Raw genomic sequence first — 232045 nt, 5'->3', positions numbered from 1 at the left:
CAAAAACTCAAGTACCATCCACACCATCTCTATTCCACTAGTATGCGGTTTCGTAGGAACTTCCTTCCACGCGCAACTCAACTGGAATGGCTTGTTTGCGAGTGTTTCCAGGTCGATGGGACCTGGGTACCATCAAAAAGCGCGTCTCTACCTCGGCGGCCGGTAGCTCCTCTGGTCTTAAACGAGGTTAAGGCCGGCGGTGATCATTTACCATTTTTTTTCCATAAAAAAAATATAATGCAATCCGGTTTCTATGGATCATCATATACATAAAATGAATTATTTAAAATAAACAAACACACATGCAGTACCGATACATTTAATAGTAACATAAGAAGTATTTCGATCGATTAGCATCGACAACGAAAATTTATGAAAACACAAAAATAATGACAATTTGCCAACTGTGCGTCTACAACATCTGTATCTATATACGAAAAATACTTAATAAAACCGTACATAGTAATATATCCTTTACTAAAATACAAGATGTTAGTGGACGCTCAGTTCGTGAATGCCGAGCTAGTTTATTGGTGCTGCCCAGAACAAGGACCAATTACGGTAAAAAAATGATCGATCTCCTTTCGAAGGAGCGCAATTTTACAATAAAGTACCATCACTTATAAAAAATGTTAACTCATTTAACACATTTAAATTTCAATTGGCTAAATATTTTCGCGATAATTATTAACAATGTGTTAAGTAAGTACAAAATTTACTATTTTTGTCTCAGCAACTTAATCTTAAATTATTATAAGCTACATTTGTAAATGTAAGTGTAACAATTGACAACGACAACTTAACTATTGTGTTAAAGTATCGTTCTCAAGTAAGTGGCTTAGGTCTTATTGAGAATAAATGTCTATAAACTGAAACTGGTTTCTAAGAGCTACATATAATAATTTCTATTGAATCATTTCTTCCTCCATCAGCTTGGCCATCCACTCTGGCTCGGCCGCCGCAATCTTCTCTATGAGCCCGTTAACTTGGTAACACAGGCTTTGGATTTGTTTGTCCCATTGTGGGAGGATTTCACGTGCTGTTGAGTAGATAAAAAATATTTATACACATAATCTGTATTTTTTTCGGGAAACAGTACATTATTAAATGTTTCTTTTTTTATTATTTATATTAATACAAAGTCCTCACAACGAAGGTTAGTAAGAAAGGTTGTTCCATAAGAAATAAACATATTCATAAATTAAAACCTTATGAATAATGATAAATAATAATCATATACATACATACATACATAAATTATCTATACGAAAAATATCTATTCAATTGTTTTGGTCGCATTTTGCCCTGCTCAATATTTATTAATATATTTTCATTTCTTCGCTCTAGTACAGAAACAAAAAGCGCGGCGTTGAATTCAGCATGCAATACCTCTGGCGGAAGTAGGGATCGGAGTTTTTTAACACTAGGCTCCCTCTGGCGGAAGTAGGGATCGGAGTTTCTTAACACTAGGCTCCCTCTGCCTACCCTGCTATATGTAGGATAGTGTGGAGCTCGCTATGGGATTTTCACTGAAAGATAGTGAGTTGTGGAGAAACCTAGGGCCGGATACATATTTCAACTTTTAAATCGTCGTGAAACTTAAATACTGTTGTAATTTTTATCTTACTCACACTTTTTATATAAATATCAGAAATACCTCCTTAATTAATATTCAGTGCCGTAGCGAGTTTAACTCGCGCCCGGGGCAAAATACTTTTACAGCGCCCCCACGCGAACACAATATAATTTCATATGTATGATTAAATAGTTTTGCGGACTATTTGGCACGCCTTTAAGAGCGGCGCTCGGGTCTGATGTCCCCCTCCCCACTACGACACTTAATATTATGAATAATTCTACTTCTACTACTCTCAACATGCACGACAACACTAATCTGCTTAATATATCGATCCGTTCATCCGTTCGATTACATGCAAGGTGATGCGTTCGGCGTCTGTGGCGCGCTCCTAGTTCCTCGAAATACATATTTTTGTAGGATCTACTTATGTTTTAAAGATTACCTACTATAGTTGTGGATTCTATCGACTGCTATAACAGATTTTATCACCTATTAGTGTAGAGCTTAACCCACTTCCAATTTAAAAAAACACAAAGACACATTAAACAACACAATCAACACTAACTCTCAAAATGCACAACAGCGCTAATCTGATCAATGTATCCGTTCATCCGTTGCTCGCTGATCATATGGGAGGCGATGCGCTCGGCGCGCGCGGGCGGCGTTTCCAGCAGCGCGCCGAGCTCCTCGAACGTTATGTTGTTATAAAGTTTGCTGGCGGAGAGCAGGTTGTGCTCGAATACCGCCCGGTCGAGAATCGTGGAACCGTCTGACATTGTTGCCTGTTTTAAAATAAATTCGTAATTAATTTGGCTTCGAGATGAAAAGTTTCAGGGGTTTTGACAACCGGTTCATTATATCCCGAAAGTGGAGTTATTGACACATAAGATGGACCATACTTTTACGTAGTTGTCTTTACTTTTCCTTTTTGATTTCTCCTGAAAACCGTACATACACTCGTCGCCAATTAAACGCGTGACAAAGTGCGGCATGGAGCTCCTTTACTCAATTCCGAATATCTCAAAAATTGGGCGGCAAATAGGGAACGGAGTGTTTTAACACCTAGTCTTTTTGGGCTGCCCTCCTATATGAGGGATACTTAGTGAAGCTAAGAAAGAAACACTTTAAAAATGTAAAAAAATACCTTTTGATGAGTTTGCATAAGAGCCTCAAACTCATGTAGTTCAGAGCGTCGTATGATACGGTCTAGGTACATTTTTTCAAGTATAGAGTACGCCGGCAACTGTTGGCAACGCTCGTCCTTAAATAAAGTTGCCAGCATGCGAGATCTTTGTTGTCCTGAAATTATAATAAAGGAATCATTTTATTAATACACTTTTTCCATTGCTGTATAGATTTTTATACTCATTCGGTACATTAGCTTTGGCGCTCAAGCTTAAAAACATAAAAAGTAATCATTTGTTGTGTTAGGCAAAGTATAGAGTTTAACTATTAAATAACATGTAATATCTTCTGAAATAACTGAAGTAAAATGAATAGTAAAAGCCTCTGTTATTAGGGATATGAAAGTTTAATTGAAAAAAAAGGTAGAATAGACTAGAATATAATTTATTGCACACATAAAAGAAATATATAGAAAGAACAACATAAATAAAAGTGAAAGAAAAACATGTATGCAAAGGCGGTCTTATTGCTTTAAGCAATCTCTTTACTTTTACTTCTTTCTGACATTTTTGTTTTTATAGTTTCACACTTTTTTGTGTTACATGGCTTTGTCTATCAGAAAGTGAAAATTTAAATATATAAAATTTAAATATAAGTGGAAAAAAAACTAAAAATATAACTAAAACGCGCGAAAAAATCGGAATGGGTAGCCACTGATTTTATCTATTTCAAATTATGTTAGATATATATGGATAAAAAAAATCTATGTTATCAAACAAATCTCTACTATTTTAAAATTAAAATCCTAATAAATATCCTAATAAAAATTATTTGGTTTGTAAGGTAATCAAATAGTTTTGATTGTTACAATTTTTTTTTTTTCATTTAATCATGTAAATTAGTAGATTATTACAAAAATGGGTCTGTTTACCTGCTGAAGCTAGAACTGTGCAAATAAGAGCATTCCTGAGACATGTCATCCTTTCATCTTCATGAATGATGTTTCTGTATGACAGCTCATTGTATCTTTGTGCAGCTTCTATGAATTTCCTTTAATCATGATAAATAAAACTAATTAATACAAAGAAATGCAAATGGTATTTCAATTACATTTAAAAAATTAATCAAACCCATAACCTGCTGCATTTAGTTATATGATTTACCATACATCTGGGCTTTACAAAATTTTTATCCATTTTATTTATAAAACAAACCCATACCTTCTATAATCTAAGACCCTTGCATAGCAAACTTTGTAATATATCTGCAATTGTTCATTAGTGGTTTCCGCTTGTAACAAAGATGCTCTGTTCACAAAAGCCTCCGCTTGGACAGGATCATCCACTTCCAAATACAATCTGGCTATCTTTAAATATGTCTCTAGTTTATAATCAACGGAATATTGTCTGTGAAATAATAATGTTATGTTACTTTAATCAGCACCCCTAAACTTAATACAGTTTTTTTTAAATTGAATTGATATTTAATAACATTTGTGATTTCAATCATTTAAGAATTTGTGATTTGAAACATATTGAGTTGCTAAGTTTTGTTTTGAAGACAAAAAAATATATATCAATTTTAAGTAAACATAATAAAAATTGGGGACACTATATTTACTTTTGTCCAGTCTCCAATGGTATTCCAACAAGAACATTTGCTGCTTCTTTCCAATTTTGATTCCGTTCATATATATCTGCCAAATGTTGTCTTATACTAGCCACCTTTAAATGAAAGTAAAATGTAAAATTTATAAAAAAAAACAATATAAAACATAATTCACAATTAATAGCAGGACAAAGCATTCTAAGAATTGTGATGGAAATTATAATAATAAGTACCTGTTCTTCAAAAGATATAACTCTCGGTTGAATTACATCTAAAGCAAAATGAGACACCTCTTGTGAGACATTGTCTGGTAACAATGCTAAGTGTGTACTGACATCTGTTAGGAGATGACGAGATATCACCAAACTCACATTTTCATTTACAACTGAAATTTTAATTATATTAATATTATTTTAGATATATGACGGAAATAAAATATTACTAATAAAATTACAAACCACAACAAAATATAAGGCAATCAAATTAATTTTGACGAGATTAACATATAATAAATGTTAGTTGAACAGATTATAATAAATTTATACCACGTACTTGCTTCCACAAAAGCTTTCAAGCATTCTGCAAGTTCACCTTGAGGATGTTTCAATATTTCTAGTAATATGTTGCGATACCTATAATAAAAAGTAAAAGATGTAAAATTCTAATCTTCTCTCATAGGTAATATAAATAAATAAAAATTGTTACTTTTCGGCTTGATCTTTATGCAATCCACCTGAATTTCTAAGTTCTGATAAATATTGACGAACGCTCTGCAAATTAATAAGCATATTGCTTTATTTTTCTTTATTCTTAAATACGAAACCTAAAATATAATAAACGAGCCGTTTTTAAATGACATATGTCAAATTGTGAATAATTACAAAGTGTAATTGTCAATGCCATAATATAAAAAAATGTGGTGTTATTTAACTCTAAATTTAAAGGATATTCAATTAGTATGAAAATAAAACATTTAAATCGTTACAAAATAATGCTTAAAATATGTATTTTGGTTTTTTAATTTTCATTATCAGTGAATATAATAACATATCGATTTTAGCTATTTCTATATAACCGAGAACTTAATGAATTCCTACCGTATTATGATTATATTTATGTCAGCTCAAATTATCTTATAAGATAGTGTAAAGTCTTTTTTCAGGAAAAACATATATTTGTGTGATCAAGGAGGTTTAATTACATTTGCCCAAAAATATTTTGAAGAACTACTTCAGTAAGCAACAAGTATTTATAGAAATATAAATAAATATAAACTTTAATTAATGTATCGTACAGAATCATTATCGTTTTAAAAGTATCTACGTTATGTTCTATTAAATATTTTGTATATAACAATGAATATAATACGATATATCACGTATATACCGTACTGCATTTTACAGTATCTTTCATAATATCAGGTATTTATAAGGTTTTATGAAATAAATATCTTTAATTTTGAACGTAACTTTTCAGTCATAGACCTTATTATTGTTATGTTGGCTATCTCTACTTTGACATTTATACAAAATTAAAACAAGCGCCATACAAATTTCGCTATATTTGAACATTTTTACTACAAAAATAATTTTAAATTGCGTTATTTTTAGTGCATATAAATATTTCATACTTTAACCTCTGTTTACTAGTCCGTATGGACTCTTCAGTTTATTGTTCTACAAAAATATTGTATTTTTGTTTGTGACAATTTGTTTTTAACCGTGGCGACCTGCGGGAGAGGCCGAGATTATTTGACAAGTTAAAATGGCGGCCTCTTTTGAACTCAGAAATGTTTTGTTTTTGAATGCTTTTTGTGCATAACTATTTTCGAGAAAGTCCTATAAAGCTTAAATAGTAATCAAAATCAAGAGGTATATAAGATGGATAACAACTTGGACGACTCTTTAAATTTGGAGAGCGCTATGGGGGTAAATGCCTGCATTAGTCTATAGTATATGATTATTTTGTATTCAAAGGATGTTTTTAAGTTAAATAGAGCGCTTTGAACACGTAAATATATTGTATCAGTGTTCTAAAGTGTAAAGTAGAATTCCTAATTTATTAATGAGCACATATATAAATTTTAGTAATTAATAGTAAAAATATTAAATATTAATGTCTTAAAGTAATAAACTTTGTAAAACTTAAATGTTTTCTGTATCTGAAGTAATTTCACCATTTTTGCTTCTGCAAGGTTGACTTTGGGCATTCGGAAGATGCTATAGTCACTCAAAACGATATAACTTTGGAGTATTCTGGTCATGAGGAAAGTATACAAATGGAATTTGACCATAATGAAGAACAACCTATTCTCATGGATACAGGTGGTGAAGAAATTATAGGTAATTTTTTATTTTTGACAATATATTATTACTTTTTTCTTTTTAGCTTCATATTGTATCCCGCACATATCAAGATAGACAAAATCTGGGAACCTAGTGTTAAAATACTTCATTGCCATGAAGACACTTTTATTCCCTATTTTCCTTATTCCTAAAATTATCTATATAATTAACTTGAATAATTATAAGTATTATTTAATATACAAAACTAATTATATACTTTTATATTATACTTAGCTTCACACTTGTATCCCATACAATGCAAACTAGGCAGCTTTGATAAATTAAATCTAAAATATTTTTAAATATTTGACTAATAATTAACCATTTCAGATTTTATGGGGGATCAATTTTCCCTCCAAGAGTATTCAGTGCAAAGTGATCAAACCACTGCCTTAACTACCACTGTCGAATCGAATGTAAGTATCAATAATAAAAATAATTTTTCTTTAGCTTCGTGCTGTCTTATCAATATAATGTCTGAAGATGTACCATACCCTGCTTTTTGCATGACCTCTATATATTGTATGGTGGAACTTAAATACTATTCTTTGTTATACTAAAAAGAAAATATCTAATTTTCTTGAGAGTCATTTGAACTCTATTGTTAAACTTACAGTCAGATGTAGATCCTAGTACACCATTATGATGAAAAAATATAAAAAAATATTATAATTATTAAAATATTAATATTATTATTATAATTTAAATAATTTTAACACAAGGTTTTTTCTCTGCCTATCCTGCTATGTGTGGACGAATATAAAGCAAAAAATACATATTACATTAATAAAATAATAAACTCTAATTATTTGCAGCAACAACAGCTTTTATCAGGTCAGGATACAATGATAGACCTACAGTTCCAACCGCAAATTTTGAGCACAATGAAACAAGAACCAATACAACACAAAATCATTGCTGTGAAGGTAAATTTTATTGCAATTTTTTTGTAATATATGCAATGATTAGCTTCTGCTGAACATTATCTATACTAATGTAATAAAACAGACTTTGTTTTGTCTAAGAAAACAATCTCAGTAAGTACTTCTTGGTTTGTTAATTAAATGGCTTCAATTTTTTATAGTCAAAAAATAGTAAACCTATTTTAAATAAGCTGTAAATTCAGAATTTATCACATGAATGCTCCTTTATTTTATCATCATCATCAGCCTGTCCTTGTCCACTGCCGGACATAGGCCTCTCCAATGGCACGCCACTGATCTTGATCTTCAGCTCTTCCTATCCAGCCATTGCCAGCCACTTTGCAAATATCGTCACCCCATCTAGCTAGAGGACGTCCTACATTATGCTTGCCCAGGCATGGTCTCCACTCTAAAATGCACTTACCCCAACGATCGTCGGTTCTGCAGATAATGTGCCTAGCCCATTGCCATTTCAGCCTGCTAATCCTTTGGGCTATGTCCATACATAAGTACTCTATCGGATAACTTCATTTCGAATACAATCCTTCAGAGATACTCCAAGCATAGCTCTTTCCGTAGCACGCTGAGCGACTTTAAACTGATGGACCAGTCGCACTGTCAGTGTCCACATCTCGGCTCCATATGTCATAACTGGTAGGACGCACTTGTTAAAGACATTGGTCTTTAGGCTTTGTGGTATTATCATAACAATTTAAATTTCAGACTATGTCACCAATGCGCACAAACAGAAAGAATGAAACTGCATTACAACTGACTGCACCGCGCCAAGTAGCTATTGCTCCAAAGCCTCCAAAACTTGTTGCCAAGTCCTATACGTCTAAACAACATGCCATAGCTCCAAAACCTGTCACTTTCGTAACTAATAAGGGTTTGACTCAAAAAGTGCCAATACCAGGTAGTCAAAGTAATTCTAAGGGAAGTAATGTTGTAGGTATGTTGTTGAATTAACTTTTATTAATATTATAGGAATAATTTAAATTCATTTTTGTAACAATTAAATGCAACAAACTACTAGGTGTATCAATCTTGTAAATGATTAAAAAGAAATAAGGTGATAATAGTCCAATACTACATTAAAATGTTGTAAGATATTGTAAAGTTAAATATTTTTTCTAAATATGGACAGTATAAATAACAAGTAAACATTTAATTTAATATTTAAAATATTTGCAGCACATATAGGAAAACAATTTATAATGGTGCCTTCTTCTGGTTCTTCAAAAATAAAACTAGTGCCTGCATCTGGTTCAATGTCTGATGTGCAGTACATTAGAGCTGATACTGATCATGTAAGTTTTTGCTGTGTTTTATTTTTTAACAAATTATATTTATTTTCAAGTCTGCAAGTCATGCAGTGAGACTGGGATTTTATTGATTGTAAACACTAGTCTCTTAAATTAATTTATAATGAAAGAGGTTGCCTATAAGGTTGCCTATTTTATTGTTATAAGGTCACTTTTTGGGGTAGATAATGTTTTCTTTATTATAAAGAGATTCTTTATTATCTTTTTTATTATAAAGAGTTTTTGATTTCTATGACATAATTAAAATTTGTATAGGTATAATCGATATAGATAAAAAAATATTATTAACTAGCCATAAAAAGAATTATGTATTAAATTTTGTGTAATTTATTTCAGGCCCAGGTGATTGCTACAAAAAGCGCGAGTGGATCACAGACAAAGCCAGTCATGACAAAATTCATTACTGTTCAAGGTAAAATTATTCTGCAGTAACATTCATTGAATGTTATAAAGTTTGTTATTTTGAGAGAAAATTATGTTTTTTTAAATTAACATTTATGTAATATTGACTTGTTTAATGTTATATGTTTATTTACCCTGCATAGGCTTTGTTAAGATTCGATTTTCAAAATAAAACTCATATGTATGAATACAATGTTATTAGATTACAATAATTCATTTTTAACTCGAAATTTGCCTTTATTATTTACATTTTTTTTGTAAAGGTCAGTCTCAAGTGACAGGTGCCCAGCAACCCACCGTTATAACGAAACTTGTGGGCAAAGGCGGACGTCTCGTCGCCATGCAACAGAAAGCGATACCTATATCACTTACTAATAAGGTGGTTTTTTCAATTTCGCGCTGAAATTCAGGCCTTTAATAGCACGCTAGTAATAAGGAATTTAACGTCGGACACTGTGTTCCCCACTTTGTGCCTAATTCCCGTATTGGAGTGAGTGACGTAACTCAACGCCGTACCTTGTTTTGTTACCAAAGCTATATGAAAATAATTCACACTCTTAGGTGAAAATCGAATTCATAGTCGCGTTTTCAGTCAGACGATAAGATAAAATAATGTTATATATTATTTATCTGTGAAACATTTCTTTAATACCTTTTTTTTGTATTGATATTAACTTCTTCAGTCAACTTAAATGTATGTATAATTTTATTCAGATTCTAGTTCCAACATCATCAAAACCAGGGTTAAAGTTAGCAAAAAAACAAGAAATCATACCGATAAAATCACCCAAATTGATGCCTGCTCCTCCTTTAAGTTAGTTGGATTTTTTCTTATTCAATAATTAAATTGAGACAATAAATAACTTTTGTTCTTAAGGAACTTAAGAATTTTATTTATAAAATCTTCTTTTTTTTTAAATTTTTATTTTCAATTATTATAAATAGACCAGTGTAACAGAGAGTTTGCAGTCTAAGCCATCTTGCCAAAAATATATTTTTTAATAAATTTTGGATGGTCTTTAATAAAGATTCTTTACATAATTGAAAACTGACTTTGTTCTATACTATGAGAAGTAATATGTTATTTTATTATAATAATATAGGTGCAGTTGGCAGTGGAGTAAAACAGAAAATTGTCATCCCTGCAAATAGTTCACAGAATGTTATCCTGAAGGTTCCTGCACCGCAAAAATCACAAGTTGGTTCTCTTATATAAATTTCATTTTATGATGATTCATATTTATTTTATTTATACCTGTTTTCATATTATTTTCTATTTATTTTTTAATTACAAGTAACAAGCTCTCTCAACAGAGGTTGTCTGGATTGCGCGTGAAGTGGCGAGGAATGTAATACTAAATTCCTCCCTTCTATACATAAGATACAGCCTGAAGTAAAAAAAATGTATATACAGGGTGGAAGAGGCAACGCTTCTTTTGTTGAATCTGCATAGGGTAATATATTTCAAACCCACACCTAAGAAATTAATCAGGGTACCTCAACAGTTTGGACGTAGGATTTTTTTTTCATTTCACGATTTTTATCCATACCTGTATTTCGTGTGACGCACACATACGTGTGCGACGTTTCCGATTTGACAGGTAAGTGTGTGGGTGCCTATGTTATACTTTACAAATGGAGTTTTATTTTAAAACGATAATTTTATTATTTATTTTGTTTGAAAAAATAACTTGGGAATTATTTTTTTTCCGAATTATATTAGGCTTTTATACAGTAGTTAAAACTGTGGTTTCATTTAAAGTGGTGCTGACAATTCAACCCTGTATATCTATCTATATGTATTTTAATTTGTAAACTTCTATATTCCAGGTTCACGAGATAAATGTTCCAGGGAAAGGCGTAAGTACATTTACTTATTGTTATATAGCTAATATATGCTCAAAATATACAGTCAATACATTTATTAATATGGAAAACAATCATTGGAATCTTTATAAAAAGGTTTAAAGTGTAAGAAAGTGTACATACCTATTATGTTCAATCTTCCCCTTGTTTGTTCCAGGTGCAATATATCCGTGTGGTAACAAACTCGTCGACATCGAAACCTGTAGCCAAGCCATTAGTAGCTGTGCCGTCTAAAACTTTCATGTTTGACAACAAAGGTGATTTTTAATATTTTCACTACAAAGGTGGTTTTTTTTTTCTGCTTCACACGTATTATCCAGCATATGAGTAGGGTAGTTGGAGAAGGTAGTGTCAAGATACTCTGTTCCTCTTTTTTCGCCGAAATGTATTTAACGTTGTAGAGAGACAGACATACAGGCTAGTTGTGGTTCAGGAGCACAGGCATGTGACCGTAAACATGACAATATTTTTGTTTCTTTGTTCTCTGGTAGTATGATATGCCGCAGTTTTATCTGTGCTAACCAGGCTTATGAATCATTATTTTAAAAAATTGAAGGAAAATTGTTGTGTTGAATGGACCAGCCAGAAATGTGATGAACTTTTTCAGTTCCTTGAGCCCTGGAATTCAAGAGCTGAATTATGCGTGCTATTTTTCTGGGTGGCGTTAGGCGAAAAGGTAGACACAGTTGGATGTCAAGTCCTGTCCATACCTTCTTGAGAAGGTATGGCCGATCAGTGTGTTTGATTTTACTTTTCGTACTTTTCAGTGGATTCAATTATATGGAGTATATTTTTATTGATAATTTTATATTTCTAGTGCTTGAATTACACAATACAGTAGTTTTGTTAGTTTATTTAAGTTTTCTATTCCATATAGGATAATAGGTAGTAGCTTACTTAGCGCTTTTGGCGTTTGGGGCGTCATCGACATTATTGACGTCATTAACAGAATTCGCCAAATTTATTTAATAAATGATTCTAATCGGCTGCAGGAAACCTGATCCCAATGACAGCAGAGAAACTTCTCAGTCAGCCGCCATCACTAATTCTATCTACAAATCAAGGTATTTATTCAAACGTTTATTTTCATAATGCTGTTAGGGGTGTAAGAGAAGTTAGTATTTGGATACGATTTAATGAGGCCAATCATGGCGGCAGGTACATATGCGTGAGGCAAAGCGCGGCGTTGAGCTCCACCTACTTCGGAATTCGGCGGAAGAAAAGGAGCAAGGGAGTGTATTAACACTAGGTCCCCTCTGCCTTCTCTGCTACCTACGGGATACAGTGTGAAGCTGAAAAAAAAAATGTTGTAATAAGATTCTTTTTTGTTGTGAAATATCTATATGTAAAATATTTGCTCAAGTTTATTACCATTATCAGTAATTTAGTATAACCAAATAAGTTACATATTTTTTTTGTTTGTTTCTAGCGTCAGCTCCGAAAACCGCACAAAAGTTGATGCGGATAGCGCCTGTGATACCGAAAACGTCGCAGGCTCTAACAGTTAGTATTACACTATTTAATCTATATAATATGTTCCTCCAGATTTAATGACTAACCTCCGCTTTGATTGCTTTAGTTTTTTTATACGAATATATATATAACTCACATTGTATATTCAATTTCCAGGCATCCCGTTCGTCACAAAGCCTGCTAGCGCCACTCTCGCCGGGAACAGACGCGGCGGAGGACGCGTCGCAGGGCGACATGAGCGAGGAGGAGATCGATTCTAAAACTGCCTTGCGAGCTCTCATAGAGAAGACTGTCAATGAAGGCAGTGGCAATGAGGAGTTAGAGTATAAGACTGAGCTGGTTAGTGTGCTTTGTACGTGTTTGTAGTATTTACCTACTAATGTGTATCTCGTACACTGCACAGTAGGCAGAGGGAACCTAGTATCTTAAACACTCTGTTCCCCACTTTCCGCCGAAATCTTGAGGCATTGCGTGGTGAGCGGCGGAACTCAACGAACACTAACTACTGACTCCGTGGTCAATGGATAGATACTATATTAAACTATCGTTAACAAAGTTTTGTCGTGGGTGTTTCATTGTTAAAATTTTGGAGGCCAGTTGTGGCAGAGATACAACCGTGTGTTTGTGGGATCGTCTCTCACTTGAGGAAATAGAACATTGAATATTTTTATTCTTCGCTCTGGTGTTGTGGCGAAGCGCAGCGTTGAGTTCCGCCACTTAGCACTCATTGCCTCTCTCTTCCCTACATGCGGAATACAGCGTAAAGGAGAGAAAAAAAATAAAGTTTTTTCATTGTTAACATTCAGATCGGTTATTTATTTAATTTGTCTATTTATTTCAATATATTTTAGAGTACAGCATCAGAGACCAGTATAGATGGAGGGGAAAATCAAGAATCTAGCAACAGGTCTGATGACCACTCACTTATTGTTATTCCTTCTAACTTTGACAATTCTTCTGTATCAGATGCACACAATAAAACAGTAAGTGAAATTTAATAACTTTTTTAGCTTCATGCAGAGAAAACCTAATTTTATATGACAGTCTGTCCTCCGCCACTAAATTCGAGGCATTGAGTGTTGAGTGGCGGAATTCAACGGTGCATTTTGTGCTATCAAGATGCTGTCTCACTGCGCCATCATTAATGAAATATTTAAAGATTTAATTATCAAAATTACTAAGTCAATACACAAATTTATTACAAAATTGTTTATTATCTATGATATAAAATGATTTCATATTTTGTTGCTTCCTTATTTATGCGTAATGTTTTTGTAATTTAGATTAACTTAATTTAAAGAATGAAGGAAATAAGTATTAGAAATAGTTTGAATTGTATTGTCATAAAGTAGATTTCCCTGTTTATATTACCATGTTTATTTTTTATTTTAGGACGATTCGCAAGGTTTGAACTTGAACTTGGAAAGCGATACACTGAATACTTACCCTTCGCCGAGTACGCCAGCTCCTTCAGAATCTGGTACGAGAATTAATAAAAAAATATATATTAAAATAGTACAATTTATGTTTTAGACTATCAAAGTACAATGTCACTTAATCTAGCATCCTTCAAATAAATTTCTTAGGAACATGCGAAAAAGGTTTTCAAACATCGACCTACAATTTGCACACCCTTAAGGCCCTGGTGAGGCCGTCATGGCGCAGGGGCGCAAGCGTGCGGCTGTATACGCTTGCGCCCCTGTTAAGAGTTCAGTCTAGTTCTGGAGAATAAAATATTTAATATCTTCATTTCTTGGTTTTGGTAACTAGGCATAAGTGCGGCGTTTAGGTCCGCCACTCAACACGCATTGCAAAAAAAAATCGGCGGAAAGTGGGGAATGGACGGAAATATCCTATATACAAAACAAATCGAATATTCTAATAATTCAACACACTGGCCTTCTATAATGTATACTGATTTTACTGCATTTATTTAATGTCTTTTGTTCAAAATCTTTATTATTTTATTTTTTTGCAAATACTACCTAATATTGGCCAGAGGACCGTTTATCTTATAAAAAATAAAATACAATCAAATTTTGAACTATATTCTTTAAATTTATGTATATATTAATAAAAACATTTTTTTTTCAATTAGATATGGGTACATCGGATCTCGGGCTGAGGCCCCGTAAGGCTTGCAACTGTACAAAGTCACAGTGTCTCAAGTTGTACTGCGATTGTTTTGCAAACGGAGAGTTTTGTAATCGGTGTAATTGCAATAATTGCCACAATAACTTGGAAAATGAAGAGTTGAGACAGAAGGCGATTCGAGGGTGTCTCGAAAGAAATCCTAATGCTTTCAGGTAAATATATGATAATGTGTATATAAGTTGCTTTAGTTACGTTGGAATCTAATTAAAGTTGTCGCGTCGTGGCTCAGTGGTACAGCGTATAAGTAACGTGACGGTTGTAGGTTCGATTCTAACTCAGTAGATAAAATTATTTGCATTTGGCGGGATTTTATATATAGGGATACAGCATGAAGATAGAAAAAAATATGGGATTCCGGACAAATTCCGATTTCTGAGCATTTCTTCCTTCCCTATGTCTTATGCAAGATTTTTATTGTCCTAAATAAAAAAAAATAGAATTAAAATAAACATTTCTGTATTTTCCTTTTTTGTTTTGATGTTAACATTTAAAATGTTTTTATCATATTTTAGGCCAAAAATTGGTAAATCAAAAATTGGTGGTCCCGATATACGAAGGCATAACAAAGGATGTAACTGTAAAAGAAGTGGTTGTCTTAAAAATTATTGTGAATGTTATGAGGTTAGTAAAATTTAAATCAACATACTTTTAAGTAAAACATAAAAAACGTAACGTAGCGGGATTTGAACCCTGGACTCTTGGAAACCGTTCAAGTGCTCTGGCTCACTAAGCGATACGCTTTCATTGGGCTTCGTCGAAAGTCTTACAACTTATTTTTGTTGCTAGCATCTTTGTAGGGAGATTTTTACATTTGTTACTCAAAATTTTTCAAAAAATTAATTTTCTTTCCTAAGTGTGGAATAACACTTTAAAATATTTCATAGCCTTCTCTCTTGCCAAATGAAAATTTCCCGTCACACGCAATGTCACGAAAATTTCCCGGCGTGTTGAGAATTTAGTGTTTTGCTAATAGGTTTTTATTTAAATTATGAATTCAAAATAATTTGTTTTGCAGGCAAAAATAGCATGCTCATCCATATGCAAGTGCGTCGGCTGCCGCAACGTGGAGGACGCGCTGGAGCGCACGCTGCGCCGCAACGCGCGCGACGCGCAGACGGCCGTGTTCCGGCCTCCGCCCCTCGCCGCCAACAAGTAGGTTTTTTATTCGAACTATTTCGTAGTTAAAGCTGTTAGCTCTACTAGTGTTTACAGCGAAACCGGGTGGGTATTAAAGAGGGTCTCTGTCCCTGGAAAAATGCAAGCATTAGGTGGCTGCCTGTAAGGAACCAAGTAAGTAGGGCTTGCGTGCTCATATAGCACGACCTCTTCTTCGTGTCTATGCTTTGAAAATTCAGATCATATTTTGCCAGTATTTAGCTGAGTAACATTTTATGACGTTGTAGAGAATGGTTGTTAAATGAAGTAAACAAAAAACCTATTGTCATTTTTATCAATCAAGCATAAATGCTACATATATTATACATATTATGATATTTGGCATCTTTTATTCTTTTTCAAAGTACAACATTCAGTTTTTTTTTAGTTGAAAGGTGATGTATTGAGAGTTATTAGCCATGATTCAAGACATTGCGCGTTCAGCTGGTTGAAACATTTTAGCTTTTTCTATTTGTTTTTTAGAGCTTTGTGTCAGGTTATATATTAAATTCGTATGCATTTCACGGTCGATGGATTACCTAATACAACAAGATTTATTTTTATTTAAATTAGCTTGCATTGCACAGCCCATATATTATTTTGTTTCATATTATAAAATTATTTTTTATATTGTCTTTTTCATTTAAACTTAAAATTATTTCACAACATGACTCCTAACAATGTCTTCCACCAGACAACCGTGCAGCTTCATGTCGTCGGAGGTGATCGAGGCGGTGTGCCAGTGCCTGGTGGCGGCGGCGACCGAGTGCGCGCAACCGCACGACGAGCGCGAGCCCGACTCCATACGTGATGTCATCGAGGAGTTCGCGCGCTGCCTGCAGGACATTATAAGTGCTGCCCATCAGAGCGCGCCGATGCCGGTCTTGGACGAGGTGAGACTTATATTAATTTTGTTTAGCTGTAGTATAAAATATGGCGGGCATAGGAAGCTTATTGTAAATATAATACGTCCTAAGCTTTTTAATCAAATTTTAGACATTACGTATAGCATTCGATATTAACTTTTTATGTCCTCTTTGTGTTAAAATTACAGTGTAATGAAATTAGTTTTTTTTCCTTTGTATTGTTACGAAAGCGCGAAATTGGAAATAACTCTTTCCTTCTTGCTTGAACTAAACCCACAACCATTATATTTACCGTCAGACCAAGATCGTAGGCCATTGCTCAACGACGACCTCATAAATAAAGAATTATCAACATTTTATATTATTTCAAAAAGATTATTTCATAATAACCTCATCTCACCCAGAGGGAGAAGAGGACATTCCTACCTCGGATTATTATATCGCATTTTCCTACGCTAATAATGAATTTATTCTTTGGTGCTTATACAATTTTTGTTCCACCTAGATGAAAATTTCGTTTTTAGTCCCTGGTATGAAGGAGAGAATCGGTCACTATAGTAATTTTTATTATTTTTTTATCCTTGGCAAATTAAAATAGTTTATATTTTATCCTTTATTTCAGGAGCCTGCGTGATATACAAAATATGTGGCTGTCTTTAAGAAAACAGAATGTTTTGTAGAATCTGTTATATTATTACTAAATATTAATTTATTATTTGGTAATAATGTGCTCGAAATTAATATTAATTAAAGGTGCAATTAGATATTTTATTTTATAGTATCTAAGTTTTAGGTAATTTATATCTTCACTGTAGAGAAAGACTGTTGACATCGATATAATCGCTATAGAATAATTTAAATTAAAGAAATATGCGTGTTGTGAATGCTATTATATCATATTTTATTGTAAATTAGAAAATCGTTTTTTTTTTGTACTTGTTGTAAATAAATGTTGTGTATTGCATATTTTACTAGTCATAAGTCTACCTTTTGTTGGTAACAGTGTAATTTTAAGATAATAAAATTTTCACTTAACAACTTTGTTTTTTTATAATTATAATAATAAGTGTATCGATATTGTGTAAAAGTTAAAAAAAAATTATATCTTTACGGATCAATCTAACAGATAATTGTTTAAGGCCTATTGCACTTGCAATATGGGGGCCTTCAAAAACAGAGTCAATAGGTACTTACTAGGCAAGCGTGCACCACCGTAGATGCATCAACGCTCATCAGACTTATACGGTCAAACGCAAGCCTATTCAATATAAAAAAAAATGTCACATAAAACACACATAGGTACATAATTAAAGAAAAGTAAAGTCGTTCAAGGAAATATCTTTATGAGAACGTAGTGACTTAACACTTTCCCTGGTTTCCTCTGCCGCGTGAAGCTAAAAAAAATGGAATCATTTAGGTAGAAAAATATTATAACAATTATTATTATTAAAGAAAATGAATATATGATTGCATTTCGTCGAACGGCACAACGTGGTGAAGCTTTAAATAGTTCTACGCGCAGCTAAAAATAAGACCGGCGATTTAGTTTCGCTCGTGTCTGCTTAACAAAAGCACTTATCACTTTTTTCAATTCATATACATTATTAATATATTATATTAAACATGAGTACTAAATATGAAGTGAAACATAATGATAAATTAGGCAGGTAAATACGGGTTCTATAATACAAACATTTAATAAAGATGGTTTTAATTATGAATGTATAATATATACTTTTATCTAAATTATTTAAAGAGTCCAGTTGTCGCGAACGGGTACAGGTGTATGATTGTAAACGCGACAGGTTGTGGTTTCGATTCTCAATCGAGAAAATTATATTAATTTCATTTCTTCTCTCTGCAAAGCTGGTGTTGAGTTACACTGAATGGAAGTTCAGTGTTGCGTTCTAGAGTTAAGCGGAAAGTACAGAACGGGGTGCCTTAACACTAGGTTCCCTCTGCTTACCCTGCTGTGAGCGGAATACAGTGTGAATCTGATTTATTTAATTTCAGTTTTTTTATATTTATTTTATTCATGTTATTTAATTAAATAGATATCTAGTCGCTGCAAAGGACTTAAAGCCTGGGGAGAGGATTCTTTCGGATCAGCCTTTTGTGTTGGGACCTAACAGCGAAACTTCCTTAGTGTGCTTTAATTGCTACTTACCTCTAATAAGCAAATTCTTGGTGTGCAAGAATTGTGCCGTCGCCCCAATATGTCCTGGAGATGGATGTTCTAATCAGCTTGCTAGTCAGTATATTTTGATTTAATAACGAAACGACACTAAATTTAAAAAAAATACAATCTTTAACTAGGTACTGATGATGATATGAAGAAATAATTTCATCACTATTTTATTGAAACTTGCATAGTTTACATACTTATTCAAAGTGTGGGATCGGAATTGATACCTAGTTAGTAGATAGTTAACCTCAATACCAGTATATTACAATTTCATTTTAATAAGTAAGTGTTAAATAATATATCAAGTGCAAATCAATATATTTTAAGTATACTTAATATTTTTTTTAGAATGGCACAATCAACAAGAATGCGACTTTTTCCGAAACTTAAAACTTAACCAAGGAATGAGTCCAATGAAAATGGTGCAAAACGTCGGTTCGTTGTTGGTCCTTCGAGCAATATTAAAGAGAGAAACCAGCCCACAAGAATGGAAGGTTTTTATGGAATTAGAAACGCATTTGGACAGAAGACGGGAAAGTAGCGTATGGGAATATTATGATAACACAGTAAAGGTAATTCAAAGAATGGTTTTATATAATATTCTAGCGAGCAACGGGCTTCGCGTGAAAATTGAACAAACATTCAGCTGCACAAACTTTGACATTTATAATATTAATAGGAATATAACATTAAACATTTAAAAAAAATCTGATACTAATTTTACTTTCAGTTCGTCCAAACACTGGGTTTATTCGACAACGGTCACAATAAGGACATAGTTCAAAGAATATGTGCAGCCATCGACGTCAACAGTTTCGAGGTCCGCGGTCCCCCCATACCAGCTATAGGATGTGCGGAGGTGCTACGAGGCGTCTACCTACAAGCGGCACTGCTGGCCCACGATTGTGTTGCCAATACCCACATGTCGATAAATGATAGCAACGTCCTCGTCTGCCATGCGAGCAGGGATATTAAGAAAGGAGAACCGATTTATTATAATTATACAGATCCTTTGAAAGTACGTTTTTTTTTGTGCATGTAGGATTGATATGATGTGTGCTGTTGCGTTACTTATCTAAATAATTATACAAAGGAGTTAAATTCTATAGAGTAACTGGTAGCATGCAATCACCATTACGAAGTAGATAATTTTTCTAAGTGATTTTTTTTTCTTCCCTTGAAGAAAAAAAAATGCAGATTTTTCTCTTTACCAAATATTTATTTTTATTAAAAAAATAAATACTTATTACTATTTGTATTGTTTTAGGGAACTGTTTTAAGACAGCAACATTTAATGATTGGTAAATACTTTAAATGCACTTGTTCCCGGTGTTTGGATGTTACTGAACTTGGCACATTTCTCAGTTCTGCACTGTGTCCTCATTGCAAGAAGGGATATATATCGAGAAAGGGCGAGACTTGGGTCTGTCATAGTTGTGAAAAAGAAAATGAACCCTCTGGTATTAATTATAAGGTTCAATGTTGTTCGGACAAATTAGAAGTAATAAGTAAGTATTAAATTTCTAAGTATTGGTTGTGTACATATTTTTCTGAAATTATCAAGTTTAAATTGTATTAACATTTTTAATAAGTAAATATTCTAATAGTACATTTTCTTAGAAATAATTGTAATTTTATTATATTGCTTAACATTTTTAACCAACTTTCAATATCTCTATTAACTAATCATATACCTTAAAGATAAAAAAGACGAAAAGGAGTTAGAAGAATATATAAGAAATGTATCACTTGTGTTGGCTCCCAGGCATTATTTATTACTAGATGCCAAACAACGTCTAGCTGGAGTTCTAAGAGATACAATCAATAGAGAACCGAGACCCACAAAAAAGATAATGCGGCGAAAAATTGAATTATGTGAAGAAATATTACCAGTATTGGAAATACTAAGTCCTGGAATATGTAGAACTAAAGGTAAATTCAGCATATTTGGTACATTTTTTAAAAATATTTCACAGGTAAAAAATATATAGTAGTTTTTTCTTTTACGTTTTTTGATAAAGCCAAACTTAAAACTCTTACTTCTTTTCCAGATGATATTCTTATAATTACATAACTGAATGATTTTCTTAGCATTTTTTTTTTAATTATTGACTAAACTTTTTTCAGCTATTACGTTATATGAATTACACGAAACAATGGTGCAGCTAGCGAAAAAAATGTTGGACGCTCGTGAAATAACACCTTCAGCTTATGTTGTGTGTATAACTTGATTTACGTATTATTATTTTTACATGCTTATTTAAAGTTCATATTAAATATAAATATTTTTATCAAAGATTCCTCTCGTTCGAGGAAATTAAATATTTAATATTTTGATTTCTTAGCTCTGGTGTCGAGGTGAAACGTGGCGGAAAGTGAGGAGCGGAGTGTGTTAACACTAGGCTTCCTCTGCCTACCCTGCTACAGCATGAACTAGAAAATAATCATAATATCATTCTTTTAGGATGAATTGCTAAATGCAGAAAGACATTTAAAGAGAGCTCTTGAAATGTTATTGCTGGAACCAGGAAATTCTCCTGAAGGTGAATTGTGTGCAAAAGCTTTAGAAGAATACAGAGCGCTCAAACAAGTTATAGCAAAAACGTTAGATGGAATTTATGCCGATGGAAAATCATGCCAAAGTAATATTACCATAGAAGAGCTATCTATAAATCCTGAGGTGGACTAATAGTAAAACATAATATTATTTGTTTGATGTAGCAATTGATAACATAATTTGTCGAAATATACATTTTTAATATTTATCCTTTTAATTTTATCAATGTACTAATCTAATGTGTATGTATGTATGTTTAAATATGTAAGTATTAAAATAAAATATATTAAATATATAGAAGGCAATCTACAGATATAAATATAACCCAAACAGAGAGCGTAGAAAATGTTTAGAAATTTAAAATCATCGTCTTTTAAGTTTAATATGTTTTTGAAATAAGTAGAAAGGTTTCTAATAAAAAAATGAAATAACACTATCACGTTTATATTCAACAATGATGACATCTTATATTTAAATAAGGCGCGAGTAAAAATTATGATAATTAACAAAGAGGACATTGATTAATGACAGAATAAGACAAAGATATATGAAGGAAAACTTAATCCTCAAAAAAAAAGAATCGCTAGAGGGTGAAGAAAAAAATTAACATGGCCAGCGTAATATTAAGGCCATTTAGCGATTAGATTCTACAACAATTGCTAAGAACTCAGTGCAGCTTGCCTGAAAATACACTCCACATATCTTTAAATTCATACTACAGTCATAAATTACTTTTATCTATACTAATATAATAAAGCGGAAGAGTTTGTTTGTTTGTTTGTTTGTTTGTTTGTTTGTTTGTTTGTTTGTTTGTTTGTTTGTTTGTTTGTTTGTTTGTTTGTTTGAACGCTAAGATCTCTGGATCTACTGGTCCGATTTTCATTGTTTTTGTTTTATATGAAAGCTGCATTCTTCAGAAGTGCTATAGGCTATATAACATTACATTACACGTATAAACTAATATATTTTAAAGTACTTTCTAATTTGACATGCAATTTATTCTGCCATGTTAATAACAACCGTCGCGTCGCTACGCAACCGTTACCGCGACATTTTGATATTCATCCTTATGAATAGTCACTCTTAACATTTTATCTAGATTGAAATTATAGTTTACTGTATAACATTCTAATCAATAATTAAGGAGATGTCACTGATTCGAAATGACCTAGCCTTCGGGCGGCTCAGTATATCCGACGCGAACGGGCAGATGACGTTGACGGTTTTATAAATTTTCATACATTTTCGAACTATTGTAAATGTTTATGTAATTATTTGCTGTTTATAATTAATTTAAGCTACATTTTGGTTCTCTTCTTATTTTATTTGATATTGCCCGCTAAAATTATCCTGCTTAATAGAGAGAAATGTTTAGTTATTTCGTAGAGTCGATATCTATGTACGCACGCACGGAAAACTTTAGGTACTTTTTCTAATATTAAGAATATCTATCCTTTAGTTACTTTTAATCCTTTTGTTGGTTAATTTCAATAACTCAGATAAATTTTTCTAATAATGTTTATCTACTTATTATTCTTTTTGATTATTAAACTTATATTTTCTTACTAATTCTATTGAAAATTGAAAATAATTTAATGAATATATTTAATAAATATTCTTATAGTTGAAGCAGGCGTAGCCGCGTCCGGGTCCACTAGTCTTATATATACATATATATAATTAAACATATAATGAATCCGAAAATATATTTAATTTTTTTTGTAAAGAAAATAAACATTTTTTTTTATTTTCCTTCACTGTTTACCAGTATTTTTAGACGTACCTTGCATGATATTGTCATTTGTGACGTAAATTTACTCTACTGTTTGACAGTTTTATATGAAAATAATTATAGGCTTTTATTTTCAGTCTCATTTACTTATATTGTGATCAATATATTGAATTCTGTTTCGTTTTCGTCACAACCTATTATTATAGGACAAAATTTTGTCGCAGACAAATTTAACGAAAAGTTGTAATATATATTTTCATCATACCGCGAACAGTAGGAAGCGGTGGACGCCCGAGGTGGATCCTTAAAACCTAAATAATTTTATTTTATAACTGAACCGTAAACAAAGAAATTAAGATAACAAATATTGTGATTTTTGTAGGAGAGGCATGGCCGATCAGAGTTCTTTTTGGGCGATTTTTATTTTAACTTTAGGAATACTTGTTCACTTCTCTTTACATAAAGTGGAAGAAGGCTATGTCGGAGTTTATTATCGCGTTAGTATACTATTATAAATTAGTTTGTGTATTTTCATTGTCAATTGTGTATAAATTTGCAATTTTATTAACGCTTTTATTGACACTTAGGGTGGTGCATTACTGCCAGTCACAAGTCAACCTGGATTTCACATGATGGTTCCAGTTGTAACTACTTACAAAGCTATTCAGGTGCTTAAAACTTATATAAAATTTCTTAAATAATACTTTGCATTATAATTTCAAATATTTTATCCATTGTATGTTCAGACAACTCTTCAGACAGATGAAGTGAAAAATGTACCCTGTGGAACAAGTGGGGGTGTTATGATATATTTTGAAAGAATTGAAGTTGTCAATAAGCTAGATTCTCAAAGTGGTAAATACTATAAATTTATATAAACTTAAAATATTTTTAGTTGTAGCTATTATTTTATTATATGATTTCTTTACTTTCAGTTCTAGATGTTGTGAGGAACTTCACAGCTGACTATGACAAAACATTGATATTTAACAAAGTACACCATGAGTTGAATCAATTCTGCAGTGCACACACATTGCATGAAGTTTACATTGATCTCTTTGACCAGATTGATGAAAATCTAAGTACAGTAAGTATAAAATAAAAATAGCTTCATTCCAATTCATTTCCATTTCCAATACAGCAGGGTAGACAGAGGGAGCCCAGTGTTGAGAAACATTTTTCGCCACTTTGTGGCAAGTGGTAGAACTAACCACTACACTTTTCTACCAGATTGGACAACTGAAAATAGCAAAAATAATAATTCCTGAAGCGGAAACTGAACCCACTGTTTATATATTACTTTTGCATTTAGGAATTGTCCCCCTGTGCTATGATAATTTTCAGAGTAAATTGTAAAATAAGACTATTTTTCTGAATATTACTTTTATTTTGTATTCTATATATACATCTTTCTTCATTTGTGTTCTCTGTACAATGTGATACTGGCGAAATGATTTGTGCTTAACTGGCATATTTATAGTGACGTAATCTAAGAACAGTATGGAATATTGTTCTGTACCTATAATATTTATTTTATTTTCAGGCATTACAAAATGACTTGAATGAGTTAGCACCAGGTCTTAAAGTAAAAGGAGTTCGTGTGACAAAACCAAAAATACCTGAGGCAATCAGGAAAAATTATGAGCTTATGGAGGCTGAAAAATCTAAATTTCTCATAGCAGAACAACATCAGAAAGTAATAATCTTGCTATTTGTATTTTTTAAAACTATGATAAGTTAAATGTTTTCTTTTTTGGGAAACTAATGTTAAGACACTCCCTTTCTCAGAAGTTCCTTATTTTCCACCAAAATCTGGATGAATTCAGTTTAAGTGACTGAACTCAATGCTTTGCCTGATTATTAAATCAAGGAAATTTAATATTAAAATAGTGATAATCAAACCTATAACTTGTTCTGTTTACAGTGCTTGTGCCTGCAACTCAACTAGTCATAAGTACTTATGAAAAAAAAATCATCTTCACACTGTATCCCGCACACAGCAGGGTAGACAGAGAGAACCTAGTGTTAAGGCACTCCATTCCAGATGTTCTGCCAAATTCTAGAGGCATTGCGTGTTGAGTGGCAGAACTCAACGCCGCGCTTTGCCTTGACGCCAGAGTGAAAAAATGGAAATATAAACGTAAATAAATATTTCACTAGTCACAATTTTGTGCTGCTGCGCTATTATGGCCTCAAGTACTTATGTATTTTTAAAATTTTAGGTTGTCGAAAAGGAAGCTGAGACCGCTCGAAGGAAAGCAGTAATAGAAGCTGAGAAAGAGGCTCATGTTGCAAAAATTCAATATGAACAAAAAATTATGGAAAAAGAATCTCTTCAAAAGATTGAGCTTATTGAAGATAGCATCCACAAGGCTAAGGAACATACAAAAGCAGAAGCTGGGTATTACCACTTGAAGAAACAGGCGGAAGCTAACAAATTGCTGTTAACAAAGGAATACTTGGACTTAAAAAAATATGAAGCACTTTCATTAAACAACAAGATATACTTTGGTAATGACATTCCCAAGATGTTTTTGCAAGCACATGTTGGTGAGAATATTCCTCAAAATGTGAAGGTTGAATGAGTAATAATCACACTGCAAACACCAGAACTAGTCATGAAGTAGTGATTATTGAAAGATATTTGAGAATTTTTATGCATATGTGTATAAATGTATGGGGCTCTAGTTTCTGCGAGGTATAGGAATACAGTGTGATTGGTGAACTTAATGAGTCATCTCCTTTGAATTCATCTAACATTGAAAACCTTTTTTGATATTTACTCTTAATGTAATATTAAGTGTTCACTTTAAAACAATAAGACAAAGAATTAATTAAGCTTTGTAACCAATATTTTGTAGTTATTATAATAAAAGTATTATATGTAAAGAAAGTTATTTTATTGAAAAAGATGATAAATTAAGATGGCATTGTTTAGATTTTGTTGAAGGCAGCAATATCTACAGATTGGACAAAGTCTTCAAATTCTTGAATTTTTTCTGTAAGAAGGTCAACAGAGACTTTGTCGTCCTCAATGACGCACATAATTTGGAGTTTGTTAATTCCATAACCGACTGGGACAAGTTTTGATGCTCCCCACAGAAGTCCTTCCATTTCAATAGTGCGCACCTGTTTCTCCATTTCACTCATGTCTGTCTCATCATCCCAAGGCTTGACATCGAGTAATATAGATGATTTAGCAATAAGGGCAGGTTTCTTTGACTTTTTGCTGGCATATGCCTGCAAACGCTCCTCACGGATTTTAGCTGCTTCCTCATCCTGAACAATTAAAAAAAGATTTTATATAACAATAAGTTAATATATAAATAAACATATATGCAATATAAAAAATAAACAACCTTTATTTATATTTTATTTAAAAAAAAATAGAACAGTACTTATTAAAAACATAAAAAAAATGTAGGAGTTTTTTATACTAACCTCTTCCTCATCTGAGTCGAAGAGGTCGACTTCATCATCATCATCATCTTTCTTGGCGGGTGCAGCAGCTGTAGGCTGTGCACCGGCTTTAAGTGGACTCACTCCTGCAACCCATGCTTTACGTTCAGCAGGGGAGTAGGAGGCGATGTGGTTATACCAGCGTAAGGCGTGTGGTAAGCTGGCGGCCGGCGCTTTTCCTACTTGTTCAAAGACTTGAACATCGGCTTGAGAAGGTGTGTAACTAAACCAGATAAGAGAAACATTCTTATTGACATCGCATTAGCAAAGTCGTGGGTATTACTATAGTCAGTTACTAACTGAAAAACACTTTTACTATAAATAGAGGTTAACATCGGTTGACGTGGTATATTTTACTTTTTAACTATTTGAGTAATAATGGTACATACCCTGACACATAACTTTTCTCAGCTAAAAAATTGTTCAATTCGCCGAGGCCTTGTGCAGATTTTACGTCTCCAAATGCCATTTTTTATAAAATCTATTCTATCTTTTGCACAAGTTCCTACCACACCGCACGTCCTTATTTGAGTGAAAGAGAAAGGAAGAGAGCAAAGATTAAAAACAACCATAGATCTGGACATTTTTTTTAAAACTTCTAACATAACCCGCATTGTGGAACTAATCTAAAAATCAAATAAAGAAATATTGTCCTTAATTTGAACGCAACTTTAATGACATCACCTTAGTGACATTTTTTTGACGTTGATTCTCTGACAGCTTTTGATTGTAGCTGTCACAAAAATTTTCGGATTCGAAATACTTTTTACAAGTACGTTTTCTATTTTACTACGCCATTAATATATTTATAAGTATTTTGTGAAATATATTTATTGTTTTTCCTAAACTGTATAATACTTATATATGTGATCAATATTTATTTAGGTTAGACAACCCTACTTATGTAATAATAACAAGAAGGTTTACATTTATTATTTCGTTTTTCTAAGTGCAAAACTTATGTAAAATATTTTTTGTGTTGGCATTTGGCTTAATTATTTTACACCACAACTTAAACTTTGAATAGAGTAAGTGTTAATTATAAATTTTGACTCTAAATTGATATAGAGAATGCTGCGCCAGCCGCTAACAAGGGCGCTTGCGCTATCACCAAGCCGAGTGGCACCTTTATCTGCACGTAAACTTGCTGATGCAGTCCCAGCGCAACCTGACAAGGTTGAGGTCTTTATAGATGATAAACCTGTTTATGTTCTACCTGGTACAACAGTATTGCAGGTATGTCATAACAAAATACATTATTTTTCTATTGAATTTTTGTGAATATTGTTATTTATTAAGTTTCTGTTATATATTATTTACTTTAATTTTTTTTTTGTAGGCAGCTGCTCAAGTAGGTGTTGAGATTCCTCGATTCTGTTATCATGAGAGATTAGCAGTGGCTGGAAATTGTAGAATGTGTCTGGTTGAAGTGGAGAAATCTCCTAAACCTGTAGCAGCATGTGCCATGCCTGTTATGAAGGGTATGAGGGTAAAAACAAATTCGGACCTCACAAGAAAAGCTAGGGAAGGTGTTATGGAGTTTCTTCTTGTTAACCACCCACTGGATTGTCCTATTTGCGACCAAGGAGGAGAGTGTGACTTACAAGATCAATCTATGGCATTTGGATCTGATAAAAGTCGGTTTACAGATATCCATTTCTCTGGAAAAAGGTATGAAATAATTTAATTTGCTTAAAATAAAATGTGTAAATATTTACTTTGCTCTAAACTTACAGACATTTAGTATGTCATATATGTATTTTTTTATTATTATTTCTGTCTTAAATATTAGCAACATATTTTCTTCATTTTACCTCTAATAAACCTGAACATAATATAACATTTTTAATTGCTATAGATATTAATACATACTTTTAACAATTACATAGGGCTGTAGAAGACAAGGATGTGGGTCCATTAATTAAAACTATTATGACTCGGTGCATTCACTGTACTCGATGCATTAGGTTTGCATCTGAGGTTGCTGGAGTAGACGACTTTGGTACTACTGGTAGAGGAACTGATATGCAGGTAAAAAATTAAATTAGATTTTTAAGGTGTGTGTGACAATGGATTATTTTAATGCTCCTGGCTTACCCTGCTATGTGATAAAAAGCATGAAGCTATTAAATAAATAATAATAAATAAAAATCTAACTGTGTCTCCTGCATTGACAACACAATAATGACTACTTTGTCACCATTCACCAGTATGTCTTAACTCTAATCTTTGTATTTGGCATACAAACTTACTTCCTAACTCTCTCTCTATTATTGAAAACTACATGCAGACCTATTTATTGCCTGATATATTTATTTTTTAAATATTCTTTAGTTAACTTAAAACTTTATTTTATCATTGTAGGTTGGAACATATGTTGAGAAAATGTTCCTATCTGAACTTTCTGGTAACATTATTGATCTTTGCCCTGTTGGAGCTCTTACTTCAAAGCCATACAGTTTCGCCGCTAGACCCTGGGAGACCAGGAGGGTGAGTGCTGTCTCATATAAATAATTACAAAAAAATATTAAATAACTATGTGGTTTATATAATTATGTTAATGTGAAAATCAATGTATATTTGAAATACTATCCTCAAGCATTGTTAGCTGACTCTGCAGCAATTTTAAGCTCATAACATTTGTATTTTCATGGTAATAATTATTTGTTTATTAATTTGTCTGAAAGGAATTTTTTCTCAGACTCTAATTTTGTGATTCTAATAATGAATACATTAGTCATTGTGACATAATTAGAATTAATTTATATCGTATTTTTGGAAGATGATTATAAAATAATTGATAAAGAATTAGTACTTCTTACAACCCTATAACTGCAGACATTTTAGTACTATTATATTTTTAGATTGATTCGGTAGATGTGTTGGACCCACTAGGCAGCAATATTGTAGTGGCTACCCGCACCAACGAAGTGTTACGTATTCTACCAAGAACCAATGAGGTAAAATTTATTATATATATAAAAATATTATACATCATATTTAAATATTATTTGATAATATAATTGAAGTAACGTTGTTACTATCATACTATCTTACATCTCCTAATAGTAAAGCTTATTTATTTTTTCACTTTCCATTCCTCACTTTCTGCCGAAATCTGGAGCCATTGCGTGTTGAGTGGCAGAACTCAACGCAGTTTATTTATATTGATCGATAGTATTGATCTTATAATTGTTTTATTCTATTAATATTTTCGAGGTAAAATTTATTATATATATAAAAATATTATACATCATATTTAAATATTATTTGATAATATAATTGAAGTAACGTTGTTACTATCATACTATCTTACATCTCCTAATAGTAAAGCTTATTTATTTTTTCACTTTCCATTCCTCACTTTCTGCCGAAATCTGGAGCCATTGCGTGTTGAGTGGCAGAACTCAACGCAGTTTATTTATATTGATCGATAGTATTGATCTTATAATTGTTTTATTCTATTAATATTTTGTTTTTATGTATTTATAGAATAGTAAACATTTCTATACCAAAATAATATAACATTTAAAGGAAATCAACGAAGAATGGTTGTCTGACAAATCTCGATTCGCATGCGACGGTCTCAAACGCCAGCGTCTTGTTACCCCAATGTTAGCCGATAGCCGTGGGAACCTGACCCCCGTAGAATGGGAGGATGCTATCGTGTCAGCTGCAAGGGCACTCAGGGATTGTCCCCCTGGCAAGGTAAATTGTGATGTCATCGACCTGGATGACGTCATTGATCTTGATAAGGTCACTGACTCATTTATAAACATTTCTGCTTAATATCTTTGGTAATAAGTTTCTTTCTTTGTGTTTAGCTTCACGCTGTTACGGCACGTAGCAGGCTAGATAGAGGAAACTTGTGAATCTAGTGTTAAGATACTTCCATTCCCCATTTTCCGCTGAATTTTGGAGGCATTGCGTGTTGAGTGGCTGTACTTTGCCTTTGCTTGCTAAAGCAAAGAAATGAAAATATTTTAATTTCTAGACTTAGAATTTCTAGAATTTAGAATTCACAACCTGTCGCATTAACAGCCACACACGCTTGTACCCTTGCGCCACGTTACTTTCATTTATTTAAATAATTCCTCATTTTTCCAGCTATTAGTGGTGGCAGGTGATTTCGCGGATGCAGAATCCCTAGTGGCCCTAAAGGATTTGATTAACCGTCTTGGCTCAGAGAATGCGTGTACTGAACAGTACTTCCCGTTGGAGGGTGCCGGTACAGATCTTCGGTCTTCATACTTGTTGAACACTAAGATTGCCAGTGAGTGCTTTATTTTGGTAAATTTTGAAAATAAATGAATGAACTTCGAATAACTATAATGACTTAACGGAATAACTTTTACTAAACGGCTTTTTTAGTTAAAAGTTGTTTTTTTCTATGTCATACTGTTCTACATATATAGCAGTGTAAACAGAGGATGGGAGAGGAGGGGAGAAATGGAGAGGTGTTAAGACACGAACGCATTACCGTTATACTTAGGTGATGGAATACAACAAAACACAATATTTTGTGTTATTATAGTACAGAAAAAAAATATTCAGTTCATTGCAAAACCGGGGAAAAACTTACAATAAAATTAGAGTACTACCAGTCAAACATTTCCGGAATTTTAAAATAACCTTATTTTCTTTTTTTCTTTGTATAGAAAAAAATATAATTTATTTAAGTTGGAAGTGAACCTTGTTTGAATAATATAAATAAGTTGTAACAAGCAGGTTGTAAGGGGCCTTGGGCGATTGCCAAGGTTCTTCGGAGCCCTTCCACGTTAAAATTTTTGTACGTTTTCCAAAATATTATTTTATTCTTACTGTGGAATAGCTTAAAAGGGTATAAAATATAACAATTAAATTTCTCCATCAGATGTAGAAGAAGCTGATTTCGTGTTGCTCATCGGTACCAACGTGCGCTTCGAGGCGCCCCTACTAAACGCGCGTATTCGTAAGGCCTTCGTCCATAAGGAGACTGATGTGGCGCTCGTGGGACCTAACGTTGACCTTACATATGAATATATGGTGAGTTATATTTATTATTTAGGTTTAGTATCACCTGTATTCTTCATATAGCAGGGTAAGCAGAGGGAACCTAGTGTTGAGGCACTCCGTTTATTATGCACCGCCTAATTTTGTGTTTATAACAACACGAGAAAAAAAACAATTCATTTACTTGAGTGGCACAACCATCACGTTTAAGATCTGTACTTATTGTATTGTTCTACAATACTCTCGTTTTGCTCATAGTTATTTTTATTTTGAAAGTCAAATTATTTTTACTTCATAAACATTGTTTGTGGTAACTTAACATATATTTGGTTGTTTTAGTGTATTTTGAGCCTAGTCGTGGCTCAGGGGCACAGAGTGTGACTGTAAAATCGACTGGTTGTGGGTTCGATTCCCTCTCGAGGAGATGAAATATGTATTTAAATTTATATTTCCATTTCTTCGCTCTTATGTCGAGGCAAAGCGCGGCGTTGAGTTCGGCCACTCAACCTGCAATGCCTCCAGAATTCGGCAGAAAGTGGGAAACGGAGTGTCTTAACATTAGGTTTCCTCTGCCTACCCTGTTCGGTGTGGGATACAGCGTGAAGCTGATTTAGTTGTTTTAAATATTTTCATTGTTATAATAAAGTATGTCGGAGATACATTTGCATATAAAAAGCCTATATTATGGCCTGTGGAATTAAATATGACGTCATTGAATTATACAGTATTAAATTAAAAATAGTGAAATAATTGCTAAAAGCTATGTATACATAATGCAGCATGTAGGTGACTCAGCCTCCATCGTCAAGGACCTGGCAACAGGCAGTTCCTCCCACGAAGTCCTCAAGAGATTGGAGAGTGCCAAGCGCCCGGTAGTGATACTTGGTGCTGATCAGCTCAAGTCTTCGGAAGGACCAGCTTTGTTAGCTTACACCCAGGAGCTGGCTCTACGTTTGCAGGATAAGCTGGAAGATAAGGAATGGAAGGTAATTTGGATTGTTTTTAATGTATTTCTTAAAAAATAATAGATAAGGGTTTCTTAGTTTCAATCTCCTACTCCTATTTCCCAGGTGCTTAACGTACTCCAACGCACAGCGTCCCAGGTGGCGGCGCTTGATATCGGCTACAAGCCGGGCGTGGGGCAACACTTGCAGGATGGGCCCAAGGTGGTGTACCTGCTGGGGGCCGACGCTGGGGTCGTGACCAGAGAGGCACTACCTAAGGACTGTTTTGTTATTTATCAAGGTATGAGTGAATTGCCGTTTTTTTTTATTGCGTCTATTATTTTGTTTTGTTATTTTATCCATAATAATGATTCTTTACAGTAGCATTTGGCGCTCCGTTCTCTCTGACTACTGATTCTTTAATGTATTAATGCAATTGTTAATAGAGTTCAAAAAACCTGACAAGTGCGAGTCGGGCTATGGTGTTGAATATGCAATTGCAATAAATCTATTTTTAAGTAAATGTAGAAATACGATTTTTATTATACGGAAATCATGGGACCGTCAAGCTAATGCTATAACAATCCTACTACAATATCAAATTACTAAGCCTGTTTGTTTTACTTGGCACCGACTTCTAAATTATAAAATCTTTGTAAAAATATTTTTTCTTTTTAGTACGTTGTTAGAAGTCGGTTTTTCTTTTTGTTAAAAATTAAGTTATTTCTTGAAAAGTACGGAACTCTAAAAGATCATCGTCTAATGATCGTAAATCCACTATTGGCTCTGTAGGCAGTTCTGCTAAGAATAGTTAGACTGGGAGCTATCCGGCATGACATTCAATTGACAATATAATATTGTTCACTCGCTAGTAGTATTGTTTATGAATTCCTCATTTGCAGGTCACCACGGCGACGCGGGCGCGGCGATGGCGGACGTGGTGCTGCCGGGCGCGGCGTACACGGAGAAGCGCGCCACATACGTGAACGCGGAGGGGCGCGCGCAGCAGACGCTGCCCGCCGTCACGCCGCCGGGCCGCGCCCGCGAGGACTGGAAGATCATCAGGTGAGAGTCCAAGGCTTATATAGCTAGCAAGCTTTATATAGTTTATATAACTTTGATAATGGGCTTATTCTTACTTTTGTTAATTTTCTTCCCAAGTGAATAACGTTCCCTCCCTCCTTTTATCTTGTAAAATATATAGTGAACTATGCAGTATTATTGAAAGCAATAATTTTTGAGGACTTTCATAACAAATTGGCCTAAGAATAGTAATCATATTTTTTTAGCTTAATGTTGTATTCCGCACATGACAGGATAGGCAAAGGGAACATGGGAACCTAGTGTTTCTAGACGCTCTGTTTCCATTAAGAAACTTCCGTTCTCCAGTTTCCGTCGAATTCTGGAGTCATTGCGTGTTTAGTGCCAGAAATCAACGTTTTCAGAGCGATGATACAGTCGTACGATTTTTTTTATATATACTGTGGTTTTATTATTTTCTATGCTAACAATTATGAGACCGTCATGGTGTAGTGGGATAGCCATGCCTATCTAAGCAAGAAATGGTGTGATGTGTGGTGTTTTTTTTGTTATATATCTCGTAATTATGAAATATATTATTTTCCAGAGCCCTATCAGAAGTAGTGGGCGCTCGTCTCCCCTACGATTCGTTGGACGAGGTGCGCGGCCGCCTCGCAGAGGTCAGCCCGGCGCTCGTGGCGTATGGGGAAGTGCAAGATAATAATTATTTTGCGCAAGCACGTGCTCTTGCTCAGGTTTGTGGTTTCTTGTATTCAAAAATTCTTATTACATTTTTTTTGATTATATTAAAATATGTTAATTATTAGTTCACAACTTTGTCATCAAATATATTATAATGCTGTTCTCTAACTTAAAATAAATAAAAAAATGAAAAAGGAAAAAAAGACTAATTTAAATTTTAAATTAATTGTAAACTCCACTAGCAGCCAGTTAATGTCTCGAGTTCACGTGGAATATGGAGATTGGCATATCTTGACATTAGATTATCCTTTCCACCCTGCTATTCGCGACTAAGCATGAAATATAACATTTATCTATATTTTTTCAGAACCTCCAAAAACCAGTGTCAGGCAAGTTGGACGTACAACTGAAACAACTAGAGGACTATTTCATGACAGACGCCATCAGCCGCGCCTCCCCCACCATGGCTAAATGCGTACAGGCAGTACTCAAGCAAAAACAATCACCATACTAAACAATTAGACAAAAAACATTCACGAATACACGCTTTTACGCTAAATAAATAAATGAATAATAGATTTTTCTGATTAAAATATATTAAATCGTGTAGAAATCAATATTTTATCCGTGTTGAGTATTCGTGTTAATTTATAAGTGAAATTGTTATTCACAGTTACTTTTGTATCATATGAATATTATTACTTATAATGTAAAAGTAACTGGGGAGTTAGCTTAGTTAATAAATTTTTCAATTTTATCTCTCTTCAATCATTTATTTTAACATTGAATTTAGTAAATGCACCAAGTACAGTCGGATGTACTTTATTTAAAAAATATATTCTCTAGCCAACTTTAAAAATGTAAAAACCCTATGTTAATATTGAATATTACAAGATTTTAAATTATTCCTTTGTGTTTATAATATTACTTATTTAATTGGCGTTTCTTAATTTTTGTTGAATTATCTTTTTTTATCAATTAATCGTTCGACTGTACTATTTTGTTGTTTCTTGAAGTTATTTATTTAGTATGTTAAGAATACTACAATATACTCTATTCCAATTCATATTATTGTTATTCAACTATAAACTCAGTAGTAAACAGGAATGTGTCAAGAAGGGATATAAGGACAGGTTTTGTAAATAAGAGTTAGAGTAAATAAATGTAGTATAATGATTGTCGATATTATAGTTTTATTTATACTGCCAATTTAATCAAAATTTTATTTTATTCATTAAGAAATGTTTAAAATAGCAAATTGAGTGTTTTAACACTGAATTTCCTGTTCCTGCTAAAAATGTTTAAAAATCAGCAACTGGCAGCGATGTAGCGTCCAAACGGTTTTCTTTTCTGTAATTCTATAAAATCAACAATATGAGTATTAATTTCCTGATTATTAATTTGATAGTACATTAAGCTACTACTTTAAATAAAATCCTAAGTCTTAAATAAAAAAACTTTAGAAACTGAATTCTGGAGGCATTGCGTGTTTAGTTGTAGAACTCAACGCCGCGCTTTACCTCGATACTAGAGAGAAGAAATGAAAATTTACATTTTAATTAATTTTTTCTTTTTCTCGAGTGGCGATCGAACTCATAACCAGTCGTGTTTAAACTTTAAGGTGCCGAGATACACGAATTCATTGAATCTATTAAGAGTGCCACTGTTAATGGTTATATTGGACGGTGGTATGTGTAGTTCTTTTGACGCTTTCAGATATTTTCTTTTCGCTGCGTTTACTTGTAATCCAGCTTTCTCAGATGACTTTTTCAGCGCATGGTAAGCAGTCTCGACTATAGGCAGAGCTCTTCCTATCAAATCCACGTCATCCGCATACTCTTGACTACACATGAGCTGAGTTGTAAAAGATGTTGCCAGCGATTTCGATCTTTGCGTCTCGGGCACATTTTTGGCCATATTGAAAAGTAGACAAGAGAGTTATTGTAGTTAGAGATAATAATTTTGATGGGATGCCGATTTCAGTTCGACTCCATTCTTCTGGCATAAATGTTTTACTCCAGATCTGTTTGATTAGTTTGTGCAATTCTCTCTAAAAACGTTAGCATATAATGAAAAAAATAATTAAAATTTAATACGAACTAGGTTCATGACGTACCAGTCTTCGCATTGGCGCTGTTTAGCAAATTGCTGCATGATGCGCCACTGCGCCAGGCGCCTCACCAGCACTGGATCGTTTAAAAGATTAATTTAAAGTATTACTCACATGGAGGACGTTAAGCGCCATATTTTTGTAACGACATTGTTGTAGAGTGTCCGTTGCGCGCTCTGCAAAGTACGCATGCGAATTTTGCAACGAGTTCTTAGAAGTTTTTTTTTCAGGCTTTGAAAGATTTTTCAATAATATATTTTCAACTTTCAAAAATAATGGACCACTTGTGTCTACAAAATAAATATAAATTAACTCAGTTAGTTAAATAAAAGTTAGATAAAAAAGAAATTTCATAATTTAACGAAATACCATTTTTCCTTTTTGTTTTAAAAGATTCTTTGTCAATTAACGCTTGTCTATGGCATTTGCAAATAACTTTCTTTTTTGAAGATATTTTATTGTTGACTTTAGCTAATATTTTATTTTCTTCATCCAGTAATTTCCTTATGTTGCACTGCGACGTTTTATTATTAATTTCTTTTTCTTCTTCTAGTTTTAATCTTTAAATAAAATTTACAGACTATGTTTACAGCGAACAGCAATAGAAAACCTTTTAATTGAAAACATGTTTTGTACTATTATCTAATAAAACCTAAAATTTTACGTTACAATAATTTTTAAAATAAAACATTAGGTTCTAAGCCAATTACAACTCAGTATATCATAATTAGGTAGGGACTCCGGTACCTCTCTTGCAAAAGTTCGATGCCCTTGTCTACAAAATCGTTGTACATTTTCTCTTTCTCTTCATTTAGATTTTTTATATTTTCATAAACTTTTCGGTACTGTAGAAGATTTGCTTTATTTTTATGCATCTAAAAATATGAATATATTTTGAATTATTAATTATTTAATAAAATATCTTATTCAACGTATGTACATACATACTAATATATAATTTTATAATATATTCTTTGTGCAGTAGTTCCAGCTGTATCTATGAGTAACTCTGTTAGAGTCGACAAAAGTTTATACGTTTATACGCATAACTTTTGCTTAGGTCGAAAACTCTTGCTTTTTTTCTAAACATAATTTATATTTACCTAAATACAACACAATTTTATACGAAACATTATAAATCTCGGCTCGTTCCCGTACAAATTTTGAAAAATTAACTTGCATATGCGTAGAAAGAAGGGAGTCGGGTGAGCCGTGCCCACCCCAGTATAATCTTCTGCCTATCCCAGATTTTTAAAAATTAAAATGTGAGTTTTTTCATTTTACCTGATCAAAAATAATTTGATTCTTATAATTCACTCTCTCCTGATAATTCTGCCAGATAGCGCGTTTTCTCTCGTCCTCCTTTTCCGTTAAAGCTTTTAATTCTTTTATTTTTTTATTTATACCTTCATATTCCTTTACGCTTTCTCTGTGCAATATTATGTTCTCCATCTAAAAATTTATTTTAATACTATATTTTTCAGCACAACTGCCTACAAAACCGGCATACAGTTTTATATGTATTGCTTAGATGATACTATCGCTGATTTTCATTAAAGGATATTTTGTATTATAATATGTATATCTAAGAACCGCCGCAAACCGGCGCAGGGGCACAAGGGTGTGACGGTTGTGGGTTCGATCCACTTTCATTTCTTCATTCTAGCACCCAGACAAAATCCCGGCGTTAAGTTCCGCCACTCAATGCCGTGAAAAAATTGACGGAAAGTGGATAAGGGAGTGTCTTTTCCCTCTGCCTACCCTGCAGCGTGCGGGATACAGCGTGAAGCTGATATTTAATACCTAAGAATCGAGTCTTGCAAGAAAGAATATTACTAAGACTTTGAATATATTAAGATAATTAAAGTGACATATTTAATTACGAGTTATGTTGATATACCGATACCAATATAAATATAATTATAATAAAATGGATATATTATTATATTTATGATCATATCACCTATGTACGAAATAAAATATAGGTAATATAAACATTAATGAAGATATTTTACCATAATTTTCTTCTCTTCTTCAATTAGTAACTCATTCATTAGGCCCTCATAATTTTGGTCTTGTTTTGCTTGTTTTTTTTCTAATAATTTCTTTTTCTTTTGCAAATCTAACCTACTTATGTAATTGTTTAAAAAGTTTTGTAGTTTATACTTATGTAAGTTTTTCAAAAATAAATAAATAAATAAAATAAAATACATAGGAAACACTTTTCGACGTCACTATCATGATATTTGGTACTATAATTTTAGTAAAACACGTGTTAAATAAAATTACAATAACTCACATTGTCTTATTTGCATGCGCCATTTCGAACGCGTTCTGTTTTTGATATACCTTTATCTTTTTTTCATTTATTTCCATTTCATTCGCATTTTGTAGAGACGACGACTTTGGTTCGTTGTTTCGTAAGATATTTTCTTCGTGTTTTATTTTATTTTGAAATTTTATTTGTTCATCTCGTTCTTCTAACGTTTTAGATGCCAAAAGGGCGCTGTATTGTAATTAATATGGTAAGTGTTATTAAAAAAAGAAAACTCCATCTATATATGATAGCATATACATATACTATGAATCAAAATCAAATTAGCTTCACACTGTATCTGAATTCTCACTGAATTTTTGAGTCATTGGATGGCGGAAGTAAACACTGGCCTTGGTGCCGGAGCGAAGAAATGACAATATTAATAAATAATAATTCATTCCGTCGAGTGGGGATCGAACCCACAAACGTCGCGTCGCGCCACATCTGGCCTCTAAAAAATAAAACTTCATATATTTATGACAGCTACCTATGAAATATGATTTATATATTAGTTTACCTACATTATTCATACTCATCAATGCGATAAATAACAAATGAGCAATGGTTGACGTAATCAATTATTTAAAATATTATAGCAAGTTATACGCTGGTTATCCTTTCTCGTCATTTACCTTAATTTATTTTAGCATCACACTGTATCCCGCACGCAGCAGGATAGGCTAAGGAACCTAGTGTTACTACAGGCGGTTCCCAATTATCCGCCGAATTCTGGGAGCAGGGAGTGTTGCCAGATCTAAGCGCCGAGCGTTGCTTCGATACAAGAGCTAGGAAATGAAAATATTATGTAAATTCATTTCCTCGAGTGAGAATCGAACTGACAACCTGTCGCGTTTACAGTATTTGTTTACCTTAATAATTGCCGGCCATAAGAACTGTCATCAAATATTAATTCCTTCGCTTTTTTAATGCACTCCATATTCCTTTTTTTATGTTTATCTTTTGAAATATACTCTTTTACTGATTCTATAAGCTTAAGTTTTTCAGCTTTATTCTGTTTCTCTAGTTGACTTATGTGTCCCTTTAAATAGAAGTATTTTTTATAAATTAAATATGTTTATTTAAGTATTATATTTGTGTATATCCAAATAAAACATGTAGTTCAATAAAAACATTTTTAACAATAACTTAAGTTTCTACATTGATTTTCATTTTCGTATGTGGTGAGGGTGGGTCATATTGAACTTTCCGGTTTTGGAAGGACGTTGCACGAAGAAGGGAAGGAGTAGAAGGGTGGGGATGGTGTCATTAGACGCGCCATGACATGCAGTTTTAGTGTGAGCAATGGCTTGGTCGGGACAACATCGTGCGTTCGTAGTTGAAGAGTTTATTAAAAATGGCGGCTCCGTGATCACAACACAGCGTGCGTTCCGTTTACATTTTGCTATTGGTCGACGTGATCCCATTCCCACTGGACCAACAATCAGAAATTGGGTATCAAATTTTAGAGCAACATCATCAGCATTAAAAACAAGACCACAAGGCCGAATTAGGACGTCAACGTCAGCGGAAAACGTGGATAGAGTGCGGGCTTCAATTCAACAATCCCCTCGGCGTTCTGTTCGGAAACATGCCGCTTCACTAGGATTATCTTTCAGTAGTGTCCGCAGAATACTGCATAGAGACCTTAAATTTCACCCATACAAGATTCAGGTAGTGCAAGAATTAACAGTTAGAGACTTAGACACACGAACAAATTTATGCCGCGACATTCAGCAGATCCCCCGCACTGCTGTTTTGATCTTCAGTGATGAGGCACATTTTCACCTCGCCGGAACTGTCAACAAACAGAATTTTCGATACTGGGCTGAGAATAACCCACGAAACCTACACGAACGACCACTTCACAGCCCTCGAGTGACAGTGTGGTGCGCTATTGCAGAGTTTGGTGTGTGGGGTCCCTATTTTTTTGAAGAAGATGGTCAAGTCGTCACAGTTACCTCTGCTCGGTATTGCGACATGCTTGAAACTTTTCTGAAACCGAAATTGGAGGAATTAACGCAGAATCATGACAACGATAACATCTGGTTCCAACAAGATGGTGCTACAGCCCATACATCCAGGCGTTCAATGGAAATCCTGCGACAAATGTTTCCCGGTCATCTCATTTCTTTGCGAGGTGACGTTGGGTGGCCGCCGAGATCACCTGATTTAACCCCCTGCGATTTCTTTCTCTGGGGTTACCTGAAGGAAAAGGTGTACACGCATCGTCCCCGAACCATCGATGAACTGAAGGCTGCAATCACGGAAGAAATCAATGCTATTCCGCTGAATATGACTCGACGAGTAATGGACAACTTCCGGGAAAGGCTTCAGTGTGTGGTCAATGGAGGTAGACATTTACAGGATATCATTTTTAAAACCAACTAAATTAAAACTGCATGTTATGTGCTTTCAAACAATAAAATAATTTTTACTGCATGTCGCTTTGTTTTTAATACACACCTTATTGAAATCGGAAAGTTCAATATGACTCACCCTGTATTTTGTAACTTCTCGTGTTTTCCATATAGCAAGGGGCCAAGTTGCAAGACACGAATTCCATTTTCTGTCCACGTTTGAGACATTGATTGTGGCCGTCGTAGCGCAAAGGTACTCGTACAAGCGTGCGATTCTTAACGCGACGTTTGTGGGTTTGTAGGCCGTGGGTTCGATTCCTACTCGAGTGAATAAATTTAATATTTTCATTTCATTGCTCGCGTATCGCGGCAAAGCTCCCGTGAAGTTTCATCACTCAACACGCAATGAATTAAAGATTTCGGCGGAAAGTGCAGAGTAGAAGCGTCCTAATGGGAGACGGAGTGTCTTAACCAAGGTTCCCTCAGCCTATCCTGGTATATACGGGATAAAGCGTGAAGCTGAAAAAAAGCTGTGACAGATATCGCTGTCTGTCACGTCAAACGAACCCAGAACTATCGAGATGACGTAATCAAACAAAAATGGGACAACCATTGCGCAATGATGGTAAATATTACAATTATTTAGATTAAGGACAATTAAATTATTGCAAATTTAGAATTCGATTTATACTAATGAAGCTTGCCTGTACAGTGTCTGGCCAGTTTTTTATCCAATTTTGCGATTGTTCGTGTAGAGATTTAATATAATCTTCTTTGTTCGTATTTGGCCGTTCATAGTTACGAGTGTCCCCTTGATTTTTCATACGAGCCCATTCCATTTTATGTATTAACAAATATTTATTTTTACTCATTATTAGTTATAGTTTGGATATATTGCTTAATTTTTCTTTTTAAATTGTATTGTTATAATGAATATAAATGTTCGTAGTTTGTGTATACTAAATAATCAATAAGGCCGTGACTTAAAAGACATAAACCAATGGCGCCACCTCGTTAACGAGTCCCTATATCTTTAAAGATTTTAGACATCAATAGAGATAACATCAATAGGCAAAAGTGTTAAAATTATTTTTGGAGTGGAAGTATGTAATTGCTTACTAAACATGGGCGTATCGAGATATATGTATTTTCTTGGGCTGGACGTTATATTTGAATTTGAGATGTGGTCGTGTAAATGTTGTTTTTTTTTATTAATAGTAAAAACTTTTGGGGTGGGCACAGATTATTCTGCCCTACGCCCATAAAGCTAAGTTTAAAACACCTTATTTACATATAAAATATGTATCGGTTTTTATTAAACAACGATCAAAAAGGAAAGCCAGCTAAATATGTTGGAACGTGCCCATCCGTCAATGTCGTACCGCCGTTATATGCCGTATATTTTTACATAAATGTAACTTTTACTGCGCTGAAAATGCTCCGGCGAAGATAAATAGGCTAATATGTTTCGACTTAAGATATTAAATTAAACTGCTATTATACTTTATTTGATTTTTATGGAACGTAAAAGGGCGGCATATGGTAAAGGGTCTAACACAAAATGTCCACAATGTTTGTGGATATATCTATTTAATACACGAGTGGTAAAATTGTTCTTTTTTTAGGTAAACTGAAAGTAATTCAATGGTAATATGGTCGTTAAAAAGGCTTATAAAATTAAATTAAAAAATCTTAAAAGGCTTATGATGACCGTAAATAAGAGAAAAATTTTGCCATTGTGTGTTGAATGACGGAACTCAACACCGCGCTTTGCCTCGATATCAGAGCTGAGACTTAAAAAAAATAGATATTTTGATATCTCGAGTGGGAATCGAAATCACAACCTGTTTTGCACGACTGGACGCTTTATCAGCTTCACGCTTTATATTTCAAAATATAAAGTTCTCTTGGATAATAAAAGTATATTTTATAATGGTAAAGCTTTTAATTTCAAATAAGACCTGAATGTGTTATTATCATTTCCTTCCTCTGGTAACAACTAACAAGACAAGGCGCAGCGTTGAGTTGCGCCATTCAACACGCAATGCCTTGAAAATTGGACATGGGTAACTGTGGGTCAATTTGCTCCACTCTCCTGAGTGGATATAATACTAATACTGGAATATAGTACTAAAGGACAATGACAGTTTTATCTACACTATATTTAACTGTAAATAAATAATTTTACCATAATATAACTTAAAAGAAGATACTTTTAAGACCAAAAGTAAACAAAATGTCTTTCAAGTGTGGTGTAAAGAGCCATGCTTGAGCAGTATGTCTCACGACAAAGCACTTGACGTTCTGCAGGTAGCTGACCCACGCTAACAAGATTCACTTTAAACTTAATTGAAATAGTCTGTTAGTATCTTTAGAATAGATAGACTTTTGAAAATTTTATATTTTATATATTATTCGTCTTTCATAGATTGTTATGTAAGTTCTGCCACTCAACACGCAACGCCTCAAAAATTCGGCGGAAAGTGGGGGAATTGAGTATCTTAAGACTAGGTTCCCTCTGCAATATGTGGAATACAGCGCGAAACTGACAAAAAATACATATTTCTATAGTAATATCTAAAAACGTAAGCCGTGCGACATTGTATTTCATTTTGATTACCCCTGGAAAATAATAATATGTTTCTATATATATGAATATAATACTTCCCAGCTTACATACAGGTTTTAAGAGAAAGTTAAATTCATACTGATATATTAATCAACAACAAGATCTGTTGACATCAATATAAGATAAGATTTATCAATTACAAGTAATATAAAAGAAATTCCTTAGAAAGATTAAAAAACGCTTTTTCTTATTTTTCTATATAAATTATATTTAAATTTCTATAACTTAGTTTCTGAATTGCTTTTCAGAATATTTTCTTGCTTTTATTTAATAAAAAAGATTTTAATTTCAAAGAGAAATAGGTTTAGGAGTCATTAAAATTTAATAAGACCACGTTATGTAAAAGGCGTCTGCAAAAGAACCAGCGAGAAGTAGTAAATAGAAGTAATATACGTATATACATACATTAGTTTCAGGTATTTACACGTAATAAAGACACACTGTACGGGCGCAGTGTGCCGCCCGCCGCGCCGTCCAACTTGGAAAACTATAAATTTCACTTTGCTTCGGAAAACTTCGTATCGGTTCTTGGTAGTGAGTTCGTCTGATGTAATTGATAGGCGATTTAACTTAAAATACTCCTCTTTCGCAATTTACGATGTTTCTTATTATTGTCTTGAAAACTTTTTGCTTTGGACATAATATGTCAAAAAGTTAAGATGTAATTTTTTATATTTTTAATTTTAATGTAATAGCAAATTTTTATACAGCCTTTGATGTATATTATTTATAAGTGGAATGATCAAGATTTTATTAGGTTTTTAAATGTTAACATGTAAATTTCAAAGTAAATTTTAAACAAGTACTTAGTTGTTTATTTTATTATAACAATTCAATTTATATTTTTTCCTTAACCAACAAATTATTGAAAAAAAATATAATAAAAAAAATAAAACAACGAACTGACATCTAAGTTATTAAGCTTACATTAATATTGTATAGTTATTTATCAAAGTCAAGACCACACATGATTTTTATATTTATAGTCCGCAAATATTTAACACTTTACTGATAGCCCAAAAGACAACATCTGTGCACAGTTTAAATTAAAAGTAATTTTCTTATGCAGAATTAATTAATGACTAACGAGCTCAATAGGGTTCATCAAGCGGAAGCCCTAGAGCGGGATAGCAATATGTAAAAATCCTTTTGCTAGACAAGAACAGCATCTGGAGCCTGAAGTTGAATGAATTTATGCCGGTCTATTTAGTAACGCGTCAATTTGGCGCGAGTATGGTTGTGGGAGAGGTGGTGCTCTGACGTCACAAAAAGACCGCGAACGCCGTTGACATTTTACAGGTTATTTATTATTTGTTTTGGGAACGTAAAAGTTTGTGTAATTTTTATTTTAAAATAGATAACAGTGGATTTTTATATATTTTTTTAGTTCTTGTGTTGTGAATGTTATATAATTTGTTCATTTTAGAGGAGTTATAAGAAAACTATAGGTAAGTAAATAATAAAGATAAGAAATGCCCGGGTGCGTGCTTTAAAGTGATATATTGTTTGAGTGTTTGAGATGAGGGCAGCCAAAAATAACTAAGATATTAGAAATACCAAAACAATGAATGGTATTTCTAACATCTTTTACAGATACGTTAAATAAATTCAATTCAATTATATATTATGTAATATTTATATTAAGTTACAATATTATATTTTTAATTGTCAATTTTTTTTATTAACTATACGAAGTTATTAGTGAACGCATTTATTTATTACAAAGAACTTTGAAAAATGTTTCTTTTACATACTTACTCATTATCATTAACGTTTCAAAGTTTTATGGAGATAAAGTTTCATTAAAAGCTTCTAATAAGTTTAATTTAACACTCATAATAGAATAGTTTAATAAAATATTAAATACAAATAAAAACGAATAATTACAATTAAGAAAAAGAATGTCACGTGAATTAGTATATAGTATTCCTTCATGTAGAAAAAAAAATATTTAACAAAAGGAATTATTCAATTAGAAAGGGATAACTCAATTCGCCAGAACCCTTATTTTCGAACCAATTCGACTTGCAATAGCTATTGTCCATTTTGATTTATATGGAAAAATTTCTTTTCAATTCAATAAGAGAGTCTCCTTTTTATTCGCGTACTTTTATTATTTACAAGTGTGTTTATGAAAGCTCACACCACACGGTGTTTATGTATAAACTTTTGAGGAAAGCGTAGCGCAATTTCCGTACTTTTGTAGAGTTACCAAACAAGCTGTGTACTTTTTTGTCCTTTTCGATTTATAGCTAAAGTTTTGTTGATTTTAAGTTTATTGTTGTTTTTTTAGATAGATTTATATATTATATATTAATATGTGTTGATTATACCTATAATAATACAATAATTTAGATATCTGCTAAGTCAAGATACCCTGTTTTTCCAATTACCACCCGAAGTCGAGAGTTGTTATCTTTGTCTTGCCGAAAGAAGAATTGAAAATAATTTATTTTCCCGAGTGGAGGTCGAGCCCTCGATCGTAGCGTTACAATCAATCGCTGTCCATTTAACTAGGTCCATTTTTTCAAATAAAATAATAATATGATAGGTATGTGGCAAGTACTTTCTACTTGGTATAGTAATAAGTTTTTAATATCATAAATAAAAAATAAACACCATTAAAAATTTTTTAGATATTTTTTGGACACTGAACTGATGAAAATGTAACATTTCTGTCGATAGGCTTTTGACTAGTCCTTCTTATTAATTTCATTTATACTATAAATTTAAAGCACGTTGCTTTAATTAATTTTTATTTTTTTTCTTCTTTTTAATTAAGCATGTTGCTTTAATTTTATGCATTTATCGATATTTTTTTAAACTTATAAGGAAAGGAAAAAAAAGCAGCCAATATATTATGATCATATGTATATCTTTATATTGCTTTTAATAGGGTTTCGCTACCATGTCATACATATAACGGTCCATATATATTTTCGTTATTTTTTATAAAAAACGGGTGAACATTATAGAAATTTAAATTATTGAAATAAAAGTAAATAAGTATAACATATACATTTTTAACACCATTATTGTCGTTTCCTTTAAATAATTTAACTTATAATTTATTCAAGACGTTTAATAAATAGGATTAATATAAACAGAAGTAATGTAGGAGTTAAAATATAATTTCACAACTGCTTGCCGCCTGCCGCCTTTGATATCTTTATTACTGTTTAAATGTAGAAGGCAATTAAAGATTGTTTGAACTAGTTTGTTAACAGAGCTTTCATAGTTGCGATTAAAATTTGCTATTTTTTTTCTCGTTCATTACTGTTTTTATTTTCGTATTTATATTAGAGACTGTTATGGCGCAGCGGCACAAGGGTGTGACTTAACGCGACGGTTGTGGGTTCGATCCCCAGTCGTGGAAATGAAATATTTATTTAAGTTTATATTTCCATTTCTTCGCTTTGGTGTCGAGGCAAAGCGCGGCGTTGAGTTCTGCCACTCGACACGTAATGGGGAAAGTGGGGAACGAATTGTCTTAACACTAGGTTCCCTCTGCGTACCCTGCAGTGTGCGGGTTACCTACAGTGTGAAGCTGATTTTTTTTAAATATTTTTTAGAAATAATTTACATGTTCTCCTCCTAAATACAGTTAGTTATGCAGTGTAATTTGGCAAGAACTCTTAGTTGTGATAATCTACGTGGAAATTTTAATTAAAAGACACCCTCGAAATATTTGCGACGAGCTCTAAATACTTTAACCGAATAGGTACATATGTTTGCTATATTTTTTCAAGTTAATTACTATATTTTTGATTTTTTTTATCACTTTTTTATACTAGGTGGCTTTAATCCGTTTGTATTGATCGAGAAGTAGTACCGTAAGCTTTTAGTGGTTAGTCTGATACTTAACGGCCGTAGAACTATGCGGTCCCTAATCTGGAAGGTTCCTTTAAAACCCCGTGAAGGGGCTGTAATAATAAAAAACAATCTATGAAAACAAGGGTTAAAGTTTTTATTACTATTTACAACTGCTTTCTATATACAATATTCGGCTTTTTATAATATTTTTTTCTATACAATAGAAACAAGACGTTTCTATCCATTTATCCGTCACCGTCATACGTCATTTGTCACCTAATAACCATCATTCTTTCCATCCAGCAATCAATTATAGATTGATACGGATAGCCGAAGTTTAAGTTTTGACACTATTATATTAATTATAAAGATCATTTATATATTTTTTATTTAATAAAAAGTATGATAAATATTTTTTTTCTTCTTCAAATTAGATAGCTAAAGTAAAGTTAGATTCGTATAAGACTTGTATAGTGGGTTCTTTATACGAAATATATTTATTTAAATTTGTTCACAGATGGCTACGAGGTGATATTAGAGCAGTGATGAAATGTTATCATGGCTACCAGAAGGGGAATAAGGGCAGAAGATGCATGGTGGAGGACAATTCTGATATCCGTATTATTAACATTGACTGGCGTTAGAGCTCAAGGTAAGTTTTTTATGGCTGTGCACTTTCTTATAAATATTTAAATAATATTACTGACAAATTAAAATTTTAACATACATTGTAGAGTTTAATTTTCAGCAAATTTTATATTCTGATTTCAAATGCTTCGATTGATATAATATTTATTCAATTACAAGAGCAGACTAAAATATTAATTCTTAATAAGTATATTAGGTAATAAGTAAATATCGTCAAAATATTGACAAGTTCTCCGTTACCATTTCAAAAATATTATATATTTTATTTTTCTATTCCTCAATAGGAATCTCTTTATTTTCATAGTCTATTATTAGAGACATTAAGATTCGTCGATAGGAAATGCTTAAAATAGTTAGTTCTGCTAGAGAAGAACTTTTGCTAAGAGATTGAAAAGTTTCTCAGTCATGTTGCACAGTCTTAATTAAACATTCTTTTACCTTTGACGCGAGAGACAAAACGAAATGCAAATAATTAAAAAATATAATCATCTTCTAATTTGTTACTTATGGTTATTTATAAAATTTTGATGTTAGAAATTCATTAGAGTTTTCGAATTTAACATTAATAATTATTTTACCATATTACTATAGAAAAATATAATTTATTTTAGTTTAATAAATAACACTTCATCAGATTGCCATTTAACATCCTTTCTATTAAAACAACATGCGGCGTTGAGTTTCGCCACTCAACACACAATGTCTTGATATCTGGGGTCGCCCAATTTATCAATGGTACTACTAACTTACTCTAAACTAAAATCCTTAGCTTCGCTGAGTCTGTTTTCGAATTTATCTCAAGAATTATGGAACGGATTTTCGTAAGATAATGTTATATTTATAAATATCTTAGCACACCTTGGGATTTGCTAAAACATTGTAATCGTCACGCGGCCGCCTTATTAACCGACCAATAGTACTATCGAGAAAAGCAGGGGCGGGACCACACATATATTATAATATATAATATTATATGTATAATATTATATATTATACTGATTGAATGAGGCCATTCGGGGAGAAAGAGTGACTCTAAATGCAACTGGTTGTGGGTTCAATCCCCACTCCAGGAAATGAAATATTTATTCAAATTTATATTTTCATTTCTTTGCTCTGGTGTCCAGAAACGGAGAGTTAAGACACTAGGATCCCTCTGCCTACCATGCTGTGTGAGGGATACAACATAAAGCTGATTGAATTTTTACTTTTTTAACAATATTTATGTATATTACTATGTCTTACGTCATAATAACAAATATTATGGAAGTCATAGCTTTCATAATCGTTTGTTTTCTGATAACATTCTTATCACAACGGAAGTTTTACCAATGGTGAAGAAATGTTAAGCATGAGAATAATTTATTGCTTCAATAGTTTTATCTTTTCTTAATATTACATTCATAATAAACAAATTAATTAGATTTTTTAGTATAGTGACTTTTGACTTTTCGATATGGTTGTAGTAGAGTCATAATGTTAGTATATTTCTATTAAAAACTCTGCTATGTCATTTACTGTAGCAGTATCATCATATTATTCATACCACAAATAGATTTTAATACACCTAACGTCTATATTATAAGAATAACGTCATTTAAAATTAACATAATGAAAACAGCTCTAACATTATTCAACTTAAAGTTCAAAGTAAACTTGGATTTTCCTGTTCTCAATAATCCATTATCAATATTTTGCATGTGAAGCGAGCTGGTAAGCCTTGCTATTAGCTAAATACTTTATAGTAAGCAACTTTATAGAATATCACTCGGTCATCTCTAGTAGTTACTGTAATCACTGTCCTGTCCTTTACAATCTATGGGGGCTGTTTCCTATAATTTTAGCTTTATTGAAAACGGGCTGGAGGGTACCACTAGGGTACTAGAGTAGCCGTCAAGTCATATATTACGATTTCTCTATAATTCTTATAATAAATATTGATCGCATTATATCTCATAAACACTATTATATTGATATTGTTAGTTATTTTCTTTACCCTTATTTTATAATCAACTTTATGCTATATACCGCACAAAGCAGATTAGGCAGAGGGAACCTACTATTAAAACATTCCGTTCCTTTCATTCTTATTCTCTGCCGAATTCTGGAGGTACTGCGTGTTGAATGAGTGAGTTACTAGAGCGAGGAAATTAAAATAAATATTTTAATAAATATTTCCTCGTTTGGAGATCGAACCCACAACCAGTCGAATTTTCAGTCACGCACTTATGCCCTTGCGCCACGACTGGCCCTTACCCTTATTTTTTTTGTAATATTTAAATAACAAAAAACAAATAAATATAACATGTTTAATGCTGTTATTTTAGTGATGACTTTAGAAATATAAATAAATACATATAAATTGGGATGGGAGCAGGTATAACATTCGTTTGATCTATTTATTTGTTAAATAGTTTTTAGTATAAGTGCCAACAGTTTCAGAATACACAAAAGAGAGTTGGCTTGGCCTCGTCGTTTTAAATTTTTGCATTAGAAATTCTATCTTAAATAATTATATTTTTAAAACTTCAACTTGACTGCCTATTAGTATCGCAGGAAATTATACATCTGCTTTGTATATATTAAAACTATTCTTTTATCTTTAAATAATAGTGATGACATTTCGGGTAATCAAAAATAATATAAATTAATTTAAAATCGCCCATAAAAATGAAATATAAGTATGTGATGAAATTAGATGGGATAGGTGCGGGCCTATGGCGGAGGATGTCCCATGGTCGATTAGTCTTCTTGACATTAGTTAAGTAAACGGTTAATTTTATAATTTATTTTAAGTGGATTTTAAGTTAAAAACCATGTTATAATGATCCCATCAATCTTTCATACTTTTTTTAGTTTCAAGCTGTATTCTTCACATAGCAGGATATGAAGAGGGAACCTAGTAACGTAGTGTTGAAACTCTCCGTTCCCAGTGAGGCACTTCCGTGGCCCACTATCCACCGAATTCTAAAGATTGCTTGTTGAGTGGCAGAGCTCAACATCGCGCTTTGTTTCGTTACCAGAGCGAAGAAATGAAAACATTATACAGGGTGGAATTGTCAGCACCACTTTAAATGAAACCGCAGTTTTAACTACTCTATAAAAGCCTAATATAATTCGGAAAAAAAAAAATTCCCAAAAATAAAAAAGTTATTTTTTCAAACAAAATAAATAATAAAATTATCGTTTTAAAATAAAACGCCATTTGTAAAGTATAACATAGGCACGCACACACTTACCTGTCAAATCGGAAACGTCGCACACGTATGTGTGCGTCACACGAAATACAGGTATGGATAAAAATCGTGAAATGAAATAAAAATCCTACGTCCAAACTGTTGAGGTACCTTGATTAATTTCTTAGGTTTGGGTTTGAAATATATTACCCTATATGCAGTTTCAATAAAAGAAGCGCTGCCTCTTCCACTCTGTATATTTAATTTCGATTATCGAATGGGAATCGAACCCACAACCTTGTGCTCTTGTGCCCCTGCGCCACGACTGGCCTAACGGGTGTAGTGTTTTTAATGAGTGACATATTTCTCTTTAATTCGAATCACTTTTGTCAGCTCAACGCCCCGCTTTACAGAATAGATCAAAAGCACACACCGCCATACGTAACTGTCGCCGGCGCTTTATTGTGGCGAGTCCAGCTGTTGCTTTCACTTCACTACGTAGTACTACGTTCGATTCCACTTATTGTGAACATTTTTCATTTCAGATATATCGGCGTGCTGCAATGAAGCCTCGGGGACGTGTCGAAGCGTTTGCGAGAAGGTAAGTCGTTTTATATACGTGTGGGAAGTATTGTGTATTTTGTAAGTGAAGCATTTTGAAAGGAATTGATTTCTTTTCACGAATTTCGTCAGTTCCCTGTGTGGAGAATTTTTTGAAGAATGGGTTTAAATGAAAGGTACTACGTTCAATATTTGTATGCAACGTAAACTTAATTCTTAACTTGCTTAAAAAATTATTGCTTTATACGCAGAGCTGTTTCTGTTTCTATAGAACGTAAAGAAATGTCTATATTTTGTCTCTCTGTTTAGAATTTCGACGTAGCTTAATAAAATCGTATAGCTGAAGAGATGTTCAATTCTCGCTGTATAAAGATTTTAAAACGTTTTCTAAGTATTCATATTTCCTAAGTGTGGTATAACACTTACAAAATGTAAAAAAAAAATCTAAATATCTTTTTAGCTAAAAATTACGTTTACAAAAATATTCTTGTCACGGCGATATTACATTGTTACTTACCATTTACGTATCTATTCAATTCCTTGAAGCACACATTATGGTAAATAGCTACCACATCCTTTTATTATCTCGAACCTACGAGTATGTATCCGAGACATCGATCAAATTCTCTCATGTAGCTGGCCAGTACCAACCAGGCAACTACTTCCACACTTATGTATTCACGATCGATTAGACATTCTTAGTTCGTCCCTTCTTGAATCTTAATCCCATCTTCAGCCCAATCAAAGTTTTAACTGGAAATCTAAATTGACTAATTAAATAGATTTATTACTTCCGTAAAACGACTGCAGTTATTTTTAACGTTCGGAAGCGTAAAGGTCATTCAATATCTACAAAATTCTGGAGCTTTGATTCTTTTCATCGACGTATTCTTTGATCCGTGTAGAGCAAACAAATAAAGGATATGACATTCGAGGCACCGCGTCGGGACTAATCAGGAATCGCGTCACATTGGGTGACGTTCCGAGAAGGCGAGTCGAATGAATAAAGGAAAAATTACTAAAACTTGTAAGCGGAGTCGGGTCGGTCTAATATGTACCTACGTTCGTATTTAATTCCGTCTCGTTAGGGTACCGCGTGACGGCGACTTCCTCTTCGCGACACTGTTTGAATAATATTGAATATTTTTAATTGTGCAGTCGACTGACTATTTGTTAAGAGGTACCCTTGTACTTTGCTTTTTAGATTTCGTGATGGTCATTTGTTTAATATTTTGAAAATTTATGTCTATTTAAAAAAATTGTAAGAAGTTAATATTTTGGATTTTTTTTATTTTTGTTCAGTTACTTTGCATAATTATGGATTTTCTGATGCTACTGAAAATTTCTTTATTAATTCTGTTTTTAATTTTTCTGTTAATTATTATTAATTCTGATTCTTTCAACACTTTTTTCGGAAATAATTACTTATATCGACATTTTAGACTTTTAGACTTTTTAGTGTGGAAATAGCGGAAGTAAGTAGTAAAATTAATATTTGAACTAACTATAAAACCACCTATTATTATAAAAATTAACTTGGTTATTAACATATTATCACCTTTAAATAAGTATACAATTTTTCTTAATTTATATTTTTTTTTACTAAAGAAAAAAGTTATATTTAAATTCATTGATTGGTTCCCCTAATATAGTACGGCGCATAGCTCATCCGGTAATTTTAATAAAGCATTGAAACACAGACAGACGGATAACTCAAATCAAGTGGTGCCTTGTTAACTTACCCATTAACGAATTTAACCCCGTATGCACTTTAAGTAGTAGTTAATAGTATGAGGGACATTTGTGTTCTTTTAATAAGTATCTATTTATAATAAAGATCTATTATTTATAGGTTATTTAATTTCTTTTAGTTTTAATTTCACGCTGTATCCCGCGCATCGCAGGGTAGACAGAGGGAATCTGGCACTGGGAATCTAGTGTTAAGACACTTCCATTCCTGTATTTATTACGTTTAGTTTCGTAACTGTCGTGACTTAAATTTAAATATACAGGAAGTATTACACAGTGTTTTAACACTAGGTTCCTTTTGCTTAACTATTTGTGTGCAGAAACTGAAAAAAATATTCATATTATTTCTAAGTAAGTAGTTGTAACTATACGAAGAATTAACAGCGGCACTGTAATGGCTTAATGGACTTCCCAGCTAACGCGACTACTAACACGGCGACAGTAATGACACCGTGATAGCAAGGTTTACAGTGTTTAGAACTTACTAAAATGCTGTTGGAATATTTCAAAGTAATATTATACTAGAATTACTATTTTTATGATTATTTTTAAATTATAATACACTATAAAAATAGTTTACATTATTAGTTTTTACTACATAGCAGTATAGGTAGAGGGTTAAGACAATCAATTCCTCATTTTCTGTCGAATTCTGGAGACATGCGTGTTGAGTGGCGAAACTTAACGCCTTTTGCCTCAACTCTATAGGCGAAAATGGCGTTAGCATTACAAAAATATTCACCTACTTTTAAGTATATTGAATAGTATAAATATAAAAATTAAACGTTTATTACTAAATTATAAACCTATTAGTGTAATTAGCGTTAAATGATTCTAATATATACATATATTTTTGGTTCAATAATAACATACTAAAGTAAATACGTGGGTGCTTGGTTGACAGACTGGTAGAGTCCATGTGAAAATTTTATTAACATCAACCCGTCTATAATGACACTATAATAACAAGCCTTTTCTGAAGGGTTTTCTGAAATTATTAGATATAGGTACTTAATGTGGAAGTGTTGTCGAAATTAGCTTTAGTTTTTATGAATTGAGCCAGTTTTATATAAATTAATTTTTTTTTTATCAAATTGTACAAATATAAAAATATAACTCATACTAAAGTAAAGATATCTTTTTCTGTTTCTCTGTGTGATTATGTATGATAATCTCAAATACGGCTTAGCCGTTTTAAATGCAGTTTTCACTATTGTATTTTGACAAACTTTAATATTTTGTGTTTGTTTTATTCGGTTATAAATAAAAAAAAATTATTTGAACACGAAAATAATTCAGATTAGTAAATAAATAGTTATGTAATACAAGCGGGCGAAGCCACGAGAAAAGTGATTATTTAAAAATATCTAATTGATACAAAATTAAAAAAACTGACTCATATAAAAATCAAAGTTAATAAATAATATAAATTCAAACACACTACTTCGTCAAGACATCAACTAAAAAAAAAAATCTTAACTTAAAGAAATTTATGAGATACCAGTACTGATTTAGTATTAAACAAGAGAGACGATGGGCCGCGAAAAACATTCGACCGACTCCCATCTAGTTCACGTCTTGTAAACATTTGTATATTATGTATGAAACACGACGTTATCACCTAAACGACAAATTAACTGCAAACACTTCTTTCTACGAGTATCTTGTTTTTTATTTTATTTTATATCTTCACGCTGTATCACGCACACACCATTATAGGCAGAGGGAACCTAGTGTTAAGACACTCCGTTCTCCATTTTCAGCCGACGTCTGGAGGCATTGTGTGTTGAGTTGCGGAAGAGGGAATCGAACCTAGAACCTATCGTGTTTTCAGTCACATTCCGTGCCTCTACACGACTGGCCTCTGTCGTGTTTATGACATTTATAAAATGTAAATGTTTAAAGTACACATGGTGCTGAATTTTATGGTCGAGCTTTCGGAGTGCCCTCGATAGGTATATGTTTTTTATAGGGCAATTGCGCCATGTTTGTAGTTTTACTTAAAAATAGCAAGTGGTAGTTTTTTGCTGTAAAATGTATTTTTTATCTACTATAAGGAACCTTATATAATATAAGGAACCTTTTGATTATATAATTTGAATGAGGCTCCGTTATATGTTGTTGAGACAGCTAATATAAACCTGACGATAGTGAGTTTGATTCCCGACAAATATTGAAGTTAAAATGTCGTTATTATTTTAATAGTGTGAAAAATATATTTGATGCGTATTATAATTTCAGCAATGACGTAGTGGTTTCAGGCGGGCAGTTTAAAGCGCTCGGTCTCTTTGATGTATGAACGTTCGTATGATCTAAGTAGTCGCCGCAGCTGCTTCTAGATTTATTGATATAGTATAGTATTTACATCTCTGTTGACTTACGGTTCGCCATTTGTTATTTGTACAGATTAAAATTCTCATGGTTATTTTTTTCTGTAGTGTCTATGGAATTTCTGAATATACTGTAATCTTGTATATTTTAATTTATCATCTGTTTTATAAGTTAAATATAAATATATTGATTATAATTAAGGGGCGTTGTAGCGCAGTTGCACAAGTATGTGACTGTAAGCACATCGGTTGTGGGTTCGATTCCCACTCGAGGGAATGAATTATTATTTATTAATATTTTCATATTATTTATTATTATTTTCACATTTTAACGCTCAGTGCTTCATCCTGGGGAACCTGGAGACCGGAGTGTCTTAGCACAACACTTAGCACAGCACTTTCCTGCTATAGGGATAGTGGGTAGCTAAAAAAAAAACATAATAAATAAAAGATTTGAATTCGTTCTTTCCTTAAATAATATATACTTACATATATCTACATAAACCACAACGAGAGAATCTACTGTGAATTCAAATTCCCGATTCAGTGTAACATTGTAACAATTGATTACAAGGATTACTATGTGACAATCACGTCCGTACCGGGAATTCGACGTGACGCGGATCCCGGCGGCGGGACAGCCCGGGATAACGGATTCCAATCACGTGCCACCAACTTTCGAAGCGTTTACCAGAGTACTGCGTTTTAGCAAACTCACTAGAACGAAATACGTTTCTTATTCGGTTGCGAGTGCACGTTCGAAATTGATTTAGGGTCCTTCTTTCCAGTGATTTATGTATTGTTATCGCTTTTCAAATATTTCGTTTTTTTCTATGTACTTTGAATGGTAAGTTTTTTTTTCGTTTTACATAGTAAGATCCGGGATTTGGAAGATTCTGGTCACGTTTCAACAACTTGGAAGCACTTGCCTGAGTATCGTTTTTTAGCGCATTTAGAACATTGAAAATACAACCTATATATAAGGATTTTCTTTTATATTATAATCGTACTTCCACTATATAGGTATATTAGTTACAAATAACCTACAATATACCTAAGTACTTATAATTTATATCACTAATAGGGATAAAGATTTACTACACTTATTTTTCACTTATTTATTTTAACTTATGAAAATTTTTTTTCTATAAAAAAGCTATCTATCTACTATTTTCTTCCCTCCCGATAGTGGAACTGACAACAATTTTTTTTTGCACAAATATATATGTTCAAAGACTTTAGCAACAAATTGCTAAGTTTAAATATGTAATTTACATTAAGAAATATAGTGGTAATGAGGAAAAAAGTCACGCTCTGTCCACCCTGTCACGCCAACATTCCCGTCGTTCGAGTTTAAGTTATTAAAGTTGCAAAAACAAACAAACTAATGCTCGGGAGTTTCAAAGCGGGTGAAAATAGATTCATCTGAAATCCTTTCATGTCTGTCGACGTCCGTCCCACTTTGGCGACACCGCGTAACGACATACTATACCTACTATATTGAGATTTCTTAAACACCTTTAGAGGCGAATCGAAAACGAATAAATAAAGAAAAAATAATTATCACATAGATCGCAAATTATCAGCTTCACGCTATATCCCGCACACAGCAGGGTAGGCAGAGGGAACCTAGTGTTAAGGCACTACGCTCTCCACTTTCTGCCGAATTCAAGAGGCATTGCGTGTTGATTGATTCCAAGCTACAAATGTAGCTTTAACTTTGGTGTTTTTTTTATATTTGTGATGAATGAGACTTTAGTAATGGTTTAATGGTAAAATCACTATATTAACTTTCAATTAAAAACGTTCATTTAAAAAAACGTATTAAACTATTAATGTTTGGTAAAGTTTGTTATAATGAAATATATTTATTAATATTTGTATTATTTCAATTCATAGTTTCCAGCTTGTACGTTATCATCATAAGAGATGTAGCAAATGTGAATATTATGTTCGTGTTATCGTTTCGAGGAAATGTTCTACAGACGTTAGAGGCGGAAGGTTGGGGATTTCTGTAAAGGTTATTTTAGAACGAAAGTTCGAAATTGGTTTTTGGAATTTCGACATGTTAAGCTCTAATGGAATATATATTCTTTCGCATCACATTCAGAGAAAGCTTCGAGCTTTACAACTGTATCACGAAAAGGCATTAACGTGAGAAGATTTGGAGAATTACCTCTTTTGAAATCACGTGTCTATTTTATTTCATAACATTCAAAGGTAGTTATAGTTCCTTAAATATATATTTTAAAGTAAACTGACTTTGATTGAAATTATGACTCTAAAATGATAAATTCGTCTCCAAAATATAATAGTTTACATGATTAAAAATAATTTAAATTATTATAGTATAATAACTTCAACAATAACACATTTTTTATATATTTGAATAAAAGGAATTTAGTAATTTAAAACGAGCTTACAAAATCTATTAAAGATTATTAAATATTACTAGAACGTCTTATAAAACATTGAAAGCAACAAAATATTCTTAAAACAGTCACGAAGTTTGTAATTCTATCCGCGTGAAGTAGACTTTGGTCATTAATCAACCCTTGTCAGTGTTCTCCTCAGCTTTTAGGTATATTGGACCAACTGGTCGTACTTTGAGCCCAATATCAACACACCACTTAAAATTTTGATTTGTCTCTGGCCTTAGGAAAAAAAAGAAGAATATCTATTATCTTTTAATAGTGCCCTTTAAATAAAACTTCATACCTTAGGCTCGTAAACGTCTGCTTGTTATAAATTACACTTTTGACTAATAAAAATACTTCTGATAATTTCCTTTGATTTCCATTCCTCATATATTTAGAACACAGACGATCTTGATGTTAATTGAAATATATGAGGTGCTGTATTATTTGTCAGTGTTTTTGATGTCGTTTTGCATTATATTATAAATACATATGCTCATTTATGACTAAAAGAAGGAAAGAAATAGTTAATCAGTGATACATTGACTATAAACAAAAACCATAAATATCTGTATTTGAGGCCAGTCGTGGTGTAGGGGCTCAAGCGACTGTTAACGTGACTGTTTGTGAGTTTGATTCCTAGTCGAGGAAAATAAATATTAAGTATTTTCATTCTTTCACTTTGGTGTCGAGGCAAAAGCGTAGCGTTGAGCACCGCCAGTTATCACACAGCGTCCAGAATTCGGCGGCTAATGGCCAACGGAGTGTTTTAACACTAGTTTCACCCTGGCGTGTGCGGGGGCGATCTATAGTACTAGAGAACAGGTGGAATTACTACTGTACTTTGTATATACTATATATCTCTATAAAATTTACGAAAAAAGATATTAACAAAGCTCAAACTAATTTATAAAGAAACATCAAAGAGAGTCGAGGTGCTGTCTGATTCTGTCCTTTGATTACCGACCGAGTTCGTCCCATTCGCTATTTTCAACCACTGTATAGGAATAGGGCTTTGAAATCACAAGGAATTTAATATTTATAAAATTTTTAGCTATAATTATAAGGAAATCCGCAATGAAAAATGTATTAAACATAATTTTTGTTTTAACAGTAATTATGTTTAATACAATTAATTATTATTTTAGTCATCTAAAGCAAAATAAAATAAATATTCTTGCTAATACTACTAATATTGTAAATGTCAAAGTTTGTGTGGATGGATGTTTGTTATACTTTCACGCAAAAAGTATTGAACGGATTTCGATTAAACTTTACAGTAACAGCTTATACATTAGAATAGCAAATAGGCTACATACAATTTATGTAAATATTTTATATAATTTGGCTATTATAAAAAATAAGTTTAAGCAAGCGAAGACGCATGTGGATCGCCAATCTATTTTTTTAGCTTCATTCTGTATACCGCACACAACAGGGTAGACAGAGGGAACCTAGGGTTAGACCATCCGTTCTCCATTTTCCATCGAATTCTCTGTCTGGAGACATTGAGTGTTAAGCGGCGGAACTATTAAATATTTCATTACTTCGAGTGGGAATCGAATCCACAACCTGTCGTGTTTACGTTTAGCGTATGAATATACGCTTGTGCGCCGTGACTTTCCTCAATATACATATGTATATTTAAAGGCTGTCTGTTTAATCAATGCGTTAACCCTGTCCAGCTCCACGCCGGCCCGGCTTGCCAGTGTCAGTCTCCCTACAATAATTACAGGCGGGCTCTGGTGAACTATTTAGGGCAACGGCGTACGAGTACGTGTTCTGCAACGTTTTATTATGTCAACCGAGGGTCCTTTGTGTTTTAATTAGCACTAAAGTTTCTGTTAGTTACTGTAAGAGATGTCTTTCTTATTGTCTTCTGTTTTGATGTCTGCGTTTTTACTTTAGTTATTTTATTTTTTGTTTCTCGTCTTCTTTTAAATGTCTTAAAAATTGATTAGATTTACATTAGATTAGTATCAGTTATGCATGTTTAATTTTTTTTTATATAGAAAAAGCATATATAATTTTTTTCTGTAAAAATCTCATAATATTTTTCTTTTTTCTCTTATTTTGTTGTGTATTCGAGGAGTATATCATTAAATTCAACGCGCTCACTGAAATTTATATGTGCTTGTGGAGCATATAATAATTTATTTCTATCCGGTTTATATTATATTAATAAATTAAGAAAATAATTACGAATACTACGAATTGCTCTAACAATATGCATTGATGAAGTGCCGTTAATTTTTATTACCTCCATTATTATTATGTCGCTATAATATATACCGACCTATGCGAAATGGTCGTTCCGTAGTACGCTTAGAATCCTAATAGATTCATTGTCATGTGGAATATCGTGCCTCTACATGTCAAATGAGAGGGTTCACGACCCCCCATCTCTTCTAGAATACAATTTATTTACGAATTACTTTAAAATTTAAATATTTACTGAGAATATTTAATACTTTTTTTTCTTCGCCCTGGTGTGGAGACACAATCATGAATCTAGAATTCGGCGGAAAGTGGGGAACGATAGTGTTTTAAGAAGAGAGACAGAGTGTCATAACACTAAGTTCCCTCTGCCTACCCTTTGTACATGCGGGATACAGCGTGAAGCTGAAAAACAATTTATAATACTCATATTATAAACAGGATGTATGAAACTATGATCGACACGAGCTTATAGCGAAACGGAAAGCATAACACATATAAAGACATTACTAACGATTATTCTATAAGTATGTCCTGTTAACATGTAGGTCTATAGCTATATTATTATAATTTTTTTTTCCTGGTAGGTATGTGGTGGGGTGGTGGATGTAGGATGCTATGCACGTTTCAGGTACGTGTTGGTGCTTCGTCGATGATGATGTCAACCTTCCCCTGATTGTCTTTATGCTAATAGAAGGTGGTCTTGATATAGTAGATTTTTGTATACTGACGTATGTGTGATGTGACCAAAGATTTGCATTGTAATAGAAAATATTTTTCAATAAATTTTATTATAGTTAAATATTATTTTATGAATTTTTATATTGGTCTTTCGGTGAATAACCAGTTTTTATAGCGAACATGTGGATTCACATAGAGTGGGACTTATCGTATCGCTGTGTTCACACGCCCCTGTCTAGAATACTGATTTTTGCATCATATAAAACTGCTTTAATCAAATATCACATACATTACAATATAATCCTTCACTTTTATTTCTTTGAATTATGTGACATGGCGACATTGAGCAACTCAACTTTAGTCGGAAAGAGGGGAGCGGAGTGTTTTAACACTAGGCTTCCTCTGCTTACTCCGTGAATTCATGAAGCTGAAAAAAAAGAGACATACAAAGTGAAATTTTATGTCAGTTCGTAAGATTACATTACATACTATGTTAGTAAACACGAGATAAGTAAGTAAATATACTGATAAGATAAACTATAGGCATCTTGCTACTAAGTTAATACTAAGAGGATTTTAAATATGTTGTATGTAATTTTCCAAAAGCTACAGACACTAAAACAACAGTAAGAAAAAAAGAGAGTTACATATCAAAATAGATAATTCATAACTTGTTATATTTAGTGATAATAATCTCTGTAAATTTTCTTGAGAAATACTGCTTTAAAATTTTGAATTAAATAATAATGAACACTAAGTTCAATAGTATAATTATTTCTATATGTAGAAAGTAGATGTTAATGAAATAATATGAAATAGAGATATTTTTCTTCTCATCAATTATGAAACGATTTCTTAGATTAATAATTTTTAACTAATATAACCAACTATTTTTAAAAAATTGCCAATACCACGATTTTTATATCATATTTTTATAATTATAATGGAAACTACGTATTTATTATCTAGAAATGTTGAAGAATTAGATTTATTTATGTAAACAGGAAGCGCGTGACAGCCATTATAATTTAAACGTGGTCTTTTATTCAAAACCTCACACCAACTGAATACTGATTTAACTTGCACCACATCTACATCTATATTCAAAGTCTTTTGTTTAAATATTAAGTCAACTAATGATTCCTTCGATAAAGCTTCGCGTCGTAGTTTACACGTTCCTTAACAATAAGCATTGTATACAAATCAGTTGTAAAAACACGTTCAAATCGGCCCACACACTTTATAATCACTTATTTTCAATGCCATTGCAAAATTGTATCATTATTTTACATATTATTTCAATAAAAAATATTTTTTTTTATTGCCGCTACGAGTCTCTCAAGTTATATATTCCGTAAACGTTATAGCGATTGGAGGGTTAATTTTATATGTTTTAATAAATATTATATATTACATATTAATATGTATTATTACGTATATGATGACGTCGTGACTGTAACGCAAGGGTTGTGGGTTGGATTTCTCTCAACACGAAATGCCTCAACAATTCGCTGGAAAGTGGAGAAGTCAGACACTCCTTAACACTAGGTTAGTTCTGCTATATGTGGGATAGAGTATAACGCTAATTTTCTTAGATTTAATATGTATTATTATACATTTTAATAGTTTTAAACTTAGACTATTGCTTTTTGTACATAACTTTACTGATTATAAGTAGAAAGTAATTATAGTTATCATCACTACAGATACCAAGTTTGTCATTCATCAAATATGTAGAGCGATCCCAGATAACCCTATTAACTTAGAGCGATAGTGGGGAGTTAAACAACTACTTAATTGCTTGAGATTGTGTGATGTCAACATGCTAGGATACATTCTTGGAAGGGTGACAGAATAGTGAAATTTGAAATGACAAAAAAAAAAACCCGGACCAAGAAATCTCTACCTTGCCTTTAGCAAACTATTTATCATTCTAAAAATGCTAATCCGATTTTCATAAAACATCAACTATTTCGACTAAAAAAAACCATACTACAATTAGTTGATTCATTTAGAAGCTACAATGCCACAGACCGACACACAGACAGACAGACAGGCAGACAAAGATTTATACGTCGGGGTAAAAAATATTGTAAATAACAGCTATATTAGTCGTAGAGCTTACAGCTATATATAAATGTACGTTTCGCATATAGAGCCTCCTGTGAGTGACTAGCAGTGGTTTAATCATTCTGTTATATTCACTGACTAAGAAAGGATATGCATTCAATAATGGTATTGCATTACGTATGTGCCACACGTGGATTTGACAAAGTTCTCCTTCTCCACATCTCTCTCTTTATGTAGATAGAGATGTGGCCCAAAATTATTGGGAAAAGGACGAATAAATGTCCTCGATATATGATCTTTTGCCTATTAAAAGTACTTTATTTGCTGTTTTATAATTTATTTATTAATAAGTTAAGGATTATATTTAACAACAATTAAAGTGATCATTTTGTAAGTTTAAACGATAGCGATCTCGAGATGCCGTATTCATTCATCGATTATAGTATCTAATGAGCATCTCAAGCTCGAATCTTACTGATGAGAGTCTCAAGATCGATCTTAGAAATGAGAGCAGTTCATTAATACGGGTCTAAAAGTGTTCAATAAAATTGTAAAGACCAATTTTAGTATTTATTGCTTACATAAGAAGCATTAACATGATAAATTGTTTATATAAAACTTGTTATAGTCAGTTTACTCGAGGCACTGAAGTATGTTCCATAAATCATGGCGCAGTCAGGGAGAAGCACAACGTTATGCACTCTAGTAGTTTACACAGAGACCAGAGTAATTTGCTTAAGCCCGTTCTACTTTAATTTTAATTTTTGTTTACTAGGATTGCTTCCCAAATAGAATATTTAGAAAAACAGAATTTAATATTTTCATTTCTTCGTTCTAGTGTCAAAGCAAAGCACGGCGTTGAGTTCCGCAAATGAATACGCAATGTCTCCAGAAGAATCTCTGAAAGAATCTCAGAAGAAGAATGTCTCCAGAATGTTAAGAGCGTCTTAACATTAGGCTCCCTCTACCCTTTTACATGCGGGATACAGCGTGAAAGCAAAAAAAAACATATCCCATTTTAGTTAGTTGTAATAAGATATAAGCATGTGGATGCGGACGTTCGTACGTCAATTAATTTCATTAGCCCTAATGCTTCTAATAAAGAGCAACATGTGTTTATTTCGATATACACTCGGTATAGGTTTTATTGCTTAGACACTGCTTAGAAGATTTATTGGATGTGGGCTATTTGTGAGGCAGTTGTTTTTAATTTTTATGTGATTCATATTAATTTGAATCACATGTTTGGTTTGGTTTGATTTATGTGGTAAAATCTTTGAAATGTATTTAAAAATTAAAATTAAATCGGCTTCACGCTGTATCCCGCACACAGTAGGGTAGGCAGAGGGAACCTAGTGTTAAGACACTTCGTTTCCCGCTTTCTGCCGAATTCTGGAGGCATTACGAAGAAATGGAAATATAAACGTAAATAAATATTTCACTACCTCGTGTGGGGATCGAACCCACGACCGTCCCGTTGCAGTCACACCCTTGTGCCGCTGCGCCACGACGAACTATAAAATTGTTATAAAAAAAAAATTGGTTTAAAATAAAAGTAAAAACTATGATTATTTATATAAAGAAATAGATAAATGATATACATATAATAGATACATTCGCATACCACTCTTCATTAACTCTGAAATTGTTTTGTTCTAGATGTCACTGGTGGAGATAGCGTCCGACTCTACAGCGCGGGAGGAGATTATACAAAACATTCATAAGTTTTGCATACCACACTCGGTAATTAATCTTTTGTTGACTTTTATAAATATTTCCTTTACAATATGTTATTATATCTCGAAAATTCAACGGAAAGTAGAGAATGGAGTGTCTTAACACTTGGTTCCCTCTGCCCACTCTGCTATATGCGGGTTACAGCGTAAAAATAAAAAAAAAATCATTTATTTTTGCTACGCTTTTTTATGACAAAATATTAATAATGTGAAATATTAAGAGAAACATATTACAATTGATTTTTTTTTAAAATATTCGATATCCTAATCTCCATTTAATTTTAAAATAATATTAAGGACTTTCTAAATTATCAATTTCATATATATTTCACGAGTTTAAAAATCAAATTCGTTCAAAAGTTCTGATTTCTTAAGCCAGTAAGATGATATCATTCATTTAACATAGTCTTAATGGTGGCATTTAAACTAAACCTTCCTTTGCCGTCGTCAATAAACCGCCTATCGCATTGTATTGTAATTGGGGAGGTTCTGAGGAGATCTCGAGTTACTGACGTATAGAATTACTCACAAATAATAGACAATCAATTATGAAAAGACAAACAAGTTTCTTACTAGCTTTTATTAAAGTGTACGTTTATTTACAGATAGAATTTTGGACCTGTATGAATCAAACTATACAAGGTAAGGAGTATTCGAGATTTTCGTCGATCCAATAGGTATATTTATTTCCTTGTAAAATTAAATAAATAGTGTTTAAATCCATTTACTATATTTGCGTGTAAGTAGAACAAAGATCCATCCTCACACAATTTCGCATTTTTAATATTAATAGGATTTACTTACAAGCCGATAGACGTAATTCAAATTCATACTAATATAAATCATTGTAAACAAATTAGTTTAAATTATAAAAACATATATGAACTTTCAGAGGTAGTAACAGGATCAGGCTGGTGGGGACGATCATGCTGTGCTTTAGGACATCATACAAAATGCCGGCACGCCTGCGCCACAGTATCTGAGGTTTCAGCTTTATACGAACCGTGCAGGAGATCTGATGAGATCGCCCTCTTCGACTGTATACAACGACAGCAAGAAGGGCACTGGTGTTGCTGTGAGTAAGCAAAATTTATAATTTCGATAAATTTCTACAGTTATTAACAAATACATTGTTCTTGAGTGTCGTAACATAACGCCGCTTGTTGTCTTTTGAGACCGTAGTAGGATCTATTCTTTTAAATTAAATATGGCATTATTAAAGATTTAGGTTAGGATATAGCAATTAATCCATGCGTTGGCTGTTAGGACAGGTAATTGATATTATTTCTTTTTTTTTAAATCTATTAGTAAAGAAATAATAATTCGTTTTAATAATATAAGTTTAATATTTGTTAATTAAGAATGTAAAGGCACTTTCTAAACAGATATTTTAATTGATATCTACTTATATTTCGTTTTAAACAAGCGATTTTGATAGGCATTTCGAACATTCTTAAAAAATGAAAAAATAAAAACATTTTTTCTATTTTTTTCAGCACAAACTCAATCCCTATCCTGCCATGAAGCGTGCAGGCGCGCTGTGTGGAGAGTCGGTCAAACTCGCGCAGACAGCTCTACGAGAGAACGAGCTTTCGAACTATGTGAACAATCTCCTCAACTATTAAACTGCTTAAGGGATCTTACTGCTTCTTCAGTCCTCACCGATACTTCTAAATGTAAATAAGTAGTATAAAAGTAATTATTTTATAATTTTGTATATATTTACGGTATCATTTGCTACGGTGCACATTCATCGTTAATTTGTTTTTAATTTTCTAGTAGTAGTAAAAAAATAAAATAAAAAGTGTCAAAAATTGTAAGTTAAACAAAATTATTTTAAATACAAATAATGTAATATAATTACGTAATTTCTAGATTTACCCTGCTGCCACGAATCAAAAAGTCCCGAATGTCGCAACACCTGTGAAACGGTACTAAGAAGAACAGGGGAATCGCAAGAGATAGCGGAAGTACTGTCAATAGAGTGCGGCGCCCCCGCCATACATGATGGCATGTGGCAGTGCTTCCTCAGGAAGGATGCGCCGCCAGAGACCAAGGACGTTATACCACATGATGTGGCGAAGTTACATTGTTGTCAGAAGGTATGGAGGTAGATTTGGGTTGATTAATATAATAATATGTGTTTTTTTTTTCAGTTTTCATTTTTTTTTCTACGTATAGGGGAGTTTGAGAGTTTAGTGTTAAGGTGCGAACTTGAATCCAAAAGTTTCGCGAGTAGGTATACTTTACTATTCCACTGAGCCATAATGGAGGGTGGAGAGGAACGGTCTTTTCAAAACATTTCATATATATTTATTAAGTATGTAATATAATAAGTAATTCTTAAAGTATTTCTATAAGGATTACATTGACATTTGATACAATTTTTATTATTTAAAGAGAAAGATTTTAATTTAGTTGTAATATTTTAGGGTGCTACGATCAACTGTCGAAGACTTTGTTTCAACACTTTTAATAATGGATGGCAGTTAAATTGGCAAAAGTTTTACACAGAATGCCTTGGAGACCCTCAAGAGACTGAAATGGCTGAATGTCTGGACGAAGGTAATAATAATATTCGTTGTACTTATCATTTATCAAGTCAATTTCTAAATAAATTACAAAGTTATTTAGTTCGTAGGAAAATATTTCATATACAATGATATTTTTTTTCAGTGGACGCCCCTTGCTCTCTTGGATGTGGCGGTTTGACGTATTGTAGTCAACTCAATAATAGACCCAAGACTTTGTTTCGATCCTGTTCGACGCCGGCGGACGTCGATGCGCATTTAGCTGTAGCTGAACAAAAGGGTAGTGGGTAAGATTTTTTTAAATTAAATTAAAATTTACTATTCTAATAGTACTTATTTTTACAAGAAAAAGAATGCTAATGATCGATAAAAAACTTCTATAACTATTTATATGAATAGAATTAATGTAGGATGTGGAAATTTATTAAATGTGACTTTATTTAATTAATAATGTTAAGCTAGATTTGTTTTGGGAAAATTTAACTATTCAATACGCAATACCTCCAAAATAATTAGGCGGAATATCATAGGGAACGGTAGTAACTTATCGAAACAGTGTCTTACTACGTTAGGTTCCCAGGTTCCCTGCTATGTGAGGGATATAGCGAGAATCTATAAAAAATCTTTGTACATGTAAGCAAATGTTTTTTAATGTCTTGAAGCTAATCTCTTCAGTATTTCTATTACAGGCACGTGACAGTAGCAGGACTTCAGTTGCCGTTAAAGAATTCATCCCAATGCACTGCAGACGTGTGGAAAAGTGTTGCCTGTGCGTTACATGTGAAACCCTGTACTGCAAAGGTAATTAATATGAAAAAAATAACTTAGATGTATATTATGTAAATGTAGTTTTCACTATTTGAAATTCAGAAAATTTCAATATACGTGTTGGTGACTCAAAATATTTTATATCAACAATATATTATATATCCATATTATACATTTTGACATAATGATATCCAAGAGTTTCAATTAATTACTGGTTTAAAGAATCTAGCAATAATCCGATACAGATTTTAGTTTCTACTAATTCTTATAGTATTGAAGTTAAGAAGGAAGTCTAGTTGTAGTGCAAAGTGTTGGGGGTTCGATTCACATTCGGGAAAATGAAATATTTATTATTTTCATTTCTTCACTGGATGGAAGTTGTCGAGGCAAAACACGGCGTACACACAATGCATCCAGAATTCGACGGAAAATAGGTAACAGGGTAACACTAGGTTCCCTCTGCCTACCCTGCTGTGTGCGGAATGCAGCTTGAACCTAAAAAAAAGTTTCATAATTGTTTATTCTGCTTGACCATTTCTATGAGAAAGAAAATAAAAAACACATTTTCAATTCCAAGGGTCACAGCAGCCTGCTCTGCATGGAGGACTGCAAGAGGCTGGTGTCGTCGTGCGTGGAGTGGTCGCGCGCGTCGCTATCCGCGACCGCACTCTGCGCGAGGATAGCGCCGGACACCGAGACCGCGCCCTGCGTGTCTTTGAGGGAGTTTATGTCACTTAGTGAGTTATTGTTGTTGTTATTATTTAAGGATTGGTTATGTATTAGTTGCAGTTTGTGCAGTTGGTGCAAATTTAACTATCTAAAAACTTGATATTCACATATTTCTATTGGAAACGGCTCCGTGCTTGAACGTGCATAGCGTAAGCAGAGAGATTTAGTGTTAGGAAAATCTTGATTTTCGCCCAAACTCGAGACAGTACGTGTTGAGCAGAACTAGACATTACCAGAGTTGTAAATATGTAAATTATTCATTTAACCAAGTTGGGATCATCAAAGCTATTGTATCATCGTCATCTTTAGTTTCTTAATATGTCAAAATTGTTTTAAAACGTGGTTTCTAAGATTTTTTTTGAGAAAAGATGAATATTTTGATTCCATAAACATGAGTATATAATTTTTCCAGGTACAGAACCTCCACTACTATCTGCGGGTGAGATGGTGACGTCTCCGTGCGCGGGCGCGCCCTGCAACGCCACGCAGGTGTGCGTCGTCAATCGTGCATGCGCGCGCGGTGACGCATGCCAGAGGTTTACTTGCGTGGATGGATGTCCTTTAGGTTATATTTTTTTACGTTACGTCGTTACATAGTATAAATTATATAAAGAGTTTTAATTTATTCAAAAAGAAATCATATAAAGAATTGTTTTTAAAATCACTGAACCGTATTAACATGGTTACGATATTCTGTACCTACGTTGTAGTTCCAAAGTGGTACTTGTTTTCCTTCTGCTAATTGCTGCTATGGCAGTGTTATTTATTTTTATTAAATATATTTTTTTATATTTCAGGCGATGGCAGCCATTACGTAGTACCAATAGGGTCGTGGGTTCGTGTCCCGATGCCATGCGCGGCGCAGCGTGCGTGCGTGAAGGTGTGTCGCTGCGGCGCGCGCGGTCTCTCGCGTTGTCAGCCGCTGCCCACTGTCGCGCTAGATAACTGCCGGCTACACGACAAAGTTGTTAAACATGGTGAGCTATTCGAATTTAAGATGGTCATTATTAATTTGGTCAATATTTATAATTAAAATGATTGTTAGTAAATATTTAAATAAAACTAGCGACCCCCTTGCGGCTTCGCCCGCTTTTACTACTGGATTATTCATATAATGTATGTTTGCAAAGCACTTAAGATAATGTGAAAATTTATTAAACTCTAATGCAACCCGCATTTTCGTAGTTTCAATAAGGATTTTCCAATTGTTTTACTCGGCAAGGATTTTTTAGTAGGTACTACGGTACCTACTAAAAAACTACTTAAAATTACTACCTACTTAAAATTACGATTTTAAATCTGTGCTACTAATCTTTTCAAGTACTTATTAAAATATATTTAAATAACTATTTTTAGATAGTTAAATGACTATTTTTAAACGGAAGAAATTATAAACAAAAACCTACCTACTAATAACTACTACAAAAAATATGAAACCAAATATATCGCGCTGAAATAATACATTCAACTCCGATTATCCAATACGTGCAAACGCATCTAAATCTTCGTTGCTATAGAGGCAGGCGGGTTTTTTTTTTCGAGCTTGTGGTTAATGCTTAAGAGGGTATTCTGTCCCTGATGAAAAGCAAGCACTACGTGGCTGCCTGTGAGGAAAATTAAATAGAATGCATTGGCTGGGAATCGAACCAGGGCCGCCCGCGTGGCAGGCGAGCATTCTACCACTGAACCACCGATGACTGCTCATGACGCGCTTGTATAAGCAAAACGTCGCGGGGCGCGTTTCGCAGCAAGGATGTTTTGATATTGTAACAACTTCTAAGTTAAAGTCAAAGTCAAAATCAAAGTCAAAGTCAAAATATCTTTATTCCATAAAAATGCTTAACATTTACTTGGACATGTCATAAAATAGAAAAAAATGCAAATTAAAAATAACCAAAAAAAATTGTGCAATTTTGACTTGAAAAAAGCCCGTTCAAATGGTTGAGCTCATGAGAAGATACAGGCAAAGAAACTCATGGCCACTCTTTTTAAATGCCAACATTTGTTACAAATTACAATTAATAATTTTAACTTAGAAAAGTTACTTCTAAAGTACTTATTAAAATGAAAAACAGTAGAAGACAGTTTTGATCTACATTAAATGGCCAACGTAACTAATATACTTATTTATATGCTGAGAGTAAGGGATAAGTAAAACTTGAGTCGGCACAGTTGATGAGTCAACGGCGTGATGTGTCAACAATTAAATGCGTTTTTCTGTAAAACTATTCGCAATTTCGAAATAGTGTAAACAGCAAATTTTATCTTCGTTTAACGTAGAAAATTAATAAAGTATTTTAAAGGATAAGGATTAATACCATTATGGAAAAATATCCCTCACAATAAAAAATATATTGAAATTACTATTTTTCGACAGAAATGTGATCTCTACACGTTATCCTTAAAAGATAAAAATATACCGTCGCGGACTTTTTTGTAGATCTTATTAAGAGGAACAATACTCCAGTACATTATTTTCATGTAGTACTTACCATTAAAGCAGCGCATGCGCGAAAGTGTCTCAACGGGTAGGACTTTATACACATTTATCGTATTTATGTTAATTTACATAAGAATGTACGAATAATAAACTATATATAAACCTTCCCTGAAAAATACTCGACCTAATGGTGAAAACCGCATAAAAATCCTTTGGGTGGTTTAGAAGAAGAAGAGTTAGAAAGTTCAGACAGACACGAAAAGCGACTTTGTTTTATAAGATATAGGATATAGAACAGAGGCTAGTCGTGTGGCAGAGGCTTAAACGTGTATAAACGTGATAGGTTGTGTGTGGTTCAATTTCCATTCCATTCCATTTTAATTTGTTCGTTTTGATTTCGAGGCAGAACGCGATGTTTAGTCCCGCCGCCCAATACGCATTGCTTCCAGAATGCAGCGGAAAATGAGGAGTGTAGTATTTTGACACTAGGTTTCCACTATTTACCCTGCTACATGAGGAATACAGTGTGAGCTTAAAAAAAACAAAAAATTCAAAATATCAAACTAAAAATATCCTTTCAACTTTTTTACGAATATACTCGTACATAATCAAATCATATAATATACTTGCTAATATAAAGTAAATATTGATTCGTCTGTGTTCCCAGGCGACAAGTACTACATGGAGTGTAACGCGTGTGCGTGCGCAGCGGGCGAGCGCGTGTGCTCGAGACGCGCGTGCGGGCGCGGCCTCACGGGCCTTCCCTGCAACTGCCCGCCGCACCACCTGCCTGTGCGCGCGCCCGCACGGACCTACCCCAACGTGTGCCTCGCCAAGTTAGTTACTTGTTTGTAAGCGCGACGGTTATGGGTTCGATTGCGGCTCGTTCTGGTTACAAGGCAGAACGAGTTGTGTTCCGCCACTCAACACGCAATCAAAAATTTGGCGAAAAAGGGGAAATAGAGTAGCTTGACAAAACAATTCTATACTTCACTCGTGGGAAGGTAAAAGAAGTATCTTTAATTGTTTTTCTAGCTTCGGGCATAATCTATGTTAAACTATAAATATATATTTAATTGAATGATATATTATTTTTACTTTCATTTACTGTTGTAAATTAAATAGAAGGGGGACAAACAATTCTTTAATAATTTAAATCAATAATTATAAGTAAATAGTACGTATATAACAGTATCCATATCCACAGATGTGCAGGCACGACCGACGCTGAAATAGAGTTCAGCGTGCGCGACGCGTGCGCCAGCGCGGGCACCACGTGCGGCCGACACACCGCCTGCCTGCCGCTGCGCTCCGTGTGCCTGTCGCGTCTACAGACCGCCTGCCCGCAGTATACGTGCGGTAGGGACTTTAAATCATTAATTATATTGTTTTTATATTGGAGACCGTCGTGGTACTAAGGCAAAAGCACGGCGTTGAGTTACTACTCTATACTCAATGCGTGAGAAATTTGGCGGAAAGTGGGGAACTGAGATTACGGAGGCCCTTACACTTTCCAGTAATAACGTGGTCCACACAGGATTACGCTTGTCTGGTTATTCTAGTCAGTGTTTGTGTGAATGAATGACTGTATAGAGTGAATGTATAAAGGATGAGTTAGTAACTGCATATTCTACAGACAATATAAAATATATCTTTTTCGTTTTGTTTTGACTTTCACTGTCTGTAGTATTGTAATTATTTGAAAGAATGTTTTGTATTTAAATATATGTGCGTGTCTTTCCTATCTTTTTTACAGTAGACAGAATATATTGTTAAAACGCTGTGTGCTACGAAATAACGATTTTTTTTAAATTAAATAAAAAAAACGATACATTTTTTTAACAAACGAATTCTCTACACAGTAAACACAACGCGGTGTTCATCGCAGCCGGCGTCCCCGGTGTGCGACAGCGCGGGTCGTACACACGCCAACCCCTGCAGCTTACTTATGAGCGCGGCCAATTTCGCGTACTGGGGACCGTGCCTGGCTGGATGTTCTTCTGTAAGTATTTAGAATAACTATACTATACCAACGGCATACATGGATATAATCCTTTATATATAAATCAACCCATCGTTACCAAAAAAAAAAACGCAACCAAAAAAAAAAATGTTACTAAAAGCTCAAGAGACAGCGAATTTTAGATTTTGAAAAACATTATGAAACATACATATATGGAAAAATAAATATATGAAATAAAACCACTCAAGCAAAATATTATTTCTTGTTTTTACATTTATATATATATAAAATGTCTAATATACTCCATTAATATATTCCAGAGTGGCACAGTTTGCGGACTAAATGGCGTCACATACGCTTCAGAATGCGCCGCGTGGGCCGAATACGTCAGCGTTGATTACATCGGCCCTTGCTACGCCGTTGGTCCCATATCCGATGAAATGAAACCCAAATGTCTCTTCGAAAGAATAATATGTCTCCCATTAAAGAAACCTGATTGTTTAGGGTTCACCGCTCCTGGAGCCTGCTGCCCTAAATGCGGTGGTGCTCTTAGAATATTATATTCGAAAAAACAAATCGATAGAGCACTCTATGCTACTAATATTTCCGCAACAGTTATTAATTTACATAACGTATTATCAGCCTTAGATAGACATGTGAAAGTAGCTGAGTGCGTTCTCAGAGGGTACTTGACTATTGAAACTGAAATTTTTGTTACCGTTGAATCTATTCTACCAAATCCAACGGATTTACAATTACAGGTGTGTATTTTAGAAGCGGAGAAATTAGCTGATCTCATTAATAGAGAGAGCCCGCTCATATCTAGTGATCTAGGACTTAGTGCTTTATCATACGCTTTAACAGTTCATACGTATCCAACTAAAGGTGCTTCTTGCATAAGTTTATCAATTATTGTATTATTAACATACTTCAGTTTTTTAATATTAAGGTAATATTTTACATTTGTAAATAGGTATCGTTTGTAAATAGATATTGTATATAGACATGTTACATACCAAATATGATAGCGTTATATTATTAGAGTAACTGTGCTTTGGTCCGCTTTATCGGCACTTTCGTTGTAGAATATTTGATATTGTGAGTTATATGTGCCATTTTCGTAGTTAAACTAGATGCATCAGTATATTATTTAGACTGAAGTAGGCATTTTATAAAAAGACATGTAAGGCGTAGTCTATATATACCAAATATGTAAAACGTTATATTTTGTTGTTTTGTTGACAATAACTATTTCAATATATTTGTATTATAAGAAGAATATATATTTATGCTTAGAGCTGAATTATAATAAAATTCGGTTCATGAGTACACAGTCATTTTATTTTATATACGCACAACACTTATTGATTGGAATATAATGTTATAATGTGACGTTTATAATATCACTATTAATTGATTACTTACATCTAAGTTCTGTTAAGTCTTTTTTATCGAAAAATATATTAATTCTATCGAGTAGTTGCGGTTCTGTTACAGTTTTGGCGAGCTGCATGAAGCCAGTCTGTAGCACTGGATATACGAGCTGGAACCGCTCTAAAGGAAATGTTAGAACTAACTCTAGATATGCCATCAATATGTTCTGGAAGCAATTCCTTTGCACCTCCAAGTCCTGGAATTAATAAGATTAAACTTAACAATTATAAATAGCTCAAATAAAGCAGTTTTTCGATTCCCATTTGGAGGAATAAATTATTTTCATTTTATGGGTTTGGTATCAAGACAGAGTCCGGTTACATAGTCTAAAAAACAAAAAAATTCAAAAACATCTATTGAAACAGTTATTATTGTAAAATTACCTTGTTAATACTAAGTGTTCGTTGCTGCTCTATTTCAGGTGGAACAGGTTGTGGTGGGATCAAAGGTTCGATATTTTTACTTTTTTCATACGTAGGTCCATCGCATATAGTTATATTCACTTTTCTGCTCCCATCGTTATTTTCTGATGCGCAACGCCGTTTCAATTGAACTGGGCTTACACTAGTTTGTGGATATTCCACAGATTTTCGACTACTATGTTTCATTGTTTCAATATCGTTGTTATTACTAATATTTTTATTGGACTCTTCTATGATGTTTTTTATGTTATCTAGTTTATCATCACTATGTTCTTCAACAGTACATACAGTTTCTGTTGCTATTTCACTAATAGTGTTATTAGATTTAAAATCTGCGAATGTGAAAGGTTTTGGCTTATCAAATTTTTCTTCAATTGATACGGTAATACTTTGATTCTCTTGTGTTATAGCTATATCTGGTGCTTGGATTGGATCTTGTGAGTAGTAACGTTCGTAGTTGTTAGAAGATGTATCCGATTCCTCTGAACTGCACGATACTCGTTCCTTAATATTTTCACAATCTTCAAAATCGGTTATATTTATAAGATGTTTTACATAGCTGTTGCATACTAGTTCCCATGTTGCTTTTAAGTCAAATATTTTCATTATGAATTGATCATATTCTAGAGTCATATTTAACGTAGTTTTATAGCTATTTAGTATAATCGATACATCGTTTGATTTCAATTTAAATTTAGCAACGCCACTGAAAAATATTTCTGTCAATGATATAACTTTTATTAGCCAAGAAGAAGAGGTTTGTTTATATAAATTAGCAGCATGATCTAAGTTAGATACTTTTTGAACAAGAAACTTAAGTCCAGGTCTTGAATCAAACTGCATTGCTCTTGTATATGACAATTCTAAACTTTTGAGTAGAAGGTCCATGTTATTCTTGTTTAAGAAAAACTTATAATTACATGTATTTGTGCCACTCTTAAGACTTTCTAACAATATACTGTTGATTCCACGAAAAACGTCCGATGACGCTTGTATTAACACGGTCGCAATGATTTGGACTAATATCTGATGAGCCAAAAGGCCGACCACTAATCCTCTATTGGGTATTCTAACAGTATACAAATCAGGATTTAAGCTGTTCAAAGTTTCTTGAAGATAAATGAGGAAAATATAACTTCGATCGTCAATTAAATTTTGTGCAGAAGTTTTGGAAGATTGTTTTAGATTATTATCACCTCTTAGTTGATCTGTCAAAAACACTTGCTGAGCCATAGCATGTAATCGTACATTGTCGTTCACGGAACAATCACGGCGAGCTGCCACTTTCACTATGGCTAGATCACCGTAAAAGCTATTTGAATGTTCTTTGAAAGCATAAGTCAGTTGTTTGAGAGGACTTAAGCTCACATTACATGCTCTATGTAAGCTCGTACAAATTATTTCCCATTGATTATCTGTGAGTAAATGTCCGGAAGTTAAAATAATATGTCTTATACAAGACGCTCCTAATCTAGCAATAGGCTCTTGAGGCTGCGCAATACATTCGACTAGTATCAACATTATTTGTTTCAATGCAAATGAAGCTTCTAGACTTTCTATCGGTTCAGGTATTACTCCATTTTTTTCTTCAGTAGTTGTCCTCTCTATATTGATTTGTTGTAATTGGTGTAAATATACTACAATAGTATCAGTGGTCATACCACAACACTGTTTAAAGTTTGGCATAATACTGTCCCAGTGAGAGTTGACATTTGCAATTTGCCTCAACCAATTTTGTACAGTTGGCAAAAGTAAGTGATTAATACAATGCAGTCCAAAATGTGTTCCAGGAACTTCCGATATATTTCTTAACAACTTAAAAAGAGTCTCCATAGCAGCCGGCTGATTTTTCTTTGAACAAACGACTGTAGCTGATATTAGTCCTTCAATTAGAACATACCATACTTTTAGAATATTACTAGGCTTATCGAGTTTTAGTAAACAATTATTCGTTGTATTTGATGGCGGCAAACTCGTTGATAATTTTCGATATGAAATTAACTCCTCATCACAATTTTCATTAACAATATATTTCGTTACATCTAATGAGCCACTTGGAATTATAGGGTCTACTACAGATAAGGGTAAGTCGCCTTTGATTTTGTTACCTGTATTGAATATGGGACACTTTGGCATGTTATACATCATAGTCAAAATGTCGGCGCAACTTTCCAAATGATACAAAGCTTCTCTACACATATCGACTATTACCTTTTCTGTCTTTTCTTCACTTAAAGGTATAAATTTACTATTTTTAGAAAATTTTAAACTCAAGCTTGGTTTAGGTTGGGTTGGCGTTGTCACTTTTTTTGGCTTAACTTCAGTCTGTTGTGCTTCTTCATAATGTAACCCTTTTATATGGCTTAACAGACATAAAATACAATCAAGTGCTGCATTAGCAAAAACTAAAGTATTATCTGTATTTAGAAAAACTTTAAATATCTCAAGAATTGCGGAGTACTGGTTTGAGTTGTTGGCAGCGCGTAATGTATTAAATAATGGTCGCCATCCTGATCGGATTTCCATCCTGTTGGTCTCGACAAATTCACATATACAAGAAATTATTTGTTCCTGAAAACAAGATAATTTGATTTTAATTATACCTAATATATTAGCATCTTATAGTGTGATGATAATGATTAAACTTTTGACATTATTAAAGAAAATATTTAGTATTTTCTTTTATAATATCATATAGTATAACAACTTACTATAATTTTACCCGAATAATTATAATTTTATTTTTATTACCTGAATATCATCATCACATAATTCTAAGCACAGTAGATTTTCAAAAGGTTTTAAAAGAGCTTCGTTGAAATGGAAATGTGGGAGTTCAACTTGTTGGTTCAATAACGCAGTGGCACAGTCGTGGAGGCATTGTATGGCGAGACTAGATATTTGAATATCCTTGTGACACGCCGCCTATAAAGTGAATATTTTAAATATTATTAAATAGTAATTTTAATAACTTGTCTTATTTTATTTCAATTTTAAAATCAAAATTTGTTTTTTCAAGTTAGGAAATGGAAATAATTTACATCTAATAATTTCATTTGTAAATTCAAGCACTTGCCAATTTTGACACGGCGTTTATATTTTTAAGAGTTATTCGCCATAGTTGATGAGTTAAATAGAAAAAAGGGGCGATTTAACAAGAAAAAGTTCCTCCAAACCTGCATAAAATGCGGGCCAACAACCGTCCATATGGCCATGCGGTGTGCCAACGGTCGCGCTGCCCGTAGGCACCGCAACGCTACGTCGCCCGCCCGGCACAGAGCGCGTGCGGCCTCGCCCCCGTTGGAGACGGACTTGCCCTTACGCCACCATGTTGTGTTGTTGTTTACTATGTCTTGATCCCATGATGAGAATAGCTATGAAAATATTTTGTTTTTTTTAGTTTCACGCTGTATCACGCATATAGCAAGTGATGCAGAGAGAAGTTATGGAGAAAGGAAAGGGGCACTATAGTGGCCTTTAGAGAAATTGAAAATTTTTGTAAGTTTTTATTGCACGATCTCACTTCTAGCCAAATTTCATAATTGTAGGTCTACGGGAAAATTTCTATATTTTATAAGTTAACAAACAATAACTTATGAAAGTATGTAATGAGTATGCAAAAATAAATTTGTAATGATTTTTTTCTATGAAATATTTATAGAATCACACTTTTTGGATTTTTTTTACAGCAAAGTGATCCTATGAGGGTTCCGTTTTTGTTCTTTTGAAGTACAGGACCCTAAAAGTACAATAATTAAATAAATACCAATCTATGGTTATGTGCGACCAAGCGCTGTAACGCCGCTTTGAGCGTGGGTAGTGTAGTAGTGGCTGCGAGTCTGGTGAACAGCGCGTCCGCCACCGCTGACAGCGCACAGCAGACGCGCGCGGCACCCGATCCTGATATTATGTTGCCTCCCTATTGAGAAATGAAAGTTGAATGATTATATTTTTGCTTCCTGCTGTATCCTGCACATAGCAGCGTAGGCAGAGGGAACCTGGTATTAATTATTGGTATTCAGATACTTTCGTTCTCCATTTTCCGCCGATTTTATGAAGCATTGCGTGTTGAGTGGTGGAATATTCATGTCTAGATTGTAGGTCTACATGTTCAATGAAGATGAAGAGTTAACAATTACGAATTATATTAATTAAATAATATATTTATACCTCTTGTCTGCATGTTTCTACTATTTTCGCCACAGACATATCGTTGTTAGGATTGTCATCTAGTACAGGCTGTAGAAAGTTAAAAACATCGACGCTGAAAAAAACAATACGACCAAGTTTTTTTACAAAATTAATTATAATTCATTATATTAAATTTTATATTTATAACTCATCGTATATTTAGATATTAAAAAAATATTAAGAGCCCGTGGTGACGCTCAAAATTGAGTGGAAAGTAATGAACGAAGTGCTTTCTCTTCTGCTTATCCTACGTATCATAAGGGGAAAAGTGTGAAACAAAAAAAATATTGAATATCTTACCAAGTTTCATCATCACGTCCATCCAAACTCATTTTGGCATCAGCTTGAAGTATAGAAACAGTTTTATTTCGTCCCGTTTGCATTGTAACTATAGGAGTTGCGTTATTCCCTTGCTGACCAAACAGTGAGTGTTCGAAGCTGGATACATATTGGCAAGCTGCGAAGATGTGCTCCCAACATTCTGGTGCTTTTGAACCCAATTCAAGTCCACCTGAAATGTATTATATTTATAATATTATTCAAAAGTAAAAAATTGATCTAATAATATTTAGTGTTATTCACTGTAGAGGAGTAGTCCTCTCACTTTCCGTCGGATTCTGGAGGATTTAGGTGTTGAATTGAACGGAACTCATGATGATGTATAATTACGATACCTGATATAAGAATATCTAATGATAAAGCATGTGTTGATAATATTTTCCCATTAGCCGGTTGTGAGATCGCGGAGTTTGCTAAGAGCGCCAATATGCTGCTGCAACGATTCTGAAGACTCAAAGTTGTGCTTATCCTTGCCGCCTTTAAACAAAATATATTAGTAAGTATTTTGTTATACTACCGTACTTACAAAATAACATAATTATATTAAAATAATTTAAATAGAGAAAATTCGTAATTAATATAAATAAATTATATAAATAATTAAAACTCCAATATAACCTTATGAAGACCTTCCAAGCACTGTATAGTTAGTCCTTCCCAGGCGATACGTTTACGTTTCCCGAACGTGTTTATTTTCGTGGTAATTATGCCTCGTATGTGCTTTTTGTTTCTGTACCCTGTCAGCGGACCACTCAGAACTGTTACCATAGAATCCCAAATACAGGTGAGAATTCTAAAAGCATTTTAATATTATTTGATTATTTAACATACTATACTCACTCAAAAAGGTTATAAGCTCAAAGCTTAAAAAATATTTATAAATTTAAGTATAAATTATATTAATTAACCGACTTCTGTAAGAAAAGGAGGTTATCAATTCGACTGTATGTTTTTTTTTTTGTTCTGAATTTGTTAAATTACTTTTGAAACATATGCTTTTATATATTTACGGTGTTTGAAATTAATCCTTCTACGGAAAGATTCATCCTTCCATCCTTTTTTCTTTCGAAACGTTGTGTATATTTTTGCACGAATATTGAAAAGTTATGTAAAAATATATACTTTAGATGTCTACAAATTAGTATATTGTATAAAAGTATAGAGAAATATAATTATTAAAATGTATAAGCAGTGTGAAGTCATAGCACCTTCTAGCCCAGCGTAAGCTGGCCTGGTATTGCGGAGAGTCGTTCGTGTTGTTATATATCATAGATACTTTTTTCAATTTCTGCCAATCCGACATTACAGGATTTTGATCCAAGCCTCCTAGATCTGTGAAAAAAATATTTCATAAGGGAATATTTATATTTTTAAATAGGTGATTAGAATTAAATAATTAGGGAGTGAAACATTCAATATTCTGAATTCTTCGCTCTGGCAAAGGCAATGCTTCGAGAATTCGGCGGGAAATAGACATCGGAAGTTTTTTAAAAGGTACGAAATCTCTTAAAAATAGGTTCCCAGGTTCCCTCTGCCTACTCTACTATGTGCTGGCTAAAGCGTGAAGCTGATATAAAAAATGTGTACCTGATAACAAATGTATAAGTGGATGTTCAGAAGTAGTAACGTCTTTCAGCAGATCATTAGCGAGTACTTGCTGGTACAACTCCCGGAGCCAGGTCGCTGACAGGTAAACTAATACACCACTATTTTGCACTTCATCTACGAATTCGTCTTCTGTTAGTGGTACATGAGTCTTCTGAAATGAATAATATAAAATGATAACTTAACCATGTATTTTATTTTTTAATTGCTACAGTACGGTCAATGAGTCGTGGCCGTTATAAAGTTACCTTTTGCGCATTATTTACTCGAGAAGAAAATAATAAAATCGATCTAATTTCTGGGCGAGCATTGTATGCATATATATATACGGGAAAAAGAAAAAAAACAAACAAAAGAAAAAAAATACTCACATGATGTTCCCCATAGTATCTCGCCCGTTGTTTCAAAGTGAGCAGCAGCGCGGCGTACGTCGCCAGGTACACACCGTCCGCGTTCATGATGCAGGCGGTGGCGGGCGGCTGCGACGCGTTGTGCTGGCAACATTTTGATGCAAAATCTTGCATCGCTTCGTCCACCTGGATATTACATATTATCTACTGTTTATTTGATATTGATATATCACATATTATTGTATTCTTATGCTTCAATTTATAAGGAATGTGGTGCTATTGCTTACTTAATTTTTCCGTTAACTTTCTATATTTAAATAATAAGAAAGACTATCACCTCAATGCAAGTCCTAAGATTAATAAGTTTTGGCAATAGAGAATTCTGTAAAGTTTTCACAAATTGTCTGGCATTATGTCGTTCGAGGTCCACGTTACATTCTGTTATAGTGCACCTGAAAACGAATGCATCTTTTTATAATTTGAGCAAATTATCATTGAAATTTAATTTACGCAAATTATAAACCTGGCAGGTATTGGTTTTGTTTATATAGCAATAGAGCAGTAGCGCCGGCTCCGCCATTTAATACATAACTTCTTGTAATAAAAAAAATGGAAAATGTAATATTTTTTCTGCTTATTCGGCATTTTATATACCTAATATGTGATAGTAACTTATTATCCACGTACCTTCCGAGGTTTAATGTTTTGGGTACAGTTTTGGTTCTATCATTAAAAGGTTCTTTTCTTGTAGTCTTAGGTGACGCAGGATTGTTGGCTCTGGAGGGCAAAAAAACATTATCGGCATCTGAATCAGCTTCAGCTTCACTTCCCGAGCTTACGTTTTCTGGACCCGATGTATCTGGAAATTACATTTAGTTACTAACTCTCCCATTTTTTCATATCAATAACATTCATTATAAAGCTAATAACCAAATACTGGAGCCTATAATAAAAATAAAAAAAAACGAAAATATTTACCAGATGAATCATGGTCTTTGGACTCACTACTTTGCAACACTGCGACAACATCTCTGTAAAAAATAAGATAAACATTACAAGGAGTTAACTAGGCTATGTATAATATTTTCAATTTAATAAAAAAGTCCCTTTCATTTTTGCTTTCAATAAAATGAAAAATTTGGGATATTACCTGTATGGACTTGGTAATCTCGCCAACGTCTGATAAGTCAGAGGTCCTGTATAGTCAGCATCTTGGAGTTTTGGCCAATGATTGGTGATCAATGTAGCTATATCGAGCGGTAAATATTCTACGGAGCCAGAACAGAACTTTTCTAAAGCATCCAGTAGAGAGAACACACATTCCACAGCAGCTGCAACTACTTCCGGATTGCCACTTCTTCCACAATCTTCTATGCCATCCATTATTCTTACATCGTGAAAATAGAAGAAATATTTATCTCTATTATATTGGTACCGAGATAAGAAAAACTGAGGCCAGTAGTGACGCAGGACTGTAAACACGACAGGTTGTAAGTGCAATTCCCAATTAAGGAAATAAAATATTTTCATTACTCTCATCTCTTGGAAACACTATTTGGAACTTGTATTTAATTTCGGTCTCAAATCCCAATTTTAGTCGCTAAATATTTCTTATTTTCTTGTGTCAGAGTGTGAATAAAAAACATCAAAATAAGAATAAGTAATTATTAAAAGTATAACAACAATCTTGCGGTATAAATTACTTACAATCTTATAATGGCCATATCATCGCTATGTCGTTCTGGATGATCAGTCTTCTTGATCAAAACCAATTGGGACAATCGTTTGGGATTCGAAAGCAGCTCTCTAACACTTCTCAATGGCTCTACCCGATGTTGTATTGGCGGGTACAGAAGCATTCTGTGGTAGAGCGCCTCAAGGACTGGGCGTAGATTTGATGTAGAACCGACAAGGCGAACCAGTTGATTGGCGATGCTGAAAAAAACATGTATAAATAATATATAAGTCAATTATAATATATAAGTTTTAAATTTGACATTTTAATTAGTCGAGGTCACTTACCTGTAAATAGCTTTAGCTTGTTTACTATTAAAACTCGGAGCACAGACCAGCGCTCCAGATCCTCTTCCCGAGTCATCTACTAAATGTCCATCGTGTTCCCTTTAAATGACAAAAATGTTTCATTTATGTAAACAAATAGCTTTATTAAGTACGTGCCAGCATTGAATAAGCGCTCTTTGTCCTCTTACCTAGATTTAATATTTTTATCCACTCTTGGTGTTCCTAAGAAGGATATAAGTGATGGACAGAATTTCTGCCATAGGAATGTTGTAAAGTGTGAGTTCCCACTCACTCGCTCCGAGAGGCTTGACATTAAAGTTAACAGACAATCTAGGAAGAACAAAGCCAATGGATTTTGTTTTGGTATTCTGAAACAAAATTAAATTGTAATTAAACTGTTTATGAAGCCATAGAGGCGCAGGGGCAGAAGTGTGTGTTTGTAATGTGACGGTTGAGGGTTCGATGTCCACTTGGTGGAATGATTATTATTATTTATTATTATTTTCATTACTTTGCGTTTTTCGCTGAGACCACCACCACCACCACACAATACGCAATGCGTGAAAAATTCGGGGCAAAGTGGGGAACGGAATATTTTAAGGTCCTTTAGGTTCCCTCTGCCTATCCTTCTATTTGCGCGATGCAGCGTGAAGTGTGAAGCTGATAAAAATAAACTATTAATTAATTTATGGTGCGTGAATGGAGCTTACAATTGTGTCTCTGCAAGTCTGCTACATAAATACTGTATTACTGGTATCACTTCACTGTAACATCCTACTGCCACTATGTGGTTTCTACCCAGTGGTGAACCTTCAGACAGAAGTTCTTGACATTCTTCATCTGAAAGAATATATCATAGATGTTATATCTATATATAACATGTTATATAATATATATATAACTATTTAAATAATTAAATTATTAATTAAATTTGTTTCTCTATTCTATTGACTGGGGCAAAATAAATTAAAGTTTACAAGATCTTCACGCTTGGAAGGTGTTTCTTTTATCTTTATTCCTGAGGTTATTTCAATAAATAACCTTAGGAATATATCTGATTTTGAAATTGAAATATTTTTCATTCAAATACACTTTTGAACATAAAGCAAGAAGAGGTAGTCCATAAAAATCGCCTATTTCAATATTAATACTAAGTATATATCCATCTTACCCAACTGCGCACAATAGGCTCTCAACATCTGCGCCGCGGCGGCCCTGGCGGCAGCAGCCACGTGCGGCGCGGCGGCCGCGGCCTCCCCGCAGCGCCCGCACGCCCACACGCACAGACGACCGTTGAGGGTGCGCCGCGGGGAGAGCGCCATTGAGAGGTACATGCGGAATATTTGTACCTGCGAACAGAATTTACTATAAAAGTCCAAAAGTAAATAGTTTTTTATTTCAATAATAATAGAAATTTCATTATTAATAAGAGGTCGTCATGACGAAGAGGCAATAGTGTGTGACTAAACGCAATGGTTGTGGGTTTGTTTCTCACTCAGAAAGTAAATTAGTATTTATTAATATTTTTCATTTATATTATTAATTTCTCAGGCACGCTTCTCTGGTGCAATAAGGCAAATCGGGCGTAGAGGCGAAAGAGAGGGCGAAACAGTTACGCATTTTATAGATTCATAAGATTTAAATATGCAATATACCATATTTTTAATGATATTATAATATTTTTTTAATACCTGCGTGTCGGGAAGATGGTACATAACGGAAGTGGTGGCGCAGAGGAGCTGAGACGGCATCCATAGCGAATCATCTTCTGGTTCAATTCCGCGGTGAAATCTATCATCGCGTAATATTTTCTGAAACAGGAGCAGTCATATAATTTTATATATATTTACATACTTAGGTAAGTTCATTGCTGCCTATATCGTAATTTGTTATTCGACTTAAACCTCCAATTGAATAAAAGCGTGTCAAAAAAATTATAAGAAGTTCAACAGTCTCTATTTAAAAATAGGTAGAAATATGACAAATTCCTTTAGTCATGCGAGGCTAGACAAAGGAAGTTCCGCAAAAATCAAGAAATATTCCAAGGGGGACAGGGTGTACTATCACGTGTATTTATTTTTTATTCAAATGCGCCGCCACGATTGCAGGACTCAGCTCGTCAGTTATTCTGTTGATATGATGAAACCGACATGTTGCTGATGATGCTTAACAAGTTTTTCAAGTATTGCTAATGCATGGTCTATTAGAACAGCTATGTTTTTTACGTAATTACACCATTCCATTTGTTTCCTTGCCAGTCTAAAACAAGCTGCAAACTTTCTGTTTAGACATTTCTATTATGGTCCTTAACTTCCTTGAAGGTAGACTTGTGGTATTGCAACACCTACATGAAACCCCTGGAGAGCGAATGCGACCAGGCGGGGGCGCTTGCTCTCTAGCGCGATCTGCAACGGCAGCAGGCACGCGCGCCGCAACTCGTACGACGCCCGACGGCTGCTTTCTTGTAAACATAGCACTTCTGGAAATTTAATTTTACTTGTATTAATTGATGTCGAGAACAGGATGTCACAGTCTACTTTTTATTTTCTTCTATTTTAGCTTTACGCTGTATCCCGCACATCGAAATGTAAGCAGAGAGAACCTGGGAACCTAGTTTTAAGACACTATGTTGCCATAAGAATACCTCCGTTTCTCACTTTCCGAATTCTGGGGGCATTGCGTGTTGAGTGGTGGAACTCATATAAAAATCTCTTAAGCCTTGTTTTGTTGTTGTTGCGTAATTCTGGCTAAGGCGCGATTTCTAGGTTTTTTTTAGTTTACTACTCTCTTTGAGCTCCAATATTAGATGTTTCTGACCTTTGACTTATAGGTATGTATGTATATGTTAACATAATATTATGATCAGCACACTTTTTTCTATATTTATATTGCGACCCCATACAACATAAACGTATTGCGTATCTTCGGGGTATACCCTATCCAATAAATAAATTAAACTGCTCAGTAAAAAGAAGGCTTAATTTAATAAAAAATTATAACTTATTAATATTAACTAAAACCACTGATACATTAGAACGAACCAAATATAAACAAAAAATGTAAGCGTAAATGAGGGTAGAAGTATAAATATTTTATTGTTCTTACATATTTTTTCGAAAAGTGCCTAAGTAAAATGCTTTTAAATTTATATAAGACGATCTCTTGGATAGCTTTACCCTATCCAACGAAAAACAATTATCAAAAATTGATCTGCCCAGTATAATGAAATAAGAATCCAGCTGCTTTTTTTATTAGTTTCAAAACATAGGTAATGAAATGAAATACGCATCTACGTCATAAGAAACGTCATAAAGACTATTATATGACGTCATCAAAACAATGAAAGCTTAGTAGCGTTATATCAACGAGTATTTAAAAACATGTATTATATTTTTTTGTTTTTTTAGGTAGATTTGTTAGTTATTGTAATTTAAATAAAAATACAATTAAGTAATATATAGATATTTTACCTAATGCATCCTGACATGATTTTTTCAAAGAAATAAGCTTCGGTCCAGTAGCTTCCCTAAAGATATCTTGGAGAAGTTCTTCCATGTCAACCCCAAGTAAAATTCATTTTACACTTTCTTCTCCGTGTATGAACACTGCACTATATTATGTTTATGAATTGCGATTTAGAATAAAATGATTATATTAACTTCGTATGGAAAAATCACCGAGTGGGTGTTTCGCTTATCAGTCGACCCGCGCAACTAGACATGGGCGTTACGTAGCGTCACTAGTTTCAGAAACTGCTTACAAGCCAAATCACGGCATAACTAGTTTCGGGCTGTCGTCGAAACTAGTTATGCCGTGATTCGGAGCTACGCGGTTATTCGAAACTACACACGTGTTACGTTGTGATTATGTTCCTTTACACATAGCCATTATTTCACATACGTAGTTGCATGAGAGTAAACAGTAAGCACTAATCAAGTTACATCGACACTAGCACAGTTGTATCTCGCTCTATTATAGTACGTACCGCAAGAAAAAAAGAGACGAGAATAGGCGAATTTGATTGAAAAGCTACAAACATTGTACTTTTTTGTATTAAACACCCAATGAAACGAAAAAGCGATTCTAAAATGTAAATGCAGAAGTTAAACTATATTATTTATATATATTTTTTTTTAAATTCCAAGAAAAAACCATATTATTGTTAATAGCTACATTGACACTTATATAGTTGCATCTTGCTCTATTTTAGTACGTTCCGAAAGAAAAAAAGAGACGACAGTAGTTTAATATGTATGCATTAATGCAATTCGATCGATTATTAATTTATATCGATAATTGAAACAAAACTCTGCCTCGACACCAGAGCGAAGAAATGAAAATATAAATGTAAATAAATATTTAATTTCCTCGATTGGCGATCGAACCCGCAACCGTCGCGTTACAGCTACGCCCTTGTGCCGCTGCGCCAAGACGGTGGATTTTAACCAATTCTGAGTTTTTTTTGTTTAGCGTGACGTAGCTTTCTTAATGTTTATTATTTACTAAAATAGGTTCGGTTACAATGGCTTGCGACGTTCACTTCACACTTGTATATCTTAAGCACTTGGGATTTTTTATTCGATCTACTAAGACTTTTAAGAATTCCAGTTCAGTTATTATTTTATTTAATTCATTAATTAATAGTCAATTAGAATATTGTTTAACTGTCTGGAATCCATATTATGAAACACATAAAAACTGGTTAGAACGAATTCAAAAAAGTTTTTAAAAATGTTATCTTCCAGAGATCACGAAGTACGATGACTTATTAAAATATTATAATATGTTAAAATATCGCAGAAATATTGCCGATCTTTGCTTTTTACACTAATTAATGTCTTGATTGTTCAAAGATTTTAGGTGAACTTAATATTATTACCCTTAGATTGAATGAAAGATCATGTATGCAAAATTTCAAAACGAGGTTCGCTACAAAAAATTGAGGCCTAAGTCCACCACTTAATAGAACTTTGAATGTTAATAATAAATTAGCGCAAAAATCTGAATTTGATGTTTTTAATCATTCCTTACGTTTGTATAAAGCAAAAGAAAAAATATTTTATATACGTAATAAAGTTAAAATCTTAATTTTGGGTTTGTATTTTGTTATTTTTTTTTTGTTTTATGGTTAGCTATATAGCAATAGTGCAGGCTGCTAAAATTAATTACTTTTTAAATGTTTTTAATTTTAAGTCTTTTAAATTTTTATTGTATACTTTATTTTAATTATGCAAACAAAAATTCTGAAATGGTCAGCGAATAAAGGCTTTATTTATTTATTTATTATTTATTTATATTCAGTAGTAAAATTTGAACATTTAATTTTAATTTAAGTACTAGTTATACATTTATAACTGTGTTTATGTTACAAGTTTAAAAGCCTGTTTTTGTAGTATGTAACGTTGGCTTTCTAATAAATAAATTAATTAATCTATTGTACCCTGTGCTTACTTTCAATTTTAAAAAATAAAATAAATAAATCAGCTTCACGCTGTTTCCCACACACAGCAGGGTAGGCAGAGGGAACCTAGTGTAACACTCTGTTACACTAGGTTCCCCACTTTCTGCCGAATTCTGGAGGCATTGCGTGTTGAGTGGCAGAACTCAACTCCGCGCTTTACCTCGACACCAGAGCGAAGAAATGAAAATATTAATTTAAATAAATATTTCATCTCCTCGAGTGTGGATCGAACCCATAACCAGCTGGTTTTTACCTCAAGTTTGGTCTCAAGTTTCATTCAGTTTTAAACCTTAATATTTTGCTATTACGTGTCAGTTTCGCATTTATGTTTATTTTGTATTATTAAATTTCTTTTTCCATTCTGTAAGTGTAAAATTATTCCCTCTTTTTGAATGTATTTTGTGTGTTAATTTTTTTTTCACTTAATTTGGAATTTTAATTTCACTCCGTAATTAAATATATCAAATATTATTAAAGGGCGATCAGCGAAAAAACTATATAAAATTCTGTATATTAAAAATATATAATACAATAAAGTGTATATAAAAAAATATATAAAAATAATTGTATATAAAATAAATTAATAAATAATTACATTTTAGTAGCAAGATATTGTAATTTAACCTAAAATGTTTTCGTAATCATAACTATAAAAGTAGTCGTATTAAACTTACAACTGCTTATGAAGCATTTGTAACTAGTTACAGAAATAACTAGTTTCTGAAACTAGCTACGCGTGTGTCCGAAACTAGTGATCACTGGTTATGCTTAAAAGACGTTACGGCCCATGTCTACGCGCAACCAAAGCGCGCAACGGAGCTCAATTGCTCAGTGTAAAAATCAATATTGTACTGTGCACTAGTGTTGCCGATCAATAGTGGACTATCGATAGGCTATCGATATTTTATAGATAGTTGTCCGATAGAAATACTATCGATATTATAATCGATAGTATCGAAACTATCGATAGTTCAAAAGGGTACAAACTATCGGACAATGCAATACTATCGATAATAACGATAATTTCGATACTATCTATTCAATCGGTACTATAAATCGTTCTATCGATCGCATGGGCTTTTTTAGATTAAAACTATCGATTGCGAAACTATCGATAGTTTGGCAACACTAGTGTGTTGTCTTTTTTAACTCTTTTCTTGCATCAACAGGTCGCATGTCTATTTATATAAAAAGTACATAGTGTACATGTATATTTAATTCAACTGGATATGCAATAAGATCGATATGTCAAAATTATACAAGTATTATATATGTGTAAACATAATAAGTAACATCGTTATTACTACCGCTGTTAGCGTAATAGCAAAAGTATTTTCTATAAAATTTACTTGAAGATTCAACTTTGAATTAAAAATTACCTAAAAATTACATAAAATATACCTAAAATTAGATCCTTCTGATTATTCAATAAACATCAATATTTCTTTAAATCGAATTAAATTAAATCGTAACCGAAGTGTAACAAATAACATTTATATTTGAGTAATTAAATATAATATTATTTTAAAATCAGTATAAATTATAGTGTAGGTAGTGAGTGTAATTCTTATTTTTGCTAATATTTAAAGTCAAATGTAAATAACTAAGTGTTATGCATGATGTTATATATTGTGAGGGCTCCGGCCCTGATCGTAGGACTTATTAACGTGATGTAGCGTATAGCCTTCTGCAATAAATGGATTATCTAAGACAAAAAAACACTTTACAATTCAGACAAACACAAATTCTTGTGGAGATACCTATAGACTAAAAGAAATTGCATTGAAATTTATTGCCTGTGACGATACATCATTGATTGGTTGATTTCTCGATATATGGCGCTACGATACATCATAATTAATTATCTGTAATAAAAAATGTCATATATACTGACATATGTCAGTTGTCACTGTCAAACTTGCAATTTACAAAAATGGTGTCTTGGAGTGCGCTAGGTCGAACTTTCGGCACAAATTTATTTAAGAACAACATCACAGCCCCATACCTTGTAAAAAATGTAAATTTCTCTGTAGGCAAAGCCCTTAATGGAGATCATGGTCACAGAGTTATGGCAATGCAGCCATCAAGGTATAGTGGGACTTAGTGATTACCTAACCAATTTTAGTTTATAATTTTAAACAAATCAATTTTAAAGTCACTTTTTATCGTTTATATTTCAGATGGCAATGGCACAAATTCAAGGATATGTTCCATTTCTACCTAATGGTTGGATTAATTCCTGTTGGTGCTATTATTTTTTACACAAATGTGTTTATTGGACCTGCTCAGTTGACACCAATTCCAGAAGGTTACGAGCCCAAGCACTGGGAATATCATCGTCACCCAATAACAAGATTTATTGCTAGATACGTTCATAACAACCCACAGCAGGTGATTATATGTTTGTTTATTATAAGTTAATATTTTTATGGTCCACGACAATTGACTCCAATTTGGTGTGTATGGAACTATGAATCTGAATCTGATTGGAAACACGATCGTGGTGTTTTTTATTGCTTCACTCTGGTAATATAAAAACTGTACAAGTTCCACCAATGATCCACCGTCTTGAAAAAAATGGACTTTATATTTATATAAAAGTAGTTTTGTCCTAGTTATCCTTTTATCCTGTAAATTCCCAAATAAACAGCTCAATGCTATTTTTAGTATTGCAGAATTGGCATAGTATCTACTCTCTAATACACAATTTACATTTTATTTTTTCTTTTATTAGCTTCACACTATAATCCATATAAGACAAAACCTAGTAGCAAGACACTCCATTCTCTGTTTTCCCTCTATATTCAAAATATTGCATGTTCACTACTAGAACAGCTAATGCTATGATTTATCTACCAGAGAGGGAAATGAAAATAATTCATTCCTCAGAGTTAGGATTGAATTTACAACAATTACTTTTGCTACCAACTATTCTGTCATAAACTTCTTCATACAGTCATCATGCTTTTTATGTCACCTTTCTCCAACATTGATACTGTGTTTTCAAGTCAACCGAGGTCTCCACCTTACCCCCTTTACCACTCAATTTCTCCTTCATATATATATTACTTATTGCCTTCATAAATATTTTCTTAAATCTCTACTTATCATACTTCTCAGATATCATCTACATTCAAATTCCAGTTTTTCAAATAAAGTATCATGATATTTAGAATGATGTTAACTAAGTAATAATATACAATACATAATAAACAACAAAGATACTGTTGTGGTACAATCAAAGGGTTTTACCGTAAATGTGATGGTTATCGGTTTTTTTCCCACTTTTAAGAATAATTATATTATTTCGATTTTTCACCAGAATGGTGGACATACAATGACAAACAATTTTGGAATTATGTAGAAAGAGTTATATGATACAGAGTGTACAGAGATGTAGATGTACCTTTTCCATACCCTGCTATGCACAATATAATAAATATAAAATATATGTTTATTAATACTAATCCACTTGTGTGTTTTACACAATTTTTAGCTTTACTAAGTGCTATGTACTTAAAAATAAATTAAAATCTATATTATCTTATTTATTTTCTTTCTAGGATTATGAGAAATTTATGCATTACATTGATGAAGAGGCCCAAAAGGGAAAGCTGAGGGCTTTAGAAAAGGAAGTACAAAAGAAAATGGCTGAACGGCTCGACTACCAAGCATATTACTACAGGCCAATGGTTAACAAATACCTCAGAATCAACAAGAAAGTTGGTGATGAGATGTTTGACCGGCACGGTGATAACTTTGAGGAGTAAACAAGTTTTTATCTAAATTTAGTTATTTAGAAATCAAGTGTATAGTAATCCACATTATGTAGAACAAGTGAACAATATTCTTTTGAATTTAGATTGTTACTTTTATCCTGCCTTATAATTTTTGTTGGAATAAACAATTTGTGAATATGTAATGTTTTATTTTTTTTATCATTATAGTATTTTACAATAGCATACATACATAATAATATGTTTATTTTTGGTGCATTCTTATTTAAGCTTAAAGTTTTATATAATTTTCAAAAATAAATGTTTTATGGAATATCTAGATCGCTGCATGTTGACAATGTTGACATGTAACCTGCTCTAAATATATAAAGAAATCATGTCTCCAATCGGCTCAAACAAATATTTTCTCAAAGCAAGTGGACTTGATTTTTAGCGTGATTTTAAATATTGTTTAAATAATTATCAAATGTACAAATATATTGTCAAATAATGGGGATATTTACGAAAATTCACTTTTAGTATTTTAATTATTTATATTAATTTATATTAAATATCTCGCTTAATTTTGGCGCTGCATGATATCACTGAGATAAATTGCAACTGGATCTTGTAATTTTTTTTGGCAAAGGTTGGTTTCTATGTAGGTACTTTTGTCAAAATAACTAAGCCTAAAAAAAACTTGTTTTGTTCATTTTAATTTTGATGGTATCTATTTGGTGCAGAGAAGTAATTAAAACACAACTTTAGGTAACATTGTTATTTAATTTACAGGAAATTTCTAACGATTGACAATAGATCCCGACATTTGGGAGCCTTATAAAAGAAATTTTAACACTTACATAAGTTCATGCTAACTCAACTTGATATGATTCTAAATTTTATTTTTTAAAAGTTAAAATGATTTTTGTATGGGTTCTTTAAGCAGAACTTGGCTAATTTAATATAACAATAGTTTTTCATATTCTAGAACATCAGCTAGCTGTATTATACTGTACTACAAGAAGCTACGAAACAAATCAAAAGGTTTCGAAATAAAAGTGTCTAGCTTGTCTAATATTTATTAAGAAAACAATACAACTAAGTAATACGGGTCGGATCACAATAAGAGATGTGATAAATAAATTCTTTGGCAATACAGTCATGCACAAAGCTCTTAACTACAACTGTTACACACGTATTACAAAACGATATGGTTTTATCTCCATCTTCAGTCTTTGCAGGTTGTAGAGTTCCAATTATGACCCAACAATTATTTATTTAGATTGCTTTTAATTTTTGGTTAAATAATAAGTAACATTTCAATAAATTATATAACAACTCCATGAGAAATACGCTGATGAGCTACTTACTTCAGTAACATAATCAGTTGCTATATCTACCTATTCTATCGCATCTATTTCATTTATATAATATTGTCTTATCATATAAAACAATATGGAAAAACAAGGAGTAAAAAAATAGAAATGAAATCATGCTAAGTAATTACAATAATTTATTTATAACCCTAATATACGCATTTACAATATTCGTAAAATTTATCCCTTCTCCATAATAACGATTTTCGAATCTAACATCTAAAGACGGCTAAAAGTTTCTACTGTGTAAAAATTTGAATGTTATATTATTTACTCTTTTCTTTCTCAGCCTGCGCTGCAAGTTTTGCCTCCTTTTTGGCTTTTTTCTTTTCCTCTTTCGCTAGTAGCTTGGCCTGTCTCTCTTCTTCCTTAGCTAGAAGCTTAGCTTGCCTTTCTTCTTCTTTGGCTTGTAATTTAGCTTCTTTCTTAGCTTCTTTTTCAGCTTTTAGCCTCAACTTTTCTTCTTTTTTCCTTTCAGCGTTTTCATTCTTTTTATTATCATTGCTCTCGTCTTTCTTGTTTTTATCAGTTTGTTTTGCGTTTTCATCTGTTTCTTTCTTTTTCTTTTCATCTTTCTTGACTTTTACTTTGGGGTTTTCTTTTTTCTTGTCAGTCTCTTTGCTATGGTCTCTTGATATCGGGGGGTCATCTTTATTTGTGGGTTTTAATGGTCGGAAAAAATGTTGCTTATTTTTTTGTGGTGACGTTTCTAACTGAGTCACTATTTTCTGAGCACACCTGAAATAAATTACAAATTCCAGTCACTATTGTGGATTTTCATTGTGTTTTTTTATAATAAACATGTTTACTATACTACCATAAACAATGAAATACCTAATTCTAGTTGAGGCTGATGCAGCCGCAGCACTTTCTCGTCGGCCTTCACGAAATTCTCTCTGGAATTCCCGAATAGGCGGCAATCTTCCCGACGGTTCACCTGCTGGTCCACCTGTGTAGCTATGTACTTGATAATCTTGCAATCTTGCCTGTAAAAAATATTTTTTACTCATTATATTGGATGTAAAATATACAAATATCTTATTATAGTCTTATTGGAAATGGTTATTCTTATAATAATTTATAATAGGAAACCAGAAAGATAGAGGCCAAATAGATAGAGACCATTCGTGACACTGGGGTACAAGAGTAGGACTGTAACCGCGACAGATTGTAGATTTGATTGCCAATAGAGCAAATGAAATATTTAATATTTTTATTTCTCGAGTTACGAGGGAAAGCTCGATACTCTCGGCCTCATTCTGGAGGCATTGCGTATTGAGTGACGGAGCTCAACACAGCACTTTGCCTGGTCACTAGAGCGACACAATGAAAATATAAATATATTTTATTCCCCGTAGTGGGAATCGAACCCAAAAATGTCGTATTTATAGTCGCACTGTTAAGCCCCTGCGTTACCATGGTATTATTAATTATAGGCTTAAAATAATTTAGCTGATTTAAATCCTTAGATGAAGAAGAATAGCTTCACATGGTATCCCGCATATAGCAAGGTAGGCAGAACTGGTTCTGGAACCTTCATTCCACGCTTTCCGCCGAATTTTTCAAGGCATTGCGTGTTAAGTGGCGTAAGCATCGAACCCACAATTATCACGTTACAGGGACACCCTTGTATCGCTGCGCTGCTACAGCATCTAAAAACCTTAGATGCTTGCCTTAATTGTGTTTTTATTGACAAACCTTCATGCTATGATGCTGAGACCGTCGTAGCGAGTTCGACGCCGGCTGCCGTGGTCTCGGCGGCGCGGACGTGGCTGGAACCCGGGGCACAGCCCCCAAGCATGCCCCGCCACATTTAGCTCCTCCGCACAGCTTTGTAGAGCAGCCAGTGTTGCTCACGTTGGCCCCACTGTTTGATGATACGGATGATACTCCTGTAAATTAATTATTGATTAAATAGAAATTGATTAAATAGAAATTGATTAAATATTTATGTATGGGCTACAGTCACAGAAACAGAACCAGAAACGTAAAATATATTTTTCATAAAGTCATGACATAAAATTTGAAGATTTTAACATAGCATCTTCATCTGACCTAAATTCTAACGTCTTTGTACTGTTTTTAATATTTAAAGAAGCTCAAAAAGAATAGTTAATGAAAAAGAAATTCCTTGCTCTTTGGGAAGTTTTAACGTTCTTTCTGTAATAGTGACGTAAAAGAATATTTTTTAGCTTCCAACCTCTTGCAAAAAGCTGAGTACTTCAAAATACTTAATTTCCTATTTTTAGAGTTACTTACTGCTTCTTAGCAGAACAAGGAAATGTTTCCCTTAACGTAGATCGAACCCAGAACCATTTCATATAGCTATTGTCATACAAGGTGGCATAAATACCCTAAAATTTAGTATTCTTGTAAACATATACCTATATAAAATACTTAAGATCTTACCAGATAGAGATGATTCACCGCTGGTAACCGAATATAGAGAAGCTGAGGCAGGAACTGAACGGGCGCCAACTGAGTATGATGAAACAGATCCTGGCACGCCCCATGACTTGCCACTGCCACTGGATATCTGAAATGATGTTTTTGATATTTTAAATGTTTTATAATCAACTAAATAGGTATTTAGTAAATATTAAAATTGCTAATATTTATTGATGAATAATTATGACGTTAACATGGCAGTTAGTTTAATGCTATATTTGGAAACAGTAACTACCTAAGTATGTGCACAGCTTTTATATTGATACAAACTAGTGTACACAAGAACTACAAGATTGTAAGTAAGTATTTATTATTGACTTAAAAAAAAATGATTTTAAGCGAAATCCCAAGACCAATTTAAATAAATAAATTATTTTTTTTTTAATTCTTTAAATTTACATTATTTTTGTACAGTTTCACGATGTATACCGCAAAAAGCAAGGTAGACAAAGCGGACCCGGGGACCTAATGTTAAGACACTCCCTTCCCATCAAGATATTTCCGTTCCCCCATTTTCCACTGAATTCTAGCGGTATGGCCTGTTCAGTGGTAGAACTCAATCACACGGGCCCCTGAGTCACAACTGGCCTCAAAATAAAACTTCTAACATTTAATTATTAATATGTAAAAAAACATTATCGTGAAAAATATAATTTAAGTATAGTATATTTATAAACAATAATCACCTGCCAACTTTTACTAGACACAAGTCGCGGTGCCTGTCGCAGCCGCAGGATCTTGGCGCGGCAGATGACGCAGCGTAGCGGCAGCAGGCGCTGGCTCACCGCCATCTGGATGGTCTTCACGAAGCACCGCCGACACACCACCCGGTGGCCGCAAGGCGATGTCTGCATCGTCGCCTTTGCATTCACACATATTACACACTGTAAAGATAATATAAATTGATTTTTAGATTATACTATCAAATAGCTTTTACATAATCAAGTTACATAAAAATTATTAACTTATATACTATTTTTATTATTAGATATATAAAACACTCCACGGACATTTCCTGTTCGTTCCTTTTGTTTGTGTGATTTTGAATTTTTTTTAAATTTATATTGTAGAATATCTACTCCTTTATTTATATAATGTAGCTTTTAGGCTAACTTAATAAATATACTCTATAACACAAGAAGACAAAATAATTATTAAATTCGATCTAGTAGTTGCTGAGATTAGCGCGTACAAACGAATAAAATCTTTCGCTTTATAATATTAGTATAGACTAGAGACATTAGGAATAACAGAATTCATCAGAAACATTTAAAAATCACAAAAAGTCAATTGAATGAAAGTACAAAATCTAACAATAGATTCTCGTACTAGACCGTATGAAGACAATTCTTTGGGATTACGTGCATGATACTCGTATCTGCAATGTTCGATGTATTCAGCTGAACAGAACAATGCTCCACGATCTATATCTACCTACTTGGGGTATATTTCATAGGTTTTATATGCCAAATGAAAAAACTTTAGTTTGTGACCGAATTCCATAAATCGATTACTTTCTAATTTTTGGATGTTTTCCTTTATTTGTACTTAAATGAGGATTTAAACTAAAGCTAGCTAGAGCAAGAAGTTATCCCATTTTATAATTTTTAATCAACTTTAACTTAATTACGCAACTATTTTCGTACAAAACAACATAAACGTTCTCATCTTTAGTTAGATACCTCCACGCGATCTTAAAAAATGTAGACGGACAGACAAAAAGACAATAAATTGGTAAGATGATATAAGGGTTCCGTTTTTTTCTTTCATGACACCTTAAAATTGATTTTTTTCGTTATTAAATAGAGTTTTATGCTACCAATATGCACCAGCAGAACAGTACCTACATTTATTTATGATATACTTCAATACTTACTTCTTCTTCCGGTGAAGTGGCTAGCTCTGGTTCATTTTCTTCCAATTTGTTGAGCAATTTATCCTGAAATAAAAAAAATATCTTTTCAGGGTGTATCTATTATTTGTCACCACAAAATAGATGCAGATAGCACTTTACGACCTGATCTCTGTTATTTGGACTTTTAGTACAATGGCACTAATATCTCAAGTTATTAAACTTCATGTATTTTGACATTTATTGTACTAATTGAAGCTATATTATTTCAGGGTAATAAATTATAAAACTTAAGGGAAAAAAAAAATAATAAACATAGGCCCGTATTTATAAGCCGAATTTGAGTCTGAGATCGATCTTGATATGCCGTTTTCATTCATAGTAATGTAATTGATTGATGAATGATTGAAAATTGCATTTAAAGATCGATCTCAGATTTGACAGACAGGTCAACACGCGGGGACAGAAAAATGGGGAACGGAAGGTACCACAAGGTTCCTTCTGCCCACTGCTAGTTTGAACCTTAAACACTGACAATATAGGTAATGTATCTCAGTGCTTATGCTATGTTAGATCATCTAAAAATATAATATTCCTACACAGAACAATGGATATAAGGAAATAAATAAATAATAAATATATAGCTAGTTAGTTAATGGGCGATATTGTCATAATAGAACCACTAACAATTACATTTATTATATACTAGCGGCCCGCTCGCGGTTGCACCCGCGTGAACTATGTTATTATTAATTTCTGTCTCCATGGCTACGTCCTAGTGACGTCTATGCAAAATTTGAGACTCCTAGCATTTGTAGTAACGAAGTTTCATACAAACTTTCGACCCCAAAAACAACCCCTTAGAAATCGAATTTTACAAATTCCCGTCTTAGCGAGCACCTACGTCCTATAAGTAACTCCTATGCAAAATTTCAGATTCCTAGCACATGTAGTTTCTGAGATTTCGTGATGAGTGAGTGACCTTTCGATTTTATATATATAGAAGATAAATAATATATATAAATATTATAAATGGTGATTAGCACTAAACTATGTAATATATGTACGAGTATAACGAAGTACTAGTTTCAAGGTTTTATCTAGAATTTATTTTCAAATTATGTACGGAGAGTGTTTATTTTTTGCATGTTTATTGTTGTTTGTCTAATGTTTTTTTTTTCAGCTTCACTCTGTATCCCGCATGTGACAGGGTAGGCAGGGGGAACCTTTTGAGGAGACATTCCTTTTCATACTTCAGATAGACAAAAATAAAAAAGCCTTAAAAGAGGGGTAAATTTTGGTATCAAAGCCGCTAATTTCAGTAAGGTATGAAACGAAAGGATTCTGGCCAAGCTAAGCCTGCATTTCAGAAAAAAGCTCGAGACCGCAAATTTTTGTACGGAACCCTTTGTGGGCGAATCCGACTCGCGCTTGTCCGGTGCTTTTTAAATATTATTCACGTATTTGATTTATTATTATTTGCTAGATGAACCGACGATCTTAAGAGGTTGGCGGCAAGCGGGTGGGTCCGAAGAGCTGAGGGTCGAGTGTGAGTGATGGCTAGAATGAGGCCTATGTCCCGCTGTGGACAATCGATGGCTGTCGATGATGATGATGATGATGATAAGATTAACAATCAAGTAGTGTTGATGTAACTTATACTATTTATATACTTACTTATTATTTGCGTCACTCGGAATAGGGAAAAACCAAAGTTAATAACAGAGCTCTCTGCTTTTTTTAATATCCTTATCATTAATTTCCGTAAACTCTAACATGCAATAATGTTGCTAAGAGGAACTCAACTACATTTTTTTTTTGGCTGACCCTTAACGGAATTTTAATATTCTATTAAATAACCCACTGTGAATGAAATATTACCTTATCGATTGCGCTTGAATATGATTAAGACTTATAAGACAAAATATAAGAAATTTAAGTTAGTTGAATTATTTAAATATGAATTATTCCTTATTATTTTTAAGAAAGGATGAAATGGAAGATCAGCTTAAATGGTAATAGCGTAATTGAAAAATGAAGTGGTACCTACATCTGAAAAGTATATTCAGTAGAGTTTTATGTAAATGCATATTATCGCTGGTAACAAAGTGAAGGGTGCTTTAGCTGCACTGATGAGACGCTGGAACGTCAGCACAGCTGCACCATAGCTGATAGAATCCGCTATGAAGAGAAACACTGTATGAAGAAGTTGATGACAATGGATGAGGCAAAAGAGGTATGCAGGGAGTTCAAATAAATAAAAGACTATTCTAGAAAAACAAATAATATTCAAAGTTTTGTTGTGCTTTGCTTTGTGTATGATAAAAACATATATTTTCAAGCAAATTATATATAACTAAGTATTATATTTAAACTACTAAGTAAGTTGTTGCTATTGCACACTTTAAACAAACCCCAAAAAAAAGTATACATTTCTGTAGCAGTTGCTATTCTGGTCAAAAGATAGATATAGTTACAAATTGCACACGTTTAGATCTCGGATGGATAAAGAGCAACCAATATAAAATTGGTTTTCTTTTGCATTCACTTTAAAACAAGCGGTGGCAAGCGGAGAAAAGAGTAGAATCTATTCTAGAATGTTATTCTTAAATAATTTATTTTATTAACATCGTCAACGGAATATTCAAAATTATAAAACTGTGTGCCAGACATGGACCAAAAACTATTGGACGGAAAAAGGTTCTCAAAACTCATATGATAACTATGAAAATCCAAAATTTTACTTTTTAAGTATAGTAATACTTTTTTTCAGCATCCCCCGTGTGTAGCTCTGCTACATATAGGATAAGCAGAGGGAACCTAGTGTTATAACACCATTCCCAATTACTATCGAATTAGTACCATAGCGACGAAATAAAAATATTAAATACTTCATTTCCTCGATTGGGAATAGAACCTATAGCCTGTCCTCCTGCACCTCCACCACGACTAGCCATACTAACATGTAATTTCATTTTTAATCAACGTATTACAAAATACTAAGAGTATACACGTAAAACATAATCACTAAATAATTTACTTAATTATAGTTGATATATTGATTATAGACCTACTTGGGTACTTAAATCAAAAAATAATTGAATAAGTACAATTTGCAGACCAAGGCAATCTCTACCATTAAATTCGAGTTTCAAATCAATTCGTTAGAGCATAGTTTCGGCTGATGGGTCCGCGCCATGGACGGTATCGGAGACAAAAAGAATTATTATAGAAATAATTGCATAACTTCAATATCGACGAGAGAAACAAACAAATGGAAACTTACTTAGTCGAGAAACACGCTTCGAACGGACTGGATAGGTTTAAATCCAATTAATTGAAACATGGCAATGGAGTGATCTCGCGGTTAAGGTTAAGCCTTGTAATATTATATATGAAAAGTTACGTTACATATACTATATATAGATACTATATATTGAACATGGTGTCTGTGTATATATCCGATGAAAGTGTCGCAACTCTCCGTTTTAAGTGAATTCTGTGGTGCGGCTGGAAAGTCTATCTTAATAAAATGCATTATTATGTGAATTGAAATGTTTCTGGATATATCTAATTAATTATACAAACATGAGTTCAACGTGCCAGCTAATGTCCTTTTTTCTTGGTAAGCCATCTGTCGATACCCGCATGTCTAAGGCTATTAGGAAATAACTTGCAATATCTGTTAACTAAATAATTATAATTATTAACATTGATAAATTTTGTTTCTATAATAATCGTTGTTCAGTCGTGACATTTTCACTTTTCGATAAAATGCTAAAGTTTTTTGTAGCTAATAAAAATATAAGTGTAAAGGTATTGCAATAATAAATTAGTGATGTTTACAGCTCTTCTATGTAAATGTGTGTTTTTTTATATAGGTTAGTATTTCAGTTTTACGCTCTTAATTTTAACTGATTAGGTACTTACTGGTGGCGGTATTCAACGCCGCTATTTGTCTTCTTAGATAGGAATAATGAAAATTGAGAAGTCGAAAAGTCGAAGTCGAATTTATTAAATTTGTAGATAATGGGTGTTATTTATTTTTTGATGCCAGTTGTGGTGAGCTCACAAGGGTGTGACTATAAATCATTTCTTCGCTCTGGTGTCGAGGCAAAGCGGCGTTGAGTCTAGCCACTCAACACGTAATGCCTCCAATGTTCCCGCCTTCTCTGGTTCCCTCTGCCTACCCTGCTATGATACAGACTGCTGCTGGGATACAAGGTTAAACTAAAAAAAAACACTATAGCAAATAAACAGACGAAAGTTAAACATAAATATGTTAATGTTAATAATGTAGTTTTAAATAACCTATAGTGCTTCTGTCATATGTATTTGTAGTTAATGCGTTATTTGCATTATTAGTGCATTGTATTGTGCACACTATAATATGACATCAATATTATATAATATTATATAATATTATATATGATATATATAATATTTGAACATATTTTCCAAATTTTTATATATTTCCAATATATAAGAGGCCGTTGTAGCGCAGCGGCACAAGGGTGTGACTGTAACGCGACGGTTGTGGGTTCGATCGCCACTCGAGGAAGTGAAATATTTATTTACGTTTATATTTCCATTTCTTCGCTCTGGTGTCGAGGCATTCGGGGCAGCGCGGCGTTGAGTTCTGCCACTTTGTCTTGGTACCTACTGAGCGATGAAATGAATAATTAATCCACAACCGATTCAGTTTTAGTTATTAATAAAAAATATATACAGGTATCAAATTTGTGGCGTTTTTTTCTTTCTATATATAAATACTATTTATAGGTGTTAATAGTCCTGTCTTTTCATTGAATGGACTTCCTTTCATCCTTTCATTGATTGACGCAGCAGTTATCATAAGTATTAGTTTAGTTTCATGTGTAAATATTATCTTTTTATATAAAAATACGATGTGTTGTTTGTCCCTATGATTTTAATTATTAAGTGCAGGTTCAAATTCCATATCAAGAAAATAAATACTCATTCAAGCGTATCCTAGTACCAACTCACAGAGATTAGGTTCAAAATTGTAAATATAGTTTACTAAGTATTTTATTTGCAATACTAATTCTTACAAATTACAAATGTCATTATAAATATCTAGCTTTAGGTTACTGATTGTAGAAAAAAAACACGACAAAGATATATACGATAAGAATAGAAACATAATTAACGTAAAGATAAAAATAAGAAAAAACTCGGATGACTGTTGATAATGAGTCACTCAGCCTTAGCTTTATTTTTAACTATGCACCTACACCTTTAGAATAAATATGAAAAATATTTTAAATTTAACAAATGTCGGAGAAAAAGGAGACAGGTTCGATATTCGAAGTGGTATGTTACATTTTATGTATTGATTAATTTTTTTGTACTCCAAGGGATCGTAGTCCTAAATATATGATATTAATTTTAGCCTTGATACCTTTACGCGTTCTTGAGATAATGGTAATCAGACGGACTAACGACGATCCTATAAGGTTTCCGTTTTTTTCCGTACGGTACGGAACCCTAAAAAAATATTCGAATCACTGATTCGACAGATAAAAATATTAGTACTTTCTAATTTCGTAGGAGAAGCTGTCAATAATGAAAATAATTAGTAGTATCAATTTACTATTTATTAAAATATAGACAGTTTTATTTTAATGAGACTTTTCCCGTTCCCATTACGAAATTTCCATTCGCCACTTTACGGTTAAGGCTTTTTGGTTGAGTGACTTAACTCAACGCCGCACTTTCCTTCAGTATCCGAGTAAGGAGATGAAAATATTGAATATGCCAATCCTCTGAGTGGGAATTGAACCCACCACCCTCGCGCCACAACTGCCTCACATATTGTACAATTAACATTTATTTCAAACGATTAGTGTGTTCAGCGACAATATTATGTATATTGTTTATGTATTACCTCTTCACGAGTTATTTTCTATTGTTTAAGTGCATCCCATAATAATATATTTAATTTATTATGTAATTGCATAAATGGACTTAATTTGTTTAAATTGTTGCGGGAATACAGTATAAGTTTAAGTAACTTATATTAATGTTAAAGCTCGATCTCCGCTCGAGGAGCTGAAATATTTATTTATATTTCCATTTCTTCGCTCCGGTATCGGGGCAAAGCCTCGACACTGCCTCCGTCTCTCCCTCCCTCACTCCCTCTGCCTGCCTGCTGTGTGCGGGATACAGCGTGAAGCTGATTTTATTTAATTTAAAGAATTTTTTTAAAAAAACTTTTTTAGACGCCATATGCGTGGTCAGGTTTTCGATACTATTTACAAAATTAATATTAATTAACAATATTTAAGGTAAGGCTCTTACTTATCTAAGTAAGATTTTTTTTGTTTGATTTTTTTTGATTTGTGTTGTACAAGACGTTTTTGTTGGACTATTAAATAATTTAAATAAGAACTGTGTTAGATGTTATTTATTTGACCGTTTGTTTACACTCGGACTACTACTCTAAAAGGAAAAACAAATAAATATTAACTTTATTTTGTCAGTATGTATTTGTGTTATTTTGTAATTTTAAATAATATTGTTATATATGTTTTAGGTGTTACTCAGGTGTGCTACATGCCTGCGCCAGTGGGAGATTGTAAAGGATGCTGTCCTCGTGATAACACTGTTGATATTCAGTATTTACTTTTCACCAGGTGATTATTAACGTAGATATTTGTGTTATACTAGCTTGTTCCTGCGGCTTCGTTCGCGTGGTTAAGCGGAAGTAACTAAAAGTTTCGTATGACATATTCTAAGCACGTTCTAATAACCAGGTTACGTCAAAACGATTAACACGCTGTAATATAGCCTATATGGCCTTTCTCTATAAATGGACTATCCTACATAAAATTATGTTATATTTTTATTTGAACCAGTAATTCCTTAGAGAAGAGCTTTGCGCGGTATCCCGCACATAGCAGGGTAGGCAGAGTGAACCTGGTGTTAAGACACTCCGTTCCCCAGAGACGTACTTAGAGAAAAGCTTTCAACCAGGTTCACTCTTCACCTTTTTCGACGATTTTTGTAATGATATACGAGTAGTTTTAGTGACAATGTTTGTTTCTCTTATAGATGAACAAAAGCAGAAATAACGAGTTTTTTTTTAAAAATCATTTGTCAAGACCTAATTTAGCGTATTTCTTTTCGATTTTAATTAACGTCATTGAAACTTGAAAGATCATTTGCTGTAACGGCCTCATTAGAACAGAAGAGGTGCCACCTCTTTGGGTAAAGGCAAATCGATTTAGTAGTGAATATCCTCAAATTTCGCTGAAAAAATTTTGTTACATTTAATAAAAATGTGAAATATGTATATTTTTTTCATATTTATATTAAAAAATATATATATTTGCATTGCAGATCTAACCCAAGTATTCCAGAGTATGTTGATCCTTTTGATTCATCTGGCTTGTCTCGAACGCGCCTAAATAGATCTAGACCAGTGGTCATATACTTATTTGGATTCTCTGAGTCGGTGACAGGACCAAGCACGACCAACTTAAGAAACGGTGAGAGGGCTCGCTATTTTATACATCAATTAAATATTTAGAGGGAAGTGAGGAACGGAAGTGTCTTAATGGGATTGGGAACGAAGTGAATTTAAAGTGAACTACCTCGTGAAGCTTATGATAGCATATGAAGATAGTAGGTCGGTACACTTAAAACTACTAGTAAAAATTATATCAGGCAAATAGAACCAGAGGATAGATAGATAGAGGTAGGCAAAGGGAACCTGGTGTTAAGACAGTCCATTCCCCACTTTCCACTAGTATTGTACATAAAGTTAGGTATAGTGTAGTTTCTCTGATCTTGATCTCTGAAAAACACATATTTAATAGGTACTTTTTACTTTCAAGCTGCATCCTGCATAATTATTATATCGGGGTAGGCAGAAAACTAGTGTTTAAACACTTCTTTTGACATTTGAGAAAGAGAAAATGAGACATTTGAGAACGACAAAATAAAAATATTAAATACATATTATACTATTCCGGCTATGAATCGAACGGCCACGGCCCACCTTCCTGTTTATAGCTTTAATAATAAATTTAATTCATATTTCAGCTTTCCTCAAGCGCGGTGATTACAATTTCATTGCCGTTAATTGGTCCCGACTGGTCGTTTTCCCGTGGTAAGTGTATAATTGATTTAATTTTTCAATCATTATTGTTTAATATATTATCGTATATGAAAATTATTCAGCTTCAAGCTTTACCTAGTATAATTGTGTAGGCCGTCGTAGCGCAGCGGCACACGGGTGTGACTGTAACGCTTCGGTTGTGGGTTCGATCCCCACTCGAGGAAGTGAAATATTTATTTACCTTTATATTTCCATTTCTTCGCTCTGGTGTTGAGGCAATGCGCGGCGGTGAGTTTTGCCATTCAACACGCAATGATTAGAAAGTGGGAAACGGAGTGTCTTAACACTAGGTTCCTTGCTTGCTTGATTTTTTTTATATATAGTTCGACAACTCGAACGTCAAAATGTTGGCTGAAGTAAAAAATATACTTAAATGACGAATGAATTAAAAAATATAAATTATTCGGATAAATATAACATTTTATATACTTAGCAACAAAATTGTATAAGTATTTATATACCATCAAGGAAACAGGTCATACCTTCCTGACCTGAACAGCATCCCCTTAACATCACTCGCCTGAGGATAAATTATTCATTTCAACAACTTCGCAGCCATTACAATAGTATTTTCCATACGAATTAGATTGTAGATTGCGCTCTTTGATATTAGAGTTACACTAGGTTTGCTTTGTGAGAACGTTTCAGTAGTTTACGTTTAAATTTGAAGTTTATATTCTAATAAAGTTATCTAGGCAGTTCGTGGTACAGCGGTGACTATAACGCGACGGTTATGGGTTAGATCCCCACTCGAGGAAGTGAAATATTTAATATTTTGTCTTCATGGAAACGTCTTAAATCTAGATTTTCAGGTTCCTTCTGCCTGCTTCGTGTAGAATACAGTTTAAAGCCGAAATATAAAAGGTTATCTAACTTGTTAAATCTGTACAGGTATAATATTTAGATTAGATCAGCTTCATGATGTATCCATATAGCATGGTATGCTGCGTTTTTCATTTTACACTCCATAGACTTCCCGTGTTGAGTGGCGTAACTAAACACCGAGTTTTGTCTTTTTATCAAGGAGCCAAGCTGCGCCACAATTGCCGCAGCATAATATATGGCATTACATTATTTAATTAAAAAAAAAAAAACAACCTTACTTTGAAATAATTTGTTTATTTCAAAGCTTTACCTACCTGCCTTAGGTACAAAAATGCGTTTTTTTTTTCTTTTAACAATAATTACGTAAATGAATACAAACATGAATTGCTATACTGTTATTTAATCAGACGTCATTTTTTGCAAACGCTAGTTCATTAAAAATAATAAAGGCTAAAAGGTCAGTGCATATTATTCTTGGAAAATTAAATATACATACATATGTATCCATGTACATAGGAGTATCAATATTTTTTGTTTTATCCTTACAAGAAAATTAAATAATTAATTTTTATGTCATTAGACAATAATATAAAATTGGTATAAAATATTTTTTATAGGATTTAGGACGATTTGTCACTAAAAATATGAATCCAAAAAATAGAAGACACTAAATATGGTTTTAAATACTCGTTTTATCGATATTTTTTAGGTATCTTTCTGCAGTCCGGAATGCGAGGTATATGGGACAGCAACTTGCAGATTTTATAGAATTTTTGAACGACAACGGTGTTCCCACAGGATCTCTTCATGTCATAGGATTTTCGCTCGGTGCAGAAGCAGCTGGCTTTGCGGGGAAAAGTCTTAATAGACGAGGTTTAAGACTAGGAAGAATAACAGGTACATTTCTGGAACTCTATGTAAGTTCCTTGTGAATGCTGAGAGCACGAACAAGATTTTCTCGAAATTCTTGCGGGAACGAGAGAAATGGTTGTTTTATGTCATAAAATCGAAAAGAACTATTAATTTCCAAACTAAAGATTTTTGCAAAACTAAGCTAGAAGTAAGTAGAAGTCTAGTATATAATAGAATACCAGTCGTGGCGGTGGTTACACACAAGGAGTTATGAGTTCGATTCTCGCTCGAGAGGCGCGGCGTTAAGTTCTGAAACTCAACATGTACTGACTTTATACTTAAGTGGAGGAGAAGAGTGTATTAACAATAGGCTCCCTCTGCCTAACTTGCTACATACAGAATCCAGCAGGAAGCGGAAAAAAATCTGCAAGTACTTTTCCGTAATTTCAAAATTAAATTCTCGTTCATGTCTGAAGCTCATTTTGCTTGTAAATGTCAAATCACTTAAAATGCAAGGCAAATCTGTGTAATAAGTGCATAATGCATTTGTAGTATGTGCAACATGTGCTCGTGGCTCACAGAAGGCCATGGCCAAATGGTTTTTCCACTTTACACTAATGTACGAGTATTGCAATTGTGTATTTCGTGTGGGCGAAATTATAGCAATTACTAGTTAGCTATGAAGTTTCTTTTTAATAATCTAGATAGACTCGAAATGACTGATTCAATTTAGACTAGGTATGTTATTTTGTTTTTCTTGATAATTATTTACGTTGCGATAGATAGTTATAAGTTCTAGGCATTAAGATTTTATTTTATTTTATTTATTATTTTAAACAATATAACCACAATTTTACTCAAAGTAAAATATTATTAATTGTATTGGAAATATATTCTTATCCTACCTGATTATATTTCTTTCTTGGAAGACAGTGATTTAGACTAAGAAGAATTAACTTGATTTGTTTTCGTTATTTTTGTAAATTGCAAGCGAATGATTTACTATGTAACTAACATTATATTTTCTTTTAGGTTTAGACCCAGCTTACCCAGGCTATAGCTTGGGCGGCAAGGACGATCATCTTTCAAAAGGAGACGCGGTATTCGTTGATGTTGTCCACACAAATCCTGGAATACTTGGTTTCCCAGAAGCAATTGGAGACGTTGACTTCTATCCCAATCATGGTAGTTGGATTCAACCTGGATGCTGGATAGATCAGCTCGTTAAAAACAGAGAATCTCGTTATTTTTGTAAGTAAACCTACTTACTATGATAAATACATCTTAAATTTAGTTTCTACCGTTATTTACATTTCAAAATAATTCTCGTTTCGATTTTCTCGTTTAATAATTATGCTGCCGGACTTAATAAAAAAACTACTATAGGTATATCATGTTATAACATACTTCTTTGTGTCCTCACAACGTATATCTTGTATATCTCTCTGTACGAGTGCTTTACATTTTGCTATCCAATACGTGTTTTTTTTGTTTATTCGACCTAGTCTATAGAGTGCGGTAACAGGTAGGGGGGATAGGTTACTTGAATAGATAGATTAATTAATTTTAATTTAATTTATTTAATGTATATTTAGTTATTACTGTTTAGGAGGACCACGTACTACCGTATCTAAAGTGTTCGAAAGGCTTTTTTAAATTAATTGGTAATACTAAAAGTTATTACATTATAACTAAGCATTTTATGTAAAATTGTATATTCAAATTTAACACATTTTGAACAAACAAAAAGCTTTTATTATGGAAAAAGTTTCATTTTGTTGGAAAACTCAAATACGAATACCGCAATATTTTGTCATGAACATACGTAACGTTTTAATAACGAGTATAAAAAAATATTTAAAAAAAAACACAAAACATGTAATTTTTTCAACAGTACTTTTAAAGTCAACGGTATACCCTTTATTGTTGGGGAAGAATGATTCTGCCTCCCGCAGACCCATTTTTGCGTCGATCGATGCTATGACGTCATCACGGATGCTGAAGGACAAAGAGTTGCCAGATTTTAGCTGTATTGCAGTTATCTTAATATTTTAGTTAGTAATAGTTAAATAAAAATTAACTTATAAAGATCATTTTATTTTTATAGGGTTCCGAATCTTAAAAGAAAATACGGAACTCTTATAAGAGACTATGTCCGTCTGACTGATTGTCTTCTGTCCGGCTGTCAGAATATTTTTTCTCAAGATTGTGTGTAGTCTTAGTTGCCATTTCAACTGGATCTCTCGTAAACATGCATTTTTCTGTTGTGTAATATTATTTCTTTTTTTACTGTACAACCTCTTTCGTGATTTCTCCATTCAACGTTACACTGGCGAAGTGATTTTGTGCTCAACTGGCACGCTCAGAACGCCATAATAAAAAGAACAGAACAGAACAGTCTTAGTTGCCGTGTATCTATATTTATTAAATTTGACAAGAATTGGGAATTTGCAGTACAAATAAAGAAAACAACTGAAAAATAAAAATTTATACAAATACCACAGATAACAATTAATATAATTTTTATCGGTAGCTCTTTCCATATAAAATACGCATCCCCGCAAACTTAGTTTGTCAACTTATAAAAGTCACGTTCTGGTTGACCTACGAGTACCAACCATTATGAAATTGTTACGGAACCCTCAATGGAGGAAATCGACTCGCACAGTCGCACTTGACTGATTTTTTTAATATAACACAAACACGACTCAACCATATATATTTTTTTTACATAATTCTAACAGCAATTGTAAACAACAAAAAATAACAACATTTGATAAATATGTTTTTAAGAGAGGCCAGTCGTGGCATAGGGGTATAAGTGTACGACTGAAAACATGACTTGTTGTGGGTTCGATTCCCACTCGAGGAAATGAAATAATAATATTTTCATTTCTTCGTTCTGGTGTCGAGGCGAAACTCGGCGTTGCATTCCGCCACTCAACTCTACCTATGTGCGAGATACAGAGTGAAGCTAAAAAAAAAGAAAAAAAGTTTAAAGAATTAAAATAATTTTAAAAATAAATTTATTACTATTAGACCAACGCTTATATAGCCTATATTAAATATAGTTGAAGCAAAGTTACATAACATATTTGGAAGCAATACCGTCGGTCCAGTTGGCCTGCGTCCAGAGATTGATTGTTGTGTCCAAATGTCAATACAGATTAGCTATCAGTAGGTGCATTTTTCCTAAATGAAGCCATTTATCAGATAAGCTAGCAACATAATATTCAATTATATTAAAATAATTAGATAATTCGTTATTTTGAAGCGTAACGGATTGCTTTTTTTATCTTCACGCCTCCCTGCACATAGGGAAGGCTGGGAAGCTAGTGAGTGAGGTGAAAACACTCCGTTCCCATTAAGACACTTTTGTTCCCTACTTTCTGGATGCATTGCGTGTTGAGTGGTGGAGTTCAACGTCCCGCTTTGCCTCGTTTCCAGAGCTTGGTTATGAAATATATAATTTTCTCGTGTGAGAATCGAACCCATAACCTGTCGTATTTACAGTCGCACGCTTATACCCCTAGACCCCGACTGGCTTCATGGTATCGATTCGCGGACACAATTTTTTTTATAGTAGTTTTCTTGTTGATATAAAGTAAATTAAGTAAAGTATGTTGTGTAAAATAGTATGGTATGCCTTTTTAAATGTAGTTTACTTCATAAATCTCTTTTTATTTCATTCGTTTCAGCAGAAAACCAAATATGGGACATATTATGGACCATCCCCAGTCACCCCTTTAAATAACTTTAAGGGTAAATATTTATGTGAGCCTCTCAGATGAAGGGTTATGGATTTTTTATATTTACGACGCTGATGTTGTTTTAGGCTTTTATAAATATTAGATTTTGCGTTGCCAAATGAGAATAGAAGTAGGGAAATTATTATTTATTTTTAGGGTATACGACGCTATTATTATTATGAAAAAAATCTAATGGCAGAGGGAATAATTTTTCGAGGCATTGCATGTTGATTGGCGGAACTCACCGGCGGACTTACCTAGGTACCAGACCGAAGAAATCATAATATTAATAATTCATTCCCTCGAGTGGGGATCGAACCCACAATCGTCGCGTTGTTGCTTTCAGCAGAATAGCCAAAGGTAATCAATCTAGTATTAACTTAAGGCCTTCCGTTCCTTCTTTTCCACTAAATTTTCTAAACATTAAGTTGTGAGTAGCGGGAACTTAACGACGCGCTTTGTCTATCAAAGCAGGGAAATGAAAATAATTAATTTCCCCAAATGATAATCGAAGACAGTTCTAAAATACAAAAGTAATTTTGCAGACGGATGCAGTCACAATCGAGCTTGGAGATTGTATACGGAGTCCATTTCAAATCCCACGGGATTCCCCGCGACGTCTTGTAGGGATTGGACCAGCGGCACAGCCAGTTGTCAGTTCACTATAGATGGATATATGGGTTTAGGAGCTCAACCACCGTGAGTTATCTTTAATATATTTATTTTAAAAAATAGGAAAAGGAAGAGGGAACCTAAGACATTCCGCTCCTAATTTTCCACCAATTCTTGAGGAATTGCGTGTTGAGGGGCGGTTCTCAACGCTGCGCTTTGCCTCAATGAAATGAAAATATAAATTTAAATATATAATATATAATATATATAATATATAATATATATAATATATAATAATATATAATTTCCTCGACAGGGAACCGAACCCCCAACCAATCGAGTTTACAGTCATACACTCGCACTCCTAGTTCCTAGTTATTTCTTTGTTCTCGAAACAGTTTTTGAGCTTAGCCATATTAAGTGGATAATCCAGTTGTTTACCCTTCGGGAGACAGGATATGTCAAAATATATTAATATACTGTTAGGGGATGTTGTGTTTGTACGTTAATCCTATTATTTATTGTAGAGTCCTTATAACAAAGGGTTCTCTTAATAAAGGCAAGGGCATCTATATTTTAAAAAATCAACTTCACTCTGTATCCCGCACACAGCAGGGTAGTAGAGGGAACCTAGTGTTAAGACTTCGTTCCATTTTCCGCTAAAGTTTTCGAGGCATTGTGTGTTGAGTGGCGGAACCCAACACTGGGCTTTTGTCTTGGTAAAGATGATTTTACTTTTTTTTTCATAATACTTAAATTGATAAATTTTTGTTTACGTGAGAAAATAAACTTAGTCACCTATAACATAATAGAAAATGGGTTACACGTATTTTGTTAGTGTTTTCATAGTATACAATAAAACTCTAGTTAGATGAATATTTGAGGTTCTTTTTACGATTGAAGCTCACAGCTAGGCACGTTCTGGATATAAATCCAATGAAACTGGATTTATATTTGTCGTAATGAAACGCTGGGAAGGACATACTTCTTTATGACTATCGAATCATTCGTGTGAAATATGCCATTTGAATAGTCTAAAAGGTCTAAAGATAACACAAAATCTTTCCTTATACCAGCTTAGAATTATGGTATCATAAGTTTAGTACAATGTTTTAATATTTATTTTAAACTTAAGAAATTAACATTAACATTTAAAAAATCATAAACACTCACCTACACGCTGTACACCGCACACAGCAGGGTAGTCAAGTGGAACCTAGTGCTAAAACACTCCGTTCCCCACTTTTCAGCGAACTCAGGGCGGAGAAACAATAATTCCTTTCCTCGAGTAAGGATCGAACCCACAACCGATGCGTGGCCTCAGAACATTTAAACATTTTAAGTTCTTTAATTAATGTAAACTTAAACTGCCTACTGCATTTTTATATAATAGCTACTAGTTGCCTTACTAACGCTTATTCGAGTGTAGTTACATTAATTAAATTAACTCAGACATATATAAGTACTTTAATTAATATGGCAATGGTATTTAAGAGGCCAGTTGAGCCGCAGGGCAAACCGTGTTCCTGTGAACACGAGAGGTTATGGGTTCAATTCCCAATCGAAGAAATGAAATATTTAATATTCTCATTTTATTCAACACACAATGCCTACAGAATTCGGCGTTAAGTAGAGAGCGGAGTGCTTTAACACTAGACTCCCTCTGCCTACCCTGCGATATTAGACTCTGCCTTCTCTGCTACATGCGAGATATAGCGTGTTACTAAAAAAAATATTTAAAGATTTATTTTTCATTTTCAGAATGAGGGGAAAGATGTATTTAAAAACTAATCAAAGCCCACCTTTTGCAAAGAACGGTCCATAGAAGTGATAAATTATAAGTGAAGTAGTGTTTAAATTGTGAGTGTTCATATTTATTGTATGTAAATAAATTTAGCCTGTAAACTGTTTTTACTATGTTTGCATTTATCGTTATTTTTTCCTATTAGTCCCGTAATAGGTGCAGATTACACATGTATCCGAAATTTTATGTAGAATTACTAAGAAGGGATTTTGAAAAATTTTAACCCTAAAGGGATGAAATAGGGCTGGAAGTTTGTATGGCAAAATCTTTAACTGGCCACTGATTTTAATAAAAAAATAACTTTTAAAAATATTTAATTGAACAGAGCTGTTGTTGAGTGACAGAATTCAACGCCGCACTTTGCCTCGTAACAAAAGCGAGAAATGAAAATAATAAATGTTTTCCAATGTCCTCAACTGGAAATTGAACCCACTCCACTCACTGCGCCACAGTTGGCCTCTCATGCCTTTGGACACATAGCCAATGATTGTCTATACGATAAAACAAACATCTGTTAGTCCTAAATAGTGTTCCATACGAACACGCGCGGCTCAATCGAGATTGTGTTGACAGATACCAATGATGAGGGCATTTACGTTTTCATTTGGAGTAATTTGCCATTCTGATAGCGAATGGGAATGTCACTGGAATATTTTCCAATCTAGTTTGTACTACAAATACTATAAATTATGTATGACTTCTAGTAAACTTTGAAGAGTTCCACTAATCAGCTCCAGGCTCCATCATCACAAACTACATGATACTATACTTTTGTACTGCAACTCAATATGCAAAAGCTCCAGAATTCGGCTGAAAGTGGAAAATGGAATTATCGTAATCGTAATGGGAACGGAGCGTATTAACATTAGGTTCCCAGGTTCCTTCTGCCTAACTTTCGATGTAGCGTGAACCTATATATAAAGCGCTATAAATACGTATTTGTAATTCAGAAGGACTTTTTACATTTCCCTAATTATTAATAAAGCTAATAATGAGAGCTTTCATTAATAAAGTATATATAAATATATTAATACTAATTAATACGATAAAGTCAATATATTAATAAATGAACAATAACATATAGGTAAGTAATGTAGTAAAGCTTAACGATCCATTAGAGGAGTCATAAAAGATATATTCTGATAACCCAATAAACCTTTTAACGCCCGCAAGTAGCTCAGAAAAACATTACTGGTGTTGCCATCTTTCTTTCGTCTTCCGCAATTTACAAGGTCTGTAGAGGGGGGGTTCTTACACTAAGTGTTGTGTTGAGTTATATTTTTAACTTATTTAGTAGCTATTATACATATAAATATATTTTCATTATTTATTGGGGTTATTTTAACAATATAAAACATGTGTAAAAATTGCCCCAAATCAGGTCAATCACGTCAATCTCGACAGTTTTGGTCAAGTAGACCGTGTCAAAAAATACACGAAATCTCATTTAAATATTTCATTAACAATGATAAAGTGAAAATACTGTAATTCCCTTATACTTAAATATACAATTTTACTATTATACCAACAAGAATCGGTATTTTTACATCAATACATGAGCATTAAGATGTAAACATGAGAAGAAATATCCATAATATTGGTTGTCTTATGCAATAGGAAATAAAAAAATAAGGTTAAGATGGATGAAAAAAGAGATAATTGAAATAATTTCTTTCGTAAATACGAAAAGGCGAAACGAGCAGAAGGCAAATAATTTTAATAATAATAAAAAATATCATATATGTTTATTATGTTATATTAAAACTTGTTTAAGTTAACATTTCTTTTTATTTTCATACAAAAATATATTTTACATTTTTTTTATTTTTAAATGTTAATGCATATGTTATGCAGCTTCAGGCTTACATTCCAGCAATCTATAGTTGGGCTGGCAGAGGAGGTCAGAATTTGAAGCCGCTACTCCCAGATGAGGTTGAGTGCTCATGTATTCGTGATACCAATTCATTGCAAGATCTTCTCTCCATTTTAAATTGAGAAAGGCATATTCAGTTAGTTCTAGTTCACGCTGACTTAGGAAGGGAAGATCAATGTCATTACAAATGCCCTTACCGTCTATTGTAACGCTGAGGCCCAGAAATCTAAAATATACGTAGATTAATGTGAGATGAAATATTTATTTAAATACTAGTGGACCCGAACGCGGCTACGCCCGCTTGAACTATACGAATATTTACTAAATCTATTTATGAAATTATTTTCAGTTTTCAATAGAGAGGTGCGTTAAGCAAGCTCATTTTGGTTGACGTTTTCTAACAACAAACTTTGCAAATCGTTGCTTAGCAACGGTCCCATAGCGACGGCTGTTATTAATATGGCGGAATAAATTGCATGTCAAATTAATAAGTATTTTAATATATTGGTATATATCGAAAATATTACAAATATGAGAGAAAAAAGTATCCTATGTTCATCCCGAGACCCTCAAGTATCTCTATATGAGTATTTTATCACAATTAAATTAGCGGTTTGGGCCTGATTGCGGAAAATACAGACAGATAGACAGACAGAGTTACTTTCGAATTTATAATATAGGTATGGATGGATGGATAGGTATGGATATATTTTCATTTCTTCGCTATTGTGTCGAGGCAAAGTGCAATGTTGCCTTCCACCACTCAACACGCAATGCCAAAGAATTCGGCGGAAAGTGGGCAACGGACGGTGTGCGGGATACAGCGTGAAGCTGGTTTAATTTTTTTCTAATTTTATTTGCATAATTTCGGATTTTATTATAAATATTGTGATAGAGTTGGCTTGTTCATATTTTTTTTTAATTGCATAAGTAGAACGCATTAGGCATAATAGAGCTAAAGGTATTAAATAAAAACGTGTTTAATAATAAAGAATATTATATAAAGAAAAAACTTTATTATTAATAAACACATAAATTTACACCCACAATAATAAAAAATTTTATAAAACCGTACAATTGTTTAACTTAAGACCATACATAATAATTAAAAAAAAATCATATGGTCGCATAGGCACAGTCATCAAAACGTTCATATGGTCTGGGGTTGTTAAACTGTAGTTGGTAGGCGTGTAAACTGCTGGAGGAACTGAAGCACTTGCAATACCAATCCTCCACCATCTTATGCTTACTGTATAGGTCATTTACAGCAAGATCTACCCTCTTCATTTCCACATCTGACATCTTGGGGAGGCCGAAGCTTTTAGCAATACCCGTACCAATTATTTCCACGGTATTCGCAATAAATCTGGAGAAAAGTCCAGGGTTTTCATTTAAAACTTCTCAAAGTCACATCATATTTATTATTTAGGGCAAAATGTTTTTATATTATACATTTTTTTTCATATATATTTTGCACAAATTTACCATAAAATAAATAAATATTTTAAAGGTTTTTTACAGCTTCTCGTTGTATAACGCGTATAGTAGTTATATTACGCAGAGGGAACCTAAAACGATCCGTTTCTCACGCACCGCCCAATTTCCGAGACATTGCGTGTTGAGTCACAGAACTCAACCCTTTTATCTTATTATTAGTGGGAGGAAATAAAAATAATTCATTCTCACGACTGGGAATCGAACGACCGTTCAGCGACGATGACGGTTACAATTGACATAAGACCAAAAGAACAAAAATTAACCTGGAAGGTGAAATAACTTGGCTGGCGTCGGTTTCAACGAATCCTGAAACCCTCGGCACATCTTTGCACAACAGTGCCCAAGCCACCTTGCTAACTAAGCCAGCTAGAGCGTGAGCCTCACTGAGCTCAGCAGCTCTGGCACAACTACCATCACATCTGCTGACCGCCTGCGACGCGCTGCGGACCGCCTGCGTCATTATTTTAGAGTTTTGCTGCAATACAAAATTGAGTTTTGCGATTTTTCAATATGAAAGTATTAAAATATGAACGATCGATTGTATTTGAGTTGCGTAAGTTTTTTGTATTCGTTTCCATGTTTTATTAAAAGTTATCCAATGAGAGGAATCTGTGCTACCATTTTTATATTAAACGCGTAGAATAACAAAATATTTCAACCTCACCTTTTTTTTCTTTTTATCTTCACGCTGCAGCCTGCATTTACCTACATGTAGCGGGATAGGTGGAATGATCCCAGAATTAAGACACTCCTCTCCCCACTTTCCGCCGAATACTGGCAGCGTATAGAATGGAGGAACTAAAGGCGGCGCTTGTCTCGACAACAGAGCGAAGAAATATATTATAATATATTAAATATTTCATTTTCTAGAATGGGATTCGAATTCACTCAAATTTTCCACCACTTTCCACCACAATTGTTCATACAAATTCACCAAAACCAAACCAAAACAAAGAAAACAAGCACTACCTCGCTAAAGTCAAAATACTCCAAAGCCCTCGAGAACAAAGGCACTAACGAGGACCCTTCAGTGCCACCGACGCACGGCACGTGAACGTACCCCGGCTCCAGAGAAAGACCGCGGGCGGCGAGCGTGCTTGCCCGCATCTCGGGCACCGCGAGGGAACCTAATAGCTTCCTGGGGTTGTACCACCCTGTCTCTTTTAGTGTCTACAATTTACACGTTTTTTTTTTAATGATTACTACGGGAATTTATGTTTTTGAAAATATGTAAGTTATGAATTTATAATTCCTATTTTTTAGTTTTAAAATTCAAAGTGGAAGCCAGTCTTGGCGCAAGGGGTGCAAGCTTGTAACTGTAAAGGCGGCAGGTTGTAGGTTCGATTCCCAGTCGAGGAAACTGAATATTTCCTTTTCCGCTCTGGTGTCGAGGCAAAGCGGAGTGTAGAGTTCCACCGCTCACACACAATGATTTTAGAAATCGGTCGAAAATGTGGAACAAATTATCTTAACACTAGGCTCCCAGGTTCCCTCTGCCCACTTTGCTATGTGCGGATGCGGATTCAGCGTGAAGCTATAAAAAATCTAAGTAAAATTAAGCTTTAAATTCATTATTTTGATTTTTAATATTTTGTTATATTTTAGATATTAAAAATTAAAAAGTAATCTAAAAAGATGCTAGAACAAATTAAGGATTTGTAATTACGTACATTACACTTGTTTTACAAATTAACAATTTAAATGCAAAATTAACTTTACAAGACACCCTACTTGGTTAAACCTGCACGAACACACTTCAAGAAATCTCAAGAAGTAGATTCGCTCCAATAAAAACAATCAAAGTAGTTGAGTAATAAATGTTTACTCGTAGTCCAACCGCAACGAACTCTCGTAGATTTAGATTACCCAAGTGTATTTTGTTTATTTATTTTATTTTTTGGAAAAGAAACAACTAATTTGTGCAATACTTGCAATTTCAATTAAATTTACTCCGTTTTTATTATAATGTGAGACAAATATTGTGTAACTATTTAATATTTTAACAAAAGCCTAATTTACTTTTTGTTACGACAAATATTATTTACTATTACTGTTATTGAAAATTACAAATAAAGTAGATAACGCTATATTCCGTACATAGTAGACAAATAAACTTGGAAACCTAGTGTTTAAACACTCCGTCTCTATTAAGACACTTCCGTTTTCCATTTTTCGCTGAACTCTGAAAGTATTGAGTATTGACTGACCGGAACTCGCGCTCTATCTTGCTACCAGAACGCGAAAATGAAAATATTAAATATTTAATTTCCTCAAGTGGGAATCGAACCCACACCACCACACTGGCCCCAAAAAAAAAAACCTTCCCCGGAAGCGATATAGGTAGTGTAATGTACTAATATTCCGATAATGTATACGCAAGTTCATAAACTTTTAATACTCCATAACGTGAACGTGAACGTATACGTAAATAAGGGAATTTTGTAATGAGATGGCTGAGGGGGCCTGATGGATATAAAACTGTTGTAGTCGTTACGATAAAATGTTTTTAAAAGCCTCTGCCATTACATGAGGCATTCTTATAAAATCTACGGGGCTTTTTAAGTCGGATTAAAGAGATTTTATTAATGTTTATAATATATATTTATTTTTCTATCAGCTTCACGCTGTATCCCGCATACATTGAATGGCGGAACTTAACGCCGCGCTGTGTTTAGACCATACCAGAGCGTTTTTTATATTAATTGTTGTTAAAAACAGATTTCTCGTTAAACAAAAAAAATAATCAGAAAATTAGTAGGTACAGTAAGCCTATGTCATTATATAAATGCAAAATTATAAAATAAAGAGCTCATCCATTACGCTAGTTTTTTTTTAAATAAGCCCCGCTATCGACCTAATTTAGAGCTGAGTGCTGATGTGAATTACTGTTTTATGTAGGTCGTCTAATGTGCTCCGTAAAGGTCAGATGGCGAATTGATATATGAAAAAAACTAAGGTCACTACGATAAGCTTATTAATTATTATTGAATTTTTCTAGCTTCACCCTGTATACTGCACGTAGCAGGGGACGCAGAGGTTACCTGGGAACCTAATGTCAAGACTCCGAGCCCATTTAGATAGTTCTGTTCCCCATTTTCCACCGAATACCGGAGGCATTGCATGTTGATAAACTTATTAATTATTATTGAATTTTTCTAGTTTTACGCTGTATACAACACGTAGCAGGGGACGCAGAGGTTACCTGGGAACCTAATGTCAAGACTCCGAGCCCATTTAGATAGTTCTGTTCCCCATTTTCCACCGAATACCGGAGGCATTGCATGTTGATAAACTTATTAATTATTATTGAATTTTTCTAGTTTTACGCTGTATACAACACGTAGCAGGGGACGCAGAGGTTACCTGGGAACCTAATGTCAAGACTCCGAGCCCATTTAGATAGTTCTGTTCCCCATTTTCCACCGAATACCGGAGGCATTGCATGTTGATAAACTTATTAATTATTATTGAATTTTTCTAGTTTTACGCTGTATACAACACGTAGCAGGGGACGCAGAGGTTACCTGAGAACCTAATGTCAAGACTCTGTTCCCCATTTTCCACCAAATTCTGGAGGTATAGCGTGTTGATTGGCGGAACTGAACGCCGCAATTATATAATTATTGAATTATATGCAATGAAATAGCTAACCTCAGCAATAAGAGGCACCATGCAATCTATAGGCGATGTACACACTACGATGAACGCGTTGGGACACTCTTTAGCAATAGAGTCCGCGTACTGTTTGACCATCGGTGCTTGATAACAGAATCTTGTTTCTAGAGGCATATCCATGGTTAAATCTCCACTTTCCAATATAACAACTATATCTGAATTCTGGAATGAAAATTTTGTTAAAAAAATTCTAAAAATTAAAATACCTACTATGTCAATTTCGTAGAAAGAATTGTAATAGTTAAAAATCTTGAATAAACTTTTCTGTTACTGTATTACTTAATTTTTGAAATTTGAAATTTGGCAGGTAGGCAGGTTAGAGAGTGTAAAAAAAGTACTAAGAGACAGGACTCCCAAGGGTTCCTAGGGGAAGCGGATAAAAATCCATTTAAAGCCTTAAAAGTCTTCGCTAACAAAGTTGCTAGAGACGATTTATATGATAATAGAATTTCACAAGTTGAGGATAGAGCAATGTCTCACAAAGTTCTTTCGGTACAACATATAGATAATATAGGTATATTATCTATATATATAAAATCGAAAGGTCACTCACTCACTCACTCATCACGAAATCTCAAAAACTACCAGAGTTAGGAATCTGAAATTTTGTATAGGAGTTATTTATAGGACGTAGGCGTTCGCTAAGACGGGAATTTGCAATATTCGACTTCTAAGGGGTTGTTTTTGGGGTTGAAAGTTTGTATGAAACTTCGTTACTACAAATGCTAGGAGTCTCAAATTTAGGTACTGCGAAACTCGGCGGAAAGTGGGGTGCAGAGTATCATAACCCTAGGTTCCCTCTGCCTACCCTGTTATATACGTTATACAGCATGAAATTAAAAAAAAAAAATAATACGTAAAGATAAAAAAAAACTCATTAAATATGGCACCTCATAAGGTCAATAACATACAATCGTTCTCACGACCGTATAAGGGTGCGGCAGATATCGCGTGATCAGCCTATAGTTAACTTATTAGTATTAATATTAATGACGATAATTGATTGAGACATTATTTCTTTTTACCTTTATGCTGTATTAGTATGGTAAGCAGAGTGAACCTAGTGTTAAAACACTCTGTACCTGACTTTCCGTCGCATACGGAAGTCAACATCGCACTTTTTGCGTTGGTACCAGAGCGAAATGAAAATATTAATAAATAAATAATAATTCATTGGGGCACAAGGACCTCAATAATATTAATGCAAATAATAGACTATTAAGATATTTAGTAGTACTTTTTAGTATTATAGAAGAATATATTTCTTATACTACTAAAAACGCTAAATACCTGAAGCCTTATCACTATATCTTATCTGCTCAAGCTATGCACTTAATTGAGTATCTAAAAGGCAAGAACGAAACAGCCTCTAATGAATGTGATAAAGGCAATTAAATGATAAAGCTTTTCTTATCTTTAACTAATAATACATTCAACTTTTCAAATATAAAATCCAAATTGAACGTAACGTCTGTTTACAAATTTCGTAATTCTCATTGCAATTGAAATAATAAATTAATTTTGTTTGTTTGTATGTAATAAAACCATCGAAAAAGGAAAGTAATAGACGTACAAGATTTAGCGGTTGGTCGCTTACTGTATTGATTGGCAACAGACTGAGGTCGCCACCCTCACTTGCAAATACCACGTAGAAAACGTATGGTACTATTGGGGTTCATCGATTGACTTACTTTTTTTTTAATACCGTGAATAGACGATCGTATTTTTATTATTTACATAAGGTTGAATCTCCCACTTCTAGTAGAGTAGGCAGAGGGAGCCTAGCGTTAAGACACTCCACTCTCCATATTCCGTAAGTAGGTATCGAACCCACAACTTGTTACATTTACAGTCACAAATTGGTGCTCCTGCGCCACGATTGGCCTCAACCATAATGTATTATACATATATACACTCGTATATTGTATTGTTTTCAAAAAATAAAACTAAATAAAACCTGTAAGAAATTGAGAGCCTAATTAAAGAATTCATAGCACCATTTCACCTTTAGCGGAACCTTTCTTTTTGTATTAGATACTAAATGACAGAGAATTTTGTTATGAAAATAACCATTTCCTTGAAAAAGCTTTGAGCCCATAAAAAATCAATGAAACACATCCAAGCTGCACCTCATACTTTAAACTATTTTATATTTCAATGCATTAAATCTATAGAATCATTAAAATTCAAATTCTAATGAATTATGCCAACAAAATTGGAGGAAGACGACCTAAGTTCCAACTTAAACTTATGAAGACTGAGAAGTTGAGTGCGCTTCAAGATATGCAAATTTTGGTCCCGTCAACAAGAAACACTTACGAATATACTACGACTATATAAAGTGAGGTAGAAGTGCGAAAATAACCTTTCGAGATGCATAATAAATTTGGAGAATATAATTTACATAGAATCGGTACAGTTTGAAATTGTATGAAATTCAACGTGCAATCTAAAATTATAGGTTAATTATGCGTTTAGATAAGGTTAACTTATTACACATGTAGAAAGAGTACTTATTATTGACCAATTAAATATATATTTATTTGTATATCTCGAAATATAAATAAATAAATAATAATTACCAACAAATAATTAATATTTGTAATAATTTTGTACGCAAATTGAAGTTTATCTAGTTTTATAAATTGTACTTCCCGTTGACTTATAAACATAAAGTTAGTATAAAGCCCCAATGGCCGGTTTCTATTAAATATAAGATACTTAGTTATATTGTTAACAATTCATATATAAAAAAAGGCAAACCTGTAGACATTTTTCAATTTCATTGCAAACACAACTAAAAGCTTCCACTATACAGTTAGTGTCAATATGTTGAATATCTTGAACTACTTTGCAAATATCTCGAGAACAATCTGAGCAATGAGTATTCTTTGCTTCGTACAAACGTAATCTGAAAAAATCAACTAGAACTAACTACCAGAGAAATTGTCAAAGAACTAAAGGTATTAATTATTCAGTTGGTTCATTGGACTATTTTATTTTTTTTAAATCAATTCATAGCCCTGTTGGTTTCATCAAATCATTAATTACTTTTTATATAAGTACGAGTAGGTACATATCTAGAGTTACATACCTATCTATATAAGATTTTTTCGTAATCTTTCCATATACAGAATAAAATAATAAAAATATGAAAATAACAAACAAAGACATAGGGGATGTTAAAAATGTAATGAGCTTAGAGAAAAAAGATATCCAGTAGTTCCCGAATTATCTCATAAAATCCAGACTGTTTTTATTACTTGCTTTACTACATGACAGTGTGTCTAAGGTTTCTATTAACGTTTGATCTACACCATATAAATATCTAAGGGATTTAACGTACTCCGACTGAGAATTTTTATGTGCGTGCTGGCTGGCTTCTTAAATGAAATGGTTCCACCGTTATAGAACCTCAGACACTATTTCTTTACCGCCAGTTAGAAATACTTATAGCGTGTCAAGATTTATTATACCTCCTTTATAATCTGATTTATGTTTTCACGAACTATTCTGTGCATTTACTATGTTTGACATTTCTATTTAAATTAATGGCGTTGAAAAATTTTGGCGGCAAAATTGTATAATTGAGTAATGCTATAATGGATATTTAAGTTGGTAAACCTGTTATCGATAAAAGTTTTGCTCAAGAATGCTTTTAGACTAAAACACCCAAAGAGTTTTAAGTAGTAAAAAGGCTATTTGTGGTTTTTGTTTGTTATGTTGTCAACAATGTTTTAAAAATAGAAGTAACAATGAGCGAAACAATGGGTTATGTAGGACAGCGTTCTTATTTTTCTTTTTTTAAAAAGAACAAACATTCTGAAAGATGATATTAAAAACTTTAGTTGTAAAACAAACTGTGTCTTTTTTTAGTTTGTTTTAATATTAAACACATAATTCTATAGTAGACTACGACGTTTACGACGAAGATATTATTCAGACAATATTGGTACATTCATAATCCCACAGGGATTACTCAGGCGTAACGGAATTATGGCCCATAAAATGTCATTACCAGGGTATCCCTTCCACAGTGATTTATTGAAAATGTTTTTAGCACACCTTTGTTTTTATAAATATAAAATCAACTTTAGCGTCAACGAAATAGGTTGCATTACATAATGACATAAAAATATAGCAAAAGATAAAAGAAATGAAAAGAAATATGAGGCAATTAGGAACAATTCACTAGATATTTCTTTCTTATCAGAAATCATTTTTAATTTTGCCTGTACATAATATGAAAATAAATGGTCTAAAAGCTAAGCTTAACTAAAAAAGCATCTTTGGAGCAATTTAAAAGGCTAAAGGCTAATTCGACCTTAGATTGTTATTTTTGGTTATACAAAAAAGTTCTTAAAAACAAAATCATAGTGTTACCATTCTGCCACAATTTTGATTTATGTGGAAACCCACTTTCAACACTGTACGTACTCCTTATAGGTCTTTGTGGAGAACAGTAACTTTAATATAATGAGTGAAATGCTATAGAGTTTTTGAGATAAAACTTGTTCTATTATTATAAAATATAGAAGTTCAAGCGGCCCACTATCTCCGTATGAATGTGACTGTGGTATAAAAAGTCTTTGTGCAGGAAAATTATAATTTTATTACATATGACCTACATACAGTATGGTGCAGAAAAGTACGCATATATATTTTTAATATGTTACCCATTTCTGGAGAGCAAATATCTCGTATTGATTTTCTCTCTTTTAGAAATCTCTTTCTTTTCATAAAAACCTAATTGCCACCCTCAACGCTGTTTGTATGACCTTTTTGACACTTGCCATATTACTCGTATATCTATTTGCTATCTTTTGTCTTTTGACATGAGCGCATAATTTTACCTCCTTCACCATAATGGAAGTAGTCTGACCCTGTGTTACTATATAGACAATTTTACTACGTTATATCAACGAGTAATGGTAAGGAGCATTTTTGAGCAATTTTTTGCTAAAGACCTATTATCTATTTTTTTTAACTGAACCCTAAAGTTCCACATAAGATATTTTCGGTATTTTAGGTCACTAAGATATCTCTTGTGTTAGGTGGTACAATAGAACGGCGTACCACAAGATTGTACAATTAACCACTGCGCCTAAGGGTGTCTTATCATCACGAAAATTGGGGTATAGGGAGAAGTTATATGTAATAACTTCTCCCTATACCCCAATTTTCGACGCGCTCATGTAAACAAATATCATAAATTAAGTCTATGTTGAGACGGCAAGATGAACGGTCCCAAAAGGTTTGACCAGTACGGGTCGGGTAAACTGATGTCAGAATTGCTATTTAAAAATAAGTGAGAAATTTAGTGTAATATTATTTTAACTCTTAACATATTGTAGATAATAAATTATTTACTTACAAAATAATAATTTTAAATTATTATTATCACTTTCGATAAAGAAAGAAGAAAGTGAAGAAAGGGAGGAAGATATCAAATTTGTTTTAAACAACTTTTCTTCTTTATCGATTTTGTTTTTAGGACTATAAACATATGCCTACATTGTGTGATAAAAGTTTTAATTTAAAATTAATGAACTCTTACGTTTAGTCCCTACTTTATCCTCCTTTTTATATTTATAATCATTACTTACTTTTTCACACATGGACATTGTTTAAGTAGTAAAGCTATATATTGGCCAACATTTGTGTCTGCGCCAATGATCGAAATTTGGACACCTGGTCGAGGCGGCGGCAGCGACGTCGCTGTCCTGCTAGGGTCCGGCAACGCCTTTGGTTCAGCTACCGCTACTTCCTTACACACTTTTTCTTTACATTCAAGACTTCGAAATGGAGCTTTGGAAAAAAAGAAAAAACTAAATTCTCAGCAAGTTTCAGCTTTAAAGGTGAAAGTTAAACACTTTTTCTAAACTTATATTAAAAGCGCACTGTTTGATAGCTAAAAATAAACCTTACTTCCAAAGTTAGATCCGCCTTCCATGATTTTCAACTTTATTTTATGCAAAATACCGTTTTTCTTTTTGCCCCACCTGTTACAAGGCTCTGGGCACACTGGGTCTACCTCTGGCGGTATATCAACACAGGCACGCCTGCAACCGTCATCGTCATGTCTCTTTTTGTATCCCCGACTATTATTTGTAAATATTCTATATGAACTTGGAGATGCATCAAGCAAATTTTTCGTTCTTAAGAAGAATTGTCGTAAATTCATTTTTTATTACAGATTTATAAAATTAATTAGATTTAATTGGCATAATTTATTGTAATGATATTAATCTATTTCCCAAAAAAAAAACTATTGCAAAAATTTGGAAAGTATCATTTGTGTTTAAATAAAAACGTTTCTAACGTCATGTCATAACCAAGAAGTACCTATTGAAAGAAATGAAAAAAAAAATGAAAAGTACGATACAGGCCGTTAACAATAGTTTCCAGTTGAATAGAAACGTCTATTTTTTACTTTGAAATGAAAACATGTACAGATCCCAATAAATCAGCCATTGATGTTCGCGAAGTTAATGAATGTAGGCTCGTTTCTATAGCTTCCGACATATTTATAGAGGCTTCTATAACGTGAGTCGAGAGGGAAAGCGCCGAGGGCGGGCAACGCTCTACCTTGGCACTGTCGTATTTATACGATACACAGAATTCACGATTAATTTAGATTTAGAGTTTAGCGTTTGTAAGTTATTTCCATTGTTAAGTTGATAGCGTAGTAAAGTACGATTGGTTGTTCTAATATGTATGCATAAAAATATTAAGAAATATCTTCACGCTGTGTCCCGCACACAGCAGGTTATGCAGAGGGAACCTCCGTTCCCCACTTTAGAGCGAAGAAATGGAAATATAAATTTAAATAAATATTTCATGTGCTCGGTACATACTGATGCTACAATGCTACGAATTTTCATTTCATTTTGTTTTGAGTGAGACCATTTTAGTACTATTCTTTTCTACCATTTTATAAAATGTTTGAAAAACACTTTTAATATATAATTTTACAATAGACTATTTTAGGACAAAAAAAATAACTGTCGACTTTGACAGCGAAGTCTTAACTGACCTCTCTGAAGCGGTGAAGCTTTAGTGACGACGTCATAACGACGAGACCAATTACAGCCGAGTGGCTCGACCTGCTTTGGTTTAAAAAATGTCATTTACATCAATCCCGGAGCAAAAAGTTCAAACTTTCCCTAGAGTTAAAAAATAAAATGAAATTGGCTGAACTTACAACTTGACATTGATAGTTTATTATAATAAAATTGTTTAATATTTTTATCCAATGGTATATAAGTTTTCTTATTCAATTTAAATGAGCTTAATAAAATAATTTTATTATTTAAAGCAATTTAATATTAGAATTACATTAAGAGCTGAAAGAGCAGAAGATTTTTATATTGTGTAGTTATTAGCTTTTTCCTATGAAAAGTAAAGATGGTAGAAGACGGTAAGAAGTAATACTACTGAATATAGTTTCCTGTAGGTATACAAACTGCTTTTTTTTTTCATTTATAAATTTAGAAGAAAGCCGATTGACTTCATAAATATAATTAATTTATGAAGTAGATAAAAATTATATTATAATATAACGGATAAAATTTAAAAAAATTCATACGATTAAGAATATTTTATATGCTTAAAATCCATTCGAAAACAAGTACCTTCTACAAGTTACGTAGCCTCGCTGACGTCCTTTACGTCAGACGTCAAATGGGCCTAAATGTCAACTCATGAGCTCATACGGCAATTGATTTCACGGTCTACCCACGTCTGTTAGGATTTCTGGTTAACGGAACCATTACACTATACTCGTATATATTTTTCCTTAAATAGTTATTGGGCGGTCATTAAGCTGAGATTGACTTGAAATTTACAGAATATTATATAAAAAAACATTTCATAAGGTTTATGTATATTTTATATTTTTAAATGTTGTCGATGATCGACCTTATGAAATTTTCAGATTAACCTATACAAATACCAGTTGTTTTTGAAATTATGTATAGAAAAAAAATCACAAGTAATTTTTTTTCTTGAAAGTTATTGTTATTTGACTTTTTCAAAAACGATTTTTCTTTCGGTGGTATTTCCGAGATTGAAAGACCGATAAGTTTGAACTATTGTTGGATACAAAAGACCTATTATTAAGTTTTGCTGAAACGCCCCCCAGGTAGGGGGTGAAATGGTTAGGACTTGAAAGTATACGCTTACCTACTACTACCGTTGATCTAGGGATCGCGTTACACCCTTCATATTTTTTAATTTGATTTATTTTGTTATATAATCTTTAAGTGTATAATGAAACCTAAACCATTTTTTTCCAAAGCAGTTTTTATATAAAGGAAGGTCACACACCATATCGCGTGTCTGCTTTGTCCATTTGTGTCTGCTCAAAAATGACCATTATTTAGCGTGATTCGCTTAAGAGGTTATACTTTTATCAGTATATTTCAAGGTTAAAACATAGCACTAATTGGTAAAAATAAGCAATTGTATAAACTGATAGTGAAAAATCGAAATTATTATTCTTCCTACTAGCTAAGATAAGTATACTTATCTTACTACTGGCTTAAAGGTATACATAACTATGTAAAACATTTAATTTTTATAATCTTAATCTCAATTGATATATAAGTATATATTTAAAGGTCATTCCGACTTGGTTCAAAGTGAAAACTTTTCAACTGAAAATCTAGGTCGCCTACACGATGTTATCTTTGAAGTATAAAATAATAAATATATATAAATCTTCATTTGTAAATTAAACAATAATGTATTTAATATAGTTATGAAATTAAATATTTAAGAAAAATATAAAATGCATTATAATCAAAGATACGTGAAAAACTTATGTTCTTAAATAAATTCTCAAAAGAAAGATAAAAAAGAGAATATATTTTATGTATTTTAAATGAAATGAAGAATAATAATAAGAAGGAATCGCTTCTGAATAAATGCGATAATTGTTTGTTCCATGTTCACTTCTAGTATATCTAAATTTAAAACAAAGCATACAACCTTTATATTAATTTATAACTATATAATAAAGTTCAAAAAGGAGGAGGATCGAGTGTGGTGGCGAGAATTGGGGAAGGCCTATGTCCAACAGTGGACAAAAGATGGCTGTTGATGATGAAAGTTCAAAAGAAAAGAACAACTCACGATTTTAGTGTTGAGATGCATAAGCTCGCGCTCGGTCACGCGGCGCCTCGCCGTCTCCATTTGCTGCTGTCGGTATTGGTTGTACTTGTACAGCAGGTACATCCCGGGCAGCGCCAGCACCACGAAGGGGCGCATCAAGCTGGACGATGACGAACCACGTTGCGGCATTTTATAAACATTTCTCCCAATTTAAATAACAACACTTATCCCCTCGACAGTTCTCGAAAGCAATTTGTTTAAACGAATATTCTCGAAGCACACGTTTGAGATCATTTTGCAAGTGTTAGCAACTATTTTAATGGAAGATACTGTATTTAACCTATATTTACTTTTAATAGTCAATATTTATGGGGTTTCTATTTATTATTATTATTGCTTTTTTTTATAATAGACCTTATTTACACGCTTCACGTTACCATGCTTCCACTTTTCCTGAAACAAAGAAAATAAATATTGTCATTATAAATAATTATTATTTATATAATAGTTTAATTATTTAAGGTCAGTGTGGCAGTAAATACGACAGATCGTAGGTTTGATTCTCATTGGAGGAAACGAGGCTAGGCTTCCTCTGCCCCCAGCGTGAAGCAGAGGCCGAGATCGTGTGGACCCCTGAATAGGTCCTGGTCCTTTTGCTAATAAAATATTTACCCCCAAAAATTAAAAACAACATTTACATAAACACATCTATTTTAAGATAAAACACTCCGTTTCCATTAAGACACTTCCGTTCTCCGCTTCCCACCGAATTTTCGAGCATATCAACTCTGAGTTAATACTATCCTATTAATACCAACTTCTAATTTCTGCAAAAAATAACTAATGTTGTAATATACCAAAGTTTGATGCAGTTTAGACTCCAATTTAGCCGACAGCGGCGGAGAAATCGATTTAGGCGGCAAATTAGATTTTAACAAAGTTGCCGTCCGAGGGTAATTGGTGGAACCTAGAATAGGTAATAACAGGGGAATAGGCTGATTGATCGCTTCCTTTGGGGAGCTACGTTGACAGACTGATAATGGCGTCGCTGCTATTATTGGTGATAAAATAACCTATTTAATGATGATATAGATGTTAGCTAGAAATAAAGTCGCTTATGTCAATTTAATAGTGGTTTAGGTATTTATTATAATTGTATGCTATTTTGATAAGATACTATAAGGTTACATTAATAGTATAATAATATATATAATTGCAAAATATGGTTTGTTCTAGTAGTAGTAGTTATAGTATTATGAAAAAATGAAAACGGGGTGGTTGAAGATTATTATTTCAACTAGGTGTCGATAAAGAAACTTAATTCAAATATATCTATTTTATTCTTAACTAACGGACCCGGACGCGGCTACGCCTGCTTGAAATATAAGAATATAATTTCTATAGAAATATAATTTCAATCTAGATGAAATGCTAAAAGTGACTATTATATTTATTTTCATAAGGATGAATATCAAAATGACGCGGTAACGAACGACGGTTGTTATTAACATGGCAGAATAAATTGCATGTCAAATTAGAAAGTATTTTAATTTATTAGTACATATTTGTAATGTAATGTTATATAGCCTATAGCACTTCTGAAGAATGCAGCTTTCATACAAAACAAAAACATAGTAAATCGAACCAGCAGATCCAGAGATCTTAGCGTTCAAACAAACAAACAAACAAACAAACAAACAAACAAACTCTTCCGCTTTATTATATTAGTATAGAAGTATAGATAGTATAGATAGTATAGATAGTATAGATTCAAAATTTACTGCGAGTTTTTTGCCTTTTAGTGTCTCTCAGAAAAGAAAGTAGTGTCACCAAAAAATCTTTTAAATTTTTCTAACTTTAAAATTTATCTTTCTCTATCCAGACACTAAATTATATTTGTGAAGCTCCAATAAAAAATTCATCTAAAACAGCCAAATTCAATTGACCTTTCTTGAAAGGAGAAAATACTGAAAGGGTCCGTCTTGTGTAACCCCGTGCCAGTACACCAGCTAATGTATTGATGCGAAACCGATCGGCTGAGTCACGACAGTCTGCTTTTGATATCTGTCGAAATATATAGAAAAACATAATTTTCCAATTTTTCCTTGAATACCACTGTGGTGTTGCTGTGGTGGTAGCTGAGATCAAATCTCATTAGAGATAATGGTTTAGTGACAAAGATTAGTAAAATCTTGTACAGTTATAAAATTCAGCTTCACGCTGTATCCCGCACACAGCAGGGTAGTCTGAGGGAACCTAGTGATAAGACACTCCGTTCCTCACTTTCTGCCGAATTCTGGAGGCATTGGAGAAGTGATAAAGGATTGTTTTAATTTAATATTATGTATGGAAAGTCTCAGTTCTCACTTTTAATATTCAGTATTGCTATACGTTATGTCTCAGTAATAGTACAAATGTAGTTCTCAATAGTACCAAGCAACAATTCTTACGATATCAATATATTTTTTTCTTTAAATTAAATGATTTACCTACCACGTTATGAGAAACTATGTTTCAAGTACCAAATTATAAATAAGTATTGCTTTATTTCAAAACAAATTATATTAGAGACACGGATGGATGTGTAACTTAATCGAATGAATATCGAAAATTGATCGTCATGATATTGATGAATGTACGTCTATACGTGAATTGACACTATAAATACATTTTCTCCTTTGGAAAGTAGGAAAATACCGTAAAAATTGGTAAATTTATCTGGAATTCCTATTTAACAGACACAGTTCTAAATAAAATATTTACTAGACTTTAAATAGAGTACAATAATAAAATAAAAAAAAACGAAAATATTAAACTCTATTAAACTCCTTTATTAAAGGACTTCAAGAAAAACTGGAAAACAGAAAGTTACTAGGTATTAAACTTAGGTGTACACAATTTTTTTGTAATGTGTGGTATATATTACATTTTTGTAGTTGCCTTTTTCAATTGATATTTATTTAAAGTTAGTATATATTTTTATATAAACTATTTAATAAAAAATGTTAAGTAATTCGAAGATATCGTATTTAATACATTTTTTATTCCATAACAAGCGACCCCCTTGCGGCTTCGCCCGCTTTTACTACTGGATTATTCATATAATGTATGTTTGCAAAGCACTTAAGATAATGTGAAAATTAATTAAACCCTAATGAAACCCGCATTTTCGTAGTTTCAATAAGTATTTTCCAATTGTTTTACACAGCAAGGATTTTTTAGTAGGTACCGTAATTTTAAATCTGTGCTACTAATCTTTTTAAGTAGTTATTAAAATATATTTAAATGACTATTTTTAGATAGTTAAATGACTATTTTTAAACGGAAGAAATTATAAACAAAAGCCTACCTACTAATAACTACTACAAAAAATATATCGCGCTGAAATAATACATTCAACTCTAATTATCCAATACGTGCAAACGCATCTAAATCTTCGTTGCTATAAAGGCAGGCGGGTTTTTTTTTTGCTTGTGGTTAATGCTGAAGAGGGTATTCTGACCCTGATGAAAAGCAAGCACTACGTGGCTGCCTGTGAGGAAAATTAAATAGAATGCATCGGCCGGGAATCAAACACGGGCCGCCCGCGTGGCAGGCGAGCATTCTACCACTGAACCACCGATGCGTGTAAGGCAGGCGGGCGCGGCGGACGCATGGCGAGTGGCGAGCGTTTCGCAGCAAGGATTTTTTGATATTGTAACAACTTCTAAAGTACTTATTAAAATGAAAAACAGTAAAAGACAGTTTTGATCTACATTAAATGGCCAACGTAACTAATATACTTATTTATATGCTGAGAGTAAGGGATAAGTAAAACTTGAGTCGATACTGCTGAAGTGTCAACGACGTGATGTGTCAACAATTAAATGCGTTTTTCTCTTAAACTATTCGCAATTTCGAAATTGTGTAAAAGCAAATTTTATCTTCGTTTAACGTAGAAAATTAATAAAGTATTTTAAAGGATAAGGATTAATACCATTATGGAAAAATATCCCTCACAATAAAAAATATATTGAAATTATTATTTTTAGACAGAAATATGATCACTACACGTTATCCTTAAAAGATAAAAATATGCTTTCGCGGACTTTTTTGTAGATCTCATTGAGAGGAACAATACTCCAGTACATTTTTTTCATGTAGTACTTACCATTAAAGCAGCGCATGCGCGAAAGTGTCTCAGCGGGTAGGACTTTATTCATATTTTTCGTATTTATGTTAATTTACATAAGAATGTACAAATAATAAACTATATATAAACCTTCTACGAAAAATACTCGACCTAATGGTGAAAACCGCAATAAAATCCGTTGGGTGGTTTAGAAGAAGAAGAGTTAGAAACAACAGACAGACACGAAAAGCGACTTTGTTTTATAAGATATAGGATTACATACGACCTGGAATCTAGATACAGAATAATAAAAATGTACTCGTATATTAAACTCCAAAGTTATAATCTGAAATTAATCAAGTCTTCTTAATACATCCCTAGAGATCTAAAGCGTGATATTAAGCTTAAGGCAAGACGTGGTATCTCAAGATGATGCAATAATTTACACCTGATTGCTTCATCAGGCACAAGCCGCTAGCAAGCTGTGCCATCACCATTGAAATTTTAGAATTAATATATTAGATCCATTTTACGTTGATGAAAGAAGCTTGTTTAATAATTTAAATCTTATTTCAATTTGGCTGTCGTCGTCGTGGCTGTGGGTTCGATGCCCAGTCGTGGAAATGCATTTTAATACATCACTTCGTTGCTCTGGTAAAAATATGATGTTGGGTTCCACCTTTCAACACGCTATGTAAATTGGGCTGATAGCGGGCAATAGAGTGCCTTAACACTAGGTTTCCTCTGGCTTTTCTCTCTCTAGAAAAAAGAAATCTCATCTTCACAAATGAACACCGAACCTAACATTAGTCAAAACTATAGAATTTAAAGTAATCTACAATATTCAACAGTGGCAAAATAATTAGATATTATAAATAATACATAAAAATATAATAAAATATACTTTGTTCTACACCTAAACGTACCCAAATGATTCGATACTTATAAAATAGGGTAGATGTAATACTAAAAGTATGTAAATTACAGTAAGTAGGTCTGCAGGTAACAGTTTAGAGGTTATTGACATGGAACTTGGAGCTCATTCTGTATCGATTTGTTTACTATTCAGGCAATTTGAAGAGAAATGATGTCGAGCTTACACTAATAAAACATCGTTTGAATTATTGGAAAGGATTTAGTACTTAATGTTATTAAATCTGATATTATGTTATATTTATTATATCTATAGCTTTAGGTGTTATTTACATGTTGTGGTCTAAATTAAATATGAAATCCCTCATTGGAGTAAAGAATTATTTTTAAATAGTGATAGAGTCTCCCAATCTCTAATAACAAAGTATATATAGAATATAAAATATAAATAAACAAGTCAAAGAAAAATAAGTAAGCTCATTTTTATGCCATGGAAAAATTACTATGTGCGTAATATAAAGCTTTTGTAGAAGAAATTTACTTACAATTGTAAAAATCTCTTTGATGTCATATGAATATGCTACAAATTGCCCTATTATTCGAAGGTTATTTTAGTAACGAGTATATTTTTTATAAAGGATGTTTTTATTAATAGAATAATTGAAATCAACACTGTTTCTTAAATTATAAGAATTTCAAAATTTATAAGCATCTTTTTCTAAAATCAGTTGTAAGGTAACTAAAGGTTTACGTGCCTTTTTTTCGTACCTTTCGTGCTAGAAACGATCGGGGCCTACATTATTGTGGTCTATGGCCCTAAATACTTCACACAATGAACTCACACAGATTTTCGTATTTTTTTATTGTGATTTTTATATGAACATATATACTGTCTTAGTGATAAGACACTTGACTCGCGTTTTATCGTTTAATATTAAAGTAGAAATTATGATAATAACATTTTTAAATAAATATATAGCTGACATGTGACGTCAATCTATAATAAAATATATTAAAACATTTTACATGCCCTAGCAAAAAAATTGAAAGAAAAATAAAAATGGTCTACAATAAAAGGTAAAACAAAGAGACTGAAAATCAAATAGTAAAACAATTCTAACTCGAGCTTCGCATCTTGAGTTTATAATTTTCCGCACGAGCGCGTTGTAGGGAAGTAGGGAACAGACCATTTTACTTGAAGAGTAACGGAGTTGCATCTTCGTATGTTTCTATTATTCATTGTATTCTCTCATAGTAATTCCACGCTGCTGCTTTTAATAAAAGTATATAAAGGCTTTGTTCGTATCTAAAATTTTAGTTTTATTTGAAAATTAGATTGCTTTTTGCCCTAACACGAAAAATTATTTAAGTAAGGTTCGTTTTAGTAAAACTACTTATCAGGTAGCTTCACGCTATATGACATAGCAAGGTAGGCAGAGGGAACCTCTTAAAACTCTCTGTTCACCACTTACCGCCGAATTCGGGAGGCATTGCGTGTTTAGTGGTAGACCTCAACGACGCGCCACCCTGCCACCCTGTGAGTTCCACCTAATGTTTAAGCACTCTTATATCCATTTCTTGCACCTTTTAAATATTCAACTTATGTTGCCAGAAAATGAGAAAAATTTACTACCTCAAATGGGCCTCGAATATAAAGCCATCGCTATTTACGCCATGGTATAGCATGAAAAATATCCAACATTCTTAACATTTCAGACAGAAAAGCCTCATGCAGCACGTCAGTCTCTTAAAATGGAACAAAAGGCCGAGCGACAATGAGAATGATTGAAACCGCCTAGAGACGAGCCGCATAAGGGCTAAATAATGTAAACATGACATATTGCGGGTTTTCCGCTGAACTCTAACGAAAAAGGCATAGAAATAATTTATGCCGCTTTCATACTACTTCTTAGTATCTCTTGAGATGAATCTCCAACCTCTTTAATAAGAAACAGTTTATTCTTATCGTATGTCAGGATTAAGAATTCAGATGTATATAAAACTTTTTTCTGAAATAATACTGCTTGGGAAGTTTATAAATTATATTCGCACTGGATGACACAGAAGCAATTTAGTGTTAAGACACTACGTTTAGCACTTTCCGCCTAATTTTCGAAATATTTCTGCTTTTAGATTCGGAACTCAACGTCGCACTTTGTCAATATCTCATAATATCTCATAAACCACATTAAAAATCTCGACAAGTCTGAAAATAAATGTGTGGGCTGTGTTGTTCCTAACATTTTTCATTTATTTTCATCAGTTACGTAAAATAACTGATAAAAGTGACCTCGACATGTTCATTACCAATTTAAAATTCGCATTTTTCTAGATTTAGTTTGATTTAGCTAGAGACACTTGTTAGTTACTAAATGACTGCAATAAGGCACCGGATAATTCATAATGTCATTTATGTTCATCTGGATTACTTGTTTCAAATGAACATTATACTGTTTTGTAATAAAGCTAGGCAATAAATACTATATATATTTGATATTTAAGAAATAAAAACTGTCAAGTGCAAGTCGAACTCACACACCGAGGGTTCCGTACCAATTTCAGGGGGTAGTATAAATTATAAAAATTGACAAATTCAAGTTTACGTATCAAATTTTATAATTGTATATCTGAAGGAAATACTTTGTAGATCACGCGGCGAATAAGGTTGACAAAACATTAGCTTGCGAGCGTACACACTCGTTTTGTATTAAATAAACTACAAATATAAGTTGGTAGTGTTTTTTTCTATGAAATATATATGAATTTTCATATTTCAAAACCTTTCTTTCTTTGTATTGAAAGTTCGTATCAACTTTCAAAATTGTAGGTGCTCGGTAAGTTCTCTAAGGATTTAGATTACGCGGCCAATTTCACACAAAATGCAGCAAAACGATGTACGATTGCGTTGATTTAAAAGATTTGATCATAATTTCAGCTTGACAATCTTGGCAGTCAAACAACAAAGTGATCTTATAAGGCTTCAGCTTTTCATTTTGAGGTACGGAACCCTAAAAATATAAACTTATATACTTTAATTTCGTTAGTATAACCATTATTCTGAAGAGGAACTATAAAATATCGAACGCTCAACAGTTCCCAAGATAAACTGGTGTACAAACTACAAACTTTTGTGTAGAAGTCAGCCGGACGTACCGGTGACGTCACAGCCGCATCCGGGCACACCGCAACGCGGCAAATAGCCACTCCATTACCAGCCGTCCGTTATATGGTAATATATTTTTTATGTATTATACCTTTGATTGTGGTAATTTTTTCTAATAGGTATTTCTATTCAATATGCTAATTACGAAGTAATTAAAATAAAATATTTTTTTTTCTCTAAACATGCTAGAGAACTGAACGGGAGAGAACAGAGAGAGGAAAATAATTGTAATTTTCCGAGTCGCATTTGACATTATTTCTAAAGTTATATACGTATTTATTGATTATTTTTGTAGATAATGAAAAAAATCTTAATGTCTATATAATTATTTTTAGCTTTAGCCAGGGCCTGAGAACCTGTTAAGACACTCGGTCCTCATTAGAACACTTCTGTTTTCCACTTTCCGCAGAATTCTGGAGGTTTCTTGATCGGCTCTTCGCCACCCTTCGCCTCGTTATCGCAGCAAGGAAAAGAAATATTACATATTTTATTTTCTGGAATCGGGGTCACAACTTGTCAAACAACCTTATTTCTTTTGTTATGCTGCATTTGTCAACAGATTCAATCAGCTTCACGCTGTATCCCGCGTACGACAGGATAGGCAGAGGGAACATAGTGTTATGACACTCCGTCTCCCACTTTCTGGCGACGCTTTGCCTTGACACCACAGCGAAGAAATGGAAATATAAACGTGGAAAATGGAAATATAAATGTTCCATAGCCTATCCTACGTAATATACCTAACTAAAATTAACTTTTGCAAAGTAAATGTTACTTATTTTTATCTTTTATGAAAAAAAATACCTAAATTTAAGCTTTATTTATATGAAGCGTGAACGAAACATTAATGTTATTGCATTAAAAAGTCATTAGGTCAACCTTTACTCTAAATTTTAATCTGATTTCCTACCTATAATAGAGATAACCTGATCCGTTTGAAATGCGTCATCACGTACCATCGTTCATAAATTCAAGATCGCTGGTTGACACGAAAGCTCCAGCTATATCTATAAATATAATAAAATTTAAAAAGGGGTCAATTCTGTACATTTAATATAAAATTAAGAGAATATTTCGAAGTCTATGGTTTGTAGAGAAGATAAAGAGACCATTTTTTTTTGTGTATATTTTGTCTGTCTGTTAGCCTTTCATACAAAAAGTACTGGACGAATTTTGATAACACTTTTTTTTATATAGCTCTTAATCCTAAGCAAAATATAAGTTTTAGTACTCGTCAAATCTATAAGAAATATCAATATAGTCTATAGAATCAGTACCTAAGAAAAGTTGGTCCAACGTGATGAGCATTTTCTATTGACATAAAAAAACTAATGTGATGTCCCTAGCAACCGAAACGAGGTTCGGGCAGCAACTAGTTTGGTAAAAAAAATATATTAAATTGTGAAAACTTTAAATTTTAAAGATATATTTTAATGTAAAATGTGAAATTTATTTATGAAAAATTTAATTATAGTTATAACATTTAAATACATATAATAAAATGAGAAGTTTTTCCTCTCGTTTGCTTCGTTTGCTGTATGTAATGATAAATATTAAAATTTTGCTCAGATATACTGCTAAAGACACTCGCCAAATCTTGTTTTGTATAATACGCCAGTAAGATATTCTCGTATATCTAGATAGATATAGATATACATATGAATTTTTACATATTATATAAAAAGAATTACTTATTATATAGGCTTAAACCGTGCAAAATATTTTCTAATTTACAAAAAAAAACTGAATCAAATCAAGCATATCGACAAAGCCTTACCTAACGTTACTTTTTTGTCGAAAGTACCAAATTCGTTGTAATGGGGGTTTTTGCGGTACTTGATTTTTTATTCTTCGAGGTTTATTTATAGCCTTACGTATATTGTCGATCAAATGAAAATGCCGATTTACAGCTATAGCTAGCTATATATATATATAGGAAGGAGTAACAGTATAATCGTATATCCTTTTTATTATTATAAATAATAATTATTAATATTTTATTAAAAAATTAACCGTAATTTAAACTTTTATTATAAAAATGAGTAATAAAATTTATCAACAAAAATATTTTACTTTTGGTACTTAATAAGCAAATATTTGAAAAAGGCCAACCGCCCTTCATATACAAAGTTTCTAATTAAAGTAGTATTTCTACTTATTGTTCTACAAATGTCGGTCAAGAGAATAACGAATGCATGCATATTTTGTTTCTGTTGGCTTTATAATTTCAAGTTTCGATTCATATTATATCAGGTCTTTTAATCATTAAATGTGTCAATTTTAGCCAGCTTTCGCTTACACCATTATGCAAAATGAAGAGAAAGCCGATCTCCTGGGCGCTCCCTTTGCCTCGAACTCGACTATGAATGAACGAGGAACAACGCCGCCGACCATCCCGCGGTGCCAGGGCAATGACTGAAGTTAAGCTTTGTCTTCCATGCCAGGTGGTGGTTTTTAGACATCCACAATTCGAGTAGGCCAGATAGCATCTCTCTTTTGGTGCTCCGTTCATGAGCTCCTGAGCTGACACCGGTTCCAACGCGTCTGTTCTGGCACTCTTACTCAGTCGCCATAGTCCCCGGCTCGTGGAAGAGCTCTCTTATCCGGATCCCGAAGAAAGGCGATAGTTCCGATTCAACTAACTAAAAGCCTATTGCTATCACCTCCCTGCTCTCAAAAATCATGGAGAGCATCCTAAGTAATAGTAACAGTCTTGGTTTATCTGGAGGATCACCGACCGCCATGCCTCTATTGCTTCTACTTAAAAAGTAAAAGTAAAAATAATACAATACTTTTTTCAACCTAATTAAACACCAGAAAACGGCAATTACAATGACACATCCACTGTCCATTGACCACAAATTGCTCTTTTATATATTGTTTTTACAATTTTACGAGTGTTTATTGATGTCGTTAAAGATTAAGAGCGGTTCTTTCAAGTTCTTTTTATACGGTCTCTTGAAAGTCATTCATCTTTTAAGTAGCCCGAGTGAGAGTCAGTGTAAATTTCGAGGTGATAATACGCTTTAAATTATTGTTCTTTTCGGCTTTTTTTTATTAATTGGTTTTACGAAAATTAGAAATATTAGAATTCAGTTTAGTTCGCTTATTAACGATTTTTAAATACATTTTCTCCCCTGAGCCTGGCTAATGAAGATAATGCCTGAAATAAACATGAAAAAATAAAACCTTAGATAATAATCTCGAAATTTTCAATTTCTAAAACAATATAAGTAAGTAGTTATTTATGTATAAATATTAGGTTTTAAGTAAGTACTCAATTTATGTAATAGCACGTTATAGCAGCCGGTTAATCCTCTTTACGTAACATGCATGTCCAGCGGTAGGGAAAATCCAATCAATAGTGTTTGTGAACTGCGAAAATAAACAAGTTAGTTCGTGGTCACAAAAACGGATTGTTTACAGTTTTAGTTTTTTCATAGAATAGTGGCATTTATGTTAAACGAAGTGTGGACACTTGTTAGAGAGTTGATTTATTGACCATTTAAGGCACTTTTCGCCGAATTCTCGAAGCGTTGCGTGTTGAGTGGCGGAACTTAACCCCGCGCTTTGCCTGTTCACTTTAGCACGGAAATTAATATTATAAAATTTGTTCCTTTGAGTGAGAATCGAACCCATCGCCCACGCTTGTACCCTTGAACCACGACGCCCTCTAAAATATTCCATGAAACGGAAATTAGTCTTACATGCCGACTTTCTGATGAGTGGAAAAGCTAAACCTACTTTTGTAGAGCCATATTCGTGTACTTAAATTACAATTGTCATTAAAGCAAAAATATAAAAATAAATATATCTAGACAGTAGAAACATTAAGTTATTTATATAAATAATAATTATAGTAATGTCCAATAGAATGTATCTAGTAAATATTATTTAATTAGAACATTTATTGACTTACTAACAAAATGAAAATATAATAAAAATATACCTAATTTCAAACACGTGTTGTTATATTAGGTACAAATATACAAATCTAAAATATCCTTTAAAATCTGGCTATTCTAAGTATTAAAGAATTTCTTATTAAAAACTACTGGAGATATCGACGTACCTATTTGAATTTGAGTACCGCAATCGTTAAAGATTTTAGTCGGCAATAAATAATCTAGATCTAGTTCCATTCTGATACGACGTCTGGAAGTAGAATTATACGGCATTAACTTTTTCCCGCAGCTTCGCGCGTATGTTCAAATACTGTTCTGTTCTTTGATTATGGTGTAGTAAACGTGCCACTTGAGCACAAATCACTGCTGTATCCAGCACAAAATAGGGTAGGCAGAGAGAATGTAGTGTTAAGACACTCTATTCCCATTAAGATACCTTCGTTCCCCACTATAGGCTTCATCAATAGACGGACTTTCCAACACAACAATTTTCTTTAAAATTTGATTCAGTTGTCCTAAGATAAGGGCGTTTAACAAAACAAATTCTTCGGCTCTATAATTTTAGTATTAATATTATAATTATAGCATTATTATATTTACACCAAAACTAAATTAATATATTCCTTAGAATTCAGTAATAAATATATTGAAACATTAAAAGAAACCCCCGAAAAATTTTTGTTTTGTCTAATTTAAAGAGACAATACTAAAAGAATTTATTATAAATAAATATTTTAGGAATAATGAAAATAGTTTATGAATTTTAAAACAAACTATTACTTTTAAAACCTTCAAAGATCAACACCAGACCTTTCTGTATATACTATCATTGGTATTTGGTATATCTTATATCTACATATATATTAGGAATTTCGCATTCACCGAGCGCTGCCTACGTAATACATGTATGTAAATCTATCTTCAAGAGCTCGACTACCTGAAATAACATTTATTGTATATTAAATAAGAATAATAAACATATGTATTTAGAGATATTTTGGAATTTCGGAAAAGGGGGAACGGAGTGTCTTAACTCAACATTTTATGTACCCAGATCTATGTTTTAAATATGAAAATATCTAAGAATTCATATTTGATATCATTATAACCATTTTTTTTTATTTAAAACCCAGCACGGACATTGGTGGTGCGTGCCATTTTCTGCTTATTTTCCTTTTGTTTTTTTTTGGAATTTTGACTTATTTTTCATAATATACGTACCTATATTAAAAAAATAATATAACGCTATAACCTTTCTATGAACCCAATTATATAAGGCATTTTTATATAATACTCTTCGCGAACTATTGTCGATTAAATGAGTCATTACGCGTATTGATGTTCTCATCAATGTCATGCATTGAAGCTATATAAAGAATCTTCTACAGTTTCATCATTATTGAGTTGCGAATAATGATATATCATTATCATTAGTATAATACAAACTTTTGTATATTGGTTTCTTAATATATTTTAAATTTTAAAGAAGTAACATTATTAAGTAGATATATCCAGCTGAGGTCAAATATGATCTTTATAACGCCTCCACAAAATTTTCTACTACGATTAAATAATCATTTCAATTTAAATCGAAAAGCTTACATCATAGATTAGTTCAAACGTTGAACACGCCAACTACTAAGCATTACCCTGAAAAACACAATGGGACTGTAATTTTCTGAATGACTCCACAGAAGCGGCACGCGAAACGTGATTCAGACGAGGTTCCACATATGCATTTGACATTTCACAAGGGTAACCTTCGACCTTAACCATTACCACTCACCTCACGAAAACAACCAGCTCCAAGACAGTCACACTACAAAGGAAGACACTAGGCAGCGCTATCACGTGCTCCTTCACATAGGTTAATTGGCTAAATTGACATATTGCGGTGTCACTCGCGGTTCGTAGACGATTTGGGGAGCATTTTTTTATTGATGATGGTGCCCCCGGGACGTGGACGCGGTCGCTCCAGGCCGAACGGCAGGCGAGCGCGCTAGCCGGCGCGCCGCCTCACTGTGACTGATATACGCGCCCGAAACCGTTTTTTGCGCAGGCGTCATGAAACGCAAGGATCGGCCAAAATTCACCCTACTATCTCTCTGGAAAAGGGTCACAACAGCCATTTCCCGTGACCACGGAACAGAATTTAACTCCAACGTAAATAGGGATCGTTTCGGTCTAAGTCTGGATGGAGCGCTCGGACCTTCCGGAGCTGGAGTTGCGCGTGCCGCACTGCACACGTTGGTAATTAAATATGTGTTTGACAATACAGGGGAGGCTGTGCCGTGGAACTGATGACGTCAATGCCAAACAACGGGATGAACGCGCTATTAGGTAATTTTTTAAGCAGCAACGGGTTCAGGGCTTGCTGCGTCCCGTGAAATGAGGCTAGGTAGCGTTTTGCATCTCATAACAAAATTGAATAATTTGGTCTTCGTTGCCTTTTCTGTTCGAACTTAAAGTATATTTGGAGGTCACAGAGAATTTGTATAACTTTTTATTTTATCTGCAGTATCCAAGCAGTTGTTATATAATAATTTTGTATTGACTGAGTTATGGATGTTTTCAATTTTGATTATATATTTTAATGTTATATAATATAAACTTTTACAATACAAGGACTTCTTTGTTTTTTTTGTAGGTATAACTTTTAAATAAATTATTCTTATCTATAGATGTTAAATGTATGTCAATGAAAGATTTAATTTAAGTATTAAGATTTACAAGATAAGTATTAAATGTCATGGACCACAGTCTAGTACAAAGGAAGGCTGACCTTTGAATGTAATTTAATGCACCCTTATAACAAAGGAAAGTGACATTGTATGGATACTCTGTGATACTATATTTGATATGAAAATTTGCGTTTTGATTATAATCAAATGGAGAGATGATTTTAAAGTCAATACATATTGTTCGCTTGATAATAGCCATTGTTATAATTCTTAATACTGAACGAATTTTCGTACGAAGAAACAGGAAAAATAATAAATCAGCACAAATCTCTTTTTAACCGACTTCTGTAAGAAAAGGAGGTTATCAATTCGACTGTATTTTTTTGTCCATATCGTATTATGATACTCTAGTAATGGTAAGGGAATATTGTAGTTTTTTTTTAGGGTCACATTGTATCCCCGACACAGGAGTGTAGGGCAGAGGGAACCTAGTGTTAAGACATTCCGTTTTCTATTCTTAGGGCGTTGCGTGTTGTCAAAGTGGCGGATCTCCGCCGCGCTTTGTTTTAAATAAATAATAAAATTCCCAATAAATATAAAATATTCTATTTTCTCGAATGGGAACCGAATTCACTTGCCTCTTCATGAAAGATTGTAATTTCATTGTCAAAATTATTAAATTCGTTATAAAAATTCACATATTACCTGAACCGTTGCCGTTGCACCTTGCTAATGTTTTATTTATATACAGATGGTTTCCAGCCCTATGCCTTACGATATTACAACAGTAGATTCTTTATCTACCTAACATGCGAGAGATGTGACAAATTAAAAAAAATCAACTTACCCTAATATTTGATTTACTATCACCATTATTGAAACTTGCCTCAATAAACTAAGATATTTTTGACTGCACTGTTTACATGCGGTCATCGCTCCTGAACTTTGAAAGGTCGACAGCCTGGAGGAAATAGATTTGATGAAAATATCTCTGCTATGCAAATCTTCCACAGCTTCGTCTATTCGAAGGTGTAAACGTCCAACTTTATTTAAATTTAAATATTAAAATACGATTTCATTTATTCATTGGATTCGATTCAAAAGTTTGTTTTGTTTATTTAAATTATAATTTTTAATAGTCCTAATATTGTATAAATATGCTGAAAATTTTCTTATAGATATAAAATGCGTTTTGTTGACTCTACGAGTATCTACGTAAGTAAGCATGATACTTGCTTTAAGAAGCCAGTCATGGTGCAAGGCTACATACGTGGTATTGTAAAAAGCGACAGGTGGTGGGTTTGATTCTCACTTGAGGAAATTAAACATAAAGATTGATTGCGTTAGCTGGCTGAACAGAGCACCACCATCTTCTTGTAATTGCACTGGTGCAATGGTGGAACACGCTGTTCACAACGTGTTCAGTACCGACTAGTACGTCCAGTCAGACCCACATGGGATGGCCTAGCCCGGGCCAGCATAGCCTATTGCTAAGGTCGTTACTCTCTCGTCTCTACTCACCGGAGGCACCCTGACTTAGTTTAAAGTTAGGTTACGATTACTTACTGGGAAGTCTCAGCGACTAAACTTGTAAAAAAATTATGTGAATACAACTATTTTTATTTTTAATTATTTATAAAACCACAGATGCGCAGTCTTTGATTATACCAGACAGACGAATAATAAAGCTTTTAAAAAAAATCTACAACCATCGTGTTAAAGACACATCCTTGTGCTCCTGCACCATGTTCCTGCTCCTGGACTGATAAAAATTGATTATAAAGACAAATTACAAAGTAAGTTTTAAATTTATCTAGATATAGAGATTTCCCGGCTTACTATCCCGGATCCACTCACACATATCAAGTTATTGAGAGGGAAGTTGCTAATGGTTATCATAGCGCTGTTTCCTAGTTAGCGTTTATTAGTTGAAAACTCAATTAAGTGTTTATTAAAAGTGGAAGTGGGAGTGCAAGTGGGATACCCCACTTTTGTTTACCTGAAACATTTGATATGTAGTCCTAATTGCAATCCTAACTTTTGTTAATTGGAACCTCGATCTATTTATCTTAGTTAGAGGCAACGCAATCAAAATCAGGGGATTTTTTTAGTTTCCTAGCATATTATTATATAATATTTTTGGGTATGTAGCTTTTTTTTTTTCTTAAAGTACAACTCGTAGAAAACAAAACTTTTGTTAGCCAGTGAATAAGTTATATATAGTTTGTAAGTAATTAAGTTTATTTTTAAATATCTTGTTTTACTTTTTTTGATTAATCAAAAGAAAAGAAGTTCTCCTTAATAGGTACTATAGGTACCTACACTAAATTTGTTATTGCTTTATAATTCCTTTCGCTTTGAAATATTGCTGCTTACCTACAAAAAAATCTGTCAAGTGCGAGTTAAGCTCGTCGTCCTAGGATTCCGTATCAATTTCATGGTAATAAGTCAAAGGAAAGTAGGTAGGATAATGGTTGTCAAACTTAAGTTTAGGAAATATGCAATAATATAGCTACAAAATATCAATTAAGTCCTTTATAAAGAAAATTTGCTATAATTGGATTTGTGTGTTGTCTGTTGTCTGTTAACTGTTAGTTTTATTTTTTTTGCTATTTCTTATAATTCTAGGTCAACGGAAAGAGCTATTAATTGCCATTACATTGTAGGTTAATACTGCCACTTAGGTATAGACGGACAATAGAGCGATCTTACAAAGGCCTTTTTATAATAACGGAACTCTAAATATAAGTATTTATAATAATATAGTTTCATAAAACGTTTATTTTTTATTGTTAAAATGTTATCGTAATGAAATATCTAAGAAATAAATGAAAAAAAAGTGTGAGTTAGTGAATGGAATTGTGAATTGATTTCATAGTAGGTAGGTAGTAGTTTTTGCAACAATCTCAAATAACATTGAATCTTATTTATATTTTTATTTATATAAGTAGTTTATACCTTTAGAAAACATTTTAGTTGGATTCATCGTGGCGCGGCGGCACAACGTCTGACTGTATTAGTGGGGGTTGAGGGTTCGATTCCAATATTTTTTAATAGATAACAGTTAAGAAAACAAAATGTATTCGTTAATTGAAACGATTTCGTTTCAGATTTTAGAGCTTTTTATAAATATTATTTAATGTAGGTTTCCAGGTTCCCTCTGCCTATCCTATAAAGTAGAATAAGGTGAAGCGGAAAATAAAACTATTGCTATAGGTTAAGGTATTTCAAAAGTACTTACAAGCCTTCGATAGCTCAGTTGGTAGAGCGGTGGACTGTAGAGGTTAAATTGCTGATATCCATAGGTCGCTGGTTCAAATCCGGCTCGAAGGATTCTTTTTGTATTAAAATTAAAGACATATTTAAATTGTTTTCTTATTTAAAATTCATAATTTATACATTTTTTTACTTTTAGTAAGACGTATTTCTTGTAAAATATAAGTATATTTTTACGTTTTTATACAATAACTATATTTTTCCCTTGATACAGTACTATATTCTAATATTACATGTTTTTTTAATAATGTACTATTTTCAAATTTATATGACAAATATAAAAAACAAAAAAGTCGCTGCGGACAGGATTCGAACCTGTGCGGGTAGAACCCAATGGATTTCAAGTCCATCTCCTTAACCACTCGGACACCGCAGCTTGTAGACTTTGAAACTAAATAAAGTAATCCTATTCGTATACGTTTATGTTCAATAAATTATTGTTGTAGGGATAATATTAATTAAATTTTTTCATTCATTAATAATTTCATTTAATAATTGTTTTATTTTTAATATTATTAATAAATACGAAACAAAAATTTTAAGTCTCTTGTTTTCTTTTATTTGGGCTTTTGTCTTTGGTTTAATTACTAGTATAATTATAAAAAAAAATTCCTTATCTATACTTAGATTTTTTAAAACTTTTATTTATAATAAGTACAATAAGTATTATTTAAATGTTAATCTCTTCAAATCAAATATTTAACTAAACTTTGTCGTACCATATAATTATTGTATTTAGTAATACTATTTAATAAGTTTTCTATTCAAAAACTTTTTGTAACAGATAAATAAAAAAAATATCTGCTACAAATAATAAAAAAAAATATTAAGAAATAAAATAGCGCCATCTAGTTTACAATTTAATTACTAGGCAGTAAATACAAAACGACGGTCTTTCGGTGACTTGATGGTATATAAGTAATTACTTTTCGACAATAGATGGCGCTGGAAAAACATAATAGTTCTATTCATCACTAGATGTCACGTCTTACCCCGTTTTAATAAACGTTTAATTTTTGTTTACTTTTCTTGAACAGATAAAAAAAACAAACAAAAATTTTCTTATAGAGAAGCAGAAAATTGAATTTTTATACTAATTAAATCAAAATATTTATATTATTTAGTTAATTTAAATTTTACTTATAATTTTCTATATACATGTAGCTATCATATAAATAATGGTTTTATAATTATACATTTACCGTATTATGTAACGGCATTTCAGTTCTTTTATTATTTAAAAAAAAATATATTATATACTATATGAAAATTATGTTATATTATATACTGTAAAAAAGGACCTACACTGATTTGTATTATAGAATTTTGTTTATATTAGATAGGTACGCACTTTGGTAGGCAAAATCTATTTTTTTAACCTCTGTCGCAGGACGCAGCAGGTCCGTTTGACCTCTATCTGTGCCACTGTAGCTCCTAAATAAATGAGCCAATTTGAAAGTGCTCTTCCTCCTAGAAGTTTTGACTGTGCGTTATTTGAAGGCAACGGCAAACTTTTATATTAACAGACCATTAACATATTTATATTGTAAATAGTATATTATTAAATATTAATATACAGTATGCTGCATTAAAATGCTAAATCGAACCGATTCATGCAAAAAATAATTGATTTCTGAAGTTCCGAAGTATAGCGTTGTTTTTATTGAAATACTCTTAAGTTATACAATAATAGAAAACGTGTTTATTTCACTTTAAATAACATAATTAAATTTTTTTACAGAAAAGTCATTATTTTGCAGCCATCTAGGAAGTCTATGTGGCCTTCATGGGCGTTGGACCAATTGTTACTAGATCAGAAGAAACCACCCATTGTTTGTTATATTGAATTGTGTTTTTACTTAACGGTACATTGGTTTGGAATTTACGTATTTAATTAGGTGGAATCACATTGAGGCCAGTCGTGGCGTAGGGGCAGAAAGTAACTGTAAACGTGAAGAGCTTGTGGGTTCGATTCCTACTCGAAGAAAAGAAATATTTAATATTTTAATTTCTACCCTCTAGTGCCAAAAACCGCGGCGTTGGGTTCTGCCACTCTACACTATGTTATATTATTATATAAAATTAAATAAATATTTTATTTAATTTTTAAATAAATAATATAAGTGGGGATCGAACCCACAACCAGTTGCTTAAACAGCCGCACAGTTTACGTAAATATGTTCATATATATTTCGAATATATGAAATTTTACATTAAATTTCAATACATTTGTAATGTTAGGAAGTGAATATCGTTTCAGTTTAATAGTTAATAAAACACTACATAAACTATACCGTAGTTTTACTTAGACCGAAACAGACGCGACGAGGGACATAAAGACAAGACTTTACAGGGATGAGTCGTAAAAGTTGCATTAGAAAGTGCTTACTAAAAGCATAGAGTACAGATGAGAACATTACTCTGTTAGAAGGTGATTTTTTTTTACTTTGTATTGTTCTTATAATATTTATTAAGTATAATTTTTTTAATGGTAATAGTAATAATATGATGTTATATAATAATTTTATTCTTAAAAAATATGTGTTCTTTATAATTTTTTCAACAAACAAAATAATAGTTGGAGGGAATGTTTGAGAAATCATTTTAAAAAATCCTTATTGTTCCTAAATTTGGAATAACAGTTTAAAAATGTCAAAAATTCTTATCATATCATAGAAATATTTTAAGCGTGAGTTAGCTATTTGCTTGTTTCTGTAGTTTTAGGTTGATAAGTTAAAATACATGTCCAGGCTATTACTTAAGAAAATAAGGGACACGTAAGCGAACTGACTGCAGAGATTGTAAGCCAAATTTTAACGAATAGGAGTTGAAGTCGCCATAGCTGAAATCGGTTGAAAACTTCATTCATTCATTCACAAAAAAAGACTTTGCCCAGTCAAGCCAAAGCCTCAAAAACAATCAACAATGTGTTGAAAATTTGCATAATGTTAATAAAATGTATAACGAGTCACTACTCTTTCCATCTATAGTAATATAATAAACTTGGTGAGTTTGTTTGAACGCTCTAATCACAGGAACTACTAATTCAAATTGAAAAATTATTCATATACCTATTGAATAGTCCATTTATCAAAGAACGCTACGGGCTATGTTACATAATTACCTCATTAATTGTTTCCCCTTATACCTGCTGGCAGAGAACTCTTAGTTATTGCCGTTTAAACAAGCGGGCGAAGCCGCATGTTAAAGCTTGTAGGTAGATTGTAGAAAAAAATAACAATATATTTTTTCTTTGCGGTTGTACCATATTCTCGAAGCGCCATACTACATCTTCAAGGATCCTAGGTGGGGTGATTAAATCCAACAAGCCTTCGTTATGTCAGTTTTATAGTTATTGAATCGTACTATTGTCCAACAGCTTAAAATAAAGCTTTTACTTGGAAGCTTTTAACGGGTTTACGTACTGTATTGTAGATTTGTGACTTATGTTACGCGAAATATTAATATTGAAAATACTTCCAAATATATCTAAGGACATTATGGGAAACGGAGTGTCTTAACACTAGGTTCCCTCTGTCTACTCTGCTGTGTGCGGGATACGGCGTGAAGCTAATTTAATTTTAACCTATGGGAAAAAAGTATTGACTAGGCCATTATGACGCAGTGGTACAGTTTTTGAATTTAAACGCGATGATTGTCGGTTTGATTACCATTCGAGAAAATGAATTATTTTGATTTCTTCTCTGGTAACAAGACAAAATAAATTTCGAGAAAATTGGACTGAAAGTGGAGAAAGGATTATATCAATATTCCCTCCGCCTACATTTGCATTGCATTTTACAAATGCGGGACACAGCGTGAAAAAGAAAAAAATATGAAGTATAGTGCTAATATTATTATTAAACGTGCTATAAGATAAAATTAATCACGACAATAATTATTATAATCACTTATTATAGCTAAAAGACCGCCACCCACCGCCTTTATTATTTTTTCGTTTGGTAATTTGTTATCTACATTTTAGTTCAGGAAAAAAATAACTTTTTTTATAACATACTTCTTACAGAATTTCTAACAAACGGTACTTATATTGGCCATTGGCATTTTTATTATTTGTACTAAGATATACTCGTACAGTTAAAATTTATAAATGTTTGAATAGTGGCGCCAAAACAGTTCGAGTCTTTGTTTAAGTTGGCGAGCGCTTGTTTGAGTAACTCATATACGAGTAGGACTATTTGCTTTAGAAATATGAATATTTAATTAAAAGATTTAAAGATTCCAGAGGTCAGTCATGGAGGAGTGCAGGTGACTGTAACTGCGATTGGTTGTGGGTTCGATCCCCACTAGAGAAAATTAAATATTTACATGTCTTCGCTCTGGTGTCAAAGCAAATGTGGCGTTTAGTTCCGCCACTCAACACGCAATACCTCCAGAATTCGGCATTTCCTCCATTTAAAAAATGTCTGTCCGCCAGTTTTTCTGTTTGTCCAGGGTAATTTCCGAAACAGTCGAATCGATTTTTATGGGACTTTTACTATAAGTCAGAAGAGGTTGTGGAGCATAGGTTTCTCCACAAGCTCTAGTCAACGTTTTCCCGCAATTCCAGCATTAGGGATTTACATGGGGAAAACCGCGTTGACTTACCGCCTTTTTAAATTTAAGATCAATTTTACTTTTATGTTTATAGTCAGTGATAAGAAAAAGAATGGATGTCATAATATATATATGTAGATACGTCGTTTTAACTTACGTAAATTAATGGCATTTTTGATATACCTACGTCATACAGATTTGTTGATCGTTTATGTTTTCTCGCGCGTGCTACACATAGGGGCTGTTGAAAATAGAGACCGCTAACTTAGTTTTATAAAAAAAATCTAATTTTTGCTTTAAATAAAAGAAAAATATTTAATTTTTTTGTTTTTATCTTTTTATAATTGTAAGAGGGTAGGCAGCAAAACCCTATTATTATACTTTTAGGTAATTCCCCGGTTAGGGAACCTAGTATTAAGGCACTCCGCTCCCCACCCCGTTCTCATTTTTAATTTTAATTTTAATTAAAAAAACAAGAATAATTCTTAATCATAATTATTACACTGACTTTGAAAAGCCCTGGTTTATAGAGTAGTGTCGTCATTTCTTCAGAAATTAGTTGATCGGATATCAGTGACGACATTCACATTGTTCGTTTAAGACAATCCGTTCCTCACTTTCTCCTCAATTATAGAAACATAGCAGAACTTAACAACAACGATAAATAAATAAATTTCAAATATTAATTTGAGGCCGTCGTTGCGCAGCGGCGCAAAGGTGTGACTGCAACGCGACGGTTATGGGTTCGATCATCACTCGAAGAAGTCAAATAATTATTTACGTTTATATTTCCATTTCTTGGCTCTGGTGTCGAGGCAAAGCGCGGCGTTAAGTTCTGCCACTCAATACGCAATGCCTCCAGAATTCGACAGAAAGTGGAGAACGAAATGACTTAACACTAGGTTCCCTCTGCCTACCCTGCTGTGGGCGGGATACAGCGTGAAGCTGATTTTGGTTTAAATTTTTTTTAATGTAATCTGCTTTAGAGATAATTTAAAAGTGAGTAAATAAACCATTGAAAGCGTAATTATACAAAAAATCTTGCAAAAACTAATAAATTTCTATTCAATGAGAATTGGAAAAGTGGTAGTAGTAGTGGTGCTTCCTTAGTTACGCGTGACTTCATCATGTAATGGCTCGACTATGCACAACTATACTATTGACTACGACTTTGCTTGTGGATCTTTGTGAAAAGTTAGGTGAGGCCAGTCGTGGCGCAGGCAAAAGCGTATGTGCAAACGACAGGTTATGGATTCAATTCTTACTTTAGGACATAACATTTTTAATATTTTCATTTCTTCGCTGTGGTGTCAAGGCAAAGCGCGGCGTTGAGTTCCTCTACTCATCTACTATTTCGCTACTTCTTTTATGAAACAAAATTTCTTTTTAAAATCCTTAGTTTATTATTACATTTTCGTATAAAATTTAAAAATAATATTAAAAAGTTCATTGATTTGTTAGTATCAATAAAATGTATACGAGTTGATTTTTCTTTTCTCGTGTAGTCTAGCGGAAAATGGATGGTTCCATATTTTTTTGCATATTTATAGGATTTCCTATTAAAAAAAACGTATTGTTTAACTTATATTTGAAGGCTTTGTGTTGTGACTTAGGTTATGGCTGCAAGTTCCTTCCTTAAGAACTAATTAAAATCTAAAAAAAAAGGATCCGAGGAATTGAGAACTTCCTTTTTTTTGAAAATCGGTTAAAAATAACATACCTCCTAGGATGATAGGGATATACGAAAACGGAATTTTGTCTAAAATTAAAAAGACAGATCTTATTTAAATTCCAATGCTTAAGAGACTAAGAGCTATGAATAACATACATAATTCTATGAGTAAATACCCGAATTCATTATATACTTTTCCACAATAAAATTATTCAGCACAAAATATTTTTTACAATCAGAAATTCCTGAGATTAGAGCGTTCTCCCAAACAAACTATTCAGGTTTATTAATATCATATATATGTATAGATATATTCAATATTCACTCATACTTTGAAAACCGACCGATAATATTAAATGGAAACACTACATAGCGACAGGTAACTGATAAGATAATCTTTGGCGTTTATTTCAAATACTTAGATGAAATAAAATTTGAGCAAAAATGTTTAATATTTCTAAATAGAGACACTAGGGGAGTCATTTCTCTTCGCGTTCGTGTTTTGACATAAAACTTAGAATTTTATTTTTACGGACAAGCAGACAGACATGAACAAATAATTAACTTATTAAGGTTTTGTTTTTTTACAGTAGAATATGGAACCCTAAGTCTATTTGCGTGTAGGGTTTATACTTCAGTAGTAGTAAATATGCAAAGAAAATAATTCAACAAATATTTTCATATGTATAGGTATATTATTTAGGTTTAAAATTTTAAATAAATCCTAAACATATTTTTCTATCAATATTTCATAATTTAATTTTTTTTACCATTTAAAAGAATATTACACAAAGTATTATGCAGTCGGTAAACGTGAAGTAATTTTATAATCAAGATCGAGTATCTATGTTAACAAATATTTAATATGATAATTGCATATTATGCACTAATTAGGAATTATGCACTAATGAGACCGTCGTGGCGCAGGTACAAGTAGACTATAACCCATCGGTTTTGGGTTCGATTTCCAGTCGGGGCAATAAACTATCATATATTAATATTTTCATTTCTTTGCTCAGGCACCTAGCAAGCAGTGACACTTAGCACTCAATACCTCGAATTAGGCGGAAAGTGGGGAACGGAGTGTTTTAACACTAGGTTACCTTTTCCTACCCTGCTATGTGTGGGATGTAGTGCGAAGGTGAAAAAAATATACTAATTATATACATGCTCTTTGCCAAGTTACACTAAAAAAATTAAAAAAAAAAAACGATTATTCCTAGTATTGCCGTAAAATATTCAAATAGTACGTACTTTCAAAGTAATTTAGTCCTTATATCAAGATAAATAAAGATTACAATACTAAAATATTATATACCATCATGTTTTGAGGCAAACGTTTATCTGGAGATATCGATCTCCTTTGTTTTAACGTATTTGGGCGGAACGGTTCTTGAAACTAAATATCCGCTTATTATTCATTCTTATCCATTTAAATATAATAAAGACTTATTTATAGAATGCATAACAATTAACAATTAATTTTTAGGGTTCTTTATGACAATAAGAAACCCATTAAAGTATTTTGCCTGTATGACTGTAATCAACACGGTTTTAGGTTCGACTCCCGTTTGGAGGAATGAATTTTTCTCTTTTTCTCGCTCGTGACATAGAAAAGCGGCATTCAGTTTCCACTAAAGACGCAATGTTTTGAAAATTAAACGGATAGTGGAGGACGAAGTGTCTTAACACTACGCTCTGCTACCTGATATACCTATGTTGGATACAAAGTGAAAAAAACTCATTTAGATATGAATCATGACTGTATTTGTTGTTTTTGCTCCAGTACACATACTAGTGGTGTTCATATGATAAATAACCAATTCCGTTAACTCAAATAGCGTAAAATTGCATAATATGATATAATACAGTTGTAATATAAGAACTTTTAAGATGTAGAAGGTTACATACTTTTTTTCAGGCTAGGCAGAGGTAGCCTAGTGTTGAGACACTCCGCTTTCTCCTTTCCAGCGAGTTCTGGAGGCATTACGTGTTGATTGGAAAAATGAAAATGTTAAATATTTCATGACAAAGCCAGTGGGATTTGAACCCTTGTATCTCCTGCGCTATAACTGGCCTCTATGCGGCTTGCTTATTACTTATGATTCTCGAATTCCTTTTGTTTCTAGTTTCTATCTTACATGAAAGCTAAATTAATGTTTTTTTTAAATATTAATTGTATTGTTCATGAGTTTAACGTGATTTTAAATATGAAAAAATAAAACAAAACTTTACATATTTCAACTTAATATTACCTACAATAAATACATTTGATATTTTAATAAATTATTATGTTACAAAAGGTAAAATAAAATCTAGATTTAAATTTTTTATTCAACTAACCAGATAAAAGGTAGTAATCGCCTTTGAGCTAACATGATTACAGGTATACGGAGGCGGAAGGCACGTGTACAATACTGCAGCTATTTGCAGTATTGCAGGAGTTTTTTTCTATTTATGCATATGCAAATATTTCTTGTCTTATATATATTTTTATATTTATTTGTATATTTCATTAATTTACTTACATTTTTCTTAATATTTACAGACATCTGCTGTTAGGCAATTTATTTAATATTATGGGAACCTATCTAGTTAGGCCTGATTTGGTTTATTTTCACATAGTTACTATATTTTTCAGCTTCACGTTGTGTACTACGCGTACAGCAGGGAAGGTAGAGGGAACCTAGTATTAATTAAGATATTTAGTTCCCTATGTCCTGCTGAATTTTTGAGGCATTGTTTGTTGACTGGCCGAACTTAACGCCAATGATCCTCTTGATGTGGTCAGTTGCTTCAAATATGTACCTTCAAGTAAATATGTTTTATTTACTTAAAATTCAAGAAAAAAGTATAAGTAGTTTACATAATATATAGATTATATACGTTGCTAATAGATAAGATTTTGCTTCATGCTATGTCAACTTTGAGAAGTTTATCTTTCTTGTTTTTATCTGTTGTGCAATTTCTTTGGAAATATGAAGGTGATAAATGATTGATATGTTAGTGTCTTGTTATCATAGTTTATTAAGAAAGAGATATTTTACTTTTTATTAAATTAAATATTGTATCAACATTAAAATATTTGATATTTTCATTTCCTCTGGTAATAATAAAATCAAACGCGGTGATGAGTTTTGCTACTCAACACACCATATTTAAAAAATTTGGCTGGAAGTGGGGAACGAAATGCCTTAAAATAAGGTTCCTTTCAGCCTATACTGCTATGCTGCTGGGTGAATCTAAAAAACATCATAAATAGGCTTACTACCAGTGACTATGAAACAATAATAGTGTTCGAAAGAAGATTTTGAAATAAATAATATTTAAAATAATTATTGTAAAAAATATTTTCATATATTAAATTCTCAATCTTATTTCTTCATTATGTTACAAATATCTATTTAAAAAAAACTGAAGTTTTTTATTTACAGTATATTTTTTATTTTGGAAGATCTAATATAAATGAAAGCTTCATTGACAGAAGACATCTTCATAATAGGCCCCTATCCCAATCAGTCAATTTATTGATTGAAAATGTTCCTTCAAGCACTATTGTGTATTAACAAAATGAGGTTCAATGAACTTTATTTCAAACTTGGCAGGGTTGGCGAAATCCTGTATGGTGTCGGCGGTTAGGGTGGCCATAAATAACACACATTTAAATGTAAATAAATATTTTTAAATTAAAATATATTATTAATTGACATTATTATAAATTTTCATAATTTTATTTCTAACGATAAAAATAAACTCAGTTATTTTACATATAATTTAAGAAACATACATTAACCATCAATGTTCGATATCATTCATAAAATAAACAAAAATACAATTCTTGTTCTAATATCAAAATCAATGTGTCTATTTGACATTCCAGTATCATCAATATTGCGTTCTCGAAGGTCAACTGAGGTCCCCCCCTGCCTCTTTTACGATTCACTCTACAATCATACGTATCTACATATTTTATAACCATTCTTTCCTTCATTGTCAACGTCCCTAAATCTTGAGAAGACGTTCTTCTTAATTTTTACTATAATATTCTCGAAAGCATCTTCCTGCTATTCTGTATATCTTTTTCTTGTGCCTGCTAAACTGACTAACATAACATTTTAATATGGAAAAATGGTCACTCTAAGTACTCTGGACTGATGCCAGACAGTTCGTCGCGGTCCAATTCGTATAACTTACCCTATATAGGCTTGTCTTGATTTGGCCTCAGCTTTGTTTTGCTGCTATAGTACGAGTATTTTATATACACTATGTAATAAACAAAAGAAAAATTAACATAATATATGTTACGAAGAAATTAAAATATACAGACAACTGTACAGGCTGAGAGAGTAGTGTCTGACTCTATTTAAATATAAAAGTATTTTTGCAGTTATCTCGTATAATTTGATTATTAAAGTGTATTTTTTATACTTCTTATATTTTGGTCATTTTCAAGTAGGCCATGGTCACGGCAAGTTAAATTAAATGTTAAATTATTAATTAAAAATAATTTAGAATAACCTTATATTATCATATTATTACACATATTAAACAAATATTTATAATATATTAGTTTTTACAAAGCCAAGTAATTACTTTATCTTATTATGATGAACATACTGTACATAAGCTGTTTATAAATAAAATCATGGTATTATACTGTATTGACCATGTAATCCAAATTATAGTCCTACTCTCTGGATCTGGTTCTCTTCTAATTTTTATGGACTCTTTCTCTTCGACTTTCTAGCCGAATTCAAGACATTGTTTTAAAAGTGATGGAATTTAGCATCACCCTTTATTTTGCTAGAGTGAAAAAGAGGAAATAATTTATTTTTCCGAGTAGAAATCGTACCCATAACCTGTTACGGAATGTTAAAGTCAGATGCTTTCCTATTGTGCCAAAATCGCCTCTATCAATTTGCTAAAACCTTATTATTATTATAGATGTACAGACATTAAATGGCCATCTCATATTAAAATTATGTTTAAGACATTCAAAAAGAAATGGATTTTATCCATGCATATATAAAAAATAATAGTCATTCACAATTTTTTTATCGTAAAATCCAGTGTCTTGAGAAGCTCATTAGTGATTTTTTTAAATTAATAATTGATATACATTGATTGGTTTGACGTTTGGTAGCCGGGCGTAGGCGTGTGCCTTAATGACAAAAACTTCAGCTGTCATTACCCATACATCAATCATCGTCAAAAATTGAAAAAATGTAGTTGCCATATATAGAGAGTGGTACAAAAACTAGCAAACTACTAGGTATGTGTAGAGCGATGACTTTATTTTTTTTTAAATTTTTTAACATGGCAAGGATTATGGGAATTGAAACTTAGTTATTACATTAAGTGATAATTATAAAGAACCTTTTTACCGTACAACCTTCTTCGTGTGTTCTCCATATGACATGACATTGGTGTGATTAGTGCTGAACTGGCACGTTTATAACAGAATAGATCATAAGAATTATGATCTTTAAAATATGTTAGTTTTGTGATTTCAATATTTTAAAGATGCACCTTCTTTATAAAGATAAAACAGATGATACTCCTTACGACTCCGTGAATTCACGTTGGGTCTTCATTCATGACATACAGCAAAAATTGTAAATCTCTATCTAAGCTGCTAGCTTTAGTAGACTATTTTTATCTAACTAAATTGAAAATAATTCTACTAATGTTGCTTTCAAAATATATGGCAGAAGTTAACTCTAAGTTTCCTCTGCTTCGTTCATTTCGTTCGTGCACTATTTTTTCATGTATAAATTGAAAATGTATATTTAGGCCTAACTTCATTATAAACGTTCGCTAAGAGTATATTCTCATCTTCCCAGTTTACACTACCAATTAAAATTTACATAATCTATGGATGTTTCACTCAGCGTCTTTTTGTTTAAATCAGTTTATTGTATGCGAAGATTGCACATTCTAGCGTCATGTGGTCTGCAGGTGAACTATCTATATAAAATAAAATACCTAGTTAGATTTTATTTAAACTAGTATTCTATATATCTATAGGCTTAATGATTCTGGGTTCGGTCCTCTACCAATTAAATTATTTACTTTTTTGCACTCTGTTAAAAAATGCGGCGTTGAGTCCCACGATCCGATAATTTGGAGCAAGCAAGAAATATTGTTAGCTTTAACTATATTTTTGCATAGAAAAATACACCCTGCAATATCAAAAAACAGTTTTAGTATGCCTTATGTAGGTACCTTTACAGATATTTTAAAGAAACTAGGTCAAGTTAATAATTACAATTAAATTGCGTTAACTATTCCGCTATATTTATATATAACGGATAATTAAATAACATTTACATATAATAAAAAAATTGGTGAGAAACTAGGTGTAAAAAATATTACTCATTCGTAGGGAAACCTAGTGTTAACACACTTCGTTGACTTCCTTATTAATGCCGCGTTTTGCCTCTACACCAGAGCTAGTAAATGAAAATATTTCATTTCCTCGAGTGGGAATCGACCCCTTAACCCTCACATTACAAAAACTTGCGCCCCACCACGAAATTGTATTTAATATTATTATAAAAAGAACTATTAAGAATATTTACAAATAATTATACTAACAAGTTTAATAATTATTTAATAAGATAAAACATTAAGCGATCGTATCGACATATTAAAGCCCCCACGTGTGGAAGTTTTGCACATGATGCGTCGAATACAATTAACTCATCCCGTCCCACGGGTGTCGTTGAACTTACGAGTACTTCCATTGTTACCAAGCTTATAAGGATTGAGTAAGGTTTCTAATGAAACTGGAGGTCGAACCTGCTACCTACTTGTAAGCTATCATCTATATATATAAAATCGAAAGGTCACTCATTCACTCATCACGAAATCTCAGAATCTACCAGAGATTAGAGAATGTACAGGCTGTACATTAGAGAATTATCCACTCCTAAGGGGTTGTTTTCGGGGTTAATAGTTTGTATGAAACTTCATTACTACAAATGATAGGAGTCTCAAATTTTGCATTTACGTGACCTATAGGACGTAGGTACTCATGGAGACAGAAATTAATAATAACGTAATTCACGCAGGCGAAGTCGCGAGCGGGCCGCTAGTACATTTATAAGATTAAATAAGGTTTCCAATGAAACTGGGGGTCGATAGGTACCTATTTGTAAATGATCGTTAATTTAAGCATATCTTCTATGGCTACACTTCACGGATATTCGAACCTGGTACCTTCAATGATTGATTTGCATATCTCGTATGGCAAGACTGCAGATAAATAGTGAATGTTTTATGTCTTCTTGCTTTTGCTTAATATGTTATTAATGTTCATGTATTTAGGCATAATGATTATTCTGAGTGTAAGCACGAGGGTTGTAGGTTTGATTACTACTCAAGGGAATGAATTATTTCTCTTTTCTCGTTTTGGTGAATAGACAAAGCCCGGTATTAAGTTCCGTTATTCTATACGCAATGTCTCGAAAGTGTTATTAGGTTCCTTTTGTCTACCGTGATAGACGGTAAAAAAAGGGAAACTGTTTTTTTTTATAGAAATTTTAATTTTAAAATTTTGTAGTATTAAACTGACATGATACACACCAAATCAACGCTAATTGACGTCTCTGAGTGCAGCCATCAACTCTATTAATACAAATTAGCAAACCTATACTAATTAAGGTGTTTAGTAAACATCATTGTGTGTCTCGGGCGGTGACCCGACGACAAAAGAGAGGATGTAACTGTACACACGCAAAATATTTACAGAGAACTCTTCCGCGTGTATACGATCTGGTAATAATACTTATTAAAATACTTCTATTGTTTATCTTTTAAGTTCTTTGTTAAAAAAAAATCAGCTTCACGCTGTATCCCGCAACAGGGGAACCTAGTGTTAAGACACTCCGTTTTCCACTTTTCGGTGAATTTTTCGAGTAGCGGAACTCAACCCTGGGCTTTTGTTATAGTGCCGGAGCGAAGAAATGAAAATATTAATAAATAATAATTCTCTCTCATTCCCTCGAGTGGGATCGAACCTACAACCGTCGCTCACTCTTGTATCCCTGGGCCACAAAGGTCTTTCAAGCAGCTCTTTGATGATGCCGAAATTATCGCAATTTTAAAAGATCTAAAGGAACCGATCGCTATAGTTCGTTGTATAATATAAACAAGCGTCCAGGTTCAAATGACAGAAATTGTTTTGTATGTGATATAGAATTGATTGCTCATACAATTAGGTATGAAAGTTATTATTCTAGCCAAACTGATAAATAAGCAGTTCTTTGGACAATATTATCATATATATATATATATATATATATAACGCTTTTTAAGATATAGTATGTAGTTCCTATAGATATATATATAATTTAAAGATCAGTTGTAGTGCAGAGGCTCAAGCGTGTGTGTGGTTCGATTCCCACTCGAGGAAATTAAATATTTAATATTTTCAGCTCTTCGCTCTGAGAATGAGTATCTTTGTTGAAAATAATTATGGCAGTAAGAAAACGTATGGTTGTCAACGTGACGGATGCGTCAATCTCCATTATAAAGAATACATTTTTTTAATGTCTCCATTCTGAAAAGACAAAGTATGGTGCTGATTTCTGCCATTTAATACACAATTTCTCTTTGTCTGCCTTGTATCGTGCGTGCTAGAAAGAGAAGACGTTCAACTGCTGAAACTGGAATATAAAGTGACATAACACTTCGTCGACCTGCCTTAGAATAAAAAAAAAGCCTGTAGCAGAATAAAAACAACGTAGATTATAATTTTTTTCCCAACAGTACTAATAGCTCACGTCTACGTAGAACGCATCAACGAATTTGTAACTCGATACTGAGAACAACAAATCGTTATTTAACGCCGCGCGCCGTCCCAAACATTAATAAGATAAATGAGTTTAAATTTGAGAGTCAACGCGCGATTCCACGAAGTTCATCTTTGATGCCTCTTATTTAAGTCCTGACATGTGCTGGTGCCTGGTGGTGACCAGCACATGTTTCTAAAAACATGTTCAGCAAAAGTGTTTCTCAAAAGTGTTCAATGTTCAAAAGTTCAAATGTTCAAAAGTGTGTGTGCACTCTTTACGTAGAACTTTTAGAGAAATAAAATGCGTAATAATGTGGAATTTGGCACTCTATCACTTATATCACCTTCATGCTGTAGCCTGCATATAGCAAGATGGGCAGATGCAACTTAGTGTAGTGTAGAGACACCCTTCTCCACTTTCCACCGATTTTTTGAGACCTTTGTGCCAGAGCGAAGAAATATTTTTTCCTACAAACAAAACTTAAAGTACGCATAATAAACTTGAGAAGTGTAATATTTGTTTAAATAATATTTTTATTTAACCCTCAAGAAAAAACTACAGGCCTCTAAAACTACTGCATTTAATCTCTATTTCTATTTTTATCTTTTTACATATTAAACTAAAGAGCTTATTTTAATTAATGATAATTTTAATTAAATTTAAAATGTAAAACTATTTCCGTAAACATATTATATTAGTTAGTATTAACAGTTACTACATTGTGAGAGCAGTGCTGTCTCACGGGTACCTAGTTGAGTTGGAAGTTCGTCCCCGGCCTTCATGGACCATGTGCACTGACCGCGCTTCCTGGTTCACTATATAATTTGTTTGGTTACATTTGAAAATAATGAAGTATAGTTAAATGTTTTTTTAGATAGTAAAAAAATGAAATATTTTTCATTATTTTTGATATTTATAACCTACTAAATTTTAATAGTTTTTTTAAATGAGAGAGCAAAGAGTAATGACACTCCGTTCCGCACGTAGCAACTAATTTTCGAGACATTATATAATCAGTGCTGTCTTAAGAAGACATAACAAGAAAGGAAATTAGTTAGTTGTTATGTACACGTATATTTACTTTATTAATTAAATTATAATGTATATAAATTAATTTTCATTTAATTGTTATTTAATCATTAGTACAGTAGTTTACCAAATATAAAGTAATTAATTAATTAGTTAATTAGAAACACCATCATGTTTTAATTAAAGATATTTGTTTTAATGAATGATATCTATAAAGAAAATTAGAACTTATCATGTCAGCTGTAATATACAAAACAACACTTTTCTCTATTTTTTTACGAATAAATAATATCTAGAGTCTTTAAATATGATAATTGTGAGTGTGTGTGAGAAAATGAAAATATTAAATATTTTATTTCCTTGAGTGGAAATCGAACCCAAAACTTGTCACGTTTACAGTCACTGCCTACTCCTGTGCTACTGGGGTCAAATAAACCAACAATATTATATTGATCATATTGGTGTAGTGCCAACATTTAAAAGAAAAACCCCCTTGTTACATAAAAACGCCATCTTAATCTGCTATCGTAATAATTCATATAAAATGAATCCATGAAAAACATTTACACCATATATTATACAAAGAGTAATTTTAAACTACACTTAACATGTTATTTCTAATGTTGCAGCTATTATGATAGGAATTTATTGGTTTTTGTTTCCGTTACGTAAACTAGAATAATTTAAGTTTATTTTCGTAATAATTTCGTAATTTTAGTTTAAAAATGTACTAGCAGTGCAATGACATACGGGTTGACGGCTTTTATCGTCGTTTTCACTGGAGTGCTGAAATTTTGCAATCATTTTTCATTATCTGTTGCGTAGGTTTTGTTTTTTTTAAAAAAACAGCTATTTACAGTGTGGTTTAATGATATCATACATTATTATTATTAGTGTTGTATCACAGCAGGGTAGGCAGTGGTAACCTAGTGTTAAGACACTCCGTTCCCCATTTTCCGCCAAATTATAGAGGTATTGCATTGCGTATGTAATGTATAAATTATGTTATATATTTATGTAAATATAATTTGTACAGTAGTTAGTATTTTTTTTCTAATATTTTTATCTATAAAATGATACAAAAAGATTTGTAATATGAGTAAAATTGAAAATGTTAAGACTATAAAAAACACTAATAAAATTTAAAAATAAAATAGTAAACTTAAAAATAAAACTGTTTGTTAAATGTCTTTTGCCAAATACAGATAAAAAAAACACTTTCGAAGCAACGACATACTAGAATCTGGATATGTTTCATATGGTAATAACTAGTGCAAATTACAAGTTTCTAACTATAAGTATGCTTTTCACGTGTTCGAAAGTTCTCCCATATCAGGCCGGCTCGTTTAGATCTCGAGTTGATTGTAGAATTTATAACATTTGTGTCTAGAAATAATTGTTGAAAGTGCTATGATATGTGAGGTTTTGATTATGATGCCAGCGGAGAGACAAGTAAACGATTTTGTGTGTGTGTGAACACTAGTCGTAGTTCTTATTTTACTTTGTCTGTTATTTAGGTTCCCGTTTTCTAGTTCTTGTGGGATTTTCCAAAAAATATCTCTAGATAATACTTCCCTGTACGTTTTAAGGAATCTAAATACGAAATTTTAGCATTCTACAAGCAGTAAGTCATTTTAGCAGTCTAAAGCAGTTTTTTGATAGTCTGTCAGTTACTCAATTAGTAGAGAAAAAATATCATTTTACAGAAGAAGGTAAGGACTCATAGATCTATTTAATTTTGATACAAATATTTTAGTGGTCAGTAGGTACTTGTCCAAATATATTTTTATCAAATAAATTGTATTATCAATTGACCATTGGAACAAGATTACGGCCTATATAAATTGCTCTCAAGTTTGACATCGATCTTGAGATACCATTTTCATTCATATATCTTGAGAGCGGTTTATAAATACGGAACAAGTAACATTTCTACACAAAATTCGAATTATTCAATAGAATATTGTACTTTTTTTGGAAACCAGCACTATTCTAGCACTTAAGACTCGACTTGAAATAAGGCAACTTATATTTTCATTTTTTTAGGTTAATTTCAAATCGCTCTACAATCGCTTACTGTTATTTTGGTCGCATTCAACCCAAGTGTGTCACAAGCCCTATCATAAACTAATACTAGAAAATGTACACTTGATTGGTACTGTACAGTTACAATAGCTAGGAACAAATTAACCTTGAAAAGTAGACCATGGCAGAGCTATGTTTAACCCATACCTCGCACCTTTCACCGTTCTACAACAATAAGTGAAATCAATTATATTTTTAAGTATAATATTACTATAGATATTTGTTATTTATTATATATAAAGATAGTAATGAGTTTTTTACGTGCACATTTAAGGTCATTACTAAAAAAAAATACGTGCTCCATTTTTAGTTTTGTGATATAAATGTGAAAGTAATTTATTAATCTTTTCAGTTTGTTCGGTGAATTTATTTATTTGTAACAGCGTGCCGGGCATCGATCTCACTACCGTCGCACTCACAGTCAGATGCTGTACCGCTGTACCATGACATTTTTATTGATAATTTATGATAAAATACTAAGAAAAATAAAAAGGAATTTGTTTCATTAATAAGAAACTGTGTAATCGGTCAGAGTCATTTATCATTGAGTAGGTAGAATATAAAATAAGTATATCAGCTTCACACTATAAAATAAGTATATCAGCCCGCATAAATCAGGGTAACCTAGTGTTAATACACTCCTTTCCACATTTTCCGCCGAATTCTGAAGGGCAAGATATTTTTCCTATTCTATCCTTTGCAGAAAGAATGAATTATTGAAAACATTTAGTTTTAGATTTGATTTATTTTTTTATTAACACTGTGTAATTTGAAATTAATTTATTCACCTTATCTCACAAAACTACATGCTGCTACTGCATATAAAGAAATCCATCCTTCTTCACTTACTTTAATAAAAAAAAATTAAAAATAAATCAATAATCATTTTCTTGAGGCATTGCAAGTTGAATGGCGGAACTTAACGCCGGTCTTTTGCGTTGGTAGAAATGAAAATATTAATAAATAATAATTCATTCTCCGAGTGGGGATCGTTATTGTCGCGTTACAGTCACACCCTTGCGCCCTTGCGCCAGGACGGCCTCAAAAAAGTAAACAATAAAATTTACATTATTTCTAATACCAACATCGTAATATAGACAACGTAATAGCTAGCGAAATACTAGAAATCAGCCATAAACATACATATTTAATTTAATTAATATCTTTATTACTATCATTATAGAGTTATTTCGGAATCTGGAGCAAGAAGTTCCCAAATTACTGCATGCAATTGCGTACTAATTTGAATTCTAAATGATTTGTTACGAATGCCAGTCGTAATACCAACACCGAATAGTACTGGAACTATCAATTATTACAGTGTGTTTTTAAGGTCGATAAGGGACTTTATACATTTAATCGTTGTTATTTTTTTCAAAAGTGGTTGTAATTTAGAAATAACAATATATTTACTAAGTCAGCATATGAAATATATACTAATTTATGAAAATTTTCAACCTAATTCAGCTTAATTATTTTCATTTTCCTCGATTGGGTAACGAGACAAAGCGAGCCGTCGAGTCCCGTCACTCAACACGCAATGAATCCAGAAACCGAGGTTAACACTAGGTTTCCAGGTTCCCTCTGCCTATTCTACTATGTTCAGAAAGAATTCAGCTTAATAGAAAAAAAAACATTAAAAAACATATTATCTAACGCTCACTTTATTAGTTACAAAATATAATAAACAAAGGAACCGTTCTCTTTAACGACGCTAATTTATAAGCTATAAAATATTACCTAACCACGTGATAAAGTATCATTAATATAACGAAATGGGCTAGATTCATTTTCTCGTGATAACAAACGAAATTATATTAATAAACTCGTGTAGAAAACCATGAAATTATTGTAACACGTAGCTAATGACTTATGAAGCTTATTAGTTGGTAAAAGCGTGACGTAAATGGAATTAGCAAGAAGTTGTTACGAAATTGAGGACATGTCCAACCAGTCTAAGTATTGACTTATATTAGTGTTATAAAAATCAAAATTATTATTTTCGTAACACATTGTCTTTAAGTGATATCCTAAGAAATAAAGCTAGTAGGCAAAAAGAAATGAGTAAACGATTTATTGTGAAATGTCCCTTTGAAATAAACATTTCATTTGCCTAGAATGTACCTGAGTGAGTATTAATTAATACGAGTATATATGCGCCACCACTCAACAGGTCTGCCTGGTCTGGTAAAGTGGAGCAGCGGAGTATTTTAACACTATACTCTCTTTGCCTTTCCCTTTTTTCCACCCAGCTTCATGACGGATACAGGGTGTAGCAAAAAAAGAAACAACTTTTGTCAACAGCTAAGATCAATGTGACCATGTGATCTACAACTTCTTACCTTTCAGTCACTGCACACATAAAGAACTAGCTAGACAGACACCCCATAGTCCCGTACCAAGTCAAAAGAACAACTTTATCTAGTTTCATCAATACAAAAGTGTACAATAAAAGAATGTGTCAAAAAATATATTCGCATACTTCCACAATTACGTATCTTGAACCTTCTTCATTGAGAACCGGTTCAGATTTGCGATTTATATCTTCATGACCACAAAGCGTTTAAAGGGTTTAAACTATTGACAGATCAGGTTTCATAATAAACGGCTTTAACAAACTAGTTAGTGTATGCGTGTTCGAAGGGGGGACCCGGTGTCACTTGCAGGACACGTGGCCCTCGCCAAGGACGTGTCACGTGATGATTTTAAGCTGGGAAGAAAGCAAAGGTAAATACTAGGTGTTATATGTAAACTGAAGTAAATCGCCGTTTTGTAGATAGTGCTAGTTACTATTATCAATCAGCTTCTTTTGGACAGCTCATAAGTTCACTATTATTAATTATAATAATCCTCTTTGGACAGCTTGCAACCAAGCTGGTCTCAAACTAGATACCCCTATCTAGTTCATGTTCTATGATTATCAATTAATATATACTTATAATAAACTGTAACTCATTGCTGTCTGTACATGGTACATACATATGAGAAAGCATTTATTAAAGCAACAGAACGTTTGTTCACGCTAATCTCAGAAACAGCTTAACCAATTTGAATGCAATTTTTAGTCACATGGTTTGACAGACTTCCCTTAGCATTTGATGTCCTCTTATCTTTCTAAAATAATTACTAATAATTAAACCACAAGAAGAAATGTCTAAAAGATATTTCGTAAAGTAAATGATTAATTAGTTCGTGGGGAAACCTACTCAAATGCATATTTAATTAGTTGACCTGTCTGTTGAGCGGTTACGTTAGTAAGGCTTCCCTCTGCAATCCTATACGCTTTGGACCACGAGAATTATTTATTTAATACTTTATTACACTAAGATAAATAAACACAAAAGAATATAAACCAGTTAAGTGCGAGTCGGTCTCGCCCACTGATTCTTTTCTACCAATTTTAGGATTGAACTCATTTTGTACTAAAGATACTACAAATACAAGTTTGTAATGATGTTTTCTGTTTTCTACAACCTAAAAAACAAAAAAAAAAACTTATTTTATTCATTTATTATCCTTTTATTTATAATTAAATATCAATTGTAAATATATTAATAAAACAAATAAAAACACAAGCTCTTCCTCGTTTATTTTGTTTTAAAAATGTTTTTCCTTTTTTTCTCATTCATAATTTGTCCTTTGTTTTTATTTTATTTTTTCTTTATAATCGACACAAATGTAAAAATATATATGTACATTTTTAAATTTACATATATGTAGGTTAAATATATTAAGGCAGCATTAATTGATTCTAAATTGCGATTGCATAAAATGAATAAGTAATATACAAAGAAGCCTTGGTTAAATAATGATTTATATCTGAACCGCATTCCATAGCTTTGTTGATATTTGCTTATAATCTGACAGGTACACAGATTTACTATCAAAATATGACCTTGGGTTACGCAAGTTTCTTTTAAACAGGTACTTAATTATAATGTTAGAAGATTTTATCTTTTTTTACTTCCATGCATAAAGCTGGGGAGACAGAGGGAACCCCGGAAAGTAGTGTTTAAACACGCTGTTTCTATTAACACATTACCCATTTATCATTGAACACCACAATTTAACAGTGGCCCTTTTAAGTGTAGATTAAAAATCTTTATTGTATTTTTTTCTTTTTACAAATTAAATGGTTTTATATGTAAATAATATTATTGTAATACATTGCATTGCGTAGAACTATATGTAGAGATAAAGGTATCTTTAGGCTATTTTCACAAGTATCAATTTTGGATTATTTTATGTTGAATATTATTATGTATTTTATATTATTATGCCTCAAAAAATAAACGAATTTAATCTTTAGTTAGCATCAGGTTGACCAAAAAGCCAAGAAGAAGTTAATAAATAATAACCATTTTAGAAAATATTTGTTTTAATTTGGCTTACATCACCTATAAAAATGCAATATTTTACAATTTTAAGCAACTTGCGATTTTTTTTATTATACAGTGTAATAATAGACTATTGTAATTTTATTAATTAGGACAGCCATTTGACATTGTGCTCTACTAATGTCAATCAAAAGCATCAAGCATTGGTTACTACCAACAAAAATCTACTTTCTAAGCAACCACAGTTATAAAAACCATAAAAAAATCCGTTCAAAGGTTACCGCAGTTTTGAGCCCCAGATTTCTGTAACGGGCCTTAATGATATAATAATGGAGACGGTCGCGTGTGTAATTATCCTTATTTGGTCCGGATTGAGGTGACTCGTGGGTTGGTGATGGATGTAAGAAGTTGAAAGCTTTTGATATGGCATCTCGCTAGTAAAAGTCATAATATTGATTTGTTTTTAGTTTAACGTCTTAAATTAATTTTGTCATAAATCGTCAAATTATATAGAAATGTCAGTAGCGTGAGTCTTACAGGAAGCTACGAGTACGGATATGAAGGTAGATCTGCTAAGTAGAGTTGAGAAGAAACTTGCCAGTTGATTCTTTCATAATATTATTTATAACAAATAAAAACCGTTTAAAAATAAAATATGGGGATACTTGTAAACCCCACCTGTGAATGAGCGTTACCATAAAGAACGAGTGTACTAGCTTCACGCTGTATCCCGCATATAGCAGAGTAGGTAGAGGAAACCCGGGAATCTAGTGTTAAGACACTCCGTTCCTATTAAGACACTTCCGTTCACCACTTTCCGCGCTTTCCTCATGAGTCTTAAAGGTCAAAATTATATATAATAGAACAAAAATATGTTTATATTCTTTTATAAGCATTCTTATTTTAAAAGTAAATAATATAAAAAAAAACATTTTTGTTATTATAGAAAATATTTCTAACTTCATCATCATTCTAGGGTACAAAAAATATCTTTTTGCTTCATCTTTCGGGGGCGAGGACCGGTTTTCGTCATTTTGTGTAATTCAGATAGATTGTGTCCGTCATAATAACATATAATAAATGTGATGTCAATTTTGTGAACACGGAGAGAAACAGGAAGTGGTACATCACTGTAAATTAGGTATTGTACAAAAATGCTTTACATTCCACTTTAGGCGATTATTAATCTATAGTTTTCACATATTATAAACAATTATAAAGGAATTAAAATAAATAAAAAGTGTCTTTGAATATTTAATTATGTATTACTTATTTGTTATTTTTATTAAAATTTTAGTCCATTTTAACTACGTTTTAAAAAATGGATGGACAGACTTTACACTACGTCTACGTCTATGTTCCCGTACGAAGCTGAAAAACAAATAATTTAAAATAGCCAATCTTAGAAATTTCTAACTATGGGTAGAGTACCTATGGATATTCTACTTTTAGTACTTGTAAAATAAAAATCGATCGTTGTCCGTCGTAATATCGTTATTTATATGAAATAAATACCATAATATATGTTAATAAATTTTGAAGATTAAATATAATAAAAAGTGAATACAGCCTCGAATATAAATGCACTTGAAACACGAAAGTGTGTAAATTGTTGGAGAAAGTTGACTCGTAAGTTGAGTGTACGTGGACATAGTTCACTGATTTTGTTTTTACTTTTTAGGGATCCATATGGTTTAGTTTAAAACGTTTAATTCAGTTAAATAAATATATTAAATATATTGGTTATATCACTTTAGGTGTTATTTTCAGTATTAGCTATAAGAAATGTCAGTCTGATATTTTTATTTAAATGACATTTAGCTATTTTTTTTTTTTTTTTTTTTATGGAAGAAGGACAAGGCAAACGAGCGTTCGGGTCACCTGATGATGATCACCGCCGCCCACGACCCCGTGCAGCACCGGAGGAGCTACAGGTGCGTTGCCGGCCTTTAAGGTGGAGATAGACGCGCTTTTTGAAGGTACCCATATCGTACCGACCTGGAAACACTGCCGCGGGTAGACCATTCCACAGTTCGGTGGCGCGTGGAAGGAAATTTCTACGAAACCGCACAGTAGTGGAGTGCCACGTATCCAGGTGGTGTGGATGGTATTTAAGTTTGTGACGTACGTACGTACGTACGTAGCTAATTATCTAAGCCTTAAAATAATAAAAAAAAATATATAGATTACCCTTTTAATGTGAATTGAAGCTAACCTTACCGTCCGATCTCCTTTCTCATCTTAACCAAATTCAAAATGGTACTTATATACTTACATAAATATAATATTTAATTACTGAAATATGAAAAATAGAAAAATTATAAGAACAAACAACAATTACTACTGTAATATAGCAAAAAATATGTCTTCAGAATTGAAGAACATGAGAAATATACTTATATATATATTTGCGCTAAAAACATAGTCTGTGGTAACAGATGCAGTAATAGCCATATTATTGTCCTTATATGCCATTCTACATTACGTGAACTACCAAGTATATTTTTTTATCCTGCACACATCAGGGTAGGCAGAGGGTTCAGACACTGTTCTCCATTTTCCATCGAATTCCTCTGAATGCCCTATCATTGCGTGTTAAGTCGCTGAAGTCAACGCCGCGCTTTGTTTCAAAAATAAATATTTCATTTCTTCTAGTGGGAATCGAACCCACAACCTGTCTCTTTCCTGTGTACTGGAGCCGGACTGGCCTTAAGTTAATAAATTTAAAAAATTCCTACTTTTAAAGTATCCATACATTACTATTAAATTAATGCATATATGAAATGGTTGTCATATATAGGGATTTATGTCCGTATAATTTTAAGGGAAAGTAATAAATACGAATAAATTTAAGAATATCAGTCTCGAGCCCTCTTTTATTTCATTAATCAAGCAATGAATTTTTATTATGGACTAATGGCTGGGCTTGGCGCCACAGCTATACAGACTTCGAATACATTTGTCCCTAATAAAATGTCTGCTGTACAATTTAAAATTATAATATGATCATAAAGTACTTTAAAATTTTATTATAGGTGTGTATGTTGTGAGTCATCGTTAATTAAGAAGCGTTGGTGTGGATTCGATTCTCAGTTAAAGAAATTGTTAGAAGTAATATAATTAATCTCTTTAATCTCTGGTTCTCTAATAACTTTCGTGCAAAATATATAAATGTAGTTTTTGTCAACTGTCTAAGCTTGTTATTTAAATACATTATTTTTTTTATCTAACCTGGAACAAAGTCTAATTGTAAACGCGTCAGTTTTTGGTTCGATTCCCATTCATTTCTTTAAATAATTGTAATAGCGGCGAAGAGATTCATCTCTCATCTCTATGTGCATAATAATGAGTCGAATTCAAGCGGAAAGCAAAGAACAGAGTGTATTAACACTAGATCCTATACGGCAAAAAAGCTCTTTTTTAATGAAAATTTTAGTTATCTTGTATTGATTCGCAGTGCCAGTAGAAGTTTAGCAGTATAATCTCGTCGATACCTTTTAAGCCCCAAAACTTAGAAAGTTTTTGTTATTGGCTTCTCTTAATCCTCATGACCTTCATATGCTGGTTGGTATATTATAATAACTTATTACATACGCTTAACAGATTCGACATAAATCCCGATCGTCCTTGAAACATCGCCCACTACATAAGCGATACGTGATCTCGATTACAATGAGACAAATTATAGGGAGTTAACACACTGACTAGTTTAAACTAAATAATAAATTATATTATTGGGGTAATAAAAATTTGAACAAGTTAAGCTTAAATGAGTGTTTTTTTCTGTTGTATATTGCATATAGTAGGGTAGGGAGATTTAACCTTCCCCAGATTGTGAACTTACCCAAAATGTGTTTTAGTAATAAAATAATAATTTCTGCAACTATTTCTAATATCCTATCCTATATCTTATAAAACAAAGTCGCTTTTCGTGTCTGTCTGAACTTTCTAACTCTTCTTCTTCTAAACCACCCAACGGATTTTAATGCGGTTTTCACCATTAGGTCGAGTATTTCTCAGGGAAGGTTTATATATAGTTTATTATTTGTACATTCTTATGTAAGTTAACATAAATACGATAAATGTGTATAAAGTCCTACCCGTTGAGACACTTTCGCGCATGCGCTGCTTTAATGGTAAGTACTATATGAAAATAATGTAGTGGAGTATTGTTCCTCTTAATAAGATATACAAAAAAGTCAGCGAGAGCATATTCGTATCTTTTAAGAATAACGTGTAGTGATCATATTTCTGTCTAAAAATAGTAATTTCAATATATTTTTTATTGTGAGGGATATTTTTCCATAACGGTATTAATCCTTATCCTTTAAAATACTTTATTAATTTTCTACGTTAAACGAAGATAAAATTTGCTTTTTACACTATTTCGAAATTGCGAATAGTTTTAGAGAAAAACGCATTTAATTGTTAAAACATCACGCCGTTCATACATCAGCTGTATCGAGTCAAGTTTCACTTATCCCTTACTCACAGCATATAAATAAGTATATTAGTTACGTTGGCCATTTAATATATATCAAAACTGTCTTTTACTGTTTTTCATTTTAATAAGTACTTTAGAAGTTGTTACAATATCTAAAAATCCTTGCTGCGAAACTGCTAGCCACTCGCCATGCGTCCGCCGCGCCCGCCTGCCTTACACGCATCGGTGGTTCAGTGGTAGAATGCTCGCCTGCCACGCGGGCGGCCCGGGTTCGATTCCCGGCCGATGCATTCTATTTAATTTTCCTCACAGGCAGCCACGTAGTGCTTGCTTTTCATCAGGGACAGAATACCGTCTTCAGCATTAACCACAAGGTCGAAAAAAAAACCCGCCTGTCTCTATAGCAACGAAGATTTAGATGCGTTTGCACGTATTGGATAATTGGAGTTGAATGTATTATTTCAGCGCGATATATTTGGTTTCATATTTTTAGTAGTAGTTATTAGTAGTTTATAATTTCTTCCGTTTAAAAATAGTCATTTAACTTTCTAAAAATAGTCATATAAATATATTTTAATAGGTACTTGAAAAGATTAGTAGCATAGATTTAAAATTACGGTACCTACTAAAAAATCCTTGCTATGTAATACAATTGGAAAATCCTTATTGAAACTACGAAAATGCGGGTTGCATTAGGGTTTAATTAATTTTCACATTATCTTAAGTGTTTTGCAAACATACATTATATGAATAATCCAGTAGTAAAAGCGGGCGAAGCCGCAAGGGGGTCGCTAGTATGTTATAAAATGAAGTAAATAACAGTAGTTTTGGCTCATAACGAAAAATGTATTATTTATAACTAATAAATAAGTTAGTGGTAAGAGAGGTAGGGGGGGGGGGGGGGGGCTCGGCTGACCCTCGAAAACCAGTATCAAAGATACTGGAGGAAGGTCTCGTAAAAAGCATGAGGATCCCCCAGAGGGCATGTATGAAGATGTTGATGACAGGGGACCAAATGTTTAATTCTTCTTTAATTCCAAGTGGTTAATTCTCTCACTATAGACAATACACGCTGTTGAGTTCCGCAACTCAAACTCAAAATGTCTCAAAAGATCAGTAGTTTTGGCTTGCTATGTTCGACTCTAAATAGCAGATGAAAATAATACGTAACTGTTGACTGTTTGTTTTTTTTTTTATTTCAATATGTGATACAGTCATTGTGAATAGAGCCCTTAACGGCCGTTTTATTTTGGACGGTTGGCAAAGGAATGTAAGCAAAAACTTAATAAAAACCTACCACACGTGGCACCGGGGAGGCAAGCACATGCCTTATTCATTTTTGTATGGAATCACTTAAATAGTTTTGCATTGATTTTAATATATTAGTTAAATGTTGGTATCGTAGTGTTTTTGTGAAACTGTGTCACGCTGTAAACGTGGTGGCAGTGGGTTGAATCTCCTTTTAAGCGAAGAACGGAATATCTTGATACTAGCTTCTTTCTGACTATTCTGCTAAAAGAGACATAGTATGTTAAGATGAAAAAAAATACAATAAAAAAACTAATATCGAAATACCTATAGATGTTCAGAGCAACAGAATTGTTACTGGTTAAATAGGATTAAATATAACGTTGAATTAAGTATTTGTATTAAAAACCATCCGAAAGAAGAACGGATAAAAAAGGCCGTCGTATGGCAGATTAATGCGTGTGACTATAACACGACGGTTTTAGGTTCGATCCTCTCTCGAGGGGAACAGATTATTATTTATTAATATCTCGCTCTAGAAACAAGGCAAAAGCGTGACGTTGGGTTCCCTCTGCCTACCCTACTATAAGCAGAATACACCGTAAAGCAGAAAAGTATTTTCTTTAAATATAAAAGAAAGCAAGGAAAAAAATCTTAATAATAATAATAAACATTTGCCTTGAACGTATTCATTTAAAGACAGCAATGTAGAGCGCTTATATTGTATTTTTTTCTACCATTAGGTCAACAGCACATTAACTGGGGTCTCGACAATTGACAAACGTCCAGACAAAATAAAACGATAATATATATTCGTAGATACGTCTAATTGATCGCAGATGTGAGATGGCTTAGCTAAAGATGGTTTTGATTAAAATTGATTCTAATATTTTGTTATTACTTGTGTTACTTTCTCTTTTGAGATGTTGGTTAAGTATTTGGGTTGAGCTTATTGTTTGTTACTTGTTAGTAGATCAATTTAGTGCTAGATTTACTTGTATTTTTTTTCAATATATATATTATCATACACCTACACCCAGTATGTAGGGTAAATATTGGCACACTTTTAATATGTTACTGAATTACTACTATATTATTTTATAAAAAAAGAATAAAAAAAAATTGGCAATATTATTCTACAGGAAGTTTTGAATGTACTGGTAAAGGATGTTCTAAACCTTTCCTTCGTAAAGTTTTTATAGCCGGTTTTATAGGTAGAGGGAACCTAGTTTTAATATTCCGCTGACCACATTCCGCCAAATTCTGGAGGCATTGCGAGTTCAATGGCGGAACTCAACGTCGCGCGTTGCTTCGACACCAGAGGGAAGAAATAAAATATTTAATTTAATTTTGAGTGGGAATCGAACCACACACACAACCTGTCGTGTTTACAGTCATTGTGCTTCCACGATTGACCTCAACTTAAACAAATAAGATGTTCTTAAATATATTTAAAAGTAAGCAAGTTTCATTAATAAACGTACATTTTAATTCTATTTAAATATATTATTATAGTCATAAATATTTTGAATTAATTAGTAACATAGTAGAAGTATTTCAAGTTAAAGCTTCCTTTGTTCTTTTCTAAACGACATAAAGCAGAACTACTATGGGACATTCAATCGGCAGCTGGCATGGATCAAAATGACTAACAACCAACAAGTGATATGAAACCTAAAAATATATCTACGCGTGGTCCTTGACTTGTTAATTCAATGTGGTTATTTATATAATAAATTATCTTAATTCGTTTTATAATTTTTTTTATTTTCATTGATTATGTTGACTGGTCTCCAAAAATTATTTTAATTTTTTTATATAAAAATTCACACCAATATTGTTTGTTTTAATCCCACAAGCTAAGCTAGAGCTAAAGTCTGGCGTTGTGTTCCGCATCTCAACACACAATACCTCGAAAAATTCGGTGAAAAATGAGGAACGGAGTGTCTTAACATCAGGTTCCTTCTGCCTATCCTAGGTGGAATACAGTCACCGACAGTTTTTTAATTAAGTTCAGAACTTAGTTTAGCCGAGCGTGAAACTAGCTCTTTCCTTTAATAATTAATAAATTAAGCAATCGACAGTAGTTAGCATATATGTATAATATTTTTGTCTTAGCTAATTGTAAATAATATGACCTTAAATTCATAACATAGTAAAAATTATTATAAAATATTTATATATTTCCATAATAGTATATACTTTAATATATTAATTAATATTTTACATTAATTTGATAGCGTTAGTGATGTCCTAAATGTGTCATAGGCTGACTCACTCGGGACGTTTTAAAGGGTTTTTTGCTATAAAGTGTAGTTACAGTTTTATATATATACTAGCGACCCCCTTGCGGCTTCGCCCGCTTTTACTACTGGATTATTCATATAATGTATGTTTGCAAAGCACTTAAGATAATGTGAAAATTAATTAAACCCTAATGCAACCCGCATTTTCGTAGTTTCAATTAGGATTTTCCAATTGTTTTACACAGCTAGGATTTTTTAGTAGGTACCGTAATTTTAAATCTGCGCTACTAATCTTTTCAAGTACTTATTAAAATATTTTTAAATGACTATTTTTAGATAGTTAAATGACTATTTTTAAACGGAAGAAATTATAAACAAAAGCCTACCAACTTATAACTACTACAAAAAATATGAAACCAAATATATCGCGCTGAAATAATATATTCAACTCCAATTATCCAATACGTGCAAACGCATCTAAATCTTCGTTGCTATGCCTCTATAGCGGGCGGGTTTTTTTTTCGAGCTTGTGGTTAATGCTGAAGAGGGTATTCTGTCCCTGATGAAAAGCAAGCACTATGTGGCTGCCTGTGAGGAAAATTAAATAGAATGCATTGGTCGGGAATCGAACCCGGGCCCGCGTGGCAGGCGAGCATTCTACCACTGAACCACCGATGACTGCTCATGACGCGCTTGTATAAGCAAAACGTCGCGGGGCGGCAAGGATGTTTTGATATTGTAACAACTTCTAAAGTACTTATTAAAATGAAAAACAGTAAAAGACAGTTTTGATCTACATTAAATGGCCAACGTAACTAATATACTTATTTATATGCTGAGAGTAAGGGATAAGTGAAACTTGAGTAACATACAGCTGATGTGTCAACGGCGGGATGTGTCAACAATTAAATGCGTTTTTCTCTAATACTATTCGCAATTTCGAAATAGTTTAAAAAGCAAATTTTATCTTCGTTTAACGTAGAAAATTAATAAAGTATTTTAAAGGATAAGGATTAATACCATTATGGAAAAATATCCCTCACAATAAAAAATATATTGAAATTACTATTTTTAGACAGAAATGTGATCACTACACGTTATTCTTAAAAGATAAAAATATGTTGTCGCGGACTTTTTTGTAGATCTTATTAAGAGGAATAATACTCCAGTACATTGTTTTCATGTAGTACTTACCATTAAAGCAGCGCATGCGCGAAAGTGTCTCAACGGGTAGGACTTTAGACACATTTATCGTTTTTATGTTCATTTACATAAGAATGTACAAATAATAAACTATATATAAACCTTCCCTGAGAAATACTCGACCTAATGGTGAAAACCGCATAAAAATCCGTTGGGTGGTTTAGAAGAAGAAGAGTTAGAAAGTTCAGACAGACACGAAAAGCGACTTTGTTTTATAAGATATAGGATTATTAAGTAGGCTTCATTCTTTACTTTTCATAATTATTTTGGTTATTTGTTTTACTTTCTTTGTTGTTACAGAACAGAAAAAGTTATTTTTTAATACAAACTTAGTTTTTTTTTTCATACAGTATTTTATACATTCGTTATACAATCTTTTGATTGTAGTAATCGAATTAATAATATTTTCAATAATTAATATTATTCTTCAATATTAATATTTTTCATTTATCGGTTTCCTTTTTTTCAGCTTCACCAGCTTAGTCTTAATGAGAATCAGGCTCAAATTAAATTTCATTCTCCGAGTGGGGTTCGAAACCAAAACCATTGCTTTTAGTCTTACTTGTCCTACTGCACCAGGATGGATGTTAATTGCAATTAACTTTTTACAGTTATTAGTCACCGTTAAAAATTGAATTTACATATATTATTTTAAAAACTAGCTAATACGAATATTTATGCAGGAAATACTTTATTTAAACATTTCCTTTTCTTTATCACCATATATCGCTATACAAGAATTTTGAATCCAATTTAGTGTTTTTACGCTTCTGGCGTTTTTTAGTTCACGTATTAAAATACGGAACATATATTACAAAGATTATAATCTTGACTAAATACGTATACATTGATGCCTATAAAATTAAATTAAAGTTTAATTTTGGGTGTTTCTTATAAGGTAGCTTACAAATGTTCTTTTTAAACTAATTGATTAATTAATTTAAACATATTTGAATTTTGTTGTTTAACGTATTAAGTTACAAAAGCTATTACAAAATTACATAAATAACAAATAATACGTTTTTTAGCTTCTTGCTCTATTACTATTCCATATAATAGATCCCAATATTATAACACTGCGTTCTCCACGCATGCCCCAATTTTCTAATAATAAATTAAGTAAAATTATTTTTCTGTATAGGAATAGAACCAGCAACCGTCGTGCTCACAGTACAATGATGATGGCGTGTATTAAATAAGTATCTATATATGTATACTTGACGAAAGACATTGTTAGTTTTATAAAACCGACCGTTTTTTTAACTGTTCGACCTGTTACCTGCCGCCGGCAGAGGCATATGGGTACCTTCAAAAAGCGCGTCTATCTCCACCTCAAAGGCCGGCAACGCATCTGTAGCTCCTCTGATGCTGCACGGGGTCGTGGGCGGCGGTGATCATCATCAGGTGACCCGAACGCTCGTTTGCCTTGTCCTTTTTCCGTAAAAATATATATATACTAGCGACCCTATTGCGGCTTCGCCCGCTTTTACTACTGGATTATTCATATAATGTATGTTTGCAAAGCACTTAAGATAATGTGAAAATTAATTAAACGCAAACGCATTTTCGTAGTTTCAATAAGGCTTTTCCAATTCTTTTACACAGCAAGGATTTTTTAGTAGGTACCGTAATTTTATATCTGTGATAATAATCTTTTCAAGTACTTATTAAAATATATTTAAATTACTATTTTTAGATAGTTAAATGACATTAAATAATACATTCAACTCGAATTATCCAATACGTGCAAAGGCATCTAAATCTTCGTTGCTATAAAGGCAGGCGGGTTTTTTTTTCGAGCTTGTGGTTAATGCTGAAGAGGGTATTCTGTCCCTGATGAAAAGCAAGCACTACGTGGCTGCCTGTGACGAAAATTAAATAGAATGCATCGGCCGGGAATTGAACCCGGGCTGCCCGCGTGGCAGGCGAGCATTCTACCACTGAACCACCGATGCGTGTAAGGCAGGCGGGCGCGGCGGACGCATGGCGAGTGGTGAGCCGTTTCGCAGCAAGGATTTTTTGATATTGTAACAACTTCTAAAGTACTTATTAAAATGAAAAACAGAAAAGACAGTTTTGATCTACATTAAATGGCCAACGTAACTAATATACTTATTTATATGCTGAGAGTAAGGGATAAGTGAAACTTGACTCGATACAGTTGATGTGTCAACGGCGTGATGTGTCAATAATTAAATGCGTTTTTCTCTAAAACTATTCGCAATTTCGAAATAGTTTAAAAAGAAAATTTTATCTTCGTTTAACGTAGAAATTTAATAAAGTATTTTAAAGGATAAGGATTAATACCATTATTGAAAAATATCCCTCACAATAAAAAATATATTGAAATTACTATTTTTAGACAGAAATATGATCACTACACGTTATTCTTAAAAGATACGAATATGCCACCGCGGACTTTTTTGTAGATCTTATTAAGAGGAACAATACTCCAGTACATTTTTTTCATGTAGTACTTACCATTAAAGCAGCGCATGCGCCAAAGTGTCTCAGCGGGTAGGACTTTATACACATTTATCGTATTTATGTTAATTTACATAAGAATGTACAAATAATAAACTATATATAAACCTTCCCTGAGAAATACTCGACCTAATGGTAAAAACCGCATCCAAATCCGTTGAGTGGTTTAGAAGAAGAAGAGTTAGAAAGTTCAGACAGACACAAAAAGCGACTTTGTTTTATAAGATATAGGATATCAAATTTCATAAATCATTGCATATTATACTTAAGCACGAATTTCGGTTTGCAAGCCGCCTTAGATGAGAAAGATATGATAATATTATTATTTTTAAGGATCCGGGATAAATTGGAAAGTGCTGTTAATAGAAAAGGGATTTCACTATAATAGTTTCTATTATAAGATACCCGTATCTTAAGTAATAAAATTAATTTTGATGATTAATTAATATTTAATATATATTTGTGCTTTTAATTTTGTTTTTATAAAGATTTAAAGTAATAAAAGATTTATGTGTAAGTTTATTGTTTTGGCTTTATTCAATACAAATATTTGCTTGCGTAGGTACAGTATGGAGGCAGGGGGACATCTAGTGTTAATCGAGACATTGCGCTATGGATGGTGGAACTGAACGCCGCAGTGTCTAACTTTAGTAAGGTCTAAATCTAAAATTATAATAAAGAAATACATAAATCTTAAAAAAAAAAAAAAAAAAAATTGTACCGTGTATAATAGCAAAAAAACCGGTTAATTGTGAATCGGAGTCGCCCAATGCGGCTTCCTAAAAATAAAAATAATTTATTTATTTCAATTCTATTAAGCAGCTATTTATAATACGATTTCTATTCAAATGAATTTCGCAAAAAAAAAAACTATGCCTACCCACTAATATATGAATAACAAATAGCCTACATTTACTTTGTTGTCAACACGCGTAGGCGTTTATTTATTTCAATTCAATTCAATTTCTTAAAAGTATTAATAAAAAATGAAAACCACAAAATTGGGTTTCCCCCCTATTTGTTTACAGTTACAAAAGGAATGTATGAATCGGCAATATCTGTGGTCTTGGGACGGTAGGGTGGCACACTGGTGTAAGAGACCCAACCCAACCAACTGGTTGCGGGTTCGATGCCCACTTGAAGAAGTGAAATATTTAATATTTTCATTTCTTCACAGTGCCAAGGTAAATCGCAGTGTTGAGCTCCGCTACTCAACATGTAATGGCTAGGTAGGACTAGGTTCCCTCTGCCTACCGTCATGTGTGACTTTTGTTTTAATATCTTTGGTTTGTAGAGCACCCATTTACAACATTTTTTGCATATTTCATCATACTGGATTATACAGTTAAGTACGCGGCACTTAACACGAATATTTTAATTATACTGCTATTGACAGTTTAAGTGTTACACTAATTATTTATATTTATGTAACTGTATATATTATAAAAATAAGTAATTTTATTTAAGTTGAGAAGATTGAGTTGAGAGAAGTTGAGAAAGAGAGTTTGTTGAGTAGAACGCTCTGATCTCAGGAAGTACCTGTCAAATTTAGAGGTACTTGTCAACACTTACCACGTGCCCATTTAGACACGGGAATGAAGCCGCGAGTAAGAGCTAATTTATAGTATAGACTAGCGACCCCCTTGCGGCTTCGCCCGCTTTTACTACTGGATTATTCATATAATGTATGTTTGCAAAGGACTTAAGATAATGTGAAAATTAATTAAACTCTAATGCAACCCGCATTTTCGTAGTTTCAATAAGGACTTTCCAATTGTTAAAAGGATTTTTTAGTAGGTACCGTAATTTTAAATCTGTGCTACTAATCTTTTCAAGTACTTATTAAAATATTTTTAAATGACTATTTTTAGAGAGTTAAATGACTATTTTTAAACGGAAGAAATTATAAACAAAAGCCTACCTACTAATAACTACTACAAAAAATATGAAACCAAATATATCGCGCTGAAATAATACATTCAACTCCAATTATCCAATATGTGCAAACGCATCTAAATCTTCGTTGCTATGCCTCTATAGCGGGCGGGTTTTTTTTTCGAGCTTGTGCTGATGCTGAAGAGGGTATTCTGTCCCTGATGAAAAGCAAGCACTACGTGGCTGCCTGTGAGGAAAATTAAATAGAATGCATTGGCCGGGAATCGAACCCGGGCCCGCGTGGCAGGCGAGCATTCACTGAACCACCGATGACTGCTCATGACGCGCTTGTATAAGCAAAACGTCGCGGGGCGGCAAGGATGTTTTGATATTGTAACAACTTCTAAAGTACTTATTAAAATGAAAAAACAGTAAAAGACAGTTTTGATCTACATTAAATGGCCAACGTAACTAATATACTTATTTATATGCTGAGAGTAAGGGATAAGTAAAACTTGAGTCGGCACAGCTGATGTGTCAACGGCGGGATGTGTCAACAATTAAATGCGTTTTTCTCTAATACTATTCGCAATTTCGAAATAGTGTAAAAAGCAAATTTTATCTTCGTTTAACGTAGAAAATTAATAAAGTATTTTAAAGGATAAGGATTAATACCATTATGGAAAAATATCCCTCACAATAAAAAATATATTGAAATTACTATTTTTAGACAGAAATGTGATCACTACACGTTATTCTTAAAAGATAAAAATATGTTGTCGCGGACTTTTTTGTAGATCTTATTAAGAGGAATAATACTCCAGTACATTATTTTCATGTAGTGCTTACCATTAAAGCAGCGCATGCGCGAAAGTGTCTCAACGGGTAGGACTTTAGACACATTTATCGTATTTATGTTAATTTACATAAGAATGTACAAATAATAAACTATATATAAACCTTCTACGAAAAATACTCGACCTAATGGTGAAAACCGCAATAAAATCCGTTGGGTGGTTTAGAAGAAGAAGAGTTAGAAACAACAGACAGACACGAAAAGCGACTTTGTTTTATAAGATATAGGATGAGCAAGACCAAGTTCAACGATGTTTTGTAAGAAATTGCTAATAATTTATTTTTTTGGCAATTGATGTCATAAATTGGAATCGATTTTTTTAGTTGTATATGAACGTCGAACTAAATACTACGCCTTTTCAATTTTTTTTCTAGTAGTACTCCTTAAAATACTTTGAAATAACATTTTTTATTCAAACCAAAGAATTTTCGAAAAACAATCTAATACAATCGTGATTTGTTTACATCGAATTACTGCCCTTTTAAAGGTCACACAATTGAAAGCTAATAAAATGAAAACAGAATCTGAACTTTACGAGGCACCGATAATAAAACACTTCATTGTTAAATTTAACATCTTTCAAATTCAATAGAATTTTTCTTATTTTATATAAAATTTTATATTAGATGTAATGAAAGTTTATTACCTCTGTCTAAAAACAAATTTTTGGTAGTTTTTTCAAATTTCATTGTTTGGTAAAAGGGGAGTATGTTCCCAAGGACGTCATTCTGTATTTGTACCGAACTCGCTAGGGGTGGCGAATCACGTACACAGGATAGACGTTATGTTCTTAAATCAGCGTATATTAAATTTAAAATGTATAACCCTAAAGTATAATTTCATTTGATAGTATACACACATGAAATATCAAACCACGTGTTTGTGCCGCCTATAATTCCTTCTCAGAAGTAATCCGATTTGAAAGGACGTATCCACTGATGGCCTCAAGCTATGAGTAACTAAATATTTATCAAATCTATTTTACTATTAATTAAATATGCATTCTCCTATTGTGGTAGCGTTCTCTCTTTTTTACCAGCCTTCTGTGTTCTCCATAAAATGTCACTTTATCGGCGTGATTGACGACGTGATTGCTCAACGAAAGTTCAGAAAGCTTATTAATTGATCTTAATTAATTTCTTAAAGAAACACAAAGTCTGTGAATTATTACTGTTAATAATTTAATCAAATTGATAACAGATATCAGCAGGCATTAGATAAAATAAAAACCTTTTTTCAAGTTTGTTAGTTTGATGAAATAAAATAAAACATAATAATGACCTAAAAACCTGTAAAATATAACATAAAAATATTTGGCATATTAATCTAAGGATTATTTTTTTAGCATTCAATATCTATAGTATAGCATTTAATATCTATAGTATAGGAATATCAGTGGTATCTCTTAAAAGATATTTGTTTTTAAAAATGTAAGATTGATGATAGTTAGGTGTGAAGTTTTCACTCGAAAGGAGTCAGGATCTGTCACCGCGAGATAAGTGGGGTGTTTAGAGATAGAGAAACATAATTTTGCTTTGATTTATTGTTTCACACGTAGTTATGGCGATTAGAATACTGTCTTAATTCTAGATAAGAAAACGGTTATATATATTTGAACTTACTAATATTTATATTTGTTAATGGAGATAGTAGAGGTCGTATTTAGATTCTGTTCTTTTTTAAGCTTTATATCTGTTAGATAAAGAATCGAATAGAAATGCTTTCTGAGAGGATATTTGTTGAAACAGGTCGTTTTTTAACTTCACGTTTTAGCAACTTAGGCAGAGGGAACCTGGAAACTTACATTAAAAAGTGAAATAATATTAATAAATAAGTCTTTCATTTACTTATAGATACTCTAATAAAATATAGAAAATTGGTAGGTGTTTGTTCAATATACTCGTACATAGGTAATTTTGAATTAATATGCCTTAATTTCTATGGAAGAAACCAACATTTGTCAATATTTTCAACATTTATTACATACCTATCACATTGTAATAAATCCTAATAAGTAAAAGCATTATATATTTAAAAATAAAAGGACGTAGCTGTCTCGGGTCACGTAGACATGGAGCTATTTAGTTTATGGAAATGTAAAGTATTAAGAACGTGGCAGGTTTCCAGGCAACAAATAATAATTATTATTTTTAGCTCCACGCTGTATCCCGCACACAGCAGGGAAGCAGAGGGAACCTGGGAAGTTAGTTTTAAGAACTATATTTCCATAAAGATTCTTCCGTTCCTATTTTTCCCCCAAATTTTGAAGGCATTGCGTTGAGTGTCCTTGCATTTTAATCTTATACATACATTTTTATTATAATATACATTATTTTTTACTGAACTAATTATAGATAATGAAAGTGAGTAATGTGTAAGTAATGTTTTGCAATATCTCTCTGCAAAAGACTAATATTATTTTTAATAGTACCTACTTTTGTTCATATAAATAAATAGTAAATAGTTGTATTGTTTAATTATATCAATAACAAATATAAACATTGTCTAAAGAAACAACATAAAAAAACGCCGCCAGGACACTAAAAGCGTAATGTTACCACAAACTTGGTTAAAGATAGTGCCAAGCTCGATATGTTATCTTGACATTTTATCAATGCACTCATTCCTGACTCACTTCTAAGAATTTTTAATGGATAGCAATGGAGGTTCTGTGATTGAATAAGTTATTTAATAGAATTTACAACTAAAATTTCTTACTATATATTTCATTATTTAATAATTACAATAAAAACATCAATAGGCGTGGTCAGGCTGGTTCTATTATTAAAAGAATAGAAAAAGAAAGAAATAAAAGAGCAGACATTCAAGTATGACAAATATTTGTGCGGTCAAGAACTTATTATAATTTAAATAGTAAACAACTTATTATAATTTCTTAAAACCCTCCCTCCGAGTGGGATTCGAACCCAGAACCGTCATGTTAGATTACAGTTGAAAATTACAGTCGTATAAAAGTTTATAAAAGTCTTCTAGATAAGGTAACGTAAACAACAGGTAGCAGGAGAAATGTATTGAAGCGATTAGAATCGTAGATCCCTTTTTTGTAATCCGAAGATGATTTATGGGTCGTTTTTTATTTTTGTTTTGTTGAATCCTGAATATCGTTGATGGTTGATGTTTATGTGGTATTAAATAAAACTGGTTAGGTTTGAGTAGCATTATCGTACTCCTGAGTTGAGGGAAGAACTTATTATTATTTTTATAATATACCCTAATTTACTATTATATAATATACTAAATTATACTTTATGAAATATAATACATATGTGTATTTTATTGTAGCTAATCAAAATTAATTTTTAGCATCTCTTAATAAGTTAAGTTTAATCACGTTTTTTTCGTCTATTCTTATATTCCTAAATATGTAATATAATAAATTATAATATTGATGAGTATTGGCCATTTGTAAACCTAAAGAAAGTGTAATAATCTCGTTTGGATCTCCGCCAAAGCGTTCAATTTAATTAAGCCAACCAACTTACATATAGTGAATCCATAATATGCCACATATAACTTGGCACACAGTAAAATAAAATAGAAAAAGCTTAAGCATACATAATGAGATAAAATATGGGCAGCTATAAACATCTCATTTGGGTCGTTAAAAATTTACTGCCTGAGAATAAAGGAGGATATTAAATGCGTCGTAAAGATCTACCACCCGCTAGATGGGACTACTGCGCAGATGTTGGAAGCAACGGCCTTGTATTGTTATATTATATGGTTTTAGAATTTGTCAACGTTATATTTTCTTTAATTTTCTTTCAAAATTTGGAGAATTAAGATTTTTTAAATTCTTTTAACATATAAAAATAATGTTCTTAGGTTTGTAGTTTGGCCATTGAAATGGCGAAAGAAAACTTTAATTTTTTTATCATCAGGCATTTTTGTTATATGGTAATGCGTATGGTAAGCGAAACTCTTAACCTAATAGATAATCTATGTTAGCCGATAGGTAAATGATTCCTATTTGTAGTGATAAATAATATTAAATGTTTTTTTAACATATGCTCTCATTTTTTTCTTTTTACTTTCACACTGTGTGTGGCCGTAACATGTAAATGTACGAGTATTCAAAATGTTCTTATCGGGAGGACAGAATATTTCTATTATCGTCAATGTCCAATGATAATGCGTTGATAGGCGATGTTTGTTATTGAATATTTACCTGAATCCTCCTCAATATAGATTTTGTCAAATATAGCTAGCTGTACACATATGCAGAATTTAAATTAGCCTTATTTATCAATTTCTCGGTATATCCCGCATTTAATATTGAAGCATTGCAGGTTGAATGGAAATGAAATTATAAATAAATAATAATTCATTTACCCTCAGTGAGAATCAACCCCACAACCGTCGTATTCACAGTCAAACGTGTGAGCCACTGCGTCATGATGGCCCCAGTAGAAAATAGAATAGATACTTATAATAAATAATTACCCCGGACGTCAAAATTTTATACGTTTTCTAAATAAATAGGTAATATTCACCCACTTCGATAATATTATGTGTATATTTTTGTTATTTTATGAAATGAACCTTAAGCGGGAAACATATCCTTATGGGTGGTATATTTTCTTAAGTAGTAAAATAATTAATTATAGGACACCAATGGTGGCATATGACAGTTTCCAAAAACCTGCAAAAAGATCGATGTCGGTCCTAAACAAATACCCCCGAACGTGCTCCAAGACAATACTAGCATATGACGTTCAGTGAAACATGTTGTTTTAAAACAACACAACGCTAAAGGAATATGTTGTTATAAAAAATATTTAGAATACCCTTTTGGTATTTGAATTTGGGAAGTTTTTTCATGAAGTCGGCGTGGTAGAAAAGCGTCTGACTATAAGCACGATAGTTGTGAGTTCGATTTTATAATTTTTTTGTAGCTTTACATTTATATATAGGAGGGTAGGCAGAAGAAACCTAGTAATCTAATGCTAACACACTCCGTCCCCTCTTTTCGCTGAATCCGATTCCGTGTTTAGTGGCGTAACTCAACACTGAGCCGAGTATTACAAGGGGGAAAATTAATATAATTTAAATATCATCATAAAGGATGTTGATTCCCACTCGGTGGAAATAAATACTAAATATTTTTATTTCTTCGCCCTGATAACAAGGTAAAACGCGACGTTGACGTCTGCCACTCAACACACAACATCTCGTCCGACAGAAAGAAGAGAAGAGACTGTCTTTACTCTCTATCTAGTATCTCTCTAAATATAGCATGAAGCGGAAAAAAATAAACCCAATGTCAGGATCAAGTTAATTATAATGTAGGTACTCGTAGTAGCTTAAAGAGATTAAACTAAAAAGGTTAGTATGTAATCTTTTTATCTGTAATGCTTTTAACGGTTTTTTGCGATTCACATGTACTCGTACAGATTCAAGGACTGACCTCCACCGTTGCGATAAATTCTTTGGAGCGATAAATTTGTCGCACATGTCCGGCCGGCGCCACTGTATGAGATAAGGTTTGGCGTCCACTGAATATTGGAAACTAATACACATTACTATTAGGTATATACACGAAAGTTATACATTTTGTTCTATTATTTCTTAATTTATTCATTTATTCCCAAAAACAACTGTGTTTCACATTTGACAGTTTTCGTTACTCCGGCTCGAATAAGCTACGAGAATTGATCAACAAGTCTTTTTTGCATTTTAGTATAGAAAAATACATCGATCGAATAGAATATTTTTCGCAAATAAAAGGTGTTTCTACAGATAGATGCTACCGCACTGCATCACTAATACGATTGATACATAAGGCAAATCCTTATTTATTTCAAAAAGCTTTTATAATCGACTTAGGTTGGTGCTATAGAATAGATATTTACTGATATTGCACGCCTCAAATAAAAAAAACATCGCACGGGAAACGCTGAACCCCAAAACCTTGGTAGCTAACAACCCTTAAACCCTTTTGTTTTTAAAGCTGCTAAATGACTCTGAAAGCTTTCAAAATGTCCAAAAGTAAAAAATATATATATAATTAACTTGCACAAACAGACGCCTTTCACGTATCGCCGGTATCTTGACGCCATATGGCTTACCAATGTGAATAAACTATTAGGCTTAAAATTATTTTGTAGAACAATATACTTATCTGGATTTTAAATAATGTCGTTTGTACGAGTGCTTAACCGACTTTAAAAAAAGGAGGTTATCAATTTGACAGTTTTTTTTTATTTTGTAACTTCATTTGTTAAAAAAAATGTATGAAAATTTATTTTCACTGTACATTATTTTATTAATATGAGGAATAATAATCGTTCCTATGTAATACAAGCATAAGGTAATATTTAGATTTATTATTTTATGTATTTTACCTTCAGTCCTTCAGTTAGTCCAATTTATATGGAAGGGCCATAAGGGAGGGAGGGTTGACGTAACAATTACCTCTGGCAATTGTTGTTCGTGCTATGTGTAATATACTACAAAAAACTAACTTAACTTCACGCTTTATCCCTAGCGGGGTAGTCAGGGAGAACGGAGCGCCAAACACTGTCTCTGCATACCTCTTTCGCCTCGTCCACAATCATCGACCTCTTCATACATTCCATCCGGGGGGTCCTTTTTACTACAACTTTTAGTTATTCGCATTTGACTGCAAGCTAAAGTTAATTCTATACGAACCTGCTTTATACCCAACGCATTTACTGATTTAAATTTCACTATAATAATTTAAACTAACTATCGCTATAATTTCAACCAATTTCAGACATTGCCATAGTAAAACTGAAACACTAACCACATTCCTTCATAATATTCATATTACTCATTAGAAATTACAAAACGTTGTTTAAACAGACAGATATAATTATTTTAAGCTATGTGTTTAGAACAGTAAGGGTCATTTCTATGTGTTTTCGAAATTATTAATTTGCGAGAGTGTACAGTTACTGCACGAAGCTCAAATGTCTTGGAAGTTAGTCACTGGGAGTCGGTTAATAATAGTCTCATAGTATAAGTTTTGCTCCATAATAAGTTTACGGACAGACAAATTGAAATATTTAGTTGTAATATTAAAGTATATATATACAGTGCTATAAAGCGTTAAACGCCGTTTTTATCTGTTCTTGTAAGAATTTTTAGAAATCCTCTCTTGGGCGTTTTTCCACATTTCCGAAGGACTCTACTTACTAAATTTCATCTTTCTACGATACCAAGTTTCATCCGTCCAGGAGAATTTTATATGTTAGGTGCCCTTTTGTGTTATGTTTTGTATTGATGTTATTTTTCATAAATAAGATAATTCGAAAAAATACAAACTACAAATGTTGCATTTTAAAAAAAATGTTTTTTATTACTAATGCATTATTGTCAATTCCATGTAAAATTCCTTAGATACATTGTTTTTAGAAAAAAATGTAGAAAATAAATATTAGATCATTAAAAAACCTTTTTTTAAAAACCAAGCTAATATTGCAAATGTCATTAAATGACCTTACCAGAGCAATCGCCAGGACATATCAAACGAGTCCAAACACGACCTGTCAACCATTCTTTGTTCAGAACTCCATATCACCACCTTCTGGCCATATCTATAGTATCTCGATGTATTTTTGGTGCACAATATAATTTACAAATCGAGCCCTTATATTTATACCCATATTTGGTAGGAATAATTAAATACACAATTATCTATTCTAAGGAAAGACATCGAATCGACTATCTTTAGTTTAGCTATAGGTATTTCTAACCACTATACTATCAGGTAATTAACAAGCATTCGCAAGCAATTATTGATACAACAATAGAAAAACTTGAATAAGCCTACGATATTAATAGTTACATTATTCATTGTCCTCCTCCTATCATTTGTCTGAAGTTTAAAACAAATTATTTAATCCGATAGCTGTCAAACGAAGGTCGTGACACGCGGAAGATGTTTAAACGGTGAAGATGCAAAAAAAATAATAAATAGAGATAATTGCTTTAGAGAATGATTGTTTATTTTCATCTGTAACTCCATTACGCATTTCTCAATGATAAGTATATATTTCTCGATTTAATTTTTTTTTAGATCCGGACATCTAAAGGAAAATCATTGATTTCCTTAGTGTGGTAACGAGGTAAAATATGGCGTTAAGTTCTACCAGTCAACATGCAAGGAATGAAGAATTCGAGAAGTACGGTTTTGTTTAATAAGTTGAAATCGAAATTAATATTAATATTAAATATGTCAGCTGCAACTATCTTTTACAATGTTCATTTGTCTTCTTCTTTTTATTCTAATAAAATTAATACTGACATTTATTATTTTCGCTGTATAATTTTATATGAAAACATAACAACATTTTAAAAATCTCATAAAATTTAAAAATAGCATATTATATAGAATAGAATAGTCGACTTTTCATTGGGTATATTCTATTATATACCTACTATTACTTCTTTTGCTATATTTGCACGTAGATTGTGGGAGTGTAAGGTCGAGTTGCTTAATATATTGCAAACAAATTAGATAAATTTTATATTTTACTGACGTCTCCGTGGGTGTCATGCGTCATAAAAGAGACGAGAGAAAGATGATGTACGAAATTGCAATAGTTTTTTTTTCAGCTTCATTCTCTATTCTGCATGTAGCAGAGTAGGCACAGGAAGTGTAAAGATACTCCAGTCCTCACTTTCCGAATTCTGGAGGCATCACGTGTTGAGTGGCAGAACGGAATGCCGCCTTTTGCATCGACACCAAAGCGAAGAAATTAAAATTTTGAATAATTAATTTCCTCGAATGGGAATCGAACCCGCAACCTATCGCGTTTGGTATCAATTATACATGCAATAGTTGCAAATGCTATTCTTTCGAACGAATTAACGATCGTGGCATAATTATTTTTTAATCTTTTTTTATAATTTTAAATCAAACAAATTAAAAGTAATGAAACTACAATAGATATTTATATTTAAAGAGATAAGCTTTCATCGTAACGAATGGAAATTATAACAAGTTTCAGATTTTTAAACGAAGCTATAATATGTCAAAAACAATACGTTGTTAATATGACTATAATAAGAATATACTGTAGAGTTTATTTGATTGTACAGATAATCTAGGGAACTACTGATTCAATTTGAAAAATCTTTATTTTTGTCTGTAAGTCTATCTTATATAGGCTATCATATCAAGCTACTATCAATAAATGATAAATTGACAATTAACAAATACTAGTAAAAAGTATAAGAAAATCATGTTTTTTTTACTTAAGAAACATTTGAGTTAAGTAAAATTTCAAAACATACGATTCAATGTTAAGTAACGTTAAGTTTAAAAGGGTTCCTTTCATTGTCTATAACAGCTATTGACGCTCTTCATCATTAATGATAACCAATTAAAGTGATGTGGTGAGTGCGTTGACTCGTAACCTACTATGCATCCTCAGCATTCCTATTTTACTACGTAGGTCACAAAACAAATATTATTCAATAGATCCACTTGTTGAAAAATAACCAGCGGTTTTCCTGTATTAATAACATTTTCGCTGGCCATCTTTGACTTTGAGGCTACCATAGCGTTGTTTATAAGATAGTGAAAGTAAACAAAGCATACTAGCGTAGAGTACTTGATAGTAAGAACACCAGAAGAGCTACAGGGATTACAAATGAGGTTTGAGTCTAGTACATACATTTATAAAAACACGAATGCTGCCGTGATTTCGCGGGCGAAGCCGCGATTCCTATGCAAGTTTAAACTCCTATGCAAGTTTCCCAGGTACTCTTCGATGAATGAGTAAATGGATGATGCATACATTTCATATAGTAATTACAACTTATTCAACGAGCAAGTTGAATGAAGTGTGGGTAAACAATGTGCATGATGTAAGATAATATGTAAAAATCTTTATGAGTCAGGCCAAGGCTGTTCCACCTGGCCATGGCTTAGACACGTCCACGATCATGCCCTAAAGAGATTATAGTGAGGAAATGAAGAATATAATATATGATATTTATCATTTATAAGGTAAACTTATTAAAACTTCAATCACGTTTCCAAGATAAAAATAATAAAATTTTGTAACTATATTCCTTTATTAAGAGGAAAAATATGTTTTTCAACTTCAGACTTTATCTGCCCACCCTGCTACGTACAGGATACAGCCTACAGCCCAGGTAGCCCTGGCCCTGGGAGCCCTGGAGCCCCCTGTATACCCTGCTAAATGCGGGATACGGCGTGAAGCTAAAAACAAAAACTAGCAACATACAATGAATCAATTTAGGTACTCGTATATGACCAACAAAATCAACCAACGAAAGTGAAAACCGATAAACATTGGATCATTGATTTAAACCGCTTTCTTGCGGCTCAACAAACAACGAAGTTGTTTACGATGTAAACAAAGCCGCTCCCAGTTATGACTAACGTGACCAGACGTCCCGTTTTGAACGGGAATGTCCCGTTTTTAGGCATTGTGTCCCGGTGTCGCGAAACATGGTACCAGGACGTACAAATGTCTTAAATTTGGAATAAGTATGTGCGCGACAAATGGGCGAATAATGCAATATCACGCTAATCGATTTAGATTATTCTTTTTTCATTGGAAAGGATACACTTTAAGGGTAGTTTGATGAAAGTTTGGTAAGGTTCAGATTATGGGACCCAGTTGAAATTGAAGAAGTCAGTATTTTTTATTAAAAATTATAATTATTCGAAATGGCACTTAAATTTTGTCAGTCGACATACGTATAGCCGCTCAAAACACAGCTCTAAAAAAACGAGAGAACACCTCTAAAAAAATGAAAATTATAAAACTGATGTCCCATTTTGAGCAAACCAAAGAATGGTCACGTTAGTAGTTATGACTGAAAGTAATCATAAAGGCTTACCTACGTGCCATTTACGGCGAACAACGGGTTATAACGGAAAATATACTCTTGTGGTTTAGTTATAGGATTGATAGTTCATGCTGAAGGTAGCATCGATGTTACGCAAGTACGGAACCAGTTCCGTTGGCCCACTTCTGTGCAGGTGCGGCGCCGCGCCGTCTGCGGGCCGGGACTGGATTGTGCAATCGATGATTTTTTTGTTGATTATAACTTTAATATTAAAAGTTTTTGTGTATTTCGATATACATAATATACATTTTATATTTAATTTATTGTTGTATTTTTTATTGTTATTTTTTATAAGTTTTAAATCATGAAATAAAATTGTATAATACTTAAACATTTAGACATTTGATTTGTAACTTCCTTTAATAGGTTTTTATTAAAAAAATATATAGTAGAAGTGGATTGTATAAATAACGTCTAACTTGGATATTTCTTACTTGCTTTTATTATATTAGGTTAATTGCGTATACCGTGTAACTATTAAATATAAATGCATCGAAGGTTTAGTAGGTTTTCTAATAATTTTTTTTTTGATCGACTACGAAAAAGAAGGTAATTCATATTTTATAGGTAATTTGTTTTAGAAACTAACTTTATCTTAAGAATTTAACTTAATTTCATTATTGCAATGAAATTCGATACAAAGGTCGGTGATGTTCATTAAGATTTCATCTAAATCTATCTCGCAACCTATAAGAAAATACCTTCATATTTTTTTTTTATGTTTTGCTTCAACCTGTATGTCACATGTTGGAGAGTAGGCTGAGGGAGCCTAGTGTTAAGACACTCCGCTCTCCACATTCCGCGTTTTTCCTTGATACCAAAACGAAAAACATACGAAAAATATTAAATATTTAATTTCTTTTAGTGGGAATTGAACCTACAATCTACGCGCTTACACACTTGTTTCTCTGTACCACTACTGACCACAAAAACGAAATAATTATTTTAATTAAAAATGGGCAAGTACCTACGCCGCAGTTTTAATATAAACACGTCATAATTGCAACACGCAACGTTTAACCACTGCATAAGTTAATTAGAGTTAAATTAATTATTTTATGCGTTTTGTTTTGAAATATTTCATTTACATAATACATACTTTGAATATGTAATACCCTAAATAATTACTGGTGAAGAGCAGATCGTTATGTAATATTCTTGTTTTGGTTAATGTAAATATAATATCTTAGCATGGTTTAAAAAATAAGTTATCATATTTTACCTCGCTGTACTCTTAGCAGGATAGGCAGAAGGAACCTTATATTAACTGAGTTCCTACAAACACATTTCCATGCCCTACTTTCCGCTGAATTCTGGGGGCAGTGCGTGTTGAGTAGCGGAATTTAATGTCGTGCTTTGCGTGCTTACCAGAGCATGAAAGCGAAATAAACTAATTTTTCCTAATGGGAATCGAACCCGCACATCAGCTATAGTTAGATGCAATGTTGATTTAAAAGGTCGAACATGTATTCTAAGTATTCTGTAATCTATTTGAATATCAATAAGTCTCATCCATCATGCAGGTCAAACCAAGTTTGAGGGTATGACAGCCTTCTCTTATCAGTCAATAGATATCTGACAAGTGATGTGATAACGGCGTATCTAATGTTTACTGAAGCGATGTTTTTTGTTTGTTTTGTTATATGTGTTGCGAGAGAAAGTGAAGGTAGTTTGTTTTCCGAATCGATTTCATATCGATTTATATTTAGATTTTATTGACTTATTCTTTTTAAATATTAATAAATATTTGTTTATTGTTAGTTTTATATATTGATTAAGGAAGGAGACAAATTACTATGAGTTTCTTCATTTTAACTTTACTTTAGAACTCTATTTCTCTAGACAATATAGAATTTTGGAGAGAGTTTTATAACGCTTTGTCTATTTGAATAGCCCTGGATCAAGATATTTAATACAATATCATTACAATAAAAAAAATATCACGTGGCAACCCTAGAAGAGGGCTATTATCAGCTCTTCACTTTTCGCTCATTTCAAGGGCATTTCATATTATGGGCTTAAATCTCTTTAAAATCAAACATGTTATAACACCTTAACGGCTTTATGAATCCCAGGCATAGCAGGTTAGGCAGAGGGAACTTGGGAACCTAGTGTGAAAACACTCCGTTCCTCCGCGCTTTGCCTAATTACCAGAGCAAATATATGAAATATCACATATTTTATTTCCTCGAGTGGGAATCGAACTCACAAGCTGTCGCGTATCTATTAGATTTAACTAGCTTAGATTATCTATATGTCTGTGATTATTTGCAATAACAAAAGAAACATACTTTATAAAGCTATCAGCATCAATCATTTCATAATTAACCCTTTTTTAAAATTACACAACAATAGTTAAGAATAATTATTAATATATTATCGTAAACCTTATTGTATACAGTAATAACGATATGTAATTAAATAGTGTTTAATGTGTGCTACTTATACCTCATGTTGATACCTCTTTTGACCCTGTTCAGAGAACTTTGAGGTCATTGTTGAAGATTCAGTGCTTATAAACTTGGTATGATTTTTTTTAAAGCTTCATACAGGTAGGCATAGGGAACCTAGTTCCCCACTAACCATTGAATTTACGAGACATTACGAGTTCAATGGCGGAACCTAACACCGCCTTTAGTCCTTGCTAGAGTTAGGCAAATAAACTAACTTATCCTCTCAAGTGGCAATCGAACCCTCAACTGTCTCGTTTACAATTAGATACCCCAACGGTATGACTTCATCTATTAAATTTGAAAAAAAAATTCCATTGAATTTGCACGAAACAGAATGTCTTCACTGTGTCACGAAACTTAACACTATATACCAACATTTCTATATGCGAGACACACATAAAAAACGAAAAGTAACTATTCTTTTGTTTTTTTAAATTGTAGCAGACAAACAAGATGCTATGACGATTTTACGTAAGACACTTACACAAATTTATTCAGTAAATATAAAATACGTCAAACTGCTATACTCGTATACTGTAAATAACTTATATTATAACTAGTGGACCCGAACGCGGCTACGCCCGCTTGAACTATACGAATATTTATTAAATATATTTATGAAATTATTTTCACTTTTCAATAGAGAGATGCGTTAAGCAAGCTCATTTTGGGTGACGTTTTCTAACAACAATCTTTGCAAATCGTTGCTTAGCAACGGCATAGCGACGATTGTTATTAACATGGCGGAATAAATTGCATATCAATTTAATAAGTATTTTAATATATTGGTATATATCGAAAATATTACAAATATGAGAAAAAAAGTATCCTATGTTCATCCCGAGACCCTCAAGTATCTCTATATGAGTATTTTATCACAATTGAATTAGCGGTTTGGCCCTGATTGCGTAAAAGACAGACAGACAGACAGAGTTACTTTCGAATTTATAATATAGGTATGGATATATGGATACATCGTCCATTATACGTCGCAATTCGCAATGCCTGACATTAATATTAAATATTAAATAGAGCTAAATCTCAAATCACGATAAATGGTATTGTTATACAAATAGTTCTATCACGACGTGTCCATGGCTGCCTTAATTTGTTTATATTTTATCAGAAATCTGTGATTACTGGTGATTTAGATAAGGAAATGTTAATTTGAGGCTGTGTGCGATAGTGTTTGATTAAATGCAATAGTTATGGGTTCGATCCCCACTCGAGAGCGCAGCGGCACAAGGTGTGATTGTAAAGCGACGGTTGTGGTTTCGATCCCCACTCGAAGAAGTGAAATATTTATTTACTTTTATATTTCCATTTTCTTCGCTCTGGTGTCGAGGAAAAAGCACGGCGTTGAGCCAGTCAACACGCAATGCCTCCAGAATTCGGCAGAAAGTGGGGAACGGAGTGTCTTAACACGAGGTTCCCTCTCTTTGCCTACCCTGCTGTGTGCGGGATACAGCGTGAAACTGTTTTTTTGTTTTATTTTCTTCGCTTTGGTTACAAGGTTTAAGGTTAAGTTCCACTATTAAACATACAATGCCTCAAAAATTCGACGGAAAGTAAGAAACGGAGTGTCTAAACACTAGGTACTCCCTAACCCTACTAAATGCGGGATAGAGCGTGAAGCTGAAAAAAGAAACAATTTAGAACTACTGTAGCATCACCCACATACATATTTTGAAACAACAAATATAAAGGTCAGTTCACACTCGATAAATGACATGACAAATTGAGGCCCGTTGATAACTGCCGATAATGAGAACGCATGTCTCTATTGACCCTTATTGATTGAACGGAGTACAGTTTGCTTAGTAAACACAATGTATCAGATTTCAATTCAAGTCATATTTTGTATATGTGTTTTCTTGATGTAGTGTCGTTTTTCTCTTCCTTTTAGGTTGGGATCTTAGTTTTATGAATGTCGTAAAATATGTGTACATATATATTTTTGACGGTTGTTATTAACATGGGGGAATAAATTGCATGTCAAATTAATAATTATTCTAATATATTAGTATACAGAGTGGAAGGGGCAGCGCTTCTTTTACTGAAACTGCATATAGGGTAAAATATTTCAAACCCAGAGCTAAAAAAATTAATCAAGGTACCTCAACAGTTTTGACGTAGGATTTTTTTTTCATTTCACGATTTTTATCCATACCTGTATTTCGTGTGACGCACACATAAGTGTTCGACGTTACCGCTTTGACAGGTAAGTGTGTGCGTGCCTATGTGATACTTTACAAATGGCGTTTTATTTTAGAACGATAATTTTATTATTTATTTTGTTTGAAAAAATAACTTCTTCATTTTTGGAAATTATTTTTTTTCTGAATTATATTAAGTTTTTATAGAGTAGTTAAAACTGTGGTTTCATTTAAAGTGGTGCTGACAATTCCACCCTGTATATCGACAATATTACAAATATGAGAAAAAAAGTATCCTATGCTCATCCCGAGACCCTCAAGTATCTCTATATGAGTATTTTCTCACAATTAAATTAGCGGTTTGGCCCTGATTGCGTAAAAGACAGACAGACAGACAGACAGACAAAGTTACTTTCGAATTTATAACATAGGTATGGATTATACATATAACTGTATACATATTTCAGATATTTTTTTTGATTAGGTGCCTATATGAAAACCTTATAGGTACGTGTGAACTACTTACTTCGTTTACCACTTTATTATTCATGGACAAAATATTTTGTGAATGAATATTTTGTGGTTGTCCATACAAAGGTAAGTACTTAGTGGTATTTAGCCCTCATATTTTACATACTTAGTCATAGATAGTAAAACGACCTAAACACATACGTTCAAAATTATGAAAAACTCCGCGTATTCCGCACGTAGGGTAGGCCTCTACACCCTTCCGCCGAATTCTGATATTGCGTGTTGAGTAACGGAACTCAACGCCACACTTTGTCTCCATACAAGAGTGAGAAAATTAAAATATTGAATATTTCATTTCCCCGAATGGGAATCGAACTCACCCTGAACCCGTCCCTACGCCACGACTGGCCTCACGGTAAATTCTATTAATGTCGGAAAAGTCACTCTAAGATTAATTCCACAACTGATTTTAATGAACGTAACTAAACTCAATTTATATTTGTGAAATAAGATTTTCTCCGAGCTCTGATTTCTTCACCTGTAATGGAAAGTCCATCTTTTCCATTCCATTTGAAAATTAAACAAACGTAACGAGGCCGTCCTGGCACATCGACACTGCGCCTGCCTGTATGGACTATGATTGTGGATTCGATTCCCACTCGTGACAATTAAATTAAAAATCAGCTTCATGCTGTATCTCAGCTTGGCTGTATCAGGTTCAGAGCAGGGTAAGCAGAGGGAACCTAGTGTTAAGACACTCCGTTCCCCACTTTCCGCTGAAATCTGGAGGCGTTGCGTGTTGAGTGGCGGTACTTAACGCCGCGTTTTATCTCGACACCAGTGGGGATCGAATCCACAACCAGTCGATTGTTTGATCGATTGTTGGCAATTAAATTTATGTTTTGTATTAATTGTTGTTATAAAAGAAAGTAGGTACTAATAGAGTAAACTCTGAGACGGGATGTTTACTTTTGATACTGTGGGAACTGGATCGTTAAATATTTAGTTCTAGTAATTAAGGTTATTTTATATCTTAATTTAAGTATTATAGTTATAAAATTTATTATATTTTTAATTTTTAAGTATATAAATAATGTGATTTTTTAACATAGCATATTTACGTATGTCTCATAAATATCATTATTAATTAATCATTAATCGTATAAGCAATTAGTTATCGACGCATGCGCATAAATTAGTACGATTTATGAGTAAAGAAATAAAGTAAACATTAAAAATTATAAACTTTATTTATGCCTACATTGTTTTTTTGAGTAATTTTTCTAGATTTCTTCTTTTGACTTGTCGGTGACCAGGTTTATGGCGAATAATTCTCTGAAATAAATGAAATATTATCGAAAACGAGTTTGCAAAACGTCCGTGCTAAGGCCCCCAATGTCATATTGATTTGTAATTGTTACAATTATTTTGATAAATTCAAGCATCGAGGTCGTATATGTTTGGTGGATAAGGTGAAAATTGTATTTTTATCCTTAATACAATGGCAAAAAGTTTATATTCGGTTGGTTTTATATTCATTTTTAACCTCGCAGTTGCAGTGAAAATTTTAAAATTACTTTTCTTTGGCTTTTTGGGTTGCAAAATTGGCTGTTAATGTAAAAATACTTTTCAAATTATTTAATTTAATATATTTCTTTATATTTTTTTATGTTTCAATACCGTCTAAGCGACGGAACGGAGTGTCTTAACACTAGGTTTCCTCTGCGATATACGAGAAACAGTTAATGCTATAAAAAAAGGATTAAATTCTATCAACAATAGAACCTAAGCTACAAGATTTACTGCATTTTTTCCACAAAAAAATGACTTTCATATAATAAGATATATCTAAATATTATTCTGTTTGTTTGTGTGTATTTAATAAATTGTGGTTTAGAGCGTTTGTTTTTTAAGGTAAATAAAATATTTTAACTCTATTGTTATATTTTAACAATGACATGTTCTTATCACTTATAAGTTATAGTATGTTTTTATTCTTAAGTTTTTTTTTTTTTTATTTAAAGAGGCCAGTCGTGGAGCAAAGTGTGACTGTAAAACCGACTGGTTGTGGGTTCGATTCCCACTGTCCCTCTTCGCTCTGTCGAGGCAAAAGCGCGGCGTTGAGTTCTGCCATTCAACACGCAATGCCCCCAGAAGTCGCCAGAAAGTGAGGAACGGAGTGTCCTAACGCTAGGTTACTCCCTGTCTATCCTGCTGTGTGCGGGACACAGCGTGAAGTTGAAAAAAAAAATGTTGAGGCCTTCATAACGTAGTAGCACAAATTTTGACTGTAAACTGAAACTATATCGTTCCATTCCCTCTCTCGGGAATTAATTGTTGTCACCCCGTCATGTCTCCCCTCTGACAAGACATAACGCGGAGTTGACTTTCGCTATTCAACACGAAAACTATAAGCTAAAAGATCATAAAATAAATAAGCATCATAATATTAGGAAAATATTTATAATTTTGGTTTAATAAGTTCGAAAGAAGAGAAAATGTAGAACTAAGTGCTTGATAAAAAATTTGAAGCGAAGCTCATATTAACAAACACATTCACTACTATTCAATTTTTATTCCTTAATTTTATTATGCGAAGCATTAAATATTGCAGAAATTAGTTTAAAATAATTATATAGAATTATAAAATATGCGAACGAAGCCGAGAGCGGAACTCTAATGTATTATCTCTAATGTAATAATGTAAGGAAGTAATAAAATAAATAATATAATTATGCAAGTATACCTACGAGTAGGGTAGGGTATTTTATTCATCAAATACAAACAGTATACATTTTTTTCATTTCCCTAAACCCTGACCCTAAAATAAAAATCTATAAATTACTTCAGAATATAACCCTTTTAACTATTAACGTAATACAAAAAATATATATAATTACAAGTATTAAGTATTCATGAATTAAAACATCTAATCTTCGGTCATTGTTGATACAATCTAAAAACTAAACGATTTTTTTATTTCCTGCTTCAACAAAGGGATTTATAAAAGGACATCTTCTGAATAACAATCGAGCATTTATATTAGAAATGTTATTTCTATTATAATATAGACAATAAACAATTGAGATATGTGCCGCATAGAAAAGCCAGAGCAAATGTCAGTCCAGACTATTTATTTTAATAAATGTATGAAAAAAACTGCTAGTCGTTGAGGGCTTGATTCCTTCTTGGGCCACTCGAGGAAATTAAATATTTTATATTTTTTTCTTCGCTCTAGTGTTGAGGCAAAGCAGGTCTTTGAGTTCAATGACTCCAGAATTTGACAGAAAACAGAGAGCGGAGTATCTTCATACTAAGCTCTCTCTGCCTACCCTGCAAATCTAACTAGTATCTTGGTACTTTCGTTATTTATATAAATAGCGTTTTCGTTTCAAAATGTAAACTCGTTATGAAACTCCGTCTATGCAATTCCACTGCAAGAGCTCTACAAAAGTATTCAGACGGGAACTTTTCCCTCTAATTAACGGAAATACTTATATTTCGCTTACAATTGCATACTTCGCCGGTTGATGACTGTCCAAGTGCAGGCTATTCATTTGGACAAGTGGTATATTCTATCAAAGTAATTAATTATATAAAATATATATATGTAATATGTATTCTTTTAATTTCGCCAAATATCTACTCATATTTTACAAAATACTTTTTTTAGGTAATATTTTTTTTTAATTCCTCTCTTTCTATAATTTTTATTAAGAAACATAAAGAATTATAACAAGACATGTCTTATACACTTTTAAACATAGTTAACCTTAGCTCTAAAATGTAAATATATCCATACCTATATTATAAATTCGAAAGTAACTGTGTCTGTCTGTCTGTCTGTCTGTCTGTCTTTTACGCAATCAGGGCCAAACCGCTAATTCAATTGTGATAAAATACTCATATAGAGATACTTGAGGGTCTCGGGATGAACATAGGATACTTTTTTTTCTCATATTTGTAATATTATCGATATATACCAATATATTAAAATACTTATTAATTTGACATGCAACTTATTCCGTCATGTTAATAACAACTGCCGTTGCTAAGCAACGATTTGTAAAGTTTATTGTTAGAAAACGTCACCCAAAATGAGCTTGCTTAACGCATCGCTCTATTGAAAACTGAAAATAATTTCATAAATATATTTAATAAATATTCGTATAGTTCAAGCGGGCGTAGCCGCGTTCGGGTCCACTAGTATCTATATATAGAATATATTAAATTTATAAATATGTCTAAGACAATCTTGCTTAATGTCTGTGTCAAAACAATCAGCGGGCTGTGAGATGTGTGCGATGGCAAATAGCTCGCGTCCGGCGGTTGTCAATTACATAATAATATTCTAAGGGCGACGCTGCGATAAGTCTTGTGTAGTCTAGGAGGTGATGGCCCAAAATACTGTCAGAATTCTTATTACTTGTACGTTATGTTAAGTTGCAGTTACTTAAATTTACTTTAAGATATACTTAAAAATATAGAAAAATCTATTTGGGCAAAAAAATTGCATGAACTATAAATAAAAGGAAACAGATTAAGAATCTTCATTCTGAGAGTGAGATGATCCTACAAAAAAATACATTGATATATGTGTAAAATATATTTAATCGCAGCGATATTGCGACCGACCGTAAACGCAACGGCCATGGGTTCGGTTTTAACTTAGTGGAATGAATTATCAGCTTCATGTCTCCGCTTTAGTAACAAGATAAAGCGCGACGTTGAGTTACACCACTAAACAATCAACACCCATTGTTTCAAAAATTAGGCGGGAAATGAAGAAAACCGTCTTAACAATAGGTTCACTCTGCCTATCCTGCTATAATAAAAAAAAAATAATTGAATATTTCAATCAGTATTAATCTATAAACCAAAACAGCAGCAGCCTCCTATACTATAAAACATGGAAGGTAGGTAAACTACATTCCATGGCGTAGTTTTGCACTGTATGAATTAAGCATGGTTACGTAAGTGGGCCTTGGGTGACCACAGCTGGCCACCCTGTCAGTTGTTATTATATGAAAATATCTAGATCGCACCTCTATCACATATTAATGAGAGATTAGTATATATAAATAAAAAAAAATCATTCACGCTGTATCCCGCATACAGCAGGGTAGGCAGAGAGAACCTAGAGTTAAGACACTCCGTTCCCCAGTACATAAACTTTGGCTATTATTAATATTTGATCTTGTAAATGAAATATAGTCGAAAGGTGTATGGTTTTTAAATATATTTGAATGAAAGAGTGGTTTGGGCCATTCGTGGCGCAAGAACATAAGCTTGTGATTGTAAACGCGACAGGTTGTGGGTTCGATTCCCATGAGGAATGAAAAAATAATATTTTCATATTTTTGTTCTGGTGACGAGGCAAAGCGCGGCATTGAGTGAGAATCGAACCCCCGACCTGTTGCGTTTAGACTTACATTTTGGGACCCTGTACCACATTGGCCTCAGGAAATGCTAAGTAGGTATGTATATTTATTTTTAATATAAATTAACCAAATTTCTATAAATAAGAATATTATTTAATATAAATAAACCTTTAAATAATTTAGCATCAATTGTATCAAGGCCTTGAAATGTGAAGGAGCTACAAAGTTTACTTGTTGCAAAACGCGTCCTATATAGAACGTAGTCACATTTATTTAGCTGACCTTAATGTTTAAAGAATATTTTGCAGTTCAGTAAATATAGATTATTATTACTTAGTAAGATATTTACTAATGGTAATTCAAGAGGTGGAAGATGGATTCCAAGCTCTAAAAGGAGAATTGGCAGACCAAAACGGAGATGGCGGGACGAGCTGGACCATTATAGGCCTGACTGGTGCTCAATAGCACTAAATAGACCGGAATGGAAGAAGTGGAGAGAGGCCTTTGCCCAACAATGGGATGATGTAGGCTAGAGAAAAAAAAAAAAAAAAAATTCAAGAGGTAAATTTTTTTATAAGTACTAGAAAGGTGGCGTGGCGTGCCATTGGAGTGGACGAGGCTGATGATGATGATGATGATGATGATGATGACTAGAAAGGTATAAAATACTACAGGAGACACAAAGATTTAGGACTAATACAAAATTTGGCACTTAGGGTTTGGTTTTTTTAGTTTGAGGAAAAGCGGGATTTGTTGCCAAAAGCGGGAACATTGAAAAAATATTGATAGCAGTATTTTTTATTATGAGATAGATAGCAATATAAAATATAAAACTAATTAAACATCTTTCTCACATTGTGTGGACCAAAAGCGGAAACGTCTGTTTTAAAATCAAACGTGACAAATAAATACTTAGCATTCTAATTTATTATTGAATGTACAAATTAAAAAGGGGAACAGAATTATTTGAGGGAAAAAAGTAAAAATGGCTAGTTTTTAAGACTTACACAATGTCTTTAAATTTTCTGTCAACAAGAGTTTAAATGTGTCAATTTAAAGTGTAACAGAGAGCTCTTTCACGTCATTTATCATAATGGTCCTTTTCGCTTGATCCACCTTTCACTGTATGTAGATTGCCCAACATCTTTGTAACGCTGAATCACTAACACAGTGTATAAATTACAGTATACAAGTATATATTTATAAAAATAAAAACAATTCGTTTTCCCAGAATAAAAGAAAAAATCAGAGCAGAAAAATAAAATCAAATTAAATATAATATTAAATATATTATTCCCTCGGGAAATGAAACAAACCTACAATCACCGCGATACAGTCAGCCGTCCTCCCACTGCGCCACTACGACCTTACTGTACTATCAATTAATCTCAATTTCTAATCTATTAGACCAAATGTAATTTAGTAGCCTTTATATTAATTACATATAAGATTTTATTATTGTTTCTAATGTATTATTAAGAATTTCATAAATAATAATGATTTTATTCAAATAAATCCAAGCTTTAATCCTTATAATACAACTAAATGATGAAATATATGTATAATGGAAGTAATAAACAAGGAAAATTCGTATAGAAATATTTACTGTACTATTAATTAATTATTTTATAGTATGTAGGTCCTCTAGTTACATAAATTGTATAAAGCGGAAAATTTTTATCGATAAAAAATATGTTTTTATCTTTGAGGCAAATTATTTTGAATTTTCAATTAATTTATTGAACAATTGAATTATCCTAATGATTTAATACAAATATCAAAATTTTAAAATGAAAAAAAAAAGAGAAAAATTTAAACGAAGTAACATTTGATTTAGTCGTCCATATTATGTTCTAATTAATCAATAGTTTGTAGAAACTATTCTTATTAACGTTTCTATTTTTTGGCGTTGATACAATTTATATAGTAACTTTATATAGTAGCTATATCCTACATACAGCATGGTGGACACAAAAATATAGTGTTAAGGCACTGTTTCCCATTTTTCCCTTTAATTTTATCGAGAGATTGCTTGCTGAGTGGCAGAATTTCCGTAGTTAACTGAGAGAGAATCTATTTCTCTCTCTATCTCTATCCCTTAGCCTTTTGGCCGCTGAGCCACGATAGCTCAAATTAACATAAATTTAATATAATTAAATGAATAATTCCCGTATCCTTTATATTTTTCATACTCTATATCATTATTTGCTATGAATGGTGCGAGCGGCGGCTAATTATAGCAATGCAACGACCTAATGATAACCCCTATATTAGCAACTGTTGCAAATGTTCGTGTGTTACTTTAGTTACATTATGAGTTCAATTTGATTTGACTTTAATATTTAAACATATATTATATTAATAATAAATAAACTTTAATTCAATAATATAATTTCATATCATAATGTTAATAAAAGCAAAAAAAATAAGAAGAGAGAAACTAAAAATTTAAGTTTAAATAACACTGTAATGTTCTTCACTATAAAAATGACTTATAGGAACGTCGTATATTTTGTATGGAATTAACTAATAAGTTCTAACTTTTATTAGTTTCACGCTTTATTTTGTACATAGGAAGGTAGGACAGAAGGAACCTGGGAACCTAGTGTTAAAACACTTCCATTCCCCACTTACAACGAATTCTGCATGCATTATATGTTGAGTTTATATAATACGAGCTGAATTCATCGTTACATTACTTCCAGCTTTTGTATTGGATAATTTAAATACATTCATTTAATTAAATTTTAATTGATAAGTGTCAATAATACAATTTTTATATACCTATAGCTCATTTCAAAAGCAGTCAAAATTAATTAAAAGGTCCACAGTACAATCCAGTCTATGGTAATAAAAATTAGAAACGAGTGTAATATGTAAATTTTAATAGTCAATTAAGTTTGTTGGAAGGTTTTATATTGAGAAACGTTTATCGTTTAGGCAAACGCGTGTCGAAATGGATTCTAAAACATTTCTTTGGTCAGATCACGTACAGCATTGAGAAATGATCTAGTTGTGCCTATCTACTGGTAATATACCTTTATAGAATACCAATTTCTAAATAGTTGTTTTTAATGCTAGAAATATACTTACTTCCGTTTCCCAATTTCCCGTGCTGTGCTTTGCCAGAGAGACGAAATGAAAATATTAAAAACTTCATTCTCCCGAGTGGGAATCGAATCCACGACCGTCACGTTTGGCACGTTTGGTACGACAGCTTACTTAAGTTCCTATGTTCCTATTATTTAAACCTGGTTCCCTTTGCCTACCCTGCTGTGTGCGGGATACAGCGTGAAGCAGATCTTAAATTTCACGTAAAGCTTCGTAAAAGTAATTAAGACACCTCTAATATTATGTAAAACCGAATTTAAACAACAAAACTAAGATAATTTAAATAAATCCTACTAGAAATATGAGTGCATATCAGTTAAATCGTGACTGCGGCAGGTTATCAAGCATTCGATATATGCTGATTGCTTCAGCCTCACATCCAGAGGAACGGATATTGAGTCGTGATTCACTGGACATAGACCTTTACCCTTTGAGATTAGGGTTCCGTAAGAGGTATTGTAATTTGGAAACAGTCGATTTTAATATTTGATTTAGTTATTAATATATTTAACTGAATTTTTATTATAAGAATATATTAAATAACATTAAAAACTACAGAGACCTAGTAAAATAAAAAATAGTGCGAGCAGCTAAAAAAATGTACATGTGTCTCGGATTTTTAAACAATTTAAACAATTATATAAAAATGTTCTCTAGAATTATTATATTAAGTAATTGTATTTCAATAAGGTTATCTACAACAAAAAATATTTTAAACTTTTATTGTTATATCCGGAATAATTGTCTATGTAAATATGTTTGTATAATAAGCAAAACGTGTCTACGATTATTTATAAAATCATATATATAGCGTGATACTAAGCAATGTACATACATACATACCTTTTCTATTTAATTAATTTACTGTAACTTCAAGCTATGTACATACAAAGGCAAAAAGAACGTAGACACTCTACTCTCTACGTTTTCCAATACGTTTTACTGCATAATTATTTAGATGCGGAACCAAGACTGTGCCGGCGCTTGGACGCTAATAAGCGGTTTATTATTTTAACTAAATGACCTCGTAATACATCTAGCATTGTTTACATTAGATTGTTAGCTTCAATTTGTGTAAAGAATCATTCAGTTGATTGTTTTTTTTTGTATTTACATATTTTTTTATGCACCTTATTGATAATCTAAGTTACAAAAAAACTTCTGTTTCTGCCCACATACGAGTAATTGTTACTAAAAATAGTGGTGGTTACATGGGCGCAGGAATAGGGGGCTCCGACTGGTTCGTGCCTACCTCAGAATAGAGTTGTGTCCACATCAGACATTTTACTAAAATATTACCCCCAAAAAACTTCAAAACTTCTGAAAGAATATATCTCTAGATGCACCCAAGCCTGGATATAGGTTGACGGTCGAATTCACAATCTGAAGCAGTAGGTATGTACAGTAAATATAAAAACCTCAATTTTCGAAATTATAGTAACATATTCCCCCTAGAAGAAATCGAACCTGCAACCGTCAAGTTTGCAGTCAAGCACTGTGCTATCACTACTACTTTTCATTCTTGTAATTTTGTTTTCTTTTAGAAGAGAAATTCTTAAAATTTCATTTTTATCTTACAACAAGATTATCTTAAGATAACTATGACATTTGCTATCTTTGTTTTCACTCAATAAATATCATGAGTAAGTAGTTATTTTCGCTGCCTCACTTATCATAAGAAGTAAGCACTTCGACCGAGTGATATTACACGTACAAGACTTCATGTCTAATGTTATTTAACAAATGTGATCGTTTTAAGATATAATTGTCATATATAATAAACAATTATGTATAATTGTATGTAAGCACATATAGACCAGTGGATATTATGTACCTACTATAATTATTACTCAGAGATTGCAGGTTCATTAAAAATATGTTGATTTGAAGCCAGACATGGTGCAGAGGCACAAGCGTGTAACTGTTAAAGCGATAGGTTGTGCCAATGTCTCCAGAATTCGATGGAAAGTGGAGGGTGGAGTGCCTTTAACACTAGGTTCCCTTTGCCTACCTTGCTATATGCGGGACGCAGTGTGAAGGTATATAAAAAAATTAATACAAAAATCTAATAATAATAGTTTTGTAATATAAATATTTTGCTTATTATAATTTTTTTAATTATTTTTCTATAGAATATCAAGAACAGACATAAGGCCCGTATTTATAGACCGCTCTCAAATCTAAGATCGTTTTTAATAATCTATGAATGAAAACGGCATCTCAAGATCGATTTCAAAGTTGAGAACAATTTATTAACAAACATTCATTTTTGATATAAAATATTTAAAGTCATATGAGATATCAAGTATTTTCATAAAAATAAATATTTCATATAATATTAGCTTTTAGTAAAAGTGCATGATCCCGCCACTCAGACTGTTGAATGACCGTAATCAGTGTTCTCATCAGACATTCACTTAATAGTGTTGTGACGTCCCCGTGTCATTAACCTATACGTATACATGCTATAATAGTACCTATGGAAACATGTTCTTTTTAACGTCACGCTGTATCTACCAGGGCAAGCAGAAACGAAAACTTAGTGTCAAGACACTCTATTTACTTTAAGACTTTCCATTTCCAACTTTCCACCGAATTAGATCCATTAGATCTTGAGTGGCAACCAGAGAGAGTGATTGAACAATATTTCGTTTCCTCGAATGGGAATCGAACCCACAACAAGCGAAATTAAATATATAATATTTTCATTTCCTCGCTATTTTCTCGCTCCCACTAATTTACCAGGTTCTCCTAACCCTGTAATGTGCAAGATACAGCATCAACCTGAAAAAAATAATATTACAGACAAAAAAATCTAACTGAACAGAAAATTTGCCAACCATCCCCGGTCTCCCCTAAATCTAAATCTTGATCTCAAATAAATGATGTGGTAACAGACCTATGCATAATACGATATGACGTTATTTATCACTTAGGGCCGTTCCACACTTTCAACATGTCACACGCCGTGAAAGTGTTATATGACATGACCTTTATGTCTGTCGCCCACTCGTGTCAAATCTATCAGGGCATAGGATAAGTGATAGAAGTGTTATCATTATTATATTTATTATTATTACTAATGTTATTATTACTAGTTTCTTTATATGATATTTTAGTGCATCATAGATACTATTTAAGGCGACTTAATATTATTTAAATTAAGAAAATATTAAATAAATTATATTTTTCTTATTTTCTTATTCTTAAATAAATTAATTATATCTTTCTTTAGTTTATAGTAATAATAAACAAAGTATCCAAGTTATAAAAAATAATAATTAAAATTGAATAATATAAGAATACATATGTACATTATACAAATCAATTAAGTCAGTCTAGACTAGACAGGCCAGTCGTGGAACAGGTTGTGGGTTCGATTCCCACGCGAAGAAAGAAGCATTGAACATTTCCAGGTTAATGGGAACAGAGTGTCCCCACACTAGGTTCCCAGGTTCCCTCTGCCTACCCAGCTATATACGGGATACAGCGTGAAACTAAACAAACAAAACAAATCAATTAACAACAAAATAATAAATCTCATGCATTTAATAGATATAACACTTCTATGCACTCTCGCTTGCAAGTTCCATTTTTTCTCAAAATTAAATAGCGGAAATGATCGTCACGTGCTAAAATCATCTTTAACTTCCAAGACACATAGATCATTGTCCAAACGCAACGTGAATAGTAACGTTTACGTAACAGATCGATAACGTAAGCTTTAGGCCATTAGCTGTCATATAATTTAGCAAACAATTGCATAGGAGATACTTATTTTTTTTTATACATATATTCGATCACGACTGTGGGCTGGTTCCTCGACCGTATAAAAAGGAAGTAGATAATTGTATAATATTATAATCATTGTATATTGAGGTAGTTGTACTCGTTCTAATCAATAGAAAAATCTCTTAATATGTAGAGACAGTATCACAAGCTACGTTATTAACCTTTTTTTTCACGCTTCAAGCTGTATCCCGCTTGTAGCAGGGTAGGCAGAGGGAACCTAGTGTTAAGACACTCCGCCGCTATTGCCGCCGAATTCTGGACGCTTTAAGTGGTGGAACTCTACGCCACGCTTTGCCTCGACACCAGAGCGAAGAAATGGAAATACACATTTAAATAAATAAAGAAAAATATGAATAAAAAAAGAAGATACGTATATAACTTAATAATTCACAGTATTTTTTTTACAAAACTACTTATGTAGGAACAGATGCTAATTACCTATTCTGTAACTCCCTACTTGTATACTTAATTATTCTATTTGTTTTCATAATTGCTTTCACTAATTACTTAAAGACATTAAAATATTTAATTTATTATGTAAGTATAAATAAACTATTTTATACAATTATTCCACCATCATGTTTCTATGATAAGAAAAAATTGTATGTATAACTTTTTACCAGAGTTTGAATGCATATTGGGTGGTGGAGTTTAACGCCGCTGGGAATGCAATTTAAGCTTATGTAATTATATATTTCGAAATTCATATAGGTACCCAAAAGTACAAATAATATACGCGTTATATATAGCAAAAAAAATAAACAAAATCTGTGGACTTGACCGTAAAATGCAGACGTAAAATATGTATACAGAAATACAGACGTAAATATATTTCATATATATCGTATAATACAAGTTTAGGAGATATTGCGAAAAATACATTTTCGCGGTTTTTTCACACGAGAACAGTTAATGATGCAAGTCACGTAAGCATTGTGCCAAAAAATTATGAGAACTTTAGAGCTACTAAAACAGCAATCTCACTTCATTTTGCTCATGAATATCTAATTGTTTCACTTTTAAAGTAAATTTATATTATATTTTTAATATTTTTGAATGTCAACGAGCATAATATCCGTCTATTATTATTTATTTCACAGGCAAATCATTAACCCCACCTTGACTTTAGATAGAAAAAGATAAGTTTTTATTATTATTTGTCTTTTTTTTTTTATAATTTAAAACAAATAACTTTTTTGTAATTTTTACGTAAAACAAAACCAGATTTTATCAACAACAAAAGAATTAGTATAACGATTTTTTAATATCATATTAAAAAGCTATTACTTTACTATAATCTACAACAGCAATAATATAGGCACATTCTACAACAGTGGCCAGAAAAGGGTTAAAACCACCCGCTGAGTAATTATTTCTGGACAAGCCACTACTTCATATATAGAGTGACGTGGGAAAGAAATACCAACCCTCAGAAATTAATAACAAAAGACTGAGAATTACAGTAGTATTGTATATAAGAAGTGGCATTGTTGAAGCTGATGAAGATTTAATCACCCATATTACTATTGATTTTGGTTTCATTGAACCTTTTATGTAACCGCTATTTCATTTACTTGTTAAAATTTAAGTCTTTATTGTTTTTTAACTATAGTTTATTTAGCTTCTGCAAGGTAGCGAGAGGGAAACTGGTGTTGAGACACTCCGTTCCCCATTTTCAGCCAAATTCTGAAGGCGTTGCATGTTGAGTGGCGGAGCTCCACGCGACGGTTTGTTTCAACACCAAAGCGAAGAAATGAGACTTTAAATATTTTATTTGCTCGAGTAGGAATCGAACCCACAACGCGTTGCACCTGCGGCTGCGCCATGACTGGACTATAGTTTGGACTAAATAAATAGATTATACATGTAGTTAATATTTTTTTATGGTTGCGTATTGCTTGTCTTTTATTAGTCTTTTATTTATTTTTTTAGTAAAATTAAAATTTAATTTAAGGGAACTAAGGTTTTCTTATAGTTTCTTGTATACAATCTAGGTCTAGGCTCAAAGGATAAAATTCATATGTTATTATTGCAATGCGTTGATTGTTTTTCACGCATCGCTGGCTATTCAATATAATTATTCAAATTTAGGTTATCAAAGCAGTTAATTTTACAATTTTAGTATAAGTAAATACATATTGATTTTAATAATTTGTGTGTTTTAATAGTTAATACTATAACTTTTATAATAAATAAACATGTAGGTATGTTGTAGATTATAGTTATGGGTTCGACTTCCATTCGAGGTAATAAATTTTATTTAATTCTAACTCTCTGCTCTCCTAGCTAAAAAACCATGATACGGGACAGGTTAATATTACATTACACATATATACTAATAAATTAAAATACTTTCTAATTTGACATGCAATTTAATCTGCCATGTTAATAACAACCGTCGTTGCTAAGCACCGGTTTGCAAAGTTTCTTTGTTGTTTTAAGAAAACGTCAGCCAAAATGAACTTATATTTTGATATTCATCCTTATAAAAATAAATATATTATATAATATTTAATAAATATTCTTATACATAGTTCAAGCAGGCGTAACGGCGTCCGGGTCCACTAGTATTAGATACAATTTAAACAGTATATAAACTAAAACTCATAGTAGAAGTTAGCTATCAAAATGTTTTGAAATAACGTTTGGACAGTAAAACGTGACAATAAACGATTTTGTAGTAATAAATTTCCTTGAGTGCGTAGTGTCTAGTGAATGTAAGTTCATAAATTTAAAAGGGTTGCGTGTATCCAAGGTGACAGATTTTCTAAAACCTGAGAATACGTTTATTTCATATTGGTAAGTTATATTTCACTAAAATAGTAAATTTATTACGTTAATCTGTTTCCTTTAAATTATTATTAACAAGCCTGCCTGCCTTTGATACTGCCTTTGATATCTTTTGCCTATCTAAGCTTTTTGTATGTTTTCTTAACGACAAATTAGGCTGAAGGAACCTAATGTTGAGACAATCCCTTCTTAACACCAAAATTTACACGTGGCGGTGCTTAACGCCGCACTTATCTTCTTACAAAATAAAAATAATTAATTCAAAGAAACAAATTCGAACCCAAAGTTCCATTTCAGATGATACATACTTATCACCTTTTTAATAAAAGTTATTTACAAGCTATTCCTCAGAATTAAATGACAGTGTTTTTTCATATATGTAATTTATTAACGATTTTGAAATTTCAAATCCAGATAGGACAATAGCAGCTAGAAAGCCATGTGAAAAGTAAAAGCTTACTTTGTACAACCATTATATAAGTATATTACCCGCTTATTAACCGGTGTGATATGAAATCTTTACTTCATTACACGAACTACACCGCACTACCGTACTATACGAGTATAAACGTAATCTCAAAATTAACCGTTATACGAATAATTTCTAGCACAATAGTATAGCATTGTAACTTAAAATGTTATCTCGATCTTTTAAGATAAAATCATAATGTCGCTTGCACACAGATGTTCTTATATTTTGTTATTTTTTGTATGGTAAAGCTGAATTTGAAGAAATTGTAGGAATAAAGGGTGTTTTGGAGATACTGTATGATATATCATCGGGAAATATCTAGGGTTTCTTGAAAGGAATTTATATGGCATTACTAAAAAAATTCTTCAAACTTAGAGTTTTGGCGGCGATTGTGGGTTTCGTCATTCGGCGTTGAATACGATATAAAGTGGAGAAAGGAGTGTCTCAACCCTATGTTCCCACTACCCTGATGTATGTATTAAAATTTTGTAATATATAAACAATATATTAAAAATATAAATAGAAGATATTAATGTTAAAGATTTAGTGTTCTGTAATTAGAAGAAATAAACTTTAAGGATCTTTGAGAATTCTGTAATTAGACTTCTAAAAGAAATATACGTTATATCCTAAGGGTATAACAAAACACCCTTTTAATAATAATGCAATGCAAGGATCATTAAAATAGTAAATATTATATCCAAAATGGAACCGTTTGGCAGCAGACTGCAGTAATACATCAAGAGGCAAATAATAGAGAGACATTCTATCACGAAACCACGCTATCTTGATCTATGTGAATACACAATCGCGGCTCGTACAATGCCAATAATATTTGCTATTATTTTGTAATCTCTGTTGCCAAAACATCTTATTATTATATGGAACTTATAAACTTTAAATTCCACTATAATTTTACTTAATTTTTATAATATTATTAATAAACATAAATTTTTAATTGATGAATTAATTTTAACTAAACACTAAAAGTTTGAACTTGAAGTTTTTTTTGCAAGTCACTGATTTTAAAAACTTTATTTGGTTATTTTAATTTAATATCCAAATGCACGTTACTTAAGATTACCTCCGTTCCCTATTGCTTGTTGAGTGGCAAAACACAACGCCGTGCTTTGCCTCTTTACCAGAGCGAGGAAATGAAAATATTAAATACTTAATTTCTTCAAGCGGGAATCGAGCCCAGAACCACCTTTTGCGCCACAACTAGCCTTCTGGATTTATTTACACCCTGACTTTTATAAAAAAATATTTAAACATATACTAAGTTCAGCCCATCAAGATTACAGCAATTAGCCTCGCACGCTGTGTCGAACCCCATACCTATTTAAACATCAATAATAATGGTTAACCATGTCGCAACGGACTCATGGGAGTAAAAGACGTATTTCATACAAATCTTATTCCCTGGTGATTAAGAAAGTGAAAGGAATGGACCCCCGCTGTACTTCCCAATGAAAAATTATACACATTCGTCACCCAGCAGTATTTAACGGACGGTGTATTGAAATAAAATAGTTGAATGTATGTAATATCATGTATGTATGAATGTTTTTCTATTGTTGTTTATTCAATTTTGTAAATGTTTTCTTTTAAATATCTAAAATATTTTTTTTGTGTTTATATATTTCTTTTAGCTCTACTATAGCCATTTATTATTTACTTTTCAGCTCTTTTAGACATAATATTAATTAATTTTACGCTTAATAAGTGTATATCCAACTATACCTTGCCACATTGAAAAATTATTATTATTTAGGGAATTAATATATTATTTAGGGAGGAAACCTGGGATTTTTTTCATTCATTTAATACATATTTTTATTTGTCAACTTTTATAAGTTCTTTTTTTTCCTTTTGACCTAAAATCCTGAAATTGGCACATAATTAGCAAAGATGTCTGACTCGCACTTGACCTGTTCATAAACAATTTTTATAAAATGGAAAATATTTACTATATACTCTAATCAATCCAGTGGTATATGGTATGGAAATCCCCATTGTAATTATTATCTGAAAGAAGCTTGCCGCAACTTGTTTACAGTTACACTTTATGTTATAATTAATTTAAAATCACAATAATATTGTTTGTACTTGTATATGGGTAAATAAAATTAACCAGCTGAATTAGCCTTCTGTCTACCATAAAAAATACTATTTCAAAATTAAGATTTTAACATGAAAAAAAAAATATTCTACAAACATAACTAATATTAATTTTAGGCCGTGGTTGCCACTGCACAATCGGGTAAACGCGATGGTTGTAGGTTCAATTCCCACTCGAAGGAATAAATTATTTTTCATTAATATTTTGGTACTATTTGGTAATATTTGCTAAATAACCGCTAACCATTCACATTTAATCATTGCAATATTACAGTATTACATGTTATAACAGGCGTTTCGCAAACTTAAATTATTTCATTGTTCTAAACAATTGTAACAAGTATTTTTATAAAGGCTTTAGACACGCTCACATTTAATGTTTCATCATTAGAACATCCAAGATGTCGACATACCTAAATATTTTTTGTTGTCAGATATAAACTACTATGGTTTTTAGATGAGGAAGCTGTGAGTTTTCAACATATTAGATTAATATTTTTTTTGAAATCGTATTAATTGAATAAAAAAACGGGATATATATATATAACGGTCCAGTGCAGGTTCAAATCCCGCTGCGTTCAAATTTTTATACGCTTTCTAAAAAAGTGGTAACATACTTAAAAAAAAAAATTAAAATATTTTAAACTGTTTTTTACTATCTTAAAATTGTAAATATACTGAAGCATACATCTTTTAGAATTAATAAACTAAAGACTTCGATCAAAATCCGAGGGGACTTTTAGTTTTTCTAATTCTTCAATAGAATTTAAATATTAAAAGTATATTTTCATTTTAAAGTTATTGTTTGTTATATAGCTTTTTTTGCTTCACTCTACGTCCCACTCCGTGAAAACCCTCCTCTTTCTCTCATTTTTCAACAATTGCAATTTTTCTATAGAACCTCAAATTACTTATGTATTGAAATTATAACAAATTTTTAAGATTTTTAAATACAAATATAAATAATATAAATATTATAGACATTACAACAGAGTTATCGAGTTGTTTTTATTGGCGAGCGGACGGAACACTTACTTATCGTATCCTGTACCTACTGGCACTGGATTTTCACATGGCGATTAGACTTAATATGGAATAAACGATTTATTTCATGTTTATATTTAATTTTGTTAAAATAAAGTTATCAAATATATGATTTAGTAAGTAGTTTTTGAACAAAAATGGAGAACAATATGGAAAAATCGTGAACACATTTTTAAATTTCTTGCAAAATTAAAAAGATAAAGAAATATCAAAGACTAGATGACTTGGGCGGCTTCGCCCGCTTGAACTATACGAACATTTATTAAATATATTTATGAAAATATTGTCAGTTTAGAGGGTGAATCTTGAATCTTGAATCTTGAAACACATGTCCAATGAAATATTTTTAAGAGTCTAAATTTCAAATCATATAAAAATCGGTGACGATTGAATTTTTTTTCCATACAAACTTTCAACCTATTTGATCCCCTTAGGAGTCGAATATTGCAAATTCCCGTCTTAGCGAGCACCTACATCCTATAAGTAACTTCTATGCAAAATTTCAGATTCCTAGCAAATGTAGTTTCTGAGATTTCATGATGAGTGAGTGACCTTTTCATTTTATATATATAGATATAGATTATAAAAAATTACCTTAAAAAAATAAGCTTGATCAATTTGAAATAATAGTTCCTGAGATTAGCGCGTTCAACCAAACAAACTCTTCATTTGACTTTCAATTATTGAAGACTTGAGTTCATTTCACACCTTTAAGATTTCGGAATAATTTGATAGTTATGATAGTGGTGTTAATAATATTTACTATGTACCCGCAGATGTCATTGCAATGTCACAATGAATGATTTTAGATGGACGGCTCCCGAGAGCCCCGAGTTCAAATACCGCTTCGTACAAAATTTTACATATTTACTAAAAAAAAATACATTTTCCTCATATTGTATCTGTGGTTTTACAACTCTCAAATACGTATCTAACTCTACATAAATAATTAATAGAATATTTTTCAACCCTTCTAAACTAAAAAGACAGAACTGTTTGCTTTTATAGTACATTCTTGCAAAATCACAATATAGGAATAGCTAACAATCACTAACTATACTTAGGAAGGGTTCATATAGGGGTGTGTATTTAATAAAGAAAAGATACCGCAAATCAACTTACTTATTCTGTGAAAGCGGAGAAAGTAATAATAATGTTATAACCCTACGAGTTAGACAGGGTTCTATTATAATATACCAACTATATTTGATTGTTTGTTTGTGGTTGTTTAAACGAAGTGAGTATAGCTAAATATTGTTTGACCATCGTAGCACAGTGGTAGAGTGTTAGCGGGAGTCGGGAAGGTTGTCGATTCCCTCTCGTGTTGAGTAATCTCGACTCTACTCGACTCGACTCGACTTCACATCTTCAAGTTGAAAATAATAAAAAATAAGAAAAATTTCTGGCTGGCAATCTATAGCTACCTTCAGGGCGGCTACGAATATTTGATTAATTTAATAGGTACCTAATTTAAATTTTTAAGTACTTGTGCTTAAAAAAATACTTTCAAAATTAAAATTTCGTTACAATATCAGCATCTCTATTATTAGTTAGCGGTTCGTTAGTCAAAATTCATTTATTATTTCGTCAAATCGTCCAAGTATGGCCGTGTGTGGTGCAAAGTAAAAATCAAATGCAACAATATTAACAAAGAATTATCCCCCTTCTATCGTATGACAAAAGGCTGATAATACCATAGCTAAATATAGTTTTTAGCACTCATATTTTAGACAATGTAAATAATTGCGTAGAATCAACTTCGATAGGTACTAATTGGAGCAAAACAAAGAATCTAATTATATATAGTAATGCTCTACATGTTTGAAGGTATTTTATTAATCTGTTGATATTTATTATGTTTCTAAACTTGTTTTACTCTTACAAATAGAAATTTAAACGTTTTATCTTACCGATTTTTATTATATTAAAATAATTTTGAGGTTGCCGTGGCCCAGCGGCACAAGGGTGTGACTGTAACGCGACGGTTGTGAGTTCGATCCCCACTCGAGGAAGTGAAAATTTTATTTACGTTTATATTTCCATTTTTTCGCTCTGGTGTCTAGGCATAGCGCGGCGTTAAGTTATGCCGCTCAATACGCAATTAATTTTTTTTTAAATAATTTGATTTTAAGTTATATTGTAAAAGGTGATTATGGATTCATAATATGGTTTTGTTGATGCTCTATCTATACAAGCTTACAGTGTGATTTTTTTTTCTTTTTGTAGCTTCTGGCTGTATTCCGCACATAGTTTAGACGGCAGATGGTACTTAGTGTTATAACACTCCGTTCGCGATTTTCCGCCGAATTTTTGAGTGTTGAGTGGCGAAATTCAACGCCAACTCAACCGCCTTGGTACCAGAGCGAAGAAATGAAAATATTAAGAAATAATATCAAGATTCGTCAACAGTTTAGACGTAGGAATATTACTTTTATTTCATGATTTCTTCATACTGTACTACATGTGAGGCAGTTTTAAATAGGCACCAATAAAGATCTACTTCTACTATTATAAAAATGCTAGGTGGTCAAGATAACAGCACCTGTAAGTTATTTTTTTTACTTCACGCTGTATCCCACATGCTTCAAAGTAGATGGGGGCATAGTGTTAAAACACTCCGCTTTCCACTTTCCATTAACAATAGTTAATTTCAAGGTACGTTAGAAACTTATATGAGTTATATCCGAAACTGGACCAGGCAAGTTTACTAGCATTATTAAAACAACTTATAGCCAGTCAAAAGGGTGACTAGCAGTAAAATAGTAAAATTATGAACTATCCATGCAAATGATGCTCAGATAATTCCCACGTAGTTTTCAAATAGGGTTTCATTGTTGAAATAGTCCCCTTTTTACCCCCAGTGTCTCCATTTAATGATGCAAGCTTAAAAATTCTATGTTTATTTTGTGCTTTTTATCTGTCATTGTGACATTTCAAGGGTGGTTTGGACAAGGGATGGATGATCATTTTTTTTTAATAGTTGAACTTTGCAGTTTTTTATCAAAATGTGTATAGCAGCTAATTTGTTTTACATATTTTTACAATTTTTTTTTATAGATGTTTATTTAAGCTTCAACGTTTTTCGTTTTGTTGACTTTTTTGGTTTGAAATGGATGCATAGAAAAAATGTGCTATAATATTTAATATAAATATGCTATTCTTCTGTAGTTAACCTTATTTGAAGGTAGAATCTCTAAATCCACACCAGCGTTGCCATATATTGACTCGGGTTAGGTAAAGCGGGATTTTCATCTCTGGAATTGTTAGTAGCTTATTAAAGAAAATAATGTAATTAAAAGTGAATTCTTAAAATGTGTGGAATAATTCACGGAAAGTGCATTATGCAAGTTCATCGTACTTTTCATTTATATTATTAATTAAATTAATGAGAAATAAGGGGCATGTAGGAGATGTTAAAGAGCTCTTAGTGACTCAACTTAGTACTTTCTCTCTTATTTTTTGTTTGAAATTTCTATTATAGATGAATCTACTAAATTTAGAGACACAGAAATTAAAATTAATCGGCTTTTTATGATTTTAAATGTAGAAAAACGAATAGCGTAGGATTCTTTCCATATAAGGAGGCTACGCTTTCGTTTTCTTGTAAATAGTTTCTATTTTTATTTTTTCAATATGGACAATGACATTGTTTAGTAAATACAATTTCTTTCACTTTACGGACAGAAGGCCAGGCTCGGGGCACGACGGCCTCTATAATCTTTCTTTGTAAAAAAAGACGAAAACTAGAGGCCTACGTGCCATCAGCCATGTTACCCTGGAAGTGACCTCCGTAGACCTCCATTATCCTCCGTGGTCCACAAATACAAGTAAGCTTATTCCACAGTTCAATCAAACCAGCATTCCTCCGGCCCAATTCATCTCAAAGACGTCCCATTATAAGTAACCCGACCCGCATAAGAGGGTAATGGGCCATTCATATAATAGTACCGAATTGAACTTCTCTGTTCGTCTTTTTGAATTTTTTTTTTGTTAAAAAATTTTGGGAGATTTCTAAAGTTATAAAATATGAGAGTTTTTCTAAAGTTATAAAATATGTATTTTCTATATTATGTTATGAAATTGTATTTAGTGTTGTAAATTTTCTTGGATTTAAAAAAAATAACAAACTACAAATTCTATTTTAAATATATCTTTTAATCCTCTCTTTCTGCTAACTTAATTATAATTATTTTTTCATTTAAAACAAAACAACAAATTTTAATCAAGAAAATATTATTTTGTTGCTAAATACTAAATTGGTAAATATATATATATATATATATTAAGCTAGTTTTCTGTAAACATAATTATGTATGTGATTGCTTGTATGTAATATACCTATTGTATATAATTTTATTTAGATTGTAATATAAATGTGAAACTTATTGAGGTGTGTACATATATTGAGTCCAGTCGTGGCGCAGGGGCACAAGCGTGTGATTGTAAACGCGACTGGTTGTGGGTTCGATTCCCACTCGAGGAAATAAAATATTTTTTAGCGATTAAATTAATTTTTTTTTATCCCTTATAGAGCTCGATAGGTATTTGAAAGATTAAGAGTAGTTAGAGTGTTCATTCTAAAATTATATTAAAACTTAAGATTATTGTTAAACTAATAAAATAAACGATTAAACACTTATTTTTTTATAAATTCATTTTTTATTTTTTTTAAATTGTTCAAAGTTGAACGTGTCACGCACCTAAACTCCAAACTCAAAAACGAATACTAGGTATAAGCATAAAGCTTAAATTATGTCACGCTCGTTATTCCTATACACAGGACAGTGACACGCCTGCTGTGCCCGCCTGTCATGTCCGAGTGATCACCGTGACATCCTCAGACCCACCACATCGATTTAAGGAGCTTTCATGCCACAGTCAGTACTTTACTTAACGCGGCATGTACATATACGAGTAGATAAGTATTTTTTTGGTCATGCTGTATCCCGCACACAGCAAGGTAGGCACAGGGAACCTAGTGTTGAGACACTCCGTTCCTCATTTTTCGCAAAATTCTGTTGTGCGTGTTGAGTGGCGAAACTAAATGATGCGCTTTCCCTCGACACAAAAGAGAAAATAGTATTAAATATTTAATATCTTCGCGTGAGAATTGAACTCACAACCAGGTGAGTTTATGAGTTTACAGTCACACTTTGTGCTCCTGTGGTCCATAGGTTCGAGCTCCATATCTATACATCAAACGACGTCGTTTAAATAGATATCTATTACCTACTGAATGTCTAATTAATTTTATTAATGCGGCAATAAATTGTTATTATAATCTATTAGAAAAGCTAATTTCCTTTTATTAACTTGGTTTACATTATTTTTATAGCTTTCCTTATATACAACGTAATGAATCTTTCATTATATGAAATGACTAAGACTAACTATTAGACCCAGATTTACTTCAAAAAAACATTTAATATATATGAGAAACACATGAAAATAAAATAGTCACTATAATAACACTGTAATTTCACTCCAAAAGGGTGTAAAACGGAGAACGAAAATGTCTTAAATAATAGAAATGGAGTGTCCTAACACTAGGTTCCTTCCACCTACCTTGAAGCTAAAAAAAGTAATGTATAATATATATATAAACAAATAACACATTTGCATTTAACTCGTTTATGAGTTATTATGTAACAAAATAACAATTCAACAGATCGTCTCGTCCTCCTTAGCTTCCATAATGAGATAGCATCTCTTACGTCGTCGTGCGCTGAAGTAACGAAAGTAAGAGTTCACAAATGACCCGACACGGTGCCGGTGCCGGTGTACCGTTCGTTAATTATAAACGTCATTTGTGATGCACGGCGATGCGCATGCGCATCTCATACTCTCACTTTCCGTTGCTATAGAGTTTGGAAGCTATTGGGGTATTATATGAATTTAGATGAATTAAAATTAGATTTGTGGGTATGTGGAAAATGGAGATATTTGTTGTTTACTATTAAAATAAGTAACTTTATTGATGAAATACGCTTTAAGGCATTTTTTCTTATTGACAAAACCTGTATAAAAAATATAATTCAGTAATAGTGCCGTCAGTTTAATTATGTTTCATCATATAATAGATACTTTTATTATCGTAAAGAACGGCATATTAAATATATAAAGCTTTATAAAAGTAAAAAAAATAATTAAAACTTCTATTTTCCTCATAACTCTATAACGTAAACAGCACGACCGTTCGCGAACCCCTTTGTTCGTGCAACTTGAAAAAGCTTGTACTTTCACGACTTCACAACTAATTACTGGCGTCTAGTATTGTTCTATTGCAGTTTTTACGCAATTTACCATAACTATTATTATATGAAGACAAATGGTCTCTTTAATGAATACGTTTGAATTGCTTATTGTGTAATGTCGTAGGAAGATACATTCGTACATTTATTCCATGTATTCTGTAACTCTAGGTTTTTTATTATTTTTTTCTATTTTTTATCCCGCATTTATCAGGGCAGAGAAAGATTAATGTTGAGACACTCTGCTCACCACTCTCCACCGAATTCTGGAAGTTCGTGTTTCGTGTTGATTGACGGAACTCAACACCGCGCTTTGCCTTGATATTAACAGAGCGAAGATATGGACATATTAAATACTTCATATATAATATAGATTTTTATCGAAACTAGAAATGTACAAAAACTGTTTCTACTGCTTCATATGGCCAAAGGGGGAAAATAAAAATAATTCATAACCCCGAACGGGAATTGAAACCACAACTATTACGTTAACAATCAGATGCTATGCCACTATGCAACGATGGCCTCATTTATTTAATGACGAGCTACAATATAAATCTTTTTCACTTTTAAGGCTGTAATAGTCGCGAACATATGTGAATTATAAGTAAGTCAAATCAACATAATGTCAGTTTTGTCATCTTGTGCAAGTACTAGGTACCTAAAGTTACCTAGTACTTGGTACTTAGGAACCTAATGGTACCTAGTACCTGGTACCATTAGGTAAGTTATAAATACGTTACATTACATTACTGTTTCCTTTCTAATATATTAGCTTGTGACTTTTATGTTAACTTTTAACTATTGAAACGTATATATTCGTAAGTGCATATCAATTGAAGTTTTTACGATCTTCGCCATTTATAAAACTAATAACGTAATACAAATTAATAACGGTAATTTAGTACCGATTACAGGAAATAAGGAAGTGGCTACGTTGCATTCACCGGAATCGGTAAAATTATTTATTATTATTCATATACTATCGCTTGCGTGTAACGGCCAGTTTAAAATTTATTTTAATTAACATAAAATTTAATTTTATAATCTGTATTCTGTTTTAGTGTTAGAGCAAAAAAGTAATAGTTAAAATTGTAATTAAGAGCTGATTGATGATTTTTATAATAACGTGATATTATTCAACAATATTCTATAGATATAGGTAAAAAGTTAAGTAATAAGTAACAAAGTAGTAAGAGGTGGTGGAACTGAACGCCGCGCTTTGTCAGTCCGAGCTACTCGGAGGAACCACATCCCACATCAAACCCACAATCATCACATTTATGGTCACGCACTGTTCCACTGCGCTACGACGACTTTAAAAAAGAAACGCCAAAAACTTTTAAATATCTAATATAAAAAATAGTGCCGAAAGAATAAGAAATTCGCAGACTTCTTTTGGCGAACAGAAATTAATCTATTAGAGACAAGTGGCGATTGCCCTACAAAAAACGGACAGTTATTTATTAACCTTTCTTCTTAAAATTAATAGAAGTAGCTTTCCTAGAAGCTTTTGCTAATACGAGCTAAGTGAGATTGATAGATTCATGTGAATTCTTTTTATTAACCGTATTTTGTTTTTGATTCAGCAGAAAATGGGGGACGAAACCTAACTCTAGGATCTCAGGTTCCCCTGCTATTTAGTAAATGCTTCCGATATTTAGTAAAGCCAAAAGGTACGTGATTTCTAACATCCATTTCAACATAAATCTATGAACTTCGTGACCATATACTAAGAATGCAACGAAATACACTATACGAGTAATAATCGTGTTGAATCTGATATGATCAGAACTGATGAAAATCTACATACACGAATTTCTTATACTAACTATTTTATAATATATCTAGAAGGTTAAACCCATTTATTTATTCAAATTTAATAAAAAACATGAAGAGGTGATATTTTTCTATTTTTTTAAATTTTGCCTACATTCAATAGGTATGTATGTAGGTTTTCAGTGTTGCCAGCCGTCCCGATAAATGTCTCGAGCGAGACAGACATGATCTGGTTATTCGGCGGAAAGAGGGGAATGGAGTGTCTTAACATTAGGTTCCCTCTGCCTACCCTATAGAATGCAGGATACACCGTGAAGCTGATTGAATTTTTAAGAAACTCTATTCCACTTTTAACCTGAACAAGACATTGTGTAATGAACGGTGGATCTTAACCTCGTGCATTGTCATACCGGAAAAGGAAAACAATCATAGTAACCTTTATTTTTTCTTTTTAATTATAATAATCAATTAAAACAAGAAAAAAACAATTTTAACAAAAGATAATTAAATTTTCCCGTATAAATAAATAATTTCACCAACCATTTATATTAACTGAATAAAGAACAAATGAGTAATCAACGAGCGACGTTCGGTCGTGACCCTTCCATAGCTGGTCAGTGGAGATTAATATAGGAACCCTTGACTCACTGAAATATATTCGTTCAATTTAGATAGCACAGTATTTTTTTTTATATGAAGGGCTTACTTTGTAATTAGCTGAGAACAATGGATTGTATTGTAAAGAATATCTTTTAAAGAGTTAGTTATTTTTTTATGGTTATTATTTATTATCAGTAGCTTATTTAATATATGTATGTATACAGGTGAATTGTAGAGACAGCAAGGCTTATATACTATTTTATTTAAGACTTACTTGAATTCCAGCAAGTTCTCATTATTTTAACAATAAATGCATTTCAACCATTAACCTTGCATATATGTGTAAAATATATTTTTGTATGGAATATTTTAAGTTTTTATATGTTTCGATATCGCTACTTATAGTAGTTTATATATATATCGAAGTATATAATATAGTATCTTTAAAAATATACAATTAAATTTCTTGTTTAGAAATAAACAAGATATTTAGAAATTTAAGAAATGTGGCTCTTACCAATACCACCATAGCGTACACTCCTTGAGTTATTGCAAAAATCCTCAATAGAATGCAATCTGTAAGGCAGAAATCTAAACACGTTTTTTTTATTCTATAGATCGACTTAAAGTTATAAGTCCACAGAATATATTATACTTTAACAAATGAGTACGTAAATAATATTTTCAAAAAATGTAAAAATTAATTTTATTTAATCGTATTTAGGTAGATTAGATTTTTTAAAGCAAGAATATTAATTTGATATATTAAAAATAAAAAATCTCATCTTTTCTCATTTTATCTCTCTCTCTCATTTCATTATTTAAGTTTTTATTTAGGTGCCCAGAAGAAGAAACCTAATATTAAGACACTAGGTTCCCCATGCACCAATTTTCAAGACATTGTTTTCTAACTCTGCGCTTTGTGCTATTACCAGCACGATTAAATCCTCTGAGTGGGAATCGAACCTGTAAAAGATTGGTTGACAGCGCCACGACGGCCTTAGTCTCCACTATTTTGTAAGTTGTGTAATTTATCTTCCCTTTTAGTATTTTACTATTTACTACTATTGGAGCGAGTATCGCTCATGTTGATATCATAACTAAATAATATTAGAATAGACTAACATCCGTTTTGGAATATTAAATATTTTTACTATTAGGCTTAGGGTTGTCAATACTTACGTTGCATTTTTTGTTTACAAAAATATAGATTAGTGTACAATTTTTTTGGTATTCTATATTAAGAATAATTAAAAGGTAGATATTCATATTTATTTATTATTATTTTAATGAGTAAAAAGGAAACAAACGAATTGAATGTGTTTCTCTTAATCAAATATCTTTGTTTTCGTATTAATTTTCAGCTTCACGCTGTATCTCGCCGTGAAAATTTAGTGAAATATATTTCGTTATGCACTTTCAGCCTAAATTTGATTTTTTTTACTTATAGTAACTTGTTTAAGAAATTTGTTTCATAATTAAAAGAAATTTATAGAAAATACGAATAAAAAAAATATGTAAATTTTAAAGCATATGACAACCCTTGATCCATTACATAGAGCACGATTACTTCGCTCCAATATTGACTGTTGACAGGAATGGGATAATCATTATGGCTTCCTCAATGTATCTGTTTTATATTTAACTTCAATCGTTTTCCAGCTTCACGCTGTATCCCGCACATAGCAGGATAGGCAGAGGGAACCTAGTGCTAAGACATTCCGTTTCCCATTTTCCGCTGAATTCTAAAGGCATTGGGTGTTGAGTAGCGGATCTCAACGCCGCGCTTTGCCTTGACACCAGAGCAAAGAAACGAAAATATTAAATATTTAATGATTTCTTCGAATGGGGATCGAACTCCCAATCAGTCGCATTAACAGTCAGACACTTGGGCCACTGCGCCACAACTGGTCTCTCGAATCCTTTTCAATGAAATATAAATTAAGTTATTCCATTTAAAATTCTTTGAACCCTCACACCAATTTTGTTGATTGCGAACAAATTTATTAACTTCATTTTTATCTTCAATTGGGCGGACAGCAATTAATGACTGTACTCAAAAATGTCTAAAGCAATAACGGTATTTTTAAAGTACAAATATATCATGAAATATGTTATATTTTTTATTATTTTATTGTTTTTTTTTAACTTGCATTCAGAATCTGAAAATTACTTCCAAGTATAATTTATAAAAAAAAACACTATGATATAGTTATCATTCCACTAATAAGATTGTTTATTATAAGTAATGTCGTATGATATTTGTCAGGTAAATAGAAAACTAAAATATTTGAGAACCTCTTTTTTCCCAAGAGGTTGAAATTGAAGGCACAAGTTTGCGACTACAGGTTGTGAGTTTGATTCCCATTTGAGGAAATTAAATACTTAATATTTTCATTCGCTCTGGTAATGAGTCAAAGCACGGCGTTGAGTACCGCAACTCAACACGCTATGCCTCCAGAATTCAACGCAAACTAAGGATCTGAAGAGACTTAATGGGACGGAGTGTCTTAACACTAGGTTCCCAAGTTAAATGACTTGTAAGAAGTAGGGCTTAAAGAATTTAATCTCGTGAATGTAATTTATGTACTTACAATATGCTACTTGATTAAGATTCGGTAAGAATTTGACGCTAACACTATTAACTCATTTATATTAATTAAACTAACAGTTATTAAGCTTTAATTGTATTAACTGCGCTACCATTAAAATATATATATATTTATTCTACCTAAATAGTGTGTCTAGAAATTATCATTAGACAAGAAAAAATTGTAATAATTGAACATTTGAACTATTTTTAAAATATTATTCTTCTAAAAATAGTAACTAAGAATATTTTTTAACATAAGTAATTTAGAAAACATTTTTCTTTTCTTAGTGTAAAATAACATTTTG

The 232045-nt window shown here is 32.6% G+C and overlaps 13 protein-coding genes and 2 non-coding genes across 18 annotated transcripts; 8 read left to right on the top strand and 7 right to left on the bottom strand.

Annotated features, from left to right (window-relative positions):
* Nucleotides 1-303: 303 nt before the first annotated feature.
* CSN4 (COP9 signalosome subunit 4) lies at nucleotides 304-5187 on the bottom strand. The gene is made up of 9 exons (XM_085186025.1): nucleotides 5018-5187; nucleotides 4865-4944; nucleotides 4546-4697; nucleotides 4325-4428; nucleotides 3925-4110; nucleotides 3636-3754; nucleotides 2724-2878; nucleotides 2145-2361; nucleotides 304-1039 (listed from the first exon to the last, which is right to left on the bottom strand). Exons 1-9 carry the CDS (start codon nucleotides 5098-5100, stop codon nucleotides 906-908), a joined length of 1230 nt encoding a protein of 409 aa, XP_085042151.1. The 5' UTR covers nucleotides 5101-5187; the 3' UTR covers nucleotides 304-905.
* An 865-nt stretch (nucleotides 5188-6052) lies between these two features.
* LOC146539139 (protein lin-54 homolog) lies at nucleotides 6053-17856 on the top strand. The gene is made up of 22 exons (XM_085185649.1): nucleotides 6053-6240; nucleotides 6507-6654; nucleotides 6988-7073; nucleotides 7473-7583; nucleotides 8304-8532; nucleotides 8775-8890; nucleotides 9242-9317; nucleotides 9571-9686; nucleotides 10022-10121; nucleotides 10411-10505; nucleotides 11138-11167; nucleotides 11331-11430; nucleotides 12166-12237; nucleotides 12603-12676; nucleotides 12803-12985; nucleotides 13498-13629; nucleotides 14039-14126; nucleotides 14745-14952; nucleotides 15313-15421; nucleotides 15816-15952; nucleotides 16650-16848; nucleotides 17444-17856. The coding sequence occupies exons 1-22, from the start codon at nucleotides 6193-6195 to the stop codon at nucleotides 17453-17455; spliced, it is 2469 nt and encodes an 822-aa protein (XP_085041775.1). The 5' UTR covers nucleotides 6053-6192; the 3' UTR covers nucleotides 17456-17856.
* A 473-nt stretch (nucleotides 17857-18329) lies between these two features.
* On the top strand, nucleotides 18330-21772 carry LOC146539138 (SET domain-containing protein SmydA-8-like). Its single transcript, XM_085185807.1, has 8 exons — nucleotides 18330-18488; nucleotides 18876-19072; nucleotides 19355-19578; nucleotides 19737-20024; nucleotides 20274-20514; nucleotides 20708-20938; nucleotides 21134-21222; nucleotides 21471-21772. The coding sequence occupies exons 1-8, from the start codon at nucleotides 18445-18447 to the stop codon at nucleotides 21693-21695; spliced, it is 1539 nt and encodes a 512-aa protein (XP_085041933.1). The 5' UTR covers nucleotides 18330-18444; the 3' UTR covers nucleotides 21696-21772.
* A 1597-nt stretch (nucleotides 21773-23369) lies between these two features.
* LOC146539137 (erlin-1-like) lies at nucleotides 23370-26188 on the top strand. Its single transcript, XM_085186007.1, has 7 exons — nucleotides 23370-23591; nucleotides 23678-23792; nucleotides 23883-23963; nucleotides 24042-24150; nucleotides 24231-24382; nucleotides 24839-24991; nucleotides 25518-26188. Exons 2-7 carry the CDS (start codon nucleotides 23685-23687, stop codon nucleotides 25878-25880), a joined length of 966 nt encoding a protein of 321 aa, XP_085042133.1. The 5' UTR covers nucleotides 23370-23591; nucleotides 23678-23684; the 3' UTR covers nucleotides 25881-26188.
* On the bottom strand, nucleotides 26179-27305 carry LOC146539136 (elongation factor 1-beta'-like). The gene is made up of 3 exons (XM_085186008.1): nucleotides 27144-27305; nucleotides 26737-26977; nucleotides 26179-26574 (listed from the first exon to the last, which is right to left on the bottom strand). The coding sequence occupies exons 1-3, from the start codon at nucleotides 27221-27223 to the stop codon at nucleotides 26230-26232; spliced, it is 666 nt and encodes a 221-aa protein (XP_085042134.1). The 5' UTR covers nucleotides 27224-27305; the 3' UTR covers nucleotides 26179-26229.
* Nucleotides 27306-27389: 84 nt separating this feature from the next.
* On the top strand, nucleotides 27390-35595 carry ND-75 (NADH dehydrogenase (ubiquinone) 75 kDa subunit). 2 transcript variants are annotated; one of them, XM_085186004.1, is made up of 14 exons: nucleotides 27390-27526; nucleotides 27823-27990; nucleotides 28094-28425; nucleotides 28644-28785; nucleotides 29119-29244; nucleotides 29619-29714; nucleotides 30289-30462; nucleotides 30862-31027; nucleotides 31628-31779; nucleotides 32526-32732; nucleotides 32817-32991; nucleotides 33593-33755; nucleotides 34318-34465; nucleotides 34780-35595. In XM_085186004.1, the coding sequence occupies exons 2-14, from the start codon at nucleotides 27826-27828 to the stop codon at nucleotides 34924-34926; spliced, it is 2193 nt and encodes a 730-aa protein (XP_085042130.1). In that variant the 5' UTR covers nucleotides 27390-27526; nucleotides 27823-27825; the 3' UTR covers nucleotides 34927-35595. The 2 variants fall into 2 exon arrangements, with proteins under 2 accessions (XP_085042130.1, XP_085042131.1); XM_085186005.1 differs by lacking the exon at nucleotides 27390-27526 and adding an exon at nucleotides 27533-27639.
* LOC146539134 (uncharacterized) lies at nucleotides 35440-42072 on the bottom strand. Its single transcript, XM_085186006.1, has 9 exons — nucleotides 41901-42072; nucleotides 39709-39878; nucleotides 38822-39028; nucleotides 38538-38649; nucleotides 37807-37974; nucleotides 37270-37397; nucleotides 36892-37082; nucleotides 36637-36812; nucleotides 35440-35770 (listed from the first exon to the last, which is right to left on the bottom strand). The coding sequence occupies exons 1-9, from the start codon at nucleotides 42066-42068 to the stop codon at nucleotides 35714-35716; spliced, it is 1377 nt and encodes a 458-aa protein (XP_085042132.1). The 5' UTR covers nucleotides 42069-42072; the 3' UTR covers nucleotides 35440-35713.
* Nucleotides 42073-45041: 2969 nt separating this feature from the next.
* Nucleotides 45042-74980, top strand: Reck (Reversion-inducing-cysteine-rich protein with kazal motifs). 2 transcript variants are annotated; one of them, XM_085185766.1, is made up of 18 exons: nucleotides 45042-45124; nucleotides 48156-48290; nucleotides 52005-52060; nucleotides 65144-65227; nucleotides 65826-65862; nucleotides 66113-66295; nucleotides 66717-66896; nucleotides 67096-67322; nucleotides 67653-67785; nucleotides 67897-68038; nucleotides 68441-68552; nucleotides 69097-69256; nucleotides 69661-69813; nucleotides 70046-70225; nucleotides 72356-72524; nucleotides 72896-73047; nucleotides 73551-73690; nucleotides 73972-74980. In XM_085185766.1, exons 2-18 carry the CDS (start codon nucleotides 48197-48199, stop codon nucleotides 74602-74604), a joined length of 2835 nt encoding a protein of 944 aa, XP_085041892.1. In that variant the 5' UTR covers nucleotides 45042-45124; nucleotides 48156-48196; the 3' UTR covers nucleotides 74605-74980. The 2 variants fall into 2 exon arrangements, with proteins under 2 accessions (XP_085041892.1, XP_085041891.1); XM_085185765.1 differs by having other exon boundaries at nucleotides 45050-45273.
* On the bottom strand, nucleotides 74971-87720 carry LOC146539132 (brefeldin A-inhibited guanine nucleotide-exchange protein 3). Its single transcript, XM_085185764.1, has 24 exons — nucleotides 87485-87720; nucleotides 86363-86493; nucleotides 85706-85825; nucleotides 85186-85363; nucleotides 84725-84854; nucleotides 84203-84382; nucleotides 84015-84113; nucleotides 83700-83927; nucleotides 83143-83379; nucleotides 82971-83023; nucleotides 82680-82851; nucleotides 82330-82444; nucleotides 82014-82178; nucleotides 81625-81796; nucleotides 81246-81369; nucleotides 80656-80830; nucleotides 80373-80514; nucleotides 79999-80209; nucleotides 79678-79771; nucleotides 79274-79426; nucleotides 78684-78881; nucleotides 78259-78432; nucleotides 75469-78078; nucleotides 74971-75281 (listed from the first exon to the last, which is right to left on the bottom strand). The coding sequence occupies exons 1-24, from the start codon at nucleotides 87567-87569 to the stop codon at nucleotides 75069-75071; spliced, it is 6159 nt and encodes a 2052-aa protein (XP_085041890.1). The 5' UTR covers nucleotides 87570-87720; the 3' UTR covers nucleotides 74971-75068.
* A 3659-nt stretch (nucleotides 87721-91379) lies between these two features.
* Nucleotides 91380-93392, top strand: ND-SGDH (NADH dehydrogenase (ubiquinone) SGDH subunit). Its single transcript, XM_085185763.1, has 3 exons — nucleotides 91380-91563; nucleotides 91656-91866; nucleotides 93039-93392. Exons 1-3 carry the CDS (start codon nucleotides 91409-91411, stop codon nucleotides 93243-93245), a joined length of 573 nt encoding a protein of 190 aa, XP_085041889.1. The 5' UTR covers nucleotides 91380-91408; the 3' UTR covers nucleotides 93246-93392.
* A 562-nt stretch (nucleotides 93393-93954) lies between these two features.
* On the bottom strand, nucleotides 93955-145096 carry LOC146539128 (uncharacterized). Its single transcript, XM_085185762.1, has 8 exons — nucleotides 144850-145096; nucleotides 131033-131464; nucleotides 98892-98954; nucleotides 97702-97899; nucleotides 96977-97103; nucleotides 96266-96459; nucleotides 95402-95553; nucleotides 93955-95305 (listed from the first exon to the last, which is right to left on the bottom strand). The coding sequence occupies exons 2-8, from the start codon at nucleotides 131198-131200 to the stop codon at nucleotides 94834-94836; spliced, it is 1374 nt and encodes a 457-aa protein (XP_085041888.1). The 5' UTR covers nucleotides 131201-131464; nucleotides 144850-145096; the 3' UTR covers nucleotides 93955-94833.
* LOC146539130 (lipase member H-A) lies at nucleotides 102149-114958 on the top strand. 2 transcript variants are annotated; one of them, XM_085185773.1, is made up of 8 exons: nucleotides 102149-102492; nucleotides 105424-105523; nucleotides 106230-106378; nucleotides 106935-107001; nucleotides 108545-108732; nucleotides 109720-109938; nucleotides 112982-113135; nucleotides 114810-114958. In XM_085185773.1, the coding sequence occupies exons 1-8, from the start codon at nucleotides 102456-102458 to the stop codon at nucleotides 114871-114873; spliced, it is 978 nt and encodes a 325-aa protein (XP_085041899.1). In that variant the 5' UTR covers nucleotides 102149-102455; the 3' UTR covers nucleotides 114874-114958. The 2 variants fall into 2 exon arrangements, with proteins under 2 accessions (XP_085041899.1, XP_085041898.1); XM_085185772.1 differs by lacking the exon at nucleotides 102149-102492 and adding an exon at nucleotides 102615-102748.
* LOC146539129 (malate dehydrogenase, mitochondrial-like) lies at nucleotides 116699-128081 on the bottom strand. Its single transcript, XM_085185915.1, has 7 exons — nucleotides 127826-128081; nucleotides 127504-127705; nucleotides 124661-124808; nucleotides 121874-122059; nucleotides 119192-119392; nucleotides 118486-118697; nucleotides 116699-116951 (listed from the first exon to the last, which is right to left on the bottom strand). The coding sequence occupies exons 1-7, from the start codon at nucleotides 128079-128081 to the stop codon at nucleotides 116699-116701; spliced, it is 1458 nt and encodes a 485-aa protein (XP_085042041.1).
* A 3892-nt stretch (nucleotides 145097-148988) lies between the features above and the next one.
* Nucleotides 148989-149077, top strand: TRNAY-GUA (transfer RNA tyrosine (anticodon GUA)). Its single transcript is given in 2 exon segments — nucleotides 148989-149025; nucleotides 149042-149077. It is a non-coding gene; the product is annotated as a tRNA-Tyr (tRNA).
* A 237-nt stretch (nucleotides 149078-149314) lies between these two features.
* On the bottom strand, nucleotides 149315-149396 carry TRNAS-UGA (transfer RNA serine (anticodon UGA)). Its single transcript has one exon. It is a non-coding gene; the product is annotated as a tRNA-Ser (tRNA).
* Between the last annotated feature and the right edge of the window lie 82649 nt (nucleotides 149397-232045).

The sequence above is a fragment of the Heliconius melpomene genome, chromosome 5, assembly GCF_056956725.1.
Source record: "Heliconius melpomene rosina isolate 202511_hmr_F chromosome 5, ASM5695672v1, whole genome shotgun sequence".
In the NCBI taxonomy this organism is placed as follows: domain Eukaryota; kingdom Metazoa; phylum Arthropoda; class Insecta; order Lepidoptera; family Nymphalidae; genus Heliconius; species Heliconius melpomene.
Note: the sequence above shows the minus strand (reverse complement) of the source record. Positions and strands in the feature narration are given on the sequence as shown.

Coding starts and splice junctions, on each gene's coding strand:
- LOC146539128 (XM_085185762.1), bottom strand. CDS start 131,200: ATGCCGCAACGTGGTTCGTCATCGTCCAGCTTGATGCGCCCCTTCGTG. Junction 97,104..97,701: donor TGTCTAGTAAAAGTTGGCAG/GTGATTATTGTT, acceptor ACATCATTTCAG/ATATCCAGTGGCAGTGGCAA. Junction 96,460..96,976: donor CGGTGAATCATCTCTATCTG/GTAAGATCTTAA, acceptor ATTAATTTACAG/GAGTATCATCCGTATCATCA.
- ND-75 (XM_085186004.1), top strand. CDS start 27,826: ATGCTGCGCCAGCCGCTAACAAGGGCGCTTGCGCTATCACCAAGCCGA. Junction 30,463..30,861: donor GGGATTGTCCCCCTGGCAAG/GTAAATTGTGAT, acceptor TCATTTTTCCAG/CTATTAGTGGTGGCAGGTGA. Junction 31,028..31,627: donor GTTGAACACTAAGATTGCCA/GTGAGTGCTTTA, acceptor TTTCTCCATCAG/ATGTAGAAGAAGCTGATTTC.
- LOC146539137 (XM_085186007.1), top strand. CDS start 23,685: ATGGCCGATCAGAGTTCTTTTTGGGCGATTTTTATTTTAACTTTAGGA. Junction 23,964..24,041: donor CTACTTACAAAGCTATTCAG/GTGCTTAAAACT, acceptor TTGTATGTTCAG/ACAACTCTTCAGACAGATGA. Junction 24,992..25,517: donor TAGCAGAACAACATCAGAAA/GTAATAATCTTG, acceptor TTAAAATTTTAG/GTTGTCGAAAAGGAAGCTGA.
- ND-SGDH (XM_085185763.1), top strand. CDS start 91,409: ATGGTGTCTTGGAGTGCGCTAGGTCGAACTTTCGGCACAAATTTATTT. Junction 91,564..91,655: donor ATGGCAATGCAGCCATCAAG/GTATAGTGGGAC, acceptor TTTATATTTCAG/ATGGCAATGGCACAAATTCA. Junction 91,867..93,038: donor TTCATAACAACCCACAGCAG/GTGATTATATGT, acceptor TTTTCTTTCTAG/GATTATGAGAAATTTATGCA.
- LOC146539136 (XM_085186008.1), bottom strand. CDS start 27,223: ATGGCATTTGGAGACGTAAAATCTGCACAAGGCCTCGGCGAATTGAAC. Junction 26,978..27,143: donor GAGAAAAGTTATGTGTCAGG/GTATGTACCATT, acceptor TATCTGGTTTAG/TTACACACCTTCTCAAGCCG. Junction 26,575..26,736: donor TCGACTCAGATGAGGAAGAG/GTTAGTATAAAA, acceptor TTAATTGTTCAG/GATGAGGAAGCAGCTAAAAT.
- LOC146539134 (XM_085186006.1), bottom strand. CDS start 42,068: ATGAGTAAAAATAAATATTTGTTAATACATAAAATGGAATGGGCTCGT. Junction 37,398..37,806: donor ATCAAATTATTTTTGATCAG/GTAAAATGAAAA, acceptor TCATATTTTTAG/ATGCATAAAAATAAAGCAAA. Junction 37,083..37,269: donor ATCGAACTTTTGCAAGAGAG/GTACCGGAGTCC, acceptor TTTTATTTAAAG/ATTAAAACTAGAAGAAGAAA.
- LOC146539129 (XM_085185915.1), bottom strand. CDS start 128,081: ATGAATTTACGACAATTCTTCTTAAGAACGAAAAATTTGCTTGATGCA. Junction 122,060..124,660: donor AAATTGAAAAATGTCTACAG/GTTTGCCTTTTT, acceptor TTTTCATTCCAG/AATTCAGATATAGTTGTTAT. Junction 116,952..118,485: donor CAAGTTATTTCACCTTCCAG/GTTAATTTTTGT, acceptor CGTATATTTTAG/ATTTCTGGGCCTCAGCGTTA.
- CSN4 (XM_085186025.1), bottom strand. CDS start 5,100: ATGCTTATTAATTTGCAGAGCGTTCGTCAATATTTATCAGAACTTAGA. Junction 4,945..5,017: donor CATAAAGATCAAGCCGAAAA/GTAACAATTTTT, acceptor TTTTTATTATAG/GTATCGCAACATATTACTAG. Junction 4,429..4,545: donor TTATATCTTTTGAAGAACAG/GTACTTATTATT, acceptor TTTCATTTAAAG/GTGGCTAGTATAAGACAACA.
- LOC146539132 (XM_085185764.1), bottom strand. CDS start 87,569: ATGGAAGAACTTCTCCAAGATATCTTTAGGGAAGCTACTGGACCGAAG. Junction 81,370..81,624: donor ACTTATACATTTGTTATCAG/GTACACATTTTT, acceptor TTTTTTTCACAG/ATCTAGGAGGCTTGGATCAA. Junction 80,515..80,655: donor GCTTGGAAGGTCTTCATAAG/GTTATATTGGAG, acceptor TTTTGTTTAAAG/GCGGCAAGGATAAGCACAAC.
- Reck (XM_085185766.1), top strand. CDS start 48,197: ATGGCTACCAGAAGGGGAATAAGGGCAGAAGATGCATGGTGGAGGACA. Junction 48,291..52,004: donor GACTGGCGTTAGAGCTCAAG/GTAAGTTTTTTA, acceptor TTTTCATTTCAG/ATATATCGGCGTGCTGCAAT. Junction 52,061..65,143: donor GTCGAAGCGTTTGCGAGAAG/GTAAGTCGTTTT, acceptor GTTTTGTTCTAG/ATGTCACTGGTGGAGATAGC.
- LOC146539138 (XM_085185807.1), top strand. CDS start 18,445: ATGAGTACTAAATATGAAGTGAAACATAATGATAAATTAGGCAG. Junction 20,025..20,273: donor ATTATACAGATCCTTTGAAA/GTACGTTTTTTT, acceptor GTATTGTTTTAG/GGAACTGTTTTAAGACAGCA. Junction 20,939..21,133: donor TGGAATATGTAGAACTAAAG/GTAAATTCAGCA, acceptor AACTTTTTTCAG/CTATTACGTTATATGAATTA.
- LOC146539139 (XM_085185649.1), top strand. CDS start 6,193: ATGGATAACAACTTGGACGACTCTTTAAATTTGGAGAGCGCTATGGGG. Junction 11,168..11,330: donor TAAATGTTCCAGGGAAAGGC/GTAAGTACATTT, acceptor TGTTTGTTCCAG/GTGCAATATATCCGTGTGGT. Junction 11,431..12,165: donor TTTCATGTTTGACAACAAAG/GTGATTTTTAAT, acceptor AATCGGCTGCAG/GAAACCTGATCCCAATGACA.
- LOC146539130 (XM_085185772.1), top strand. CDS start 102,706: ATGTTTACAGCTCTTCTATGTAAATGTGTGTTTTTTTATATAG. Junction 102,749..105,423: donor ATGTGTGTTTTTTTATATAG/GTTAGTATTTCA, acceptor TATATGTTTTAG/GTGTTACTCAGGTGTGCTAC. Junction 113,136..114,809: donor GGTTTAGGAGCTCAACCACC/GTGAGTTATCTT, acceptor TTTCATTTTCAG/AATGAGGGGAAAGATGTATT.